Source organism: Spodoptera frugiperda, chromosome 12 (genome assembly GCF_023101765.2).
Source record: "Spodoptera frugiperda isolate SF20-4 chromosome 12, AGI-APGP_CSIRO_Sfru_2.0, whole genome shotgun sequence".
Classification (NCBI taxonomy): domain Eukaryota; kingdom Metazoa; phylum Arthropoda; class Insecta; order Lepidoptera; family Noctuidae; genus Spodoptera; species Spodoptera frugiperda.
In genome coordinates this window covers 1,377,922-1,601,734 of record NC_064223.1, presented here as the reverse complement: position 1 = coordinate 1,601,734, position 223,813 = coordinate 1,377,922, and the positions used below count along the sequence as shown (strand labels likewise).

At 37.5% G+C, this 223,813-nt stretch overlaps 7 protein-coding genes and 1 long non-coding RNA gene across 31 annotated transcripts; 4 read left to right on the top strand and 4 right to left on the bottom strand.

Moving 5' to 3' along the window:
• Positions 1-3,939: 3,939 nt before the first annotated feature.
• LOC118262840 (homeobox protein MSH-C) lies at positions 3,940-16,982 on the top strand. Its single transcript, XM_035574462.2, has 4 exons — positions 3,940-4,443; positions 15,210-15,722; positions 15,964-16,171; positions 16,695-16,982. Exons 1-4 carry the CDS (start codon positions 4,311-4,313, stop codon positions 16,840-16,842), a joined length of 1,002 nt encoding a protein of 333 aa, XP_035430355.1. The 5' UTR covers positions 3,940-4,310; the 3' UTR covers positions 16,843-16,982.
• A 3,023-nt stretch (positions 16,983-20,005) lies between these two features.
• Positions 20,006-21,000, top strand: LOC126911255 (uncharacterized). The gene has a single exon (XM_050697193.1). The coding sequence runs from the start codon at positions 20,061-20,063 to the stop codon at positions 20,838-20,840; it is 780 nt and encodes a 259-aa protein (XP_050553150.1). The 5' UTR covers positions 20,006-20,060; the 3' UTR covers positions 20,841-21,000.
• Positions 21,001-33,352: 12,352 nt separating this feature from the next.
• LOC126911266 (uncharacterized) lies at positions 33,353-35,119 on the bottom strand. Its single transcript, XR_007705783.1, has 2 exons — positions 34,569-35,119; positions 33,353-33,848 (listed from the first exon to the last, which is right to left on the bottom strand). It is a non-coding gene; the product is annotated as an uncharacterized LOC126911266 (long non-coding RNA).
• A 757-nt stretch (positions 35,120-35,876) lies between these two features.
• LOC118263168 (uncharacterized) lies at positions 35,877-37,145 on the top strand. The gene has a single exon (XM_035574998.2). The coding sequence runs from the start codon at positions 35,877-35,879 to the stop codon at positions 37,143-37,145; it is 1,269 nt and encodes a 422-aa protein (XP_035430891.2).
• A 3,594-nt stretch (positions 37,146-40,739) lies between these two features.
• On the bottom strand, positions 40,740-42,011 carry LOC118263167 (uncharacterized). The gene has a single exon (XM_035574996.2). It carries the CDS (start codon positions 42,009-42,011, stop codon positions 40,740-40,742), a length of 1,272 nt encoding a protein of 423 aa, XP_035430889.2.
• Positions 42,012-58,098: 16,087 nt separating this feature from the next.
• LOC118262473 (innexin shaking-B) lies at positions 58,099-170,623 on the top strand. 21 transcript variants are annotated; one of them, XM_050697144.1, is made up of 10 exons: positions 58,099-58,348; positions 97,843-97,972; positions 98,207-98,320; positions 100,731-100,902; positions 102,007-102,143; positions 103,051-103,078; positions 147,615-147,788; positions 164,150-164,369; positions 167,713-167,836; positions 168,126-170,623. In XM_050697144.1, exons 2-10 carry the CDS (start codon positions 97,908-97,910, stop codon positions 168,529-168,531), a joined length of 1,440 nt encoding a protein of 479 aa, XP_050553101.1. In that variant the 5' UTR covers positions 58,099-58,348; positions 97,843-97,907; the 3' UTR covers positions 168,532-170,623. The 21 variants fall into 21 exon arrangements, with proteins under 21 accessions (XP_050553101.1, XP_050553100.1, XP_035429763.1 ...); XM_050697143.1 differs by lacking the exon at positions 58,099-58,348 and adding an exon at positions 58,728-58,940; XM_035573870.2 differs by lacking the exons at positions 58,099-58,348; positions 97,843-97,972; positions 98,207-98,320; ... (1 more) ...; positions 102,007-102,143; positions 103,051-103,078 and adding an exon at positions 110,380-110,574 and having other exon boundaries at positions 147,107-147,788.
• On the bottom strand, positions 81,528-92,813 carry LOC118262476 (uncharacterized). The gene is made up of 6 exons (XM_035573874.2): positions 92,563-92,813; positions 91,646-91,800; positions 90,467-90,557; positions 82,860-83,006; positions 82,453-82,572; positions 81,528-81,818 (listed from the first exon to the last, which is right to left on the bottom strand). The coding sequence occupies exons 1-6, from the start codon at positions 92,632-92,634 to the stop codon at positions 81,588-81,590; spliced, it is 816 nt and encodes a 271-aa protein (XP_035429767.1). The 5' UTR covers positions 92,635-92,813; the 3' UTR covers positions 81,528-81,587.
• A 1,256-nt stretch (positions 170,624-171,879) lies between the features above and the next one.
• On the bottom strand, positions 171,880-223,382 carry LOC118262452 (innexin inx1). 4 transcript variants are annotated; one of them, XM_050697814.1, is made up of 8 exons: positions 222,998-223,372; positions 201,724-202,096; positions 196,959-197,066; positions 192,535-192,690; positions 177,556-177,713; positions 177,081-177,275; positions 176,077-176,238; positions 171,880-175,798 (listed from the first exon to the last, which is right to left on the bottom strand). In XM_050697814.1, exons 2-8 carry the CDS (start codon positions 201,970-201,972, stop codon positions 175,741-175,743), a joined length of 1,086 nt encoding a protein of 361 aa, XP_050553771.1. In that variant the 5' UTR covers positions 201,973-202,096; positions 222,998-223,372; the 3' UTR covers positions 171,880-175,740. The 4 variants fall into 4 exon arrangements, with proteins under 4 accessions (XP_050553771.1, XP_050553772.1, XP_050553773.1 ...); XM_050697815.1 differs by lacking the exon at positions 222,998-223,372 and adding an exon at positions 202,248-202,304; XM_050697816.1 differs by lacking the exon at positions 171,880-175,798 and having other exon boundaries at positions 176,073-176,238; positions 222,998-223,377.
• Positions 223,383-223,813: the final 431 nt, after the last annotated feature.

Here is a 223,813-nt window from a genome sequence, read left to right as displayed (position 1 = left end):
GGAACTACTGGTCCGATTTGAATAATTCTTTTTGTGTTGAAAGAAATAAAACATCACGCTATAACTATTAGGAGCGAAGAAATAAAGGAAAATGTGGACAAAACGGGGGAAATTATTAATTCTTGAGGGCTTCCGTTGCGTGCGCTGCGAAAATGGTTCAAGATACGAAAATTATATGTATGAAAGAATTATTCCTCTTAAAATGATATAAAAAAAAGTCCGCGACAGTATATGTCTATCTTTTAGGATTAACTTACTAGAATCGTTTTTATGGTAATCAAACTGGGTCGAAATTAATGCATTATTTGTTAAGAGTTGTATTAACGAAAAAATATTAATCTTTATTGAAATAAATGTGTTGTTCATTAAGAGTATTTAATTGTGAACAAAATTGTCTTTGACATCACTAAACTTCAATAAACATCTTAGAAGATATTACAATTTTAAAATAACTCCGATATAAAATTCACCCGCGCCGCATGATGTGCGAAACACGACGCTGCTAGGAGGAGAGGCATTGTTTGCGAACGACGCGAAGCCTGGTGTAACTATACTCAAAAAAATTATAGTCTTACTAACGAAGTAAAACATTTTTTGACCATTGACCATCGATAGCGTTTGTTTACAGCGTAGAATGGCAAAAAAGCGGTTTACCACACGCCCACATTTTATTGTGGCTGTCTAACAAAGTACAACCAGATTTTACGTATAGTGCAATAATATCGGCTGAAACATTTGACAAACAAAAAATCTAATTCTTCAATTTATTGTCATAAAAATATGATAGGGTATAAAAATATGGTCCTTAAGGATTTGATAACCTTGCGTCACCATGTATGAAAGAAAATATTTGTTCTAGAAAGTACTCTTTCTTTTTTTTTTTTTTTTGAGGGGGAAATATCATCCGTTGTCTACTCCTGCCTTGGGTGAAGCGAGAAGGAGTGTAAAAATCACCCCGTTCTGATTTGAGCCGGGGCCCCGGAAATCTTTTACGTTGTCTGTTAGACTATTGGGTCCCATCTGTAGTGGCCTGGCTCTTTGAGGCGCGCACAGAACGCGACGCACGGTACGCACGGGCCTGGTTTTGATCGGGCGACGAGCTACTCTTACTCGCCGTCCGCAGACCCGCGCTTACGGTGGCCGGGGATCGTCACGCAATTCTCGACGCCCGGAGTGTCTTCTGCGGCGGCTGGGGCGTGATGAGGATCGTTCCCTCACGCGCTCCGCCTCCTCCTTAGCTAGGATGACTACTTCGCAGAAGGGGGAGACGGCGTCCCTTTCCCCCTCGCTCCGCACCTTGGCCTGAACTAGAGCCGGACGTGAGAGGTTACTGTCGCCATTCACATCCCTAAGGACATGGCGAATGGCGATGCTCAGCACATGCAATACACACCGCCACTGTATGCTCCACCATATCTTCCGGGCGGTCCTCGCAATGACGACACCCAGACGAAACGCCCTGGTGTTTCCTCCCGCCGAATTCAAAACAGGTACCAACCGAAACTTCCGTGTCCGGTAAGTACCTGCGTCAGGCGGTAGGTGAGGACGCCGTGACGCCTCTCAAGCCACTCTTCAAAGAGGGGACTTACCACTGCTATAACGCGTATGCAGCGAGCCCGTCTAAAAAGTACCCTAGGAATTTTATTTCTGAAACACAAACCTGGTGTGGCGGTTACCCAACCTATAGGCGCAGGTTTCCGGAAAACAGTGGAACCACATATAGTGTAGAAATGAGTGTGGATTGTTCCTTATAATCATAAATCCAGTGCTATCACGAATTTTCAATGCACAAATTAACCGTGGGTAACAGCTATAATTTATGAAGCTGAGAAAGTTGTTTGCAAAAATAAATATAATGCCTAAAATAACTATTCCACGCGGACGAAGTCGCGGGCACAGTTAGTTAATCTATACTAATACTAGCAAACCCGGCGAACTCCGTTTCGCCACCATGTCTTTTTTCCTAAAATTTTTTTTGCTATAAACCTCACGGAACCCGAGACCTTTCCAACGAATGCAAAACCTTGGAAATCGGTTCGTGCGTTCTGGAGTTATAGCGTCAGGATGGAAAACTCGGCTTATTTTTATATAATACTAGCAAACCCGGCGAACTCCGTTTCGCCTCTAATGATTTACCCTATTTTTCTGCTGTTCCCTTGAATTTTTTCCTGAATTTTCTTTGCTATAAACATCACGGAGCCTGAGACCTTTCCAACGAATGCAAAATCGTGGAAATCAGTTCGTGCGTTCTGGAGTTATAGCGTCAGGAAGGAAAACCGGACTTATTTTTATATTATAGATATAATAGATTATAAAGCTGAAGAGTTTGTTTGATTGTTTGTTTGTTTGAACGCGCTAATCTCCGGAACTAACTGGTCCGATTTGAATAATTATTTTTGTGTTGAATAGTGCATTTATCGAGGAAGGCTATAGGCTATAAAACATCACGCTATGGCCAATAGCAGCCAAGCAGAGCGGGTGAAACCGCGCGGAAGTAGCTAGTAACCGATATAAGCGATGGACTCTAAAATAATACTTAAACTTACTAAACTAATAAATAGTTGCGGAAGCTATTGCCTCAATATACATTTTACGTGCATATGTCTGTCGAGAATCAACACACACTGATCTACCAGATTCAACATAGGTATTGGCGCGTGGACTGATAATCATTCTACTTTACACTTACTACAGCGAAAGCCGTAGCTCGTAGCTCGTAGCTCGTAGCGCGTAGCTCGAGCCGCGTAGTTCGTAGTGCGTATACTGCATTGTCTAGTTTGTCTAGCCTAGCCGCAAGACTCGACACTCAGGGGTTTTTAAGTCCATGTAATAAAAGTAACTTTAAACATTTCAATAAATGTGTATGTTGAGATTTTAAAATAGGTATAGATCCAAGCTATCACCTACCTCCACTTCTTATGTAATACTAGGTATTTCCTGAACACCGTGTATCAGCATACTAAACGGTATAATATTTGAAGTAAGAAAAAAAAACATTTATAAAGCTAAAGCAACCTACAGAACATAATTATTTTCGACATGATATAAGTAAGGTATTACAACTGCCACTAGAAGCATACCTTCAAGAGAAGAGCGTATTCGTATTCCTTTTTAAAAGGCCGGCAACACATCTGTGGCTTCTCTGGTGTGGCAGCCGTTCATGGGCAGCGTTGATCGCTTACCATCAGGTGACACGTCTGCTCGTCTGCCTCATATTCCACAAAAATACCTACAAATATTAAACTAAATTTATTTGCGACATTTATTTTAAAAAGCATGTAGACAACCTTTTACATGCATTTGTTTCGGATAATTTTCGAAAAACAGAAATTAAACAAAATAATCGCCGACCCGGGAATCGAATTTGAATCCATGCCAGGAGTGCAGCCGCTCAACCAACGAGGAGTCAGACGTACCGCAAAGTGAAAAAAAGACGAAAACAAACAAATAATATGAAATAGGTACGATCTATGATGTGTATTGGATTTAATATCTTACCTCGCCAGTCTAGCTTACACCTTCAGTACTAACTTGATGACATACGGTTCATACGACTCCATACTAACATACTTACTTTGAAACAGTACCAAATTATGTATTTTCAATCTACATATTGTAAGTCGCAAGCGTAACCGCACACTAACAATCTATACCGAAAGCAACCGCAGAATTACTTCGACTACTTAAATAAAATGATAAAACTGCGTCCCATTCCCACCGCGCCACCGAGCCGCCCGCGCCTTCCACTCGACAAACAACTATCAATTTAATTGGAGAACCGCGGGCAGCCTCTTTACCCCGCTTAACTTTTCGATTTACATTCAAAACGGTCTTTTAAAAAACCCAACTCAATAAGTACAAGTCTAAACCCTTGTTCGATGTGTACTTTAGAAATCATTCGGCTATAAAACTTTGTGGCAGCGCCGCCATTGGCGCCGCGCGGCGGGGAGGAGCGAGCAGGCCACGCCCGGCGCCCGCCGCGCATGCTAAACGCGCTTTAAACCCCGTTTAAGCGGTATTTTGGTCCAAAACCACAAGAAAATGTATGTAACATCGGTTAGGGGCAGGGCGTAGCTAAATGAAAAGATTTTCGCGATTCAACGACTGTTTTGCGAATATGGCGGACAGTTATCTCGAATGCGCGGGAAAGTGCACGCTGGTTACGCGGCCACTCTCGATAATTACTGCAATAACAATTTAAACAATTTTATTGTGTATTAGTTAAATAATTAAAATATAATATTCAATGGACAAGTACAAGTCAAGTCTTAAAAAGTTTTGAAATTGATTCGTAAAGTGCTGTGATGTGAATGTATTGCGGGAACATATTTTTAAACTTAGTAAGCGGAGCAATGGATTCCAGGATGCAGGACAGTCACAAGTCGTTCCTCATCAAAGACCTGCTCGGCGACGTGCTGCGGCCGGGAGCGGCCGGTGCAGTCGGTATGTATCTCCTTATACATAATATGCGGTAAATAAAATATTTTTTCTAGGTTTTGGAAATAAAATCTATGTTATTTCCAATTATTTTTCTTATTTATTCATTTAGAAGGTGTAAAAACATGAGAAACTTGAGAGAAAATGAGTCGTAATTGTTTTATATTATACCTAGTTAGATAAAGTAAATTGTGTTACATACATTTTTTATGATTACGAAAAATGTCTATTATAAAGAATTTATTATAAAACCAGTTCTTATTGCGTCACTAAAAGTATATAAAGAATATCTATATTATAATGTCAAGAAGTAAGCATAACACTATTTAATGTAATATTCATATTTACGATGTAGGTAATTCTATATATGATTCACAAACCGATGTTTTGGTTTTGGGACGACGGGTATATATAGACACGTTTGTGTTTAGATTTTAGATAGTGTTTATATATGTAAATCTTGTGTAAAGATAAGTAATTAAAATACAGAAATGTAACTAGACAACCAATATTTTGTAAAATTTGTTCTGCGTAGCAGTTTCGTAGCACGCGCGTAGCACGTAGCGGCGGCGGTTACGAGCCGCGTAGCGTAAATTGTATTGTGTCCATTCTTCGGTAATTGAATTAATTTATGTTGAACGTTTTTAACAAAGTAGGTATATTTATTTTATACGTACACAGCATCAGCAGAGTGCATCAGACAACTTTAATGTAAAATATTTATTGCATTCCACATACTAGTAACCTTTATTTATTGGAAACTGTAAATACATAGTGAAAAGTTTCATAAATATAGTACTACGGATAAGTTTGCTTCTAGAATTTAGTAAACACAAGTAAACAAGTACCTAATATATAAGTTTCCTTATATGTATAAATTGGTTTGTGTTTCTGTTTGGTCTTCCAACTAAAAACACGTAAACATTAAAAGAAACATTACCAAAGATGGTAAATACAATAATAAAAGTTCAGTAAACTTGCAATTAAGTGACAGGTGAATTTATTTGCTTGTATTTTTTCACCGTGTTTTAGAAACCTAATAGTTAACAATTTTCTCTAAGAATCCTGAACCTTTTAAACTGCGATTTCCAATATATCTGTGAATTTGGTCGACCGAGTGCTGTCGTTGCCAATAGTCCGGGATTAACTTTCATACAATTTCAAACATAGATTTCCACGTCTGGTTCATTCAGGATCCGAAGCTTACAATTAATAAGAAGATAAGTTTAAAACAAAAATCTTGAATTATTTAGGTGTAAGCGATCTTCACCAATTAGGTGAAATATCAGGCGTCGTCGATTAGTTACGTAATAAAGTAGTTATTTAGTTACTGTTCCGAAAATTATCTATAATATATAATCAACTAGCAAACCCCGGCGAACTCCGTTTCGCAACCAGATGGGCTTTTCCCTTGATTTTTTTCTGTTTTTTTTTGCTATAAACCTCACGGAGCCCTCGACCTTTCCAACGAATGCAAAACCGTGGAAATCAGTTCATGCGTTTTAAAGTTATAGCGTCAGGAAGGAAAACCCGACTTATTTTTATATAATAGATATAGAAACTAAGACCGATAGATAACTGTACATATAAGATGTACTGTATGCAAATTATATTTTCAATATAATAAAAATAGGCATTATATGCCTACCGTAGTGGCTTAAGAACTTAAAATGTTGTGCATTTAATTTAATTATAACATAAGTGTTCGAATTTAAGTCCTAATGTAACAACTACTGGTTGTCCAAATAAATAAATAAAATTATGAAGATCCCCTCGTCTTTAGGAAATGACAATTTTCTAAGTTACAAGACACCATCAAAACCTCGAAATCTTTTATAAAACGAAATAAAAACCTGAGGTGAATCACCTGGAGTTGGCGGCCACAACACATGAATATGCAGTCACTAGTGTGTACTTGTGTAGTCTTAAATAATAGCATTATTAGCAGGGTACGTGTCTAAGTGTGCGCGGCGCGGGTCTAATAAGCCGGCAATTTGCAAGTGTGCGCCCGCCCTGCACTTGCATACATTACCCACGAGTTAGCAAACGTGGTGCATGCATTACCGACTAATTTCTGCATAATTAGCTATCTTAATGAATTTTTCATACAAGTCCTGGCATTTTCACGGTACATACTCGTCAGGAGAGGGGCAATCATGCAGGAGTAACAACGTACTACACATCTTTGAATTTATTTACATTTTTATTGCATCGGTTTGTTTTGTTTGTTTGTTTGTGGGTTTTTTCAATACTTGTGCCATTTTGATTCCGTAGCTTTTTGTGTGGGTAATGGTGATTAGATTTTTAACGTTTCAGACAAATTAGGACTACCTAAAAATATCAGTGACATCATTTGGTATGAGAAATAAGATCGATGATGTATTCATCGATCTTATTTCGATTCATTCGAATATGAAAAACATATCTTTCAAACCATAAGCATTGTAAGAGAGGTAACGATTTCCTCAAGTTAATCATCTCTAGGTATCACCTATAATTGACTAGTTCGTTGATTGTTGTTTGTGGAAGGCACTACCGTTTGTTGCCCGTGACTGACATCTATTTTGTGGTAAACTTTTAATTTGATCTATCAAATTACAATTACTAACAAATAAAAAGAATTGTATTATCTGTGAACCTGTTTGAAATGAGTAACCTATGGAGTTTCTTGCTCGTTCTTCTCTATAAGAATCTACACTTTGGAACGAGCAAATAACTTCATTAGACGACTGACCGACAGACGATAGATCGTTTTAATATTTGCTTTGATATTCAAAAGTGCCTTCCTAGTCTAATTGAATTAAATTATTTTGGCTTTTGATCAGAATGCCAATATTTGAATATCAGTAGAGTTCGTTAATTTTTTTTTTAACTACGTATTTATTATTTATCCCAGTAACTTTTCTCACACATCTAGTTGTAGTAAAGTGTGTGAGACGTGATGTTTCCCGGTGTCGTGTGTCGTGCGGCCACGCGCTGCGCCGCGGGTGCCGGCTCTCCTGTTATCCAACTATCGACAAGTCGACAACTGGCAAACTTTGCCGACTTCTAACGACCACTTCATGTGTTGTCCACCTTACTTCCTTATTTGTTATGTTTCTTTCGTTTCTAAGAGTATTCAATGGTTTTTGATGTGAGTAAGTACGTATAATCTTATCTAGATTAAATTTTAGAGATAGGACGATTTATTTTTATAAATATACTTGTAAAAGGAGAATGCACAAACATTTATCGGATCAAAAACCTAGAATCGAATAATATAATTTATATATATGGCAAGGAAAAGTATACATAATATATCCCAAATTTAAAATTTTTTTTTCGATAAAACCATCGCCAAGTAATACAAAAATATCCAGTTTATCATGGTCTTGCTTTGAACGATTTCCTCAGACTTAACAGTTGGTTTATACAAGTTTATTTGAACAAAATCACATCGCGTTATGATAATCTTGGAAAATCTTATAGGTTTTGATTGTAATACCCGTAGGAATTACATTTTCTTACCTAAATTTTGAACAAACCTGTGTTACTGAGTTGTCTCTCATTTCCTTAATGAGAAACAGCCATGTCAGGATTGAAGACAACTCAGTAACACAGATTTTTTTTGAGACTGGTCAAGTGCCGGTTGCTTGGAAGCTGGTCAACGTGCAGTCTGCGCCCAAAAAAGATAGTCGTGCCGACTGTTGCAATTACCGACCTATCTCAGTCAGAACGTATACTTAACAATAGACTCCTGATATACCTTGACGGTAATGATCTCCTCAGCGATCAGCAATACGGGATTGAACGCAACCGATCTACTGGGGACCTTCTCGCGTATGCCACTCACATTTGGAGCGACATCTTCGAGGAGCATGCTCCCCGTGCTTCTGCATTAGCGGTCTCGCTCGACATATCGAAGGCCTTTGACAGGGTATGGCACGACAGTTTTATCGGCAAACTTCCTGCATATGGACTTCCCGCTGATCTATACAAATAGATAGCAGACTTCGTGAAGAATCAGCCAAATCGCGTAGACATCGATGGCTGCTCGTCTGACCAATTTGGCATCAACCCAGGTGTCCCTTAGGGGTCAGTGCTTTCAGCAACGCTCTTTGTGCTGCACATCAACGACCTGTTTAAGCCCGGTATCTTTGGGTATGCAGATGACAGCACAGTTGTTGAAATGTATATGTCCGATGCGCTGACTTGCGAAATACAGATCCGGTCTTTAAGAGAATCCATGGACAAACGGTTGAACTCGACCTTGAAGGCGTTCTCTGACTGGGGTGACACCGATTTGGTCAAGTTCAACGCTACCAAAACCCAGGCAACTACTCTCCGTCAAACGGAGTCAATTTCTGCTGCCTTCTACTTACCGAAATTAATTCGTTCAGATATGTAACTGATCATCTTGGCTTCTAGGCGTAACAAAGACGGCTACACTCAACTTTGGCTCTTTTATAGAGTCGAAGGCGCATCTGGGTGGTAGGAAGTTGGGTATGCTCTGGAGGGTGAGACGGGACTTGACGCCGAAATAATTGCTGAACCTGTACTAAGCCAAGGTTTAGTCCTGTAGGGTACTATTGTCACTTTTGGGTCGGTTCTGCTAAATACCAGCTAGATGTACTAGCAGCGTACCAAGAAGCTCATCAACGATGATGGTTGTTGCTTGAAGTTAGACACATCCATTAACATTTTTTACCTAAGGCAAGATCGAATTCGTGACATTCAGTTGCTGGACTGAACAACCTCTGCGTTTATTTATTTTTTTAAATGCTTACGTCTTAACTCTTTCTTCAAATCATATAAAAATAAACACTTAATAATAGAAAATGATTGCAATCAACGATGAGATAATGACGGTACAATGCCGCTGCATATGCTCTTCAGCGCAGCACGCCGCCACTCGTGTGCGCACGCGACCGCCACGCGCCGCGGTCGAGCACCGATTGACTCCGCGCCTTCTCTTTTCAAATTAACGATTTCTAATTTGTTTTGTCTATTACTTTTTAAATCACATTCAGGCTTTCTTCGTTTTGTTTATGAAGTGCTTACAAAGTATTTAAAAGTTTTATTGGGTTTTAGACAATAAAATAATTTGTTATTGCATTATTTCTTGGTTATCTCTTATCAACGTTTGTTTTGTATATTTCGTGGCTAATACAATATTATGCTTGTATTTATATGCTTCAACAAACACCGTAGAATACCTACAGTCAGCCGGAAATAAAGAGAATATACATATAATTGTAGCGATAACTGAAAAACTAGTAGAAAAAATGAATTACTTTCCTTCAGGAAGTAGTTAAACATACAAAAGGATATATTTCCTTGATATATTACGTAATATGTGTATGAAGTATGATCCTTGGCAATCAGGAGCTATTGATAGTAAATTGGTCTCTCATTGATCTCCGACTTGTTATTTATACTAATGACTTTACTTATATTTGCCTTGGTACTCGTATTATGGCAGAACGTTAGCGTTTTAACATAAATGATTTGTCGCAACCGCAAAACATTTCTTGGAATTTGTTTGGGATATAATTATGTATTTTGGCCTATCTGGAAGTAATTGGGGACGCCTAGGTTTAGACGTTTTGTGGCTAATATAATGATGTTGTTTACCTATGACATGACATTTGATTTTTTTTTTGTAAAACGTTGCCCCACTTTAGGATTTTCTCCTGCGTCGTGGGTGCGTTTACAAACATACAAGTTCACATACACTTCACACTCAGACCCGGAACAACAATTTGTGGATCACACAAAGAGTTGCTCCGTGCGGGAATCGAACCCGTGACACGTTGCGCGGCAGTCAGTTGCCCAGCCACCGCACCAACCGTGCAGTAAAATTTTTAATCAAAGACATTTTCAAACATCTTTTATTATAAAAAGTTCAAGGCTGGCAACGCACCTCTGACTTCGTTGGTGTCACACGCGGTCAGGTGAACCGTCTGCTCATTTGCCCCCATATTCAATAGAAAAAAAAAATATTGTTGAAACAATAAAGTCAAAAATAGCAATAAAAGTAAGTTACTGTCTATGATTAGGATGTGATTATCATCCGTGGACTATGAGCAGTAATTGTCATGATTACAAAAGCAGACAAGTGATTGGCCAACCCTTACAATAACATTATGATTGCACTACGATCGTATACACTTGATAGTTTAGTATTAAGCATGACGAATTTGTGAGTATTAAGAATGATACCTGACAAGGTAATGAACATATTAAAAAAAAATTGATGCATGAATGGGTTGGCTCGACCCGAGTGATACCACGGCCTCACAGATAACCGACGTGAAACGCTTGCGTTGTAATTTGTTGTGTGAGTAAGTCCGTGGGCGGCCAGGACATTTGTTGACGTGTACACAATTTTGCGAAATTGTCTACAAGAGCCGTCGGTTTATAGTTCATCTTTTCACAACGAAAAAAAAGTTTTTTTTTTTTTTACAAACTAACCACATTAATGCTATCTGCGTGGTGTAGCCGTATCGAACTACACTCGCGAGCAACCAAATCGACTCAACCTACATGTGCGCATTCGTAGTTGTTTTCTTAAAAAAATACTGAATTGTTTTTAAATACCAATATACCATTAGAAAGCTTACAACTTCAGCTTTAAATTGGTACCATTATTATAAAAATTGTATCAGCACTTTTTAAAATATTTAACTTAATTCAGCGGACAAGAGTATTTGCTCACTACGACACCAACAAGTTATAACACAAACTACCCCTATAAAAGCTCCACATTAAGGTTAACTTTATCTGTGGCTTATCGAAAGTTGATCATACACATCTCCGTAAAAACGCCTCATTTTATTTCCAAAAATTATGGATAGGACACCAGAAAAAGCCGCTCAACTCGTTGCTCTACTGGAACAAAGACTTAGTCAGCGAAGAGTTGCTGCTCCGCTGAGTTTGAGCCAATCTGCAGTGTCAATAGTGTACAGAAGGTATCAAGATACTGGTGCCTTCAATCGAAGACCAAGAATAAGCCGCCACCAGTCCACCTCGGAGAGAGTCGACCGTTTTATTATTTCAACTTCACTACGAAATCGTCACTTGACCGGTGTCGATGTTCAACAGGAACTCAGAAGAGTTCGAGGAGTGGCTGTCAGCGAGTGGACAGTACGGAGACGGTTGAAGGAAGCCAACCTCACCCCTAAACGGCCTGCCACAGGCCCGAAATTGACGACACACCACCGGCAAGCGCGCCTTCAATTTGCCCGAGAACAGTAGAGAGTAGTATATTGGAACAATTTCTTTGAATTTCTTAATATACCATGCATTTGAATTGTAGAATTATAAAACGAATGAATTCTATTCATCGATAGAAGATATCGTCATTCATTGCCTGTTTCTGTGAACATTGTTAACATCACATCAATATAGTGTCCTATTTTTTTCAAATAAGGAACTGCCTTCAATTTTCTTCACCGCCCGTTTTTTTAAGCCAGATAATAAAGCCCTAAAACCTTCTCTTAAGTCTGTAAAATACTATACTGAAATCCGAATAAAAATCGGTTTAGCTAAACACAAGATCAAAAAAGGTCAAATTGAGAAACTACTTTTTTTAAGTCTGTCAAAGACTAAATTCAGTCTAGAAACTGAGAAGACTACAAAGACTTCAAGTATCAAGATTGATATGGCTTAGATCGCAAGGTAGCGGGGGTGTCGATGTTAAAGAGCGCAGCGGGACATCGCTAATTTGTCACGCGTGTTATTTACATTGTCGTGTGCGGTCTTAGGGGCCCGGAGGCCTGGGGCCTGGGGCCTGAGGCCTTACAAAATGGGTGGCAGACTTAAAATAACGCTGTCAGTCACTTGTTCTATAAAGTTTTCAATTGTTTCTGTTTAATTGTCAATAAAGAAATAAAATTCAACGGTGCGGCGGTGGCGCGTCATAATTTAACTATGTATATACTAGCTTCTGCCGACGGCTTCACCCACGTTCCAGTTGGATAAAACGTAGTCTATGTGTTATTCTAGACCATAATTTATCCCTGTTTTTGGGTAAAGGACAATAAACATACACATAAACTTTCACATATTTATAATATGAGTAGGATTCTGACATTCTTGAATCGTAAGGTCTATAATATAAGGTTGACTGAAATTTTGACAATTTGGAAAAACAACAAGGATACATTTATGTATTTTTTTTTCTTATGGTCATCTCTTCGTATGTGTGGTAGCTCTCCTATATGTTTCTTACTCGTAGGATCTGTCTGTATTTTTATTAAACGAAACAATTTAATTTGCTGTAACTTAAAGTTATCTACTTTTAACTTTCTTTGTGCAATTACCTATTTTACTAATTAACGTTTCACACCTATTCTGTGATGTGACATAGACAGTGTGAAATGAAAAATAGGTTATTTTTTATCAGGACGGTTTAAATCTGAAGATCTGCATCATGGGCGTGGTGGAAGTTACTTCAGCATAAGATTTAGGATGAGTTCCGAATGCCGTCGGCCGTCGTGATGGTTGGCCTGACTGTTATAATTTGCATGCAATTCAATTCGCTATAAAATCAATGATTAAATATTTATCTATCCTAATCAACGTTATAGGGCTTTTATACGGATTCTTGGAAATGTTGTTGTAATGGTAAATAACACGAAGTTTGACATTGGGAAGTCTTCTCAGTTAAAAATAAATTGTTTTAACTTTTCATTCAATTCAATTCAAGTCAAGTGGCCAAGTCAATCATAAAATATAAAAAAAATCATACGTTAATTTGAAGATGTACTTCATATTCGATTTTTTCTAGAATTAAGTCTGCTATTTGACGTAAAAATATGAAGTCATAAGGTGTCTCACACAAAATTCATAGAAAAGATAGTTTTTGACCTTTCGATGAAAGTATTGAATTTGATTGGTAGAAAACTATAGCCTATTGCCGAGTGTATGGAAATAGGCTTGCTCCATGTCGTCGTGATACGGAGGTTAAGGCTATCGCTTCTCAAGCATCAGGGTCCGGCATTATTTGGATACCGCTGTCAGACGATGAGGGTAATCATAGTCAGAAAACCTGGATGTCTGTTTCAAATTATATTTGAAACCGCCAATCAATCCACCTAGAGCAAGCATGGTGAATGTTGTGGTATAATGTTCATTCCTACTTCGTACAAGGAGAGGCCTTATCTTAGCTCCTTGCCCTAATTAATTACATAACTAGGCTCATGATACAGATAGTTGGAGGATGTCATATGAAACTCAAGATAATTGACGAAAATTTGGTTTTACATTGTTCATATTATGCACTTTTGTTTGGAATATGTTAAAAAGGTGTTCACTTTACCAAGAAACCGTTTGTCCATGAGATATAAATTATTCTGCGAGTTCATTTAAAATTATAATGTCGGCGCCGGTTCGCCCGCCGGCCGCTCAGCCTTGTGTAAAATCATTTTAAATTACTTTATATTGGTTCACCCGCCGGCCGCTCATTTTGGGGCCGACTTGATTTAAAGATGAACTGTAATAAGAAGGAATTTATACTTGTGTAGTTAAGATACCGTTACGTAAAGAAAGTCTGGACAATAGTTATCTAACACATACATACCATTTTTTTGTGCGTTCTCCAATTTTTCAGATAAAGTATTCCATTTGTTAGTTTCATTGATTATAAACGATTTCGAGTTTTATTTTACATTGTTATCTAATAAGTCCGTTTCATGAGATATAACAATATTAGGTTAGTATACTGACTTTAAGCATGATCATAGGGACAGCTACACAGAAGGCAGTAGATGGGAAAATGAGACGTAACACCAGAAAACATACAAAATTAACAAAATCGTTTTGAATGACTTTGTATTGTATGGTGCCTATTTATTTTGAACCTTGGACGTTTAAGGTAAAAGAAGACGACGGCTTTAAGCCAGAGAGGGAAACCGGTTTCCCGGAAAATGAAAAACGTATTATGGCCCTTGTGAATTTGTAGACCTGCACTAAGTTCAAGTGACGTACATTAGAAACTATTTATATGGTGCACAAGAAGGACTGCACCTACATTTATATCTATATCTACTACATCACTTGCGCTGTTGAATGGGAAGGCGTGATGATACTGCGGTAGTATCTTTAAAAGGTATATCTAAAATACATAGGTAGAAAGTTAGAATATATTTTAACGATGTTTTCGTAGAAGATACTCATGCGGAAACATTAAGATCTCTCGACATCGCGAGGAGTGCACGCTAAAACATATTTATGCGATATTATAACGAGAGAAACACTCGAGGGCCGCACTCCACCCGCCCGCCACATAACAAGTAATCGTGCCACGGCCACGCCATTAACAACGGGCCATACAAAAGTTTAGCGAAAGGAAAACATATGAAAAGCGACCGGCCTGAATGCCCCACGCCCACTCCTCACCATTTTCACGCAAATTAAAAGACACAAACGTAACCATAGACAAGAATTCCCCGCGCGCGCTAAAACACACCATTCACAGACGTCGTATTCAATTGCTCGAGAGCGAAACGGAACGCCCCGAGGCATTAATTAGAGCAGAAAACTCGCGTCTATGGCCGTTCCTTTTTTAAAACTGAGGTCTTGTGCGCGTTCCGTTTGTGCTCACGGTTAAGTGTCAAGTCTTAGTGTCAAGCGATGCTTATAACCTCTTTGTTGACTATAATTTACGGGAAATCCGCATCTCACCATCAACCGCAGGACCTTTGAATTCTTTCGTTTACCTCATTATCACCATTATCACTTGATACATTAATTTGACATAAATAATTTAACACAACAATTTTTGTTAGCAGGTCAAACAAGTATAGAAGAAGACCAAGAAACGTTACGGTGTAATTCAGCAGCCAGTCCGAACGTGGAAACGTCAGATGCTGAAGACGATATCTCTGTGGGTGACAACAGAAGCGAGACATCCACACCTAAGAAGTCATTTACTTTCCCAGACGAGTACAACAAGAAGATAGACGGAGAAGATGGAGAAAGATCATCGCCCTTAGAATATAATTTGAACAACCAAGCTAATTACAGTTCTCCGTTCAAAGAAGATGAGAATGAATATGACAATAGGGCAGAAGAACGAATGAAATTGTACGATACTAGTTTATTTCACTTGTATCGACCGGAGCGGGATGGGAAGAAAGATGAAGGAACTGAAGGGCCTAGCTATGAGCACATGACCGGTTTGTCTGACTCTATCTATGGGAGGTCGATGGATCTGTCGAAGAATTCCTTCCAATCGCAACTACTGGCTGGGTTCGCGTCAGTTATAGCTGGGAGTACGCAGCGTGAGTCACAGGAGTCAAATGGTAATAACTTATTGTGCCCCCACCTATTAATATTTAGAAACATGAACTGTTAGATTAGAAAAAAAAAAAACTAAAACAGTATTAAAAAACTGTTTTATTTTGGGAATAGATTCAATTCACTAATATAATATTTATCAAACTATTACTGCGCTGTGCCGTTAGCATCTGCTTTCACAAATAATACTATTTCTGATTAATTATTATAATATTCTAAATGCTTGGTTTTTATATTTTTTCTTAGAGCGTCAGCCGGGCAGTCGGCCGACAGTATCCTCGAATTCGAGCCGCAAGCCGCGCCGGCGCCGCACTGCATTCACACACGCTCAGCTGGCGTACTTAGAGCGAAAGTTCCGCTGCCAGAAGTACCTCAGTGTTGCTGATCGCGGGGACGTGGCTGAGGCGCTCAGTCTCAGCGAGACACAAGTCAAGACTTGGTATCAGAATCGAAGGTAAGTGCATTGTGACAATTAATTAATAGGTTAACGTTTGGCCACTAACTTACCTGGTCAAGAAATGGTGTGATCAATAATGGGACTTAAAAACATTCGCAACAATTTCTAGTTATGCTAAAAAGTCTTAATTACAAATAAATATCAATCCACAGACGTTTATCTAACTACCTGGTTGTACGGTTACAAGCTTCTTTTGATATTCAATCAGGCATAACAGAAAGTCCCATGCTGGGCGCCAAGTACATTCATTTTACAAAACTTCAAGTAGACAATATTAAGCATAATATAATAAGCAGCATATTTGGATGATTGGTATTGGTCATGATAGTCTTGACCAGTTTAACCAGATTAGCTTACAGACACAACACAGAAAGTAATTAGTTATATTAACGTTATGGCGCCCAAATGGGATTTATCTGAGAAATTGCCAAATATGAGCAAAAATTTTTTTTGGTTGATTATGACCGAGACAGTAGTTCCTAGTGTTTTAAATTGATTTTTTTGTGTTTTTTTTCCGTAGAACTAAATGGAAGCGACAGAATCAGCTGCGCTTAGAGCAGTTGCGTGCGCAGGCGGCGAGTGGAGAGCGTGAACTGTCGGCGCACGCGCTGCCCCTAGCTTGCGCCTTACTACCGCCCTACCCTGCTTACATGCACTGTCATCTGTGAATGTGTAACATAAGTAAATTAATATAATATACAACTTAAATATGGAAGAAAACTATGATTAAAAATGTAATTTTCTCGGGAAACAAAATCATTTATATTGTTTCGATTATTAGAAAATAACTTTAAAATCGTTTACTTTGTTGGGGGAAGTATCTAAAGTAAAATTATAAAATATCGTGTCCATAATTTAATTTCAATTTAGACTATTTACTGAACACTATTTCTAACTGCAATATACTTAAGATATATTAATATAATTGTAATGTAATTAGATAAATAAATAATTATGCAACTAGAGAAAATTATTAATAGTAAATCGATTATTATTATTAAAACTAGAATTCGTATAAGTTGTAAATTGTAGATTACGTAAGTTATAAATTGTGCAATAATATGAAATTTGGTTAAGAAGTTATATTACTTGTCTGTAAGTAGATATTTCTCGTCTAGTCATAACTTAATTATTAAATATATAGTATTTTTATGTAAATACGAATAGAAAATTGTATTACATATTTCACGTAGAAGCAGAAGTTGCCATTTTTATTGAAGAGCATTTTGTTTTTTTTTTGAGCAGATCTTGTTCATGACTACTGACTTTTTTGTACCTTGTTTCATACCGACGTAAAGTCAACAATTCTGTATTATTCGTAAATATACTGTTGTACGTAAAAATGAAAATAATAATATTGTACAGTTAGCTATAGTACTGATACTATGTTAAGTAGTCATTCCAACTCATGTCTATGTAGTATCCGCAACCGTAGCTTTAATGTTGACAACACAAATCCAATGGTAATAGCAAGTAAAATGATCTTAAATCACCCACAGCTTTTCAATCAAGCTCCATTTCTGAACCCGCCATTCAATTCTGTGCGAATTATGCAAATGTTTTGGCGCCATTCCGAATCATGGCTGCCAACCGCTCGCAATTTGCATCTCTTAGCGAGTTGTTAACATTTGAAACGAGAACAAAGCCGCTACAGCGCTCGGGATTTTAAGTGCAGTAAGTATATGCGCTCAACTTTACCCCGCTTTAAAGCGAAGCAACGCTTTAAGAGCAGCAAGTTTGTGAAGCCGGCAACTTTGACCGGGTCTCAGAGTCACATTTACTGTTCAATTTATTCAAACAAATGCTAATTTGTAGCTTTTCGTTTCAAAATTGTTGATTATTTATCCGTCTTTATTTCAGATTTGAGCAAACGAGGGTTTATTAAAGGGTGGGTTCGTGTAATTGGACTGTTTTGATGTGGCGGGGTGTGGCGGGCGGCGCGGGGGAGGGCTGAGGGTAATTGAAGTATTTTCCCGACGTTTGGAGGGTAGTTACGTTACCCGAGGCTGAATGGATTAGTTAGCGCGCCCGAGATAACGATCTGTCAATGATGCCTGTATAATGGGCGGTGTCACGGTGTCGCTTGTATTCTTCTATTAGCCGTTATTTGCTGGAGATTACGTTCGTTTAGTTTGTTTTGATTTAACCACAGTTTGTGCGTGCTCACTGGCTTGTAGCAGTGAATTATATTGTAGCGACTTTAATGATATGATTACTGTGGCTGCTTTCATCTTTAATCTATTATATCTTTTTCTCTTCATGTCATGGGAATGAACCGTTACCGACATCTTAACATTAATTAATTAAATTAAATGTATAATATAATTAATTTATATAATTCATCATATAATCAATTATCACAGAGGGTATTAAACAAAATGAGGTAGCACTTTCGTCAGTGTAGTAATTGCAGTAACAAAAAAAGATGATGAAGTTTAAAACCTTAAACAGTGGAAGAAACTGTTTGATGGACATTAAAACATACCAATATTAATATATTGGTATGTTTTAATGATTTCTAAAGAGTGTTGGGTCAATGAGTATTGTTATAGTGCTGTGCTACGAAGTGCAGGGATTGTACACTACATACTTGCAGCCGACGGATCAGAAAACGAGGGTCAAAGCTAATTAGTTTAAAATGTTTACTTCACAGAACTTATCGATGAGATTTTGTTTTTGTTTGTTTAGCTTCAGCAGGCATTCGGGTGCATATGTTTTAAAGCATCCTAAATTAGACATCGCAAACACACTTATCGTGCTACAGTAATATATTTAAATTCAATAGTTAACGCAAACGAGCAGTCGCCTTAGTATGAGTTTTCTTTACGTTTAACGATATCGAAACGAGACCGCGTTCGACGCTGTTATTGGCCAGCTCCAATGAACCTACCAATCGCAGTGCCGAAGTTTTGTTCGTTGACCTCACAATGTGCAGTCGAATTATAAGTGTTTCATGAATTATGGTGGAGACGCCAACTTCATCATCATACATATCAGCCATAAGAGGTTCACTGCTAAACATAGGCCTATCCCAATGATTTCCAGATAGGCCGGTTGGAAGCAACCTGCATCCAGCGGCTCCCTGCGACCTACAATTTACCAACTTCATATTGCATGGAAATGATGAGGCGTATAGTACAGTCGTCAAAATTAACTAGAGCGCTATACAATCTAGTAGTTTAAAGATGGAATGAAAAAAATGCAGAATGTAATCTGTCGCTGTTTTCTGAAAAATCGGCGTGATTAGATCGTCCGGATATAATTGCCGGCTTAATACATTAAAGATATTAAGGTTCACTTTACACTGTACAGGTTTGTTTACTATTGTAATACGTGGTAATACTAGTAGATACCTACCTATTTGTGTATAGTAACAGATACGTGAGTGCAGTTACGATGCTATGTCATCAAAGTCTTGGTTTCTAGTGCAACATAATATAAACAAAGATGTATTGTTTGTTGTAATCTTCTTATATATAGTGTCTATTCGTTAGTCTCGCTAAAACTCGAAATCTGCTGGACTGATTTGGCTAATTTGTGGAAAATCAGGGAAAGTATTAAAGGTGAGAAAAAAATTATGGGGGCGGTTCGAAGTGGACCGCCGGGTCCGCTAGTAATACTTATATTCTATGAGGTCTATTCCAAGTACCTAATAATATCTAAACTTGAAAATTTATAAATTGTCTGGGAGCGAAGATGTTTTCAAAGAATGCATACTACATGGTTGCATACTACGTGGTTACATACTACATAGACATCACATGTTAGGTACCTACTTGCACATAACATATAAACAAAGTTACGCATCGTCGACCAAATCATAAACAGGCTTTAATTAAACCTGGTGCTGATTGTGGCACTTGCAGATGTTGTCGTTCTCACAGACATGCATTTCTTTTACCACATCACTTTATTAAAATGTGTACTATCAATCACTTACGTTAACAGCCAGCAAGTGTTAAATGAAAGACTGCTTATTTCCGAACTAAAGGCTGGAGAAAAAGTAAACATACGTAGGGCGAACGTGGACAGAAGATTTCTAGAGGATTTAGATGACTACGAGTGGCACATCGCTCACCTCCGGGGAGCGATCCTCGATGGCAGGAGGGACTGTAGGGAGGATACATTTGAAGACAAGGTCAGGAGATACAGGAGGATGTTGAAAAATGATGGGGCCAGGGTCGACTTCGTGTCCAGTGATCCTATTCCCCTAAACATTGCTGACATCGGTGAAAACTCTTGTAAAGTAAATGATGATATTCTAAATGATACGGAATCACCAAGTTATCCTAACGTCACTAGTAAAATTAATGTCCTGCCCACAGTTTCTGTTCCAAATGTTACTTCGGTTGAAAATGTAACGACGGCCATGAAATTGGAGACTACCACTGAGAAACTGGATTACCAGGCGACCACGCAGAAGTCAAAAGCTAAAGTTTTGAAGAAGAAAAAGAAGGTGGAAGAAGATCAGAAGGCAGAGAATGATACAGTGGTGAGGCGAGCCAGCGAGTACATGTTCAGCTCGATAGAGTACTACGACGAGTCGGTGGAGTTCAACACGGACATGTGTCCGGACGCTGTGGAGGTGATCGAGCTGGAGATAGACCAGCTCCGGAGCTACGACCTCGAGTGTGAGATGACCCTGGAGTGGAGGAGTTTAGAATAATCGTATTTTCGTTTTTGTTTCAAAGTTAAATGAATGAACTGTAAAATTAAAAGTTTGTTTTTTAATTTTTTGGATTGGTTTCGCTGAACGCTTGAAGATACTTGTTCAATATTAATTTATTTCCATTTAGTGTAATATAATAAATAAAAGTTTCCCTTTATGTCTGACTAATATATTAAACTACATGAAGTCGATTGATTGCTATGCACTAAGTAAGCAGAAATTCAGACTTCGTAATCCTTCAAACTATTTTCAACTACGAAACTATGAACTACAACAACGCAATGCGCCTATGAAATTGCTGCGGAAGATTAAAAAAGAACTAGAACAAGAGTATACCGGTTTGTCTGTTCATAAACATCCAACGCATATAATCCAGTTCATCCGTGATCATGGCACTTGCAACAGTGCCGAAATATCGGAATCTCATAAAAACTAATAAACATGGTAAATATCCCGATTTAAGTTCTAATGATACCTAAATCTTTTTTTTAAGAAAATATATTTGTAAATGTAATATAACATGAAATAGATGAAAAAATTTTTAAAATTGCTTCACTAATGCCACCTGTCGATCGAAAGTATCTCGTGTTTGCTGAAGTGAACAAAATATGCTTGAAACCCTCAAGCAAGTGAACTCTTTAGTAGCAACTTGTACAGGCAAATAGTGCGAGTATTCGCCGGTAGATGGCATTAATAATCCTTACTCAAGTCTATAGCGTAGCGCCATACGTGATGCAGTTAGTTCGGGAGAGAATTTATAGATGGCGTTAGGTATAATTTTGATAGACGAATAATGAAGGTGGTTTATAAGTACCTATATCAAACCTTAAAGCTGCATCTATGTGCTGTACCTATTACGTATTATTATGTTATAGTACTTAAAGTTAAGATATTATCATAAAAAAATCGTATCTGGACTTGGTGGGAGCTGCATATTAATTAAGGTGGCTCCAAGGAGCACTAATTACTATTACTGGTGAAAAATTGAGCTTAATAAACTGTACATTTCTAAACAATGTTTTTGGAAGTACATAGTTGATTACTTTATTGTGGCTACTTTACCGTCGTTAGCTGTGGGCTTCAGTTATTTGCTGAGTTAATTAGTTCCACGTTGCTAATGCATGCAGTTACAGTACAAATGCTCCAATAAGCATTTCTCTGAATATTATAATTGCACTCATGTCTTTGATGTAAACTAATGACAATTTATTACGTAATGATTTAAATATAATATGTTTAAAAACACGACTTTTGCCTGTCTGTATGAAACTTTAACATTTAACTTTTCACTAGTTGTTTCTGAATCTGAGCAGTAGAGGGCGCCTCTGTCAGTATTGTTAGGGCAAACATTTTGACCCCTGGGACTTAGAATAAATAACCAAATTTAAAAATGTCCATTGTCCGACTCACGAATCGAAGGACCACGTAAGTAAGTATTCTTTGCAAAAGGACCACATTTTAAACTCATTATTTGCATTCCAGTTTAAGTTGGCATTTGTAAAATACTTACGTAAGGAAAGTAAAGGGTATTGATATAAGTCGTACTGACGTCTGCAAGTAAATCTCGTAAGCTGGCCACTAGCGCCACTAGTAATGCCTCCTTGGATTGTAAGGAAGGCATTAAGAAGCCCCTCGCGGCGGGCTTTTGTAAATATCAGGGTTTGTGGGCCGACACACGATTTCATATGTTCCCTTACTTCCGACACCAAGTTTACCGCAACTGTGTGTGTCTTTGTGGTTACGGCTTTGCTTTGCTCTGTGATTTGTAAAGGTAATAGTTTACAAAACACGGCTTTGTGGTAGCTATTTTTTCAATAAAAAAATGAAATCTCAATTTTTCGAAATTAAAAAACATACGTTTTATGACATGTCATCAAATACATTAAAACAAAAATTAAATATTATCGGAAAAAATTGTAAAAAATAACATTGACAAAAAAATTTAACTACCTTCTCAAGTTAAAATAAATTTACGAAAATCCCGGTACCAACATCCCTGTTGCACCGGGAACCGACGAGATACTCGCTCCACCTATTCTGTGTCCACGGTACAAATCTACCTCTTCCCTATTGTGGGCGCCTGGTAGGTCGGGTGCGCGCAACACGTGAGGTGACGTGTTCCGACATGTATCTCACACACGGAGGGGACCCCTCCTTGTCTGTATGGAGCACACGCGCGGATTGCTTGCATGTGGTCGACATGTGTCGCCATGTTGGCTGGGACTCTGAGGGTGCTTTTGTGGCGAGATACATGTATAGAGAGATGTTCATGTAGGGGTCCTGAAGGTCAAACGTTGAATGGAGATATAGGTCAATGAATTGTTTACTCCTGATTTTTTTAATACATAGATAGACATAAATAAACATTTGGAATACAGATAGTATTCCTGTATAGAATACTATCTGTATTCCCACTGAATATAGCAGTGTTAAGCATAAAATGACCATAGAACGTATTCCTATTCTAATTCAGCGCTCACTACAATGTACAACACATTTGGAGTTTAGAAGGATGTCAGAAAAAAAAACATAGATCTCTTTTTAATACACTAAACTTTCCGACTTGCATCCCTTTCCCACGAAAATATCCTGGGGTGTATGCAATTACTCAATTTGTTTGACGGTTGGTCCTAAACATTTTTTGAAAATTAACTCTGATTCCAATAGAATAAGGTTGATTTTTGAGAACTTAATGCACTAGAAGTGAAAAGGGGATGAAAAGAAAAGATGTTCTAGTGCTAGTCTGCAAGCAAAAATGCATTATAAGTTGTATGCATTTTGATAGTAATTGCTCTGACGACATTCACGACTGCGGTAAGGGTGACTATGATCTATGATTTGAAGCTTTATTGCATGGTGTTAAGGGGTACATGTAGCTTATAGCTGAGAGTTCTAGTAACTCCTGGTGGTTTCTGCTATCCTAGTAACGAATGCCCTTTAAAACGTGACGTCAGGGTAACTTTCACACGGTTCGCTCAGCTGTTTTTGTCCCAAACAGAGATTTCCGTTTTTTTAACGGTCATAAAATAACGGACCGACGTGGAAGAATAGGCAGGCAACAGCTTTGGAATGTGTTTTTTGTATATGGCGTGTATTTTTTGTATGCACAAAGTGCTTGTGCACTTTGTAGATAATAATTTTAAGGTAGATTTTTTTATTCTATTCAAAATCGAGGATCCTTTCTTATCCTTGAGTTATTCAAAAGCAAAAAAAAATGTTTAATTTCAACTGTATTGTAGCTATTTAGGATTTTTGTATAAATAATTATGAGGAAATATTAATAGGAAATTTTAAAATATCCTGTATTCTTAAAAATATTTAAACAATAAAAATAGTTTAAAGTTATCTCATGTCGTGTACTGCAACAAAATATGCATTTTTATGCTGAGAAGAACACTATTCGTACCATTGCACACAAACACGTTGAACCCTTACTGGTTCCTGGTATCCTGGTGCACTATGTCCTTCGTGATGACGTCATGGGTTTCTATGCCATGGTCGTCCTGGCTGTTTGCGAAGTGTTGCTCTAAACTAATAAATTAGATGGTTTTACCTTAGTAATTATTATAATGACAAAATATAAAAAATAATGTACTATTGTAAAGTATTCATGCTTTCGTTTTGTATTTCTATTCTAGAGACCTTCGGGTTCTGAATAGGAAAAGATAGTCGGTAAGTACTGCAGAATTATATCTACGTACTTCTTAATTTTTAAAACCCCTGCTTCGTACATATCTATTTAACAACTTCTAAGTCGGGCGAAATATTATGGGATTTTCTACTGAAACTGTTTCCAAGATCGGATAAAACAGACGAGAAATGACAGAACTCAACATCTAGTGTTCACTTGATTGAGAGAAAGAGAAGTGCATATTTAGATCATCCTAAAATTATGAAATAACGGAACATAGGTGCACCCATGTCAACACATCAAAAGAGCTGATGGATTTTCGACTTTATTTCAAATACAGGAAGATTGAAAATCGAATGACATATGACAGTTTGGGGGTAACTTGCGGTGCTTGTGTTTGTGAATAAGAGGGTTGTATGAAAGCTAGTGCAGCTTGTACTAGTTAACTCCTCGTGATTCCTGATTGCCTGGTAACTCGACCCGCGGTGAAACGTGACATGTTTGCGCCGTTTTTTACAACCCCACAAATGGCGTGGCATTGCATCTATCTGTGAGGTGTTTAATAAAGTGGGAACTAGATGGCGCTGTTAATTTCTTTTTGATAAAAAGCTGTGCTAAGTACCATTATTTTTCTAAGTACTACCTCTAGTTCGTTGATAGATGGATACATAGATGGTTTTGGAAAAAAAACAGGTTTTGCTGTCTATATACTTGTGTATATTTAGTTTAGTTTAGTTTCTTACTAATTTGAAATCAAATAATTAAACTATCTTAAAGCTATGAAAATATAAAAATGCGAACACAAAAACGGCGAGATATTTCATTACATTACGCTGAAATATTAAAATTTTTATCAAAATTCTTAGCCATCATCTGTATTTACATTATGCAACTAAAGAAACCGTTAAAAATAGAAACACCATAATGATGCATGATGGACTTTCTTAAGGAGTATACAGCGTGTGAACTATAAAGCTCCTTGTAGCGTCTGATCTCCTGGTACCCACAGTCTCCCTGAAACGTGACACGACGTGTTGGTTCCCACGGTTACCACATTGGTTGGCGGGCCATGTATGTTGCGTCTGCATTTTTTGTTACATTTTTTTTTTTTATAATAAATCTCAGTAGTTTGGAATTTGAGTTCAATCCTATTTTTTTTTTGGATGTCGTAATAATACACCATATCGATCGTTGGTGGTGTTAAAACTCTTTTTTTGGCTTCAAAAAAGGACGAGATTAATATCAAAATGAACTTCACAAAATTGTAACCAGCTGACATATTAGGTATCTATCATTGTTTTTAATGAATGTTTTTGTGTAGAACTTATAGTGGGTGGTTAACCTATCATTACTCATAATAGTAATTTTTTAGTTTTTACTTTTTGGTTGTTTGAAGTAAGTTTTTTGTATTTCCTAAATAAAATTGTTCATTGCAATCATCTTAAGACAACTTTGTCTAATAAGTTCAGATGACACTAGAAAAAAATTGTAATTACTTAATCTATACTATAAAAATAAGTCGGGTTTTCCTTCCTGACGCTATAACTTCAGAACGCAGGAACTCATTTCCACGGTTTTGCATTCGTTGGAAAGGTATCGGGCTCCGTGAGGTTTATAGCAAAGAAAATTCAGGAAAAAGGTGGCGAAACGGAGTTTGATAAACGGAGTGCTATAAAAATAGGTTTACAGGTCAACAAACTCATAGATCTCCTGTTAGATAATACCTATTTGAATGATATTAAATGAAAGTAACTAAGCAATTTTGTTTTTATAAGATGAGTATAACTAATTTATGTAAAAAGCTAAACGTAGCTTTTGTAATTTCCATTTTAAAAGGCGTTCCTTTTAAAATGGAAATTACATTTAATAAACTTAACTCCTAAGCGTTTCTGGTGTCCTAGTTAGACTTACACACACGTACTAAAGCGTGCAATACTAGAAAGCGTGCAATGACGTCACGTGTTATACAGATTGTGGGTTTGTATGTGTTTACACATATAAGTTATTCACAATTTTAATTAGGTATTTGTGTTGCTTGTATGATACTTGAAATGATTCTAAATAAATTTGATAGCAAAACTGAGTTAGTTTTATTTACAAAAGTACCTAATAAATATTATTTAATATGGCGCCCAACATGGGACTCATTTTCCAAATACATTCGATCGAATTGAGATGAAATTTTCAACACGCGATACAGATTATGACCTGGAATAACATAGGCTTTACTTTTTATGCCATAGGATTGCAGCGAATCCAGTAATACATATAAATATTTTAAACTACATGCACATTTTTGGGTCCCCTCGTATAAGTTGTACAACAAAGGTAAAAATATTACTAAGTACACAAAACATGAAGGGGTCAGAGAATAATAGCAATAACTATGAATGACGTTATATTATATTTTCGTATGTGTGTGGTTCCAATTTGACGTTTGGAACTTGTAAAGGGTGAATGTACTGAGGTTGTGTGCGTGATTTTGATGCAATGAAAGCTACTACCCCTTTATGATGTCCTAGTACTCAGTACCCCTCAACAGCTGACGTGATCCCATGGCGCGGAGGGGTGATTCATATTGAGATGTCAGTTTTTTACAGAACGATTAGGTACAAGTACATTTTTATGCTGTGCTGCTGTGCATTTTTATCATTTTGTTTCAGTTTTAATGAAGTCTTTAAGCTTCTTAATAGTAAATAGTAATTATGTGGAAAACTGTTTTATATGCTCAATTCAGTAATAATATGTATAAACAAACTTATTTCAGTCATTAATCAATACTTAAGAGAATCATCATAATTAATGGCACGTTGTATCACTATCAATTAATCATGTCACCCTATGTGAAGTAGAAAGTATTTACAAGAATTTTAGTCAAAAAATATTCGTTTAATTGGCTGGCGTTGATAGATCAATTTGGCTTACCGTTAGGTAATATGTTTGCTCATTTACCCCTTTAAAAAAAAGACTTAACTAAATGAATAATTAATTCATTCATATGCAACCTGTAAAACAGCAATGTAACGCTAAGTTTTATGATAAAATAATGCACTCCTGTATTGGTCTGTTGTCCTAGTACTTGGAACCAAGTTGCCAGGCGCGTGGTTGCTACGAATGGCTACGATTTATTGATTATTTTTTTATGCATAAATATTGCTTGTGTTTGCTAGATGTAAAAGAAAATTCATACTGTGTTTGTGTTTATTTGTATATTGTTTATTCTGTGGTTATTGCACAATATAGTATTATATTGGAAAATTAGAAATACTTTGGAACATACCTATAACTGCAGATGCTACGTAATTAAAGCAAACATTTTTCTTAAACTTTTTAAGATAAAAGCACGACGATACAAAGTAAAACTACATAAATAAAATCCTGCAATGCTATGATCGTTTACTCTGTTATTTTTATTTTCAGATTTATTGGAGTTTTATTATCACCAAAAACGTTTCAAAAGCCATGGTTCCGTAGACTAGAACCGTGATTGCATTGCTACGTCATAGGTTAGGGGTAGACTGTACTAGGACACCATAAACCAACAGCCGTTATCACGACAATAAGAGTACATTCAGGGGTAGTTTGCACCCTTCGTAGCACGTAGCAACATTGTTGTAACTACTAGGTACGGTACATGTTTTGTCACAAATAGTCAGCTGTTTAGAAAGGGGATGGAACGCATGAATAGCGTTTGAAATGAAAGAATGGGTAGTTTTTGTTGCTTTTAATGACGATAATATAATAAAAAAGGCCTTAAACAGTGCTTAACATCTTTAAGTAGAAATTTTGCGACTTGGTAATTGTTTTATTCCACTAACTGTCAAAAGTCTATTCATATAGATAAAGTAATAAAACTATTGGCAAAAACGAGTTTGAAATAACCAGAAAATAAATTATTATTCTATTCTATAGGTCGGCTTAATATTGATTTTACAAAAACTTTTTGCAATAAATTATTACAAAGGCTTAATTTTTTTGGTAATTTGCTCGACAATTTGAAATCGTTAATTTTATTTGTATAGTGTGTTAAAGGTTACGGCTTACATTTAAAACTTGAGATCAGTTTTTCTTTCTTTCATGAGTTTTCTACATTGTGTTTACATACACAAAAATTTATATATTTGATACACACACAAGAAAAATAATAAACCAGAACAGCTGTAACTGATGATATTGTAACTAAATTACACACACACACACACAATACGTACATTCGCATTCTGTGAGTGCTGTTTCGAAAACGCCTCTCGGTGCCATTGACATTGACCGACATTAGGACGTCCCCTTCCAAATAAATCGAAGTGGACGCCTAAACATTAGGGTGATGTGTTTCGAGGCTACGTGTACCAGGATAACAGATTACAATAAGAGGTGTGTCAATGCAATACAAATCAATACAGTGTTAAATGAATTATTGTTCCCGAAAACCTGGAATCCGGGGGATTTTCAACAGCAGGCTGATGGACAATGAACACTTTTTTCTTTTCTCTAATACAAGAATAGTACTAAAATGTTGTCGGTTTGAATTACTCAATTCCACTTCTTATCTGTAATATTTGTTCTTGTGTAAGAAATCCTGCATTTCATATGTATATGAGTATTGTAAATAGTAATAAAAACTAGACAGTCACAAAACTTTATCTACTTATAACTCTATGAAATACTATAAAGAAGACAGGTTTACAGCTTATAGAAAAGAAATTAAGGAAGTTTGTCTCATAATTTATTTTAATTATACCATTATAGGTTATTTATTTATAGATTATAACCAAAGTTAGTCTGTATGTACTATACAGACTAATGTAATCAATATGGTATTAATATATTTTTGTTTAGAATCTATAATATAAAAATAAGTCGGGTTTTTCTTCCTGACGCTATAACTCCAGAACACACGAACCGATTTCTATGATTTTGCATTAATTGGAAAGGTCTCGGGCTTCGTGAGGTTTATAGAAAAGAAAATTCAGGAAACATTCAAGAGAAAAGCAGGAAACCAGGGAAAATAATATTTCACACACAGCGCCATCTCTGATCTAAAAATTGAGCGAAGCAATCTGGTGGCGAAACGGAGTTCGCCGGGTTTGCTAGTAGTTTATAGAGAATACGGTTGGCGAAATGGCTAGGCAATCAGCTGCCACGCAACATGTAGCGGGTTCGATTCCCGCACAAAGCAACTCTTTGAATGATCTACAAATTGTTATAATTGTTCTGGTTGTCATGTGTATGTGAACTTGTATGTTTGTAAATGCACCCACGAATCCCACGATACAGAAGCAAATCCTAGTACGGGGCAACGTTTTTTTTTAAGAAAAAAAGTTAAGTACTTTTTGACTTGCTGTTTTTACTTATGCGATGCTTTGGATAATGTAAACAATACCATCTATTTCGATACATAGGTAAAATCTTAAATCCCTTTTGGGAGTTTTAGGTATATTTTCGAAACAGTAATAATATTTATTTTGTTATGATTACAACTAAAGCCAATTAAACTAAATCCTCTTCGCTTAGATAGATCATGATTTTCACATATAAATTCGGCCTTGTTCCGACATGCGGGTGCACTGTGGCCACGTGTTTTCGAACGTGACTTACTAGGGTATCATAGAAACGGACAGCTTTACGTTGGACGGATCGATTTAAGTGACGGGGTTGCACTAAAGCTCAGCTCGTACTAATACTAAGAAGTACAAGTCATGTTTCGTGTCAGTCGTGAAATAAAAATATGAGATAAGTTCTTTTAAGAATTTAATGCATGATGATGCATTAAATTAAAATTAAGTTTAAGTTGCACCTCTTGTATTTATGAGGAACAAAGTTATTGTGTAAAATTCTATTGTAGAAAAGATAATATTTGCAACTACCAACAATAAAGTCGACTTTATACTACGTCGTAGCACGCTCGTAGCAATAGCATAGTTTTCAATCGTCACTTTAAATGCGGCCATTTTGCGAAGTATGGAAACAGGGTTTGAGGCCACGTGTTTTGGTTCCAATCATACTAGGACAGCATACTACGCGAGGAGTTATTTTGCACAGTCGTTTTGTAAGGGGTGCATCAACTGAGGGGTGCGTTGTTCGAGAACAGATGTTTTAAATAACAGCTGTTCACCTTGAAATTGGGGAACACATACATAGTATGTGGTAGTGTTAGTGAGTTGTTTACGAATGAGGTGGTCCTTGTCAGTCACATTTTCTCTCAGTAGTCTCAACTTTTATCGAAATTTAAGTAGGTAATATTACTAGCAAAAAATAACAAATTCTTAAAAGTTATAAGAACTTATGAAGCATGATGTGTATGTACTAATCACAAGTTAAATTATATATTAAGTTTTTCTAAGCTTCTCTAAATAAATAAAAAAGGAATGAGTATAATAATTGTAAAAATCAACCATAGTTCTTTGTAAGTTTATATAGATTATCATGGGCTTTTGTTCATTACTCACAGTTTGTAGACAAAGTTTTACTATCCCAGCGCTTCACGCACGCGCCACGTGGCATTTTTGGCTTTTAGTACCAGGCTACCAGAAACGACGGTAGGTAGCGAGTAGATAGATGCCACAAATGCAGTAACAAAGCAGTTAAAGCACCACGTGGTGAAGGAAAGCTCAGAAGCTTTTACCACGTGTTTTTTTTACAGGATTTTTTACTATGGGATTTTGTAAAGTAACGAACAAAATATCGTTACAATACAATGCTAGCATTTATATAATTTTAGCGATGTGTTAATATTACCGAAAGATTTTAAATTCTATGAAAGTGAGTAGTTCTGTACAAAATGTGTAGAAATATAATCGTTTATTGACATTCGAAGTATTGAATATGACTAGTAAATTTTAATTTTCACTATTATATTCTACTAGTATTAATACCATTTGGTTACCAGGACAGTATGGATTACGCAAAGGCACGTGTAGAAGCCGTGTGTATTAGGAATAATACCTGTCGAAATGTCAATTGCATGCGATTATAATATCGGGCTAATTGGGTTAATCTGTAAAGCATGGCAATGCACTACCTACTGTACCAATCTTGTTTCCACGTTCGTTCCCTTATGTACACTGTTACTCACATAGTGTCAGACACAGTAGAATACATTTTTGAATATCCCTACTCTTTCCGTGGGTGTGCAAAACTCATTAGAGCCGACTAACCGACTGCACATTTCACAAAGACAAGGCAACAGTGTTCTTTTTAAACTGAAAAACAAAACTTCGATTTCGACCTTTTAACCTGCCAGTTACTTTTCATGCAGAGAAGGTCCATAGTCTAATAGTGCAGTAGTGTATCGCGGGCTGTTCATGTGGTATTTTTACATGAGTGTGTGTATTACCCCGTAGCTTATATATAGAAAGAGACAGCATTATATCTATCTAGCTCTCCAACGCAGTCTAGACTGCATCGAGGGTTGGGGTGCGATGTCCTTGTCGATGACGTCACAACCTGACGTCATATTTACTACCATCCCTTTCTAGCAGCCTTCCGTAAAAAAATTTTTGGGGCATGTATGCAATATTTTTCTGATAGCATGGGCTTAATAAACTATACATGTTAAGTTATGGAACTTAATTATGTCGATAGATAAAGTTTGTACTAAGTTTTTTCGTTCTTTAAATTCCACTATAATTAGAAAAGTTGTGCAATTCAAAATTATACATAACCATCTTTAAATAGACTCATACATTTTCGAGAACATAACAAAATTCACAAATACCCATTTAAAATCTACCAGTATAAATAGGAAATAGCTTTAAGCTGTAGAAAGGAGTGACGCAGCTACAGTCTTCTCATGTGTTCTGGTCCCTTAGTACTCTATGCCAATCCATGACGTCATCGTTTGCAACCCCTACATTAATTCATGGTCGATCAACACGCTTTTATGTGTATGTGCGTTGTATGGACATTTGTGTATCCGCCACTACTCAATTGTATTTAAATTATATTATCAATAACAAAAAATAAAAATAAAACATTTTGTTTTTCAATCCTAATAAATTGTTTAATTTTAGCTGATTACGGAATTCATGATTTCATTTTCTAAAATAAAAGTAGCCTGAGTTACTCCTTAGTACAGTGTGCTAAGCACGAAAACTATCGAGAAAGTATTCGTATCGCAATCGAAAGAATTTTCTATGAGATTTGAACAGCGCCCCTACCGTGCGTAAAAGGAACTAAGTGTCGCAAGCACGAATGTTTTTGACAACTATCGTATAGTAATCGTATCGTATTGGTATCGAAACCTAGAACATTTTGACACAAATTGGAAGCACGAACGAGCTTTTGACGTACGGTAACGTAAATTTCGAAAGCTGGCTATCGAAACGAGTCGAAACATTTGTCACTGAGAATTTGTCGGTGAGAATGGTATCGAAATTTGTAATAATACAAAATATATTATATTGTGAAGTCAGTGAGTGCTTGCAGTGATTTTTATAAAATGCCAAGACCGTCTTTGTACCAACAAAGTACAACAAGTACTTACGATCGTTAACAACGATTGTACCAACAACAACGAATACGTTTAAGGGTTGTTGGGGAATCGGGGATTGGGAATATTAGGAAGGGGGAAATTGGGCCTCCGATACCTCACTCACACAACAAAACAACGCAAGCGCTGTTTCACGTCGGTTATCTGTGAGGCCGTGGTATCACTCCGGTCGAGCCAGCCCATTCGTGCCGAAGGATGTAATCCACAATAATAGGAAATAAGTAAAGAAAACTACTACTAAAAAACATTTTGGTGGACAGAATAAATAGACTCCATAGTTATTTCAAGTGTTTTATTACTTTTTTCTACAAAATCCTCTTTTCATAGTTAATAAAATGTATATACATATATAAATAACTTAAAAACTATTTTATTCTAATCTTAATCCCAATAATATATAATTTATTTATTTATTATTATAAGACATTAATGAAAAACAAGATGAAGACACAAGATCATGTGGTTATGCCAATTATAGACATGCACCACATTCACAGTATTGACACCGTTAGAATAATTATTATAAATACAATGCCATTAACAATATTTTGATAATATTTTAAAATAACATAAAAACAGAAAAATTGAAATAAATATAAAATTAACAGTAAGTAACAAAAAATAATCAACTAATAAAAAATAATAACTTTTCTCACGCTCCCTAGCATAGTATTCTTGTCATTCTCTATACACATTTTAATCAAACTCGCTTTAGGTTTTTTCACTGGTGGAGGATTCCAGCTATCTTCCTCGGATGGAGGATCGGTGGTGTTGGTGAAGGCGCTGGCGAAGGGTAGGCTTCGTGAGGAACAGTGAGTGGTGTGGTAGGAATACAGTAGGCCCACTGCTCCCAGTAATATTGGACTGGTCCCACAAATATTCCAATCTGTAAAAAGATAATACATCAAATATTACATTACAAACATTGTTTAAGTATCCGCTGCTGCCTGAATGGCTCCTTCTAGGGGTTTGCACCGGAGCAGTGAGTACCGGAGAATAACCGGTAATATACCAGTAAAAGTACTCGATTGAAATCAATCGGTTGTTAACCGATTAAACTCCGGTGATCATATTATATCTAAATGGAATATTTTTATGTAAAAAAATATTTTCAATACTATATTGATACTACTAAAATAATAGAAATATTTATTAACCATCAGTTTTTAATTTAATACATAATTAAGATAATTTATTTACTGATTTGCTTCTTTCGAATGATATTAATTATTTTGATCATCAACTCAAAGCGCTCTTGGCCGTTTATGTGGTTCAATTCACTTGCTACTAGCTTTCCAAAGAGTTCAGGGTTCGTTGAAGTCCAATTTTATTATCTATTCTGTTTTGTTTTTCAATTAATAAAAACTTGATTTGAAATTAATGGTTTTCATCACCGGTTATCACCGGTGAATCTCCGGAGATCGGCAAATCACCGGTGAATTTCACCGGTACGCCAGATTTCGCTCCGGTGCAAACCACTAGCTCCTTCCATTTGGCCTGAATGTAACTGCCACCCCGGAGAGGGTTTAGACAAAACTGCGTTAAATTATTGTCCATCACATAAAAAAAGGGCTAATCAAAGAAACATTTAGAAATCTTTACTTACTTTTGCATAAATTCCACCATTAGCTCATATTGGAGTTGAATCGTCCTCATTTTAAATGTAACATGTTAAAATTGTTATTTATTTACATAAGATTAATTAACAAACAAACAACCGGCAAATGACAAATGTCAAATACGGCGTTCGGAAATCATAAAAAAAATTATAAATTTATGAAACTAAGTACTTATTTTTTTTCATAGATAATGTCACGTTATATTTCTCTTAACTCGCTTTAAGAACTTTTTGCACTTAATTAATATTTATTTAATAAATATTATTTCATAAAACGTGTAGACAAAGGTTGAAATATATATATAAATTTAATTTAGTTTTCAGACGAAATCTTTATGCTCAACAAGTCATTCAAATCGTTCACTTGGCCGCTTCTCTAGTTTACATTAGCATGACGTCACTATCGAATTCGATGCGAGCTCTCGATAGTTGAAAGAATAGGCTTCGTGCTGCCACACTCCGTTAACGTCTCATGACGTATCGTCATCTCGATACGTTTACGTTACGAATGCGATAGTTATTCGTGCTTGGCGCTCTGATGCATTCCATGCAGCACGTGTCAATAAAAGAGCCGTCGAAAACGGCTCAGCCATTTAAGAGAAACTGACAAATGTTGTTTTTTTTCTAATGTTATTGTGGTATATTGTATATTCATAATTATGCATGTAGTAAAAATGGTTATTTCAATATTACAAACAGACATTTTTGTATTTATTAGTCTAGATTACTTATTGCTAGCCGCACAGAACCGTTACTTCTCAATTCTTCAATGTATTATTAATTTTATTATATGTATAGATAATAACAACTGAACAGTGCTATGATAAAATCATGGGTTGATTAATTGGTAACATATAACCTAAAACCAACAGGCGAACGAAAGATTTGATAACTTCATGCAACTTCCAACAGTAAAAAAATCCGGACTATCAAATCTATGCGGAGTTAAAGTTATGAATCCGTCTATTTGTACTAAACTCCTGGTAACTCCTGATACCCTGGTATGGTGGCCTTTTAAAAAACGTGACGTTACCATGGATTTCCCACGGTTCGTTATCTGGTCCGCCTTGTTTGAGAATGAATACATTTCTTTTTATTGTGCATCCCTTTTTTTTCTACCCTGCTTTTTGAATAGTCATAACTGCCGAACAAAAGAATCTCGATCCCCCGGACTGGTAAACTTATGTTGTTTAGTCTAGCGCGATGCACGGTCGGGTACGGACGTGCGTACGCTGCTTGTAACGAATAGTCTGTTCGCGATTTGCGCGGCCATAGCCGCTGCACGTGTTAGTAACTATGAGTTCCGAACCACTTATAGTCAACGAAGTGTTAGCATTCTTGAAGCATGCTGTCATTGACCGTCGGTTGGACAATGCCAGCATCTTGCATACCTGCAAGTCCGCCTTCACGACTGAAGATGCAAACCTTGCAAGGTACCTACTGTTCAAGGCGGTTGGGAAATATAACGACATTCCGTGTCGCTGGCCAGACAGCACCGAGAATATTCTGAAGGATATTATTATCTTGATGAAGAAGATTAGCCTGAATGACTTGCCCATTTTCGTGGCAAAGGACCTGTCCAAGTTACCTCCACCCATCACGGTGGATATTGCCAGGGCTTTTGAGGATATCACATCCCTGAAAGACAGCATGACCGAGCTGAAAACAAAATTGGAGGAGTCAAATAACACCATTTGTGACCTGCGTGCCGAGGTAGTTCAGTTACGCAGCGCTGTTTCAGTGAGTAAGTCACCTGATACTTCCATCGTGAACGAAGAACGTAAAGCAGAAAGTGCTGCAACCAGCACTGAATCCGCGGTGGCGAGTGTGTCACCAGGTGAACCTGAAAGCGCAGCCTCGGATACCGCTGCCGCCAGCACTACCACACCGGTGCAGGAACAGGCACGCGACACGTTGAATGCAAATCGTGCCTATGCACATGTCGCGGCCGCTATCGAATCGGTATCATCACAGAAAAAGAAAGTGGTCCAGGCAAAGCGGGACCAAGCAAACCAGACGAGTTCGAAAAAGGACACGAACAACACGTTGACCGCAAATGTTGCCAATGCAGAAGTAGCCCCCGCCAGCCAGTCGGTATCAAAGCAGAAGAAGAAAGTGGTTCAACCAAAACAAGACCAAGTAACCCAGATGAGTTCGAAAGAGGAGACATGCGACGATGATGGTTTCATCAAGGTGGAAAAGAAAAAGAAGAAGAAGCCTGTTTACCGTAACCAGTGTGGTACCCTTCCGACGGAGCCCGACATGGTGCTGCGGCCAGCAACACCCACGACGCAGCTGTACGTGTCCCGCCTGCATCACTCCACGAAGGTAGAGGACCTCGTGGAGTACATAAAATGGCAGACACACTGGACACTGAGAGTCGAGAGGCTGGAGTCGCGCTACAAGATGAACTACAAGTCGTTCGTGGTGCGGGTTCCATCAGATTCTCTGGATACCTTCCTCAAGGAAGAGTTCTGGCCGAAGGGTGTCGTGTATCGCCGTTTCCGTGGCCGGCTACGCGACACCAGTCAGCGCGAGACGACGCCGACTCTTAGTGTACACTAGTTATAAGTTAAAAAAATGTAAATGTATGTATGTATGTATGTAGTTATAAGTTTAAATTTATTGTAAAAAGTAAAAGATACGATATAACAAGATACGATATAAAACTTACTATCTTTATCGGTATATATTTCATATGATTAATAAATAAATAATTAATAAAAATAAATTAAGTTTTTATTCCTAACCTATAGTAATGTGTGCTTTACATTTCGTAGTATACATATATTTATATAGTAATTTCCTCAAATTAATGTGAATAACTGAATAGGATTCTTAGTTCAACGCTGACATGATATTATTTTCAACTAATTGAGTGTGTCTCACAATAGTTATTACACAAAACTTTTATGAGCACTTCCTGCCCACACTCAAGGAATAAAATTCACGAAGAAATGAATAAAATTACCCTTTTCTTTAACGTAATACTACCTTAACGTATGAAATTAACTGTTAACAAATATCAAACCTAGTGTAAAGTAATGACAGTAGTAATCTCGTATAACTGTCGATGGTAGCGGTTGCAATATGTCTATGAAACCAGTGCTCCAGCTGACTCCTGATGCCCTGGTACCGCTACAGTTTTTGCAACGTGACGCCGCACCACCCTCGCTTACCCCGGCCGTGTCCGGCGGGCCATAGCGCCCAGGTCGTCGTTGATTTATTTTACTATTAGCCTCTGCCAGTGGCTTCGCCCACATTCCCGGGAAATAAAAAGTAGCCTATGTGTTATTCCAGACCATAAGCTACCGTTGTTCCAAATTTCATCCCGGTCTCTTTAGCTGTTTCGACGTGATTGAGACGACGCACTTGTAAAGCGGTTTATGCTAATTTCGACCATCGGCCCTATAGTTACAGCGTAAAGTCCACTGCGGGTAAGCTAACATTTGACAAAGTTATATTTGCGTTTGGTACAGTAGTCGTGTCTAGGGATCGGACTGCACAGTTAAGTTTTTCTTAAGCTTGCACATTTTTTAATCACATTTTTGGATTCAGTGTGCATCCATACTAAATAACATAATATAATATTTTTTAATTTACAATTTTACAGTTTTATTACACGTATAGAACACATAGTTTGACGAAAAAAAGTTGTATGTAATTTAGGAATAACAGAATTTTGTATTTCGTTTTAATATAGGACAGGATCTCACGTTACAATTAGTACCATCTGGTGAACATAAAACCGTTAGCCCTCATGTGTGTGTGTGCACGCGTGTGTGTGTGTGTGTGTGTTTGTTACTCAATCACGTCAAAATGGCTGAAGAGATCGGGATGAAATTTGGAACAGGGCTAGATTATGGTCTGGTATAACACGTAGGACACTTTTTATCCCACGGGACAAAGCTAGTCTTAGAAATAAATGCTAGAAACAGTTGATTCAAAGTTGGTACAATGTTAGCTACTAAAAACCATTTCTTCGCGGCTGACAATGTATATATAACTAACAACTACATACTTAGTGGTATGGTAAAATCAGATGCCATTGTATGACGTCATTCAATCCACCAGATGGCACGACCTGCTCATTATTAAAATGCTGTTAAGAAGACTGCCTCGTTGGTCGAGCGGTCGCAAGTGCGACTGCCGGTCAAGGGGTCTCGGGTTCGATTCCCGGGTCGGGTGAAGTAATAATGGGCTTTTTTCGGTGTTTCCAAAAATTTACAGTAATAGCATGGAGTCTGGAATTGTGCCCAGTATAATGGCAATAGGCTCACCCCCTATTACAGGGGACTTATAACACAACTAGTGAAAAGTGGGTGTACATTATAACGGTATTACGTGCCGTTATGTGCACCTCTGCCTACCCCTTCGGGTATAAAAAGGCGTGAAGTTGTTGTTGTTGAATTACGAAGTTTTTTGTTCCTTAATAAAACATTACTTTCTACTTCGTAAATAAATCATGTTATTAACATAATTATATAGGAACTACCTCCACTATCATCTACAATAGAGCTCCATTCGCCTAACGTTGCCGGGTAGATATCGTTTTTAGCGATAAGGCCGCCTTTGTTTACAAAACTCTCACATGTATATTGTTTCAAATAACTTTAAGATGCGCCAGATAAAGGTTAGTATTAATTATTACAACATAAATTACCAGTACAGTACTTTGATTGTGTAGTTACTATATTTTCCTAAAAGTGGGTGTGTGTAAAAAATCATAAAACAGTACAAAATAAATGAATCACAAGCTAGCTATGGTAGGACATGGCCGGGGTAAGCGAGGGTGGTGCGGCGTCACGTTGCAAAAACTGTAGCGGTACCAGGGCATCAGGAGTCAGCTGGAGCACTGGTTTCATAGACATATTGCAACCATTACCATCGGCAGCTATACGAGATTACTACTGACTATAATTTCTATATACTTGTAACTTATATCAAAAATTTGTTACAACATTGGTTTATCCTTATAGTTAAGTTAAAAAAAATGTGACATAACTTAATGTTATTAATTTTTCGAATGTAAAGAGGAAGTGCCACGAGTGGGATTTGAACCTCATGGACTCATTATGTCAGTGTTAAACTATGTAGATAAGCTTACGTTGAGATGGCAAGCGTTATATAAGCGCTTACAACTACATATATGAAGTACATTATTATATCTATTTATTATCGGGGATTATTATATAAATTAAAAAATCGTTTATTGTTAATTATTTATTTATTTCTCATGTAAAATCAAATACATATTATAAAAAGTAGTTAGTCTGTTATGAAATAAACTAATAGATACGAGTACATGATTTTAACTTAGTGTACACGACACGTCTTCAGTTTGCGCGCCGACACGTGTCGCCGGGGCAAAACTCCACTGCCGCGCCAGATCAGTGCGTGAGACGAGCTCCGGCGCGATCTCATGGTGGAATGTCGCAACCGGGGGCTGGGCTCGCTGTTATTGAACCCGTAAGTCCCCTCTGTGAGGAGTGGTTAGAGAGGCACCACGGCGTCATCACCTACCGCCAGACGCAGGTGCTTACCGGACACGGGAGCTACGGTAGGTTCCTGTTTCTGATTGAACGGTAGGAAACGCCCGGGTGTCATCACTGCGAGGACCACCCGGAGGACACGGTGGAGCATACGGTGGCGGTGTGTCCTGCGTGGGCTGAGCACCGTCGTGTCCTCAGGAATGTGGTCGGCGACGGCGACCTCTCGCGCCCGGCACTGGTTCAGGCCATGGTGCGGAGCAAGGGGTAATGCCGTCTCTTCCTTCTGCTAGGCAGTTACGCTAGCTTAGAAGGAGCAGGGCGCGTGAGCGAACCTCCTCACGCCCCGCTCTCGCGAGAGACACTCTGGGCGTTGGGGATCGTGTGACGATCTCCGGCAACCGTAAATGCGGGTTTGGGGACTAGACCCGTGCGTACGGCGCGTCGCGTTCCGCGTGTGCCTCAAAGAACCATCAGACCACCACATACGGGGTCCAGTAGGGCTGATGCCTGATCCGGTGCTGCGGACTACCCAGCGGATTTACTGGGGCTGCCACTCGAAAAGCAGGAGTAGGAACGGGATGGTTGTGAGTCAGTAAGACTCTGACACTCCCTCTCATCTCGCCCAAGGCGAGAGAAATCATAGGATGATATTCACCTCATAAAAAAACTAGTGTACACGAAGAAGCGGCGTCGTCTCGCGCTGACTGGTGTCGCGTAGCCGGCCACGGAAACGGCGATACACGACACCCTTCGGCCAGAACTCTTCCTTGAGGAAGGTATCCAGAGAATCTGATGGAACCCGCACCACGAACGACTTGTAGTTCATCTTGTAGCGCGACTCCAACCTCTCGACTCTCAGTGTCCAGTGTGTCTGCCATTTTATGTACTCCACGAGGTCCTCTACCTTCGTGGAGTGATGCAGGCGGGACACGTACAGCTGCGTCGTGGGTGTTGCTGGCCGCAGCACCATGTCGGGCTCCGTCGGAAGGGTACCACACTGGTTACGGTAAACAGGCTTCTTCTTCTTCTTCTTTTCCACCTTGATGAAGCCATCATCGTCACATGTGTCCTTTTTCGAACTCATCTGGCTCACTTGGTCTTGTTTTGGTGGAACCACTTTCTTCTTCGGCGTTGATACCGACTGGCTGGCAGGGGCTACCTCTGCATTGGCAACATTTGCGGTCAACGTGTTGTTCGTGTCCTTTTTCGAACTCGTCTGGTTTGCTTGGTCCCGCTTTGCCTGGACCACTTTCTTTTTCTGTGATGATACCGATTCGACAGCGGCCGCGACATCTGCATAAGCACGAATAGAGGTCGAAGTACTAGCACGTGCCTGTTCCTGCACCGCTGTGGTAGTGCTGGCGGCAGCGGTGTGCGAGGCTGCGCTTTCAGGTTCAACTGGTGACACACTCGCCACCGCGGACTCAGTGCTGGTTGCAGCACTTTCTGCTTTACGTTCTTCGTTCACGTTGGAAGTATCAGGTGACTTACTCACTGAAACAGCGCTGCGTAACTGAACTACCTCGGCACGCAGGTCACAAATGATGTTATTTGACTCCTTCATTTTTGACTGCAGTTCAGCCAGGTTATTTTTCATGGATTCCATTTCATTTAGAACTTTAGTTAAGTCGAAGTGGTCAAACGTAATGGGCAGTAACTTAAATACGTCCTTTACCACGAAATCGGGCATGTCCTTCGGGTCAGTCTCCTTCATCAGGGTAGTAATATCCTGGATAAGATTCAGGGTGCTATCCCTTCGGCGAGACGGTATCTGCTCAACTTTGTCAAGCGTCTCGTACAGTAGCCACCTTGCATCGTTTATCTCTTGCTTCTTGAAGGACTTGATGGTCTCCAAGATGTCGTCTTCGTCCACATAGTGGTGGATATGCTGCAATAATGCTAGCACCTCGTTAATTATCATGGGTGGTTTAGTACCCATAGTTATTAACACGTGCAGCGGCTATGGCCGCGCAAGTCGCGAACAGACTATTCGTTACAAGCAGCGTACGCACGTCCGTACTCGACCGTGCATCGCGTTACACTAAACAACATAAGTTTACCAGTCCCGGGGATCGAGTTGCGATTCTTTTGTTACGCCAATTCAAAGAAGGAGGCAGTAAAAAATACCGGTTCCGTTGCACGAGTCGGACTTGTTCACCGAGGGTTCCTTACAAATCTGTAGGTGAAAAAAAATACACAAAGAATTTAGGGTTTCGAAATTTCTTCTTTATTATGCGCTACAAAACCTATAGGTTTGATTCTTTTGTTCGTTGTTGTTCGTTTTAATTGTTTTGACATATTTCTATTTGATTTGAATTTTAACACACGTAGGTATGCATGCGCAAGTATTGCCGCGGTGGAGAATATGGTAGTTGAAAACTAGTCAAATTCAATACTAATAATGAAATGTAAAAAATCTCAGAATCGCTAATTAAGACGTTTTTTTGCGTCAAATAGTATACTTAACTATTAAAAATTAGCTAATTTAATTTTCAAAAATAAATATTATCTAGTTAAAGTTCACACAACAAATAAATATTATCTAGTAAGTATGATTATATTTGAGTACTAGCTTTTGCCCGCGACTTCGTTCGCGTGGAATAGTGACTTCCGGCAAATTTTTGGTTTTAACCACATAGTTCCCGATCTCGCGGGATCTCTTCAAAATGAGATGTAGAAGATATTCCAGGGAACTCTTCAAAAATCAACATAATGAGCTCTGCGTTTTATTAGATGTATACTCACTTAGGGCATTGAAAAAATAGTTTAAAAACGGACTTAAACTAAAGAAATATTATAATCTTTCCGAACTTAAGATGAAAACTAACTTAAAACTAAAGAAAGCTACGAATTACGAATTTATAACAATTAAAAAAGAAATTATATTACAACCTATCCTCTATGCTATAATAACCAAGCTTAAACTAAATAATTTAAAAGAAACGACTTAAATCTAATTAATTTATAAATTAGACTTACAATTTTATTAAAAAAACTAACTACAGTAACTACTAATAACCGATATCAAATTAAACCTACGTTAAATAGTTTAACCAGAAAACCCAACAAATAACCTTATTAATTGACAAATACAACGAAACCAATTTAGAATATACGAAACAGCAGGACCACTACAGACAAATAAATAATCATACGACTGATATAGATATACGACTAATAAATAATCATATGACTTTTTCTACAATAGTACCGAAGCGCTCGGCCGATAAATGAACGGCCAACCAAATGAATGTAACGAAACCATAGCGCGATCTATTTCGATCCCAACGCCATCTATCGAGGATAAAGACAACTTGGATTATTTATTTATACAGTAGAAGCTCTTTATTCGCGGGGTATGCGTTCCGTAAATATGCCGCGAATACAGAAACCGTGATCGCCATCTGTATGTCCGGAATAAATTTATTTCTTATTTTTATTTTTTGATTTTTGAAATAAAAGCTATCCTATGTCCTTTCTAAGGTTCTAAACTATATCTGTACCAAATTTCAACCAAATCCGTCAAATAGTTGCGGAGATTATTGGTATAAGCATAGAATAGTGTTCGACGTGATTCTTTAATTTGACATAACTTTTTTATTTATGAACCGATTGACATGAAACGAACACTAAATGTTAATTGAAGCATACCATAATATATTCATGAAAACCGCATCCAACTTGGATCAGCCGTTTCTGAGATTAGCGCGCATAGACAAACAGACAAACAGACAAAAAAAAAGTGAATTACATTTTTGGGTTCGACATCGATATAATAATAACCCCTGCTATTTTTTTAATTTTTATTTTCAATGTACAGACAGCACTTTTCTACGATTTTATTATATGTATAGAATAGATAGATTATACTGTATTAAAAAGTCGAAATAATTTATTTTTGACCTAAGAAACTACCCAATTAAACGGGTAAAACCATATCCGCGGAAATAGTCAAATATGCTAGTTCTAACCTTCTGATCGAAGTTCTTGCAGTTATTTGCACAACAGATCTGTATATTTATTTTATACTAATATAAAATAGCGGAACCCTAACTATATTATACGTTATCGGTATGCCGACGGGACGACGGCGACGATGGCTCGCCGCTGACTCGCAGAACAAGTATTTGTTGTCTACACACGGTACGGAAGGATGGTGTACGAGCGAATCCCAATCTAATTTTGAATTTATATTTGATTATGCAACAATAACTGGAATCTATACTAATATTATAAAGCTGAAGAGTTTGTTTGTTTGTTTGTTTGTTTGAACGCGCTAATCTCCGGAACTATTAGTCCGAATTGAATAATTCTTTTTGTGTTGGATAGTGCATTTATCGAGGAAGGCTATAGGCTATAAAACATCACGCTATGTCCAATAGGAGCCGAGCAGAGCGAAAAAATAAATAAGAGCTTCTTGGAAATTGTGAGTCAAATAAAGGTGAGTTCAAATCAGACTATGGAGATGGGTTTGTACAAGAAGATTAAGAAAATTTTTTGGTAAACCTGCGACAGCTATTGTAGAGGACTGACCGACAGACGTTATTAATATTATTATATTTGCATTGACGTTCAAAAGTGCCTTCCTGGTCTATTTGAAATAAATAATTTTGTCTTTGACTTTGAAACATCATTTTTTATTTTAAAGCTGCTGATTTCAAGGTTCCAGTATATATCTACAAGTGTGTCGAAGGACGCGACCGTGTGTGACATTAAAAATACGTTAGTAATAAACATGGGAGTTGACCTTGACAAAATGAACATGATCCTGATAAGTTATGCTTATGCGAGTAGAAAGTATTTCTTCCCAAATCTAAAGTAACTTTTAAATGAAAAAGTAAGAAAATGTTAAAAGCCCTATGGAGTAAGTCGACTTGTTCATTTAAGTTACAAGACGACTATAATAGGCAAAAATGTCGAAATGATATCCAAAGCAGCCATTTTTAAGTATATAATAGTAAATAAGATCACCTAGTATAAATGAATGAAATAAATGTAACTATGTTTAGGGTACGATGGGACTGGCATGGTCTTTGTGTGACCAAAAGACCCTAAATTAATAAAGATATTTAAAAAATCGATATACTGCATAAAATGTATTTATCAATCATGGACAGCTAAATTAATACAATTTAATTGTAAAAATATTATAAGGTCAATCGATTGTGTGAGAGATATCAAAAAGCAGATATCATTGCGCTGCAGGAAACGTGGCTGCTACGTCACAACATTCCCGTGCTGGTGACCATGTGATGGTGATGTAGCATCCTCCTTTATTAGGGGGTTCTGTTTTTTCCCTTCGAGGTACGGAACTCCAAAAAAAGGGATCTGCACAAAAAATCTATTCTAAATCCCAAACAAAGCGGACGAGATCAGCGACCGTGGGAAATCCATGGTAACGTCACGTTTTTTAAAAGGCCACCATACCAGGGTATCAGGAGTTACCAAGAGTATGTTGTACTTTGGGACAGACAGATTCATAGCTTTTGCTCCGTATATGAAAGGTAATAAGGATTACAATATTTGAAAGTTGCATGTCTGAAAGTTCGGCCAACCGAGTAATATGTTTTCAGTTATTTTTATTTGTTATTTTATAATTTATAATAAGGTGCATACTTGTTTCTTATTATGGATCAACAGGTCTTAGATTTGACAAACGTTTCCGCGTAGGTAAAAAAGCATTATTGGGCTTTTTTGGTGTTTCGAATATCCTTTGTCTATAAATAGCATGGAGTCTGTGTATAGGTTTACCACTGATGAAAAACCTAAAAGAAAAAAAAAACATTTTTACAACGTGCCTTTCTTTCCCGTCCACGCAGAAAATTAAAGAAAACGCTTCTTATGCGGCGAAGCAGCGTGTTGTTAGCGTCTAAATACTAGGAAACTAGAAAACTGAATCGGTGTACTAATACAGTTTATTGATCAACTTACAATTTGCACAGGTACGTTAACCCCACTACAACTTTGATATCCTAGTATTCATCGCTAGAAAACCACGTGGCACGAGCTCGACCGATGACGTAATAGCTTGTCTGTACTGGTAAAAAAATATCAAGGTCGCCGCATCGAGTGACGTATGCAGTTCACCCCTTGTAAATCGATACGATGCCATTCGAAGTAGCTCTTAGCGCTTTTGGAGCCCTGGTACTCCATATTGGTAAACTTGTGGCCTCAGATCGTCTGGTTTCGACAGAAAATAAATTTATTATTATTGTTCGGACAAGCAATTTTTTTTTTCTCTTTTAGGTGATTTAGTTTATTATAATAAAAATATCATGAGACAAGTTATTACAACTGGGTAGGTTGAAAATATTCATTATTCGATTAAGAAAAGCTTATACTACCCGCTTAAGATCTTTACGATTACAATGTCGATTATTCACATCTTCACTATTACGCAGTTATAAATGTGTAAGTAAGCATGCAAAAATTTAAATCATTAGGATTTTTCCGAGGCGTGACGTTTAAAATATCTAAAATGACTAGACTACCTGATAAAACGATTATTAGCGAAACAGGTTGATTTCTGACGTTTCTTTGAATTTATTTTTTTTCCAGGTAACGCTTTATAGGCAGGTAGGGCACTGAGGGGCACAGTCACCTTGAATATCGGCACTGCACAATAGGGACTATGTTTGCGGATCTCTTGGTGACCCATAATACCCTGGTATCCGAAAGTTATGAAACACGTGACGTTGGAGGACATGTGGATTGACGTGGACCGCAAATAAAATATGTATGTAGGCCCCACTATTTTGTTACGGGCGGCAACCATTTACTAAATGAATTCTATGGCAGTTTTAGACAAAACTTTGATGAACTAATTATCTATACTAATATTATAAAGCTGAAGAGTTTGTTTGTTTGACCGCGCTAATCTCCGGAACTACTGGTCCGATTTGAATAATTATTTTTCTGTTGAATAGTGCATTTATCGAGGAAGGCTATAAAACATCAACATCACGCTATGACCAATAGGAGCCAAGCAGAGCGGGCGAAACCGCGCGGAAGTAGCTAGTTTATGATATCACAGTTATGTACTCACTCTTTATTCAATAAGACTTTTAATACAGACCGACAGACCAAAAGCTAGTAGATTATTTATTAAGGCGTTTGTCCAATGTCTTTATTGATTCGAAAGATGGATATTATGTTATGTTAGAACTTTTCGAATAGCTGTATGTACGTACATATGTATGTATGTTAAAACGTACATGTATAATTTAGTTAATTTTTCTCGCTTGCATGACTTTTGTACTGCTTCACATGAAACGACTTTTGATGATTGTGCTTTCCAACGAGACTCTTAGCAAAAATATCACATGCAACTGACACGTTATTGGTCGCACGTTGAAGATTTTTTTTGTGAAATCTGTATTATGTGGGTAATTTTTTGTGTTAATCATGTCATTTAGGTAGGTACGGTCACCATAAATCTGTATTTCTTGTGTTTAAAATTAGTGCAACAAAAAGTACAAGAATAATCTTCATTTCACATAGTGATAAAGTCAAAGTCAAAGTCAAAAATTATTTATTTCAAATAGACCAGGAAGGCACTTTTGAACGTCAAAGGTAGGATGGTACGCGTAAAATGTTTTCATGGCCACAATGGATTCACGTTGCAGACTGGAACATCTCATAGACTCATGATCGCCTGGTATCTGATTTTACAAAATGCTGACTGGACTAAGTCCCGAGTGGTTGGACTAAGTGGTTGAACAATAAAATCGTTCAACTGTTTTAATTTAGTAACCTACAAAACCGTAGTAAAAATTGTGTGATGAGGTGTGTCACTTTATAATTTAGGTAGGTATTTTGTACAATAAACAATTAAATTAAAGAGATGGTGATGGTGGTGGTGCATAAATTTTTAAAAGTTTACGTTTAAAATCGTCGTTCGTAACAGCAATCTTGATGCAGAATGTAATGACTATAGTTATTTTTTTATTATTAATTGGTCTTAAATGTCAATGAGTATTAGTATTATTAATTTGTAATAATTGCCATACCCTGCTAAATTATTTATCATAAAAGATCAACAGCTTTTATTTTACCTGTACCAATTGCATGTCAATATTGAGATGACGTCACAGCCTTGAAGGTGTGCCACGTCACTTAGGGTGCAGACCCCTCTGTCATACGTAACATGAAAGCTCTTGCTAATTTTTGATGTCCTGGTACCTAGTCTGTATAGACCACGTGGTGTTTGTTGGGTGAGGTCAGGGATTTACTACTCACACATACATAGCTTGTTTAGTTCTAGTTTCTGAATAGTAATATTGCACTATGTATTGTATAAATATGATTTAGTTACAATCGGTTTCGGTAACTTGCCCGTATTTGGATTTACTTACTAAAGAAAGAATTTTGAAATATACACCACATTTTTTTTCCTAAAATGATTTTAATTACGTGTTATGTAGTGTGGATTACCATTAGTAGTTTTTCGGTAAAACAAACGACGCGACGTAAACAGGATCTAAATTCGATTAGCAGGTGTCATGATAATACTTAAATAAGTTTAGTTCACATTTTAACTACGCTACTCAACTCTAGATGGCGCTGTTAACTTTTCTAGTAAGTTTGCGATCAAAGTGACGTCATTACACCGACTGTGCTTCCTTGCCACGTTGCAGGCTGATACATCTAATTCACTCATGATCGCCTGGTACTGAGATTTAATAAAACGCTGACTGTACTAAGTCCTTAGTCCGGCCACCTCGGCTGTTAGTCTGGCCATCTAAGATCATTTTAGAAAAATCTTATATGTATTCTATTTTAATAGAATGTAGATTAATTTCATTTTTAGGTAAGAAAATATGCTGGGTTTGTGAATATTTTTTACTTTTCATTTACTTGTATATCTAATTATTTCTTTGCTTGGTAGTAACATAATAGTATTCCATTTATACTTCGATTTTTATATTTTATACTTAGTATCTATCAAATGAATGACTGAAGAAATTTGTTATAACTTAATTGTAATGTAATGAAAAATCGATTTTTACTCATTTGGCAAATGTTACTTATTAATCATTACAATAAAATCTAAATGAGGAAGTAATATTATCTACCTAATTATTACATAGTATGGTAACATGTACTATTGAACTCAGTCGTGACGTCATCCATATACGACTATATCCTAGTCCTTATTGTAGACTGGTACATCTCGTTCACTTATGATCGCCTGGTATTCGATTTCATGAAACGCTGACGGGACTAAGTCTTGAGCCGGGTCACCTCAGATATTATTTAACTTTGAAAAGTTTCTGAAATTGTATGTTCTATTTAATTGTCGATTTAAATACAACTGAAATGGATTATTATGTCTTTCTAATCTTGAATAGTTGCAAAAATTACCTCGGTTTTTCTTAATAGGCATATGGCAATAGGCTCACCACCTATTGCATGGGACTTACAACATAAATTGTGAAAAGTGGGTGTACACAGTGGCATTACATGCCATAATGTGTACCTCTGCCTACCCCTGCGGGAATTAAAGGCGTGACGATATGTATGTATGTATTTTCATAATAGCTGAATAGATTTTTAACAATAATTAATAAGGCGTCCTGCCTGAACTACCTGCGTCTTAAATCCAATCAATCATCCATAGAAACGTTTAATTTTCAATAATAACAAAACTGCAGATATTTAGCGCCAAAAATAACACGAGTGTCTAAAAATCCAGAGTAAAGGAATACAAATTTTTCACAACTTAAAAAATGTGCTACTCCAGATCCACACTATGATTTACACCTGTATCCTGAGTGCATTTACAAACACATATTTTCACTTCCGATAGACACTTCGCCACTGCATTTTACGTACGGTAGTAAGATAATCTCCATTTGACTCCTGGTACCCTAGTACTTGGTATCCCGAACCCCGTGACGTCACTAGGGTATTCTCCTCGCTCGCATTGACAGGCAAGAATTTAGTGGTGTGCTGTGTATGGTAAAAACCCCGCACCCTAGGGTGCTGTAAAATGCCGTTATGGGAATATTATTCAGAGAAAACGACTGTGTCGCAGTGATTGTAAATAACAACTGAAATAAAAAAGACATGTTTTATAACTGATCAAGTCGGTAGGTATACATTTTATTTTGAAAAATGATTTAACTAACTATGTGTTTAAACCCACTACAAAATTACATAACTAAAATTGTACTATACATAAGTACTTAAGTGAAAAATCATGCTTAAATTGAATTCTTATAATTAGGAATGCAGAAATCTTCAATAATATAATTCCTCATTTAGCAATATGTAATTACCTTGCTACGGATGCGTGCTACGGCGTAGGCTTCTACAAACAAGTTCTACATTAGTGCTACGACGGCGACGCTACGGCAGAGGCTGCGTAGCATCACAATTGCTACAGATTTTTGTAAATTGGTGTCTTAACATAATACTAAATACGTTTTAATCATCCAAAGGCAGTAACAGAGAGCGCATGTAAACACTTTTACCTCATTTTGTTGTAACCTTTTACAAATTTGATGCCGTACCGATTTTCTATAATCACAAAAATTAGTTGATACTTTTTCTGATATGGAAATCGAACTCCCTGCTTGGTAGTTTTACTAACTCACCTAACGTTGCCACTTAGTTTACTCATTAGTTATCATAATATTATCTGTAGTTGGTTTTAATGTCTTGTGAACAACTTACTAATTTTACCGCAAAGACATTTTAAAAGCACTTGATAATAAGTTGTGTCTTTCATTCAATCGATAGAACACACACATGCACATTAAGCGACGTGTAATAGTAAACTCATTCATAAAATTCAAACATGCACAATTTATCTACACGTGTGTGCAGTTTCATTCACTCACACAGTTACATTTTCGTAAAATATCGCATTGAAGTTACCTATGTAGTGGTCAGTCGTCGAATATTGATTTATGATGCAGTAGAGCTTCGGGGAGGTTCTGCTAGCCTAGTACCGAATGCCCTTAGCACGTGCCATCTCAGCTAACACGTTTTTCTCACAGTTAGTTCGTCCAAGAGATTATAGAGGGCGCTTTTATTATTTGGACTACTTTTTACTTAATTTTTGCTGTTTTCATACAAAAGTAAGTGAAACGTAATGTGTAGTTATGTGTCGTTTATTTGTTTAAGTATTTTTACATTTACTTGGTAGTATTTGTTACTTAAATTCATTAACGCTGTCGTCGCTTAATAGTGAAAACCGAAACTTACTTAATCAAAAACAAAATGAATTCTTTTAACATTATAATTTTAAAGGTATGTTTAATTAAAGGAATTACTTTATTTTTTTAATTCTTGGTATAACTTAGAAGTTCACAGCTAGTTAAAACGCTGTCAGTGTCCCACTCACGCCATCTGTCGGGTGGTTGTAAAAAGACACACATGCTATACATTTTCCTAAGCTTTGAAAATAAGTCGAAGTTAAGACATATTTAATACGTTGTTATTATCTGAATTTGGATTACAATTATTTAATTTTAATATGGCAATTTATTTTTCCAATGCTGATAGTATCGAATATTTAAATACTTAAGAATCTTTCTAGTTAACATCATAAATAGGTAATTAAGCATATATTGTTCTATTAACATAATAGTAAAAAAATCTTCTATTTAGCCCAAAAACAATAATAACGGCTTTTACTGTTTTTCTACTACAAACTGTCGACAAACACATCAAACGTTTTAACTTTCTAAGCTCGGCAGTACATCGGTGCACAGAACAGAGTGTGCTCTGCATGTTTCTGCTATCCTAGTACCTCGTCCCTCAAAACACGTGACACACATTCAATGTGTATGCCGCTTTACAACACATGTGTAGCTCCCCTTACACTAGTGACAGTCCCCTTATATTTATACTGAGTAGTCGTACTTATTCAAGGTAAACCACTTTTTGTGTACTGTCTGGTATTAATATTATTTAATCAAGATTTAGTTATTTTACACTGTACTTATTGCATGTTTTGTAAAATCAATTTCCTTTGTTGGGTAAAATTGTAAGAAGTGCGTATTCTTGTATAAAAACTACGTTCGACAATTCACGTTCGTAAGTTAAATATCTGGTGATAAACTTAGATACTACTATGCTTTCATGCTTTTGTTTATCTATAATTTTATTATAACTTTCGTGAGACATACTAAAGTAATTATTATGTTATCGCCTTACTCACATAGTTTGAAACTAGTCGAGTTCTTCGCCTTTCCTGGAGATTTCATCATCATCATCAGCCGAGAGACGTCCACTGCTGAACAAAGGCCTCCCCCTTGGTCCTCCACGTAGAGCGACAAGCCGCCACCTGCATCCACTGGCTCCCCGCCACTCTGACGATGTCGTCGGTCCACCTAGTGGGAGGTCTGCCCACGCTGCGTCTTCCGGTCCGCGGTCGCCACTCAGTCACCTTCCTGGCCCAGCGGCCATCAGTCCTCCGAGCGACGTGGCCTGCCCATTGCCACTTCAGCCTGCATATTTTGAGAGCTATGTCTGTAACTCTTGTTCTTTGGCGAATTTCCATATTTCGGATTTTGTCGCGCAAAGATACTCCGAGCATAGCTCTCTCCATCGCGCGCTGGGCGACTCTGAGCCTTTCTAAAAGGCCAGCAGTTAGGGACCATGTCTCGGTACCGTACGTCATCACTGGCAACACACACTGGTTGTACATCCTGGTCTTCAGACACTGCGGGATTTTTGACGAGAAGACTTCATGCAACTTCCCAAATGCTGCCCATCCGAGTTGGATTCTTCGAGCGACCTCTTTCTCGAAGTTGGACCTACCTAGCTGGATGATCTGACCCAGGTATGTGTAGTGGTCTACAACTTCGAGTATATCGTTCCCAACGACAACCGGTATAGGTGCAACATGGACATTTGACATGATTTTCGTCTTGTCCATGTTCATTTTAAGGCCCACCTGTTGGGAAACGGTATTGAGGTCGCTGAGCATGGTGTTCAGCTCTTCCAGCGACTCTGCCATTACGACTATGTCATCGGCGAAACGGAGATGAGTGATGTATTCGCCATTAATGTTGATGCCGCGTCCGTTCCAGTCCAAGAGCTTAAAAACGTCCTCCAGTGCGTTCGTGAACAGTTTCGGAGATATAACGTCTCCCTGTCTCACGCCCTTCCGCAACTGGATTGGCCTCGTAGTCTCTTCCTGGAGTCGGATGCGCATGGTGGCGTTGTTATACAAACACTTCAAAACCTCGATGTATCTAAAGTCGATGTGACACCGCTGGAGAGACTGCAGCACCGCCCAGGTTTCGATTGAATCGAAGGCTTTCTCATAGTCCACAAACGCCAAGCATAGTGGCAAGTTATACTCCTCGGTCTTCTGTATAACCTGCCGCAGCGTATGAATGTGGTCTATGGTACTGAAACCTTTTCGGAATCCGGCTTGTTCGGGAGGCTGGAAGTCATCAAGCCTGCGTTCGAGACGGTTCGTGATGACCCTCGAAAACAGCTTATACACATGGCTCAGAAGTGAGATAGGTCTGTAGTTCTTTAGCAGACAGTTGTCGCCTTTTTTAAAGAACAGAACCACCACACTCCGTTGCCATGCTGCCGGCGTGGTTCCCTCGAGTATGACGGAATTGAATAGCTTCTGGAGGACTAAAAGTATCGGTTTTCCACCCGCTCGCAGAAGTTCCGACGTGATTCCGTCATCGCCCGGCGCCTTGTTGTTTTTAAGCTGTTTGAGAGCCATCCTAATCTCGTACAGGCTGATGTCTGGGATATCCTCAGTGTAGTGCCGCGTCAGTTTAGCTCTTGGGTCCCGAGCTGTACCGACGATGGGTTGCCGTGTTGAGGTGTATAACTGTCCGTAAAACCTCTCGAGCTCTCCGAGGATCTCGGACTTCGACGAGATGACGCTGCCATCCTCGGTCTTCAGCCTCGTCATTTGGCTTTGCCCAACAGACGAATTCTTTGCGAAGACTTTTGAGCCCTTGTTTCGCTCAATTAAGTCTCTGACTCTTGCGGCGTTATAGGCCCGCAGGTCACGTCGCATGTATTTCGAGATTCGTCTATTGAGCTTGCCGTATTCAGACATATCGTCTGAAGACTGCAGCCTCATCTCGCTACGATCCTTAAGAAGTTTTAAGGTTCCGTCGGAGAGCTTTTGGGGCCTGTTTCGGCGGGGGTCTTGAAAAACTGTCTGACCCCACTGCTCGGACAGTTTCCACCAACCCATTATTTATCTCGTCCACGTTTCCACAATCAGCTAGACACTGGAAGCGATTTTGCAGTTGGAGTTGGAACTGCTCGGGGTCTTGGATCTGGGCACGTCCAGGGCGGAGCGTGGACTTCACCAGGCGTGACCGCTCTAGTTTTACATTGATGTTCAGTGTGCCCCTGACAATACGGTGATCGCTACCGGTTTTCACCTTCGCTATCACAGAGACATCACTGAATATACGTCTTTCGGTCGCCATGATGAAGTCGATCTCATTTTTGGTAGAACCATCAGGGCTTATCCATGTCCACTTCTTGGCCGGTCGCTTCTGGAAGAAGGAGTTCATCAAATAGAGTCTCTCCCTCTCCATAAAGTCGACCAGCCGCTGGCCCCGATGGTTTCGCTGCCCATATCCAAATGGCCCTATTCTCAACTCATCGCTATTCCGTGTGCCCACCTTTGCATTGAAATCCCCCATCACAACGGTGAAGTGTGTTTCGGAGGAGTGTATGGCTTTTGAAATTTCCTCATACAGAGCCTCTACTTCGTCGTCACAATGTGTCGAGGTCGGCGCATATACCTGTATGACCTTCAGCGAATACCGGTTAGATATTCTGAGTATAAGGTACGCTACCCTGTTCGACACACTGTCGACCTCACACACGTTGTTGACGAGAGACTTGCGGACGAGAAATCCGACACCACCCTGGGATTTACGGTCTCCTTCCCGGAAGAAGAGCAAGTTGCCGGAATCTAGGATTATCGTATCCTGACCCTCTCTTCGGATTTCAGATAGTCCCAAGATGTCCCACCGCATTTTGCTCAATTCTTCCTCCAGCTCGACAATCTTCTCATCAGTCCGCAGTGTGCGGATGTTGTGCGTTGCCAGGGCCAAAGTTCGTCGGGGGTGGTAGCGCCTTCTCTGCCGGGGATTCTTAGCACCCCTGCTCCGCCGTTACCTGATCCGCTACCTAGATCAGGAATAGCGGAGCTGCCGGGAACTGGGGGCCGTGTAATTTTGTTGTCGCTCATAGTGAAAGGGGGGGGTTGCCATAATCCCCACGCTTGGCAGGCGGCTTGGGGATCGCAGTTAGGTCACCGATAAATTTGAGAATGCTGCTGCCCATTCCTCGGTGGCTGGTCGCAGTTTTAGGACGTACCCGGGTCCCGGGTCCGGAGATTTATAGTAAGTCAATTTATCATCAGATTAATTATGTACAACTGACGAAATAATCCTAATAAACGCAATGTTTCTCTTCTTCAATGAATAGTTAAACCCCTGTTAGCGTAACATAGCATGTGATTTGCGGGGAATGTAACTGTTTGTAATATTTTATTAGGTACCCGTGTAACGCGTGTAATGCCACTACCGTAGTTACAGTTCGATGGCACGGCGATACTTGTAAACTGAAATAAATGTACACCACAACGATATATTCGCTTCTAAAACACATTTTAATTTTATTACAACACTAGCGATCCGTCCCAGCTTCGCATGGGTGCAATGGTGATAAATTATGCATGTATTATACATATAAACCTTCCTCTTGAATCACTCTATCTATGAAAAAAACCGCATCAAAATCCGTTGCGTAGTTTTAAAGATTTAGGCATACAAAGCGACATAGGGACAGAGAAAGCGACTTTGTTTTTATACTATGTAGTGATAAAATTAAAATTGAAATAGCGTTTGTCGTATAGTGAGGGTGAATAGAGGTAGAATAATGTTTGTCATCAATTCTAACGTAGGACCATAGATTTAACAGGTTGTGGCGCTTTTTATAGATCTTAACCTTTTAACTGCAAACCAAACCGCCTGCTAAACGTGTATATTATGGCAAACCTCTCTTATGTTAAGGAGGGGTTTCGAGATGGGTTCCCGGGTCGAGCAAAGTATCCATTGTTGTATATTTCGATTGCTAAATTCATAAACTCCTTTTTGTTTCGTATATTTTTACACAAACGTTCATTGTAACAAAATTAATAATTTTTCATCGATGACGGGCATCACAAGTGGGTGTACAGAGTAGTTGGATCATAGATCGGGCGGCGCGTGCGCACAACAACTGGCGCGTGGCACATGTTGCTACGAGACACTCCTACGCATCTAGTCTACTACGTATTACGGTTGAAAGGTTTCACGTTGTTTACTATAAATAGAACTTATTGATTTATTTTGTTTAAAGATCCGTCTATCATAGATATTTTTGATATGAAACTTATGAAAAGTTCTATGGATATTTCCTACAATCTACATATTATATTCTTTTTTTGTGTTTGAGTTTTACTTTTTTCTAACGTAGCCATCTTTTGTCGTGTAAGGACATTTACAAACACACATTTGGATGTTTCACAATGGAATTAATTGAAATTGACTTTGTGCACGTCAAATCGAATATGAGACCATGATTCGTAGATCACAAGAATAATTATATTTTCCGTATGGGAATTGAACTCGCGACACCTTGCCTTGCGCAGCAGCTAGCCACTGCGCCAACCGAATATTGAGAGTGACATTGTCTTTTGTGGCATTGGAGAGGGCGTTACAGTATTGTAGCGACACATTACATGACAAGTGACAAATGACAGAAGTCGCACATAGACGATCGACGAGCAAATCAACGGATGACGTCATAAATCCTACAACACACATGTGAAGTTTACATGCGAATAAACATGGATAGAAAATCCCAACGAATAATAGCGGGCAGAAAGCTCGCCAGGCATGATCACCTCGACGGGTCGGAGGATCCTCCTTTTCTTAGGGAACTTAACTCACTGTTTCTTAAAATATTTTCTTATTTAATTTGCTTAAATATTACTAGACTAGAATTCTAGTCTAGTAGTCGTACTTAGACCTGGTTAACAAAAAATCTAGTGTTGTCCGTATTAGTTTGGTTTTCTAGCTTTACATGACAGTTGGGGGAATTTTTACTAGAGATATTTAAGTTTATTTTTATGGCACCACCATCTTCCTATGATAATGTCGTGATAACTATATTAACCCACGATTTATATAGCCGCGTGCATATCTAGCACACATAAGCATTACCCCCTTATCTAAGTAGAGAGCATGCAAGCATTAGCATACGGGCAATCCTTCCCGCGCCATTACAGCGCTCTGAATTACTACACATGTCCTTCGGCGCCGCCTGTTCAAATCTACCAATTGAAAAACGTCGTTACCAAGTTTGCGGCTGACTCATCAACACACAAACTGAATGGCTCAACTCAAATTTTACGAACTGGTTACCCTTAGGTGTGCCCTTTGTAATCCGTGAATATATTTACTCAGGGATTTTTACGTGCTAACTACACCTGCTGGGCAACGAACCTGCTTACTGGGGAGTGATATTGTTTTTGCATGTTGTGTGTTGGTGCAGTGGTTGTGTGATTGGCTGGCATTTTATATGTTACGGGTTCAACTCTGGATGTGAGTGATTACTCTCAGGCACAGGGCAAGCGAAAGAAAAAACTAAATCTAAAGTAAAATTCTGGGTTATGTTAACTATTTTAAAATTAATATTCATAAATAAATTATGAATGAAAAATGTTCTGAAATTAATTATAGGGTTTTCATAAACTAACAACACAATGACAAGTAAAATATCACGAATTTGTTGCCAATTTCCAGATCAAAGCCGAGCGCTCGACGGAACAAATTTAAATTGTCGTAAACCTTTGTAATGAGCACCGATTGTTTGTGGCGTGTGGCGCGAGGGAATGTCCCACGTATTTATATATAAAGTTATAGGGCCAATTATAAATAGCCGCCCAATGTCCACGAACATGATATGACACGATTGAGTGGAGAACAAACGTATAGAATAGAAAAATACGCGACACACCGCGCCGGTTCCAGTCCATCCGACAACATTTCGCGAGCTGGTCGACACCTACGCGCGCCGCGTCCCGCCACATCAACTTCTTACAAATTATATACAAACTTTACACATCTTTCTTTTTCTTTAAAAAAGTGTCGTTATTGTCACGAGTGTTCGTGGTGACAATGATATGGATTTGTGAACGCGTCGCAGTGAATAGCGGCTCGTTCGCGCCACACTGCCGCCGCGCGCTTGACGGATGAGCCTCCCGCGCTTTCAAACCAGGTGCGTTCATGTAACAGTAACACTGATAGAACATAATTAATGACGCCGCACACTTATTGATTTTATTGTCGCGTAATGCAGTCGCCCTCGCGGCTATTGTTGCAAACTTTACCAAAACTGTGTCCCAGCATAAATCAAACGGTGGAACCCATGCTCCATAGAGAATTGTGTCATTTACAAAATAAACTGCTTTGGCCCAGTTTAAAAGACTTATTTGAAAATTAATCGCCGCTCGAGGTAACACGAAACATCAAAGCGAGCGGGCCCATTGATTTTACATTAATTTATGTACAAATGGTTATTAGATAATGTCGGTAAGTGTGTGGGGTGATGTTATTTTTCTCGTTTTCGTGTAATAAGGTAAGTGAGGCGTCAGATATGAGCGGCCCGCCCGCTGGGCCGCACGTGGTCGCTGTTTGGACACAAACAAGTGAATTCTATTTTAGTTTTGACGTTTCGTAACAAATGTCCCCGTGGCCGGTGTAGTGATAAATGGCTGGTTCTGATAAATATGTTGCCCGCCATGGCTCGTGTGTCTGCTTCTGTGCCTCGCCACTGTTCCCTCTGTGACAACTTCTCGCATCACGACCATGTAAGTTTTTTCTCCTTATTTGTGTGTGTCTACAACTGTTTTTGTTGTTTGCTTCCAAACTAATGATTAATGCTCCCAGTGTTCAAGATACAGAGCTCGAACTTTACAATAGTTGTACGCGTGTATCATAATTCGTAACTTCTCTGCCTGCTATCGGAGCCCAAGAAAATGTAACGAACCTTATTCTATAAAAATATTTGCTTGAAATTAAAATAAAACTCAACAAAATATAATTTCTGATCATCATTTCCTTTCATTTGGAAAATGGTAGGTAGTGTTTGTAAGTTTCCCGAGCCAGTCAATTAGTCTGTAACGTTGTAATTTGATGTAATGACTGGCCACGTCAGCTGATGGTGATCGCACCTTATTAACTTAATAGGGACCGACAGATATCGAACTAATAAACCACATACAATATTTCTATATGAGCTTTAAGCGTAATATTTGATAGTTCACGTAATTAAATGCATTCACAAAGATTAAGAATATAATAATGAAGTATACAAGTTCTAGTGAATATAAAAATGTTTCAAGTATCACATATTATATATGTTTTCGCCATATGTTCGCCCGTGTCAGTAGCTGAGCACGAATAGGGTTTCTTTAATCAAAGTTTGTCAGTCGCTGAAGACATCTTCAATCTCTACAGCCTACTCGATAATAGTGTTCTCTCAACTCGATTAATTAGGACAAAACTTAATTTTACAACTTAATTATATAGTTAAGTAGGTCCCTATGGCAAGAATAACTAAAAGACTACCATTATTAGGGACCAGAGACTAGCTGTAATATAGAAATAGAAAATATGGTGTAAATCGTGTTGTAACTAAAAACTATGTATTAAAGCTTTAATTTTTAAAATAAGTGTGCATACATAAACTAACGCTCTTGTCTTGTGGAGACAGAAGCAATGGAGTATAATCGGGTAATAATATCTGCAATAATGTTTACCCCCACACACAGACTCGATCCCCAACCCTTCGACATCGCGACCTAACAAATGGTACCCACAATTGATAGACCACAATTCCGGGATCATACATAATGCAGCGATACAAGTTTTTACAGCACTTGTTCTTGATAGCCGAAAACCCCGAAAAACCCGTGTGGGGGTTAATGGGCGCGGGGCACCCCCCAGCCCGGCGCTCATTAAAGAGTTCGTTAGCTTTATCAGCTCCGTTTACGGGCGTATCGCCTTTTTATAGATGTTTGAATTTGTTTAATTAAAGTCTTACAGCGCTCGTTTGCGGCGTGTGAGGCGCTGATCGGATTGTTAACAACACTAGTCTACTGTTTCTATTGTTTATTGGTTCTTTATTGTGTTTTAATCTGTCTATAGTCAAGTAGAGTGTCCTCCAAGCAAGTTTCTTTTAATATAATATACTCTTTTCCCTATAATATGTAGGACTTACCCCGATAATTTGTTCAGAGAAGACATATTTGCTACAAGTCAATTGAAAAGTTTTGATCAAGTACTTGCACGAGTAAGGAGTTTCCACAGGCTTTAATAGTTTTAGCAGGTGGCACTTCTATTAAAGAACAGTGAAGTAAGAACGGGAGATAAAGTCTGTTAAGAAGGCAGGTCGACTGACACTAGATCTAATTAGGATGGTTGACTCGGTAGTTGACCACTACAGTTGTTTACCATTCGCCTCATTAAGTAACAATATCAAGGTTTCCTGCCACATTGTGTAAGTCAAGTAAGTCACATGTTATCAGTAGTATCTCAAACCAATCAATTACATTCTGGTTAAATAATAATAAAACTAACCATTTTCTAAAATGTTTTGGGACCGGTATATTCACCCTATTTATAGCGATAAAAATGCACGAATCTTAAGCTAGTGCCCCGTATTTATCTAGTAAACTAGATTATAGTAATATGCATCATAAATATTGTGTTTCTCTATTACAGCGTCAATGGTTTTGTAGTTACAAACGCAATCGCTAAACACGAAATCCAAACTTCGAAACTTGTCAGGACAAAAACTCTTACTTTTAAGAATAACTTGACCTCTGAAGTATGGATAATCCATTCGTACGAAAGATATTTGCTGCCATCTAATAAGACTACCAAATAAAACTTAAGATGAAGATAACTGCTCACAATTATCCTTCCCTCCCCTTTACCTACATTCTACCTTTTATTAAAAAGTCCTGATGCTATATTCCAAAAAACAGCTGTTTTAAGTATTGATTAGAGTTTGTTGGTTCTCTCAGCTGTGCACTGAATAGCTCTGACATAATAATTTAATTAGCGCGTCTAATTGGATTTCAGATTATCCTTCTCGTTTGACACCACACCTACGGGTACTAGGACTTTATGACGCGGAAGGCGTTGTTACTATTTTTTTAATGTATTTTTGGAATAATATTTTGAAAGTATACAAGTCTTGTTAACGGATTAGAAGTCTAGGATAAATGTAAAGCGAGATTTAGGATTTATTTCTAGGTTAGTATTACTGTATTTTTTCTTAGTCTAGTTTTTATATACTAATTGATAGGATTAACAGCTACATAAAATGGCATTGGCACGAAATTATACTTTTAATCTTTCTTTTTTGTCCAACTATTTATCAGCAGCTTGAGGGAATTTCAGTAAGGTTCTTATTTCTTCAGCTTAATAAGTTGTCGGGATCCGTTTGGAAAGATAACTGGCTCGTGTAATTACTGGGACGTGAGATATGTAGGCGTCGGCTCACGGAGCCAGGCGCTGGGTGGCTGTGCCGCCACGCGATTACTTCGGTATCGCAATACTCCAGAAAGTATGTTCCAAAAGGTCCACTGTAATCTTCGAAATATTAGCAGTAGATCCAGGTTGTATATTGTGAGTATTAGATGTAGGTCATGTAGGTGTATTTGTTAGTATAATACTTTGTAATGATTTTGTTACGAAAAGATTAAAAAGTCACAAAATGTTCGTTGTTTTGACACATCGTAGATCGAAGGACGACATTTTGGTAATGATTAGAAGTATTTACCATAAATTATCACAACTCTATTTATTATAGACCTCAACGAAACAGTTGAAAATGCCTTCCTAATATTTGTACACAGAATTTCATTTAAAATTAATTCATTTCATTTGTTACCACAGAATTACAAGCTTGGGCTTGCCACTTTGCCAGCATTCTGGCAGACGATGTGAACTAGGGTTCATCGAAACTTGCCATAAATCAACTTTATGACCAGGAACACATAGAGATCAATGCGGTTGCCCATTACTGGGAATGAACTTGTCTGTGGAGTTTGGGGGTCATGTCGATAGACGGACGATAGTACAGCCTCCGAACTATATGTAGAAGCCATGTTTGTTGGAAATTGGGTCTTACATACATGTAGACAAATTAGTTTTTTCTAATTTATCATATGTTTTATTATTCTCCATTCAAATATGAAAAGTTTAACAGTCTAACAGAAGATGATTGTTTCAACACATTCTCAACTCCCAATTTCATACACCCATAAATCATTTCTCAGTGCTTCTCTACACTTCACTAGAAACCTACCAATACAAGTTTCTACGACTAGTATTTCCGGCTCGTGCTGATGATGAGTCCTCATTATTTCGGTACCATGCGTTAGTTATTACTGACTGTAAACATGTCAAAACATTTTAGCTCGTAAGCAGGATATCCTATCTGACTACTTAGTAAAAAGAAACGCTTAAATAACTCTGCAGCTATAGATTTTTAAGATTCATTCTGCAGCATAGAAATTAAATGAGAAATAGTTATTTTGAAGCCTCTCACTCTGCACACACACAATTCTATACCTCCCAATAAGTAGTCAGTCGTGTAACTGTCACAAGCACAGTAGATATTTGTCTTACAAACGCTCCGGTCCGGTCGAATGCCGGAACTCGGGACGTTTTCATTAACCGTTGGCTCCGGCAGCCGGGCTAATTAACTTACGTTACACTTATGTTATAGTTAAGTTACGGTTTTTAACTTAACGCTGCGCACCTGAGTGTTGCGTAAGCTAGGATTATGTTTGTTGTGGGTACAAGTGGGACATTCGCCTTGTTTACATTTGTTCAAGCTATTTTTAGCTTCGTTTTGTTTCAGGATTTTATTAGTTATTGTTTTATTGTAGCATAGTTCCTTGAAATGTCACTGAGTAGCAGAGAATAAGGATAACTGATCTTTCACAAACACACTAGTCATTAGATAACTTATTCACAAAAACAACAGCATTTTCAATCTGCAATTTAACTTAAGAAATGTTCTTTAAATACCACCACAATAAAAGAACAATTTAACATCAAGATTCAAGACAAACAGTTTCTTTTAAATAAAATTTGTTGCATATATTTGGGAATAAAAAGCGCAATCCGTGCTTAAGCTATCTGACTGCAAACTAGTTTACAATTCTGAACAGAACTTAGCTGAGGCTAAGTAAAGCTTAAAGCTTAATTCAACAAAGAAGGCGCTCGCCGGCAGACACCGACAAGGCAGAAATAAATTGTACTAACACGATGCTGGGACTAGTCCAGACAGAAACAAACAAGAATTGTAATATTAATTCAAGTGTGGGAGAGCCTTGCTTCCGGCTTGGTACTGGAGTGGTACCACGGCCTCACAGAAAACTGACGTGAAACAACGCTTTCGTTGTGTGAGTGAGGTTACCGGCAACGCACTTGTAACGCCTCTGGTGTTTCAGGTGAAGACGATTGCTTACCATCAGATGATCCGTCTGCTCGTTTACCTGCTTGTTTCATAAAAAAGATAATTGTAATAATTGATTGAACTTAATTATGATAAATAAACTTTCATGAATATTTTGTCGAAATTAATAAAATTATTCTATTTTATTCAAAGAGTGACAGTTTTACCGGAATTTCGTAATCGAAAACACGATAAATTGTTATGACAGATTTGTAAATTGAATTCGTTTGAATAGAATAACACAAAAATATGTCAACAATAAAATTGTCATAACAATTATTGTGTTCCTTTTTGGACATCACTGACAGATTACAATTCAATAAAATAAAATAAATTTACCAAGAGCTAATTGTGTTACGAGAATATTTCCACTCTATATTCAAATTAAATCTCCTATCATGTTGTTAAGCACTTAGTAACTAGATTACCAATTAATTTACTAATAATCTGATTGATTAATATTGACAGATAACAGCGCTCGCTGTTGTCGGCAGATTAACGATACGATACGTGATACATAGACAATTATGGCGGATTTATGACTGACAGCATAATAGTTACATCCCCGTAGGCATTACAACCATACCAGCGGTAAAATTTGAGGTGACAGTCAACAATTACGGTCACCATGGCAACCGCAGCAATAATCCTACAATTCAAACTGCAATTCATAAATTTTCCCGATTTAGGGTGCTTTTCCACCAGAGATGTGCTGTGTAGCTATATTACGAAGATGTAATAAGTGTAAAACCTCCACATGTGACTTTTCCACTGATACTAAGCTATATAACTGTACGAGTAAGACGCCATCCATAGCACGCATTGGACGTGTGGACGGATGGACGGACAGACAGACAGCCAATCTATAAGGGTTCAGGTTTTTTGCCTTTGGCTACGGAACCCTAAAAAATACGAGTAGCATAGCTGAGTCCGTTTCCACCAGTGCTAAGCTATGTGTTCCAATGAATATGATAGGTGGAAGCCAAACGCATCCACAGCAACGTAGCATAGCACATCTCTGGTGGAAAAGCACCCTCATACGAACCTAGAGTTCGCATACATTTGGTAAAACATATCGCGCTTGATTATCGTTATATCGTTATAATGGCAAATGTAACGATGACAAAGCGGGGACAATTGCACTAACACACGGTATTTGGCGATAAATTTTGGAATATGCGCGATTTATTAGCGTGCACTCGAAATAGGGAAATATTATTCCTGTGCGCGACACGGCAGCACGTGTTTTGCTTTGTTAATTAAGCTGAACTAAGCTAAATTGAAGAAGATCTATGTTATAAGTGAGTTTGACGTGTGTGTTGACAGAAGTTACGCAAATAGGTAGATGTTAAAACAATAATATAAGAAAAACCTCGTAGAAAAAACCAAATCTTACGTTATATTAAACTGCTGCAAAATAACACAGCGTGAACTGTAAATCTCCGCGCACCGGTCAAACCGAGCACTAAAACAAAAACAATATCAATAAGATCCGGTCAAATTAGACATTCGGTGCTACATAAATTCGTAACAAGCACAATTTCGTTTCAATTTTCAAAACACGATTCCATAAATAGCAGCTGTCGCTCCGCTCTCCCCTCCATTTTTCTAGCTGAAAGTTCCCCTTCATTCCCGTGTGTGAAAAAAAAGTTATTCAAGTTTAAATGTCAAAAAAATTAGTTTAAGTCGCGATTTGGTCAGCATTAACGGTATAATAAGTTTTAATCAGAAAAATACCTCAGACTTTTGGGTAAAAATTGTAGTTTATCATTAAATTATCAATAAAAAATATATCAATTTTACTTTTTTTCACTCACGAGACACCGTTTCGGAGATATCGCAGTGTAAAAAGTTGTAAATAACAGTTGCAATTATCATAAAATGCACATTGTTTCCACGCCACCTATGAGGTAGTGTACTTAGCGCGTTTTTTAGGGTTATTTCTACTCAAATGGCAAAAAACGGAACCCTTATAGATTCATTAAGCACTGTCTGTTACCTTTTACTAATAATCTGATTGATTAATATTGTCCGTAACGTCCGTATGTCACAGTGATACATTTATTTCCGAAACTGTTGGGCCGTACATAGTTGAAAATCTGTAGGTTGATGTATTACGGTCGATAACCGCTATTCGAATTTAAAATAAAAATTCATAAATTTAAAAATTAAAGGGGGCACTCCATACATGGAACTGATTCAAAAAAAAATTATTTCAGCCAACATATCAAGACCGTTATGGGTGTCTATGGATAGGTCTTTAAAAAAGACATTAAGGTTTCTAAAACCATTTTTCGTCGAAATCAACCGTTTGAAAGTTAGACGCTTCCAAAGTGGAAAAATTAGTGTCGGGGTGACACTCATTTTTCCACTTTGGAACAATGAAGAAAAAAGTATTGATATATTTTTTATAGATAATTTAATGATCTACAATTTTAGTCTGAGGTATTTTTCTGATAAAACTTACCGTTTTGCTGAAAATCGCGAAAAACTCATTTTTTTGACATTTGACCTTGAATAACTTTTTTTCCACACACGGGAATGATGGGGAACTTTCAGCTATTGTTTATAATCGTGTTTTGAACAATTGTACCAAAATTCAGCTTGTTGCGAATTTATGTAATTTCACCCTAATTTTTTGGTCTAATTTGACCGGACTACAATACGAGATAAGCTTTTTATTATCATAAACATATTTATGGCCACTAAAAGTACATTTTCACTACTCTCGTTTCCCCTTTTTTGGCACAAAATCCGCTGATCATAGAGTTTTTTATCTTTCGCCGCCATCTTTATTATAGGTCCTGAAGAAAGACTTTCACGAAGGAATTATTTCATCCGTTTGTCGTGACCAGGAGGTCATGATATAAGGGAGGTTTTGTGAGCAATCGGTGCGTAAATTACTGGACCCCTGGTGTGAGGGTATTAGCCTGGAGGTGCGGATGGGATGTGAGATATACTAGGTAATGGAGGGCCCTAAAATTAAATTGTATGTAAAGCGTGCGTTTCGTTTTGTATGTAAAACTTATTTGACTGAAAATGTGAAAAGTAAGCAGTGATTTTGATTTGGATTAGATAGGATCTGAGATTACAAAATTATTTTGCATATATTTAAAAAATGCTTTGATGTACCTATTATAGAATATTTTACAAAAACAAATAAATATACAAAATAGAAAAACTAACAGGCCCATTCTAACATATTGTAAACAAGCAAAGAGTATGAATAACATCACAAATAAAAACAAACTGGCAGTAGAATATTTATATATTGTTATGTCGTTCTAAAAAAAAACAAACCTCCAAACATGCTGAGGTTGGCACTATGGGAATGTTTACCTATTATGTTGGTAGTCTATTTATAAAAGGAACAGATGTAACGGCCATTTTATGAGCTCAAGTGTACTAATGAATTATTCGAACCTCATTTAATTATGATTGATGGCCGTTTAATTGATTCAGATTAGAATTTATTCGGCTTTTTAGATATTAACCTTCGATTTTATTTACGGACGCATATTAGGGCGTAATTTTAGACAATATTGTAACATAGATAATAATAATTTTATAATGGTCAGATATCTTTTATTTCACAACTATAATGTATTAAATAGGTGAATGTTAAAGGGATCAAGATCAGTATGTCATTGGACATTGGATTACCAAAGCTTTTTAAATAAACAGGTCAGATTTTTTCAGTAGGTTAGTTCGGTTTTGTGTCGGATGCGTTCTATTCTTGGTTTAGAGTAGCCAGTTGTATTCGTTTACTGGTTTCCTCTCGTATTATGAATAGAGTTCGTAATAAACTGAGAGGAAATAGTCATTGGGCTGCTTAATGATTATAATGATGAACAACAGCGGTGAATATTAAGTCTGAGTACCGCAGCTGGTCTGTTGAGAAGATCTGGCGTCCTCTTAAAAGTGCTGATTGTGACCACTGTGTTAACCTTGTACCTATAATAGAAGAGACTTCTGAAGGTTTGTTCTATCTTAAAAATAGGCTTTTAGTGCTCACTCCAGTTTAGGGAAAAGTATTCTTGGTTCTTGATTTCGATTCCTTAAGTCTATTAACAAAATTGGACAGTTAGGTACAGCTGGATGTCTTGATACCTACTTAGTACACATACATATAAACCTATACTTTTGTCAAACATTTCCTCAATGTAAACAGAACCTTATTTACTCACGAACAGAGCTTACAATAGATAAACTTTACCTAGTGTACAACTTTCCTAGACGACGGGTCTTGGGGAACAGTGGTAGTATTACTAAAATATGAGCTGGCCATCAATAACTGACGCTGGCCGCCATATTACTCGGTAACTAAATCACTGGAGATGCCGAGATTCCGGCGGGAAATAATTGACACGACACCGGTTTACGACCACTCAGTATTACAGACTTGTTTTTAATGGAATTCTGTGATTTTAAACTGTTTTACAATCGGGTTACTGTGTCAGTACCGCGTAGTTCTTATCGAATGCTTAATAACAATCTGACTGTTGGAAAATTACGATACATTACTGAAGGAAAATCTCTGTTTTTGTGCCTTATCTTCTAAGAACTTTAGCAGTGTTACACTTATACATAACTATGTACTTATGCTTATGTGTTTTATCAAGCCTCGTTTTAGAAGGTATAGTGACCAGTAGTGTATGTACATATTAAATGTAACACCCACTTTGACAGCACGTTGGCATAGTGGTTGGGTAACCAACGTGTAGCGGTTTCGATACCCGCACGGAAAAACTCTGTGTGTGATCTATAAATTGGTGTTTCAGACCTGGGTGCCATGTATACGTGAACTTGTATGTTAGTAAACGCACTCACAACATAGGAGAAAATCCTATTGTGGGGGCAACGTTCTTTTAAGAAAAACAAAAAAGCTGTTTATTTTTAAAGTTACCAGTCTACAAGGCGCGCCTATGCTAATGCCCTATTATAAACAAGAAACGTTTGTTTGCGTATACCAAGCGAAATTAATGCAAATTACCCATGCAGTTCTAACCAAAACATTAATCTCAACAATACTTAGACACAGTCAGATTAAGTAAATAAGTTAGAAAACTTCCCTCGGCTTCCAACGGTCTATTTCTCACTTTGTGTTGTCCCATGGGGGCAGGCTTGGCATTGCTAACTTAAACCACGGTTTAAGACAAAATAATTGTTTGTTAACCCCGTCATTTAAGGGAGGTTACGAATATTTTATTTTGGTATTCTTATGTGCGTCGTGTAGTAAAATCCTGGTATAAATTTATAAAGCTTTTGGTGTCTTCTGGTGTTTAGATGTGTTTAAGGAAAACGTGAGATTTGTCAAAGTAACTAATTTTGGGGTTTAGTATGTCTAAACTTAGGCGTAACAGGGCTACGTATTCGCTTGGTTCGAGGTATCATGGTAAGAATTTCTTAATAAGCATCTTAGAAGATAAAACCTTGGGTTTACCATTAATTCCTTTTAAGAGTAACGTTGTGATTATGCTAAATTAATCATGTTATGGACTTTGTTCAACTATGGACGTCTTCTGGCTGATGATGATCATGATGATGACATATGTTATGTTTCCTTCACTTTATTATCGCCTTTTCCTATACACCTGAAGTTATAGCTAATAGAAAACTTAACACCAACAGCTAAAAGTGTTTTCATTTTTGAAACTAATAATATATTCCACATATTTACATATCCCAGTTGTTTATCTGTATATAGCAAAGTGCAGTAACCTAATAGAGCAGTAAAAGTCCCGACTGCCATAACAGGTGCACCAAAAAGGTGTGAAACTATAAACCGAACTCATAGCGCTGCGGGTGTGCGGTGAAACTTTGACAAATATAACTCGATACTGCTAGTAGAAGTTATATTCACGGGGACATGGTGCCCTGGTACCTTGTTTTATTTTATTTGTTTCATATGCATTTTGAATATTCAAACTGGTTGTATATTGAATTGGTGTTACTTTACTTGTGTTTTAACATTATTTAGGTAGTTATTAGAGTTGCTGTAGACTGCCTAGCGATTGGTCGCAATTACGACTGTCGGGCAAGGGGTCTCGGATTCGATTCCCGTGTCGGGCAAAGTATTTCGAGAATTTATCAGTGGTAGCATCAAGTCTGGAATTGTGTCCGATATATGGCAATAGGCTCACACCCCTATAACGTGGGACTTATAAGACAAATGGTGAAAAGTGAATGTAGATGATTGTACAGTGGCATTACGTGCCGTAATGTGCATATTATTAGAGCTTTGTAAATCTTGTATGTACCGTAGATACTCCGCACTTCCTGTGTTAGCAAACAATGTTATTTTTAAAGCTACATACACTTCTTAATTACTACTAATCATGACAAGCGATTAACTACCCGATCAGTGCAATATAGAATCCTAACTTCGCATTCGTACACTCAATCAATATCCTTAAAACAATGTAGATAGAGTTTCAATTAGAACAATGACCGAATGAATGAGTATTTTCTCTAAACTAGACCGGGCACACGAGTATAGTAATGAAGTTGTCGCATGTAGTGTGTCGCAGGTGTTGGGGCAACATGTTCATTTGAAGCGGCCTCTATTATCGCACATGTTGCCTGCTGCCTGACTGACATAGTAACATGTTGCTGGGAACATGAGCTACTTTGTTCGCTGGAATTTTCTTTAATAAATATCACTTCGATACATATTATGGAGTAAACAGTGTTTTGTATGTTATTGTTGTTATGTTACAATAGAGCTTTTTATTAAATTAAAGGTGAGATATAAATCACAACTTCCTTTCGAAGGATGTGAAGATTGATAACATATAAGTATGTTGTCAGAAAGTACATTTGAAATCGACTCCGCCAACAAATGGCGGCACACATAAACCCGACCACAAACTTCATAAAGTGGCCGAGAAATGTTATTTCTGTGTACAATAAACAATTTCCTATTTATTTCCTCCCTGGCCTGACACTCGATTGATACGTACACTGCATCGCGAGATGGGGAATGCTTTCTTTGACATCGATATTTTTGGGAAAGAAAGGGGAAAGGTTTTCTTTGTAGAGTTTGGTCCACTAATGAGTTCGTGAATCTTGTATTTCTCCCAAAATCTCTACATGTATAGCAGTAGTTACCCCCAAATATTACAAGTTAATGGTTCACTACGTAAGCCTACAGGGAAGTCGAATAAGTTCCCCGACACCAGCGCGGCCTCCCTTGTCTCCGAATGGGCGCTGAGCGCTATCAAAGTGCCGCAATTTTTTGCACGCACAGAACTCATAACTCTCGTGAGAAATGTTCCCTCAGCTGACATACCGAAAGTTTAAATTTCATTAAAAATGGAGACATAAAAAGTTTCTGGTCTGCAGTTTAAATAATGAAAATACTTTCGTCAACTACCGCGATAGCTGTACATATTCAAATGAGTACGAAACAAAATTCTGAGGCATAAATATTGCAGGCGAGACTGTACTAAGTAGTTTTCGTGATAGAACGTTTCTGGCAGGCCATATATCTTGGCGGCGTCGCGTGACCGCGCGTCTCGCCGGCCGCGCCGCGCCGCGCCGTGCCGCGCCGTGTCGTGCCGCGCCGCCTATCTGCAGGAAGGCCTGACAGTTTGGTGGAGTGCGCGCTGCATTGTTGCTCCGCACAATGCGACTAGATAAATGCTCACATGATGAAGTTTTCAGGCAGTTCGCAGTTTTGGTCTAGTTTGCTCGTTGTCCGATTACGATGCGAAAGAATGGGACAAAGATTGCTGTTTGTGAGGAAACTATTTGTTGCTGGCCACTTTGTGCGCTTCGTACTCGTCATGAATTTAATTTCTCGACAATGGATGACGAACGACTTGCTGAACAATTTCGTTAAATAAAATATGTTTCTCCTAACACGTACGAAATAAATTCTACATGAGTCGACGGAGTCGTATACTAGGTACATAAGTGGTTCAGTACATAAGGGACGTGTGACCCGAGGAGATCGGTTGTCACTCAGCGAAGTCATTGGGACCTTCGTTAGCTAGAGTAGAGTCACAGTAAAAGAAAGGCTAGAACAAGACGGGATGAATAAATCAGGGATGCGACGTAAATCCCGGCCTGAGGGGGATTCCGCGTCTCATTTACAATTTAACTGCAGAATTAATCTGACGGGGAAGTGAATCGACCGCTGCCCTCCCGATAAAATTTATTGTTCTTGCATGCAGTACATGGAGTGGACTGTCTTCGAGGATTTCCAAATTGGGGAGAGATTTATTGATTGCGGCTCGCCACTCCACCGTTTGTGTACATGTGTACACTAGATATATTCTAGGAATTGTAAACGGAGACACGAACGACTATGTACGACGACGCTTTGAAATGTGTATTTACAAGATATTTTTTACGGAATATCTTTTCTATATTACAAGTTTCTTAAATGGATGTTATATTACTGTCATTATGCAAAAAGTTAGCGTTTAAATAGCCATTTGCTATAATAACTTTGAATAACTACTCATTACTATGAGTTGTGAGCAAACTTCCATGAGCACGGTCCGCTAAATCCCAACGTTTTTTCATTACGCACTACGGGTCACGGTATCTATATTTTTGTATGTAATCCTCTACTTTTTAACACTTCGACCGCTGAGCGTTTAATGCCATGATATAAGGTGCGGGATTTTTATTCCGGGGTCTTTCGGACCGCGGGATCTTGTCGGGTCACGGAGGACATACAACACGCATAAATCTTTGGAGCTTATTTGTTGCGGAAAGTAGTAGGCTTTACACCCGCCCCGGCGTCTGAGGGTTACTGTAATTGATTTGTTAACAGTACTCACTTAACCCTTTGGGAGCCGGCGCGGCTGCGGCGCACGTCTACAGGTTATTATGTTGTTATTTCGCCGCCATCTTTTATTACGCACGCACAAGTTGGGAATTGAAGTAATACAAATACATGTCTAGTTTACGACCACTGCAGGCTTACTCCCATACTAATTTATAGATAGCACAACTTCTAAAAAATCCATTTTATTAGGTCATAATTTTGTAATACCATTAAATCTTAGCTGCTATTATTAAAGCTAATTTCATTCTTATTTTTTGCAATAACGGTTCAATTTTGAATGAAACTGGATTGGCTTTATACTAGTATTGGTGTGTTTTATTGTTTCTAGTCTCATTCGTAGGCTAGGCAATATAAATAGTAATTTTGTCAGCACGGAAATGAAAGCCTCCATTCGGTATCGCAGGAGACAGTGCGAGTTGCCAAACAATAAATACGAAGCGCGAGGTCGTTCAACTTAAAAGTGTCTAGTAGCTGGCTAAGTGTACAATTATCTATTTTTATGTATTATGTTTAATATTTTATGTGAATGGCAGCTACATAGGCCAAAACTTTAAGGTGAATGCTCAGCATGAGGTAATGATACAGATTTTAGAAATTGTCACTAGAGTAATAACTATTTTAGCCAACCACCCCTAAACCTGATAGTAAGCAATCGCCGTAACTAACTTCACCTTACCTTTACCGTTTGGAACTTTTGTTTTTAGAAACGTTGCTTTACGACAGGATCTCGTTAATATCGTTAAGTGTCACCTGTATCTTAAAATTTTATTGAGGTGGGTGTAAGTTCATCTCTATATCTGTAGCAAAAAATTAACATCACAATTTAGTTTGTTGATTTCAGTAAAGTACAACATTATTTCACAACTTACCGAAAATATTCTCCGTTAAGTAAGTTATATAAGGCATAAGTCTACAAGGTTAGATCGTCTAACCCTCTGACCGCGGGAATATCTGGCGGGTCTCACAGACCACTACCTCGATCAGGGCAGCCATTACACCGCCAACGCGCGGAATATTATTTAATAGCAATTTTCAGGACACTTAGCCCCGTCCAGACGGTAGATAAGGTACCCGGACAATGATGTAAAGATTATGGAATTGGCTAATCTGATTCTGACAATATTTTTATGAAAGATTTTGAAATATAAGACAAGGGAGAATCGTAGTTATCGTGGTGGCCAAGATTGGATTGTAGGTTATTTTCTGTGGTAATATAAACTGCTACACATAGGCTTTCAAGTTTCAATAGCACGTCACTGAGTTCGTTCATCACCCACTCTGAAAATTCGTATCGCTTTATAGAAATGTAATTTAAAAAATATGTAGACGATTTGGTGTTAACTGTAAGTCTATATTGTTGTTAACACGTTAACTGCCTCGTAGATCACCGGTGACCTACGTTAGTCGAGGATTTGCCTTCAACAGATTTCTAATGGCAGTTAAAGGCTTAAATTATGAATCAAATCAGACAACTAGCATCCACTTACCGTCACAAAGAAACCTGCCATATATTGCGTTGGTATGTATTACACCGAAAAATCGTAATTCTTTACAAAGTCACTTCCAGTCTGTGTAACTCTACGTAACACGCACATCAGCTCTGAATGACCGGACGGGCGCGGCGTGATGGAATGAGACATACATATGTACGAGTATATTCGGACTATACCCGGGTGTACCCGGGTGCCGTTTCTTACATTATATCGTGTTAGTGCAACGTCTCATGGTAAATTAACGTTATTAAAGATTAATAGATGTTTTGAATGTCGTGGTGGCCCGAGGTTTAAGACAATTGCTTCTCGTGCACGAGGGTGCATGTTCCCAGCTTTTTGTAAAATGTACCAGTGTGACTTTTTCAGCATGTTTTCTCATAATTTATAATTAAAAGTTTGAATCACCAACCCGCATTGGTGATTAATGCTCAAACCTCCCACCACGCGAGAAGTTGGTAGTACTAATAGGCTGTTGATGTGTGATGTGAAAGATGTTTCTAGTTAATATATTAGTTATCTTTTGAATGTAACTAAAATGACAATATATTTGGACATGGAATTTACAACTGAATAAAAAAGTACCATTAGTGTTACATTTGGTAAGTGTACTTTTGCATTCCCGATCAGAGAATATAGTGTACCAGACTTAACAGGATATTTATCTTCTAGGAAAAAGTTTGAAGAATTTCCCCCGCTTTAAAATATGTCTCTAAATGAAGGCCAGAAATAAGATATATTAATACCCAAGTGTATGAACAAAATGCAGAGGTCCCACAATCCTTCCCCCGACCGGCTCATGCACTGATAAGCCCTATCAGACGTCCACAGGTGCGGTACTGGTCTGCAAGGATTCACCGTTTAAACTTGTACAGTTGGAGACAAAATTAAATAACATTTTGACACTTTAATTGCTTTAAAACGTTGTCAAAAGTTATTATTGTTAAGTCAAAGTTAAAATAATTTATTCCAATTAGATTAGAGGAAGACAATAACACATTTTCATTGTTTATTTTCCGACTATTTTGGAAAATATGTTATCGTCTCTTTAGTACTTATTTTTTCGTTCTGAAATCTAGATTTCTATGTATCATCGTGATAGGTTTTGATAGAAATTAAATATGAAATGTGGACTTATAGACTTATTCGCTACATTTCGCACATTACATTTGCTGTGAATTTGTCACCAATAGGTTTATAGGCTTACAGCACTATTATTTGTTGTAATAAATGAATTTGGAAATATGCTACCCTTTTTTTGAGGGGGAGAAAATCAATGACTTCTTATGTGTGTGAACCTGGCAGATCATTGTCCAGCAGATCAAAAATAAAATAAAGTTCTTTTCGCATGCAGCTGAGTTCTACAGTTCCTGATAGTTTTTAGCAATAGTTTTGACGTTTTTACCTTGAAAAATCCGATTGACGAAATGATCTGCTAACTTCCCGTAGCAGATCATTTGGCAGCAGATTAAAAATAAATGCGAGTTCTTTTCGTATGCAGCTGAGTTCTACAGTTCCTGATAGTTTTTAGCAATAGTTCTGACGTTTTTACCTTGAAAAAAGCCGATTGACGCTATGGGAAGTTAGCAGATCATTTCGTCAATCGGCTTTTTTCATCATTGCTACAGATCACAAGATACAGATAGGAGAGTTCTGTTGCGAATTCATAACAAAAAGAAAGTTCTAGCCTTTGACAATTATTTCTAGCGATGAAAAAATATTTTCCGACTGTACAATTCGTCTATCCTGACATGCATCACAATTGCATCGGAACTCCACCGCAGAATTCGATTCCAGACGAAAAATATCTTCTTTACCTACGCGAATCATTCTTAAAAGCTAGAACTCTTTAGTTTCTTGTGAATTTGTACCAGAACTCCAACACAGAACTCGATTCGAGTCTAGAACTCCCGTTCCAATGCTAGCAGATCACGATAAACTGTTGAAAAAGTGGAAAAATATTGTTTTCAGCGATTCCAATCATTCTTAAAAGCTAGAACTCTTTAGTTTCTTGTGAATTAGTATCAGAACTCCAACACAGAACTCGATTCGAGTCTAGAACTCACGTTCCAATGCTAGCAGATCACGATAAACTGTTGAAAAAGTGGAAAAATATTGTTTTCAGCGATTCCAATCATTCTTAAAAGCTAGAACTCTTTAGTTTCTTGTGAATTAGTATCAGAACTCCAACACAGAACTCGATTCGAGTCTAGAACTCACGTCCCAATGCTAGCAGATCATGATAAACTGTTGAAAAAGTTGAAAAATATTGTTTTCAGCGATTCGAATCATTCTTAAAGGCTAGAACTCTTTAGTTTCTTGTGAATTTGTACCAGAACTCCAACACAGAACTCGATTCGAGTCTAGAACTCACGTTCCAGTGCTGGCAGATCATGATAGACCGTTGGAAAAATTATAGAAAAGTCGAAAATATCGATTTGATCGATTCAAATCCCGTCGAGTGAATTCACAAAAGTATTATTGTTTATTTTAAGTTACGATGGTGTATAGTTCCTTATGTACTTATTTTATATTTATTTTTTGTTATTTTAGGTTAGTTGTTTTGTTACTGTTATTGTATAATTATGTTATTATGTAAGGTTATTTAGTAGTTTTGTAATACATAGGTTAGGTAAGGGTTTCTTCATTATGATAAAGTTTTGTTTCTTTTTTTTTCCTTATTTTTTGTATAATTTATTTTTAGTTTCTTAAGTTTATTATGTACACTAGGTTAAGCCTCACTGTCGCATTGGGAAAATCCTGTAATGAGAGTGTAGGAAGATTTTTATAATAAATAAATAAATAAATAAATAAATAAATCATTCTCAAAAGCTAGAACTCATTCGTTTCTTATGAATGTGTACCAGAACTCCAACACAGAACTCGATTCGAGTTCAGAACTCTCGGTCCTGTGCTGGTAGATTACAATAGACCGTTGGAAAAGTCGGAAAATACATACCAAAAGCTCTACATTTCGGTAACGTTTTAGTGCGAAAATAAGCGCTTGTTCTCTGTTTCATCGGTGAGGTCTCAATCTCGGCATTACCCAAAGCCAACGACGTGGACGTGTTGAGATCTGGCTTCGTATTTTTTTCTTTTTTTTTCTTTTTTTTTCTGTTTTAATTATTTATTTTTTATTTTTTTAATGTTTTTTTATAATGTTTTTATTCGTTTTGTTGATTTTTATATTAATTTTTTTTTAGGTTTTTTCTAATTTTTAAATGTTTTTTTTTTGTTAATGAATTTTTCTTGTTTTTATGTTTTTTTTTTATTATAGTTTGTTTTAAACATTTTTTTCTTTTCAACACCTAGCGATTACTGCATATTGCGTATAGAATGAGATGCGGAGTTATTGTAGTCTTTGGAGTTACTGATGCACGTTTTTTTATCAGGCCGTCGTATTTATACCAAAACTCGCCTGTTAATCCGTACGTGGTATAATGTTTTTTTTCTGCACTGTAATCGACGTTCTGTGTTGGAGTTCTGGTACAAATTCACAAGAAACTAAAGAGTTCTAGCTTTTAAGAATGATTGGAATCGCTGAAAACAATATTTTTCCACTTTTTCAACAGTTTATCGTTATCTGCTAGCATTGGAACGTGAGTTCTAGACTCGAATCGAGTTCTGTGTTGGAGTTCTGATACAAATTCACAAGAAACTAAAGAGTTCTAGCTTTTAAGAATGATTGGAATCGCTGAAAACAATATTTTTCCACATTTTCAACAGTTTATCGTGATCTGCTAGCATTGGAACGTGAGTTCTAGACTCGAATCGAGTTCTGTGTTGGAGTTCTGATACAAATTCACAAGAAACTAAAGAGTTCTAGCTTTTAAGAATGATTGGAATCGCTGAAAACAATATTTTTCCACTTTTTCAACAGTTTATCGTGATCTGCTAGCATTGGAACGTGAGTTCTAGACTCGAATCGAGTTCTGTGTTGGAGTTCTGATACTAATTCACAAGAAACTAAAGAGTTCTAGCTTTTAAGAATGATTGGAATCGCTGAAAACAATATTTTTCCACTTCTTCAACAGTTTATCGTGATCTGCTAGCATTGGAACGTGAGTTCTAGACTCGAATCGAGTTCTGTGTTGGAGTTCTGATACAAATTCACAAGAAACTAAAGAGTTCTAGCTTTTAAGAATGATTGGAATCGCTGAAAACAATATTTTTCCACTTTTTCAACAGTTTATCGTGATCTGCTAGCATTGGAACGTGAGTTCTAGACTCGAATCGAGTTCTGTGTTGGAGTTCTGATACTAATTCACAAGAAACTAAAGAGTTCTAGCTTTTAAGAATGATTGGAATCGCTGAAAACAATATTTTTCCACTTCTTCAACAGTTTATCGTGATCTGCTAGCATTGGAACGTGAGTTCTAGACTCGAATCGAGTTCTGTGTTGGAGTTCTGATACTAATTCACAAGAAACTAAAGAGTTCTAGCTTTTAAGAATGATTGGAATCGCTGAAAACAATATTTTTCCACTTTTTCAACAGTTTATCGTGATCTGCTAGCATTGGAACGTGAGTTCTAGACTCGAATCGAGTTCTGTGTTGGAGTTCTGATACTAATTCACAAGAAACTAAAGAGTTCTAGCTTTTAAGAATGATTGGAATCGCTGAAAACAATATTTTTCCACTTTTTCAACAGTTTATCGTGATCTGCTAGCATTGGAACGTGAGCTCTAGACTCTAATCGAGTTCTGTGTTGGAGTTCTGGTACAAATTCACAAGAAACTAAAGAGTTCTAGCTTTTAAGAATGATTCGCGTAGGTAAAGAAGATATTTTTCGTCTGGAATCGAATTCTGCGGTGGAGTTCCGATGCAATTGTGATGCATGTCAGGATAGACGAATTGTACAGTCGGAAAATATTTTTTCATCGCTAGAAATAATTGTCAAAGGCTAGAACTTTCTTTTTTGTTTTGAATTCGTAAGAGAACTCTCCTATCTGTATCTTGTGATCTGTAGCAATGATGAAAAAAGCCGATTGACGAAATGATCTGCTAACTTCCCATAGCGTCAATCGGCTTTTTTCAAGGTAAAAACGTCAGAACTATTGCTAAAAACTATCAGGAACTGTAGAACTCAGCTGCATACGAAAAGAACTCGCATTTATTTTTAATCTGCTGCCAAATGATCTGCTACGGGAAGTTAGCAGATCATTTCGTCAATCGACTTTTTTCAAGGTAAAAACGTCAGAACTATTGCTAAAAACTATCAGGAACTGTAGAACTCAGCTGCATGCGAAAAGAACTTTATTTTATTTTTGATCTGCTGGACAATGATCTGCCAGGTTCACACACATTGACTTCTTCTGCTTTGGATGAGGCGAGAGGGAATGTCATACCTTTACTGACTAAAAACCACCCCGTTGCTACTCCTGCTTTTCAAACCGCAGCTCCGGATCAGATATATTCTACTCTGCCGGCACCACGAGACATTATTATGTGTTTAACTATGTACATAAAACAAGGGTGTTGATATTGGTCACTTTAGTCGAGGACCATACAAACAGTGGGATATGGCTATACTTAGGAGAATACCATAACTTTTCGGGCTCGTTATCAGTGTTGCCACATCAGCATATAAAAATGCCGGACGGGGCGCGTTGATGATGGGAAATTAGATAATGTAATAAAAAGATAATGATGGCAACACTGCGTATTTATGTTACTACAGTGGACTGTGTATATTTAGAAACCGAGAACTTATGTTTTACAGTATGGTACTAATGTGTTGTGGTGTTTACTATTGTGTCTCTCTGCATCACCCTAATGTTGACTGTTAGAGAATGCCACTAGGCATTAAGTCCACCATTGTTTAAATGTACAAAATATGTAAAATAAAATAAAATATAAACACATCAAATATAAAAACTCCGGAAGACCTACACAAATAAAATATTTACCTAACAGATATTAAAAAGTAATAATGTCATGTCGGATTTATTGGAAATGGTCAATAAATATGAATAACTACGGAAACAACGCGTTCACACATCGTCACGCCGACACTAGTGATGTGCTACCTTGTATAAAAATCATCGCCAACGAATTTGTAGCAATATATTATTTTTTAATTTTATTACTGCAAAGTAGGACATTGTCTCAGTAAAAAAATAAATAAAAAAATCTAATCAACTAGTCCTATATATCTACGCTTTATGATGTATTTAATGTGGGAACTAGTGTCGCGGGGACAAATCCCTCCGCTCGTAAATCATGGCGAACGATGCGCGTGCGCCGATACCATTATATAGGGCAGTGACGTCACTACACATTTTACTGATTTTCTTTTATCGCTCTCCGGTGTGAGGAAATCAGTTTTTGATGTTCTTGCTAGTTTAGTTACATTTAATATAGTTTTTATGAGAAAACAAGTTGATTCAAATTGCAAGTTTAAATAAATATAGTATCAAAGTTGATGAAGCGAAAGAGATATGTGAGATTTGTAGCAATTGGATCTATCTCTGCCTACCCCCATGGGAGACAGGTTTCTTTCTTTTCTTTTATTTTTAAATTAGGATTTGGATTAGGATTGACTTTGTGAGCTTTAGTTTCGATTATTATAAGGCAATTAACTAAAAATCACGGTTGACTCACGTACATTAATAGAGTAAATCTCTACTAGTTTCAAGTCACAGCGGGACTCTTCATCATCATGATGGGCACGCCGACAGCGCCAACACACGGTCTAACATGTATCCAGTTAGCACGTAACCAGATTTCAGTATCTTGACTTTAGAAACAGTTTATTAAGCAACAAAGGTCATTAAAAATGTTAAAACTTCCCGTTTTTCGTAGCCCCAAAGAATAGTGTGGCCTGTCGATAAATCTGTGTTGTCTAATAAAAACCCCCGGCCGCCACCACCGGTCTGATTGTCCTCCTACCTACATACACTGATATATAAATAGTCTGTCTGTTTGTAACTACAGATATTCTAGTCGCTGTAACTTCGTGTATTAGGAAATCTGGTGCAAAATTAGGTTTACTGTCTTGTTTGACTGATTTTGAATTCTTATAAATGGTATATTTATTTATTTAACTCATATATTGTCTACAACTTGTATAAAGTGAAGAGGAACATAGAGATGACCGCCTCATGTTCCTAGTTAATAAATTAAAATTGTTCAAAGCTAATACATTTAAGAAGTTCTATTGTCTTAAGGGTTTAAAATTCAGTGGGAGTAGTGCTGGCTTTTAGTATCTTCATTAGTCGGAGAGCCCGCGGCGACGGCTCGGCAAACATCTCGTGTCAGACGGCAGACGTGCTCGAGAAATTAGCTGACCGTCTGACCTCTGGCCAATACTCGTTTGTACATTTTCTGAAGTAAAGAAATGTGGCGTTTCAAGTTTTAAGAATGTCCTATAAATATTTTTTTAATTTTGTGAGGATTTTATTATATATCTTGATATTCTGATTTATTCATGTGTCATATATCAGAAAAAAAAACATGTTTAAGTATTAAAACTTTTTAATAAAGCGCATATTAAAGTGAGAAGATTCTAAAAACTTACAATAAATTTAGAATCGGTGTAAAATATTAATATAAATAAATGATAAAGTAGGTCATTATTATAATACGTAATGCTAAAAAATTGTCCAAAACAAAAAATAAAAGAACTTATTTAGTGTCAATTTATTTAATGATCCAATATACACAACTTCAAATCAAATAAAAACAGAAGTTTAAGCCTGTTTGTTATTAACTATTCCAAGCCAAGTGCTGGGGCAGGAGTCCTTGAAGGCTGGGCTGGAGTGAGCCAGGTGGATGTCCAGCAGCTCAGCAATGGGCAGCATCTTGGAGGCGAGGGCCTTCAACATGTCTATCACTTGAGGACCCACCATCTGCGGCTTGGTAGCCAGAACCTCTAAAGTCTTGGATCTGATCGCGAAGTTCACTGTGTTGCGGAGGTGGTACTGGAAAGATGGGCAAATGAAATTGACGTTAGCTCTTTGACTAGTTTTGTAATTTCCTTAATGTAGTTTGAACATGGTGGAAGTAATGTGCGGTGGATTCTATTTCTTCAAAAACTAACCACAAGAAAATCTTATTTTTGTATTGTATTATTCTCATAACTTTCTTGTATTCTTATAATTAAGGTACTCATAAAATTCTTGTATTAGTCTCAACAGTTTAGTATTTTATTTGGTGTGTAATCTGATTTATCCTCGTTACAGTAGGCCTTAATACATTAAGCAATGTGTTACGTTATGTTAATTCACGTGGTTGATATTGTTGGATAGACGGAGAGAACTTTAGGAATGTGCATACACTACAAAGCATGAGACGCACAAATCCAGGCACTAAGGCAGGCATACATTGATGCAGACACTATGTATGTACATGTCTATTGAGTATGTAGAAGTTATGTAGTAATTAGTTGTAGGGATAAAATTTATCTATAAGCCTACATTTTACCTCTTAAGTTATAAATCCCATGTGAATATACTGCCAGAAACCAAACACGTGGGATCTATAACCAAAACCCTTCCTACCACTTTGGAGAAATAAAGAAATGTTGAAAAATGTAAATAATGTATGGATGCTAACCTGTATGAGCAGGGCTACTCCAAGATGCACTGGTTTGATTTCCATATCATTTAACTTCCTCACCAGGATCCTCGGCGTCAGGTCGTCTAGCTTACCTAGTTGGGCTAAGATCCTAGGTGCCTGTAAAATATCATGATGTTAAAGTTGTTGTCATCTTTAACTTGATATTTTGAATGAGTTTGGCTTTTGGACATACCATGGTAGGTATTCTTTATGGACCTTTTCATGCATATTCCAGAGAATGCGTTATTGATTTCTGCAGTTCATAAACCCAAAAGGTGGTTACAGAACGTCTTTATTATTTCATCTGTAGTAATTTCTATACTTGACAAAGTTTCATTTAGACATTTTTTTCTGATTGGGCCTGATATTGGCCCTGGAATACTTACCTATGACGTGATACTCACAGTGAACATGATGTCGTAGAGCCTGGCGCAGGCGTGGAACACCTGGACGTCGGCCATCTGGTCGTGCATGTCCCTGCTCTCCACGGACATGTAGTAGCGGTGGGCCGTGTCGATGCGGCTCTGGGCCGTCGCGTTGCGGGGTAGGTCCTGGGTGGGGAAATACATAAGGAAGTATAAGAGCAAAGAAATCTCCGTTGTATTTTTAATTAGTATTTTGCCCGCAGTTTCATCCGTACTACTTTATACGCTTAAATATATGAGGTACTTTACCTTCAGGAATTATATATTTTAGCATTTCCATTACTCTATCCATTAGTGAAAACTGTATTATGGGTATGTAAGAAAAACGTTAACTTAATAATTTTATAGGACTGTAGACTATTTAATCACGTGCTATGTATGTAACTCATGAACATACTACTAGAGAGATAATGAATTTCAAAATAAAAATGCCATTAAAAAGATAGAAAAACATACTACAAAAAGCTCATAGAATTTCGAAATGAAATGAAATATATTTCCACTCAATTACAATACAAAAAATATATCTCTAATGAACCGATTTCATCCGAATATAGATTTGTTACTCGATTTATAAATTGCAGCATACAATGGAATGGATAAATGTTCGATTCGAGCTAAAAATAAAAATGAACGCGCTTTGTTTCAATGCATTTTACTTGTAACAAAAAATATAGAAAATACTAGATAATGTTGCATTGAATTTTAACTAAAGCATTGTTCTGCAATTTCTGTGTTGTTCAATGAATTTGATGTAAAACTGAAGAGGAAATTAGGATGTTATGTCTATAATGGTCCTATACAAATAATGATCTCAATGATTAGGAAAACATATTCAACTGATTGGTAAAATCTCTTTTGTGCCAGAAGACCTCCCCGTGGTGCACCCTGGGTACGGGTGATAGTCTCCCTAACGGGGGTGATAGGGTTGGAGTGGCTATTGCCCGTAGCTAACTTCTGGACGGGGCGGGCGAACCCAGGATGGGTTCTGGAGGCGGCGGGCTTTGTGTTGGCACGAGGCCTGTGCTTCCGTGGGGACGTTTTTCCGCCCGTTTCTCTGAGTTTAGCAGAGAACGTGGTGGAGAAACAAGGGCGGTGCTCGTTGTGCATTCACCCTGCCAACGAGTAGCATCGGGACACAAGTAGTGCCTCGACTGCAGCCGTCGAAGTCGTAATCCGGGAAGAGTTCATGGTTGCATGACTTGGAACGGGACGACGGTCTTGGCTTGGTCGCCCGGACCGCGAGGAAGATAACCTCTATAAAAAATTCCTCCAATACCAAGTTCTGGTGCGCGGCGAGGGTATGCATGGCTGAGGAGTAGAGTCAGTCGCGAGCGCACCCCCAGCTAGGGGACCGGTGGACCCTCTAGTTGAGTACTAAATGTACACTTACCCAGGTACAGGGGGCACTGCCTGGGCGGACCGTTTATTTCCCCCATACTCGTGGGACTTATATGGAGAAGTCAAAAAATAAAACCTTTTTAAAACCACCATCGAATGAGGAGGAGAGGGCAAGTGAGGTCAGCTCGCTTGCTGTTGCTGGAGAGAGCCGGAGTGGCTCTGTTTCCCTTGGGCCCGTACGGGCCCCAAGTCGGAGGGTGTCGGGCTCTGAGTCCGATACCTCATCCGCATCTGGCGCTTGCTCACTGCGCAGCGTGAGCTCGCAGCGCCCGAAAAGGGGGACGTTTAAACGTCCCAGGTTGGAGGAGGGTCGAGGGCCGTCCTCCAACGAGCAGGAGGCCCCAGCCCCTAAGATCCCTACGGCTTCGCGGGGAAGGGGTAAAAGAAAGGGCAGTGAAAGGCTGGTACCCACTACTCAGGCCGAACCAACGGAAGCCGACTCCTCTGAAATGGAGGTGTCTGGTGGCGAGGACTCAGTAGGCCAGAATGTTGGTGTAACTGGCGAGGTTAGCCTTCGCAAGGCGGTTATGGAGGCACTCCGTATGGTGGCTGGACAGAAGTCCCAGAACGCCCGAAACGGAGTGCTGAGACACGCGAAGGCGACTATTATGAAGGCCGCTCGGCAAAACGGGGCGCCTTTAGCAGCAGGGCGGCAGATGACCGCCTTGCAAAAAGAGCTGGGGGAGATGCGGCGGGAAATGGCCCGGTTGACAGCCTCCAATGCGGCTATGGAGGCCGAGCTTCGGTCGGCTAAGGCCGAGCTCGCCGCTGCTCGCGGAGGTCGAGGCCAGCCTTCACAGTCAACGGAGGCTGACATGATCGGCCTAGTGCGGCGGGAAATGGCTGCGTTCCAGCAACGTTTTGACGTGCTGGAGGGCAGGATCCTCCGCCCCCACTAGCAGCGAGTCAAAGAGCACCAAAAACCTTTGCAGCTGCAGCGGCGACCAATTCTGGTCAGTCAAGCCGCTCTGCTCAAGGCCAACCGCCGGCGAGAGAGCTGGTAGCCTCGCCAGCGCAGGCTCCGGCTGCACCGGCTGCCAAGGCGCCGATAGGTCGTAGGCGCAGGGGCACAGTGAATCAGCCGGCTGTTGCCCCAACCGGAGTAGAGCCTACCCCAGTCTCAGATTCTCCTGTTGATGGCGGCCAATGGCACGTGGTTGGAGAGGCTAGGAGGGCCGCCAAGGAGGGACGAAAGCGCCGCAAAAAGGAACAGCGGCAGCGGCGGCAGCAGCGGCGCAAGGAGAAGCGCGCTGCGGCAATGCTTGTCGCCCCTAAAACCGCGGCGGTAGTGATAACGCTACAGCCGGACGCGGTTAAAAGGGGCGTCACGTACGGCGACGTCCTCGCCAAGCTGAAGGCGGCGGTAAATCCTGCGGAGTACGGGGCCCCAGACGGGTTTTCGATGAAAGTCACGGCGACTGGAGCCCGCCTACTGGAGGTCCCCGGTGCGGACAGCGGTCCATCCGCTGACGCTCTTGCCGAAAGGCTCAGGGCGTGTCTCGGGACCGACGAGGCTCGCGTGTCCAGGCCCACCAAGTGCCTAGACTTGCGCATATTGGGCCTGGACGACTCCGTAACGGCGGAGGAGATAGTGGCTGCTGTAGCCAGAACGGGAGGGTGCCCTGCAGACCAGGTGAAGGCAGGCACCATCCGTGCAGACAATTCGGGGCTACGAACGGTTGTCGTGAGCTGCCCCGTCTCAGCGGCTAAGAAAATAAAGGAGGGTCGAAGGCTCCTGGTGGGCTGGGTCTCGGCGCAGGTCAAACTGCTCGAGCCTCGGCCTATGAGGTGTTACCGTTGCCACGTGGGTCACCACGTGAGCGTTAAGTGCACCTCAGAGGTGGACCGCAGTGACTGCTGCTTCCGCTGCGGTCAGCCCGGTCACAGGGCCGGCTCGTGCTCCGCCCCGCTACACTGTCAAGCATGCGCGACAGTTGGTAAGCCGGCCAATCACCGGGCCGGGAGCAGAATCTGCTCCCCTCCTGCCAAAACCAGGGGCAAGGCTAGGCCCTCCGCCACCGCCGTCGTTCCCGCCGCCGCCACTGCAGTAGCAACCGCTTCCCCTACTGCTGCTGTCGCCGCGGCCGCTGCCGGCTGTAATGCCGCCGAGGAGGTCGTGATGGATTGTCAATAGTGACTCCATTACGCCTCCTCCAGGCGAACATCAACCACTGCGCTGCCGCTCAGGACCTACTACTCCAGAGCATGGCGCAGTGGTCGATTAATATCGCCGTGGTCTCCGAGCCCTATTTCGTCCCGCCCAGGGATCACTGGGTGGCGGACTTGGATGGCTCGGTGACCATCATCTCGTCGGCCGCCGCCGGTACCCCGACTCTTGAGGGTGCTCAAAGAGGCCGGGGTTGTGTCGCAGCACGGTTCGGAGAGATCGCTGTGGTGGGCGTGTATTTCTCTCCGAACCGAACTCTCGCCGAGTTCCACAACTCCCTGAGGGAGTTGGTTGACGTCGTCGTCGGGTTCCGTTCCCTCCCCGTGCTTGTCCTCGGGGACTTCAATGCCAAGAATCTGGCTTGGGGTTCCCGGATCACTGACACGCGGGGTAGGATGGTGGAAGACTGGGCTCTGGAGACAGGCCTAGTCGTCCTGAACCGGGGTTCTGTCCCCACGTGTGTGCGGATGCAGGGTGAATCGGTTGTGGATATTTCGTTCGCGAGCCCCGCTCTGTCACCGCGTGTCGTCGACTGGTGTGTCATGGAGGAGGTGGAGACATATTCCGATCACCGGTACATCCGGTTCGATGTTTCCGCTGAGTCCGCGGACCCACCGGTCAGACAGGCCCCATGTGGCCCGCGTTGGGCGCTGAGGCAACTGGACCGGGAGCTATTCCTGGAAGCCGCCATCGTGCAGGCCTGGGTGATACCACCGGACAGGCCTGCCGACATTAACGAGGAGGCACGGTGGCTCCAGGACGCCATGTACAGGATTTGTGACGTGGCGATGCCCCGGGTCCGTCCAGGACAGCGGAAGCGCCAGATGTACTGGTGGTCGCAAGAGCTGGCTGCTCTGCGCAGTGCGTGTGTTGCTGCGCGACGCCAGTACACTAGGCACCGCAGGCTTCGTATCCGTCCACCGGACGCGGAAGCTAGAGAGGCGGAGTTATATGAGGGGTACAAGGCGGCGAAAGACGCCCTAAAAACGGAAATCCGGCGGGCCAAAAACCAGGCCCGCCAGGAGATGCTGGAGACTCTGGACAGAGACCCGTGGGGACGCCCTTACCTAATGGTGCGTGACAAGCTCCGCACACAGGCTCCCCCGCTGACACAGAGTCTCCGGCCAGAGGTAGTAGAGGAGGTGGTCACCACCTTGTTCCCCCAATCACAGAGGGGCTACATCCCTCCGTGCATGACTCCGCCCCCTGCGGTGCCCGATGCGGGCCACAGCGACGACGACGATGACACAGCACCAGAAGTGACCGAGGCAGAGCTGAGAGTGGCGGTGCGCCGGATGGGCGCCAAGAACACCGCCCCGGGACCCGACGGATTGCCTGGCAAGGCGTGGGTCCTGGCTTCGGAGACTCTCAGGCCTCGACTAATTGGTCTCTTCAGCGCATGTTTGGAGAGGGGCCAGTTCCCGCTATCATGGAAGGTGGGTAAACTGGTCCTTGTGAAGAAGCCGGGGCGCCCTGCGGACTCTCCGTCCGCGTACCGGCCCATCGTGCTACTCGACGAGGTGGGAAAACTGTTTGAAAGAATAATTTCAAACCGCCTCGTCGCGCACCTGACGGGAACAGGGCCGGACCTCGCGGACGGCCAGTTCGGCTTCCGCAGAGGGCGCTCCACGGTGGACGCCATCATGCGCGTGAGGGACCTTACGACGGGGTCTGCAGTGTCCAGGGGTAAGGTCGTCGTGGCGGTGTCTTTGGACATCGCCAACGCCTTCAACTCTCTGCCCTGGAGCTGCATTTTGGAGGCACTACGGTATCATCGGGTGCCTACCTATCTCCGTCGTATAGTCGAGGATTATCTGACGGACAGATCCGTCATCTACCCCGGTCACCGAGGTGAGTGGAACCGGCGAGAGATGTCGCGCGGTGTTCCACAGGGATCGGTCCTGGGACCGCTCCTGTGGAACATAGGCTACGACTGGGTGCTGCGCACCGACCTCCCGAGCGGCGTCAGCGTGGTTTGCTACGCTGACGATACGCTAGTACTAGCACACGGGAGGTCGCACCAGGTGGCGGCCGACTTGATGACGAGAGCGGTTGCGATAGTCGTTGCAAGGATCCGGCAGCTGGGACTCGAGGTGGCACTTCATAAGTCCGAGGCCATGTGTTTTTATGGCCGCGGGAATGCGCCACCTCCGGGTGGGTTCCAGATCATGGCAGGAGGGGTTTCCATCGGCATCGAGGTGACGATGAAGTACCTGGGACTCGTCCTCGACAGTCGGTGGAAATTCGAGGAACATTTCCGACGTTTGGCTCCCAAGTTGGAACGAACGGGGGCTGCTCTAAAGCGGCTCCTACCCAACCTCGGGGGACCAAACGCCTCCTGCCGGAGGTTGTACGCGGGGATTGTGCGGTCCATGGCCCTCTATGGGGCCCCGGTGTGGGCACCAAATTTAAGGCGACGACCAGCTCGCGCGCTGGTTTCATCCCAGAGGGTCATGGCCATTCGGATGATCCGTGGGTACCGCACAATCTCCGGGGAGGCGGCTAACCTCCTTGCCGGATTACCGCCGTGGGATCTGGAGGCGAAAGTGCTCGCGGACGTATATAGGTTACGTGCGGAGGCGCATCGCCGGGGCGAAACTCCGCTGCCACGTCAGATCAGTGCGTGGCGGGATGAGCTCCGGCGGGATCTCATGGCGGAATGGAAGCAACGACTGTCGCAACCGAGGGCTGGGCTCGCTGTTATAGCAGCGGTAAGTCCCCTCTTTGAGGAGTGGCTAGAGAGGCGTCACGGCGTCCTCACCTACCGCCTGACGCAGGTGCTTACCGGACACGGAAGTTTCGGTAGGTACCTGTTTCGGATTCGGCGGGAGGAAACGCCCGGGTGTCGGCATTGCGTGGATCACCCGGAGGACACGGTGGAGCATACAGTAGCGGTGTGCCCTGCATGGGCTGAGCACCGCCGTGTCCTCAGGGATGTGATCAGCGACGGTGACCTCTCGCGTCCGGCTTTGGTTCAGGCCATGGTGCGGAGCGAGGGGGAATGGGACGCCGTCTCCTCCTTCTGCGAAGCAGTCATGCTAGCTAAGGAGGAGGCGGAGCGCGTGAGGGAACGATCCTCCTCACGCCCCAGCCGCCGCAGAAGACACTCCGGGCGTCGGGGATCGCGTGACGATCTCCGGCCACCGTAAGTGCGGGTCTGCGGACGGCGAGTAAGGGTAGCTCGCCGCCCGACCACAACCAGACCCGTGCGTACGGCGCGTCGCGTTCCGCGCGCGCCTCAAAGAGCCAGACCACCACAGATGGGGCCTAGTTGGGCTGATTAGCTGAACATTCGGCCATTGTTAGCCGGCGCCATTGTTTCCAAGCAATATGCAGACACGAAGAGTTCTGCTCATACTCGTTTACAAATGCTATTATAGTATTGTAGTTATGGTCGCGTAATAATTCAGTCGTAGATATTTATATGTGACTTTTGAAAATGGTATTTCTGTAGGTGATAGGATTTGATAGGTTTTACTGATGTGTGATATTAGTAGTGGCACTTGTGACGGAGTTGGTCCGGTGGTGGTCAAAATATATTTTTAAAAATACATGCATCTGATACTTGTATATGGCCTAGAATAGAAGCCTACTGAAGTATATTTTGGTTTTTGTTCTCTCAATTATAGTTTCTTTTTGTCCTCATGGGAATGTCGGGAAATCCTCTAAGTGCTCCCTTATACTGCCGAAGTAACTCAAATATTAAGTTTCACTGGTCTGCTTATCAGTCGTTTTCAGGTAACTGAAAGTTCAGTAAGTCAAGTTATTTGATTAGAAAATACAATCTTAACTAGAAGAGAGGCAGTACTGCACTGACTGGCTCCTGAGCCCAGCGAATTAACAAAGAAATTAACATCATATTCCATTCAGTATAATAATAGCTACTGGCTCTTTAGTGCTTAGCGGAGCTCTTGCGATATGCTAACTATAGTCAGCGAAGTCATTTGATATGTAATGTATACACTTAGATATAAGAAATACATTACCTATTTTGATAAAAGTTAGGTAGATACTATACCTTGGCAATATCGATGAGTTTCATGACGAGTGAGGAGTAGATTCGTCGGCTGATGGCATCGGTGCGCCGCGAGCGGTAATTGTCTACCTCGCTGGAATCCAACCAGAATGAATTGAAAAAAAAAGATCAAAAATATTGAACCTATCTCTTCGTGGAATAGGGTTTACAGGAAATAAGTTCTTGGGTATCTAGATTAAGGATTTTTGTAACTTAAACCTAACCATTTTTTAGAAATGTTTTCAAAAAATCTTATCGTTTGATAAAAGTTGTTTTGATAAAGTTAGTGAAGCTAATTTGAATAATCTTTAAAGTAACTAATAAATAGAATGAGTTTTGATAAAAATATATTAATCTTTGAAATGCTTACTTTAGGATGATTCTTGTAACTGAGCATTGAAATCAGAACCGTACCTTCATAGGTACGGTTCGAACCTCACGTGTATAAACACATAAGAACCTATTTGCCTATCTATTTAACGAAACCTACCCAAGCCATGGTTTTAACTCAACCGTGCACACCTAGCACACAGCATACAATCCAAACGTTCCCAGATGCGAACCAATACCAATATTTTACAAGTAACTAGTGTGGAAACTGCGCACCTATCGTAAGCCTGTAAGCCGAAACGTTACCGTTGCTATGGCAACCGGACTTGAAATATAACGTTAGCATCGTCATAGATAACTTGACGTTGTTGTTATGGGGGATCGAGATACTACAGCTTCCGTATCGAGTTGTATGGGATAGGATCTGCACTGAATAAACCATTGCACGAGTCGATAGTTGTGTCAGGATTTAAACTACAGTCGTTTTCGGATATCTAGTGGACCTACTAGATTTGTTTGCAACACTAGCTTATATTGTTGTTATAGATCTTGTAAATATCTTGTCAATGTATAGCAGTAAACTCAGCTATTGTTATATTACCCTTTGTGAGGGGGAAAATCATCGAATGACTGCTCCCGCCTTGGGCGAGGCAAAGTCAAAGTCATGCATAGGTAGCGGTTTACTGGGGCACCGGCTCGAAAAGCAGGAATAGAAACGTAGTGGTTTTTAGTCAGTAGGATTCTGACACTCCCTCACAACTCACTCAAGGCGGAAAAAGTCATTGGATGATTTTCCGCTTAAAAAACCTCTAAAATATTAGAGTTTAAAAGCTTCAAAGAAATAAAGTTTACCGTTTGACGATGTATTTGATGACCAGCGACATGGTGCGGTTCAGGTACACCTGGTTCTCCTTCTTCAGGTCGAACAGCAGCTCGTCATCGAACTTGGAGTCTTGCAGCGCCTCCACCATCGCCTTCGCCAGGCGACGGTTCTCTTGGAAGTAATTCTTTAATTGTATTGAAACAAGTTAGTCATTCGTTGGATAGTTATTAATATGCATTGGCTTGTAACTTGAAACAAATTTTGGAGATTTGCATTAGTGTTGCCACAAAACTTTCAATACTATAGCAATACCTTTTTGTTTTTATTCTTAATACAGCTCATAAACCTTCTCTAGACTTTTCTCATACATATGTACATCCATCAAGTGAGTAATTTCGATTAAGAAAGCGAACAAGTTTGAGGCGTTACTTAAGAGTAAAAGACTCGGTATAACTTGGCTTATTTGGGTACATTCTAGTTACTCTTTTAATTATAGCGGGCTTGTGTTACTGGGAGCGGCAAAAAATTGTAGTTTCTGCTTTAAAAAGCACAACGAATATCGCTGATATTCAGTTATTTGCCGTCGTTGTTAATTCCCAGTGACCGCTCGGCTGCACATCACATAACATTACTTAATTTCAAAAGCTTTATTCAGCGAATATAGGAAAAAATATCTCCTTTGTTCCGAACCCATAGCACTTCCCACAAACAATGGCCACTAGCGCAGCGATTAAAATAAATAAAGCGTTCCAAAGAACACGCTGCGGTACAAACCAAGCAATTTAGATCTCATAAAATGTAACAAAAAAGGAACTCGCGAATAAAATCCTACAGTTTTTTATCTCAGCGCCATTTACATCTGTGTGCGTCCGTTATCAGAGCATGTATTGTTGCCAAATTTCCGGAGCTGGTGCAATGGGTGGTGCAACGAAACAATTACGTTTACCTCGACGTTGGCGGCGGCGGCCGCGCACAGCACCACCACTGCGAACAAGACGGCCATTCCCCACTGCAGCATTCACTCTAACTGTCCATATCCATTTTATTTTTCACTAAAATGGCGTTCACAGAGAATATCTAACGCTGTGTTTTTATTCACGAGGGAGGCGTGTGGTGCGGCCACGTAGCGAGGCGAGGCGACTAGTGGCTGCAAGTCGGTGGCACCGCTCGTAAAACGTGATTGTTAATAAAATCGCGAGGCGAGTTAGTGACTTGTAGGTGCATTCTGATGTATGTGCAACTCGGGCTTAAAATATGTAATTTAAAATAAAAATATTGTTATATTGAATACCTACGTACAAGGCATATTTGAGATCAGTTTTAAGTATTTTCATTAGTTTAGCTTCGTTATTTAACTTTGTTTGTAGGTAAATTGAATTTTTCAATAGACAACCACGTCAATACAGTCACAAAAATACAGCAAAGTTTTAAAAATGAAATAAGTCTACTATGATTTTATTTCTCTCGAACACTGAATTCAGCCAACATTGGGATGCAACTTTGGTAGCAAAAAAAGCATAGGAGAGAAACATTCGCTTCGAAAAATTCAGTTTTCTACTCGGAATTGAAAATTATTAAAGTGCACTAGAGAACATGCCGCAATATGGTAGTTTTTATTATAGAGTTTAAAACGTTTCCAATGAAACAATGTATTAACATTGTATAACATTAACATTGTATGGGAATGGATGGGAATCAAGTCAAAATAGTCTTCTGCGTATGGAGTCGTCACAAGCATGATTACTAAGAAGGGGTTCTATTCCTGGGTTGGACGAAATATTTCCTAGACGTCGGATTCTAGACTCCAAGAAACCAGAACCCACGATATATGTCATAGGTTTTCCTTGAATTAAACGGGCTCCACATAAGTAAATACACCTATGATCTTACTAGCTTCTGCCAACGGCTTCGCTAGAGTGCCGGTGGAATAAAAACGTATTCTATCACCCAAGTGAGGCTCATACCTTGTCTGTATACCAAATTTCATCAAAATCCGTTTAGTAGTTTCAGCGTGGTTAACGGACAAATATACAAAAATCACTTTAAATATTATTAAAATGTCCGTCAAACCTGAGACTTCTCATACAACAATGGACTTTAAGTTAGTGGTCAAGGAATATTATAAAAATAAGACCTCCTATAATATTTAGTGACCCCTCGAGACCCAAGTTCCGCCACACGCTACAGATAATGTCCCAACTTACACTTTTTAGCCATAAACACGTACTTTAATATTTTAAAGTTTTCTCTACGTTTTGTACTAAGAAATTATTAATTCATAGCTTTTTTAATAACTATCGTTAGTGGTTTTACGAGAACATTAAATGAGATTTGGTTTTTTTGTAGAGTAGTTTTCATGAAGTATTTTTAAAGATACCTATTTGTAAAACAATTCTTGTTGTAATATTAGACAAACAATTTTTTAAGTCAGTGTAATTTTTTATTGAGAATATAACAAAATGTTTATATTATTTATTAATCCAATAGTTTTATTTAAAACTCTTTTGCGTTAAATATATTCACTTCATCGATACTAAATACTACCTACATCTATTATCAAAAAGCATTTATTACAATGCAATAAAACTATCAATCCAAAACACACCTACCAACATACAACTTAAAACAATCGTCCCAATCTAGAATCATAGACAAGATTGCTCAGACAAACTACTCGTGTAATCGTGTCGGTATCGTGTCGGCGTCGTGTCGTATCGCCGGCGTATCGGTAAATATCGGCGCGTGTCGCAATACTTTTACTGCCACCGTAAAACGCGGGATTTATTGCATTTACAGTATGCCACTTGTATTTTGTATGGCATACTAGCTTCGGCTTGTAGCTTCGCTCGCGATGGAATTGGGATGAAAATTACCCTACAATTTATTCCACACTATAATCTATCTCTGACTCTCTGTGTTAAGTTTCATCAAAATCCATTCAGTAGTTTTTGCGTGCAAGAGTAACAAACGCACATACATCCTCACAAACTTTCGCGTTAATAATATTGGTAGGATTTGGTATTTTGTTATTTTGTATGAGAGTGAGAATATGCTAGTTGTCTCGTTCTGTACTCCGAGGGTGGCAGGCGATGATTGATTAAATATGGCCGAGTCGTATGGTTGCCGTCTGACTTGATTTAGTTTGCCATGAAACCGATTTCTGTCTAGTTTGGTATGGGTTGGTAATCTAGCTTTATGTTTCTAAAAGGATATTTAAGCCCTGGTTAGATCTTAATTCATCAATTATTATTTTTAGGTAGATAGAATTGCACCCTAAAGATGCACCTGTTAAAATATTCTAGTCAAGACCGTCATAAATTTTAAACTTTCAAAACCAAATCATATTTCCTCGAAATGCTTCAACACTCATAGCGTTTACGAAACTGGCAACCGAACTGGTGCTAAAATCCTAAGAACCATTTATTTCACTGCGAAACTAACTCGAGAAGCCGATCACTCGCTCTACGTACGAGTAGAAGCACTCCAGAATAACAAAAAAACCTCAATATGTGTGACATCGAAGCAGGTCGTAAAACTGAAAGATAAAATTTTACGCGTTACACGTAACTACGTACGTAACACATCAGAAAATTGTGAAATTCTAGACAAAACTTTAATATAACACAGGGGCGATAAGTGAAACGTGAAATTTCAGCGTTTTCCCGTGTCCTGGAAATTTATCCGCGGCGGAATCACCCGGGAATGGAATCCCATTCGATTTCCGCGCACTTTTACACGGAACTACTTTAGGGCGGGGTGTGAGGGAGGAGCGGAAGCGGGCGGCGGCCGCACTGAACACGCCAGCGGGAGATCCTTATCAATTAATTTGTTCGGCGATTTATTAAAACTATATGTTTCACTGAATTTGGAAACTAGGTTATATCGACTGCGACATATTTTATATGCTTTCTTTTGTTTTAACTGTCCTGTTTGAAAGAAGTTCATTTCTTTAATTTATTTAGCGAATGACATACAATGTTTTATCAAACAAAGTAACTAGCTATAACTTAGAAAGAATTAATAGAGTAAACGATATTAGCATGGCATTAGATTAGACAAAATATAAAAATCGTGGAAATTACATTTAACTCTGAACAGAAGAAATCAGAACTTATTCAAACTATTTTCACACAAATTGACATCCACATAAAGTCGCCATTACATTACTTATGTATTTAAGACATCGTTTCACCACCATTGTCACCGTAAAATGGCTGTAAACAACACCATGGCATAAAAATCGTGCTCAAAGCATTTTAGGTACCTACTCCCCTTGTAGAGAACCCGAAGGAAAGGTCATTCTATTGGCGGAGCTCTATAAATCAGTATTTACTGCCTATCAAACGTTTAAGCTCAATATATCACGGTAAGTGGCCGTGACTCCAGGCGCTTTAAACATGGAAATACAAACAAACATAAATTATCTAGTAGTCTGCTACGCCATAAAGTATCTGTCTGTCTATTTTTAGGCTCAACTTTTGAGCTACATGCTGTAATATTTTGTGTTATCTTATCACCTCAAACTTCTTTGTGCGAACTGCTAAGGAGTGGAATTCTTTGCGCAAGTCTGTGTTTTCTGATGGTTTATATCGTGGGTGTGTTCAAGGCCCGAGTGAATAGGTTGCTTATGGGCAGACGTGCTCCATCGTAACATCATCGCTGACCAGGCAAAATATATTAAAAAAACTTTAACGGTGATGTTAATTGTTGGGTTTTTTTTTGTCAAATAATGACCACAAGCGATTTTCACCCCGCACCCGCTCCGCCTATCACTAAATATCTACCTTAGAAATGATATTTGCCAATCAATATGCATTGGTGAAGAAATTCCTGCCGTATATTGCACTATACGTATTGGAAATATCAATTATTTAAATGGCGCGGAGATACCCATTGGATTTGATGTGGTGCTGGTACCTGGATCGATGGGAAATACTTGGTGTGACTCGTGTCTTGCCACTGAGTGAAGACAAGCAGTGTTTTGTTTTATGGGCCTTGTGTCTAGGAGCTTGGGAATTTGACTGTTTGCTCATTATTTATAATGGAATTGTAATTAGGTGATACATTTTTTTAATTTCAGTGTTTTCTGTTGTTTAGAATTTTAGATGTTTGGTTAGTTTAGGATTTTTATTCTAGGTAACTGTTGTTTATATCTTAATTCATTATCATAGTACACTCTTATCTAATATTAGAGTTTTAATTAAAACTAGCTGTTTTGGCAAACTTCGTACCACCTCAAACATATTGTTCTGACCTTTTAAACCTTCCCTGGACTTCCACAAATAATTGAAGACCAAAATTAGCCAAATCGGTCTCGCCGATTTCTAGTTTTAACGAGACTAACGAATAGCAATTTACATCGCATTAAAAATGGTAATGCAGTATTCAGAACTACATATTGGCTTAAGGGTAAACACGCAATGCCTTTCAGCTTGAATAGGTTCATTAACTAAATCTAAAACATGAGTTTACATATGTATAACTATAGTTTAATGCCCAAACATTAACTAGGTATAGGAAAACACTACGCAAACCATAGACCTCACAACACAACACATGGTGAGAAACTGTAAACACCATTTAAATTATTTTACGATTCAAAATGTCGTGAACAAAATGAGTAGACATTTCACACAGAACATAAAACACACAGTCTTTATAGTTAAAGTAATAAAGACTATATTCGCATATCAAACGTTTTCCCTAGACGTCACATGGACAAGGTAATCTGAGTCTAGACAAGCTAAATATTATTTGATTGACGGACTAATTTCAACAGACATATGGCTACTGTTTCACTAGTTTCGACTGAAATTTCTCGGGATTTCGGCAAGATGAATATGTTCCGGGTTATTAGTCGGTTTGGCTGAATCGTTTTAATGTCAGTTTCAGACATGAAGGCATAATTTTCTATCACATGTGTTCGGGAATGTAATGTGATGTCACTATTCAATGTATCAGACAATTGGATAGTGACGCATTTAGATTTGGTTAAGATTATTACTGAAAATTACGAAACATGTAAATTACTAAATTAATTATATGAAACTCATTAACACCATTATATTATTATCTCAATGAGGGGAAACTATTATAGCAGAAAATTTTACACACTACGTCCTAACACTAAAAGTAACCACATGTTCATATTTTCAAACAAACAAAAATAACGACTCTTTTACCATAAGTAGTTTGTTACCAAACATTGGTATTTGCTTGTCTGCAGTGGTAGGTGCGAGGATGGCGCGGGCGCCTCGCTCGCGCTGACCGGCGCCGGGCCCCGCGCGCCCGATGGGCAAGACGTCTGGCGGCCGCCCCGACCCAGGAGTGCGCGCACACAGGATTGCTAACCGAAGGTAAACTACTACCAATGTACAATAATTATCTTGTATACAAGATGGAAGATGAGCAAGCCAGTGGGGCACAAAGAAAAGGTTTGTATCGTAAGGCGGCTCACTTGAGCATAATGAACATAATGTAAGAAGTCATCATCAGGTTGTAAGAAGAAGAAAGCGGCTGCATGATCTCCATCTTTCAAGTTCTCGTAAGTGTTAGCATTAAGGATATACACACAAACAAACTTGATGCAGGCGCAGAGCAGCACTGCTTCCCGCGCACCCCATGGGCAAGACGTCTGGTTGTCGCCAAGAAGTAGGTGGCCGGCAAGACTTTGGAGTTCGAGCGAGCAGAATTGTTGGCAGAAGGTATTGCTTAATTTATTACAAAACAACTAACATATTACTCAATATTAATACAAGATAATACCATTTTTCATCTCAAACAATGAGTAAACCAAATAATTCAAATAGAACCGATCTAAAACGACATCAATGGAACATTAACGTAAACAAATGTTCAAAATGTAAATAAATGCCCCTAGACATAATCTAACAAACATTTTACCATTGAGCAATAAAATTAGTTCAAACCAAACATATAAAAAATATACAAACAATAATAGAACAAGCCGCACGCTAACAAGATATTAAAAATAAACACAGTATCCATTAACAATGAAAGTGTATCATACAAGTCAACGGACGTTTGACCGACTTCCAGATTTACACGTGATTCACACAGTCATACAGGCAGACAAAGATCTCTGAACAGACGGCAGCAGTTGTTCAGCCATCAATCTCGGTGGCCGCGTCGTGGGCAGCGTTTGACAAGGCCAGCACCTGTATTTATTTGACCACCACCTTAAAGCCGACCAATACTTGGTAAAGCGTTGCTCATACGCTTTGTTGCTTGAAGAAACAAAGCTCACTTTACCGGAAACTTCAATCGAACCGTTTCGAAAGGAAAACATGAGTAGGGATACCGCAGGGCTCTGTGTTAGGTCCATAAAGTTTGTTAATAGTATGACGTTGCCAATAAAATTGAGTCATAAGACATACGATTATTTGACGATAACGATACGAAGCGATTTATTTAATTAACCGTTAGACGTAAACTGGTATTAAGAGGCACAGTGTAGTACATTCATCACGCAAGTTTCGGTGATTTGGAGAGCGTCCAAAGCTTATTCGTAAATATTGTCGACTGAATGGGTTTTTTCTTTCATAATGAGACAACTATGCGGTTAAGATTATGAGAATTAATAGGGTTCAGGTTTATACATATATTTTTGACTGTTTACTTGTGGAGAAGTTCACATTTCGAATAATCTTCATTCTACGTTATAGCATGTTGTATTTATTTTTGGGCTCTTCTGTGAAGTAAGTTTACTATTAACAGTTAACGGTTATATTAACAGTTTACGCATCCTGTGTGTGATTTATGATGTTGCTGTCATTCTCATATCCTAATCAACATTTATCTCAATTTATTTATTTTTGTAGAAATTAATAATTACGTAATTCGTTTCAATTAAGAAGTAAAACAATGTAAGATGATCCATTTGATGTGGTTGAGGTAGTCTTTAATATGACATTAAAAGTTTCATAAAGTCCCGCTTACCTGTTAATCGATTTCTAGGAATATTTTTGAGGCATAACATACTAGAATCTGCAAATTATCACGAATTTGCCGAAAAGAACACGATCGGAAATAAATCATTGTTAATGAAAGTCTTCTCACAAGCGTAGTCCACTTGGATCGCACACATCTGTGTGGAGTATCTAGTCCGCATTCACACAGACATGTGACACAAACGTAACAACTGAAAAAAAAAATCTCAACAATTCTCCCCAATCCAAATTGACAACAAACAAATGGCCTTGGCTATCTATTAATTGAATGTCTATTCTTACATCTTCAGCGAATCCCTAATCTCTAGTAGTGTCGGAAACTTTATTCTGTGGTACACAATGAGGCGGTTTTAGCTAAATTATGTACGTTTAGTTTGCAACACGTGTTACATCGGCGCGTGCGTTTCCGACGTAGACTTGTTTCATTGAAGCGTGTGTACTGGCGTATTGTTGTTGTGTACTGGTGTTTGTTCTGTCGGTGACTGGGCTACTGTTAGGTTCGTCAGTAGCTCGTTACTACCGCGGTGAGTTCTGGTCTATTTATTGTATACGTCTGTGTATTCGAGTTCTTGATCTTCTGTTTCCAGACTTTTCTCTGTTTGTTGTTGTGGGTTTGTAGCTCTGTCGTTGATATTGAGACGTTCTATGAATTAGGTAATTTTTGATAGGTTTCGAGTATTTTATTATTTTGTAACATCACGCCTTTTATCTCCGAAAGGGTAAACAGAGGTGCACATTGCGGCACTTTACGTATCATTTTGTAAAGAAAAAGATTTACATAGTAATGTGAAGATAAAATGATTATTTTATTAATTCTACATCAAATTGGTTTACAAATGCAAATTACGGCTATCCTATTCAAATTATCTACAATATTACTGACTGCAGTAAGGTATCGGCACGGTAGTATTATCCTTTGCATCGCGCATTCAGATCAAAAATGAGTCTTAACAAGACACATAGGATTTTGTAATTTTTTTGATAAAATTAATGAATGGCAGATTCATAATGTTTATGATCGAATGACCTTGGTGTTTTCTTTTTTATTAAAATTGCCATATAAAAGTTTATCCCCGGAGTGTAGAGTCAAAACAATCATACTTAGTTTGAGAATGAGTGAACTTAGTGTGAGTTTCTTCCGCAGGGACTCGTGCGTGTCGTGGGGCCGTCGCGGTCGCTGCGCAGGCGCGCGCACGGGCGGCGTGTCCGCGGCCGGCGGGAGCGGCGCGGGCGCGTGGCGGCGGCGCGATCGCGCCCCGCAGCCGCGGAGGCCCATGGAGATCCTCACCAGCATCTATGCGCTGCTGTCCGGAGGGGTACGTTGGGGAAATTATATTATTTATTTTTATTACAATCATTATTGCACTCAATATTTGCACGTTGAATATTTTTCTGACGCATGTCGGAAAAAGCAAATGAATGAAGATAACCGTGGTTTAGTTTCATTGATGGTAGTTACAAGCAGATTTTTTATTAATTGATCCATATCTATCTACGTCGAATTTAGGATCTGAATCTATTTGCCTAAAGATTTGAGGTCCCTTGTTGGGCACCAATAGTCACCAGAAACTAGACACTGGCGAACCCAACGTGCGATATTATGATTGGTATTCAGATTCAATCTAATTCAGCAAAAACATTAAATAAGTAATTATACTACCTTTTACACACAATGTTGGTAAACAATTACCTTTCAGTAGAGCTAATTATTTCAGAGAATATTCAGTCATACATCACATTAAGTGCTGAAAAAACATGACTAACGCTAGGGACGTGCTTAGGCAACCTAAGTAGGTGTTTATCGTAGTCCCGACGACACTAATTAGCATACGTAAGACCAGTGTAGGGACTACGGGACTAATCTTGTTGTAACGTCGCGTAAGTACGTTTGCGTTTGCGTTACGTTATGACTTTGTATTAGTTAGTCGCGCCAGAAAGTATTAATATTCGTCCCTTTTTTCTTTTTTAATTGTGAATTTAAATTATCGCGTTCCTTTGTGATGTGAATATGAACATCTATAGGCATAACGTAACTTGACGATGAACGTTTTTTTTTTCATGGACTGAACACTATTCTAAACTGCATGCTATTAATGAGAATATTGGGTAAACAATCTATTAATAATGCAATGCTCGTCCCGCAATCGAAACTGTAGTTGAATTGGCGATCACTCGTCTATGTAAAAGATTTTTCTTGACCGCAAAACTAGAATAAATGTTTTTAAATAAAGCAATCAATTTGTCTTCAGTCCTTAAAGAATATAAAATTCTCTTTTGAATTCCACGACTTAGGCTACAAAGTGCTTTCCCAATTTGCGCCGATGTTATCTCTGAATGTTTTAAAATCAACTAGCAATAAAATAAAAATTGCAATTTAAGCCTTGAGGCTTCGTATTTATGTGATATTTTTCTTTGTACAGCAAGGGGTGAACCCGAAGATTGATTCCGTAGCATTCCGACTGCACTGCGGTGCAACTACCGCCGCGTTGTTAGCGGCTAGCGCAGCCTTAACAACGCGCCACCTGGTGGGCAACCCCATCGACTGTATACACACGAGGTGAGAAAACACGACGTTTAGTTCACAACTGGACCACGTAGTTCACACTTTGCAGGATAGATGGCGTTAAACTAAACTTCGTAAAATCATGAGAAAAACTGCGAGTTTCTGAAAATAAAAGGTTTATTTTCGTAATATGACTGTTGTATTGTTATTAAAATAATTTATGAGAGATATTACATGGTTGGATTGAAAATAGTATCGCCTGTCACGTTCGTAACGGGATTATGGATGATGAAGTCATTAGCGAAATATGTGTGCCAATTATTATTATTTTACAGTTAATAGTTTTATTGGCGTAATAAATTGAATTAGTCCACGAACTAAATAATAATTTGTGACAGTAATTTTTCGGTTAAATTAAGTTTTTACTTCGATACTACTGAATAGTTTCATCTAAAGGATAGATTTTGAATTTTTGATAGAATTTCTACTTAGATTTTGTCACTAATTTTCAAATAATTAGTATGCGAAGCAACTGTTTTTCTTCGTTAACTTATATAACTATAGATTACAGTAATTTGAAGCTAATTGTAATTACATAACTGTTGGCACCACTGAATCAAAACTTCATGGTTATTGAGAATACAATATGTTAAACCTAGCTTTAGATTAGAAATATAAACCTAAATCATAATCAATACCAAATTAAATAAAACAATATCGATATTGTTCATATTAATCATCATCATTTCATTCATTCATCATCATATTATATCTCAAATGACATCCTGAGTAAATAAAATTATGTTTTTTGCATCTTTTATTTATTGTAAAGAAGACCATATAGGAATCACATTGGAAATGTGTCTGTACTTAAAATAAAAATAAAAAAAATAGCAGTGTACTTTATAAAAAAGTTTTTTCAAGTTCGCATAAGTTCTTCACAACGTGTTATTTTATCCAGGGACATACCAGAAGACGTGTTGAACACGATATATTTTTATTTCAAAAATCAAAAAATAAAATAAAAATGTAAAACAAAAATAAAATAAAAATAAAAATAAAATAAAAATAAAATAAAATAAAAAATAAATTTATTCCGGACTGGATCCACTCGACGTTCACGGTGGCCGGGGAGGCCGGAGGAGCGTACCCCGGCGTGAGGAGTGCCGGCACGTCGCCCCGGAGGTACGGCAAGTACTACCAATGGGTCGCCTTCACGCTGTTCTTCCAGGTTAGTGGGACTTGAATTTAATTAGAATTCCGTACGACTGACTACTGAGTTTCTTTTAAATTCCTGTTTGAATATTATGTAGGAACATAATATTTTGAAAATATTCTTCTTACTGGACTGGCATACTTATACTGAAAGTCTAAGATAAATAAAATAAGTATCATAACATCTACAATTTATAAGCCGTTTATACGTCTGTAATGTTTCAATAAATTCGTATTTACTATTCCTATTTAAAAATTACGCCCACAATTCACTGAAATTAACATTTTATATTAAATATGAATATTTCCCCTTTCTCCCTATTTAATATTTCAATAACACAAGCAACGTCACGGGAAATACACAGTGTATGTAATAAAACTACCGAAACATGACTATAATCACTCACAATGATAAAATAACAGACAGACTACAAAATAATATTGATATATGAGCAATCAAGTTAAGTGGTACTTAGTCTATGGCCCATCACACCGTAGATAATAGAGCGAGGTATAGTAGTGCGGTCATCGTGAATTGGCTACTTAGCGGGTCTCCCGGATTAGGTGGCACGCTAGTCGACTGTAGTCGGAGGTATGAATGTTGGTGTATGGTAGTTTGAAATGGAAATAATAACGTATAATTGTACCGTATAGACCCCCTGTCTATACGGTTTTTATAATCTTCGTATGGCTTTAAATTCCAAATAGAATATTTTTAACGACTTTTGAGAATTTTATAAATATTATTTTTAAAGTAAGTTTGTTACATCAAGATTGTAACTTTTCTGTAGGTTATTAAGTAAAATATAACCTATATCTTTCACATTTGCACTAGTAACTGAATTATTTAATTATTGTAAATAACAAATGAAATTATTCGTAAGCAATAAATTAATTAATATACTTCTTGTTTATTGAGGTCTATGCGAAAAAGGTCTCGATAGTGCTACGGTGCTACGGCGTAGCAGTGCTACGAGGATTGGCCTGCGTTCGTTTTTGCTACGAATAATAATGATTTGTATAATTCGTAGCACGTTACTGTAATTAAAATAATATATCTTTTTAAATAGTTGTATCAATGTGGTCTTGTACAAAAAAAAAAAAATGGTGAAAAAGCACAAATTGGTCATCGCATTATGAATCAATAAGTTGTAGTACTACCAATATCATATTTTTTTGTTATGTTCTTACTTTCAGAAGAACAAAGAAAGAGAAAACAAATATTTACCTTGACAATAATTATATTTAGCATGCGAGTAAAGTACTTTTAGTGGCTACCCTGGCACTAGTTTAGCGTGACGAACTGGTACTGGAGGCAAGACTAAACGATTGTGCGTGACCCGGCGTCGAACCGTTACCGACACATACAGTTACACTTGTGTCTCTGTCTGGTTTCACTTGTATGTAATAAAGTAGTGTTGTAAACAAAAAAAAAACAATTCAATATGTTTTCTAAAACTAGATCATCAATAATTAAAAACCAATGCACATATGTTATTTATTATATCACATTATACTGCCCTAGTTTCTTAGTTATGGATACGGATTCACGGATTTTATAAATTTACTAGCTGAGCCGGCAAACTTCGTACCGCCTCAAACAATTTTTTCTCACCTTTTAAACCTTTCCTGGACTTCTACAAGTAATATTCAAGACCAAAATTTGCCAAATCGGTTCAGCTGTTCTCGGGTTTTAGGTAGACTAACAAATAACAACTGATTTTTCCTAATTCTACGTTATTTAGACTTTAATTCATTCAAAACTTTCTCCCTACCTTAAACCTTATACAGGGAACAAATTGCCATCCAATTAGACACAAATCTACTCTCAAATAAACACTAAAACATCGACTATCGGACCGCTAACACCTAATTGAATTAATAACACATTGAAATTAGTTATTTAACGCGTTGCGACAACGATGTATTCAGTAAATGAGCTCGTTTACATTAACTGCAGTTATCTTGTAGCTCTAGCTAACTAACTGTTCAGTTATTATTTAAGAATAAACTGTTTGTGTTTACTGTGACTCGGAGATAAAAAGTGCATTAGTTTATTAAGGATCTTTTAACTAAGTAGAGAGGAAAGGTTATTTTTTTAATATATGTTGGCCCACATTTGTGCGTTGTGCATTTACAAACATATGAAATCATATTGACATCCAGACCTGAAACTTATGGATCACACCAAGTTGTTTCGTGCGGGAATCTAACTCGCTACTACAGCAAACAGTCGGTTGGCCAGCCACCGCGCCAACTATGTAGTCACCAATTATAAACAATGTATTAAAATATGTTTGCTTTAACTATTTCTATTGAATTGACGTAAATTGAATTCATTCAAGTTCAAGGTTTGTCTTAATTACTCTAATGCAATTCATTGAGTTTGTTGCATAAGTAATCAACGATTACTGAAGTGATTTAAACTTATTAAAATTCACGCAATTTCGCAATGGGATTTTTGAGTTGCTAATTAAATTTAGATTATTTTAAATAATGTTCTGACTAACTGACTACCAGTAAACATCCATTATCATTTCCAAAAACACACCTATACCACGACAGTCCAACCCAGACCAAACACAACGCAACAGACTTTCACGACAACCATCAACAATAGACAGACAGACGAACAGACGAGCAGACAGAATGCTCTGTTTGTATGTAAATCAGTAAGTATGTTAATGTTTGTGTTGTAGTACTTGTATGTAGCGCCGTGGAGTGGAGGTACCTGTGTTTAGTGTTCGCGCACGTGCTGCTGTCTTGCAGTGTGGGGGGCAAGTTAGGGGAGGTCAGCGAGAGATTGAGTGAGGTGATGTGACGCAGTTGGACGGTATAGGGATGTTCTACAATGAATGTTATTAGAACTAAGAGAAGTATTTAAATACAATAATTCGAAATTACATTTAAAAGTCAAATAATATATGTAAGGTTAACAAGTGAAATGATTATAATGATCTGAATACGTAAAAATGCGGAAGATATTTATAGAGGAGAATAAAAATTTAGACCTATGCTAAAACGAACAACAGAGAAAAATCCATCATTTTTCTTTACAAATTGTAACAAATTCTCTATCAAAGCACATTTTTTTATTTATTACTTTATTTCAGGCTTCACAGGCCCATATCAAATACTATAAACTAATACATTAAAATTTTATAAATACTATACTATAGAACACAGACTTAAGCAAGACAATGTACATATTTTTATTGTGTGTCAAGTAACGAGAGAAGAAGTTAATAATCGCATTAAAAAATCGTCTCTGTTTTGACTTTGAATTAGTTTTCTATGTTCACTCGCTGTCCGCTCATGGCTTGCGCGTGTCTCACAATTTGACACCGTAGTGTCCATCTCTGTACGTTTACTGCTCACCTGTGCAAGTGGGTCGCGCACGACTGGAGACTGCTGCTGGCGACTCTCGCCTCTGATGAAACGGACGCCATTTGCATAATACTTCACACTTGTATTAATTTTATGCAAACAAATCCTGAATTTGTTTATTTATCTTCCGATATTTTTCTTCATTTTTAAATGTGGTTAAGTTTTCTGAACACAATAAACGTCTTAGGCAAGTGAAAAGTTTTTAATACCAGCTAGTATGAGAAACCAATTTCAATGCAAATTGTTTTGTAAATACAAAACAAGAAGATAGAACAGCGTTTCTTAGAAATTCAAAATATAAGTTTCCTTTTTAAATTTTATGGAGGAAATGTTAAAAAGAGAAATATATTCGTGAAATCATAAAAAACTTTATGTTAAACTTAAGATTCAAAATTCATTGACGTGAGAAGTAATATAAAACCGCGCAGGTATTTATTTTGAAAACAAACTCGACATGTTTAGACATCAGGGCCCGCCCGCGGTACATAAATATTCCGTCAATTGATTAAAACAAATAATTACACATTCATTCTTCGATTTTATGCATTATGGACTTATTTTGGAAGTCGGTTAAATTGTGGCTGGAAGCGAACGAGGAAATCGTCTGAACTAAATTATTTAGTCTCATATTTGTATACAATCTGTGAAATGTGATATAATAGGAACTAGTTCTATAGGCTTATAACTGTTCAAATAGTCAACTCTCACTTTCTAGCCTAATGTAGGTAATTTTATAATCTGCATTTTTATAACACAAAATAATTTCAGCTACAAAATAATTTCAGCTCTTTCTGGCCAATCTCTGAAATGGCTGGACCAATTTTGGTGAGACTTTTATAGGCAAGTAGCTAATGTATTAATAATGAGTAGCTTGGGTCACTTTTACGTCATAAAGTCCGTAATTCACACAAGTGAAGCCGCGGGCATTAGCTAGTCTCCAATATAAATGGTGTGTAATACATAACTATTCCTGTAAAAGTGAAAATATTTCAGGCGTTACAGCACATGTCCGCATAGCTCACAGTTACAGTTACAGTTACAACAGTCAGTAACTGAATTCGCATTATTCAGTGACCAACCGTTTGCCATCAAAGTGTCACGGAACTCTGCGTCAGCGCCATCTGTCCGCCAACTTACTAATTACTGCGCTTTTAGCGTAATAGAAAACTGACCGTTTGTGTTTCCTAGTTCTCAGTGTTTGGTTTAATGTGTACGATTGGAAATGGATTGGATATCTAAATTGATAATGCATAAAAGGTACGGTTGTGAAGTACTCTTAAAGATTACTAGAATATAATTTATTTATAAACTACAAAGATATATTTCTTAAACTTTATTAGGTAGCTTTTCGTTGTCGACAGTTACCCTTACTGTCGACAACGAAATTTTGCATATAATTTCTCTAATATTTACATTATCAGCCCGCATGAAAGAGGTATGTAAGATTTGTAGCAATTGGCTTTCCATAGTCTCTGCCATAGGAAACAGGCGTGAGGTTATGCATCAATTAACATTATCAATCACAAAATTCCTAATGCATGAACTACATTATATGGTACCCGAAGTAAATCCAAGTGTGACCTATGAATACCTTTCCCTTTATAAAAATAGTTGTAAACTTCATGTACACTCAATCTAAAAAGTCAAAGCAGGTGAAGTTGGGATTTGCATAAAGTAGAACAAGTAACAACAGCTTACATAGCTGTGCGGACGAGCACAGCTTGAAGTTTCACGCTTAGCACTTGCGAAGTACCGGCACGTGTCGAGTTAGCAAAATTGCAATACTTACCTTAGTTCTAGGAGTCGGACATTTTGTTTATTTTATCACTAGCGAGTCACTGGTTTCACCCGCTACCCTACTCTGTTTAGTTGCAGCGCGGTGTTCTATGGGTAAATGGTATGGCTAAAAGTAACCTTAGGAATAGAATAATATTTAACTTAAAAAATTTAAACTCTTCAGTTTTATTTTACACGACGCTGGACATTTTCATGAACGTTCCCTTAGTATGAGTTTGTTTTACATTTAAGGAGATCGAAACAAGACTGCGTTTGGCGCTCTGATTGGTCAGCTCCAATGCAATCAAGGCGAAAACGGTGTCTCGTTTTCATCTCGTTAAACGTAAAGAAATTCGTATTAAACCGTCAGTACTTGATTATCGAACGAAAGAGAAGTAGTAAAGGTTTTTCAAACTTTTAAATTCTCATTAATAAAGCGTTGTGTACTTGCGGTTTTATTTTAATTACCAAAATCCAATCATCACACATCACAGAGGTAATTAATTCGCACTTCATTTTACATCTCTAGTCATCACAAAACCCAACTTGCGTCAGTTACTAACCACGCGTCCGGCTCAGCAACGTGCTGAAATCATTCAGTACCATCTTGTAATGGCTTCCATTCACATCAAATATATCAAACGGTATCATAACGGAAATAAGTACAAACAAAAGAATTGAATCTGATTTATAGCGCCAATGAAACACCCGTTTGTAACTTCAAACTCAGTTTATGATCATTACACGCTTCAATACATATTTTACATGATATTATTTATTACAGTAAGTCTCGCTTGTCGCTCCAGATAGTCGGTTTACATAATCAATTAATATTCTTATTGGTGGACCATCATTCACTCCCAACTATACCAAACATTCATCATATGTGAATCTGCTCGTTATGTCAAACGTGTCGTCTATCTGTGACCCGCCCGCCTCCCGCTAGTTAGTCAGCATTAATATCATAAAATATTGCTAAAATAAAAACAAGCGTACGACAGTTTGACGCGAACAAATAAACTTCTCAACTCATTTACACGATACCCATAAACATAATAAATTATTACATTAAATTCTAATTTTTTATCAAAAAAAGAAATATGGAGGAACATTTCAACACGTCGAATTTAGTTGTTGTGCGCGCTGAGATGTTTATGTCCGCCCGAACTTCAAAGATTTATACGCGCCCGTGTCAACGCACGCCCAGCCTTTGATTCCTTCGCCGTGTTCTCGACAAATACTAACACGTTCCTCATTACACGGTGTGGCCAACTGTCACGTCTCTTCCGACAACTTCATAAGTCATCATTGAACGTCTCGCTGGCCGTCAGTCCCGCGTGTCACGCACTGACTACTTGCGACACCGGCCGCCGCCTGCACGCCTGCCGCCTGCACGCGTTGACGCAAATGAAAGCTTTCAAAAAACCATCACTAAAATATGAAGCCATTTTGTTTTACGATAATAAATTTAAATGTCGAACTCAATATTTATTGCCGTTTTTATAGTTTTCACTGTAACTAAAGATGTTATTTTAGTAAATAAAATAAAATTTAAAACAGAGCGCGTCGGATGCGCGGCGGTAGCGCGTCAAACCAGTTCTCACGATCATCATAAAACGTAACATATCTCTATTATTGTTGGAGCCCTTCCAATGTGTAACTATTACACCTACTTAGCGGTGCGAGTGATGCACCGCGCTGCGGCCGGAGGCTGCCGGCCGAGGACCGGGGTCCCGCGAGGTGCAGCTAATTACTGGCGGTGCGCCGGTGTGCCGCAACACGTTTCATCAGCTGACCTAATAACTTCAAATATTATGATGTTAATGTAGGCAGTGGCGGGCGCGCTGCACGCGCGTGCCGCACGCCCAACTTAAGTTTATAAATAGAATGCACATCGCCCTGTATGTATTTAACGTAAGGAGCTTTTTCAGCGAGGCGGGCCAGTCGCCGCGAACGTCTGTGCGCGCCGCCCGCGCCTGCCCCGCGCGCCGCCGACACCGGCCAACGCAACTTTTGGAAACGGATCGCGAACTTTTTTTCTATCGAATTTTTCAAGTTTTTCGATGTTAGTGGGTGCGGCGGTGCAGTGCGGGACCCCGAGCCGCCAGTGAGTGCGTGACCGGTGTGCACGCGTGGACTCGCCGCTAATCACCGCGGCGCGTAACCGTGTTTCAAAAATAAAACGTTGCCGATTCGAAACCGGAGCACCCCGAAGGTTAATGACAAAATAAAAAGCATGCATTAAAATTGTGTGTCTGAAGACTGGCGATCGCAACCTGGAGCCGTGCGTTGCGGGCACGCCACGTGAGTCGCGATATATTCTGCCATGACACGGCGGGTATCTTGTGAGACACGGTTCTTTTAAATTTACGTAAACTGTGATTACGTCGGCCGGGCTAGGTACGTACACGTGTCGAGGTGTCGAGCTGTGAGGTACGAGGTGCGGGACAATTAGTGCACTGCTAGTAATTAACTCTCACAATCGCCGCTGTTGCTAGTTTTGCAACTAATCAAGGTGTTCGTTAGTATTTGTTTACATTCCAGTTTCGTAATAACAGCGCGGTGAGAAATTAAAGTATGTACTCGTAATTTTAGTACACATTCTGAAATCTAATGATGAACTAATAAACCAGTTTATGTACCGAAATGAAAACAGAACTTTGACTTCATAAAACTATCTTCAATTAAAAATATGTAAAACATGTTTTTCACTTGAAAACAAAATTGTTTTTAACTTTTGCTTTAAACATACAAACTTCTTTGCATTCATTAAAGTGTATCAATATATATTTGAACTTGTAAACAAATTAATTTAGTTACTAATTGTTTGTTACCTTCTCTTAATATTTTTTTCATTCAAATAAACAAAACTAACAATTTTGCGGCAATTTTGTAATACATTCGAAATTCAAAAAAAAAAAAATTCATGTTAATTTGTATTTTTTTTTAATATTTAACCAGCCAGTACGATTCTGCAAGTTTTAGCAGCTAGAAGTCAATTCTGAACTTTTTTCAATCTAATTCATTGGAACATTGGACGATATGTTCACGAATCACGATGAAACCTCCCGTGTGGTGATTTACGACAACTTGCGAAACGTTCCTCGATAATGCTCATAGTTCATCGTACGAGGCGTTTGGACAATGTTGACCCAATATCGGCGGGAGCGGTCTGCGAGCCGAATTACAATGTACCTCCTAAATTAAACAGTCGCTAATCGAGATCGTGCTTTTTAAATTAATTATACCTACCGATACACAAGCCGTGTGTGTTTCATCGAATAGTCCAAAGGTGCTCGATGATATTTTTATGAAATATCCATGTTTGAGATGTTGTATGGCTTCTTGTGAACACGTAATGTTTGGTGTAGGCTGATATTGGTATTATGTTCCGGGTAGATTGTTTGTTTAGATAGTCTTTATTTAACATAGTCAAATCTTATACAATGATGATGTATCTATGTTAAAACTGAAAAACGTGAAATAAAATGTTAATATACTGAGGAAAAACTATCAAACGAAACTATTTAAAACTACTGAACTATAGTAATGAGCCACAGAAACCACAAAATAAATGAAATATTTCGCAACTCACTAAGAAAACTACAACATTTACAAAAAATCGAACCATTAAATCATCCCCAAGTTATTTAACGAACTGAAATAAATATTTATTGCGTATCGATACTAGGCAGAATGTGCGTTATCTTTGCGTCCACTGCGTTCCCGCGCTTTTCTCTGTCACTCATTAGCGATTAATGGCGGCCGCTTGATGGCTGGCTGGTTTGATGGCCGCCGCACGACGCAGTCGACGACTGACAGCCAATGGCCACAGCACTGTTGACGAGGTTATGGCTGTCGTAACACCAACCAATGATTGTAACAAATGATTTAAATACACACTGCATTTATGACCTCCTATTTATGTAAATTATTTTCCTGGTATAATAAAAGTAGCTATTTCGGTTTTATTTTAAATCAACGTTTTATGTTCTTCCCAAATAATGTTTGCTTGTTTTAAGAATATACTTAGCACATATTTTCATGAGAATAATCTTGGCGTAGTAGATGCGGAATGTATAAAACTTATTTTCTTGTTAACTTCACAATACGCTTTCATAATACACAATTTTTCAAGAGGATAGCTTTTGCATACCATTTCATCTTTTCCTGGATTTATTAACTTCGCCAACGTAATCATATTTTGATTAAAATCATTGATTAGAACATGTTGTTTCTAAATGCAATAAGCTACTTATCATAAAATATTTAACTAGGGTTAATGACCAGCAAGCCTTGAATTTTAATGATCTAAAACTTCTCTTAAAGTTTTGTTCGAAAACTATTTGAAACTAAATATCACACCAGTTTGTATTTCTGATGCAGTTTGTTAATTAAGTTGGTACAAGTTTTAGAACTTTTTGTTTAATTGTAGAGGCTGGTGTCTTTTATACATCAAAAGTCGCTTCTTCAAGAGCCCGTGACAGTTCACTGTTGGACTATAGGCCGTCTTCAGGAAGGTACAGTGTGGCGTAGGTAACGATAAGATCTCCATGTTTTCCTCGGGATTTGCTATTGCACCATAGGGCTTCGGAGCAGGTCTAATTCAGAGGACTTGGTACCCTTATTGGTGCTGAGGGTAGCCACCGGGGTGGTTTTAGTGATGTAAAATTCCTACACTCCCTAGTCTCTCTCTCCAAAAAGCTAAGCGCCATCTGAAGGTTTCGAAGGTTCTTCCCAAATAATGTTTGCTTGTTTTAAGAATATACTTAGCACATATTTTCATGAGAATAATCTTGGCGTAGTAGATGCGGAATGTATAAAACTTATTTTCTTGTTAACTTCACAATACGCTTTCATAATACACAATTTTTCAAGAGGATAGCTTTTGCATACCATTTCATCTTTTCCTGGATTTATTAACTTCGCCAACGTAATCATATTTTGATTAAAATCATTGATTAGAACATGTTGTTTCTAAATGCAATAAGCTACTTATCATAAAATATTTAACTAGGGTTAATGACCAGCAAGCCTTGAATTTTAATGATCTAAAACTTCTCTAAAAGTTTAGTTCGAAAACTATTTGAAACTAAATATGACACCAGTTTGTATCCGATGCAGTCTGCTAATTAAGTTGGTACAAGTTTTCAAACTTTTTGGTTAATTGTAGAGGCTGGTGTCTTTTATACATCAAAAGTCGCTTCTTCAAGAGCCCGTGACAGTTCACTGTTGGACTATAGGCCGTCTTCAGGAAGGTACAGTGTGGCGTAGGTAACGATAAGATCTCCATGTTTTCCTCGGGATTTGCTATTGCACCATAGGGCTCCGGAGCAGGTCTAATTAAGAGGACTCAGTACCCCTTATTGGTACTGAGGGTAGCCACACCGGGGTGGTTTTAGTGAGGTAAAAATCCGACACTCCCTAGTCTCTCTCCCCAAAAGCTAGGCCCTTTGAAGGTTTCCCCCGTTATCAAAAAAATTATAAAAACTGTAACTTCCATGCTTGGCAGGTGGGTTGGAAATCGCAGTTAAAAAGGCTAAGATTTACCAGAAAACGCTGCTTTTCCGTTATATCTGTTAAATAAGTCGCTCAACCTAACTTATAAGGATTAAAAAGATATTGCACCTTATGTCTGTACGTTCCATACCATAAAGTTAAATAATTTCCACTCCATTACTGCGTGAAAATGGACAAATGAAACTACCGTCCCATTAATAACTGCAATGGAAATAAAACTATGACAGCAAACAAAAACGTTAGCATGTAGTAGGAACATTAATCAAAATGCGTTTTCCTTGCATACAGCCTATAAGTACAGCGGCGAATCTGTCAAAATATCTTTAATGGATTTTCGACCTTATAAGTTTGGTGATAAAGTTGAAAATGTATGAAATGCTTTAATTAGTTTGGTGTAGTTTGATATGCTGCTAGTGTGGCTATTTATTTTAACTACGCCACGTGTCACAGATCGCACATTCGGTACTGAGAGTCTCAGGTTCTTAGAAATGTATTTGCGGTGTGTATTAGTGTCAACCTGGTGTTCTCAGGACATCTTGGCAATACTAGTTTAATGCCCGGTTTTCACCCATAACTGCTAAATTTCAAGGAACCCCTAAACTAAGGTAGGTGACATTTAACGTCACTTTTGTTTTTGCTAACCTATAAATGATACCTAATAGGATAGTAAAGGATTAGTTTAAGTGCTACGTCACGCTACTTACCTTTAGGTAAGAGATGGTTTAGGGGTGGTTGGTGAAAACAGTCAAAGTGTATTAGGTGAACCGACAGTTCTAGACAGATTTTCGATCTTATTACAAAACAATAAAGTTGATAATCTATTGAACGTATTACAAATCAGTTTATGTAATATTCTCCAAATGCATTAAAATAATGTAATAAATATTTAATCTTACAAAACCATAGAGTAGCATGTCTATATTATTATTTTTATTCAACACCAATAAACGGTCGAGGTAGTTAAACATGCGCGTGCGCAACGTAACCGTTGTAAACTGCTGTTTTATTGGTTAGTGTTCGTTTGAAAAAAATACAAATGGTGAAGAAAGAAAACTTTGACGTTTATTTAGCGGTGGGAATATACTTTGGGTGGGTGGGCGATGCAGGCGGGCAGACTATGAGTAGGTCGCTAAATTGAGGAGAAAAAGAAAAATATGCATTTCATCTGTGGAACTGACAGTGCGTTGGTTTATACAGTAATGCTTTCTTTTATCTGTGGGATGTTAAAAACGTTTAATCGAATTTAGTTAATAAACGTCTCATCATAACTCGAGATTTAGTTTTGGAGTGTACTTTATTTGCATGACTTTTCTTAAATAAAAGGGTACCATTTTTTAACATGTGGAAATTCTTATGGTTGTCTTACGATGTCCGTCAGAAAGCTGGTTCTGTCGGACTCTTACCGACTAAAACCATGCACTCTATCCCTGACAACAAGAGGATCACTGATTACTCGATGTAACGCACTCACCAGTGACAAATAAAAGGGTACCTGTAATCATATTTAAGATCTGTATCAAAATTTCTGCTCTTTAAACATAATAAGAAATGCACTTTTAGAAAAGTTTTTCTTCAACGTAAATCTAAAATTCAGACAGCATTCAGATTTCTAGCTAAAATGTTAAACTAGGTATTTAATTATTCCTTACCTAAAGTTTTAGTGATGTCCAAAATACTATAAGTTTCAGCTTTAACTCATAAAGGACAGTCAATTAATAATTTGAATGGTAGCATTGAACTTTTTGGACAAATAGTAAGAGTAAGTTTAGGAGTTTCTTGCTCGTTCTTCTCCATAGGAATTTACACTTTGGAACGACCAAATAGCTTCACTAGAGGTGTCTGTCAATACAGACAGACAGACTTTGTTAATATTATTATATTTACTATGATGTTCAAAAGTGACTTCCTGATCTATTTGAAATAAATAATTTTGATTTTGACTTTGAAATATATCGGAAAGTATTCCATCTAAGACCATGATTGTGGAACAATTTTGAAAACCGGTTTAATATTAGATCCAGGAATTGGAGATTGCATTTTTTTTTAATTTCTCTATTTTATTTGTAAGCTACAGTCCATGTACAAAAATCAAAGACTATAAAATAAGAAGTAAGTACAGATCGAAGATGAGTAATGTGTAATGACTCAGAACCGGCATAGCGTAGCAATCTGCCATAGACAATGATACTGTCGTAGCGTTTTATTGTCTCTGGGAAGCGCTCCATCGAACTGTTTTCCACAGACTCGCTAAATATAGAAACTTAGTCTTATATGTACTAGTACAACGGCCCGGCTTTGCTTGTGTTGTAGATTTAAACTTGTAATGGTACAAAGACGGACATAATGCGACGGGCAATATTTCTTGTCAACCCTTTTACAAATGAGTCTGTCATGAGATATTTTAGATAGTGATAATAATATTTATCGAAATTAAATAAAAATATTAATTGATCAATAGATTGATGTAATAGATATATGATACAAATAGGTACAAAGAACAATATATACTAAGTAATGTGTACATGTATCATGTTATTTAATTAAATTTTATCTACATCACAAATTTTGCGTGGTGTATGAAGTCTATGGAGAAAAAAGTAACTTAACTTCTTAGTGGATTTATAACATAATTGGTGAAAATCGAATCGTGTGCGTTTGTTTGTGTATAGGTACTCATTTAGGAATCAAAAGATGAAATATATTTGCTATTTTTACCTTAACTTCTAACCCTATTACCTGTTTCCCAGTCGAGTTAACTAGATTCGATCTCGGTGATAAATTCGTTTCGTTGAAAAACTGCAAGCTGAACTCTAAATCGAAATATAGTCTGATATACAAAATCTATAAAGATATGTTTGGTATTGAATAATTAGAATTTTTATGTTATATTATTATATTTTTTTAACAAGACGCTAAGTTTTCACATTATTTATCGAATGTTAAATGTAAATCTTTACCGTTCGTGTTCATGTGTCGTTCGTCTTAGGAGGCAAGGCAGAAAATGTACAATTATTGGGTACAGGTTAGGAGGCTTTTTCACCAAAGATGTGCCATACGACGTTGCCGTGGATGCATTTGGCTTCCACCAATCATTTTCATTGGTACACATAGCTTAGCACTGGTGGAGACACAGCTTATCAGTGGAAACGGCCATCATCTTCTTCGTAGCATAGCTACATAGCACATCTCTCGTGGAAAAACACCATATTTTCATTTGTCATTTAACAAAAATGTAATCTTATTTGAAACATCAGACCCCACACTGACATAGGTACCTAGTTTTCATTCAGATAACCTAAGTGTTCGCAACTCCGGCGGGGTCGACGGTGCGCCGTCTAAATTGATCGGGAGCCTCTTAAAATATTCTTGTTTCCCATTCACTGGGCCGATTTTTATTTTAGTATCTGAACTTCGAACTATACTTAAAAAGGTATATCATGACCTCTATCGATAGGACTTCTTTTGGAAATGTAATGATTTTATTTTAAAGTTGAAATCAAATCCTTATTACCACATAGCGAAACGTTTATATACCATATTGAACATTAATTAATTTAAAACAAACATATACAACGTTTTTTGCCGTTTAGCTTATACCGTTTACTTACGGCTTTGCCCGCGTAAAGCCTGTACTCTTAAATCCTCTGTACTCTGATTAAAGGTTTTATCTAAAATGGCTTGTTTATCAACCTGTCTTTGTCTACCAGCCTCCATTTTAATTGTTTTCCACCGAACACAGTAACCATCTTGATATAAAGACGGAATTATTTTGTTGACAAAGTAACAGCGTGCCGCCTAATCAGTTATTATCAGGTTTGGGTGACCCTTGAGATAATCTGAGAGGATATCGACCATGGGATCAGTCGACCCGACCCTCTGGATATATGTCAAGACTTTATGCTTTTTTTAAAGGAAGACACTTCGTTTAAAGGTCAGTCAGTCACCTAATTATAGACGTGTTTGACCAAAATTTTAATTTTTACCGTTCTAGTAACTAGAGATAGTTTAGTTACGAAATGTGGTGTTGTTTGCTTAGTTACAGATCGTTTATTTAATTATTCACACTATTCAGCTTTAGTACATACAGAAGTATTAATAATGTATAGTTCTATGTAGCTATCGAAAGTGTAAAACAAGAAAGATATTCATACAAATATCGAAAGAACACAAGGAAAACGATTTAAGCTGTCGGTATAACAAATAACTATCTAAACATGTCGAAAATCATTAAAAATAGCAAGAGACTATAATAGAAACCCCTGTAACTATTCTTTATTAATTGAATGCAAACAAAACCTACGCAATGACGCATTCTCCACGCTTTGACGCTATCTACCGGCACTACGGTATTAACCACCGAGGTACCAGGAGACCATACATCAGGCGAAACTGTTTTCACACCCCATTGCCTTCTTTCTTCGACCACATCAACATAAGGTCGAACAAATTCAGCATTGGAACAGAAACTACCGATAGCACACATTTGTGAACAAATGTTCGCGGCGTGTGTACAGCGGTTGTCAATTCCTGCCGGCCGTTGCAAGCCAAACTCAAAAATAAATGATTAACAAAATGAACACCAGATACGATCCTTGGAACGGATACTTACGTCTATTATAATTATTTACAATCGTAAATCGTATTAGCGAATGATTCCGTTTATTTTTTCAATTCCAGTCAATGATAGAGTGCTGGCGTAGCGGCGTATAGCGTACCGGCGTACCGGCGTATCGGTAACTCAGATTGTATCGGTACACCAGTCTATTTTGGCATGTAGGAAGTTTATTATGTATTTATAAATGAAGTCGGTGTTGGGAAGCGTTTACACTCGCCCCGATATTTGAAATTATTACGCAAATAATTGTTTACAATAAATACTGGATTCGTTTGTTTTTTAGTTAAATCGAGGTCTGTTGCAAGGAGGTCGTGTGTTGATATAGATGGATTATCTGATGCTGCGGCCGTGGCGCTGCACGTCGGCGCAGCTCGTCGATTTAGCTCTTAATTATTGCACACCAGATGTAAATACTAACACTAACGAAATTACGATTGGTTTCTTCGAAAAACTGAACAACATGTTTTCCTTATTTGTTTTGGTGCATCAGAATCTGTTACTGGAGTGTTTATTTTCTGCCAAAATATTGAGAACGTAATGTTGCATTCGTTACACGTATTTAACGTAAAGAAAAGTAAATGTAAAATAAGTAGTTTTCAACCTTGCGTAAGGCTATAAATCACTAATGCAAAAGCGGGCATAGAAATCGTTTGCATAGAGCATGATGGTGCGACTAGTCGGTGCGATTAATCGCGGCGGTATTAACGTCCTGGCACCTCTATTTCGGCGGCTCCTGAGCAAACTTCATAACGTAGCCTGTCGCCGCCGAATATCCCACACTTTTTACTCAAAGATAGATGCACTCGGATTTTTCCAACTATTTCTAGATTTATCTAAGTCTAATGGTCTATGTGTGGTTCTGCTTGAAATGTTGTAGGAGTGAATTAGCAGTTTTAAATACATCAATTGCACGTAACATCTTCGACATTCCCATTTTCCTAGTAAATAAACTATTTGAAATTGAGTAAAATGCTCACAGACTATTATACTACGTTATACATTTATGTCCTTGTAACTTGAAGAAGTAAGAATTTTGTTGTGCTGACCCCTTACCAGGCTCCACAATTATGTGTTCTTTTCCATTCTCCACTCAGACGTCAATCTTTGAGAGCCAAAAAGTAGATGTTGCATTCTAGATCACACCTCTACTCTGCAAATGCAGACTACCTGGCGGATTTATCGGAGGTCCGGCTTTTGGTGGTTTTTAATCAGTAAGAGTCTGACACTCAGAGTAATCATTGGATGATTTTGCCCCCTTAAAAAACCCTGCGAAATCCGGATAACTTGGTGGTAGGATTTAGGATTGAGAATAAAGTGTGACGGTACGTTATAATAACTATGTAGACATTATGATATATGTACAAATATATATGTATTTTGTATATATTATATTCTATATTAGTGATAGGCCGCGCCTCGCCGTCTGGCTAGTCTTGTCGTTATCTTTTTAACATCAACTGTACACAGATACGCGGATATTTCAGTCAGCCTATTTATAGTTACTAGCTAATATGCTGTAGCTATAGTATAGGTCGTATGTAAAAATACATCTGATGTACTACTAGAGAAAGTCCATTCTCTATTGCGGGTATATGTATTTTGCGTTGGACAATTAGTTAGTATGTTTTGATCAATATTCAGTCAGTATACTTTTATTATTTTCTGATCATAAAACTGTATGCCTAAGGTTTTTTTTAAACGCTGCCCCACACTAGGATTATCTCCTTTGTTGTGATGTCCAGACCCGAAACAACAATTTGTGGTGGATCGAACCCACAGCAGCCGGTTGGCCATCGCGATAACCGTACATTAAAAAAAAATGTGGGCGATTATGCCTTGAAGCTGCTGCAAAATAAACATGAAATAAAACTCTTAATAAAAACAATGCACTACTTATTTAACCGTATTCTGTCAGAAACGTCAAAATTTTTGACATTTCATCCGGACGGGACATGTTTCCGTTCCAAGAAATGTAACGGAGAAAGTCTCATAGAAATCACTTCAGCAGTTTTTGAGTGATGCGTTGACATACGGATAAACAGACAAACTATGTTGTTTTTGGCGCCCAAACTTTGACTAATATTTAAATGTTTCATCAGTTATTCAGATGTGAGTAGTTTGTTATAGTCTAATATTCGATTCGTCTTCATTTTTTAGAAACAGAGATATATTAGTTTCGAGTCCATGTTGATTAATATTAATTATTTGTGTAAGTAAACTTTCTGAAGACGATTTAAACCTCTTACGTCAATACTTTTTGCAAGTATTAATGGTTGATTAAAAAGTATAACTTCTGAGAACGAAATTCCTGGATCAAAATAACGTAAGTACCTACCTATTACGATAATATTAACTCAATTCGGTTTAGTTTTATAAAAATGTTTAAATTAAATAATTAGGAAGCAAATTAAACTTAAGATTGTTGTGAAAAGATATATCAATGCAAAACAATAATAAAGCAACAATGACACCACACCTAAAACATAGTTTCCATTTTTAAAACATTCCATAGACATAAAATAACTACAGACAAACAAGTGCCAGTAAACCTAAAAATCGGAGTGTAACCTCCTTTCTCCATTCGATATAGTCCCTTACACTGCTATTGTTAGCTGGACCACACAGCAACACCTGACTGACAAGCTCCATGCTTCTATTCTGATCTAGTTTACAATTACACGGAGATTAAGGCGGGAAGTAATTGCACTGCCTCGTTGGTCGAGTGGTCGCATGCGTGACGGTTTCGGGTTTGATTCCCGGTTCGGGCAAAGTATTACTGGGCATTTTTTGGTTTTTCTAAATTCTCAGAAATAGCACGGAGTTCGGAAATGTCCGGTATATGACAATAGACTCATCCCTTATTACACGGGACTTTAACAAAATGGTGAAAAGTACTCCACATTGTACAGTGGCATTAAATGCCGTAATGTGAAGTCTGAACCGAAATCTGATACCTAAACGACTATTAATGTTTATACCCAATCCCTTAGTAGTCAAAACCTTTAAAAACAAACGAAACTACTTATCATAGCTATAACATTGATCTCCCGACTTCAATCCCATATCCTTTACGAACAAACAAAGATTTATGATACATACTTAAAGCTCGAATAAACTTATGAATAGAAAATAAATGCATTCAACACGAAATAAATGTTTAAAACTGTCATCTTTGACAGTTATGATATAGCATAGAGAATATAGACGATTCCATTTTGACGTTCAGACATATTGCATTGACTTTCGATAGACGGCTGTAGAATATTGTCTCTGTTCTGTGCAGTTTGCGGCCAGTATTTATATCCGCCATCAAATACGATCCATATAGCGCTTTAGCTCTTGAATATGTGCTTTAGAATAATGGAATATTTAGATATAGCAGAGTTTGGCCTCTTTGAGTAAAGCCAGTGCTTTATTGGAAAATTATTGATAAAAGTCAAAGTGAAAATAAAATGTTAAGTGTGCGAGAGTCGTGACTGGAGTGATACCACGACCTCACAGAAAACTGACGTGAAACAACGCTTGCGTTGTACTTCGTTGTGTGAGTGAGATTACCGGAGGCCCAATTACCACCCTTGTCAATCTTCCTATTCAAAGATTCCCCAACAACCCTTAAATTCCTCCAAAAGGTCGGCAACGTTCTTGTAATGCCTCTGGTGCTTCAAGTGTCCCTGAGCGGCGGCGATTGCTTACCATCAGGTGTGCCGTATGCTCGTTTTCGGCGTTTTCTTAAAAAAACTCGGCTAAATACTTATGCTTTTCTATCAAACGCATAGCACTTACTTTTTAACTGATTGAAATTTCTTGATCCAAATTAAAGTGTGGCCTATTTTAAAGGAACTACCTAAATAACGATGTGTTTCGTTCCCTTATATTATCATCCAGTATCTCCGCTCATTCCTCGAATAGTTTCCATTCGAGATTCGTATACAAAATCCCTTTTCACTCAAAGCACATCTTCTGGCCCCTTTTGAACGATGCTTATCGCTCACTCATTCATTCGTTCAACATGACATCTTTTGTATCACCACAAAACTGTCAAACGTATTTTTTCTCACTTCGAACTGGCCGTAAATATGTTTCGCCTTCCATTTTTGAAACACCGTGTTGCTACCAACAAAAATAAAATACCCCTTTTTAAGTGTCAAAGTATTTATAAGTGTTTAAAATCGTGGGCTGAATGGAGATAGATTTAACTGTATTCTCGCGGCACATTAACTTTTATTAATCTTGTCACACACACAAGTTTGGCATTCATGTTTTTTAAATGGCCTCCATTTGTTTAGTGTTTAGTAGTTGGAAGTGAGCTGTTTTATTTGTCAGGATATATAGCTATCATTTTTCAAACAGTTTTGAAGAGTTATTCAGTGATATCGAGAGTTAATTTTGTAGAAAAGAGGTTAATATTTCTTTGTCTATTCTACAATGCTAGACGATTTTATTTTCAAAGATAATATTTGCTATTTTATGAGAATAACTTACTGTAATTGTTCTTACCATACATCGGTAGAACACTTAAAGTAATTTCAACTTAAGTTATTAAAGTTGGCCGGAGCAGCTTATTGTCTAAGCGCTTCAAAACTTATATTTATTTGCCACATGATGTTGCATAAAATGTAGGTTCTAAAATAGCAGGCTATTTCAGACCTAGTTTCATTGAACTTTCTTTGTGTTGCTCTAAAATTATATTGTGGATTGAACGTTCGTTCCCAGGACCATTAAAGTGTTTTTAGAGTTTTACTTCGAAGAATTAAACGGTTTATAGTTGATTGCAATCAACAACCTCCTTATAGCACAATGACAATCTACGAACTTACTAAACTTTACTAAGCGTGTTAAAAATTACAATAATTTCCAAATGTTTACATACGCACAACAACTAAACCGTACATATGTTGAACAAAAACATTAATTCCCCACAGCTATCTCGCGAATAAGTATATCTATCACTAAATACTATTTTTAAATGTAGCAACACCCATTTTTACGCGCCATACTTGCTAACGCGCGAAGAATAGCCCCCGTAGAATAAATAAATGTAAATATAGGTAACAGCGGCATAGTAATTACCCTGCCAGGTTAACGTTGGTGCTAGCGAGATGTTTATTTGTCTAAAAGAATTATTTCTGGTACGAACTTGGCATTCGTTGTGTGGTGGGAATTAAATGGCGGGAATTAACGAATTCAGGTTAGGTGTGGCAGGCAGGTAACGATTGGGGTTCAGTTCTGCTGTGAAAGAGTCATAGTTAATCTGAATAAGAAACACTAAACTATCGTTAAAACTATAGAAAGACAGTTCCGTAAACTCCTTTCATACGTAATGTGTAGGAATAGAACTCTTTCAATAAACATTAAAAATAAATATATAAAATAACTGAGGAACTCTCAAACTCACTACCCTTTCGATACAAAGACGCATGATACTTTATTATAGATAATTTGAAAACAAATGCTATTTTCGAATTTATATTTGAAAAAAAAGAACACCATAAATAAACTATTACCAGCCTGCCACCAAGCAGTTCCGAAATCGAATATAACCTCTTTAGCACACAAACTTATATCCACCTGGCATAAGTTCGCGAAAAACTGGCATAAAGTTTCCATTATTCAATTTCCCGGTTCGTACACGGGCCGTTTGTGCCGGCACATCGTTTTGGCTCATTGTCGCATGTTTCGCCGCCACTTGTTTTATTTTTCATGTGCCGTGCCGTACTGCCGGCCCCGCGCCGTACTGTGCTGCACCGAATAAAGTTTTACAATCGATACATTTGCCTGACATCGTTTTACTATTATAGAGAAACTGCCTATTTAGAATACCGAATGTTTAAAGTAAGAACTTTTGCAATGTTTGTACCAAGGCCTAACGTCGGCCCTCCGTGTTGAATCCTTACTGTACTATTGTGAACACCTCTTAATACGTGTTCGATGAATAAAAAGCATGATCATATGCAAATCTTATATAGAGCCAAAATAGTTTGACTGGCAACAGTACCCACAGAGCGGAGTTTAAAAGTACATCAATAAACATTGGGAATCATTACGCCATGCCCGTGCGCAGCTCCTGAACGTTTCCACCGCAAGTAATAGTACTCAGAAATCATTACTCTCCACAATATTCAGATTACCTCGTCATCACTGAGTTTTATATAAAGATATTGTATATTTGTTCTTTAGTCTTCAAATAAATAAATGCTGCGATACATCATCCCAATTTAGACTTTACAGGCAGCTTTATAGTTCGTTTTCTTTAGAACATAAATAAAAAAATCGCTTGTATCGCTCTTATTGAGTTGGTGAAATATTTTTTTCATATACATAACTCTTGTAACGTTTCAATTTATCGAGTTTTATGCAACATAGTAATAATATGAGCCCCTAGCGTGGCTTGATACTAGTCGAGTTCCTCATCAAACAGCTACATTGGTAAGCTTTTAAACATAATTAAAAATTAGCGTAGTAATAGTAGAAAAAATGTCTTTAAAAAATGGAATGTGACCTGGCTTGTGACGTCATAATTTGTATCTATGTTGCCAGCTATCTAAATACGTCCCATTATTGTGGGAATAAACAGAAAGCATTTCCCAATTGGAGTATTAGACATCTTTCCATTTAAAACATTATAATGTGTTAAAATATTCGTCGGTTGCGTAGAAATCGCATTAATCGTAGCCGTGGGGAGTATATGGGTCAGTTTACATTGGAAATGATGAATTCTTTTACAATGGAACGCGATGCTTTACGACTTGTTATAATTTATTTAAACGTGTAAACATAGGCGTACCTCAACGAGGGATATTTCTATTAGTAATAGTCATCGGTCGCTGACTGTATGTAGTAAAACTATTATACTCTTGTGGTACAGTCAGCGACCGATGAGTACCTAAGATGATTTTAATATCTTAATCATATTTTTACGTGCTGCTTACCTATAATTAACGCCCGAATACTCAAACGCTACTTAATTTTAAGTTGTACTTAAATATCGTGCTATGTCTGTCATTTTATACGGAATTAGTAATGACAGTACTACATTTGTGAGCGTCTTAAAATTGAGTAGCGTTTGAGTATTCGTCATAATAATCATAGTAGATAAATATGAGTTCAAAAGTCTTATGAATGTCCTTTCATACTATGGAAGATTTTCAAATTTTCTGCAGTTTCTATGTAGTACTGTATCACTTTTCATCATTATATGCTAAGTGTACAAAATCGAGGTGAGTCGTATCGTACTGTGTCCATCTCAAATATTATTTGTTTTTGATAACATGAAGAGACACAGGCGGCGCGGCCATTATGCGTGGTGTCAATGACCGGAGAATCACTTAAATGATGTCATTAGTACCCAATTTTTGTGCAAATATTTTTTTTTTATATGGCTCTGGGGATAATTTAACGCTATTAAATACCTTACGGCCTACGTACGACTGCCAAATTTGAGATAAGTTAGGTATTTGGTGATGAAATCGAAAACATACCAAACAACACACGCAACGCGTCAGGTTTAGGATTTGATTCTTAAACATAGCTTCGACTTTTGTGCTAAATCCACAAATTATTGAAAAACCTAAAAGAACTCAATAAAACTTAAATTTAATAAAACACTTATTAATTAACCGACCCGGGGTTAAGTCCAAGACCTCTTGCTTTTCGGGGTTTTCATCCAATTTCTTCTCCTGCCTTGGGCGAGGCGAGAGGGAACATCAAACTCTTACTGACTAAAAACTACCCCGTTCCTACTCCTGCTTTTTGAGCCGGAGCCCTGGTAAACCCGCTAGGTAGTCCGCAGCTCCCACCAAACTAGCGACTACTCGCTAAACGAGGCAGCCAAGCGGCTCAAAAAACACTTAATTTATAATGAAGATAAATTAATTATTGGTTTTTCTACTTAGTTAGCGTTTAATTATATGTTATTATGTTTGTGTATCTTCTATTCTACCTGTGTTAGTAAACTAGCTGTACAATAGAATACAAGATTATCGCAAGTAGTAAGAATGTCGATGAGCGTTGTAAGACGAGGAGCTTATAATTTTTTAAGTCCCCCTTAATAGAGGGCGCGACAGTCGGCCAACCCACCTGAATAATGTAATCCTATCATCCCAGTAGCACGCTCGCGAGTGTTGCCAATGTTTTATAGCTTATTTTTTTGGTATTGCAACACTGTTTATCTGCATTGGCGTTTGTGGGTATTGGTGTTTTAGTGGCTGATAGATAGGATTGTGATTATTTATTTTATTTATCGATTGGCATTGCAGATTTTTATTTGTAAATTATTGTGTTTTTTTTTTATCTCAAATCATATTTTTGCATTCAATGTCGAGTGGACATGTATAAATTGGCAAGACCTTGGTATTTCGGCAGAATATGTGGATATTGTAAGTTCTGCCGAGATTTTTTGCAATCTCTAAAACAAGAATACAGAAAAAATGCAAAGAGACTACTGAAAAATTGTAAAGATGTTGCAGTTGAAAGGCCACCAGAATCTTACAAAATAGTAGATTAGAAGTGCTTTGAAAAAGAAAAAGAAGAAACCACAGTAGTCCAGTTTACTTATTAGTTTTGAAAGAATAAACGAATGTGGTTTGTCTAATATTACAAGTTAGTAAACCCAAACAATAACAAAGGTGAACTCATCAATACACCAATAATACTTAACCTACTTCAGATAAAACAAAAACTTACAAACAACACGCTGTTTTGGTTACTTTTACAACTGATTCTAATGTAAATTTTTATTTTACCTGAGCTACCCGATATTGTCAATTTTCCTCAAAGTATTTTCAATCATATTACAAAAAGGTATAGTTGATAATGTGTTAAAAAGTTGTCCTTTTTGAGTAACTTTTTTGTTGAGCGGTTACTAATTGAAAAAGTAAATTGTACTATTTCTCAACAAAAACTCCACTATATGTAGTCGTTATGTTGGAAGTTTTACATAAGTTAAATATGTTTGAAGACTAGACTCTTGTTATAAAGAGAAGCAATGATTACTTGAGAAAAATGTTCTTTGTTTACCTTTAAAGGTATTATCATACCTTTTAAAGAAACAAAGACAACAAAAACAGGTAGATATACCACATATTTTAATTTGATGATGATTATTGCGTGTTCTTTTCAGAGCATTGAAGCTTAACACATATGCATACAAAACTAATATGTTTGTTTAAAGATTTAAACTAAAGAAACAACTGGCAAAATGGGCCTATTATGCAGCCTATCCATCATAACATACTAACTTGTAAACCTTCCATACATTTTCAACCTTAACACTTTGTAATAAAGCTTGATAAATCTGAAAAAGAAAATTCAAAAGATTAGGGTACTAAATTTGCAAGTTACTGCTTCATCAGAGCATTTTGTCGCTAGCGTGGGCAGATGAAAGGATAGATAATTGCTATCTACGAGACGTATTTCTCATGGAATGGTCGACACAAACTATTGTAGGCTGAGCCTGGACATTCATGTATCCGGGCGTCATGAAACCACAGAGGTTCGTCAAGATTTATACCTCATTACAAAACTTTCATAAAATCATTGAGTTTAGAATCATTGACGCAAATCCCCAGAGGAAGAAACATTTTAATTTGATTATGTGTGTGTGTGAGAGATGTGTGTGTGTGTGAAAAAACGTACGATTTTATTCATTCAATGTTTTCTGTGTTCAAACTATTCAGTTTCGTTTTCTTAAAGTTTTAAAAGCTTGTCGTTTGAGTCACAAACTTTGTTTATTGGTTGCTATCGAACTATGTCGGTTTGTGTTCTAGCTTTTAAATCTCCTTTAAAACAGTTTAGGCAATTTTTCAATTATTCGCTATTCAGAGAGTGTATAGAAACTTGTACTCTTATTTTATTCTACTCTAGTTTTATATTCGTATAACTTCTAGAATAAAATAATTGTTTTACACATTATTTAGATTAGAAACTTAGTTAATTTTTTTCTGTATAGCTCCTATTTATCACATAAAATTGTAATATTTCTTTTCATCTAAACATCTACATAAAGCCACAGCCACAGATGAACCTAGTCCAATCTATTTTCCTTTAACAGAATTTCAACTTTACCCTTTTGGTATAAGGTCAAAAATGTATTCCAGAGAGACAGGAGTACTACCTCTATATACCGAGCACCTGATTTCTCCACAACAATGTACCTACAAAACATTACACTATGTCTGGTTCGTGGCTTAAAAACGCGGGTATTAACCCACTTGTGAGCTAATTCGAGCTGCGCACACGCAACCACGGGCGATCCCGAGCGTCAAATACATTTGATTGATGATATTTGACAACTCTGCTCATATTGCTACTGATACGAACAATACGTGTTTAAAAATTAGGTCTTTTCTGGTGTATTTGTTGGTTTTACATATGTGTTGGTACATTAGTGGCCGTGGGTAGTGGTTTATTCACAATGAGTTCGTGTTCAAAGGTTTTTGTAGCTTTTCGTCAGATATTGTTAAGTAGTATTCGGACTATTATGACATGTTAATAGCTGGTTGTTTTTGCAAATTGCTTTTGATAGAGTTCAGCTTTGCGTTTTAGGATCGCGATAGGAATTTGTCCTCTTTATTTTTCTTGTGAAATCTTCATTGCGAATCTATAATGATCTTTTACCTACAACTGATGCTCTGTTGTTTTGTTTATGTGTGTGTGTCCTCCTATTATTAGTAGCTACAGTTTATTTAGAGTGTCGACATATATTAATTAATTAATCTGTCTTTAGCTATCACCGTCTTGTTGGCAGCTAATGGACTGTGACTATCAATGAGCGTGTCATTATAAATTGGGATTTTACAAGACTGCATTCATACTACGGTGACAATAAAATTTATCTCATTATATTTATTTTATCTATGTTCACTTAAAAATGTTATTAATGTACTTGGAGATATATTTTAATGATTGCTTAAACTATTCCTTGGTAACGATTTTGTTGCGAAAACATTGCTAAGGACTGAGTTAAGTTAATCTTCTTTTAAAGTCAGAATTAATAGTTTATATATGACACTATGTTTATTTCCCCAAACACCTATTGTCAAAATCACGCTCACAGTTGAAAAACCTTCTTTAACATCTACCCAAGAAGATTTATTTTGCAAATTCCTGTGTAACTATTACAGTAACCCATAGCTCGTTCAGAAGCCCACCGTTCTATTCACGGTAAACTGGAGTATGTGTTCCTTATGCGAGTACAACATAAATATTAGTTCCTCAAGTTATTTGTGTATTGGGGCAATGATAATAACATGGCCGGCGTCGAGTGAGCTGCTTTATTGCCCGCATCTCTATTTAAATGTACCTTCACGTTGGATTGGGTTTAGAGGCAGGTAGAAGTATATAATACTTTTTAGGTAATAGACTGAGCTTGTTTTAAGAAAATATCTAACCCTCCCAGTTTATAGCAAACCCTTATGTACTCTTATGTAAAGGAGGTTCACTGACTGTCACTTGACTTTTTTATGTTATAAGCCGCTAAACGTCTTGAAACTTGATAGCCTTTTGCCACCGCCCATGGACACCCGAAACACCAGGGGCGTTACATGTGCGTTGCCGGCGGTTCGGGGGTTACGAGATTAAGGGTTGTTGGGGAAATGGGGATTTGGAAGAGACAGAGAACCCCTTCTCTGTCTCTTCCAAATCTCCATTTCCCCAGGATAATTGGTCCTCCAGTAACCTCAGTCAAACAACGAAAAACAATGCAAATTGTTTCACGTCGGTTTTCTTTGAGACCGTGGTATCACTCTGGTCGAGCCGCCCCATTCGTGCCGAAGCATCTCGTACACTTTACAAATTAGTAACAAATAATATATTCCGGATTAAAATTTTGTTATTAAATAATCGAATACCACTGATTTTATTTGCAGGAAATGGTCTATTTATGTTATTTGTATAACTATTCTTTTACTCACTATCTGTATTTCCTATTAAATCATACCCGATATCTAAACAGAACACAAACCCAAATGAGATCTGTTCTGATTTCCCATCGAGCCGAGTATTTACACAGCTAAAGTAATTCATAAGCATCGCGTACTAATACGTGTTTATGGGGAGTTCAGCTACATTTCAGTTTTATAGGTGTTATGAGCGTGATATAAACTAAAACGTAGGCTCCGTCTGTTTGACGTCACCGCCCAGTATTTGCGAGCACTTACACACGCTGTGACGTCACAAGCCAGCATTTCTCGATTCGTTTGAATCCGTGGAGCGTGCATTGTATCAGTCGATCGCTGATCGATTGGCCGCCAGTTGGCATCGGATCACAGGCCGTATCTATACCAGTGTTGCCAGATATTAACGGATTTCTGACGGATACGTCAGTTCAAATCCCTGGGATTGGAGAGCGTTGAACTTTTGCTGTTAGCCCAGTTGTTGAAACTGCGCTGTTGTTGATGTTGTGCTGCGGTTGAGTGGAGTTAAATTGGACTGTAATAGTACAGTATTACAAGCCTATTGCGAAATCAGCGAAAGATCTTGTATTCTGACTTAATAATCCTCGCACAAAAAACTACTTCAAACTGAATATACCGACACACAGTTAGAAATAAACACGACCTGCTTAATATCGTAATCAAAAACCAATAGATGTTTATAGTAATATGTAATACGAAATGATGTACCATAACAGCTTGGCTGAGCTCGTAAACGCACTTCAAACGGTCAGCCTGAACCCACTACATCTTACATGACATAAACACGATGTGCTCCGACCTTGATCATTGAACTCAAGGCACCAAATTACTTTACAATATCAGTCGTCGCTTGCTAAATAAACTCGCGGGTAAAAACGACGCCATTTTTCTTACACGCCATGTTTATTTGATAGTTCCTTAATCTCATTACTTCTGTCTACACTGTATGAACAGAAATACTCGAATAATTATCTATTTGTTGATTTCTGACGTTTTGAATAATTATTATTGGTTCTGGTTCTAAGAACTCTGTTGGGGAAAGTGGATGATGTGTGAGCAAAATGGCGGATTTGATCATTAACAGTTCGTAATAGTCCAGTTCTAAAAAGCCTTCTCGATAATTTGAGGGTTTTCCATTACCTCTTCGCTTGGCAGGTGATTACGTTTAACAGAAAGGTCTACAGCCCAGTCTCTGTCAAATGTGTAGTCCCTTAGTTAGCGACGCTTGACATCAGTAAAGATAGGAAGGGTAGAATACACTCCTGGTGGACAGTACTCAGACTATTTATAAGGAAAACGTCGGCCTTATGAGATAGGTACATCTCTAACTTGCATCTATAAGTAGTGTACAGTAGCAGCGCGGATACGGCGCAGTATTACACAGTACTTATATGTGTAACGTCTGTCTTCCGTGTAATACCCGGGACGCCCTAGCAGTGCGCCTTAAGTAACGCCTATCGATTGCCGCACCACTGTCATTGTCTTAAATGTAAACATTCGAGAAATCGTAAAAATGACACTTTGTTTTGTTTTTGTTATTATTTACTTATTACTTAAAACCCTATTAGCGTTTTGTTCGACTGTGGTACCCGTGTCCAGTACCTTTACCATGAGTTTGAAATAGTATTTGTCGATAGGCCTTTACCGGGCCTGAGGAACCAAAAATTTGCCATATAAAAAATTTACGTCGTTGCTAGCGACTACCGACAAATAGTGCTTCAAATCGTCATGGTAGAGTAGTACCTAATTCTATGTATAGATGTCCAGTATTTTTTTCAGTCTTCGCATTTGTTACATGAAAGAATAGGAAGAATTGTACGTTAGTTTTCTAACCATCCACTTTTCACCTATTGCCAAATGAGGCAAACAATTCTAATCTCTGATCCGCTACCAAGAAAATCTATCGAAAAAGAGTACGTTAAGAAACTCTTCTTATTTGTGTTTGAGACGCTTCTCTTTAGTAAATTAGCTACTAAATAGAAAATTAGAGTAACCACTGGCGTTTACACATTAGGATACTTTTGGATACCTCCCTGCAAAAATGCGCTCCTGGTATTTCTGGGCACTCTCAGCCACGTCATCGCTGATGCATCGTGCACTGTTTTAATAGTAATGCACAGCTCTCCACATGTTTCTTAGAAACCTAGACCTCTTTTAGAGTACTATGACTAACAGTCCTTGATCATCAGTTCGCTATGATTCAACATTACATAATTTTAGTGGAAGCTCTTCCGCGTGCTCACTGGAGTTTATTACAGGGAAGGTGTATATTAAGTTGTAGTTGTTTTTCCGCTAATTTACTAGTAATATCTGTAGTGTATGTTTTTTATCATGGATTGGAACTTACTCATCGACTTCTTAAGATTGGATTGCAAAAGGAGTGAAGTGGAGGATCGGTGTCTATGAAACTCTTTGTGATTAAATATCATCTCTGTATCTCTCTTTTCGCGTAATCTGGCTTTAGTGTCCTTACTTTTAAGTAAAAATATTATATTTCAGTGGTATCCTATATGTTATGTCGTGTCACTTTGTAACGAACTCCAGCTTTGATTGGTTTAGATTTTCACGCTGCGCCTATAGTTTACTTGTAGGGGTAGTGAAGATTTAAAGAAATCTTACGTAGGCACTTTGTTACTCTAATTCGCTCAAACTTATGATTTGTTTTGATTCTGTTTGATCTTATTTAATAGTAGTAGGTAATACTTTGTGACTACAGTAATTACTTTCATAATGTTGTCGTGAAGCAAAATATTGCATACATGTCGGTAATGAGTCACACTTGGCGAGTTTCACAATTTCACGGTTTGCCGTTTGTTTTCATATAATTTGTAGTTATTGTCAGTAATTGTGGCAATATATTGTCCAATAAATAATGCCAATTTGTTAATTAGTGACAGAGTATACACCATTTTGTATTTTTTCGTAAAGACACACCTATGCTTGTGGTTCATTTGTCAAAGTTTATTTGTGTTTTGTAGGTCTGTACAGTTGATTTCATCAAACAATATTTTACAGTAAATTCACTGTAAACATTCCAAGGAGTTTGACGCTTTTACCCAATTAATTGGCGTTGTCACTTAAATTAAGGTGATTTGAACAATTTGTCTAATAAATGGACTCGTTTACTTAACGGAGACAAATTATTTTGGAACAGATTTCTGGCCTATTTATTTCTAATTAAATAAAAGTTTCGACCGTGAACCATTCTCACAGGTTGGCCTATTTTTTGCTGTAACACATATCGGCTTTGTTTCTTATATTTAGAATTGATTAACAATTTATAAAACTAAATATTTTTTCAAACTGTATCACAATTATTTTTGTTTTTATATACAAATTAACGGGATTATCAAATGATTTTTAATAAGCTTTTTAAATAAATGCACTAGGTAAAGTCCAGGTGTTTTTTTAATGCAATTCTTTAAAGTTACGCAAAAAAATCTACTGTTCAAGGTTTAAATGAAGAAGTTCCTTTAGAACAAAAAAATAAATGTTTACAAAAGATTCCAGATAAAAGGTATATTAGAATTCCACTAAGCATTCGAGTTCCGAGTTGTTACATTTTAAACACTTCCAGGGCATATGTTTTTCTATATTTAGCTTTATATTGGCTCTTACACTGATTAATTCTCCAAAAATACGCCTTGAAGAATGGCAAACAAGAGCCCGTTACTCATGGGGCACGGAAACCAAATTGTGACGTGCAAATAATGCTGTGATTCACTCTGGGTGCAGATGCTACTGTCTTAATTAGGGCTCTGGCGAGTTAAACTTGCAGCGTTTGGTGTTGGGTAGATGCTGGGCGTATTATGTTACACTTATAGTGTATGCAGGTGGTTGAACTTGGTGCGGTTTTTACGTTAATTGTTTTTGTGACAACTACCTGTAGAATGTCGCAGATATACCTTTTGGAGAACTAAACTGTATTTTATAGTAATGGCACTTGTTCATGCTGCATCGTTTTACATTTTTTTTTTCTGCTGATGAGGAGGCTAAACGTTCGCTAAACGTATTGGCTGATGGTAAGCAATCGCCGCCGCCCATGGACACCCGAAACACCAGTCGTTGCAAGTGCGTTACCGGCCTTTTGGGGATTAGGAATATAAGGATTGTTGAGGAATTGGGGATTGGGAAGATTGGGAACCGGTAACCTCACTCATACAACAAAATACAACCCAAGCGTTGTTTCATGTCGGTATTCTGTGAGGCCGTTCACTCTGGCCGGTCCATTCGTTGTGAAGCGTGGCTCTCCCACACTTAGATATTTGATAGAAAACTTTTAATGAAGAATTACGCTAACCAAATAAACGCATTCGACTTTAAAAATATTCAATCAATCTACACCATGACGGCATCTAGACTTGTATGCGTGCCTATGTATGTGTGCACGTATCATCTGGTATATATTACCCAAAACCCCAGTATTTACTTACGCGATAACCGTTATGTCGGTCAGCTAAAAACCTGTCCATCATATCGGATGGTTGCGCCTGGAAACGGTCCAGTATCGGCCCGATACTCGATACTAATACGCGTTAAATTTTATTTTAGCTGCCGTCCGCCATGCCGCCCATAGACAACGCTATCATTTTTAAATTATTTCAGTCTGTGAGTCAAGGAGTCTAGCTCTCGAGCCGAACGTTCACCTCGTTTATTTTGTAACTAGTAAACTGCTTTAATCTTTTTCTTGTTTGTAAATAAATATTAGATTTATTATATAGCGAAATGTTACATTGAAACACGTGTAGCTTTAAGAAATATGTTGCATTTTCGTGAGTCAATCCGCCTGTTTTTTGTAACTGTTGACGGACATTTTATTAGCTTAAATTGTGAACATATTTATAATTATGATGACGTCACTATAAAAACTTTAAATTATTTTAGTGGCGTAGAAAGTAATCTATTTCTGAGCTAATTATTATCTGTTACTATAGTCTCTAACTGTCACTGGCAACCTAGGCAAAAATCCAGACAGAACCGAACTCCGTCTAGACTATAGACAAGACAGGTTGAGCTTTACACGTGTCGAGTGATAGCTGATTGATAGGTAGATAAGAGCTGCCGGCAACTGTCGTACACTGCACTGTGCAGGTTGGCACTCGTCTCTATTACAGACAGACAAACAGACATGCGGACAGAATACTAGAGCGAAGTTTGTAGCTCTTAATGTTGATTCTAGAGGCTGTTTTGGGTATTTTTACCAACATTACATATTTAATCGACACGCCTTTGTATGCTTCAGCGAGAGAGATATAATGTAATATAAAATGTAACACCCAGTTTTGTCGCGTTATGTATTGGATCCCTTGTACTTTTCACTCAATATTTATGTAATGAATGGCTCCTATCCCCTTATATTATTACTAAACTATTACTAAAGCGGACTACCTATCGGTTTACCGGGGCTCCGGCTCGAAATGCAGGAGTAGGAACGGGGTGGTTTTTGGTCAATAAGAGTCTGACACTAGCCAGAGGGCCTCGCCTCGCCCAAGGCGAGAGAAGTCATTGGATGATGATGATATTCCCCACTACAAAAAAAGCTATTACTAAAAGTTTTTAAAGAAAAAAAAACTCAATAATACGTTTTCCAATCCCAATATCTATCTCATGTCCCATTATTTGGTAGTCAATAGTCGAGATAAAACTAAAATCTCCACACATTGACAACCACATGTCATGTTGACAGTCAGCCATTTTGTTTATCTAATTATGTGGGCATCACTTATATTGCTGCCGGCCCCCGGCGTCGTAAACTGACCATAAACACCACATCACATGCGATTGATTTATCCCACTCGTCCTTGATCTCATTAGACTAGAATGACATTATTTTAAGATTATTTGCTTCTGTTTTGAGCAACAGAGTAACAGTTATGTTTTTACTTAATTTCGGAACGGTTTTTGTCACTTTCCTGGCTTTTTTATATTTACATTTTGGACTGCAGATTCTTTTATCTTTTAAAAATACGTTGCCCAACACTAGGATTTTAACTTTGTCGTATGTGCATTTATAAACAAACAAGTTCACATACACATGACACCCAGACCCGAAACAACAACTTTTGTATTACACATAAAATTGCTCCGTGCGGGAATCTAATCCGCTACACGTTACGCGGCAGCTGGTTGCCCAGCCACCGCGCCAACCGTCCAATAAATGATTATTACGAGTTACTAGTTACACCATTTCACTAGAGTACATTTCCAGATTACTAGTTACTTAGTAACATGATTGAAATTAAAAGAAGAATAATAAGCACAAAGCAAATTGTTTATACAAACATAATATCCATTAAAATGTTACTAATATCGTTTTAATTCAACGCAGACACATTGGATAACTGGTAGAGTTTGCATTGTAAGATCAGTAGAACAATAAATATTTACTTACCGGCGACCTGTGTCCATTGATGTACGAAAACCAATGTTCATTATGATAGTATGAAATAGGTATTATAATGATTATTCAATTAAATGACATGTCAACATCTCCTACTTTTCAATTCACGTAAAAATAATCGATCGAACTTAAAGCCAATGGCCAATAATTACTTTATATCAAACATGAGTTTGCTTTTACAAGTCCATTACAATTGTATACAAACAACAATTAAACATAATTACTATAATTGAAACATTTGCGTTTTTTAAAAAACGTTATTTGTAATGATATTCAATGGGAATTTGAAATTGGAATTTGATTTATTTATCCTTTATTATAATCTGTTTTGGATAAACACATTGTCTATAGTACGTATTCTAACCTATTTGAAAAATGGCGGGAGATTTCTGATATAAGTAGGTGTAACACTAGTCCAAAATTACCAAAATATTTTAATATCTAGTTCCGCTGCCGTAGATGACGCTGATGACTAACGTTAAATGAACAAATCAGTGAGCAATGCGTATATTTAATACAACTTTGAAGTTTGAATCACACGCATATTTTCAACAGGAAACTCCCACACTAACCCGAATGCAATATTTATTTGCAATTTCCCAGTAAAATAATGTCACCAGTCCCCGCTTCGTGAAACTACTTTCTTGTCACAGAAAGTAATTAAATTCATTGACAACTGTTTTGATCTAACGTCAACTTTATGTGCACCTAAACATTACTTTAATACCTTACACTTAGAAGAAGTGAGTGAATAAAATTTAATCACTCACTCAAAGGAAGTTGTAAACTATTATAAAAATAAAGAGCAGCATATCAATGAGTATTACTCACTTCCGGACGTAATATTAATAAAAAAAGTGTATTTTATTGAGCATAATGGCGCCGAAGAAATAAGCCGTTTAGTCTATGATAATGTTTGTTTTTAAATTTAGAAGGAACACAGCTTGATTTGAAATTTGTAAACGTGGATGAGTTACATCCGTTTGTGCAAATTAGTTGGAATCAGTACCGGGCGGCCGGGCGGCCAGATATTTGGCATAATCTTTATTTTGATTAAGCTTACTCATTTCCAAGTACATTTGTAAGTGGTGTTATACTAACGTAGCGTACATGGACCATGTCAGTTGTACAGACAGCTGTTGGCTGGAAAAATAGTACTGTTTTATGTACCATACGGAGAGACCACCCTAAGAGATGTAATTACTCATCTTATCATGTACCTACTTTCTTAGATGAATCTAAAGTAAGCAACGCATGTTGTGGATGCACTTGTGTGTGTGAATAGTGTACCTTTTTGTTGCGGTTCGTAGGTAAAAGTTGAACTGTAGCTATGAATATTTAAGATAGTATTACGGATACAGAAAATTGTTCCGGTGTATGGTAATAGGTTCTTTCCATATAAGACAGGCTTCAAAACATAAAAAGGATACTATCTACTTATAGTATACATAATGCAGTATTTACTTTATTAAACCTCTTTTAAACAGCCAACCTTTATACTCAACACACCAAAGACAAACAAAACAAAAAAAGAAACAAATTAACATTCTAAATTCAAAATAAATAAAAGTAAACGTTCTTCAATACTTCATTCGTTACAGCGAGCGTCAACTTACTGGCATTCAAAACATATTGCTCGATGCTTATGTCAGTCACTCACACCTGACAGGCAGACAGAGTCGGTAACAAATGTGCAGTCGCACGACTGCTGACATCTTTACATTATTTTATTTTATATAAGGTGTTCTCAAAGTATCTGCCACGGCTTTAATGGGAGGTAGTGTTGTGTTTGAAGATTACAATTGTAAATAGAAATGATTAATTATGATTAATTTTATTTTTCATACAAAAATGCTACGTGTGCGTTTGTTATGAAAGAGCTTTCTCTTTTCATATCTCTGTCGCTTCGACAATGAAAATTATACTTTTAGAACACTTTATATATGTTAATAGTTCTTCATGTGAGCCCTGAGAAGGGAGCGATTATTTGCGAGATGGATTATAGGGCGCGCTTTTAAAATTGAAGATAACTAAAAAACTCATTAAGTAATTACTTTCTATTTAATACTCTGATGATTATAGGTAAACAAAATGATTCCTTATAACTGGTTTCTGATTAATTATAAAAAAAACAGAGTCTTGTCATTGAGAATTGAACATCTCAGTAAGAGACCAAAAAAACCCAGTAGAAATCCTAAACAAAATATCCCGCTCCATTAAAAATATACACGGTATCACTACATACACATACCCGTACAAAAACCAAAGAAGCACATTCGAGAAGGTCTCATAAAATGTATTTCAACCTCCTCCGTCATCGGCCGACACACCGACAATGGAAATGCGCAATAAACATCAAAATAATAGCACTCTTTTATCTGTTGTGTGAGCTGCACGCGGACGTAAATACATCGAAAGTGCAAAGAATCGACCGGCGGCAATGTTTGGACAACTCCTCTACCATGAGTCTTTAAGCAACTGTGTTTGTCGATACTCGATAGTAGAGATGTATTTTATATATTTCTATGGCATATTTGACAGCGCCTCTAGCGGTCATTTATGGAACTAAAATTTGCCATACAAAAAAATACTACTACTACTACTAATGTGCAGGTGCAACTCTGCCTAGGCAACCCTGCTCGTAAGGTACGATTCCCGCAAAATCTTTATGTGATCATTGTTTCGGGTCTGGGTAATGTTGAACGCTATGTTTGTAATACCGACACAGGATAAAATCCTAGTAACATTTCTTTCATAGTAGAGGTAGTGATCGAGGTCGAGCGATGGCGATCCAGCGCCCCGAGGTATTTGTGAGCAATTGAATAGTGACGCCCGCCGCCGCCGCCGCCGAGCAATCGACGGATTGCCGATCTGTTTCCAAACATATCCCTCTTTTGAATTACTGGTTTTCATTAGCGGTTTTGGTTGGACGATTTTTTTTTATTTTTACTGTAAAAACGTACATCGTTTGACTAAAGACTGTAGGGACACTATTACTTTACTACTATTACTCTGAATTATCATAAGTGGTATCGTTTTAGTATTTACAATTGTTACACACCGATACAGGTAGTCCGATCAGAGGTTCGTAATTGTGACTAAATATAGTATTTTCCAGTACCTTTGTACATTATGGATGCAATAAATACTTGATTACATATTGCAAATAAGGAAGTAATTAAATAATAGATCAGTTTATATATTAAGTACCGAACAGATAGCAACAATAATTTTATCGAAGCATATTTGTTTAGACGTTTCTGCGATGTGATTCAATATTGTACTACCGTTGCATTGCACAGTACTAATTACGTTAATTAATAACTTTATTAAAATAAACAAAAGAAAGCGAATGTAGCCTTTTTGTTTAAGATATTGATTGTTTTATCTCACATCAGCCTATAACTGGTCACTGCTGACCAAAGGCCTCTTCTCGCACGGAAAAGGTTTAAGCATTAATCACCACGCTTGCTCAATGCAGTGAAATTATAAGCTCAGGTTTTCCCTCGATGTATTCCTTCACCGTTTGTCTAAATAATCTTAGAAAGTACATATAACTCAGAAAAAATCACATTGGTACTTACATGCATTAAAAAGCGGGCGTCTTAAACCTCCTGGCCATCACGCCTTTTTTATTTTATCAAAATCAAAATTCGAAAAAAGAACAATAATACAACATAGCATTTATTTATTCTCTATTTCATTTGACAACTTGATGTCATTAGCCGGGTCCACACCGGACGATCCATCGCGCTCCGATCGCGCGCGGCAGCAGCGCGATCCAAAGATGCAGGCGGTGTAGACGTGCCGCGCGCGATCCATGCGCACGTATTTGAGCGCGCGCTCCCTACCTCGCGCGATCCGTGTGCGGTCGGTTTTTGTGCCAGCATCAAAGGTGCCTCAGTTGCGTGATGCGCGCGGTGTGGACGGTTGTGTTGGTTCGCGCGATCCACCTCGCCATGGACATCTCAGAAAGTCGCCGTTTGATATCGCTTTATAAAGAATTTAAATGTTTATGGGTAATACAATACTTTTTTATTGAGTAATAAAGTATGGTTTTACTTACCTTTACATAATCATTTAACAGGTCAATGATGGCTTCACAAACTTCAGGAATAATTATCGATATAGACTGTTTGGAAATGCGGAACAGATACTGCAAACTGACATACGAATCTCCAGTTGCTAAAAATCTCAATGTTAGTAATAATCTTTCCTTCACAGTAATGGCATCTCTATAATTTGTATCATTCTTTCTTAGCTTGTTATTCAATAATGAACACAATATCTCAAATTGATTAGCATTCATTCTTGCAAAATTGTGTTCAACTTTATCTGACACTAACTCTGCGTACAGCTGAGTCCCAGATTCCAAGCGATTTTTGTAAATTTGTTTCACTCAAAACCGTCGTTTTCTTTTTTGTGATTTTTTGCGCAAGCATTTAAGCAAAATAAAAGTTACTGCTGCAACGGCAAGACGCCGCCGTTGTACGTGTGACTCCATATCGTACAAGAGTTAGACTGGCTGAATCACGGATCGCCTTAGGATCGCTTGGAGCGCATATTTGGGATCGCAAGTTTCCAAAAGTGGATCGGCCTAACACGATCCACGATCCACGCTCCGCGATCCTGGATCGTGGATCGCGGGATCGATGGATCGTTTGGTGTGGACCCGGCTATTGACACCGGACATACGGATGGTATCACGGAGCCCGCGTTTTTATGGCGTTCAAACGAAAATTTTAAATTATTACTGCGATGGTTTAGTGAATTATTGCAGTTCGAACTGCAGTTTGACTTTAAACCCTTTGTTTTGTGACAAACTGCGGTCTGTAAAGTTAAGAATTTGCTTAATATAGCGTGTCTACCGGGTCTTTAATGGAGTTGTATTTTACTTTAGTTCGGATTGAAATATGTTCGCTTTTGTCTTTTATAAAGATAGACAGAAACAGTGATTTAGGAAGCGTTTTTGGTTTGTTGACATGGTAACACTTAGTGCAACGTGATGTTTCTATTTTAGTGAAGTTTTTATAAAATAATTCCAAATCGAAACACTCTCGTTTTAACAGTTTTTGTTCCCCATTTTCTTGCAATTATAGTTCTTATTTTCCTTAATATTACAGTCAACATTACGAGCCACCTTTTCCGAGAAAATAAACCCAATATAATATAATATTTTACTCCCACTTCATCCTAAAAATCAAAATTATGTCCCAAATAAATTTCTATAACGCATCCCACATTGCGCCTTTTATCTTTAAATCTGCGCGTACGCATGATCATTTGACAAACGCACGGTATAAATCGCGACCGCGTCCCGCCCGCCCACGTGGCGGCGCGGAGTAGCTATGAAGTACTACACTAATAATACTGAGCTTGTGAATGAATAATACGTGTATAAATGGCTGCGCACGCGCTGCCAACGTTGTCACACTAGCTAACAATAAATAAATTATAGAAGGCCAAACGTTAAAGATATTTGAATTGAATTGAGATTGCAGAGCTGTTTCACGTTTTACCTAGATACTTCTTTTAATACAAAATTTTGCAGATACTAGATTTTCTTTAACCGTAGCCATTACCTATTGCTATAACTCTCCCACTGTTAGACAAAGCCCTCTTCTCTTCAATATTAAAGTAACTAACGTATTTGATTATTATAAATGTAACAAACACTAACCAAATCCAGTGACAAATAAGATCAAACGAGGCTACCTTTTCAAAAATGCACTCGATGCACCAGATTCACCCACTACAGTACCATCGTCATTACGTCACAATAATAATGATCTCCCTTGCATTGTGTAAAACAGATGAATGAAGAGTTCCACTAATTAACTAATTAGCTGATCTTTTATCTCTCGTCTCTCGCCTTCCGGCTCCACTCGCGCACTCCTCCGGAGTCTGGAGATGGCACCGACAAATGTATGAAGCTGTACTTGATAGTTCTCTCTCATTTACTTTATATACTTTTTGTTTTTAATTTTGGCTCCAATTAATGGGTTTAAGGGCTAAAACTTGTGTTTGATTTTGATTCGGTGTAACAAAAGCTATTTGATGTTTAAAAGTACCTTCCCAGTCTATTTGAAATAAATAATTTTGATTTTGACTTTGAAAAAGGCAATCCCCAGCCTATGTAAGGTTCGTAGCAATTGGCGTTCCATTGTCTCTGCCTACCCCCATAGGAGACAGGCGTTAGTTTACGTATGCATTATGCAACATATTATATTTTGATTATAGAATATTATATTTTTTGGTAGATTGCAAGATCTGATGTAAATATGGTTACCTTATGAGGTTGATTGAGATTACGCTCTTGGTGTTCATTTCTGGATTTTGATGTTTTCGATATTCTTATAATATACAGATAGCCAGCCCAAATCTCTTCAAACTGAGGTCTCAAAAACCACACATAATTAACAAAAAATGTTAATAACACATCGTTATTATAATTTTTAAATATATATAACTAACCTACACACATCCGACATAAAAGAAAATAAATCACACACCAAACCGACACGACATCCGAACATTGCCGAAACTTCCCGAACGCATAATTACGAGAATTATGCGCTTGCGTCCGTTTCCTGCCATAGTTAGCCCGTCCTTGACCCAAAATCGATGAGTATAACAAAAATATACGAAATTAACACAGTCGAGTGTAACAGAGGAAAATTAAAAAAATAATAATATGCTGAGCGGAACAACGTTCCTTTGAATGGTCGTCGTAAATTAAGGAGGTCGTTAACTGGGCCTAGGGTTGCCACAGCATAAATTGTTTTAGTACATTTCAAATCTTATGTGTATCAATTTACAGTTTATAGGTAATCTGATGTTATTTTTATTGCGTTTTGGAAGTGTGAAGTATTGTTGGTTAAGTTGTAAATTATTTGTAAGTATGGTTGTTGATTGAATGGTCAAGTGTCAAGGTTTACCATGTCGGGTAAAGAATATAATATTCATAACATCTTTTTTCTAACGCCCCGCACTAAGATTTTTTCCTTTATAAGTTTATAACTTTTCTTTTACAAACTTTGCCCCACACTAGGATTTTCTCCTTTGTCATGGGTGGGTGCATTTACAAACATACAAGTTCACATAAACATGACACCGAGATCCAAAACAACAATTAATGGATAACATAAAGAGTTGCTCCGTGCGGGAATCGAATCCGCTTTACGTTTCGGGGCAACTGGCTGCTTAGCCTCCGCACCAAACGTGCAGTCAATACCTATAAGTCAGAACTATAGAGTTATTTGATTTTGAAAATATTAGTGAATGTTAAGAATGAAAGACTAATTCCGGTATTGGTAATAATTTATCTGGTTGCCCAGCCATTGAACCAACCGTGCAGTCAAATAACTTGATGCATTATACGTACGCCGCTATCCAAAACTACGTAGAATAACATTTATGATGATACTAAAAACCATTCTATAGGCAATTTAAAATTTTAGTTTAATTGTCCAATGTATTCCATGAATCCCATGGTTGACAGCACTATTACCTTATGACCCATGGTATATGGGAATGTCAGTGGGCGCAGTAGCATGCATGATTGAACTGCACCGTGTTTTAGGTAGAGGTCGAAAGCTCGTAACTTTGATTCGTTTTATCTAAGTATATCATAAGAAAAAAATACATGTCTAAGCACTCACAGACAACAACACACACTCAGAGGCAAGAACTCACACTCAGAGACAACAACACACACTCAGAGACATTTAATGATAAAGTAATCAGTGTGTAAGTAATAACTAACTAACTAACTAACGAAATAAATAAATTTTAAATTTTCATGACCTATCATCATCGCTATACTCTCATTAATAGTACCTAAGTTAGTACGTATAAACTTAAATCTTCGAATGAAAATGAAGTATTCAAATACAAGAATTTACATTAACATAACCAAAACAATACAGCGATATTTTTGTAAGACACGTTAAAAATTGTACCGCGAGTCAGGAGTACGGTACAACAAGCCACAAGCCACGAGGCATGGGAAATATTTAAGTACATACGTTACACTTGGCAGCTTTTTCTTTGCCAAACAGCTAAGGATGCGGCGCGCGATACATAATTCACGATCCCAAAAAAAAAGACCTGGCAACCCTACAAGATTGCCAGATTTCAACCGCTTAATTTTGACAAATAGTTTGTCTCTGCTTTTATTTATTATGGCAATATTATTTTATTGTCAGATTAGTAATCGATAAATCTTTGTCATTATCTCCGGCTGTTAACTGTAAAAATATTTTTAATTGTTGCAATTAATTTGAGTTTAGGGATTGGCTTCCATCTGTGTTACCATAATTTATGAGAGACTCGTTAAAATTGTATCGTATCATATGGCAGAAATACTAAAATGGTTAAAACATAATCGATTCGCCAAATATATCTTATTAATCTATTTACTATGAATGAGCAAAACAATACTTACTTAACATCTATACACTTCTTTAAAAATAAAAAGACTTCCATGTCCGCAATATGAATTGCATACAAGTGGAAATACAAACGTTGGCAGGCCAAACACGCTGGAGATACGTGTGCTCTCACACAGAAAATAAAACTAATATAGGTATACAGCCTGTATCCTCCTCTTACGTATGCAAATAACTTTTCAAAGAAAAAATATTGTTATTGCTATTGTAACACACAGTTTGTTGCATCGGGCACTATTTAATTTAAGTTCTATAGTTAGAACATACTTTTACCTACTAGGAGGCAAACAAACTAGGTACTTTTAATGACAATGATAGATGAAGTCTGGAAAGAAATAAATGGTGCTTTCTTAAATTTCATGCCAATCATGATACTTTTGTAGAAAATCATAGACTTACTTATAGCTAGGTAGCTAATTGTATTTAATTTAACGTAAGTAAATATGTATGTAATACTTTACAGACATCTATTTAGACATTATGTATTAGTAATGTAACTATTCTATCACACTGTTCTCTATTAAAAGTACGTGTAATTTTAATATCAACGAGTATCAAAATAGATACTCCCAAAGATACAAATACAATGATTAGTAAGATATTGATAAATTACTCTCGAGCCCTCCGTAATGCTTTGATGTATTCTCTGAGCTTTGAGTGCATCCAACATCATATTGACTTTGTTCTCTTAACATATTACATGTTGTTCTATAGTCCATAATGAACATTGTATTTAAAACAAATCCGTCGTAAAACGCATGGCTCATAAGAGGCTTATCCGACTTACACAGATTAATAACGATTTAAAAGTAATGAAACGATCGTGTGACAACTTCATTTCGCGCGCAATTCTACGCCATGTTATATGTGGTTTTAATGTCTGTGGTCGATTTTTTTAATCTACAGCATGTTTTTATTATCCTACACATGTTTAAACTATTACGTTAGAGTTTAAACTCGAAAAGTAAATATTTCGCCTTTGATCTAAAATAACGAGGAAATAGTTGTCATCATTTAAGTCCGGTCGGTTAAAAGCCAAGCGGCCCTGAGACAAGAGCTGAATCATCTCAAACAATGGCTACTAAATATAATATTTCAAAGGAGCTCTTAAAATCTTACGTGTAAATATTAGCACAATTTAACAGAAACATCGGCGCGTGGCACACTTTGTGACAAACTGGGCCTTGAACCAGCACTGGCCCATAAATTGTCTCGGCTCGAGAAATAGAATTCTTAGAAACGCGTGATACTCTCCTAAAGATTGTCATTGTTGTTTAAAATATCCCACAATGAAGGGAATGGCAGACACAATAAATATATAGCGCCCGCCGTGTAGTCGCGCGGTGTTGCATTCGGAGCTTGCGTCGGTCGGGTACCAGCAGCACTAATAAATATCTAATGCCGATATAACTCGCACGAGGTGCGGCGCTCGTTAACTACTACAGTTATCATAATATTGCGGTTAGTCACTCCCAGTAGCACCGCTCTCCTGCACCTCTCGCCTCTGACTCACAGCGACGCATAAATTAAGCCGCAGGGAATACACTGGCTGTATTTAGGATCATAATTTAAATATTTTTCATCAGTTTCCTACACGATAGCACACGGGTGCGGCGCGGGTGAGACGCGGGTGCTCCGGCGGATCGACGACGTGTGAACTCATAAATTTGTACTAGAACATCTGACCTGGTAATCTAGTTTACGTTAATTCGTAGAAGATTAATTTCCTAAGCGTTACGCAGCGCGGCGTCATCGGCCGCTGGATGAGCGGGGCGCGATGCCGGCATGGCGGCGCGCGCGCACGCACTAGCCACACCATGAAACGAAGAAAACATGAGCCAAGCGCTGTCACTGCTCAAGTTCATCAAGATACCGAACAAGTTAGAGCGACGTGAGAGTGAGAGGACGCGCGCGGTGGCATGACCCGGGACAATCTCACTGCCAAACTAAACAGTGCCTTACGATATAAATAGTGTAATCTTGGTGCTTCGAAACAATAAATAATGTTAGTGAACACAGACACACGGATGATCAGGTTAAACGTTTAAGATGTTAGACGTTTTTCGTGGATTGAAGAATCTCATTAAAGTGAACTATGTCCACATCGACTCGCCGGTATTCCGACTGCACTACTCCATCACCGTCATCCTGCTGATCTCGTTCAGCCTGATCGTGACCACGAGGCAGTACGTCGGCAACCCCATCGACTGCATCCACACCAAGGACATCCCCGAGGACGTGCTGAACACCTACTGCTGGATCCACTCCACCTACACGCTGCGCAGCTTCTTCAACAAGAAGGTGGGCGTCGAGGTGCCCTACCCCGGCATCGGCAACAGCCGAAGCGCGAAAGGGAAGGAAGATATGAGCGACAGGAAGATATACAAGTACTACCAATGGGTGTGTTTTTGCCTATTTTTTCAGGTGAGTCTTAGCTTTAGTGATCCGCCTTGACTAATGTTCAGCTCGTTGACACGTCCAGATTATTTATTATTATTTATTTATTTATATAAAAGAAATACAGCATTATATTTATGACAATTTCCCACAAAGATAGAAGTGTCGCTGCTGAAATTAACACTCACTTGTACACCGTGTCTGACAGTCCGATGACAAGTAAATATTTCCGCTGTCATAAACTCGTCCAAGGTTTTAAAACAAACCATTGTATTGTTCCCGAAATAGATTTAGTGGCTCGCTGAGTGAAAAATGGTTGTTCTGACGAATTTCAGACGTCAATTTACAAAAACATTATTAGTGCAATAAATTCACCTATAAACTGTTTTAAACCAGTGTCGCAACAGAGATGCGCGTGCGCATAAACAAAGCACTAGTAAAACAAGCAAGGTATAATTAGTAGGATGTAAACGTTGGCAGCGCGACGTGTCCCACGGCTGTATATATTTATTTTTTATTATTTTTGTGCCGGTTTAACGGTCGATAAAACCGGGACGTTAGTTAGCGAGGAATCCAGAATACGTGGCATCGAAATATTTTCACTAATTTATACATAGTGCATACAGCGTGTGTGGCTGGAGGGAAACTTGCATTTTCTTCAAATTACATAACTTCAGGATCTATGCCTAAATAATGAAACGTAAATAAACTGTATACTGTATATAATACAGATGCTATAAATCCCTAAGATTCATTTATTTACACACGTGGCAAACTTTAAAAATGTTTGACAATTACCAAATTTCTAGAATAATATGTCTCAGAAACTGATATTTATACAAAATATTTCCCTGTTTACTTATACGAGTAACTAAGTTTCTTTGAGAACGGTGAATGAAACACCTTTCCGCGAATCTCAGTTTTCCTACAATAAACTTAAAATTTATTTTAGAACGCTTTTAAATGTGAATCATTATTATATTTGCCTAATCATTATTCTCAAGTACTTTTGAATGGCCTTTAAATAGATAATTCGTTGGAGTGCAAACTTCCACCTATTCATAATCCCTATAAGTGATGAATCAGACGATATTTCTCAGATCAGGTACTAAACTAAGAATGATTAGTAAGTATTATATCAAATGTTGTTTAGTATAGCATTTTAAGAGTATTAAACTTTAAATAAGGTTACCTATCCAGACATTGATCTTTTCAAGTAGCTAAACAAAACGTTCAAAAGTCAAAAACATTTATTTCAATTAAACCATTCTCAGGTACTTTTGAAACATTCACAAATAAATAGTCTGTCAGTCCGTCCATCAATGAAGCTACGTGCTTGTTCCAAATTGTAGCTTCGAATGGTGAACAACGAGAAAGAAAATGTAATCGTTACTCTTTTAAAAATATATACGTGATCCAATCTCACGGTTACATTATCCAATCCAAGATTGTACATATACCTATGTGAATACAATGCAGAGACACCGCGAGACGCAACACAATTGATAAAAGCCATTAATAGACCAACTTCTCATTTAGTTTTAATGAAACATAGGCTATCCGAAGTTAGCTAAGAATAATCGCGCTTATGTTTTTATGAGTTCTAATAAAATTATATAACATAATAAATCCACCTTTTAATCCCCGAAGATGCAGTGCATTTATTAAATTTTACACCCACATTAACCAGTTATGTTACAAATCCCATGTGATGAATGGGTGGTCAAACCTTTACCACACACCAGAAATTCCAGAGAACATGCTACCGAGAATTCCAAAAAACACTTGAATACTTTTTCAATTCAGTACTTTTATTAGTAAAACTCACGACAAGCCAATCATAAACTCCAGGAACCCTGTCTTACCCCAGTCTTTGCCCACAACCATTGAACCATAGTCACAGTGGGAGAATCTACACTATCTACACTAATATATATAATATTATAAAGCTGAAGAGTTGGTTTGTCTGTTTGTTTGATCGCGCTACTTTCCAGAACTACTGGTTCGAATTGAATAATTCTGATCTGCAAGCCATTTATTGAAACTATAGAACTCTTCACCCAGTCATTGCCCACAACCATTGAACCATAGTCACAGTCTGGTGGCTGGCAGAATTAATAATAAATACAAAATGTCAGGCGCAGGCCCACGCGCGATCATCCACCGCCGCCATAATTAGATGCGGAAGTATTAAGAGCTGAGCTCCATGTAAAAGGTTACAAAGATTAACTAACCTGACTGCTACAGTTAAAACCTCATGAATTATGACTCGGCACACAGTTACTATTGTCTGCTCCTGACTTTCACCGGTTTTGTTTTAATTGGAGATAGTTTTTTGGATAGTTTGGGGTTTTTTGTTACATTGATAGAGCTGAAGATCGAGCTCAGTGGCGTGTCATTGGAGAGACCTATGTCCAGCAGTGGACGAGAACAGGCTGATGATGATAATGATGGTGATTATGGTCGATAACTAAATGATATTGTCTCGATTTTTTTTATTTCGAGTTTTAGTTTTTGCGCTTTATGTGACTTTGGTGAAATGGATTTAGTTACTTAACAGAAACCAACCCCTTCCAACAATACAAACGATGTGTTATGTTACAATCTTTCAAATTCCTTTTAAAAAGCAAATTCACAATTATTGTAATTTTAAACTAAGGAAATACGTTAACATTTTATTGTGTGCTACGACGCTACGCCGTAGCACTGGCGTAGCGCTACGGCTACGTAGACCTCTACGTAAACATTTACACTTCGAAAAAATATTTTATCCATCCAACCAATATTACACCTTAAGTAAATACAAATAGAGTAATTTATTTATTTTTAACTGTACAAATATTTATAAATTATCATAAAATATCGAGTTACAAGGTAAAGAGGTTGTGATTGTGTGGCGTTGGCAAGACAATGGTTTTATTAGGGCTGTCCTCAAATGTCGGCTAATGTATGCAAATATCTACAACATGGTAATGTTGCTGGCGACTCGCGACAACCCCGGGGTTCCACAATGGCGTATTTTGTAGTAAAATTAGAAGTAAAATAAAATAGATTTTAATGCACCACATAATAATTAAAACTGAATTAACGTGGTGAATTATTACGGATCGAATAATGTTGGACATACTGTTCTGGTTATTTGTTACCTTCATTAAATGAATTTTATATATACTCCGTCATGTCTTTTATCCCCGAAGAGGTAGGCAGAGGTGCACATTCCGGCACGTAATGCCGCTATACAATGTAGACTCACTTTTCACCATTTGTGTTACAAGTCACATGTAATAAGGTCTGAGCCTATTGTCATATATTGGGTACAATTGCAAACTCCGTATTACTACTGAGAAATTTTCAAAAATGCGAAAATGCCCAGTAATGCTTTGGCCGACCCGGGATTTGACCCGAGACCCCTTTTCTTTGCAAATGCACTTCTGACGAACGAATGATTTTTATCTGAGATTAAAAGGTGGGACAAAAGTATCCATGTCGTCACAATTTCTCTAATTAGTGTTTATCCATCATTGAACTTTTTAAATAACCTCCTCCTTCTCCCAAAATCAAACAAACCAGACAATACCAGAAATTACAGCAACAGCGACAAATCGCAACAAACAATCGCAGCATTGAGACGGACCCCTAAACAGATCATCAGAATAAAAATGTAAGAGCTCACTCAAGTAGCAGTTAATATCGGTTGATTATCATCCCGAGTCAGACATTATCCCCTCCTCGCCCCCCTCACCCCCTACTACCCCCTGCCGACCTAATTTTCACTTTATTAAGCAAAATAATGTCGTGTTTACCCGAATGGAAGAGACTCTGTGCACTATTTAGGGATTTTACAAATGTCCTGCGATAAGATACTCTACTTAGGTCTTGTTAGGGTTCATTTTTGAGGTTTTAAATATCTATTTGGTTTTTTGCGATGACTATTCTCGTTGTTTTAAGTGAAGGGAAAGCTGAAAATAATTATTGACAATTTCATTATTCATTTAATTATTTCATTATTTCAGGCAATAATCATATTAATACTTCATATCGTTATGTTACTACATTGGTACATTTACGACATGAATAAGCAGTTTTTAGATATTATAAGCATTTTATTCCTTCTCTAAATTCTATCAAAAACACGTATGATTCATACGATCTCATTAAATAAAATTCAGCAATAGTATTACGTCCATAACTGAAAATCTAGTACTCATTATTTACCAAGCTCTTATGTGCCTTATAACATGGTAGCAACATGTGTTTTTAATTAATATTATAAAAGTTACAAGGAGATGACACCGCCATGGCCGGCATGGCCCAGACGTGACTTCACATAATACGCACCCTCACGCCGGTGATAAGCGTCCTTCAGAAATTCACAAATACTTAGAACACTATATTAGTATAAGTATGATGTCATGGCGCTTATGTTTGTTATAGTAACAGATAGATTACTATGTTCATTTTATCACCATTTATTATGGTGATGTGAAGATATAAGTACGATGTTGTTATGTAAATAATTAAGGAGTTTTAACTAAACTATAGTCTGCCGGATCGTATGTAGTTGGATTGTATTTTGTGTCTCATATAGCGACAGTCATACCGATTATGACAATTATAACATGGACAATAAAGAACAGTATATAGTAGGATGAAATGCATTTTTGTGTCTCGTATAGCGAAAGTCAAGCGATTATGACAATTATAGTCAACAATAAAGAACAGTTATAGTAAAGGTTTTGGGAAAACTGACTACATCACTACTACCTTTATAGATTGTTTTAAATTATTCATATATGACAATAAACAAGTACCGCACCATCATTGAAAGTCCACGTAAAACAGACATATTGCACACACTCACATTTATCACAGTAGAGGCCACACATACAAGATACTACAGAATCACTCCATTACAGCAACCTGCTCGGAAACCAATCGAGACGTCTGTTTATTATATCAGATAACAGGCTTTTAATGTAGCAAGCCTTGTCTACATAATACATGTGCACTACCCAGATTAGAACCCCAGTCCCGAGGGCACGGCAGCCCGTAGCACTATCACTGTGGGATCATGGCTCGCTAAAATATAGACTATAGTTGCCAATTCCGAGGTTTGGCTAGTATCACGATAATGTACCTAAATAATTGGATCCTAGTCGGCAACGGATGTTGCAGCCACACTGTATTTATGACGACTTTCTAATCGATGCTCTGGAAATTAGTTTTGCATACGTATTATAGGCCAAGTAAAGTAACACAATGTCTCTCCTCCCCAAATAGATGGGCTGCTGCCTACTATGCCTATGAGTACTTCTGTACTCATTGTAATATCCACTATTCATTCGCAAAGCTGGAGAGTAAATGTGGACTACCTAGCGGGTATACCGGGGCTCCGTTTCGAAAAGCAGGAGTAGAAATGGGGAGTTTTTAGTCAGTAAGAGTCTGACACGTGGCAATGCGGCCAGTCTTCTGGGAACGTCGCCCAGGGCGAGAAAAGTCATTGCACGATTTTCCACCCTCAAAAAAAAACCATGTAGTAGTACAAAAATCTTGAACATTCCATAAAAAAAATCCACACAAGTAAAAAAAAGATCAACCACTTTTTCAAGACAATCTTACCTTCTGTCGCATTTGTCATATTTTCATTAACTTACACTACATTTAATAGAGAGGTACACTTCCCTATACGCAAGTGGGTAGGCAGAGAGCGTGGTATTGGGAACCGATGTGGTTACTGGTTAGCTGCAGTTCATAAATTATGACGCTCGTTGGCAGCTCGCTATAAATTACTTCCCACTGTTGACCGTCAGAAATGGTGCGGAATCATTCGCAAATACAACATATGTATATGTACATATATCGCTATACTATATACATATATGTGGAGATAGATAAGGATTAAAACAACTATGTAAGGGAAACGGTATTAAAAAGTAGAGTTTCCGTATTGAAATTCTCAGTAAGGTGCAGTTTGGAATGATGTCTAGTTTTGTTACAACCTTGTTCTTATTTTAATTAAACAAACAATAGAGATGAAGTCACTAGTTGTTCGGGGGAATTTCAAATGTGAAGCTATCTATTGGCTACCATAAATTTATTTTGGGTAAATATTATTTTATCGGCTTACTCAAGTAATTGTTTGATGTAACACCATAATAATTATTATCTCTTGTAACATTATCATGGTCTCATAAACAGAGTTGTACCTAGAACATTAAGTGTCAGTTCCTAATTCCTAGCATTAATTCTTCCGTGCAGGAATTGAAGTCCTACAAGTGAGTCACTCAACCACTGCACGATAGCTTTGCGATTACAGTTAAATGCTGACTTTCAGTCTGAGTGTGAAAAATTTATATGGATAGTGACAATTTCAATGTATTTATTTCATCGAGTAAGTTTAAAAAGTAACTTAACATAAAATAAAATATATCGAAAGGCAGTAGTCAAAGAGCAAATCGCCGCCGCCTATGGACACCCGTAACACCAGAGGCGTTACAAGTGCGTTGTCGGCCTTTTGGAGTTAGGAATTTAAGGGTTGTTTCACGTCGGTTTTCCGTGAGGCCGTGGTATCACTCCGGTCGAGCCGGCCCATTCGTGCCGAAGCATGGCTCTCCAAAACATTATCAAATACAGTCGTCAATGCAATGCATTCGTTTACTTACTCGTATATGTTTACACCAGCCGTCCACTTTATTGTTTTGATTACATTATAAGTATTATTTACCGATCTTTTTTCAAAACAACGATAAAAATATACGTTTCCAAGTTTACGTTCGAGTAACTTTTCAAACATTGTTTTACTTATTAATAATTACACAGTTATAAATGTTTTGATCTTTAAATATATCTTAATAAACTGCACCTATGTGTTGTATTTGTGTGGACGTAAGCATTTATTTTTTGTGTGATATTTTTATGATAATAAAGTACATTATCTGTTTATTTTCCTGTGTTCTGTGAGTTTTCTTTCCGTCCATATTGTATGGTACTTTATGTGATTGGTTATTGGTACTGTTCATGTATATTCCGCAAGCTTCGTCATGCAATATTTTTTACCGTATTACACATCCTACCTGTACCCTTAGTACGAGTTTGCTTTACGTTTAACGGCCGGAGTAGTTTCCAAAGGAAGAGACAGTAAGCGAATGTAAAGAAATAACTAAAAAAAATCACGGTTTACCTACTCACGTAAATATATGGAGAAAAGCTCAACTAGTTTCGAATCACAGAGGGACTCTTTATAATGAGCAGCGTGCGTAAACGTACGTGAGAAAACCTTGATTTTGATTGAAGATGATTGTTTTCATGATGTCTCGCGAAAAAACGAAGATATTAGGCTGTTGAGAAAATAATAAAATCTTCAGTGTGTAGGGACTGCCCAAGATATTTGGTTAAATTATTATTTGGTTCAGTAATAGCGACATTGACTCTTTATGTCAGGTAGTCGAGTTTTACAACATTTTAATGCGAAGACATAAGTTCGATGTACAACCGTTTACTTTTTACTGAACGTACATAAGTACTTAACTAATTGATGGTTGCGGATATAGGCCACATAAATATTTTAAATGTCTCTCAATAAACTTAACCTTGAATGATCTCATATTTATGCATACTGACTCTCCATCTATTACGTTACTGGACTCAAGTAAGAAACAAGTATCTATTAAAATTTTTAATGATCTACTGAAAAATTTACCCAACCCAACATCGGACCTTTCACTTGTGCTCATTCCGACACACATCTAAGGACCAAATTCAGAACCCAGTATTCATCAGCGGGTTTACCGGGGCTCCGGGTCGAAAAGCTGGAGTAGGAACGGGGTGATTTTAAGTCAGTAAGAGTCTGACACTCCATCTCGCCTAACCCAATGCGGGAGAAGTCATTGGATGATTCTCCCCTCTTAAAAAATACTTAGCAGCCCTTTTATCAACTTGTCGAAAACTGTTAATATACACATCAAGTCCTAAATACACTAATATTACTAACTACAATCTAATGTAACTCTTGGAAAGTATGTACAAGTGGGTACATAACTCTCAGCACAAAATAATAAGGTCATACATCGCAATCTTAACTAAGGCAATTAGTGAGTATTACACGCATTGTATGGAAAGTACACGCTACACATCGAGCTATACAACCAGTTTATCATGGTCTGCGTTTACATGAACTCTCTATACATTCTACGGTCAGTTTATACTGGTGTGCATAGCTTCATTTGCAACAATGTGTACCAAATCTATTGGTATTTGAGAAACATAGTAACGTAGGAACGAAGCCGGATTCTAATGAAGCGGTAAACAGTTATTATTTATTAGCAACAGTTCGTGGGAACTGCGCGTACGCATGGTTGTGTAGTTCACATAGTAGTGCATTGTACTTTGTTACTAGTTCGCGTAGATTGCATTGAATTTGATGTATTTGGGAATGTGCTATTGATTAAACTTGCAGCTTGATTGCCAAATAGGTCTAGATCATAGATAGATAAACGTTAGTGCTAAGTAGGTATCTACATGATTTTGAGCTTGATATTGAGATCTAAAGTGCGCTTATGTCACCATAATAGTAACCATATCTAAATCAGTTTGTCAGTGGTTACTATTATTATTTTTTAAATAAAACGTGGCCCTGCATCCACAAAGAAAAAATATAAAAGTCGGCTTATTGAAATTCATTCAACTATTCATGAAATGATAAACACAAGCAGTACAATGTACAATGCATTCGAATAAAACAATGAAAACTTTATTTTAAACCATCAATCAATACGTCGCCATTTTAAATATTTTCCCGCGCTGTCATTGCGGAAAGCAAAGACAACTGGCCGTACAGCCAGCGGCATAAATCACGCGTGTCGCTCGCGATAGCGCTGCATGTATCCGAACGCGATGATCGATGCATCCGAAATGTGTTTAGAATTCGACATATTCCCGTCTGTTTAATTCTTGTTTCCCTAATTTGTAATTAGTAGGAATTCTTTTACTTTTTTAGATGACTGGTGGGCTGGTGACTGGTGGTAAAACTGACACTAACTACAGTGCCAGTTTTGATATCTGTTAATTAATTAATTTAATTTAATTAATGGTATAAATTATGATATGTCTAACGTTGACCTCAATTTGACCTGAATAGGATTTCCACTGTTATCATCAGTCTTTTCACAGCTTCCCACTCATACAACAATTTAAATATGAAAATACGTAAATAAGTTTTTATTTTGTCTTCAAAGAATACCTGAGTATTATAATCTGAAACAAATGACCCCATATATTTTTCTATGCCTATAAACAATCTTGGAAAACGCTTAAAACATATTTAAATATAATTTACGAACTATGTCTCACGGTCCTAAACATTCTACTAAACAATCAAAGGGTATTTTAAATATCAAAAAAGAAAATTGAGTTATAAATCTTCACCCTAATCCTAAAGTGACGTAACCGTGCCGCCATTAAAATGAGCACGCGACGTAAAATAATTTGGTGTTCGAAAAACAATCCGCGGTTTGTTTAAATATGAACTGTCAAGGTTAACAGTAAACAATTCATTAGAACCGAGCTGTGCAGTAATTAACTCCTGCATTTGACGGTGTACTCTCAAAAATAACACGTTTAATAGTTTCTCAAATGAAACTGTTGTTGGTACTCTTTAATGGTTTCCATATTTCATAAGTAGTTTAGTCTGTGGCCGTGAAAAAGTCACGACTCGATGACGTTTTCCCGCCCGTGGGAAATGGCCGCAAGTTATAACATTTGGCGGGAACAACTTGGCATGTTTGCACAATATATTTTAGTTTTAAATTCTTAATTAGCGTTTGTTTCCGCTGGTTGTTACACATGTCAATAAACACTTGGTTTATTTGTTATTAACTATAGTTATTGGGGTTGGCGATGAAAAACATGTTACTTGTAAATACTAAAATAACATGAAATATGAATAATAAATTACAAACTATAAAATCAAACCATATTTTACATTTCCATGATTTGACTTTGAAATAACAACAATTTATTACGGTTTATGTAACGCCAAGCAACGACTTTCAACTGAAACATAGACAACAACTTTCAATATTAAATATTGGGACTTTTAATAAGAAACTTAATGTTATATTAACAATATTCATAATCAAAACTTTTTAAATCATATTTGTAACCGAATCATAAACGGTCTTTTTTTGAGGGGGACAAATTATCACCCACTGACTTCTCCCGCATTGGGCAAGGCGAGAGGGAATGTCAGACTCTTATTGACTAAAAACCACGCCGTTCCTACTCCTGCTTTTCGAACTGGAGCCCCAGTAATCTGCTAGGCAGTCCGCAGCTCAAATCATAATCGCTACCGCTTATAGCTCGGTCCACGGCCCCGCGACGTTGACCGTAGCGCCTGCCAAATGACTCAGCTGTGATCTTGGACCTATCTGTCAGCGCTGCACTCCAATCCATTGTAACGCGGTCTAATTATGAACTGTTATAACATCTTATGTAGGTCATATGTTGCTAGTTATCGCTTGTTTACGCATGTATTTGGAACGTAAATATGCGAGAACTGAGAAGCGTTAGATATAAGATATAATATATAACTTTGTGCCGCAGCATCATCATTATATCAGCTTCCAAACTGCTGGATATGAACTTCATTCATGGCACACCATAGCACACCCTCACTGTCTTCCACACATGACATCAGACCTTCTAACATCACATCTCCATCAGTTACAGAAGATAGTTTACATTTCTCGTCACCGAAAGCTTTACCTGTAATGAATGTATGTTTGTGCAGGATTATATCGCGATTCTCTCGCTGAACCGATATTGATGCGGTTTCAAAAAATGGTTTTTTCACTTAGGAGCAGGATTTGGTATAATAACCAATTAATTTATTAACCGACTTCACAGAGAAACAAGGCGGTTGAAATCAGTTTTTTTAAACTTAGTTTATAAAGTTATTATTCAAGACTTTCTTCGCCTCTGCTATGTTGACGACGTATCTTAAGACTCTCTGTAGACAGATTCGCGTATTGGCCCAGTAACAGTATTTTTTGTCCAGATACCACCAACAGTCCCTTTGTAGTAAAAAGTGGATAAAAGTAGATCCAGAACGGGTCCTCATGAGGCTAGTAAAATAATGTAGTTAGTACTCCAATGTGTCGTACTTCAATATTATGGTCGAAGGCTCCGGGGGACGCAGTAATGTTGTTCTTTTATTACCTTTATACGGCACAGGTAACATACTCGTCGTATCCTTTTTTTCTTCTTTCTACGTATCCTTAAATAATTAAATTAATGTTTGGCCGACGTAATAAATAATAATGGCCAGCTACGGAGTCGTCTTGTCCAGCATACGTTTATGACCAGTACCCTTAGTACGAGTTTGCTTTGAACGAAATAAAAAACGGAGCGCGTTCGGCGCTCTCATTGGTTGGTTCAAATTAACCAGCCAATCAAAGTACCAAAATGCTCTCGTTTCGTTTTCGTAAAGCAAACTCGTACTAAGGGTACAGATGATTGACTGTGATGGAAACTAAAGAAGTAATGTAAGGATCGTACCCAGTACTATCCATATAATATTAAGATTTAATATTCAAGAGGAACAAAGACTACACAAACTTTTTTCTCAAACACTAAACACCATCTAGATTGTATCCGCCACAAAATAGAACACTTTACAAATAAAATTGAACTGAACGATCTTTAAAATGGAGTCTAAATTTAAACTGCAAAGTTAGTTCTATAAAATCTAAGCTCGTCTTAGAGCCAGGAATTGCAACAAGTATGTGACAATCGATTCACGGCTGATCGAAGAACTCACTCAGCTGTGGAGATAATGGCTGAACCAGTTCTCTACTCTATTTATATTACTGAATAAGGTCGACATTTGAGATTATCTCGCTGTCGCCGCATTTGCATTGATAGTAGTTTCTTTGAACATGTGTGGAGGAAAATAAAGGAAACTTAAAATTGTTGCTTATTTAATAGTCTAATACATGGACATGATATCGGGATTGGGATAGCGAGTTACCGGGGCGCCGGCACAAAAGGCAAGAGTAGAAACGGGGTGGTTGTTATTCAGTAAGATTCTGACTCTTCCTCTCGCCTTGCCCAAGGTGAGAAAAGTCATTGGATGATTTTCCACCTTAAAAAAAAGTCTTGAAGTGTCGGAAACAGTTCTTACTGAAAAAAATATGTTTTTACATCCTCAGATAGAAAATAACACACATTACATAGTCGTTATGTAGATAAAAATTCACGGGGATTCAAACACCATTTAAAAGCTCGTTATTCACCCGGCGGTACAGAAGACGGGCGCCATTTTATTCGTGTTTTACGAACTTCCCGCCGAAACCTCGGAATGCTCATACGAGTGTTGCCAGACTATTAATCTAGCAGTACTGGACGCGACGAGCAGCTGTTGCGGCTGACCAGAAACCATTGCTCGAGAAAAACTGGCAACACCCACTGGAACTTGCCATTCCAAATTTAAGAGAGAATTAAACCTTTTTTTAGTTTTTAGTATGGTAATTTTGATTTGAGCAATCTGGATGGTCTAACTACTATAAAAACCGCAGCAAAGCTGCCAAAGATCTCCAACCTGCTTCTACGTACAGTGAATGAACCTTTCAAGAAGTTACGCTGAGATATGCGCGTAAATATTAAAACAGACACACCACGCGTTAAGTAAATACAATATGCATAATAATATATGCATACACAAAGTTATAATTTTAAACCAATCCCTTACGCCTTTCTACTTCCTTGATCGAGTGCGGGTATCGGGTTCAGCTCGTGTATCGGATAAAGTGTTATTGAGATTTCACAAATTTTAAAATCGTGACAAAGAAGCTTAGCAAAAAACGTTTCACATTAGCATTTAGCAAAAGCCTTTCAAATGAGTATACAATGTGATAAGGGTGAGACTTCTAACCCGTTAAGGCTGAGTTCTACATGTAATTTTACCGACAAAAGTCGGGAGTCGAAGGGGTCGAATCCCCTCCCCTAAAAATTATGGCTATTTTAATATTTTTTTTACTTTTTTTGATATCAAAGGTTGTATGCGTCGTAGAAACAAAAAAAAAAACGACAAACGGTAGCTAATAACCTTGGCTAACTAATTCATTACTTTTTTCATATGTTTGATAATGTTTTGGTGAGAAAAAAAAATCATTTGTGAATTATTTTTACCAAAAAATCACTATTTTGAATTAGGGGTTCAACCACCCACATTATTTTTTTGTCGATAAAATTAGATGTAGTACTCAACCTTAACGGGTTAGAAGTCCCACCCCTATCACATTGTATACAACTTTGACTTCTCTTTTCGACGAACAAAATTTCAGCCAAAATGAATCTCACCAATACGCAATATTTTCAATGAAACAATGCGAATACGCAGGGTCATTAATAACGCTACTAAAGTTGAGGACACACGGATTCGCGCCCGATTGCCGACCTATGGTCAGTCGGCCACCGGTCACTGGCCAGTCGATTGTAAGGCCGTAAACACACTGGCGGCGTGACACTGCGATGTCGGCGTAAACAAACCGATGTACGATGCGGACTAGTGAAATATTTTGACTGACTACGGGTAGCTTGAGATTTATTGTTGAGATTAATGGTGTTTTTTCTGGTTTCTGGCAGATTCTTTGTTCATTTGTAGTATCCACTAACTTTACTTTTTTTAAAACCTGTATGTTAAAAAAATCTGTAGCAGCAAATTACCGCGATGAACCAAAATATGACTACAGAATCCTTTTCATCAAGTTTCCAGTACCTAATAGGTTGATGCTTCTCAAAATGACAATCTACAGAACTCGTCTTTGACAAACACGAAACAAGTCTAGCCAAGCAAATCGATCTTAATCCAAAGTCTCCAGGTCGTTTTAGTAACATCACATATTCACCATAATAGAAAGAAATATTTCGAAAATATCTTTATAAAACTCTGTAATAGCTTTAATCTTTAGTATTTACAGAACATGAAACATTAAAACAGCCAAATATAAAAAGTGGTGTAACATCGTAAATTACTTGCAAACATATCGCACTTATTTTGGGTAGCAGCATTGAATCTGTAATACCGCGGCTGAGCCGCATCGAACACGCCCAATTTATGTGTTACGTGCACGAGCTGCAGTGCTGACCTCTGCATTATGCATCCTTTAAACTTCGCAACTTGTTTGCACGCTACCATCACTGCAATGTACACGAATTTCCAATGATTTGTCTAATGATCCGCGGTTTTATGGGCGCCAGGTTAAAACAGCAATGGTTTAAAATGTTATTTTGGATTTACAATATATTTTACGTGTTTATTAAATTGTAGTTTTAAATAAAACTTTATGAGTGACATCGACAGAATCTTTAGTCTTTCTAAGGAAAAAGGTCTCTGTAAAGTTTGTATACCATTCTAAGCCGTACGACTAATCTTACCAGCAATAAAGTTAATAAAAATAAAACAGTAGTCTAAAAGAATAGGCTGTAAGCTCAAATTGTAACAGCGTTCCTCTTAACTTTTTATATATTCCACATTCAATCCTTAACATAAACCATTTCGGGCCCGAAAACACGGCCGCACTGAATTAATAATAAGTCGAAGGCATTCCTCCAAGCCATGTATTGAAACACTCGGGATTTACAGCTTACGTGACAACACAAAATGCAGTCGAAACTGCACTACTAATAATAAATAGGGTACTACTAACGCCATCTAGTATCGTGGCCCACAAACGTCAATCAGTTATTTATATAAAGCCATCAGTATTGTGATGTCTGTCAGTGTGCGCGCATCTCTCGGGCCGCGGCCTGCTGAAAACTATAATATCTGATGGCTATAAACCATTTACGATAGTGTCTAGCCAGATGAATTTATGACGTTTGCAGGGCTGTGCGATCGAAAGTTATTGATTTTACTTTGTGGATAGTTAGGTTTAATGATTCTTATATTGGCGAAGTTTTTTAAAGTTTTCTTGTAATAATGTCTATTAATCAAATAGTGTCTCATTTTGATTTTATAACACACCTACTTTCATTATAATTTTATCGTTTTAGATATTATTAACTCACGTTAACTAAATCTTATTATTTACGTGTCGTCATTGAAACTGAAAGCTCTAACAATCATTCAAACCATTATACAAGTAGGTACACGGATGCTGAATAGGTACCCAAGTAACAAACACCTCGGAAATTGACGCTGAATCAAATTGTAACTTAATGTCATCGTACACAGAGTCTAGTTTACGCTGCACTTAGGAGGGCACGAAATGCCAAAAATACTCATATTAGGTGTTTTATTTTTAAATCCATATTTTGAACAATCGGCAGCCCTGTATCCATCCGTTATGTGTTTTATCAATTGCATTTATGTACCGGCAATAGCAATATCAATAAACATCACTACATCATAACAGGTTGCAACAAACGTCTGCTACTTTTAGCTCAAACTACTTTATTGCCATAGATCTAAAGATTGCTCATTGTGACTCACGCCTTATTATCCTCAACTTTCTAAATCTAAACTTTAATACTATGCACACAAAGTTTAAAATAAGTTGTGATTTGTTTGATTAAGTTGGATGTAAAATGTGAAATGTCGCTATAAAGTTGGAATACAATAAGTTAGATCTGTTAGATGGTCGTCATATTATTGAAATTGGTCTCTTTTAGTGTTGAATACCATTTTGTTTTAGGGGCCATTGAACACATAAAAGTTTTTAGTTATATTGTCTTGAAGTCTAATTGAGGTACTTAGACACAAACTGTATGCCGTATTAGATTTTAGTGAACTCTCTCTTACATGTGACGGACATGAGAATAATTTGCTTAGTAAAAGTGTGTGGCGACACATTGACAAGTGACAAGTGACAGATGACAGAAGTCGCACATAGACTATCGACGAGCAAAATCAACGGATGACGTCATAAATATCCTGCATCGCACATACGAAGTTTACATGCGAATTAACACGGATAGAAAATCCCAACGAACAATAGTTGGGCAGAAAACCCGCCAGGCATGATCACCTCGCCTGGTCGGAGGATCCTCCTTTTCTTAGGGAACTTTACTCTCTGTTCCCTAAAAGTGAATGAGATTCAGCAACCATTTAGAGGCTATCCACAACAAGTGCCTAGATATCTTTAAATGTTTGTTACCTAATCGATTTGTAATACGTACTTTATAGAAATATCTAAATTGGAGTGTGCAATAGGCAGTATCTTAATATATTAATGACAAGCTACATTGAATCGGATTAGAAGTTAAGATTAATAGACTTATTAAAAGTATCGTTAGTCTACTTTAGCTAAACAACGACCAGACCAAGATATTACTTCAAACATACTAAATAGTCTCTAATTGAAACTAACATTACAAATACCTTGTTTCAGGCAATGTTGTTCTATGCGCCCCGTTGGTTATGGAAATCCTGGGAGGGGGGCAAGATCCGCGCGCTGATGATGGACCTGGACGTGGGGGTGTGCACGGAGATCGAGAAGAAGACCAAGAAGAAGCTGATCCTCGACTACCTGTGGGAGAACCTGCGCTACCACAACTGGTGGGCCTACCGGTACTACCTGTGCGAGGGCCTTGCTCTTGTCAATGTTATAGGTGAGAGATATATCATGTTTTATTTCTAAGTTGTGAGATTAATTGTCTTTATGTTGAACTAGCTACTTTTGCGCGGTTTCACCCGCTCTGCTTGGCTGCTAGTGGACATAGCGTAATGTTTTATAGCCTATAACCTTCCTCGATAAATGCACTATCCAACACAAAAAGAATTATTCAAATCGGACCAGTAGTTCCGGAGATTAGCGCGTTCAAACAATCAAACAAACAAACTCTTCAGCTTTATAATATTAGTATAGATATTATATATTATAGTATATAGTATAGATTAAGTCGAAAGACCACATGTCGTTCTACGTGGAGAACTAAGGGGGAGGCCTTTGTTCTGCAGTGTACGTCTCTCGGCTGATGATGATGATGAGTAAAGTAATGTATGGATTCCTGAGATAAGTCTTTAGCCGCTGCGCTGATTGGCAATGTTTCGGTTTCCGTTACGCTGGGCCTTATTATATGCAAAATACTCCATATCTCCTGACACTAAGAGAGATAGAAGGCAGGACTTTATAATGTGCCTAATTTGTAAGTTTCTTGTCCATAGACAGATTGGCAGACAGGCCGTGTTGGCTGAAAGTCGTGGTCTGCCCAATTTCAGAAACACATTTATTTGTTTTACTCGTTGTGTACCTAAACCGCGACTAATCAATATTCGATACATCCACAAAAAATCCTAAATAATTCCATCACATCACGAATTCTACATAACATTTATAGTTCCTAAAAGTGCTATCAAGACCTGTTTCTGTCTGAAGTACACAGCCTAATTGGGATCGGCAGGAGGGACGCTCCCCAAACACGGACTTAGATTAGGCCGCTCCAAATACTAAAAGCGTTTTGTAAATGTGTCAAGAGTCTTCCCTTATCGCAGCCATCATTCATACTGATTGATTCTGGCCGCCATTTTTGTTTCAAATAAGCTCAAATTTTGGGGGTCTTTTATTTTTTGCTAAGTGATTTTTAAGTTGTATTTGACGTTGGCTGTCTCGAATAGTCACCAATTGTAAATACTGGATATTGGGTTCGATGTCCAAAATGTGTAAAGTATCCAGAAATAACTAGTATGGCGACTAAAATACTGATCGATGTTTATTAACAACCCCGAAGTAATGCTAATTACTTAGAGTTAATAATTGAAAAACTTGTGTAAAGTAGATGTCTACCTACTAGGTAAAAGCACACTTCTGCTGTATGACTGAAAACCATGAAAAATATGTTTGTTTATTTCACTGGCAGGTTTATTAAAATATTAGGTATTATTTATTTACACTTTAAACCAGAGAGAATTTCTCAACACTATCTTGTCCGTTTATTAAAACCCGTCAGGAAGCATGCATCATATTTTTATTTGTTTGTAATTCTAAACTTACAACAGCTATTTACTTTCACTTCCTGTCGCGTTTCCAATAACAAAAGCCGAGTCGGCCGAGAGGAAATAATGCTGAGCGCGCGATCTCGGCCTACACGGGCCACGACAACCGCGGCACACGGCACACGAGCGGTGATGTCTTAATAAGCATGCCAGGAGAGCTATGAAACCAAATAAAACTTACTTACTCATTCACCAATTGTTACTTTAAAGGCTAATGTTAAATATTATTTGGAAAGAGTTTTAAGTAACAGATAGTCTATTTTTGCCAAATATTTGCTTTAAATAATCGGTTTCGTTTTATTTGGTTATCCAGGCTCAATTTGAGAGTCTGTATGAAACCCTTTTGATATTTTACTACTACAATTGAGATATCTCAACAATACTCCCATTTACTAGCACTAGACAAACAATAAAATATGTAACAAGATAATACAATACAGAACTAAATCCTATAAAGAATATTAAGTGTATATCGCTGCCGTGCGGAGCGTGTTTATACTGTTTATGATAATATCGCATCGTAACAATGAACATTTACGCACCGATTTTGTGACTCGCAAATACATTGGGAAGATTTATGTCACACAATATTTGGCAGGGTTTGGCAAGAGCCGCCGTGCTCGTGGCCACACGGACCTAAATATGTTCTAACTGATATATCAGACGCACATCTGTCGCGCGCACGATCTGAATCCTGAGCGGTAGTGTCCGAGGTAGGCGCAGAAGGGATATTTGGTTACATATTTAGAATTTTTTAAAGTGGAATAAGGCTAATGTTTAGTAGATATAGATTTTATTTGAAATACTTGTTAAATACAGAACATTGTCAGTAGCAAATGAAGACAAACGCAGTCGTTACATTCGGTTTAGGATACCTATAAATTAAGTCTTATCCCTTATGAAAACTTCACATATACTCATATATTTATTACTGAAGCATAAGTTCCTAGACGAAGTACTTGATTACATCAAGCTGCCTCTCACTTTTAATGAACAAAGTGAACGAAATGTCATTCAAAACGTGCATTTTTCGCTATTTACTAAATATTTCACACAGTTCGAATTCCCATAATAAGTTACCCAAACAACATTTTCTGAAACAATAATATGAATTCAAACAATAAGATGGATTTTCTGCATTTACTTGGCTCGTATCGTATCGTAGGGTCCCACCGCGCCGATTGTAAATCATAACATATTGAATTAAAACGGACATAAAGCAAGTTTTACAGCATGCTGCCCATTTTATGCCCGAATGTTGACCTGTGCCCCAAACATGCAATAAAAAAACACCGCGCGTCACATCTTTCGAGCATAGTTCAGAATTTGTAATCCGATACAAGTTGTGCTGTAAACAATACAGTATTGATCGCTACGATGCTTGATATGCCTTTTTATTAATTTGAAGACGTAAAGCGGCATAATAAGAGGGCTGCCCATTAAGGATAATCAAGTAGGGTCGTCCTGTCATGCGTGTAAATTCCTTTTTTTATATCGGAAAATTTACCAACGAACAACGTCTTGTCAAAAATAGATCTACATTTGTTACAATTTCTAAAAATATATAGGTCTTTTATCCCACATTTTTTGGTGTTTTAGAATAGTATACTGAAGACTGCCACGTCGGTCAAGTGGCAGCAATTGCAACTGCCGGACAAGAGGTCTCGGGTTCGATTCCTGGGTTGTGCAAAGTACAATTGGGCTTTTTTCGGTTTTTCGAAAATTTCTCAGAGTCTGGAACTGTGCCCAGTATATGGCAATAGGCTCACCCCCTATTACATGGGCCTTTATAAAACAAATGGTGAAATTGAAAAGTGTGTGTACTTTGTATGGCGGCATTACGTGCCGTAAAGTGCGTCTCTGCCTACCCCTTCGGGTATAAAAAGGAGTGACGTTATGTGTGTAGAATAGGATAATAGTTTTTGTTTCGTGTCTCATTCGGTGTTGTTTCGTTTCCAGGGCAAATGTTCCTGATGAACCGTTTCTTCGACGGGGAGTTCATGTCCTTCGGGCTGGACGTCATCAGATACATGGAGTCGGATCAGGAGGATCGCATCGACCCCATGATCTACATATTTCCAAGGTAATGTTCTTCTAATGTACGAGTAACTAACAATTGACTATTACTTGAGTCAATTAAACAATTTGTTTTTACGATTTAATAGTTGTGTAAAGTAAGAGTAATTGTGTTATCTTCGACTTAATAATAATTTCTAATTAGTAGGTAATTAGGTTGTTACATTTTTTGCTTAGTACAAAACGCTTTTTATTGGAAACAATTTGTTATTATTATGAGTAGGTGTCGTAAGCAGCTTTATGAGGTGTATCAAAACGTGTGTCTGTTGTTTTAACATGTTTGGTTTGCGTTCCAGGATGGTGAAGTGCACGCTGTTCAACAAGTTCGGCTCGTCGGGCGAGGTGGAGCGGCACGACGCGCTCTGCATCCTGCCGCTGAACGTGGTCAACGAGAAGATCTACGTCTTCCTGTGGTTCTGGTTCGTCATCCTCGGCATCCTCACCTTCATCACCCTCGTGTACCGGTTCATCATCATCTTCTCGCCGCGCATGCGCGTGTACATGATGCGCATGCGCTTCCGGCTGGTGCGGCGCGACAACGTGGACACGATCGTGCGGCGCAGCAAGATGGGCGACTGGTACCTCCTGTACATCCTGGGCGAGAACATCGACTCGGTCATCTTCCGGGACATCATGCACGAGTTCGCCAACAAGCTGAACCACAACTACCAGCACCACATCCACGGCGTGCCGGACGCGTGACCTCCGGTGCCGGGGTGGGTGTTCCACACGTGACTGACGTCGCTGCAGCGCGACATGCTGCCGCCCGCCTGAGTGCGCGCGCGCCGCCTCGCCTGCAGTACCCCACGCATGTTCTCTTCTGGACAATACTAACGAGTGTAAAGACTACTTTTATCGATACTTTTTAATCGAAATCGTAACAGTGCAATTCTAAACATGCAATAATAGTTTGTACTTAATCTATAAGAACGTGATCTCAGGACGAATCCTATCGAAGGCCTTGTAATAGTCAACATCGACGGCTACCCGTTAGTGCTAGTATACTTTTAGACCTACTTTACTCATAGTCTCGCTGCTCGTAGGAACTGTTAATCGACTTCGCTTCTTTTGTTTCTACTCTAGCTGTTGTAATGTGCACACACACATACACACACGATATACAATTTACACGTTTCACTCGCCAAGGATTTGACAGACCAAAAAATTAAAGCAATAATTAATAAAGCAATTAAGTATTATAGTGTAGTTGTAATTGAGGATATTACTAGTAGGACGAACCGTTGTTTAGGGAGGAGTAAGTACCCGCGTAGTAAGGTCACCGCCAGTTTACAGTCACGTAGCTTTTGTGTGTCAAAAGACATTTACGTTGTATGCAGACTTAACGAACGAACTATTGAACATTAATCAAGCAATACGTATTAATTAATTCCAGCTCCCGGTCGTATCATATTAGTGATTGGATACGATGTGAGAGCTACTTCAGGGGGAGAATCTTGAGCATTTCGCAGTAGGATGTACTTCCTATGCTCACTAGGTTGGCTGGGAGAACAGAACACAATCGACGGAGCCACATTTAGCGCTCAAATGTAAGGTTACTATGACAAGCACACACTGCCAACACAACACTAACAGATCACATTAATGTTCACTAAGATGTGTTTGTAAAACATTTTGTTGTATCTCTATTGATTTTATAAAACGGAGCGACTGAATTCTTATAATTTATTCGATTAGATGATATTATTGATATTTTGATTGAACACATCTAAACAATGTTTTGAATCGACCCATTCTTCAGACGTATAGAACTGAAAATGTTGGTTAGATATCTTCAATCAAATGTTTTAGTAGTAAGCTTGCAGATTGAAAGTAAAAAAGACAGGAAACTAAAACTTAACTTGTAGAAATAAAATGTTAAGGTAATTTGTAGCTAAGTTAGGTGACAATAAAGTCTATATTACTGTTCACTTTGAGCCTGCAAGCTTATGAAGCTATTTAGAGAAATTTATTTGCCTAGAAGTAGGCTAAAAACTATTATTGTTACAAACAATTGTTGTATTCGTGAGAATTAGAGGTGTGTCGGTGTTACTGAGCTGTTTGGTCTCCAAGAATATTGGCTAACGTTATTTGAAAGTATACTTTAAGATCTAAACAGTTGGTTTGAACTTTGAATGCAAGTTAGGTGCAAAATTGCGATTTGATGTGGTTTTTGGACAGTTCATGCAAAACTGCATCGAGTAAAAGGCACAGTGATCTTGCAGGATTGTAGTTCAAATACCGACTTAGTGTTTTAGCAATTACAGTTCAAAATGTAATGATTCTCGGTTGAAAGATGACTCAATATTTCTTGGAGACCACAGTCTTGGTTCGCAAGACACGTAAATATTGTAAATGTAAAGAGGTTGTCTGGTTGTAAAGGTGTAAAGTGTTATAATTTTATTTTAATTTGCTGATGTGTTCCGAAACAGCCGATAAAGGCTCCAGTTATTCATCAAATACAAGTTACTTTCTCACGCCCGTACTCGATTGATAAAAAACTAGGTCTCGCGTCTTATTAACTCTTTATATAAATAAATAAATAAGAAATATGTATTAATCGATACAACTTAATGCTTATTGTATTTGCAATTTAACCAACACGTAAGTTTTATACAAATACGATTCCGTAACAAGTTACGCAACGTGTAATGCAACGAATACGGGCGCAACAGCAACACGATACTGCAACACTTAGTGAACCATGCCAAATATTGTGCCAAAACATTATTCCTAGACGTGTTACGACAGACGAAGGTTACCATGGGAGATATCGAATAAATAATTATGAAAATCAGCTACATTTTGTTTTAATTCCTTCGAAATAATACATAACGTAATTCACAAGCTTATGCCAGTTATGTTAATAGTAGGATTAGGTTTAGGTTTCCCATTAGGTTTTCAAAAAGCAAAATCGTACGGTGGAACTGGCCTTCGGTGCAGTGGGCCCACCTATACCTGATTTAGAACATCGAAATCTCTGGGTACCTTTAAAACAGAGAAGTGCTTGATAGAATCGTTTTAATTTCCGTATGGGTAATGTTATAGATGCACTTTCCTGAAACCCTAGCAGTACCAATGCTTTACGAATGAACATTAGGATTTCATTCACGAGAAAATTATTAGAAGATACTATCAAAACTACAAAAACCCTTTCCCTTTATCCAATGAATGTTTACACCAGAGAATATACAGATTCATTAAAATGTAGGACAGTACAGAGATTCCACGAAACATCAACACAGCGGTGTTCCATGAAGTCGTAACTGCGTGAAAAGAAACACGCACTGGTGAGCGATGAGCCAGAAACATTGATAAACTAATACAATGCTGCGCTTAATTCCACCATATTCACAGGTTACGAGTACATGTAGGTACTTGCCTACTAGTCAGCTTTTTTAAGCCTTTAACTGCCATCAGAAAACTGTTAAAGGCAAATCCTGCACTAACGTAGGTCACCGGTGACATACATGGCAATTAACGTGTTAAATTCAATGTTGTCCCACACTAGGATTTTCTCCTGAGTCGTGGGTGCGTTTACAAACATACAAGTTCACATAGGTACACATGACACACAGACCAATATACTTCCGAACAGTGTCATGGTATTTTTTATTTACGAAGCTATCTGATTTCATTAGTATGTCGAACTAATTGTTAATTTATTATGAACTTTGTAGAAGAATTCTCACAATAAATTCTTATTTATGGCTTTAGCTTTTATTGATCAGATATTTATTCTACATTTCGATTTTTTGAATTCCCAGTAGGTAGTACTTTGGTCGCAGGTTCCCCATATATTTAGTAGAAATTACTAATTTCAAGTGTTCACGTGTGTTAGACCAAACGTTTTGTTAATGTAGGGTTTGCGAGGGAGCTTCGGAGCTGCTCCCGAGGCTCCGGCTCGAAAAGCAAAAGTAGAAGCGGGGTGGTTTTCAGTCAGTAAGAGTGATACTTCCTCTCGCCTCATCCAACGCGGGAGAAGGAACTGGCCGATTTTCTCCTTCAAAAAAAAACAGGATTCGCTAGGGTAATAAAATAAAACGAGGTAAATAAAAGAATAATATTTGTATAATTCATCTGAAAATGAAACGCCGCGTCTTCTAACAGCTATACTTACAAACAATTACTGTTTTACATACATCTAGATAAAATAATCACCATATTTTATACTTTCATGCAACTTTCTTTTATACCACTAATGGATAGCTTGGAAGAGTACTTTGAAGTAGGCTTTAAAATATCAATACTAATGCGATAATATCATATTCGTATTCATATTTTAGCGAAAAAACTATTTCATTGAGAAGAGAACAGATTTCATAGAGAACAAACAGATTTTAAACCATCTTTCATAAGAAAATACATTCATTCTGACAAAAAAGAAGAACAAAATAAAAAAATGTTTATGAAACTTACAAAATAATGTCTTAATTCGAGAACATATCGTACAGAGTATATAAATAATAACACAAAGTTGTTAAACTAAATATAATAAATGCTTCATTCTTAACTTATTTCTAATTTTCTTAAACAACCAAAATGTAGTACATTCGTGATGCATTCCAATATCACTCTCCCATGACACGCGTTACATCATAAAATAGTCAAAAAGGCGCCAAATAGACAAGGGTTGCCACTTAAAAAATCTCAATTAGAATAAAAAAAATCAAATTCAAATTAGGAGAAAGTATTTTTTGAGAATGGCAACCTTAGTCCATGGTGAGAAACGATGATTTTTTTCTTTGACAGTACCGTAACTAGGAGTTTGGACGCTCAGTTACCTTAGGCAAAGGAATTCTACAGAAAGTCCTGTGATCTTTACCTGGTTTCTCTTAGCACCGTCCTAGTCACGGCCCTGTCTTGAACACAACCTATTTCCTAAATTGTTTAACTAAAATTAATCGTCTGTTAGGAACATACGTATAAACTATTAAATTCACTATTTACATACTGTCTGTAATCGAAACACTACTTGTCATACACTGAAAAACGCTGTCATTGTGTTACACGACTTTTTCCCTCATCCCTTAGTTTTTCAGGGGCCTTAAAGTCGACATTTGCGTAATTTTCAGTATCAAAACATCACTAAAATGGAACTCGTGCGTTGCGTACGCAAATCGCACGTAAAATAATAATTCTAACGTATATTAAAATTACTAAATATACAGATATACTTTTGTGATCCTGATATTAGTTATATGGCATTATCTTGAGCGCATCGTAAGGCTTTACTTATTTACTTATACGTATACATAGTAAACAGTTTATGGAAATGTGATCATGAGTGAAGTTAGAGTAATTTCAACTTTATTCACTTCTTGTCTAAGTCGGTTTTTAAATATTAACAGTTTAACAACACGTTTACTTGATGAGATGACAATGGAGCTATGATATTGCTCCCTGGCACAATCTAGAAGAGAGCCTTTAATGACAAAATGATATCATATTAAAACTTAACAATTCATCTAAAAAAGTCAACTTTTAACGCGCAAAAGAGCTAAAATGCTAAAAACATCTCCAATATAAAGGAGTTTATAATTTTTACGAAAAATGAACACCGACAGTCAGAGGATCACAACACTAGTTACGATTAGCATGGCCCCGCCAGGTGGCGGCACCGTCACATTGAGAAAAAACTAAATGATATATTTTTTCACATCAAAATTCGTAAAGCTAATTACTATAATGTAATAAATACACAAATAATACAATATCACTGACTACATACAAGTATAAAAGTTGGAAATATCCAAATACAAAGGCCGTAGACACACAACACTTACTTATCTGATATTTGACAGTTACACCATACAACCAGGTGTACACCATACAAGTCCATACATTTCCACACGTTACATTTCATACAAGTCTAATAGTTAAGGCCATACATTTCCAGTCCATATGATCATGTCAGTGCTTCTCATTATTAGATACTATACAACGTTTTTGATCAAATCTCAAAAGACGAGATTTCCAATTTAGAGTTGCCAATACGAAAAAATGTGTATAAAACAAATGTTGCTACATTAAATAAAGATTTGTGCTGTAAGTTGTGATGGTCATTTTGATGTATAAAAGAAAATGTTTACATGTAATAATTATTTAGATTTGATTGAACTAATTTTAAAACAACTGTCGGAGTTTATGAGAACTTTAAAATAATTGTAAAATAACTATAGGTAAGTTACCTACATAAAAATTACTACATGATATGCATTAAAAATGTCGAATAAAATGTATTTTTAAAAAGATCAATAGATGCAAAAACATTTTACACTCTTACGATACAATTAGCAACAGATTATAATTTATATTAATTGTGATGATGGAATCATATCCAGAAACTGCTGAATCATTTTGGATGAAGTTTTGGCACAGCAATAGCTCATGACGTACAGTGATACTTTTCTAAGGTAAAATAGTTTTAATGGTTATGTTATGACAGTAATGTATCGTAAAATTTCTAGTTCTTGTTCTCTCCAACTATCAGATCTCAGTAGAGATAGAAATTAAAGTAAAAATGAGTTTCAGATCAAAAAGAGAGAAATATTTAGAGATTTCATTGGCAGTGATGTCACTAAAGACTATTATTGTTTGTAGCTCAGCTTGCCTAAGCCATTGACATAAACATTGCCTCATAAAAAAGAAATAATAAAGATTAATTGTTAGAAAGATACAATAACGTAGGTACTATTTCGTTGTTTAACAGACATCTAAAGTCATATCAAAATAAAAATATGAATTAGATCTGTAACCTTAAAAATATAATCGATAAAAATCAGATTTCCTAGAGATTTCCTGTTTTGTGATTTTAGTATATTTCGGACGAATAAACTAGAACTAACCGAACAAACTAATGAAGGTTTTCGCGTCACTAGAGGCGCTGGTATAGCTTAAGGTCTATTGACCATCATTAGTCTATCAACTTCTGTCAGCTGAGGTTTAATAGGACCTTACGCCACTACCGCCATCTCTTGAGCGCACAACGAAAACCTTCATTGGCTAATATTACCAGTCGAAGTCTGGATAATCAACTAATTTATGGCCATAAACTTTTTTAAATCTCTTATTAATACATTATAGCATCTATTGTGATGTCCTAAGAGTATTCTATACTATAAGTAATGCATTCCACGACAACATATGCAATTTGAACCCTATATCCATATCAATAAGGTAAAAACTATGCTGTCGTGAAACGCATTTACTACTTTTATTGCAAAAATCGGGCAAGTAATTGACTAATGTCGACTACAGCTGAAAAACATTATTTAATCTATTTGAAATAATAATAGATCTTCAAACTTAATCCATTTTATATATAGCTCATTCGAGCTGATTTGTATTTTATGTCGCAATTTATAATTTCAATTTCCTTTCCAAGTCAAACAAGCATTTTCATTATCAACGTCAAAATAGCAATGTCCGTCAATCTATGTTTAAAAAAGTATTATTTCAAATAGACCACTTTAAACTTATTTTATTTTCACCTCTGGATAAGGTTCTTTTAGCACAAACTGTATTTCATTATATCTTCTGTTAATATACAACATATAAACGATACATTGCAGAGGAAATTACCCTTGAATGAGTTTCTAAGCCAACCACTGCCGGTATCTGTTCAAAAGACCAAGTCTACTGGTCTATGAGACCGGTCTACTTAGGAAAAGAAACCTTATACTGCCTAGTTTTTGAGCTTTGAATAATTCGAGTAAGTTGCGTAAATAAGGTACCAAAGGCGGGTAATGACGAAAATACATGGAATGTCTTATTTAGAAATGTTTTCATGAGATAATACGATGGTATTTTGCCTGTGGAGTCCTGTGATGTCCAGTGGTGGGGTCGGGAATGTGCTGGGGGAAGGGGAGGCATGTGTCAGACGCCCAGTACGGCGACGCTGGGCGGCGGCCGTCACGCGCGCGCTCCCGGCTTCTCTCCCATGCGCTTGGATAGCTCAGAGATTAGTTCCCTGTGGAAACAAAAGAGACATTATGTAGCAATATTTATACTAGGTAGGATTAACGTAGTAACTAAGGTTGGAAGCGCCAAAATTTGATTAAATCTAAAATCATTTGATTTATTAAAAAAAAAAATTTTTGGTTTCAAGGAGTTGATGGTGATTAAGCTAAGCTTTGGTAGGGCGCGTTAATACTTAGATTTCAAACTTTAGACCTAAGCTCCAAATTGAAGAATCCTTCATGTTTTATTGCGATAAAAGCATTAATTTAAACATAGTATAACTATTACCTGTATATGAGCGGGTCCATGTTCCTGGCGAGCATGTAGAGCAGCCACCAGTCGCCGATGTCGGTGCGGCGCGAGACCAGCACGGCCGTCTCCATGGCCAGCGTGCGGGACCGCGCGTGCAGCAGCCGCGGCCGCACCGACGGCACGAAGATTATCACCAGTCTGGATGTAAAGGACAGGAGTTTACAACTTTGCTATTTAAGGGCGAGTTTACAACTATACGTTAACTTGAGAAACAAGTCCAACTTGTTTTGTGTGTACAATAGCGTATTGCTACAAAATATTGCATTAATTCCCAGAAGCAATAAAACAATCAGATCAAGAATATTGAGACAACCTTTTTAATTTCTATATCGAATTCATATTATTGGTGGATACCATTTTAGTTCGTGATAATAAGGTACGATGGGGTTGACGTATCCATTTGGACAAAAACCCCTTAAAATAATAAAGAAAAAAATCTAGTTCAAGAAGTGTTCAACAATTTCAGATAGGTTTCTGCGATTTAATAGATACTCTGTTAATTAGCAGAATGTCAACCGCTATTTCTTTAAATGAGTAGCCATAGACAATACAGTCAGTAAAAATATGCAGTTAAAATAGACCATATAGAAGTCACTTTTGAATCTAATATGTACATAAACACATACATGTAAATTAAAGCGACGTGCCTTATCACCGTACGTACAAGCGACACGGACACCTGATTACCTGTGTACAAGGTACAGCTGATAGCGGCCCTTATGTCACCATTATCTTAACCACCATGGGTTGCTCTGTCATAACATCATTATGTTAGCTTTATGTCATCCACTATTTTTAGAATATACGAACAACAACAGTATTCGAAGCTTTTGATCGTAGTACACTGAATGTTTTCGATACAATTTGTTACCTATACTGAAATGGTAATTCACTGCAATAATCTTTCAAGGAACAAAACGCACCAATATTTTTTTTTATTGTAGCAACTTTGTTACATAAAATATATCATCACGACTTACCTGTATATGACAAGGAGGCTCAGCACGATGGCTAGGATGATGTACCAGAACCACAGGAAGATGTACGTCTTCTCATTGACGATGTTCAGCGGCAGGATGCACAGACTGTCGTGGGTTTGAATACTGCCTGACGCACCGAACTTGTGGAATGTACACTTCGTGATGCGAGGGAATATGTAGATCATTGGATCATATCTGGAATTCAAGAATGATAGCATTATAAACTCATTCCAAGTAAGTAAGTTACGAACGTATTAAGCTATTGCTTATTACAATAAATCTAACTAATGGTGTAGGAATGTACCCAAATCTGATTAGTAAAATAAGAATAAATACACATTTATAAAAAAAATAAAAAAACAAAGTTAAATCAGACCATTTCCCTTTCAAAGTTAACAAACTAAATATGTCTGCTATCAGTTAATCTGTCTATGAATTTCGAATCTAGAGAAAACTAAGGAACTTCTGAACCCACCTCTCTTCTTGCGGCACCTCGCTGTACCCCAGCACCCTGGTACCGTACGAGAAGAACTCCCCGTTGAAGAAGCTGTCCATCATCCAGAGCTGCAGCACGATGTTCAGCAGACACAGCAGCTCGCAGCCCCAGTACCGCAGCGCGTACAGCTTGTGCGTCTGGAAATAAAGTGCTTAGTTGAATATTGTGGTACTAGATATAACCTTTTCTTATGCAGTTATGTCTCTAGCTATAATACTTCTTTCGGTGGTGAAAGGTAAGCGAATCCCGTAGCCTAAGTACACTTTATGGAATAAGCCGGTAAACGAACAGACGGATCACCTGATGGTAAGCAATCGCCAGAGTCTATAGACACTTGAAACACCAGAGGCGTTACAATTGCGTTGCCGGCCTTTTGTAGGTTAGGAATTTAAGGGTTGTTGGCGAATCGGGGAACTTGCAAAATCGAGGTATCGCAAATGCGCTGCGGACCGAATAGGGAACTATTTAATTGCATTATTGTTTTCATTTTTTTTTAATTAAACCTCTAAGTATATATTGATAAAATTTACAGCTTTGTCTTCCAAAGAAAGCAGATAATAAAATACACCTCAAATAGTAATGGCAAAAGTTCTATAATTGTCATCAACTATTGATCAAAATCACGTAATCAGTGTTGAACTGATACTCCACTTGATGGTCCGGAAGTGATAATGACATTGTCCACTTAACCGCTGGTATCAAAATACCAGAATAGTCAATTTCCACTGAAATAGCTCATTGTTGTGACTACATTAACACTGCATGTTACAAGGTTCCACTTTTAATGGTGTTTGACAAAAGGGATGACGTCTAATTAGTGAGCTGAAAACAATATTGTTCTACTATTCAATATTAAAGTAAGAGTTTTGATAGCCTCAGCACTAATCTCCCATTATTTATAACATAAAATGGAAAACAATAACTGAAGACAATAGAAAAATGCCTAATCCATACGTATCCTGGGTAAACATCACACCACTAAATAACATAGCGAACTAAAAAGCATTCCACTACAAATTTTTAATAAAGCCAAGCATTCTAAGGAGGAAAAAATGCATCTCTCCACATATCTAAGCGTATGAAGACATAAAGCCGTCGGCTGTATTAAAATTCCTTAGGAGTGAACAACCGTTTAATGAAGACACGAGCACTGTCCCCGGGGCGACAATTGTGCTCTTACATACAACAAATTGAGATATTGTGGTTATTATGTATGTAAAATGAAATAATGTTACGCTAAGCAAAAGTTTTGTTTATAAGCTCTCATATTATTTCGAATAAGATGAGCGGATGATTAAAAACGATTGCAGCGCCATCTGACTAATCCAAATACATAGAAAAACGATCGAAAATAACAAGAACGTGTAAGGCGTAAAAAGCTCAGTAAATATTTCGATTACCAAGTTATTAACATTTTTGTGTGACATAATCTCCGAAACACTCCACGCTTAGTGTAACAGGCCCTTGAAAACGAGTGTCGCTACATCATAATGTCACTTTATCTCGAGTAGATATTAGCGGACTATTGCCCGACGTATTAACGTGAGAGCTATTTAACCCACTAAGATAGGAAGCGGTCATTTTACTTTTAAATGTTTTGTCATTTGTTGAGAATGTTCTAGAAAAAAGGACATTTCCTCCTTAAGTTAAAGATTTGAATGAGAAATATGTGTTAGGAATTCACATTAAAGTGGCGCTCGGTTGCCGACAAAAGCACCAACATACACAGTCCATATCGAATAGTAAAAATTAACCTAACCTAACTCCCTCGCACTTCCTAATTCCGGCGGCAACGGCAATGCAACAATGGAAACTATGCCTAATCAGGTCTTCCTGTACCATGCGGTTCATTATCATCCGAGTACTGAGAACGGAGAAGTCAAAGGAGCCATTGATGGCACAATAGAAGGATGAATCGTTGATCACTGTTTAGTTTATCACGACATTTACAAGTGAACCTTGCCACCGGGCCCAGTTGATAATCTTCTTCAATGGATCGCTTGAGACACACAGAGACCAGTTATTGGAGATATAGAACAGATAACGAAGCAATAAACGTATGAAATATCTCTTTGTGGCGATGAAAGGGAAGCTGAATGTGGAGTTTATCTAACTAAGGTATTTGGTGTGGTTGGTATTTGTGTTATCTGTTGTAGTAGCAGTATGATGATGAAGAATTTGCTGTCACGCATTCCAGCAGAGCCGTATTTAGAGTTTGTTCCCAGCTCGAAAATTAAATGTAATTAAGAGGTCATGACGCAAAAATATTTCTCTTTGAATATGTCTGGATTTTTCCCCACACAATCAACAGAGGTAAATCCTCATAAGACTATATGAGAGGCTCATAAACCTGTCCATATTAATGCAGAGTCAGACAAAAGGCACGATAAGCATACATATCGGAAGTTATGAATATTCTGCCATGCCATATGTGAAGGTGCAACTTTAGTGCTTAGGTTATAAAAATAGCTGATCTAACTGTCAATTGTGTACGCAGACGGACATTAAAATAGCCAGGTTTGCTATTAGAGATAATAAGTAACGGTCCTTTATTAGTATCTAACCTTTATTTATTGCTGTGTTGATCCTGTTCACCGTCGTCATCAGTTCAGCCGTTTAGGAGATGACATACACACGTACTTCATTAAGTCTGCCTTATATACAATTTATTAATTATTTTATTGACACCGAATTTTAATACAATACTGTTTTGATACAAAATATAAGATGGTAAAGAAATTAAGTCCTAATAGATTTCTTAAAAAATCATAAGTTTGGAATCGACTTGTTGGTTTCAATATTGACTGTCTATCACTGCGAGCAATAACAAACACGTGGTATCTAAAGTTACATAATAGAACATAATACTTCTATAAATAAATGATACAAAAAACCTAAGTGTACCCAGGAACCATTGTAGTTAACCTTCGAAAAGGTCAGTTTACTCACATTGAGCTTTACATTAAATTTGTAGCACGTGGCTCACCCTACAAATAACTATTGTCTATATAACCACAAGTATGTATAAATAATTAAACTAATTAACTTGTAAGAACAAAAATCAACCTTAAATTTGTGACATAAAGTAGTTTTTGGATTACATGTAAGTCTGGTAAAGTTAATGCACGTCGTCTTGCAGAACTTACACCATTCAAAACATACTGTGAAGAGGATAAGCACAGTTGATTGATACTCTCACACAAGTGACAGCATTCGATTCAGGTAGTATCCATGTAAGTAGTTGTATGAGACCCCTTTTAATATTTTATGTTTTTCACTTTACTCCACACTAGGATTCTTTCTTTTCTCCTGCATCGTGGGTGCATTTACAAACATACAAGTTCACATACAAATGACACCCAGACCCGAACCAACAGTTTGTAGATCACACAAAGAGTTGCCACGTGCGGGAATCGTCACGTTTAAAATTACGTTTCTTCCATATTAAGGATCAACGCATTAATATGAATACATTGCCCAAAATACAGTCAGGATTCCGTGAATAAAAGTCACGCATAAACAAAAGACAAAGGTAGTAAAGCTAAATAATGATTATTTAAATGAATGGGCACCGTGTTCCACGTGGTATAGTTGATCAAAGTACATTTATAACTTGTCTGCCAGGCAGGTCTTGCATCAACTTGCGTCACGTTTGCATCATTGTGAAGCCTTTCGATAGGAACCGTATTATGGAGGGGCATTGTGTAGACAATGGTGATCTTTAAGTTTCGGGTTTTTTTTTGTAACAGTAAGTAGATTGTAGATATACGGTGATTAATGGGAATTTTATAAGATTTCAAAGACAATAGTATTACTAAGACATTATTGATAAAACCAGATCCAAAACTGCACGTTGGGTTTAGACGTTTTTTAAACAGAGTCGCATAGTTATACCCGAGAAGTTAGGAAACAGGAAGAGATACGTTTATTCCACTAACTAAACCCGTATCAAAAGCTTGTGCAAATTGCAATATCAATGCAATTTCATCATGAAATCACATTTTACTCAGTCATACACTAATCAAAATACCCAATTTAGCACGAATAATATTAAATTCCAACCCAAATTATAATCTTAACTTGCATTAATGAATGAATGAATGAATACGTGCGAATTTCCCCACTTCCCTCGCACAATGCTCAATGGACTCGCCCTTGTATTGAGACGTCGATTAGGGTCGATAAGCGAAAGCCGAGGGGTTAGTCGGCAGATGCACATGTGAATAGCTACTGCGCACCTGGCGGTTGTTGTATCAAGTAATACCGATATACTAGTTTTGACGGACATTTTGTTCTGTTATATCAACTGGTTGCCAGTAGATCACGATAGAATTTATAGTCTACTAGCGACCCGCCCAGCTTCGCATGGGTGCAATGGTGATATATTATGCATGTATTATACATATAAACCTTCCTCTTGAATCACTCTATCTATTACAAAAACCGCATAAAAATCAATTGCATCGTTTAAAGATTTATAAGCATACAAACAGAGAAAGCGACTTTGTTTTATACTATGTAGTGATAACACATTCAAATTCATCCAAAATTATGTGAAATGTCTTCCAGGCAACATGATCTGGCTATTTAGAATCCACCAGACATACTAACACCAGACACTGGCAGACAACAATTACGTCTGCCTCAAACCCCATACCATTAAACAACAATCGAGTTAGTCGACTCGTCTTACTAATTAGTCGGTTGGTACCGCACTAGTGTTTCACATCGCTATCCCATTGTTGCCCTGACACACATGAGACCGACAATAAAGCAAGGAGTATCATTACACTTTCATAACCACCATGATGGTTTTGCAATTTGATCGTCGGAAACGCTGGAGTTACAAGCCAGTTGCAGTGGTCAGTTACTAAGACTAAAGTCATTTTTCTTATGGAACAAATCTACTTCTGTTTGCTAACCCCTGAAATTTATGGTACTATAAGGATCAATAATATGATGATAAATATTATATAATGAGAATAACTTATTAGACTGATGAGAGTCTGTACAAACACAAGTACTCATAAAAACTAAAGGAAGTATGTCAATGTTCCGAACTCCATAATTCCGTATCAATGTAATTACCACAACAAATTTTAAGAGCACTTCTTACATGACTTTAAACAACATAAACGCAAGCAAATCATCTCAGACCAACATTCGTACGTGTCCTATCATTACAAACTTCGTTTAAAATACATTGCAATACATTTATTTTCCATAGCCACATATTTCTCAGTAAATAGCCAAACTGACATAGATCTATGGAGAATTGAGGTGGTAAAAAACTTAAATCATTATAAGGATAATACAGCTTACATAAAGCGGTCAATGCTCCATCAGCTGCCATTAATACGTAGGTACTATCTGTCTGTCCGTCCGTTGATCTGGCTATCGATCCTGATGAAAAAATTGCACGTAATGAACTAGCCGGAATATTGGACAAAAAATATTACCATGTAGGTATGAGCTGGGAGGATAGAGGCTGAATTATGAAAGACGTAATTGGGTTCCTAAGGGTAAATTCAGAGAAATAAAGATTTGAACGACTAACTTTTACAGGTTAACAAAACAAATGACTACTGACCACCCCGTTCCTACTCCTGTAACCGGAGCCCCGGTAAACCCGCTAGGTAGTCCGCAGCTCCGGAAAACAAATAATATCTTAGGTACATAGTTCTTAGTCAAACATTGGCTGCAACAGATAAATGCGTCTTTACTTTTTTCTTCAAACCCTGGAAGTTAAGTAAATCAACCACATATGAATAGCATGTCCAAAAAAATGTTGTGTCCAAATCAACTTGCGTCAAAATTTCGAGGAACTCTAAAGTCTAAAGTCTTCTGACGCCTGAACGGATTGGACCGGACACACGTGAACGTAATCTGTTTGCCACATGTTGGCGCCTCCAGCAAAGTTTTTGCGCGCCAATTTACTACTGCCCATTAAAAATGAAACTTAAAGCTTTCAATACAGAACCTAATTTCAAAAAACAAGGGTTGAAATGGTTAGCAAAACAAACATCGCACTTGGGAGATCCCCTTTAAAATCAAATTTAAAAGTGGGGAATTAAAGTGCAATTTTGAACTTTATTGAAGAAGGAAATTATGTTCAAATGACATTACATGTACCTTTCAAATTATATTTTATTTGAGCAATCAAGTATTAGTCAGCTGTCTCTTTGCCTGAATCCTTGGATGTATACTTTAATTAAAAGAAGTTAAGGTGCAATTTAGTTTGAATGGATGCTGTGCGTCTTATGTTTCATAGGGGTCGGTAATTGCAGCGGGTATTCTGCTTAATCTTGGTAGCGGAAGGAGGGAAGGAACTCAAATTAGGGTCGAGAATTTGTGTACGATGTATTGTACAAAACAGTAGTATGAAACAATACAATGCTTTAACGCTTATATCTAAAACGGTTGCAGGTTTGTGCTTATTATAACTAAAATTAACTTAATTTTCTAATGGAATTCTCGATATCCTAAGAAGAGACACAAAAGTTTAAGCTTCTGCCTAAAACATACTTTAAATAAGAAACTATTCTAGGTAAGTCACAAATGTGACATTTTATAAGGGCCGGTGACATTTGCTCTCTGTGCCAAGGTAACATGCGCAGGCGCAGTGGCAATGACATCTGTCTAGTAACACGTAACCCTATTAGGGCATGCCACAAGTGTGGTTGCAAATAATATTAATATAAAATATCATAATTATGAGGTCAGTGAATAAGTAATTGTTGTATTTCCCATATCATTTTAATTAAAATGTGGTTTAATGGATAGGGATTGACGTAATCCGCATTTATGGTTTAAATTAATTTATTTCGCTGACATTATTATGATTTATAGTACGTATTGCTGTGCGCACTGCACTGTTGCTTGGCGTCAAACCTTGTAGTTGATAAAAATATCGCATATTACGCATGTTAGTCGCCAAGTAACTAGATATTTATTGTCCCTATAATGAAGTCTGACTGTGTTAACCTATTTTTAAATATTAACCTATTCATATCACGTAAATACTATCTGCAATAATAAACTCAAAGGTACTTATAACAATAACGCTTTTCCTAAAGGCCAAACCCTCAGATTCAAACGCAACACTTCAATTTCTCGACGGTTATTCAGTAAGTATTCTTACCTAACTTAAACCATTTACTACATCTTCAACATTCAGCGGCAAAATCAAAGTAAATTCTAAAGGATAAGAAAAGATATTAAAGTTACTTAAAAGCACATTACGTCTAATGGAGTCTCCCTCACAAAAAACGTACAAAAGGGCTACTTATAGCTCCCATCGACTCTTGCGCATTATAAACAAGCGGTAGTCTTGGAGTGCCGTTATCACGAAAATTTGTCGCCAAACCAGACGTGGTTGACACTTGACAACCAGCAAAACCCGTTGGTATTGGAAAGTTGAGAGACTGATGACAATTATTTGGGTTGGTTTCGTTCATTTGGTTGTCATAATTGATTGTTGTCAATAAACTCGATACTGGACTCATAATAAGTGGGATACATGCATGTGCATTGTCTGTCTTTTCTAGTACCTACTTTGCATAATAAGCGTACTTATTTAATATATTCTTAGCTGAAGACCTGGCGAGCACCCTACCCTGGACATATAACCAACTATAAATGTAACCAAATAAAAACCCAAGGAATTAACTATATAAATGTGTCAGAATTACGTCCCAATTGAAACAGCTTCGTTACTTAACACTACTTACCTCAAAGGAGCCATGATGGCGTTATAATGGTGCCCATTAAAATGTTGTAAATTGGTACTCTTGTTCGCCACGATTAAATGAACGATGTTGCGAGTGGCGAGCGAATGGTGTTGGAATCACAAATTATAGCTCATGATGGGTAAAACAAAGCCAGTTTTGTAATAATTGTTAAGTAGTGTAGTGCTAGGTAGCCATTAATAAGGCAATAAAACCCTGTACTTGATTTTACTAAGAATCTTATAATAAAAAATACATTGTAACGAGAAGAATTCGAAACTAAAAGGGACACTTGCATAACCCCTTAGTACTTATGCAAAAATAATTTTAAACGCTTTATATACAGTAGTAAATAAACTACAAACAGCTGATACACAAACTCCCACACTTACGTGTCTATTGTTACTGGTATATTTACCCGTGTCGAGGCAACAGGGCCGCGAGGGCAATTTTACCACAATCACATAGCATTCATTGTACTACCCATTCATTCATGGAAGTACATTATTTAATAGCTAGACTTGAATGAAATACTTCACTGCACTGCATTGCAATACTTCAACACATACATACTGTAAATAACAAAGATTTATTCCCTGGAGTAGTAAATAGATTATTTTATGGTATAAGCCGGTAAACGAGCAGACGGATCATCACGTAAGCAATCGCCGCCAACCATGAACACCCGAAACACTAGAGGCGTTACAAGTGCGTTGTCGGCTTTTTGGAGGTTAGGAATTTAAGGGTTTTGGGGAATCGGGGATTGGGAGAATTTGGAAGGCGGGTAATTGACCTCCGCTAACCTCACTTACAGGCTTACACACTGTATGTTACTACAGAGAATTTCGAAAATTGAGGATCTTAATAATATCATTCTCAAAACTTCTTCAGTCAGTGGTTCTTCCGACCACCACAACCCACGCTCTTTTTATACGTCTTTAAACCTCCTTACTTGAATCTAAAACATAGTTGTGATAGTTACCCACGTGACTCTGTTTACATAGTAAGATGGTATGAGATAAGCAGTATGACAAATTGCTCCTCTGTAACTTTTGCCTAGATTCACTTAGATAAACATGTGGGAAGATTGATAGTGTTGCTTGGATAATTAATTCACACTTTTTTATCTTTATTCTAAGGAAATATGTGTCACAAGTTATATTTTTCTTAAGGTAGTCTAGTGCTGCAGTGTATACTAGTTTCCTATTGTAAACAGTAATTCTATTCGACTGCATGGTTGGTGTGATTCCTGGGCCACCGACTACCGCGCATCGTGTAGTGGGTTTGATTTTCCCGGAGAAATACTTTGTGTGATCCATAAATTGTTGCTTCGATAAAAAAAATTTTGTCTGGGTGTCATGTGTATGTGAACTTGTATGTTTGTAAACGCACCCACGACCCAGAAGAAAATCCTAGGTAGGGGCAACATTTATTGCATTTGCATATTTAAAATCCCAACCCCAATACCTACACTACCTACCCATGAACCAAACCCAACAAACACACTTAAGGTCAATAAAAAAAAACAATCAAAATAACACACATTAAAACTTTATAAATACAAAAAATAACAGGATATCAAAGGCACTAAAACCAAAATTAATTCATAAGTTCCAAGTAGAACCAGCCAAATATCACACATTTAGGCAAGGTTGCGCTAAATCTTAATACAAAGATATGACGACATGTTAGAAAAAATATAGTAAGGAAATCAGTTACTATATATTTGTAGAACTATGTAGATTTGCTTTAAGATTCGTCATAGTATCACAAGAAACGGAATGAATTAGTCTCGTATGGTTTATTATGCAAATGTAAAACACATTCATGATCAGTCCAAGTTCTTCTGGTTTTCCCTTTAGTCTTAAGACCACAATTTAATGTTGTAAAATTTCTATACGTTTGTATTTCCTTAAGGAATAAACGCTTGATATTTGGTAGTTTATGTTCTAAGAAATAAACTTAACACCTACAACCGGACAAAATATTACGAACTTCTCAGTATCAGCGTGTTAACTCTTTTACCTTACCTTTTATAACAATATACAATAGAAGCTTTTAAAAATGTTTTAAAGAATTTCATTGTTGTTTTAAAAGGCAATACGGAAGAGATTTACTAGCTAAGTAATGGACGCTTATGGACAAAGATGTACGTGGAGATTGGCGAATCCTATACATATTATAGTGTGAAGTTGGTACAGCGACTTAGGTATTTAATTTCTTAGAAAAATGTAATGCTGTATTAGAGTTTTCCATTTCAATCTCAATGTCTAGACTATTACAAAATAAATTGCTAATTTTACACAAACTTTTAAGTTAATTCATAAAAGTAATTTAAAGCAATATCTCACAAAGTCACCAGCTCACTTTCACAAGCCGAACAAAAAACGTCAAAACAGAATTTGTATGGTTGACAAAAGGGGCCCAGAAAAAGTGTGTACGTGATCCGAGTCACAGAAACCCCCATAATAAAAATAAACTGCTGTTATTTCTGTGAATTATAATAATATAGGTACCTTATTCTCTAGTGAATCACGTTCACAACATGATGCAAGTAGGTATACAGCCTCATGAGCTAAAATTGTTTTGGGCATGGATTTTCCCTATTGACTGCCCAGAACTTACTTTGGTAGTTTGGTACTTCTCGTTTCATAATAAAATGGCCGACAGATGGTAATAACACGAGGTTAGTTAATGATGTTGACTTTCAAATACCATTGTAAATATAGTAAAAGCTCTTGCTTTGGTTTTAGAATAACATTTAATTTGACAATGTCTTGCCATTGTCGTAGAGAGGTCCTTGCAGCTTGCAATGTTCTGCAGACATTTTTAATTTGCACCAATAAAAGGTTTCCGGGAAATAAAATTAATTATATTCGTGTGCAATTATTTGATCAAAGACCTACCGAGCCTGTTAGGTTTCCGTTTTATTTCCTAGATACCAATAGTAATTTGTCAGTTAAAATGACTAATGCCAATTTGGGAACTAAAATGGCAGACAAAGTTTTCAATTACTTCCACAAACATTGCGATAGTGTATTAAAATTTACAATAACTTACTGTCAACCTAATATGAAATGCCAGTAACAACATGGCTATAGGGAAGGCAAAAGATTTAACTAAGCTTTTTGACAAAAACCGCTGTAAAAGTAAGACCATAAATGGATCTAAACAACTTAAGAACGATACAGATAAACTATGCTTTCCAAAAAACCAAACGAACAAGTGACCAACCTACAAAAGCCAGTAAGCAATCGTACACAGCTACCTTTCCTTAGCACAAGGTGTGGAGTAAATGTCAGTATTGGCAGGAACAATCGGGCACACAGGTGGAAGGCGAGAACATCCGCCAGATGACGGGAAGCGGTCACACTGACACCGAGCTCAAATGCAACTGCTCTACTGGTTTATTCATAAGGAATTGTAGTTTTATTGAATGCAATAAATACATGGTGCCATGGATTCTTAGTGATAATGGAGATGTGAACTGTGAAGATTAAGAAATTTTTGAAATAAGACCTTTTGATATTTAGTCGAATTATCATTATCCAGAAATGATGACTATTAAAAATGCTCATTGGCAACTATTGAGTCATATTGACTATATTCTATTAATAGGTTACGAAAACTAACTACCTCATACCAATGGGCATTCCATTAACAGGTCATGAAAAGTAACTGATAATAATACTCCAGTTTACCTCTAGAGGTACGTGTCCAGTAAATGTCGATGCCAATTATTTCTCCGAAAACGACCTCAAAGCCTTTCAGTTTTATTACATTTCGTTGTAAAGTATATTGAGGTTTTATAACTTAGGTACTTGTTATTTATAATTAACAACAGGAAATCGGTTACCAAGAAATTGTATTACATATTCATTTGAGCACAGACTGGTTTGCAGAATTAATAGACTTAGTAGCCTACTTTACCGGTGCGAAGATTTCCGAATGCAAATAAACTGTAGTCTAAGGAAAATACGATTCTGTATGAATGTATGCTGTGGAAGCCAGCAAGAAAGCAGCCACTAGATGGTAGATGGTAAATTAATCCCATAATTCCATTAGCCAAGCTTCCGAGCTTCACACAAAGAAATGACAAGCTTGCAACTCAAGCGCTTTATAGCCAAGTACATAACTCAAACCGGAAAAGTAACTTCGGAGATGGTATCTAGCGCAAAAAAAAATGTACGTTAACCATTGCTGGGTAACTTTGAAGCGGTGTCTAATGATAAGAAGGTTGCCATCAATGTATAGAAGACAGTGAAGGTAGACATTGCGTAACAACGAGCAATGAACGGGGTATGGGCAATGACCGCTTAGAAAAAATTGGTTGAATCGGTTTGTCGCTGGTCTGATCGAGTGTCACGATCTCGAGGCACGTCACGGTCCATTGCGGGCAAGAAAGCGACAAGGAACACACAATAACCCGTAACTGGCAAACTAATTTAATTGTCACGGGGAGAAAGGGTTCAATAAGAAATTGTATTGAGAGGAAATCATTCATTCAGGAATTCAATCTGGAAATCAGTCAGATTTTTTTGAGAGGATTATATTTTGGAAACATTCTTTGTTTTTGTTTTAATTTGAAATCTAAAGGAATGTGTAGTTTATTTAATAGGGAGGTTAAGTAGAAGGTTTAGAGTACAAAGACAAAACTAAGATAAATATGGACCGAATGAAACCAAATATAATTAGTCTGTTTCAAATTCAATGACTCAGAAGAAAAACATAATTGAGAAGTGTACTCCTACATTGCAGGATTCGCTCCATATTTTGTATATCAGACATCTTCCGGGAATAAAACACGTAATGCAGTTACAAGAAAACCTCCAGAAATTAACACTTACGGTCAAAATAACTAGATTTGTATGTATGGGTATAAGGAAACCAAATGTCTGCTAACAGTACTTGTAAACGTTACTATTTAGGTCAAGCTCATTAGCATGCACGTTGAAATGAATAAAACATGTCACCCAAAATATATTTAGTAGTAAACTTGTATGTAAATATGGCGGTGACTAATTTAATGACTCGTCTAGACGGCATCTTTGTGGAATTAAAACCGTATTTAATTTTCGGATATTATAGCTCCTACGTGATGCGAATGACACTAATTCGATTATTAGGCTTCTAGCAAATCATTATGGAATAGGTTTTTCTACTTTCAAAAATCTTATTAAGGCACGCATTCTGGAACCTTCCTCAATGTATTGCAATACATTTGTTCCCCTATTAAGGATTCATAACATACGTACATTCTTCGGCGAACCAAAGGCGTGAGATATTACATCGTTCTTCAACCAGGTTAGCAGCCAACAAATCACCATTTCTTATAGCTTCCATGAAATATAACTTTATTCCTAAATTCCTATAAGACCTATACCCCACAAGGAGTATAAGAAAGTCCCAAGCGACTCACGCGCATCGCTCGCTCGTCGAATGCCAATCACGAGTCGGGAATGCATTGTGAATACAGAACACGGACTGACGGGAACAAGGTTCAGTTCCCAGAGGCGGACAGAAGCCGTTGCTAGTGAATATTAATCGGCTACTGAATGGCAGGTTTTATATTTTGAAGTCCTTGAAATGTTTTATTCAAATCTTTCGTATTGTCATTGTTTTAAAAATAATATTTAATACATGACTTCACGTCTAATATTTACCAAAGAGCTGGACAGAAGACTTAAGGTAGGCGTCCACAAGCCCGTATCGTACGCATTCCGTATGACATCAGCTGTACGCATCGCATGTGGGCATTGCCGATGATGCGGTCCGTCCGCGGATCAGTAGACGTCTGAGTTTCTATACAAGGCAAACTAAAATCCGTCGCCTACGATGCGGGCGATGCGTACGATGCGAGCCTGTGGACTCTTACCTTATACTAAACACGTTTTAAATGTTAAGAACTCCCAAAAGAAAGTAGAGACTTCAATATTACACACTTAAGTTCTTGGGATCCTACTAAAATGAGACTGAGACCCACACTTTATATAATACTGATATTTTTATTAAAAGACTGCGTACATAAACGTCTAATTTTAGACGTCCATTGTCTGAATGAGTAGCCGTGGCTGTAGTAGATTAAATGAATAAAATAGCAACGTCATTGTTACTACTTCCGTATGGTTTTTGCGTCACTTATTACCTCTATAAGTACTCCACGAGTGGCAGATTTAACTCACATATTAATTACTACATAGTATAAAACAATGTCGCTTTCCGCTGTCTGTCACTGTGTATATTTTGATCTTTAAAACTACGCAACGAATTTTGGTGGGGCTCTATTTATACAGTGATTCCAGAGTTATGTTTGTTTCGAATAAGTAATAAACAAATTCTTCAATGATACCTAATAACTAGCCTTTCATTTATATCAAATGTTACAAGGATTACTGAAGTTACTGTCCGGTTACCGAAAAATGTCTCGTCATGTTTTAATATTACATTAGAATATTATGAGAATATTAATATTCATCACAGAAACAGAATTAAACCGTGACTCAGTTTTATAGCAAAACAAATTACTACAATGGTTTCAATTCCTAGAAACTAGAAATACAAGGAATAGGAAGGTATATGATCGCACACGCAGGTCCACCTACACCACTCCTTTAATGTTTTTACCGGATTCTCGACTTTATTTCAAAACAATAAAGTTTATAATATAATAAAGGAAACGGGGAGGTTGATCTGCTTGTGTCTGCACGTTCATAGTTTAGACTTAACATCCTTGAACGTGGTCGTCCTGTACTTTGATCCGCACAGTTATTGCGCAATGTGCGCATGCGCATAAGTTTAAAGTTTGAACAAAGCGATCACGGTGATGTCATTGAACTAAGAAGGCCTATAAGGTCATTGAAGGGCAACAATTTTGCATAATTAATTTGAGATTTAAATTATATTTAAGTAGTAATGAGCTATATCAATAAATATTTAAAGTAGAGATCAAGCAAGTATTATCTTGGTGATTAAATAAGGTTAATAAGTCATGTTTGTGTAGTGGATAAAATAAAATTTTGGCATTAATTTCCGATTTCGTATTAAACTCAAGATCATCGAAACGCAGTAACTTTTTTTAACGGAGAATCACTCAAATGATCAAAATAACAGATTACGAGTATGAAATCGAAATAACACAAAAGAGCGTCCTAAATCAGCTAGGACAAAAACAACACCTGGACCTTACAACCGAAATATAAAAAAAAGTTATAATAATTATTGTACTACATACCCGCTCATACCGCATGAGGTAGTCAATGATGGCATCCTTCTTCTTCTCTTTCTCCTCAGGGTGGCAGATGCCGATGTTCAGCCCCATGACGATGGTCCTCAGCAGACCACCCTCGAACGCGTCCCATAGGAACTTCGGCGTGTAGCACATTATCGCCTGAAACATTACACTAGATTAAAATGTGTTTCTACCGGCCTATCTGGAAGTCTTTGGGAGAGGCCTATGTTCAGCAGTTGAGGTCTTATGACTGATATGATGATGAAGAAAATGTGTTTCATATTTCAAAAATACTTAAAATGAAGACTTCAAAAAGAAGGTATCTTACTTTTTATTGGTCATTTTATGTTAGGGTATGTCCATCAATGCCACCACATTAATAAAGGCTTGAAACTATTTTCATGCATCATCTAACAGTCCTATTCTCGAGGAAGGTCACGCTGGAGAAAGAACTACTTTTCATACAATAACGTAGACGAAATGATTCATTAATTATCACCCATAGTAAATACAGTACGAAAGTGCAACACCCTATAAATAAGTCGGTCACGATTCGTTTAGACACGTCTGGCAGTAAACATACTTTCAGTATTTGATGTTTCAATTGACATGAAACGTCACTATCTATGCTAATTCTGTAAATGGGGAATTGATTGATGGATGTTTTCTACTATCATGCTAAATTGCTGAATGGATACAGTTTAGGATAAAGATAGATTTATTAGTAATGCTTCGGTTCTCATAAAATAAATCATGATGACAATGTCGCAGGCACAGACAGTATTTAACATTAATATAACATATCAATGGTTAATTTTTTTTTTACAGGGTAAAATCATCCAATAACTTTTCCCGCCAGGGAGTGTCAGACTCTTACTAACTAAAAACCACCCCGTTCCTTCTCCTACTGTCCGGAGCCCCGGCAACTTGTTACGTTGTCCGCAGCTCCGACCAAAAATGCCAATAACACTTTGACCGAAGCGAAGCCTTCTCCGGTAGTTTGCGAGCGGTCGACCAACGAGACAGGGTTTCATATTTGGCGTACCCATAAAACGTCAGTTCCCACGCATGTTAGTGCAGTGATCTCGCAATGATTGTCATGATGCGTCACGGTGTGTAGGTGAGAAGAATCGGACGATTCGTGATTTTACAACATTATTATTATCATTTTATCATCGTTATGAAATATGTACCACCATGGATCTGGTGCATAGAATTTTAAAATGGAATATGACATTGACTGTCTTTTACGCCTCTGTTTACAATGGCATTATGCTACTTGATGATCAACAGTATATAAAATAACAAAAGTGCACAAGCACTACACAGGTAATACGATTTTCGAAAACAAACATATACAACCTATTTCTATTAGTATATTAGATAATTAAATAGAACAGATCAGTCATTCTTACAATAGTCAAAACACATATGAATAAGAGGGACTTTATTGTCATTCCACAGTGCACAATGGCTATCAGACAGCATACAGCGCACAGTGCGCACGCGCATCTGTAAACGGCATCGATTGTCACACCTGCCGAGAACAGTTATACTCAATGGTTCCAAGAACGTTACGCATATCAACCCACCTCTATAATCAAAATTTCGTTAATAGATTAGCTACTTTATTGTAAAAGTATAAGGTTGAATTTACTTGCCGTCTATCCAAAGTCCAGTACAGTTTAATACTAACTCTTGAGACAAAGACAGCATACATAGTTTACCTCGCGGCAGGAAATATTTCCTACTAGCCTACAGAAAATTCCGGATCCAACAATAAGACAAGATCCAATACCATTTAATTACCGAACTACATTGTCATCACCTTCACAATCTATCAGTTGCCTTGCCTACAGTTGCATCATCTCATAAACGCCAGGTAGTAATTTTCCTTTATAATGGAGCGAGGATAGCCAAGTGTCACCAAGTCAGGACACTAGTCTTCCATGGTACCGTTACGAGACAGACTGTTCGAGGACATTCCATTGAATCGTGATTAAGCTATTAGTAACTTTATGGACAGTCTACCCATATTTGGGTGACTCGGTATAAACTCAGCCAGTAGGTCAACCGGTCATAGGCCTTACTCTGGTTTGGTTGCTAATCAAAACTTGATTTTAACACGTTAATAAAGTGATAAACAGGTTTGTGTCCAATTTCTTCCGTAAAAGTAGAATTTTTGCAACGGTTGCGCATGCGCATCTTTCTTGAATAAATGTAAAAAGGTAGTTTCATTACTAAGAAAACTATTATTCAAGCGTGACTTGTCACCTTGGATAAAAAAGAAACAAAGTAACAGTTCAAGAGAAAGTTAGTCATAAAATAAATATAAAACAAGCCATTACTATTTTTATTGTGTGAATCACGGATCAAGGATTAAATGACTAATCTAAGCGTAATGTTATGCGTTCGATTGTATGAAAATATACAAGAGACGGACAATTAAGTATTAAGTGGCAAATGAATTATTGATAAGTAATTAAAACAGTTTTAATGACCGAGACAATGAATAAGACCTTTTCTTGATAAGGACTTGTGGTTTTCCAATAAATAAGCAAGTAGTCAGCGAAATCTTTATGGATTAGGATATCCTCTTCTTAAAGAAGTGATAAGAACAAGATATGGCTTACCAGATGTCAGAAGTAAGCCCTGACCTTCAACGACCTTGATTCTTTATGGGGAGTATTTCCTATGCCACATGAATCATGTTCAATGTGACCATATGTCACTTCAGGTGAACCCCCCTATTCCAAAATTAAGTAGTGACGCACCCAAATGTATTTCATAATATTTTTATCGTGTTTTATAAGAATCGATGATATTGACCTTCGAATATTTGTAACGGTAACGTAACAATAGATTTTTAAATATACGCATCAGTGATCACTTTAACTTCTTCAAATTGATTACAAGATATTTCATCAGCTTCCCATCTACTATTGAGCAAATCTTTGAAGTAGCTATTATTTACTTACCAATAAGGATTAAAATGACACAACATGACGAAATATAAAATCAGTTTATCTACTCTTAACATACATACTTATATATCTGTTTATTCAGTCCGAATAAGATTAGCTGACTATAACAATATAATGACGTCATTGCAACAAACTAAATGTTTACAAACACGCCAAGGTGCGAACTAATGATTAGGTACATTAGTCAAGACATAACTACACAAGTAAGTACTTCCTTTAACTATTTTATTTTATTGTCGTCTCGTATGTCGAGGACTTCTTAGTTGATACCGTCGTCATTCAGACTTTAAACCTATTACTGAAAATATCCTAGTACTGTCACTTTGTTTCATTTACATTTAAGTGAGGGAGAGTTATGCTTCAGCACGAATGGGCCGGCTCGACCGGATTGATACCACGGCCTCACAGAAAACCGACGAGAAACAACACTTGCGTTGTGTTTCGTTGTGTGAGTGAGGTTACCGGAGGCCCAATTATCTTCCTTCGCAATTCGCGATTCCCCAACCACCCTTAAATTCCTAATCCCCAAAAGGCCGGCAACGCAGTGTAACGCCTCTGGTGTTTCAAGTGTCCATGGGCGGCGGCGATTGCTACCATGCTCGTTATACCATAGAAAAAGAATAGAAGTCAAAATATGTCTAAAAATCTTGTGCATGACCCTGTGACCCAATTGTTGTCCTTCTATGCTTTAAGTACTACAATTCTACATCTGTTACAATTTGAACAAAATGATAAACAATCCTAATAATTACTTTATTACTTTAGTATGTAATTAATAATAACAACACCTAAGTAAGAGGTGTCGCCATTACCCGTTAATATCTTAATCTAAAACAATGGGACACTACGTTAATGACTGTAGTTTGTATATTTGTAACCATTGACCTTACGGCCTCGGTCACATTAACATTACCGACATTACGCAATCCTAGACATGTCTGTCGTTAATGTATTTTTATCTTAAGAACTGTTTTACTTAGAGTCATTTATATTTTATTTTTAAAATTATGGACATTGTTGTTGGACTTCTATACATAAGAGGCATGTGAGATTTCCTAATTAGGAGGCATAATAGTGACCTCAGCCAAGTAATACACATAACCAAGGTTTGATTAGTAAAAGAAATAATCGTTTGAATCTGGTATTAACAACGGTTGAAATAAGATGATTAATTTCATTTATTTTATTTTTTTAGTATTTTTTATTATTTTTCCTTTAGTATTTCATTTATTTCATGGACCGCTTGACGTTTTATTAAAACACCAATTTATGTTCTAAAGGTTTAATACGACTTTGATTTGCGTTTAACATAATCGACTCGTTAATGACAAACAGCGCTCTGATTGGGCTACTCCAATGAACCAACCAATCAGAGGGCTTTCGTAACTCGTTAAACGTATAACAAACTCGTACTAAGCCCTCTGAATGAAAATATAAACTCACCTGGAAGAATAGCACGAAGCACACCCATTGGTAGTACGTGTAGTACTTCTTCTCTTGTGTGCTGTCGTACTCATTCGCTATACCAGGGTGCGCCACCTCCTTGCCAACCTGCAACCAAACATACGCATAAGAAAGTTATCATTACGAACAAATTTTTATCACCAGCCTGATACACTGACAACCTTAAAAAAGGCAGCTGGATTCGATAGGAACGTATGTCGTGGCGCCACAGAAGAGGTTTACCTCCAGTAGTGCATATTTGTATTTTTCACTTACCACCACACTCAGAGTCATTTAACATAAGTAACTGAACCAGTGCTTAGCAATTGTTTTCAGAACAAAACCTTTACTAAGGAATAGTTTAAGTAATCACTGAATGTCTCTGAGTGCGACACTTAACATTTAATTAATGGCGTTATTTGACTTACATGAAAAAATAAATCCTACAGTAGTCATAAGCAAATAAATCTGTTAAACCCTATTAAAGTCAAAGCCATTACGCTTGCAATTTGATGGAAACAAATCAGAATAAAATAAATATTATATGCCATCTGACCAACCCTTCCTGATTGAAATACATACATGTTATGGGAATTTATTCATAGAAGTCGCTAGTAAACTGAACTAAACATAATATGGAACCAACATAAACACTCAAATCTTGCTAGATAATACATAATGTAAGGAAAATAAACGATTTAGATAAATCTAAATTTCAATAACTACTGAAATCGAACCATCAAATATAAAATTTTATGGAAAATCGAAATTGGTCTCATGGAAATCAAACATTCGGTTCGTGTGATTTGAATCAATAAATAAATTCTATTATTTTGGTAATAAATTTCCATTTATACTTGTTTGTGTCTTCTGGGGTACTTTGAATAATGACTACCAGATTTTCCATAAGACAGACAATATTTCTCCAACTTCTATGTCATTATACTTTACCCGATCCCACGTGAATAAATTTAAATGAAGTGTGAACAATAGTAAAGTCCTCGAATTAAATCATGAAATCAGACAGAAATAGGGTTCAATGATAAATAAGCCTTCATGCATTATTGAACGTAGTTTCAGATCATGTTTCTGTTTACCCCATCAGAATAACATGAATTTCAATATATTTATTAGAATTTCAATATAGATTACATCTACATGAAAACATCGCAATACGTGGAGCTTATAGATTATTCGATTTTAAAGACACTAAAATAGTCTACACTTTTCAGCTATCTATCAAAACTAAGTGCCGATGGTGGCCGGGGTTTTAGTAAGGTAAGACTCCCATACTCCCTAGTTCTTCTGCTCAAAAAACTAAGGTCTTCGAAAAAAGTATCAATACAGTTTTTTTTTAATGAGACAAGCCCGCTACACAATCCCCCAAAACCGTTCTTGTAATTTAGGATCTATAGTCTACAGTAGATACGCCATATATCAGGCCATATCATACAATCGAAATAATAACTCGGTCTGAATACGCACAATGGTAATTGATGAGTGTGTCGCAGTGGGTAACAATGCGCGGGAGACAAGTGGCCGCTGACCTTAACACACAGTACACGCCCATCATCTGGCACGAATTGACGGTGCGATTGTGTGCCGTGCGCGAATCTCTACTCACTTTTAGGGATGCCCTAATTTTTCTTTTCATATTTATTTATTTTATTTTATTTTCAGCCATGGTCGTCCCACTGCAGGGCAAAGGCCTCCCTACCCTCCTTCCACTCGTCTCTATTCAGAGCTTTATGTTGCCAATCCTTTTCATAGGCGTCGAGTTCATCCCGCCATTTTCATATCCTGCCTGTTTTGTTTTTTATTTTACAAGAAATTTTAGCAGTCAGCCAAGTATTCTAATTACATATATCCAATACTCTAACTTGCATCCGTTGACATAAAAAAATCCCTGAAGAAGAATTCTTAAGATTATCGGAATGATGTCCGTATCGAATGGTTCTTGCAACTGGTACAAAGTTTTTCTTTTAGAAGCAATTACCACAAATTGCCACTTAATATTTCGGATTTATTAATTCATACGACCAGTAAAACTAATATAAAAAATCAGTCGCATATAATTTTAATAACACATAAACGGATTAACACGCATCAAAAAACAATTAAACGTAAATGATTTGCATCATAAATACGATTTTAATTAGAAATCTGGATCAAACACATTAGTGGTGATGTTTACACTGTTGTGCATACAAAGATGTAAGTAGAAAGAAGTAGCTCTTCTGTCTACTTTAAAATTAAAGTGGAATTATGGGAATGTGAAGTGGTAGCTGCAATAGTTGATTTTGTTTTCAGCCATGATCGTCCCACTGCAGGGCAAATGCCTCCCTACCCTCCTTCCATTCCTCTCTGTAGCTGCAATAGTTATCTCACACATTTTTTGTGCACGTAACTTATTTTTATCATCCCATTTATGTAATTATTTCAATTGTTTTATAAATAACTGTCCTCATTTTTAAACTATCAATTAAATAACAAATAACAATAAACCTATTTATTACAAAAAATTATTGTTTCTAGTCTGACAGTTACTGCGATCAACTCTAGATATGAGATAATAGCAGTCTTTATTATGTACCTAACCTATATATTTAAGGTTTGTTTAATTTTTAGTTTCATCTTTTATTAGGTTACATTCATCTATCAGAAGTACCAAAAGTATCGTTTATGTTAACTATGAAACTTTAACACGGGAAAATTAGAACTAAAATTACCTAACCGATCTATTGCTAAATTGCTATTACAAAAAGAATTTAGCTTGAAGACATCCAGACCCAGCACCACCATATTAAATCGATCTATAAAAATCTCTGCCTGTCATTTCACCAGCCCTAAGTTACGCGTACCCAATCAGCTTAACACAAGAGAGGAAACGCGTAGTTGCGAGGATCTGCGCACGCGCAATTGACGGCACCAACCCGACTAATGCTGTAATGGACGGTGATTTGCGCTCTAATGGAGATGTAGTAGCAGATACTACATATTATAGTATTGAGCGTACGTTATAAATAAAACTACTGCATCAAATCTACATGACATATGGGTAAACACCGTATATATCAGAAGATGTTTCTGATAGGATCCCAGCAATAGGACATTTGGTAAAACAAGTAGGAGATATAACTATTGCAAAATTCTACCTTAAAGTTCATTGAATAGAACATAAATTCAATTAAATGCCTCATTCAAAAGCAAATGTATTAACTTGACCCCCTTAAACTTACTAATATACCCCATTAACCAAATAATTTACATGGCACTTTATTAAGTAAAATCAGTTATTACTTCATGATATACGACTGATTGTTTTTACGTATGTGTACATAAAGCTGCAGGTACATTAACCTACTGATGTAGATATAGTTTTGATAGCTTTACTACAGTATTTGTTTATTAACATAATGAACATAAACTTTAACAAGATTCGAAAATACAGAGTCAGACTTAATTAGAAGACCACCTCGCAGATATAATTACATCAATATTATTCCTTATTTAGTATGTCTCACGAAAGTAACAATAAAATAATAGTAATCCTGGTCAAAAAACCAACCATTATAATGACGTTCTTTGACGTTCAAAAGTGCCTTCCTGGTCTAATTGAAATAAATAATTTTGACTTTGACTTTTGACTTTGATACATGTACGACGACTCGACTACACCATAAAAAAACATATAAAAATACATCTGTAAGTAGTATGTATGTCATCAGATGAACACACAAAAGATTCTTTGGATAAGAGATAAAGCCAGCGATACACCGTCCGTATGGAAGCGACAAAGAAATCGGAAGCGACACCTGATTCGCGGAGGTGCTGGCGGGCGGCCAATATTGTGTTACAAATGTTACCATTGTAATTAATTCGGGGTAGACGTGCACTGACACCTACATGGGAGGCCGACCACTGTCCTGATATTACGACATAATGTTACTTGTGGTTGACATAATATTCCCCATTCAGAAGAACGGGAGCTTTGAACTGCAAGAATTTTGCACTAAATGGCAAATCGAAGTTTCAAACTAACTTTTACAATTTTAATTTCTCGAAAACTGCCTCGTTGGCCAACTGTTTGCAAATGCGACTGCCGGGCAAGGGGTCTCGGGTTCGATTCCCGGGTCGAGCGAAGTATTGCTGGGCTTTTTTCGGAATTTCGAAAATTTCTCAATAGTAGCACGGAGTCTGGAAATGTGTCCGGTGACCATATTGTATAAGGCAATATGGTCACCACCTATTACATGCGACTTACAACATAAATTGTGAAATGTACATTGTACAGTGGCATTATGTGTCATAATGTGCACCTCTGCCTACCCCTTCGGAGATTAAAGGCGTGACGATATGTATGTATGTAATTTCTCGAAAAAGCCATTAGTTGGTAGACACATTGAACAAACATATCGAAACATTCGGCTAGTAAGGGGAGTACTACACTTACGATGTAGCCTCTTCAAACTGAAGGAAAGAGTGCCAATTAAGCTGAGAGCCCTCCAACTCAAGTGGTAGACTGAATCTGAGCTGTTATGAAGTTAATGCGGCACGTTGCCAATTCTAAATAGCTTCAGTAAGCTAAGCAAAGGATGACAGGAGTTCAGCAAGTATGTAGTAGATTGTGGTTACTTTGGAACTTGAGTTAAAGATCATGACTATATGCAACAAACTTTGCAAGGGTTACCTAGAGTAAAGTTCTTCAATAGCGTTTAAACAATTTTTCTAAAGTATACTATAGAAAGAAGTAAATATAACTCACCTCTCTGGCGAAAGCATCAGGCATGGTGAAGGTGGACGTAATCCAGCAGAATGTATTGACCACATTTGTGGGCAGGCCACTGACGATGCACTGGATGGGTTGCCCGACATACTGCGTCGCGGTAATGATCATGGAACACGTGAGTAACAACACTGTCGTGAACACATTGTGCAGCCTGAACACTGCATTATCAGTCCTAATAGGCTGGTACTTGAAGTAGACACTTAACCCTCCTAATAACTTAAACATTTTGCCTTATCCCGGCTTCTTGTTATCTATACATCGAAAGTTATGTGTGAAACTACTCAAAATCAGTCTTGTTTTTGCTTATTGCCGCGGCAATGTATCGTTTATTGTCCGGTGTGCTCAGTATCTGAAACAACAGAGAAAATGGTAATTAGATGACAGAAACTTGAGGAGTTATGAGTATCTATCAATTTTAATTAAATTATACATAGGTAATTCGACTTCATGGAAAGAAATTTTCGTAACATCTTACAGAGAGAGCGTTATACAAGTCTTACTTCATTATTATATAATTTTATTTCACTCAGGTTATAGGTTCAGAAGCTTATTAGGTACTAAGTATGTAGGAGGAAAAAGCAAACATTTATAGCCACGGCTGGTTAGATATTTAATTAGTGAAAAACATCGTCATTACCTATTTAAAGCATTTATATTCAATAAATACCTAATACGTTATGTGCTCATGTATAAGGATTCTTGTTTTGTAGTGTATTGTGGTAAACAAATGCAACGTATGAATTTTCCTTCTATTAAATAAAAGGCACTAATGACATACCTAACTTCTTTGAAGAAAATATATGGCGAAAAACAACTTATTCCTGTTAGGAAACCATTCAGTAATCGACAGCAGTAGATACGCGTACAGCAAACTATGTATAAGAAATTCTACTAATAAGAAGATATGAGCTTTTACACAAACGAGTATACAGATGGTTGCGATCGGCATCGCCAACACCAGAAAAGTTACATACGAGGCTTTTATGGGATTTGAGGATTGGGGATTGGGTAGGATTTTGCCTTGGTGAGTAACACAACGAAAAACTCATGAACGCTCATGACAATGTTATGTTAAAAACTTTCTTTCTAACCAGACTACAGCACGTAGAACATACAATCTTTGATCCAAAACTCTAAAAGCTCTTACACACGAGCGCCATGTTGCCAACAGCAGACGTAACTGTGTTGACGCATCAACAGCAGCCGTAGACATTTCAACTGCAACGAAGCCACAGCTGCAAGCTATCGACGCTACAATTGCAAGTGTTGCTGTAGGTCGACTGTTGCCGCCGACGTCTCGACGGCTCAAGTCACCTCTGCTGTTGGGGCGTTGGCAACACGCCGCTCGTGTGTAAGACCTCTAAGATTACCCTAACAACAGCACCTAGCAATCAATATCTAAAGTATTACTCAAACACGCTAAAGAAGCACGTTTTGTCAGTTAGTGACATCGCGTGACGGCCTGCAATGTAAGCAGCATAGTAATAACACAGGATACGAGCACGTAGCATTGATAATATACAGGTAGAGTAACTAGTGTGCACGCTATGATGCCACATGTGATGCTCCGATGTAGGTGACTGCACACTTGAAGGCTGTAATTTAGTCGGGTGGTACTCCATTCATAACATACTCTTATATATGTGCTAAGAATTTGGTAGGTATTAGGTACCATGGCCGAAAACCATCTATACATGCGTTGTAACTTACAATATTCTTTAAAGCCTTAAAATATATTAAAAAGACAATGGATACTGACGGAAGTAAGTTTTTCATGTTAATAATGCCTTTTCACGTGATTTTAAAAATTCTAATCAAAGTGTATCGTGATTGATCATATATTTTGACGTATCAGTACAAATGAATGCAAATATCAACAGTCACTTGTAGACCTCTTGGAGCCAGTTAAGTCTTGCGAGGGGAACGACGAAATAGGGGTGAATTTAATCTTTCTGTCGATCCTTCAATGAAGCTTGCTGCTCAGTCGATTCGTCATTTATACTTTTATTGCCCACTACAAAATATAGTTCTGCTCTTTTTGTTTTCACGTGAGAGACATGTGACTACTGACTATTTATTATATTTGCAGGCAAATGATTAGGTATTTCTCTTCAGAACAAACCGCCTCTCATAACATAATGAAGTTATTCAATAACAAAATGACATACCTACAATAATATATCATCAGTCAGTCCTAAGGGGCGTGGTTTACAATAAAGATCTTAGAAATAATTAAGATAAGGATCTAAATAGGCAATTATCTATATATTAATACGTGAAGCAAAAACTTTGTAACAGTTTTTACGAAAATTGCGCGGACGTTGGAGCATAAAATTTGGTACACTTATAGTTTATGTGTAGGAGAATTGCGGAACGTTAATATTTTTTAAAAATAATGCTTCTAAAGTACATTAAATCAATAAATAAAACATTACACACACATGCATAGTATCTGATCGTATTTGACAAAACGTCAAAATCAATAGACATTGCGATGGTATTCTCACGTCTCATATGAAAAGAGGTTTCTAATTGAAGGAGGTTTGGTTATTCATGATGCGCCGGAATATATTAATTTGAATTTTACAAAACTAATAGCAATTCGTTAAATAAAAATTATCCTTGAACGTATGTTAAGTGGTATTGTAAATTAAATCGTATATGGTCGAATTTCGACCACTAGGCGACCACTAGTCTTTATAAATAAACCTGTACATTTATAGTTCAACTATTCCTTTAATTAATTACCACCGATATTGCTTTAGTAATAAGGTTGACTTTCGCACAAAAACGGTGAAATGTATGGTTTCTACGCGTATGAGCTAAGTAGCGCGGTCAGTAAGGAGGCTGTTAAAATAAAGTTCAATGACCTCTGTTATCGCGAGAGCATAACTGAGTGCAGCTCGTTAAGATTACAATTAATTTGTTATGCACCGTGCACTGTACCTACCAGGTAACAAGATCTAGTTACAAGAAAAACATCATTCCTGGCCATATCGATAACAAGTAATACATAAAAAAAATATGTTAAGGTTTTAATGGGCTTATATTGTATGGTCATATTGAGAGTGTGTTCCAAATATCAGAAGGATCAGACATCAGGAAGGGGATTTAATGCCAATTACTTGACCCAAACTAACAAGCAGATACATTATGCTTATGATTTGAAAATCTTGGATCATTATGTCGTATGTAAGTAAACTTAGTCATAAATTCTTAAACCAACAGACAACAGACTCCCTGCAGTTTGTCTACAGCTAGCACAGGAATACAACAGACATGGAAAATTTAAATAATTTGCATTTAAGTATAGGAAAATCGAGAAAAACGGATTTTCCTATAGGTATTCTAGCCCGTATTTAACTACATCATTGTGATTCCCCACATTAACATAATTATTATGTCATTATACGGGAACTAAGGATATAAAGCATTAAAATGTAAAGTATTTATTAGTGTTAAAAACCACAAAAGTGTGGAGAAAAGATTTTATGTCATAAAACTAATTATTCGTTTTAATAACCGCAAAAATGTGGGGAAAAGTTTGATATCATCTTAATTGTTAACTAATGTTTCAGGAACTATGTTTCATTAATTGCCTCATTGGTCATATAATACATAGTCATAACTGCGACAACCTAGGACCTCGAATTTTCCCAGAAAACTACAGCATTCCAATTCGTTAGAATACGCAAACAGAGTTTTTTATTGTATCATATTATTTGTGTCAGGATTTCAAGACATAGGAGGCTAAACAGAAAAATTATAGACAACTTTTTTCCTTTGACAACGTGGGCAAAGCGAGTCATAAAAGTAAGCATATTAATATTGAACATATTTCTTTTGTTTATACTTCAAGCGATTACTACAAAAGCTGGGTTGAGATTGTAAACTATTAGCAATTAGCAATACTGCACTACAATTGATTGTTTTATAAACAAATATTAATATACGCAACAACAATACTATTTATGATTACTTAACGATCAGCGATTAAAAGAATAAATCTTTTATATTGTGCTTTGTAATATGGAAAGTATATAAAGGTTTATACTATTACAAAACTACGTTATGGAAACTAGAAAAAGGGCGAAATCTTTTAAAGAAAATAAAATTGAAATACTTTAACAAAATAATTGATTAATTTCGTACCTCTATTAACTACACTTTATAGCCCCATATTGTACATCCACAGGGCGAGCTCAATACCAAATCCCATTATATTTCTAAGTAACGTAAAAAGCATAAAGGTGCTTTTCCAACAGAGATGTGCTATGTAGCTATACTACGCAGATGTATTATCTAAGCTGTCAATCTTCGCGAAAGGCGTACCTTGACGCAAAGACTGACAGACATCACTTATGATTATGTCACATATCCGCGTTACAAAAGCTTAGTAATATGCATAAGGATAATTCTTCTATTACCTCATAATAAATCTATTACCAATGTATTTACCTATGACCGCCCATGAGCAATGTATCAGATCAATGATTCACTGTTCCTGCTTTGAGTTAGTCACCAATTCGTGGATGTAAAGTGCATACAATTTTGCTTTAGTAATGCCTAAATGCAAACATTTAATATTTCGATCACATCTGGCAAGTTAGGTACTCAGTGTAGGTATAAGTCTTACTAAGGCAGAAAAACTTCAAATGTATTTTCTAAGGCATAGCTTATTATTCATAAAGGCTTTGAGTTCAAACTTGTGGTCAGGAAAATAGTACGTTTTTGTATTAGATATATCTCAGTAAAGACCACAGAGTTTGGAATCGTACCCAATGTTTAGCAATGAACTTATAACTCTTTAATATCACAACTGGCGAATAGTGGGTGTACTAGAAGCGGTAATTTAGTGCGAGATAGTGTCTCCTACAAAATACTTGAACAAAAGCTATGAAATAGTTTCCAAACACAATTTCCAATAAGTGTGACGTAACAGCACGGTGTGCCACGAGCCCACGAGGGTCGGTTGTGCAAATAACGCGTATTGCACAACTAGCGATTGTTCCGCTGCTGTACTTGCCATGTTTTGGTTGGGCCAGTAGCCGCTGCGTGTGAACGCTCCTCCGTTGCTATTGACAACAAATAGAAGCATATGGAACGTGCTTCTTTGAGTACAATATTACATACCTAGTATTGCACCCGTATTCGGTTATTCCCCACTGGGATGTGTAAACGCAGTTGTTACCTATTTATTATACTTGTTAAATAGATGAAGCCCATTGTAATATGGGGCATATCGTAAAAACCGGAACCATTTCAGACTCCATTACTGAGAATTTCTAAATTGCAAAACTCAATAATAACCCAACTGAATTTAACTTTAACTGCGAATATTTTGATAAGACAGTTATTCCTAGTAAAAATATATCTTCTAATGGTAGACATAAAGAAGGCAAGGAGGCCTATGTATGTATGAGCAGTGGTGACACGATGATGATGATGATGAAGAATGACATCCAACTAGATTTACCTACCACAGACACTCGTCTGTGGTAGGTAAATCTACTCAGATGCAGTGATTTCCAAGCTGTGGTTGAAGGAAGACAAAAAATGGTCCGCGAAACGAAAAACAAATACGGTTCAAGCTCAAATATATCAATAATCCCAAAGTCACTATTTTTATGAGAAAATAGGAAATCAGACCTAACTTAACAAGAATCATAAAAGTGGTCCTGGAAAAGGTTGGGAATGTCTGGTCTAGTAAGTACTTACTTGCAGATTTTAAAACTCTCACAATGTCACAGTTATAATCTCCATATTGTCACACATGTAAGTCCAGTTAGAAATAACACTAGCTGTCACTCATATCACAAAAACTAACTAGACCGGAGAAAGTAAAACATACTTAATATAAACAGTATTTTCACCATTTACTACATTTTAACCAAATACGGTAAATATAGCTATAATCAGCTGTAAAAATGGAAATATGGGGACCACGGCTATTTTAAAAATTAGCAGTTCTAAGTTGACATCTTCAAGTAATTTGGACTAAGTGTCATTTAGTATCGTTTAGCATAAAAAATCTGTCACAGACGTTAACAGTGTCACCACATAGTCGTGAGTAGACATTTAGAGCACTTTCTATGTGAAATAATAACAAACAAACCTTGAATTCGGAAAACTGTTTACGTGATAGAAACCTATTGCTGTTTTGACCGAAAAGCATAAGAATGCATACTTAAAAAAATGACCCTGCTTCTCAAAGTGTACACTGTAGTGTATTGTGATGTTATGAGTAACTTTAACTTTTGACACTCCAATCTGATCAATACCAACATTATCCAACACAGTTGTGGAAACGCCAAGAGACATAATTATGGAAAATCATAAAAAAATAATGGGATCAAAGGTTGTTAACCTTAAATAGCATTGAATGGTAGAACAGCCAATATTTCATAACAATACTTTCCATAAAATATTTAAGTCGATTAAATAAAGCACGGTCCATTAAGGTACACTTGCATAAATATTAGTGACCCACTTACCCAATGTGCTCACAAATTGTCACTTGTTATTGTCATGTAAAACCGATATGAATTAAATACGACCATCAATATGGATTGCAGATGTATTGTGTGTACTCAACGGAGTAATGGGAGCAACATTTATTTGGTTTTACAATGAAGAATTTTCAACACAGATTTGACTTTATTGACAAAGATAAATATATAAATAATTATTCCACAAAAACAATAAATTGACATTCTAGAGTTTCTAAATGTTTACTAACATCCGAAATAGCACTATTTACGTTCAAAACGTAAATGTTCGAATAAAGTCATTAGACCAATTAAACAAATGGCACCAAAACGCCGCACAATTGCACCTAAATATTGTGAAAATGGCCTCGTCAACCGCAAGATTGCTGAGGAAATTAACGCCAAAATAGGCTGAGAATTGTTCAACATTTAATAGGTAGCTAATCTCAATCTACGGGACAGAAGACTGTAACTGTTTCTTTTAAAGTTTTAGTAAATTTTGGCTACTGGACCACGTGCTTAAAGTGGTAGTAACTATGAGAATAACTGCGCACACAGGAGGGTAGATTAATTTATTTCACAGCCCACTTAATTTCTGGGAAAGAATGGATCAGATTTCAATTGACACATTTACCCACCCTAACAAGAAACGTGATTCCCACGCCCACAGCTGGATCAGCGGGATACCAATTGGATCGAATCGATATCGCACAATATTATATTTAAGGACATATTACTAATACGCATTCACAGAGAAGATGATGTTCGATTTTATGCTAGTTTTCTAAATTGAGTAAAATATAATCAAATGTATGTATTGACTTCGCCGTCTGGGCTACTGAAATCCACCATAAATATTTTCCAATCTTACTTCAAAGATTCTCTCAAAAATTAGCAACTCAACAAAGCCAAATTTTTGGCGCTTACTGGACGGGATCCAAGGAAGTGGAGTTCAGAAACTCCTGTAACATTATGAATAATAGATTTTAAAAGTTATTACAGCGTAATGTATGGGTTCAGTTAGTATAATGACCAGGCGAGGTTTACGAGCTACTGTAAACTCAGGCCTATGAAGGGAGCGAGCTATTTCTGGTAACAGCTCATAAAAGGGATCATACTGTTGTACTTCTAAGAACGTTATGTAGTACATTGAAAAATTAGTGATGGATTTTAATATTAAAAGGATTTCTAATGTACAGCGGAAGTTCAATATTTCGCAGTATGCACCAAGAGAACCGCAAAGTTCATGAGACGTTCATGACTCTCTCTCAATGATTTCCAAATCGATCGGTTGAAAGCAATCTGCATCCAGCGGTTCTCTGCAACGTTCATCAAGGTACCTAACCATCTTGTGTATATTATCTACGGAAAAACCTACTTGTTAATAAAAATTGTCTGTAAGAACAACACTAGATTTCTAGGATGGACCTATACTGTGTTTATATTATAACTCTAAACTAGTGAGACATTCTAAATTAATTATGATGTGTTTCGGGCCGAAACTTTCGGCTTACTTACGACTCGACTGTGTTAGAAGCTCATATTGATGAATGTCTGCTCATGAATATGAGCCACTCATGGCTTGAAACTAGTCGAGTTCCTTGTCAAATAGTAAGCCGAAAAACATAACAACTAATGGAGCTATCCTACTTTATTTCTTCAAAGAAGAACGCAATCAACTTCTACATCTCACAAATACCTTTTACTTGTACCTTGCACAACTGTAATTATAAGAACCAGATCGAAAAGTTATTTATCTGTTCTGATTACTTCGCCAAACATAATGAGAATTTAGTACAATAGAAAGGAATGTAGTCTAAGGTAGCGGGAAATAATTATCTTCGGTAAATAAAAGTTACCGGAACTTTGAATTTCCTTATCAATGTTATAATTAGTTTTATTAACGGTATAGATAGAATTCTTGTGATTAAATACTATTGCGTTGTACCAAGGGAATCATACATATAGTATAGTTGTTAAAATACGAAGAAGACATCGGGAACAACGAAAATGCGTTCCTTTATAAAAGACTGACAAAAGCTCACTTTGGTACGTACTAAAATTGTTAAAATCCATAGGATTTGGTTCTGATTTTCCGTTTAGTATCACTAATATAACTAAATATAGAGGTAAGGCCACAGGAAAACTTACTATACGTAATTTATTGAAATACAGAGTGGCCAATTTGGTTTATTAATCGGTTCCTCCTGGGCTATCCCGGGAGGAAAATTTAGCTACTTGATCACAACGTAATTGCTAATTCAAATAAACTACTATCTCATAGTCATGAAAGCACCAAATGGCGTTACTTATTGGAAAATCCAAGACTAAACCAATACACTCAAATAAATATTCATTTTAATTGAAAATACAAATGACAATGACAATATATTATATAAATAATTTTGTGCGGCGCGATAGTTTAAGGAAATTTCGCGAACCATTGGCGTAAATGTCCAATTATCCTTATTTATTGTGTACCTACAAAAACAATCACTTCATATGGAAAACTGGCAATTAATAACATCGCTTATGTAGACAATAATTACATTATCCATTTGTGGAAAAAGCACAACGATTATTTTAACATAGGGAACTAAATATCACTAACTAGATCAAAAGATCGACACTACGTTCCTACGAACAATCATTTCAAATCGATACGGTACTAGGGGATCATGACCTAATGAAAGCAGGTCCGAAGACCTCGATGAATCACGTATAGGTACATTATCAATAACCAGATCACTTGCAAATTTAATCTAATTAAGTTGGCGAACATTCCCGAGGCCAAGGGTCAACTGGCAATAAGGCCTGGTGATGTTCTCACCAACCTCCTTAGTCACTGAAGATACTGTCATTGTTATAATTGAAACAACTTCAGGAACTATTTAAATATATTAGGCAACTAAGGTTTTGTATGATTATGTCGTTCTCCATTTCTAGACATTATATTATATGTGTTTATGCGTCACTGTGGTTACCCATTATTTATACACGCAAAAATTATCGTCTAATTTCAGCAATGCTTCTCAAATAAATGAAGTAGTATTTAGACATAAAGTTACGAGGAAGGGTTACTTTATATAACAACCGATTTTCTTGACTTCAGATTACAACGCAAAAAAAAGAAATCATACAATAACTGTTTCTTCTTTAACCTAACAAAGGACGCGAGGCCGCGCATTCCTGATTGCCAAGCCTATTGTAGGTCTGATCGGACCACGGATCTGAGGATGGCCCAAATTGGCCAATTGTCGGTGTCGCTCCCAATTGATGCGATCAGGCAATGAATGCAGCTTGTGACACAATGCATCAAGTACCACGATCATCATCTGATACTGTATGAATCGAACACAGCATCAATTTGGAACGTTTGGTGAAGTTACTGCGAGGCTGCGTGGGTGACCCTCGCATGCAATCCACAATAGGAGACGCAAGAAGGACACGTTCTATCTTTGTACAGACTCCAGCCTCCCTTTGATAGACTTTCAACTTCACCATTAGGTTTTAAAGTCGAAAATCTCTTGCAATAACAGATTGGAACAGCTTGATGAGCTAGCGTCTGAACATTAATGAATACAAGTAACAAACAAGAGGGAACCCACTTCCAGTGAATTTTACATCAGCTATGAGCTAAGAGAAACCCCGTTAACATTTTACAACGTCGTTTGCAATTTCTCTATCTGATTGTCAATCTTCATAAAGTCCAAATGATCGTAAAGTAGACATCACTGAATAAGGAAACGCGGGTTTAAATAAGATTAAATTCAAATCTGTTGTTTGACGTCGTTGACACTAATAGCTCTTGTAGAAGTCTATTACTTAAAATACTCTAAGTTATTTCAATTGATGATATCACTGCAAATTGGTCAGAAAATTCTAAAATTTGTAAACAGGAAAAATTTGCAATATTATATTGACTAATAACATTATAAGAAACAGCTTTGGGGCCGTTCAAGTATTACGTAAGCAGATTTATTGCAATTATTTACCCCCCATCCCCCTTGTCAGCAAAAGTAAGCAAAGCTCTTACCCCTCCCCCCATGCTTACGTAAACATTTGTCAATTAATGTATTGTTTTTTTAATTTTATAATGTTATAATTATAATTTGAAAAATAAGAAAATAGATTTAGGATAGAGATTATATTTTACTGAAACGGTATTCAACATAGAGTAAAGGACAAAAATATTATATCTTACTAACATAACAAACTTATTTTAAATTTTTGGTACATATATTAAATTCAAATTAACAGTCTTCAGTCCATGAAACCCGAATCCATGATTCTAAGTTTTCGATGACATTGGATTGCTTCGATTGCTGCTCAGTGTTGTGAGTCTGCTCGCTTTCATCCGATTTTGGAATGTCTACGTCATTCTCATCGAGCCATTCAACATCATGGTGCTCTAAATTTTGAATAATGCACATCAGTTCATTAGCACGACGAGCAGCGACTCTTACAGGTCTAACTTTCCTATCAGTGTGCGTGTTTACTTTCTTATGGATCTTTTCGATGTGACGATTTAGTGACTTGACGGAAGCATGATAAAGACCACACGTTTTGCATGTTCGACTTGATAGCCTCAATTGTACCGTCGGACAAAAATAATCGTATGGCATTTGCAGGAAATCTTTGAGTGAAGCACTTAAGCGTAGAGCTAAATTGACTGGAAGATTAAGAAATTGCCCTCCTTCATCTAAAACCAAGTCATCAACTGTTTGTTTTACTTTTACAGGTGGTGGAAGAAACCTGTTGTCTAGTAATCTAAATAGTCCACTTCTTGGACGACAGCATTCTGTATTTCTACATTTTACAATTTGGAGCAAGTATTGGCTTTCACGCACATGTTCTGAATACCATTTAATGTCTGGAAAATCAGGAAGATCTTGTTCACCTGCCCCAACATATTTTGCATTAACATTATAGCCATCAATTTCCATTGAACTCCATACTTCAGCTAATACTTTTCCTGCAAATTCGAAATTAGATCTTTCTAAATGTTCATCAATTGTAACGCCACGTTCATCCAAATGAGACCCAAAATGGTCATGAGGCAATATTAAACCAGCCAGTTCCCGACTAAGAGGAGCCATTCTGCGCTCTACTCTGTTATACGCACTTCTTCCGGGAGCATTGGTAGCTAAAAACAATGCATCGAGATCATGTCGCTTAAAGTGTTGTATAGCAAACCCTATGACTTTTTGATAACGCGGATTTTCATCTGGCCCTCCATCAACCGTCATGATTACCACTGGTTTTACTAGTCCATGGTCAGTTTTAGCTAATGGTCGAAACTCTTCAAGTTCGAGAAGCGTCTCGAAATCCTGAGCATGAGTATTAGCAGTAGATGAACTATGCTTTCCACTTCGAATAGCGATGTATGTTGGTCCAGAATATCCAACGGCTTGCGGTTGTCCTAGCATATTGGAAGTGATTTTGATACCAGCATAAACAGATGGTATTAATTTATGACGCTCAGCGATTACCCAATCGTGATCAGGCAATTTGATTCTATATTCCATGTGCATTAGAAGAGGTGCTTGCTTATTTGCCGCAGTTACGCCAATAGGGACTCGAGCTTTATCATCTTGAGATATGAAAAATACTTGATCTGGTCCTAGTATGGATGCTATGTTCTCTAAATAATGGATTGATGTTTCAGCGAACTTGCTATCTAAGTGGCTCTTGTGGTGATCAGTTTGAGCCCGAATGAGCTTAACAGGGACTGTCGATACATGTCTTCGTCCCTCTGCAGAATTAGATTTTCTGGGAATCAAACGAAGATATGTCCCACTGCGACTAATGTCAAATCCCATTTTACGTAATTCTTGTGTGAGTTCATCAAGAGTTTTTACGCTGCGAATTGATTCCGTTCGTCTTCTATCATCTGCTGCACTCCCAAATAAAGCTATATCCGCGATTGTTTTCAATAGTAAAGGTTGATTGCTTTCAAGATTAGGACGTCCCACTGAATCCCTCAGAGATAGTCTTTTTTTCATTTCTGGATTTTCATGACAAATATCTTCTAACTTTCTTTTCATACCATCCCTGTGTTTCTTCTGGGCAACTGCGTTTTGAACCTTCCTGTTTAAAGACTGTTTTGCTGTTTTTATTTCCTCGCGCAACTTAATGATCTGTTTATCAACTTCAGCACGGATTGACATAGTATCTCTGGCAGAATACAAAGCATTCAAATTTTTTTCGAGTAGAGCAATCTTATTTTTCATAGCTTCCTGAGAAGGTTTTGGTCTCTGTTTATCTGTATTTTTATTAATTTCGCATTGCTGTTGTGATTCATTACCGGTTTTTATTTTATCTTCTTCCTGTTTTTTAATATTTGAAGCTGGCTGTGTAATTTGTGTTTTTTCTGCAGGTTTACAGGTTGCCTAAAAATAAAAACTTTCTATGGGTTCTGCTAAAGATTCTCTTATTAAGCTACATAAATACAAAGTATGGCAATAAATATGGTAAATACAAAACCCTATGGCTTTAAATCTAATATCTTTAAACGAGCAAATCGTTCCGGTCACAAAATACAGGGTGTTATAGTCTATTCAAGTAGGTATTTAAAAGAATATAAACAATCTTGATATGTCTTTTTATTGAAATATGCAATTATAAAATCAGATATCTGTAAAGGTGCGTACAGACATCGCGAGGCTTGCGCCGCGAATGGTTCGTCTCGCATACATCAACCTGAGGCATGCTACGGCACATGTATACGTGCGAACCATTCGCGGCGCACGCCTCACGATGTTTGTACGCACCTTTATGTATTTACAGAAAAGCAATTTTTTAATATTGGTTGAGTTTTTAAATGAATCACAACAGATTTTACACAGTTTACAATTTTAAACCACATATTTCAATAAAAAGACATATAAAGATTGTTTACATTCTGTTAAATACCTATTTGAATAGAGTATAGTTTTCTGTAGGTATATAATATATATGTATAAAACTGACATCCTGTATTTTGTGACCAATTGACGGAATCAATTATAAGAAATAAATCTATATAATGAATATTACCTCTATACTTTAAGATAGGCCATAATATTTTCTAATTAGCAAAGAGAAACTTTTTGGCGATTTCTAATATTTCTAGTAGGTACCTAAAATGATTTCGTCACTCACCTTAGAAAAAAATGTAGTAAATTGGATTTATTCTTAGTCGCTGCTTGCAATTCTTCTTCGATTCTCTTAGATACAATAATATCTAGTTCCTTGTCGGATTTTGCTTGTAATTTATAATTTCGCCACACTTCGTTAACTAACTTTTGTACATTTTGTACTTTCGTACTTGTATGAGATTTTTTAAAACTTTCAAACAATTTTTGGTATAACTTGGATTTGTCTATTTGAAATGACATCTTATTTAAACATTAAACTTTGGATAATGGAATGAATGGTAACACAAATGTTAACTTGCTTTACTATGCTTACAATACGTCTACTCGCTATAGCAGCCAAACGAAACAATACACTGATAGAGGAAATTTAGACAAGTGAACAGCGCGCGGTAATTCCCTTACTCGGTTCTAAAGCGAGTAGGGGAATTACCGCGCACTGTTCACTAAATGTATGTATTACTTGCGGGAATCCCCGAAAATGCTTTTCGTTTTCAAGCAAAGACAATGTGTGGGTTGCCATTCGTGTAAAAAAGAAAATAACTACCGATGACGTAATCATCATCTAGACTCCCCTACCCCCCATGTCATCCAAAATAAGCAAAGTAAAGACCCCCCGCCCCCCCATAGTGCTTACGTAATAATTGAACGGCCCCTTTTTAGGTACGAAAGTATTTGAAATATACAGCTTACTCACGTCTGCCAAGGCAATACAGTATTTTAATTTAACTGACACACAACAATTTTATTAGTTAGTTCTATAAAAATATTACGTGCTACATAAGTAGGCGATAAGAATATAGAGAGCAATAACAGATGGATGTCAGTAGGAAAATTTGTTGTTTAAACAATAATGGCTGACACAAAATTAAATATGTTGTTTGTCACAACAATAAACAAAGATTATGATTATTTACAAATGTCCCGATAGTAAACTACTACAAGTAGAATACAAAACAATAGTGACAAGTGCATTGTACATTTGTGTGTCGTGTATTGACTGGAACCGATACCATAACATTATTTGAATCACTTCCTTGAAGGGATAGCCCGACGCGACGTGCTAAATGTTAAAGTTAGCATTGTTTAATAAAGGCGAGAATAGTCATTGCCAAACGCCGTGAACATCACAACAGAATCAGTACCACACAAGATCTTTCTAAAAATCTAAATGATTGAAAGAACTCTTCTCAAGACTCCTTGCTCACCAATAGCGCTTGCAACTAAAAAGACAGTATCTCGACAATTTGCAACATTTATCATGCAAATCCGAGCATTCTGAACTATGTTTTATTTGTTCAAGTTTCATGCAAATTAGAGTGTAAAATCGCGTGACAGTGGAGTCATAAATCTTCATTTTATCTCAACTTTTATAGACAAATCTATTTACCCTCAAGCAAAGAGTCGTTTAAAGTTTTTTTGAGCTTTTTATCGATGCAAATACCTTTAAATATTTTGAGTTATTTGATATTTATTATATGGTCCGCTTTATAGTGATATCGGTTAAGATAACCCCAGTATCAAGGACGGAGATATTTTAAACAACAGACCAGTATTGTGGTTAATGTGAGTTTGTCAGTTGATCATTGAAATATCTTCAGCCAACGTCAGCACGCTACCTACATAGATACATACCAAAGCTTGATTGAAATAAATTCTAACACAAGTAGTGTTTGATTGGCAATCAATGTTAAATACCCCGCAATGGTGCCATTGGTGGACACTTAACGCTGATAATTTCTTGATTGGTCCAATACCAGTGGAATGAAGTACCTACTATCAATAAACAAACTGACGGTGCGAAGGTTAGAGTCTGTCTAACACGTGTAGGGAGAATAAATATTAAGTCTTACAATCTATATGATAGCAAAAGTTTCCGTCCAAAGCTAGAGTGACACTCATTCAAATGGACCTATTTCATAAGTCAAGGATGAATGGATTATGTACCACATTTTAAGTACAGGCAGAGACGACGAAGCTATGTATAAGTTTGTAAGCAAAGTTTAAAGGTGTCTTTACTTACTTACTCAATCTGACAAAACGGAGAAACAGCGTTGCCAGTAGCACACGAATTTTTCACCAACTTAACTGCAGAGGGGAACTATTCACATCGGAATGACTAGACACAGCAGTTACCAGGCAAACAGAATCAAAGTGGTCATGTCTAGTAGAAACAAAATTTAAAAGAATTCACATACCTACTTTAGCAAAATGGAAGCAGGACAAAGACAAGTTGTGAATAGTTTTCACAGCAGTGTTACAATGAACTCTACCACAATCGTAATGTACCGGCAAGTCGGCAAGTCTGGCTTAGTAACGGTAATAATGACCTCAACTCAGCCCACGTGCTTCGAAGGATTGAAGATACAATCGCATACGACTCTATTTCAAATGAAAACAACTAGCTTGAGAAAAAAATTGAATTCCTATATTGTTCAAAAAGATTTATAGTTAGTTCAAGTTATGTATGTCGAAATTCCAAATGCAGCTAATGCCAGGGACAGCTTACACGAGGTTACGTATCACGTATTTGCATTTGATATTCGGCTGTTCAATCGGTCCACAACCTAATTCGACTAACTTTATTTGACTTGATTACACTTGCTTGTTGAACAGTCCAGAAACTGGTGACCCTAAAACTCCTTTGTTTGCAGAATATATTAGTTAAACGAATTGCGGTTAACTGAGCTCATTTCCCTAAATTGAGCTATGATTCCGGTAGCAGACAATACACATATTTCAATTACCAAGTGTTATTTTTTGGTTCATGACGTTATTGTTAATTAGTATACATCATTGAAGACACCATGCATAAAGAGATTAAAAGACGGATAGCCAATACATGGAAGAGATATTGGTCACTCAGCGAAGTCATGAAGAACAAGGACATGCCTATCAAAGACAAAAGAAAAGTTTATAACATGTGCATTTTACCATGCTTAACTTATGGTTGCCAAACATGGGCATTGACAGAGAACTTAATAAACAAAATAAAGGTATATGTCAAAACGGAATGGAGAGAAGCGTATTGGGCGTCAAGAGGAAAGATAGGATAAGATTGGAAAAAATTAAAAATACAACTAAATTTAAGGATGCAGGGAAAACATGTAAAACTTTAAAATGGCGATGGACTGGACATATGCTCAGAGATACAAATGGAAAATGGACAAAAACCATAACAGAGTGGTATCCCAGGAATGGGAAAAGAAGTAAAGGGCGTCAAACAAAAAGATGGGAAGATGACCTCAAAACGGTTGCGGGTCCAGAGTGGACGAGAACAGCGAGAGACAGACAGAAGTGGAAGTCTTTGGAGGAGGCCTTTGTCGGAAGACAAGCTGTCAAGTGAAACCGATCGTGTAGTCGATCTGTTCATATAGGAATATTATTAGTAATAAGAAAATGTGCGTAAACTGTAGAACAGCAATAAAAGGCTTATTTATTTATTTATTTATTATTTAGATGGACAGAATGATGTGTTGACAGTGTGACCCAAAAGACTAATTGAAGCTAGCAATTGCAACATGTCCACATGGCCGTGATTGACGGTGATCTCAGTAAGGCCATAGATAGTCGACGACCTCTCTGATACGCGAGTTTTGGTAGGAATCACATATTTCGTGTCATTGTGTAATGTTTTTATTATAAAGCCAGATAGCATCTGATGCGGCCGCGTTATGCTGTCGATCGTAATCTCATGTTCAGTTAAATTGAACACATTTTTTGAGTAATTGAAAGCGCGCCAACGGTCGAACCCTTTGTTGGATCAAAAAAGCAATATGGTTAATTTTAGACCTGAGCGCCGCGAGCAAAAAGGCGCGTAGGCCTATAATTTATTTGGAGCTGTTATTAAAACGTGTGCTAAATGATAATTGTTATACAACGGATGAGCTGAAGGACGCTGAACATAAACGAGACCGTGAGAGGAGTCCCACCTGCTTGTAAATCTTGTATGAATTATGTTATACAAACGGCTGAGAACAATAACTGTTTGTACAAAGCCTACGACTGTACTCCGAACCTTTGAACGTGTTATAACATAACTCCTGGCATACCTAAACACAATAATTACATGACACACAGATTCACCGCGACTATAACTAGTGAGACGGAAATATTTAATGTGTATGCAAAGAAGCCTGCTACGTGCCAAATATTAAATATGCATGTTATGAATGGCCATTGACCTTCATCTTTGTCATTGTAAGGATAAATAAAATGCTTCATAATCCAAGTCTAAGACGCACATATGCTGCAAAAGGTAGACAAGTTGCATCACATATCCCTTTTCGACTGCTATTTAAGTTCCTTGTAACTAATCATTGATATCGTATCTGTTTTTGCTTGAGAATAACTCTAAAATTTATGCTGTTATTCACAAATTCAAAATACAAGTACGCACGTACCAGCTATTTTGGCAATATAGTATCAAGGTAGTCTCCTTGCCCAGTATTTTCATTACCACGTTGACATCACAGCCCTCATATAGATACTATCTGGCATGGAAAACGGCTTATATTGTAGGCAGTAGAACAGGTCTGTTTCGCGGTCAAGGCAAACTCCTCGGGCGCAAGGTGCAACACCGTATCGCGTTGCAGCCACTTAGCATAGGTAACAGGAACCCACCTTTACAAAGAATGGCCACTTTTACTTTGAGGAGCTCACTGTCCTTGCTTAGAATTCGTTGCAGTTAGAATCGTGTATTGAGAAACTTGCGAGCCGATAGATTGCTAATTCCCGTGGTCAAATCGTGGCATCACAGCACTTGAAAATACCTGTTTTACGTATTGATTTATTCAAGAAGATCTAATTTGAGTGATTGTTTTAATCAATCGTGACATTACAACTGTCTGCATAATCGACACGATAACAATGGGAGAGTTATTTGGAGCGAAGGTAATGAAATTATAAACGACCTAATTGATGGTAAACCGCTTAGAAAAAAAATTTGTTCGAAATTATGAGTATTATGAGGTGGGAACTTTATCGTTCAAGGTTTGTCTAGTGTTGGAAATTATACAATCGCTTGGTGCAACTAAATTGATAGTTATTTATTCTTGACTCAGTAATATGGTACGAGCTTAAGCCACCCTACATTAGTAAAGCTTTACCAGTAAGCAATTTTCCATAACAAAGATTTACAAAATTAGGTCATAATACCCACAGGGGGCCCAAAAACTAATCCCATGGCGGAAATATTCCCGATTTAGGGACACCGTGAGCGGATTATCCTTCGAGATTAGTAAGGCTATTCCACGAATTCCTGTCGTCAGTCGTACGGTTTCTTGAAGGAAAAAGGTAATTAATAACCAGCAGCTTCGAAACAACTGGAAGGCAATTTATTCTAGATCGAATCCCCACCTGTCGTTTCGGCAATATGAGCTTACGACTGGTATCATATCGGCCAATATACTTAGACCTTCTATACTCCTAACATTCCTCATCTCCAAGAGGTCGTTACTAGGAAATGTACCAAGTTATTTGGTCTTGGCTCACTGGACGTTCAGACTAGACAAGTTTGGCTATAAATCACCCCGCCCCGCCCCCGGCGATCTACCATTAAAGGTGATTAAAGTGTGCGCGAGAGCAGGATGGTCCAAATTATACGGTTTGGCCTCAGTTGCCCACAAAAATGTGGTGCGGTCATTATCCCGGATGAAACGTGGCTTGGAGCACGTGCGCTGGGCCACATGTCGGCATGGGCACTGTGCGGGCCTTTTACAAATGACAATTTACAAAAATAAATCAACAGAAAAATCTGTACGAACTTTTTTCGTACTTATTTAAGACGATATAATTGCCGTTTCCTATATAATTCCCGTCATTATTTCAAATACTTACTTACACACTTCGACATTTGAAAAGATGCGTATTTGCATAAATACATCTATGTTTATGAACAGTAGAACTAACTTTCTCTATGAACAATAGTGCTATTTTATCCTTAGACTCGAACTGGTATAGAAAGTTTTTAGCACACTGCCACTGTTGCTATGTTGCAGTTGCAGGTCTGACAGTTTACCTGGTCAGTGATTAATAATTTAGTAGTTTAAAAGAAAAAGTTATTTCATTCTAATTAGGTATCAACTTTTACTTCCATCAATGATAAATAAGCACAGTTTATGAATAACTAGTTAAAAAAAAACTAATTTGTGATCCAGACACCATAGTTTATGGTATCTTCTTATTATAACTACTGTCTGATAATATCAATAAGCTTATTGTTACTAACATCTATTATTTCAATAAAGAAAAATAAAAACATTTTCCTATTTGTATAGTGGGTATGCAATATGTATGTACTTGCAGCATTATTTACATAATTGTTGATGACATAATTATTGTTGTTTATTTATTGAAGGAGCTCCAGAGTACATAATAAATAGTTAATTGTAAACAACATACTACCTACATATTTATCCTGTTGTATAACTAAGAGAGAATTATTTATTCATAATAATACATTTATTCTCCCTTAGTCAGTAGCAATATGGAAAATCCTGTTACATCATATGACATCATGCCTGCAAGACTACAAGGGGTACAAGAAAAACTCACCAAGGAGTTTCTTGCTTGTTTTTCTCTTTAGGAATCTAAGCTTTGGAACAAGCAAATAGCTTCACTAGAGAACTGGCTCACAGACTGACACTTAGTGACCGTTTGATGTTCAATAGTGCACTATATTGGTTAAATTGAAATAAATGATTTGAATATGATGTGTGCCTGTGCAACCAAAATTCCTACTGTTCAGTTTGAATTCGCTGCATGACAACCAACCGAGAATTCTCTCTAGTTAACTATCAATTTGTTTTTATCAAGTACCTAACTTATTTTCCCTTTTGTTGCCAATATGGATCTATGTTTCTGCAAATGATGAGTTAAGTAACATTTGTCTTTAAAGGTAGACAAGGTTGAAGTTGCCGATTGAGACAATTCCGAATTTAGTACCTCCTCCTTTTTGGGAAGTCGGTTCAAAATGACTGGAAATAAGAAATACTGGATATTATATGGGGCAAGATGTGTATAATGGGATCTTAAGTGCCTAATGTGAGCATTTAGGCTGCAGGAACTCCAACAACCATAATCGGCTAATGTTATTGCATTAAATTTACTATCCCTGAGTAAAATATTGTCTTGAAGTCATTCTATAACTTTAATGATATATGTTTTAGTCCGCTGATTAATTATATTGCTTACGAACTTATGACTAAACCTACTAAGCCTAAGAGGCTTACATATTAAGTATTCGGCTGTAAGGTGCATAAACAAATTCAGTAAGAAGTTAAAATTCAATGTAAATAATATAATTTGGATATCATTTCTGAACCATTAATTAAACCTTATAATATTTTTATACAAAGCTTAATGGCCTACTTAGTAGGTATTCTGTTTTTAATTTATTTCAACAAAACTGCATGGTCTACTGACTGAATATGAATAAAAAACGACAGGATGGAACAGTGTTTGAACGTTCTTTGTCTTAATATTGCATATAAGAGCTATTTTCATGAAACAAATCAAACAACACTGACACAGAATACTCAGCTGTGTTTGCGTAGCCTCTCAAAAAATCGTGGTGCGTAAAAAATGTTACGCGACCGACTTTGATATTAAATAAATTAGACTCACCAATTCTGATTATTGTTTCCCTCCACAAACTCCTTCAATTCTGTCCTTTGTTTTATAGATTTTATGTTTCGCGGAAAATTAGATCGTTTTCGAAATTATCGTTTACAAATTGCAATTTTCATAGAAAAACATCAGAAAAACTTTCATTAAACACACTCAATAAAACCTTTCAGTGTTCACCTGTTTGTAACAATAATTGTTCCAATTTATATCGTTATTTTTCTTTTATAAAACACGAAAATAAACGAAATACACTTGCATCACAAAACGGAACCATGCAACGTCAAAGAAAAGTACTCCGTTTCACGGCTAGCCCGGCTCTTCTCACAATTTATTTTGTTTTACATCACACGCAATGAAAGAAAATTATTATCTGTTGCCGATAACAGAGATAGTGATATACTTCCACATTTGTTAGAAAAAGACAGACATACTGGTGAGAGCGCGCGCCTTAAACCGCGTTGACGCCATTTTGTTTGTTGCCAGAGTAGAAAATATGCGTTCCAATCTACGCATTCAATTTAAGTTAGAAATAAAGTTTTTAAATAAAAACAAAAACAATTTATTATAAATAAATAATAACAAAAGCTTTTTGACATCAAATTCAAACTAACCTGTTAGGTAACCAACTTCACCACTTGAAAAATATTTTATTCACAATGTTTGATACTTTGTTTATTATGAATTCATATCACGGGGAATATTTATTAGACTCTCTTAAATATTCAGACAAACATTGATACTATATTTTATTATGTTTTTTATTCTCAGACCAATCGTACCTTCATAATAGTAGGTAAAAACATAAATATACGC

Coding starts and splice junctions, on each gene's coding strand:
- LOC118262473 (XM_050697144.1), top strand. CDS start 97,908: ATGGGCAAGACGTCTGGCGGCCGCCCCGACCCAGGAGTGCGCGCACAC. Junction 97,973..98,206: donor CACAGGATTGCTAACCGAAG/GTAAACTACTAC, acceptor AACTTGATGCAG/GCGCAGAGCAGCACTGCTTC. Junction 147,789..164,149: donor GTTTTTGCCTATTTTTTCAG/GTGAGTCTTAGC, acceptor ACCTTGTTTCAG/GCAATGTTGTTCTATGCGCC.
- LOC118263168 (XM_035574998.2), top strand. CDS start 35,877: ATGAGTTCCGAACCACTTATAGTCAACGAAGTGTTAGCATTCTTGAAG.
- LOC118262476 (XM_035573874.2), bottom strand. CDS start 92,634: ATGCTGCAGTGGGGAATGGCCGTCTTGTTCGCAGTGGTGGTGCTGTGC. Junction 91,801..92,562: donor CCGCCGCCGCCAACGTCGAG/GTAAACGTAATT, acceptor ATACAATTAAAG/AATTACTTCCAAGAGAACCG. Junction 90,558..91,645: donor ATCAAATACATCGTCAAACG/GTAAACTTTATT, acceptor GTTGGATTCCAG/CGAGGTAGACAATTACCGCT.
- LOC118263167 (XM_035574996.2), bottom strand. CDS start 42,011: ATGGGTACTAAACCACCCATGATAATTAACGAGGTGCTAGCATTATTG.
- LOC118262452 (XM_050697814.1), bottom strand. CDS start 201,972: ATGTTTAAGTTATTAGGAGGGTTAAGTGTCTACTTCAAGTACCAGCCT. Junction 192,691..196,958: donor GCTTCGTGCTATTCTTCCAG/GTGAGTTTATAT, acceptor GTAATGTTTCAG/GCGATAATGTGCTACACGCC. Junction 176,239..177,080: donor AGCCTCCTTGTCATATACAG/GTAAGTCGTGAT, acceptor CTTTACATCCAG/ACTGGTGATAATCTTCGTGC.
- LOC118262840 (XM_035574462.2), top strand. CDS start 4,311: ATGTATTGCGGGAACATATTTTTAAACTTAGTAAGCGGAGCAATGGAT. Junction 4,444..15,209: donor GGGAGCGGCCGGTGCAGTCG/GTATGTATCTCC, acceptor TTTTGTTAGCAG/GTCAAACAAGTATAGAAGAA. Junction 16,172..16,694: donor ACTTGGTATCAGAATCGAAG/GTAAGTGCATTG, acceptor TTTTTTCCGTAG/AACTAAATGGAAGCGACAGA.
- LOC126911255 (XM_050697193.1), top strand. CDS start 20,061: ATGCATTTCTTTTACCACATCACTTTATTAAAATGTGTACTATCAATC.